This window comes from Physella acuta, unplaced genomic scaffold (genome assembly GCF_028476545.2).
Source record: "Physella acuta isolate Inbredline_101_S28 unplaced genomic scaffold, ASM2847654v3 ptg001810l, whole genome shotgun sequence".
NCBI classification, from domain to species: domain Eukaryota; kingdom Metazoa; phylum Mollusca; class Gastropoda; family Physidae; genus Physella; species Physella acuta.
The window spans coordinates 44,480-260,000 of NW_026733320.1; the positions used below are offsets into that span (position 1 = coordinate 44,480).

General features: G+C 35.8%; 12 protein-coding genes and 6 non-coding genes across 33 annotated transcripts; 10 read left to right on the forward strand and 8 right to left on the reverse strand.

Moving 5' to 3' along the window:
* Positions 1 to 9,019: 9,019 nt before the first annotated feature.
* Positions 9,020 to 15,160, reverse strand: LOC131930623 (serine/threonine-protein kinase A-Raf). 3 transcript variants are annotated; one of them, XM_059287191.1, is made up of 2 exons: positions 15,062 to 15,160; positions 9,020 to 11,701 (listed from the first exon to the last, which is right to left on the reverse strand). In XM_059287191.1, exon 2 carries the CDS (start codon positions 11,606 to 11,608, stop codon positions 9,605 to 9,607), a length of 2,004 nt encoding a protein of 667 aa, XP_059143174.1. In that variant the 5' UTR covers positions 11,609 to 11,701; positions 15,062 to 15,160; the 3' UTR covers positions 9,020 to 9,604. The 3 variants fall into 3 exon arrangements, with proteins under 3 accessions (XP_059143174.1, XP_059143176.1, XP_059143175.1); XM_059287193.1 differs by lacking the exon at positions 15,062 to 15,160 and adding an exon at positions 14,289 to 14,398; XM_059287192.1 differs by lacking the exon at positions 15,062 to 15,160 and adding an exon at positions 14,145 to 14,276.
* A 3,798-nt stretch (positions 15,161 to 18,958) lies between these two features.
* Positions 18,959 to 32,552, reverse strand: LOC131930624 (tolloid-like protein 1). 2 transcript variants are annotated; one of them, XM_059287194.1, is made up of 3 exons: positions 32,350 to 32,552; positions 23,889 to 24,080; positions 18,959 to 22,398 (listed from the first exon to the last, which is right to left on the reverse strand). In XM_059287194.1, the coding sequence occupies exon 3, from the start codon at positions 22,383 to 22,385 to the stop codon at positions 19,197 to 19,199; it is 3,189 nt and encodes a 1,062-aa protein (XP_059143177.1). In that variant the 5' UTR covers positions 22,386 to 22,398; positions 23,889 to 24,080; positions 32,350 to 32,552; the 3' UTR covers positions 18,959 to 19,196. The 2 variants fall into 2 exon arrangements, with proteins under 2 accessions (XP_059143177.1, XP_059143178.1); XM_059287195.1 differs by lacking the exon at positions 32,350 to 32,552 and adding an exon at positions 32,179 to 32,329.
* Positions 32,553 to 39,792: 7,240 nt separating this feature from the next.
* LOC131930612 (zinc finger protein 658B-like) lies at positions 39,793 to 42,673 on the forward strand. Its single transcript, XM_059287180.1, has 6 exons — positions 39,793 to 39,954; positions 40,143 to 40,442; positions 40,771 to 40,958; positions 41,067 to 41,378; positions 41,531 to 41,754; positions 42,015 to 42,673. The coding sequence occupies exons 1-6, from the start codon at positions 39,793 to 39,795 to the stop codon at positions 42,671 to 42,673; spliced, it is 1,845 nt and encodes a 614-aa protein (XP_059143163.1).
* Positions 42,674 to 58,907: 16,234 nt separating this feature from the next.
* LOC131930613 (uncharacterized) lies at positions 58,908 to 68,196 on the reverse strand. Its single transcript, XM_059287181.1, has 8 exons — positions 68,118 to 68,196; positions 67,079 to 67,133; positions 66,705 to 66,826; positions 66,252 to 66,332; positions 65,905 to 66,042; positions 65,302 to 65,410; positions 64,151 to 64,236; positions 58,908 to 60,167 (listed from the first exon to the last, which is right to left on the reverse strand). The coding sequence occupies exons 1-8, from the start codon at positions 68,151 to 68,153 to the stop codon at positions 58,908 to 58,910; spliced, it is 1,887 nt and encodes a 628-aa protein (XP_059143164.1). The 5' UTR covers positions 68,154 to 68,196.
* A 4,007-nt stretch (positions 68,197 to 72,203) lies between these two features.
* On the forward strand, positions 72,204 to 77,386 carry LOC131930625 (glutathione S-transferase 3-like). The gene is made up of 6 exons (XM_059287196.1): positions 72,204 to 72,356; positions 74,463 to 74,605; positions 75,742 to 75,834; positions 76,099 to 76,214; positions 76,444 to 76,548; positions 76,647 to 77,386. The coding sequence occupies exons 2-6, from the start codon at positions 74,464 to 74,466 to the stop codon at positions 76,809 to 76,811; spliced, it is 621 nt and encodes a 206-aa protein (XP_059143179.1). The 5' UTR covers positions 72,204 to 72,356; position 74,463; the 3' UTR covers positions 76,812 to 77,386.
* A 3,356-nt stretch (positions 77,387 to 80,742) lies between these two features.
* LOC131930614 (uncharacterized) lies at positions 80,743 to 93,203 on the forward strand. The gene is made up of 11 exons (XM_059287182.1): positions 80,743 to 80,853; positions 81,532 to 81,673; positions 82,213 to 82,305; positions 82,649 to 82,764; positions 83,188 to 83,292; positions 83,666 to 83,837; positions 90,383 to 90,529; positions 90,663 to 90,755; positions 90,980 to 91,095; positions 92,126 to 92,230; positions 92,911 to 93,203. Exons 2-11 carry the CDS (start codon positions 81,538 to 81,540, stop codon positions 93,073 to 93,075), a joined length of 1,248 nt encoding a protein of 415 aa, XP_059143165.1. The 5' UTR covers positions 80,743 to 80,853; positions 81,532 to 81,537; the 3' UTR covers positions 93,076 to 93,203.
* A 2,337-nt stretch (positions 93,204 to 95,540) lies between these two features.
* On the reverse strand, positions 95,541 to 97,695 carry LOC131930636 (glutathione S-transferase 1-like). Of its 2 annotated transcripts, none has more exons than XM_059287223.1 (6): positions 97,527 to 97,695; positions 97,297 to 97,440; positions 97,035 to 97,127; positions 96,797 to 96,912; positions 96,388 to 96,492; positions 95,541 to 96,100 (listed from the first exon to the last, which is right to left on the reverse strand). In XM_059287223.1, the coding sequence occupies exons 2-6, from the start codon at positions 97,433 to 97,435 to the stop codon at positions 95,936 to 95,938; spliced, it is 618 nt and encodes a 205-aa protein (XP_059143206.1). In that variant the 5' UTR covers positions 97,436 to 97,440; positions 97,527 to 97,695; the 3' UTR covers positions 95,541 to 95,935. The 2 variants fall into 2 exon arrangements, with proteins under 2 accessions (XP_059143206.1, XP_059143205.1); XM_059287222.1 differs by having other exon boundaries at positions 97,531 to 97,691.
* A 5,609-nt stretch (positions 97,696 to 103,304) lies between these two features.
* Positions 103,305 to 106,396, reverse strand: LOC131930634 (glutathione S-transferase 1-like). Of its 2 annotated transcripts, none has more exons than XM_059287220.1 (6): positions 106,295 to 106,396; positions 105,824 to 105,967; positions 104,575 to 104,667; positions 104,325 to 104,440; positions 104,087 to 104,191; positions 103,305 to 103,556 (listed from the first exon to the last, which is right to left on the reverse strand). In XM_059287220.1, exons 2-6 carry the CDS (start codon positions 105,960 to 105,962, stop codon positions 103,392 to 103,394), a joined length of 618 nt encoding a protein of 205 aa, XP_059143203.1. In that variant the 5' UTR covers positions 105,963 to 105,967; positions 106,295 to 106,396; the 3' UTR covers positions 103,305 to 103,391. The 2 variants fall into 2 exon arrangements, with proteins under 2 accessions (XP_059143203.1, XP_059143204.1); XM_059287221.1 differs by having other exon boundaries at positions 106,291 to 106,392.
* Positions 106,397 to 107,657: 1,261 nt separating this feature from the next.
* LOC131930621 (glutathione S-transferase 1) lies at positions 107,658 to 112,901 on the reverse strand. Its single transcript, XM_059287188.1, has 5 exons — positions 112,683 to 112,901; positions 109,749 to 109,841; positions 109,528 to 109,643; positions 108,811 to 108,915; positions 107,658 to 108,307 (listed from the first exon to the last, which is right to left on the reverse strand). Exons 1-5 carry the CDS (start codon positions 112,819 to 112,821, stop codon positions 108,143 to 108,145), a joined length of 618 nt encoding a protein of 205 aa, XP_059143171.1. The 5' UTR covers positions 112,822 to 112,901; the 3' UTR covers positions 107,658 to 108,142.
* Positions 112,902 to 119,699: 6,798 nt separating this feature from the next.
* On the reverse strand, positions 119,700 to 133,317 carry LOC131930615 (GRAM domain-containing protein 4). Its single transcript, XM_059287183.1, has 17 exons — positions 133,183 to 133,317; positions 132,338 to 132,563; positions 131,152 to 131,272; positions 130,481 to 130,584; positions 129,499 to 129,664; positions 129,043 to 129,068; positions 128,585 to 128,676; positions 128,102 to 128,193; positions 127,704 to 127,752; positions 127,283 to 127,398; positions 126,893 to 127,002; positions 126,016 to 126,170; positions 125,318 to 125,444; positions 124,843 to 124,933; positions 124,626 to 124,707; positions 121,728 to 121,796; positions 119,700 to 119,914 (listed from the first exon to the last, which is right to left on the reverse strand). Exons 1-17 carry the CDS (start codon positions 133,297 to 133,299, stop codon positions 119,720 to 119,722), a joined length of 1,938 nt encoding a protein of 645 aa, XP_059143166.1. The 5' UTR covers positions 133,300 to 133,317; the 3' UTR covers positions 119,700 to 119,719.
* A 7,847-nt stretch (positions 133,318 to 141,164) lies between these two features.
* Positions 141,165 to 150,744, reverse strand: LOC131930616 (uncharacterized). The gene is made up of 12 exons (XM_059287184.1): positions 150,615 to 150,744; positions 150,387 to 150,439; positions 149,734 to 149,870; positions 149,421 to 149,555; positions 147,440 to 149,227; positions 146,683 to 146,809; positions 146,422 to 146,507; positions 145,665 to 145,801; positions 144,623 to 144,900; positions 143,951 to 144,076; positions 143,190 to 143,401; positions 141,165 to 142,561 (listed from the first exon to the last, which is right to left on the reverse strand). Exons 1-12 carry the CDS (start codon positions 150,648 to 150,650, stop codon positions 141,165 to 141,167), a joined length of 4,512 nt encoding a protein of 1,503 aa, XP_059143167.1. The 5' UTR covers positions 150,651 to 150,744.
* A 5,861-nt stretch (positions 150,745 to 156,605) lies between these two features.
* On the forward strand, positions 156,606 to 200,311 carry LOC131930632 (E3 ubiquitin-protein ligase HUWE1). 11 transcript variants are annotated; one of them, XM_059287209.1, is made up of 81 exons: positions 156,606 to 156,659; positions 159,777 to 159,841; positions 159,967 to 160,065; positions 160,220 to 160,339; positions 160,512 to 160,672; positions 160,877 to 160,955; positions 161,065 to 161,127; positions 161,352 to 161,441; positions 161,547 to 161,663; positions 161,772 to 161,871; positions 162,651 to 162,751; positions 164,960 to 165,021; positions 165,139 to 165,227; positions 165,375 to 165,455; positions 165,547 to 165,632; positions 165,726 to 165,827; positions 165,914 to 166,178; positions 166,283 to 166,384; positions 166,520 to 166,600; positions 166,948 to 167,054; positions 167,545 to 167,722; positions 170,209 to 170,300; positions 170,662 to 170,906; positions 171,243 to 171,291; positions 171,552 to 171,728; positions 172,157 to 172,402; positions 173,833 to 174,683; positions 174,834 to 174,977; positions 177,414 to 177,487; positions 177,770 to 177,927; positions 178,151 to 178,273; positions 178,359 to 178,538; positions 178,816 to 178,932; positions 179,147 to 179,248; positions 179,644 to 179,755; positions 179,906 to 180,030; positions 180,112 to 180,234; positions 180,546 to 180,700; positions 180,820 to 180,907; positions 181,017 to 181,132; positions 181,256 to 181,307; positions 181,391 to 181,505; positions 181,922 to 182,030; positions 182,204 to 182,444; positions 182,616 to 182,802; positions 182,988 to 183,149; positions 183,253 to 183,404; positions 183,504 to 183,680; positions 183,936 to 184,230; positions 184,838 to 185,113; positions 185,419 to 185,552; positions 185,697 to 185,793; positions 185,985 to 186,131; positions 186,394 to 186,518; positions 186,609 to 186,708; positions 187,191 to 187,286; positions 187,450 to 187,633; positions 187,958 to 188,123; positions 188,236 to 188,359; positions 188,550 to 188,707; positions 188,930 to 188,990; positions 189,108 to 189,783; positions 189,937 to 190,151; positions 190,265 to 190,388; positions 190,510 to 190,685; positions 190,782 to 191,011; positions 191,181 to 191,475; positions 192,556 to 193,503; positions 193,844 to 194,197; positions 194,296 to 194,411; positions 194,497 to 194,657; positions 194,746 to 194,880; positions 195,150 to 195,355; positions 195,502 to 195,771; positions 196,099 to 196,320; positions 196,486 to 196,698; positions 196,824 to 197,099; positions 197,201 to 197,577; positions 197,818 to 198,117; positions 198,217 to 198,407; positions 198,759 to 200,311. In XM_059287209.1, the coding sequence occupies exons 2-81, from the start codon at positions 159,797 to 159,799 to the stop codon at positions 198,859 to 198,861; spliced, it is 14,151 nt and encodes a 4,716-aa protein (XP_059143192.1). In that variant the 5' UTR covers positions 156,606 to 156,659; positions 159,777 to 159,796; the 3' UTR covers positions 198,862 to 200,311. The 11 variants fall into 11 exon arrangements, with proteins under 11 accessions (XP_059143192.1, XP_059143198.1, XP_059143193.1 ...); XM_059287215.1 differs by having other exon boundaries at positions 191,181 to 191,439; XM_059287210.1 differs by having other exon boundaries at positions 186,609 to 186,705.
* Positions 162,077 to 162,310, forward strand: LOC131930643 (small nucleolar RNA SNORA53). Its single transcript, XR_009384146.1, has one exon. It is a non-coding gene; the product is annotated as a small nucleolar RNA SNORA53 (small nucleolar RNA).
* Positions 162,899 to 163,127, forward strand: LOC131930639 (small nucleolar RNA SNORA53). The gene has a single exon (XR_009384143.1). It is a non-coding gene; the product is annotated as a small nucleolar RNA SNORA53 (small nucleolar RNA).
* On the forward strand, positions 163,756 to 163,985 carry LOC131930644 (small nucleolar RNA SNORA53). The gene has a single exon (XR_009384147.1). It is a non-coding gene; the product is annotated as a small nucleolar RNA SNORA53 (small nucleolar RNA).
* LOC131930642 (small nucleolar RNA SNORA53) lies at positions 164,626 to 164,857 on the forward strand. The gene has a single exon (XR_009384145.1). It is a non-coding gene; the product is annotated as a small nucleolar RNA SNORA53 (small nucleolar RNA).
* LOC131930638 (small nucleolar RNA SNORD27) lies at positions 173,249 to 173,322 on the forward strand. The gene has a single exon (XR_009384142.1). It is a non-coding gene; the product is annotated as a small nucleolar RNA SNORD27 (small nucleolar RNA).
* Positions 176,138 to 176,209, forward strand: LOC131930641 (small nucleolar RNA SNORD27). The gene has a single exon (XR_009384144.1). It is a non-coding gene; the product is annotated as a small nucleolar RNA SNORD27 (small nucleolar RNA).
* Positions 200,312 to 215,521: the final 15,210 nt, after the last annotated feature.

The window sequence follows — 215,521 nt, forward strand, 5'->3', positions numbered from 1 at the left end:
ACAAATTACAGTAGAATCCATCATAAAGAGAACTAGACGCTATACCATACTTGATAATCAAAATCTTAAAAAAAAATTAATTAACCCCTCTAATTGTGCCAAATATGATACATTTTTATTTCGATTGTACCCCAATCCCCCAGCTATATGTCGTTCACCGTGTGTGCTGGGTTAAAATTTGATGTCGAAATTTTAATTTGTAGCTACTGTTTGTTGCCCAGTGGTTTAATCCCATACTTGGGCATTAATATCAACAACAATTAATTAAGATGAGGTAAAAGCCTTCGATAGTAGGCAGTGTTTCTTCCAGACAGGTGGGGGGGGGGGGGCACTTGAAATTCTCTGGGGGGGGGGGGTGCGTACACTGGTAAAAGTATATATTTTCTATATATTTTCTTTATGAATTCTATTTCGTTCGGGGAGGGGGTAGACATTCTTCGGGGAGGGGGCGGAGCCGAAGAGATGCCTGAAAGATGCCCTCTTAAGCTTAATCCGCCCCCTGACTTGAAGCAAAAATTTAGAAATAATTTTTAAAATTGTATCAGTTGAACACTTCAGTAAGGGGATATAACTAAGCACCGTTGATTTTATCGAAACTATTGAGTTGTTTCCCTTAAGTTGGAAATAAATTACCAACGAATTAAAATTATAACCTAGCTGAGTAATAAACAACGTAGACACTATTTAATTTAAAAAAAAAAATCCGTACATAGGTATAATATTAGTTTTTTTATACATTTATATAAATATTCTCAAACTTTGTCAAAACTTTTATTTTTACATGGATATTTTTGTTAATTGGGATGTGTATATTTTAGTAAATTGGTATATAGCCTACATGTAGATATTTGAGTAAATGGGAATATAGCCTACATTTGAAATATGAATACATGTGTACATTGGGATATTGACATGGGTGTAAAATGAGATATGGATATTTGTGTAAAATTAGATATGGATATTTGTTATGCTGTCAAAACACGAGAGTAATGTTCAATTCAATGGGGAGGGGTGTGTGGAACCACAATTAGAGATGTTTATAAAATTATATGAGAGTGAAGAAGGCTACACTCTAGATAAGTCAACCGATTGCAGGAAAAAATTTCAGAGGAAAAATAAACACAGGAAAAAAACACAGAAAAAAAGTCACAGTAAAAAAAATCACAGGAAAAAATGTCACAAGTATATATTTGCATGGAATTTGTTAATACTTTTATGAATTATATATTCAGAGAGTGCAAATTAAATTAGGATTAATTAAATTTAATGTGTGTAGTTGTATACGCATGGTAATTATTATAATTCATATAAAAATATTTAGTATGAAGTATGTAGATTGTAATTAAGTTAAACATAATATTAATAGCATTTAATAGAATGTTCCAAAGTCCTCGGTTTTCATCGTGTTTTTTTTTTAATACCAACATTAAATTACAGTGAAATGGTAAGCTCATCTGACTTGCTGCCCTCAACTCATCGCTCGCAACAAGAGTTATGCTTAGTTTAACCACCTTTACTGCCCATATTTATCGCGCTCATTACATAACAAAGCATAGGATCAAAACAGAAAGCCGACAAGGTTCAAAGGCTGTCATAGACACAAAACGTCAACAACACACAATATGTTCGGACTAGGCCAACTGAGGAGAGGCCGACCAGAGAATAGCCTACGGAAAAACATATGCGAAACACAATGATGTGCCTAAATTTCTTTTATAATTAATTTTTCTACCGCGTATTTAACTAAATAGTAACAAAAGTTGAGATTGTTGTGTAAATTATCTTAGAATATTTTTACTTACAATTGTTATAAACCATAATTCTTTTAACGTCTATAAATAATATATGCTATAAAAAAATACAACCCACAACAATAAACATACAAAATTTTATTAATTTCAACAAATAAATCAAAATATTTCTGAAAAGATTTTTGTGACTTTTTTTCTATGACTTTATGTCTGTGACTTTTTTTCGATAAAATTTTTCTATTGTGACTTTTTTTCTGTGACTTTTTTTCCTAGCAAAAACTGTGACTTTTTTTTCTGTGTTTTCTTTTCCTGTGATTTTTTTACGTTCACCAAGTCAACCTACTGGAAATACAGCACTAGGGAAATTACGAATGAAGTCTATTACAAAAGGTGGCTATTAAGGTGAGGTACTTGGTGGAGATGGCTACAAGGGAGGGAAAATTACAATTTAAAGCTGATGACCCAAAATTAGCAGGGATTTGACCAGACCACTGGCGTGTGCTGATGAAAACCTTGGGTCGAAACGTCCACTGAACCTGTCTTAAATGTGTGAGGATACAAAAACTTACTGTTTTATTACTATTTCCATTAACCTCACTGCAGCTATCATTTTTATATAGAGAAAAAAAAATAAGGACATTTTTTTTCTGACCACTCGTTACACCATCTGCGCCTCTAATGAGCTCACATTAGTATTTTTTATAGTTGGACATTGCCTCAGTCCAACGTTGTCTTATTCTACCTCAATTAGTCTAGCTTTGACCTAATCATATACTTCTGGTCGTTGTTCATAACATGTATCCATTTCAAGGGACATAATCCATCTAAGGATGACAAAGGACATAATCCACCCTAAGTCTCGAAGGAACATAATCCATAAATTGTTCTTCTAAAACACACAAGGGACATAATCCATCAAATCATACAAGGAACATCTAAACTCTAAAGCATACCATGGACATAATCCATCTTAACATGTGTCATAATTCAACTAAATCACACAATAAAAAACAACTCATTTGTTAGACTTTAAAAACATGTATACATTTATTATTCTGGCACATTTGTTTTTACAGGTTTATTTAAAAAGTGATTGGAAGCGCTTCAGATTACCAATTCTGGAATATAATTTTGATTGCTATGGTAATTACATCAACACATGGTAATTACACTAAGAGATAAGGTAATCACATCTGGAATAGGCAATTACTTCAAGATAATGTAATCACATTAATTTAAGATAACTACACCAAGATTAGATTATCATTTACATAAGATAACCATATAAAATATGGTAGTAAAATTCCCCTTCCAAACCTGACGGTCTATGGGACAAGTGAAGTAGTTCACCTGTTTCTGTGATCCCGGCATATGAAGAGATGGTGTGGTCAGAACTATGCCCAGCCGCCTTTACTTTCCCTAAAGTGAGTTAGCTACAATCAGAGCTAGGTGAACTCAGGGACGGTCTACTGACTTGAGCCCGGATTCGAACTCTAGAATTACAGGGTTAGCAGTCTAGCTCTCACAAGTTAGCAGTCATACTCTCTACAGCTAGGCCACTCCATCTCTATAAAATATGGTACCTATATCAAATAAAGTCAGGAAACATTTTGCATCTGATGATCTTTAAGGTAGGGGTAGTAGAGTTCATCTGTTTCTCAGAGGGGATAGTGTTGTTAACACATGCCCCAGACACTTTACAAAACTGGGGGGGGGGGGGGGGGTAGAGGGGGGGGTACTAGGGTCCACAACGAAGGGAACAAACTCATGAAATCAATCCTGTGATATCCTACTTAAGAACCCATCAAAATTTAAGTAACCACATCAAATGAAGTAGCCACATGAAATAAGGTAACCATTATGAAATAAGGTAACCATTATGAAATAAGGTAACCATTATGAAATAAGGTAACCATTATGAAATAAGGTAACCATTATGAAATAAGGTAACCATTATGAAATAAGGTAACCATTATGAAATAAGGTAACCATTATGAAATAAGGTAACCATTATGAAATAAGGTAACCATTATGAAATAAGGTAACCATTATGAAATAAGGTAACCATTATGAAATAAGGTAACCATTATGAAATAAAGTAACTATTAAGCTGGCCACCTTACACAAGGTAAGGTAATTAAATTTTTGCTGAGTGTATTAACTGACTTTTATAACATTTAGCTTTATGTACAGCTATCTCGTTACAATGTACAATGGAATGTTTAAAAAAAGAAAATTTTAAGTATAATAATTACAAATTAACAAGGATAACAAAGAGAGACAATTTGAAATAAGGGAGACAATAGTTTTTCTTTTAAATACCGGAATGAAGCAAGAAAACAAGTAAGCATAATACGCTTAAAATATGCTAATTTAATCAGTATATATTATATATAACTGGCCAAACTTTTCTTAAAAATAAATGGCTACATATAACATTATAAAGAGGGCATAAATTAGTCACAATAATAGCTACTGGTTAAGACATCACATACAGGGAGATATAGGCAAGAAATATGTTAAGCTATCTCCTTATTTATTTTTTATTTAGAACGTAAAATAAAATCGTATGTAACTAAAACACAACCTAAAAATATGGATGACTAATGGAATATCTATAGATTTAAGAAAATGATTCTTTTAAAATATAGACAATGCTTGGTGGAATCAAAGATGGTATTTTCTCTATTGGAATGATCCTTTATTTCAATAATAATGAAGGATAAGGAAGTGAAACATGTTGATTTTGTCTTTGGAGAAGTGGTAAAGAAATGTACACTTAAAAAAACAACATTAAAACTAAAGTTTCAAAAAATTTACAAATGTATTTACATTTATTTAAAATGTAGTGAACTTTTGATTTATTTTTTTATTAGAAACAACTTTTAAAAAATACAATTCAAATATTTAATGTTATACACTTATTTTTTATTCTATTTCAAATTTCTTTTTTAAAACAGGAAATTTCAATTTTATCAAAACTGAATTTTTTTTTAAAATCTAAATTTTCAATTTCAAGTCAATTACAACAGTCCAACTAGTTTAGCTTTTTTTTTAAAAAAATATCTTTACTTAATTATTGTTTACATCATATACATTAATAATGTACACTGCAATACTTCAAATTCACTATCAACTTTTTAAAATCTCCAACTTATATTAATGCCATGAATTTTTCAAATTGTATGTGTAACACTAATGATCACTGTGAAGCAGATACCATTAACTTTTTAAATATTATCAGGTTGAAAGAGGAAATTAGGTTTATAAAGGTAAATTTTTATTCATAATCTAACTAAAACCTTAATTTCTTCAGCATTTAACAAATTATAATGCATGTCAAGTATTTAAACTTATGCACATTACATTCTAAAAGTTATGCAATTTTTTTACATTATTTTTTACAAATATTAGATAACAACACAAAAAAACAAAACAATAGTTCCAAAAAGAATTGTATTAAAAATAATCGTGATACCCTGTTTTACTTTTCATATTACTAAATTTAAAGACTTGTATTATCATATTTCTCTGAATCATAAAAGAAAATTAATAATACATGTTTTACTATGAGTTTCTTATTATAATTACAGGCCATCAGGTATTATCATACTTTTATAACAAATGCTTGAAGATCATGCACATATTATATAACACAAAAATGTCATTGTTTATAGGTGTTATTGTTGTCTATTATGTCAAATATAATATTAATCATAAGCTTCACCTGCATTAGTAACAACTGCAGATCCTTATATTATAAAGTTAACCCTTTCCCCGGCAACATATTTGGTACCCTGTCCCCGGCAACTGGGTGGATTACACCCAAAGACTTTCTTATAGTAAATTCTTTTCTTTCTTCATTGTGGGGTGGGTAACAATACTGACACAGTTAAGGTATTCAGGGCATTGTGGCCTTGGGGAACACAAGACGTGTTGTTGTCAATGGGAGAGCTGTAATATGATACTACAGGTTGATGGGATTCTCAAGCAAGAGTTAACCTGTGGGTGGACACATCCAGTGATTTATACTCTTTGCTGGAGCTCTGACTTGCAGTTACAGACAGAACTGTAGTTTAGTGTTACAATAGGTTAATGAAATGCAGGGGTAAGATTGCCTGTGGGAGGACATATATAGTGATTTGTACTCTTTTAGGGAGCTCTGGAATGTAGATAGAGACATTCAAGCCTTTTAGAGTAACTTGCCATTAACCTCATTAGGAGTACAAATGAGGACAAAAAGGCAAAACAACTTTGTAATGCTGCTTGAAAGTTGATACTGGGCAATGAATTGATCAAACTGGGAGTGTGGGGTGTTCTACAGGTTGTGACCCTAAGAGTAAGGTTTATAAATAGTCACAAACGTTATTGAGAGCACAACAGAAACAAGTCTTGAACGCTTTTGTCTAAACTCAAGTGCTAATGATAAAGGAATATATTTGCCAGTTTTAGTATAGCAGGTGAAAATGACCAACAAGTTTTGAGTCTGAACTATTAGTATCAGAGGTAGAAGATGAAGAACGGCAGCCATTAGTATCAGAGTTAGAAGATGAAGAATGGCAGCCATTGATAGATGATGAGGTCTACCCAATATACTGCATTTCAACTATCAATAATGTGTCAACAGTTGGCACTCATAATAAAATGAAAAGGCTGATGCAAAGTGAAAAAAAAGAAATATTTTCAGGAAAGACAAAGTAACAGTACACTAGACCACTGCCTGAAGTGCTAATCCCAGGAAATTTATAAACAGCCTGACCCTAAATATTTCTTCTGTGCATGAATACAAAAAATAATACAACCAATATTTGACTGCATTAGCAGGGATGGAGAGAAAGCAAGAGGAGACACTGGCACTCTGCAGAATAACAATTTGGTTGTATGTCAATTCAGTTCTGCTTATGGAAGTTTTTGAAGGCAGAATTTTCTACGAAGAGATTCAGCAACCTTCTGGGTCATATTCACTTTCACAACAATAACTAACAGTCCCTCAGGCTCATTGTATATTTGCTCCCATTATGGTAGATATTCCATTCAAATTTAGAAAGGTGTTATGTTTCTGGAGAGATCATTACTAATTAGCAAGTGGTTGATTTTAGAGGTGGGAGTAGATTTATCCAATACATACCAAGCAATTCCGATAAGTATGGAATTAAAATATTTTGGACCTGTGACTCATGTAACACCACTAAAAGGGTGCCCATATTTTGTCAAAGAAAACTAAAGTTCCCTGCCAGCAAAAGGAAATGTCCAGTTATTTTAATTTTAACTAACAACTGTGCTCTCTGAGGTGCAAATTATTAAAACATGTTAATGTTCTATTATTTTGTTACTAAAGTTGATTACTTCAATCCGGTTTGATATTTTTGTTACTCAAATACCTTCAGATTGTTAATTTATAGTTAAACTTTGAATATGTAACACAATGACTTAACCCACAATGAGTAAAAACAAATTGTTAGAAGCCAGTTTATAAGTTATAAATATTTTTTCCATTCAAAATTGTGTACGGGTGTGTAGCACCCAGTTGCCAGGGACCGTATAAAAAAATTTCAAACCCTCATAAAAAAATTTTTTAAGCATATTTTTAAAATTTACAACCTCCAATGTGTTCATCCCAACCACCTTATAGATGGGAATGAGGCCCAGAAAAATTTATAAAACGAGACTCGAGATATGAGCAAAAATATAGCGACTTCGGGTCGATTACACCCAGTCGCCGGGGAAAGGGTTAAAAGACTGAATATGTATGCCAGTAGTGTCAACTTATTTAAACATCAGATAATAAAAATTTTAAATTATAACAAAGAAAATATAAGGCAGCACTGCATAACATTGCTCTATAAAGACCACCTACCCCAAATTACATTTATCTCAAATAAACCACCTACTTTTCTTTGTGTTATATCATATGTGCATGACATTTTATAATGAAAAAATGGCTTCTCATATTTTAAACTATAATATTCGACAATAAAATCAATAAGTTATAAAAAAAAATGATACATTTTTAAAATTGAAATATAAGAAGTTTGTCACAGATAACTTGTAAATCAACAAATAACAAATTTGCTATCACAAAGTGAACAACTAATGCACACAACAAGTAGAATATCATATAGGTGGGTTTAACATTTACTTTTTTTGGTATAACACATTTCCCACTGGAAACGTAAGTGAGAAATACAATGATACTGTTGGCTTACCCATACCACACTGCTGTATTGCTTGGAAAATGTATAGAATTGAATATAAGCTCTATATATATAAGTCTATATAAAACACACTGGTATATTGCTTGGGAACTTTAATAGAACAAAAATACTCTCACAGTTATCCAGATACCACACTTCTACATTGCTTGGTAACTTTATTGAAACAAATACTCACCCAGTGTTAACCCATAGGTAAGACAAAAACATCAGTGATGTAACAAATAGAGAAATCAAATGTCAGGTTTAGCAACTATCTTGTTTGTATCATATTGCTTAGTTGTTGTGTTTATTTTAAATAACACCAGCCCACTCATTCCAAGATTAGACAAGGTTTTTAGGGGTTATTGCCATAATGAGCATACAAGAATTTAAGGCACCTCGCTTACAACACATAAAAATGTATTCTAAAATACTAACCAAATATTTAACATCCTATGATAAAGGAAATTGTAAAACTCCAATTTAATCTAAAGAGAGGATCGACTTTTGTGACATTTTCAAATGTCAAAAACATTTCTGAAAATAATAAACAGTTTTCGGAAGCACCAAAGTTGCTACGACCACAGCACAAGGTTGCCACAATGAGAATCACAGCACCAAGTTATCACAAAGATGTGTTCACTTACAGATTACTTTTCTAACATACAGTAAACAGCTGATGTAGTTGTGCTGGCTGGACATTGTGGATATTGTTACAACTTTGGTCTCCGATTTGAAAGACCAATATTTTGTTTTAATTTAATTTTCACCACATTTCATACATTCGTTGCAAGTAACATAGCACCAAATAATCTTTGAAAAGCAAATATGATGTATGCCTTCCAAGTGATGGCATACATTTGCAGTGGGTCAGAAATCAAACACTGATGTGTAAAAACCACTGCAGGAAAAATCATGTTGTTGTTGCTATCTTTATATTTAACCAAATATGTCCAAACAATTACATGTATGAAAAGGATTAAACATTAATCTGATAATATTACTATGTAGACATTCCACTAAAACTACTTCCTCCTTCCCCCAGTGCAAAAAGTACACCAAGTCTTGTTTAAGATGAGATCATATTCTAATTAAAATATTTTGTTGCATAGAATAAATTAAAACTTACATAATGCGAAATTACTTTCTGTAAAAAAATAATTTAAGTACATTTTGAAATATGATCTGCTGTTTCTAATTTAACTTTATATAGTAGTTACTATATAAAAATAAGAAATGATTTCTTTGTTAGTACTTCAATTTCATTTTTTTTTCCTAGACTGCACTTTTTGACTACCTTCATGTTCAACGAGCACATAAACAGAACAATGATAAGAATGGATAGGGTCAGAGAGCTGGAACATTACCTTTCCTTAAAGCTGTTAAATCGGAATGGAAAGCGCCAAAAAAAAAAAGACCAACAGTGTGTTTAGCTAAGCCAACAATATCAAGTAAAATCAAGTATACATTAAAATTATTAAATCAAGACTTCACAGACATTTCATCTGAATACTAACCATTATTTTATCATAACGTCAGTTGTAAAGAATAAAAAATATTAAATTACGTATTCGATTGTAACATGAAAATATTTTTAAAATTTTAATGTAGATTTAGTTAAGAGGAGACTTAGAATTGAAGATTATAGGTGTAAACAAATCAAGTTGCAGTATTGTAAGCTATATCGCACTGGAACTCCGACGACTCTGATGACAGAACGGCTGGCTCCGACATGCTGCGCTTAATTTTTGGGATGCAGGAGTACAAATTCTGTAGAGTAGAGAGGACATTGGGGAACAGGGGCCTCTCGTCACGGTTAAAGCTGGTGCAGCTCAGCATAAGAATTTTCACTTGTTTGGGGGTGTCGTTGCGACAGAGGCTGATGTCCGGCTTTAAATACCCCTTGCCGATCATGAATAAAAGTTGTTCTCTGTTGTTGATCTTCGCATACGGCAATGTTCCGGTGACGAGTTCGAACACCACGATACCAAAGGCAAACACATCGGACTGGAAAGTGTATGGGTTGGGGACATTCATACGGATGATCTCTGGAGCCATCCACAGAATAGTGCCGGTGGGTTGTTGAGACATATCCGTGGTCTCCTGCATGTTATTGACTGTCGCAAGACCGAAATCTCCAATCTTCACTGTCATGTTCTCCTGGAATATTTCTGTTAGAAAAATATTGTTTGATTTCAAGTCCCTGTGAATGATTGATTTAGCATGAAGGTAATCCATGCCCTGAGCTATCTGCTTGCCAATCATAATTAGCTGAAACATTTGAAATTTTGTTTCCTTCACATGTAGATGGGTGTACAAGCTGTCACCATCACACCACTGAGTGACGATGGCTAGGTACGGTGTCGTCATCAAGCCCATGAACAGCAGGATATTGTTATGTCTGGTTTTTCTCAACACACACACTTCATTTTTAAATGCCTGGATTTGGCTGGGCGTGGGATCTGTAAAATTTAATTTCTTCACAGCCACTGGGCCATGCCAGTGCGCTTTGTAGACCGTGCCAAATGATCCGGAACCGATTTTACACTCATACACAATATTCATATTAGGAATCTCCCAATCACCGATGGAATCTCGTTCAACGTATCTCTGCTTGACTGCTAAAGCATTGGAATCGTTAGAGCTCAGTGAATTATTTGAGCGCATTATATCATTTTTGGTAGAAAGTTCTTCATTCTGTATAGTAAGGTTGAAATCAGGCACAGAGGGCGATCTCTTTCGTTGTAAAGAATTAGGCTCTACAAATGAATAAAGGCTTTCTCTGTCCTGTTTCTTTTTTATCGGAGCACTATTGATATCTGGAAACATATGGGGGTTTTTGACCGTGCTGAGATATTTAACAAGGGCGTCCTGACACGTGAAGCCCTCTTCACATTTTGCGTGACGTTTATGCCCACACGCCTGGCACTGGAGGCTCTGGAACATCAGGTTGTGACAAACGTCACAGTAGGTCAAAGTAAAGTGGGTTTTCTTTACGTAGTTGTGGGCAAATATATCCTTGTAAGGAAGACGCACTCGCGAATTGTCGTCCACTTCTTTGATGTCAAGGTACACCTCCTGACCAGCCAACTGACCAAGTTCCGTGCTCCAGCTCAAAAGAATACTCCTTGATTTGTCTCGGAACACCTGGCACCCGTCGGCGTGAAATCCTCGCAATTGCATCGGCTTCATCAGCCCCTCTTTCAAAGTTTTCCCTTGGACTGCCCGTATTGTGGTAGTCATATTTAAAGGGAGATAAACTTTGATCAGAGGGTTGGGAAAAGTTTTGGTGGTCGGGCTGGAGGAACTGACAGAAGACGCAAGAGACATATTGTCTTTCTCTGCATTGTACGACTGCGCACGTTCTGTCAGTACAGGTGAGTCAACTAAATCTTGCCCCATTTGATCCAGGAGTTGCTGCTCTTGTAACTGGTACTTGTGTATCTTATCTGTAAGGCTCTCATATTCTTTGATGTAAATCGACGGAGGGCGCTGGTGGTTACTAAAAGCTTCGTTGATTGATTCTAGAGTTTTACGTGTTGCAGCAATGACCGTTTGGATGTTTGACAACTTCTGCTGCAAGCTCACCTTACTGGGAGTGGAAAATTCTGAATAGTAGCCAACATCATTCATCATTTTCTTTCTAGGGATAGTTGCAGCCATTAAAAGAACTTACTGGTGAAACTTCCTTATAAATGTAGACATCAGGCTACAAGTATAATTTAGCTTTCAGTAAACAGCAGGTCATTCATCAGCCTGTGGGTGAAAATATAAAAGATTTTTTTTAAAACAGCAGCAAGGCTATACATTTTAAAATATATTTAAATATTTTTATGAGTTTAAGGGCACAGTATGGAAACAAGTTTATAAAAAACAGTAACAAACATAAAACATTTCTAAAACTTAATTAGTTAAGTTAATAGTATTTTCTGTATCAATACTGCTTAAATGTAAAATTGGGTGCTTTTGGCAATATTTTAATTTTAAAATTACAGGCCTTTACATAGCCTCTTCATGTAATTACATGAAGCTAAATAAAGAAGTTTCTGTCAGTTCTATGTAAACAATTTATAAATTCATAACAAATCAAACAAGAAGTCATAAATCGTGTACAATGTACATTGTTTAAACATTCACTCGTTCAAAGTCTTCACTTAAAAAACAATCAATTACAATTCACAAGCTAACTTAATAATAATAAAGAGCTGACTAGAAAAAAATAGTAGATTTACCTATAGTAAGTCTAGAGACAGGCTTACTACCAACTTTTCTAGATCTAGATAGGCAGTCAGAGTCTACTCTAAATCTAGATATCTACTCTTGAGATTTGATTATTCTAAATCTTATCTAGAATCTATATCTAGTAGTCGTAAGGTAGAGGTGGGACATTTGTACCAGTATGCTATTTGTACTACCTTCATTTTGCTTTTTAAGTTTACCGATAGAAAATTGTTGAATGAATAATCAAACCATGAAAATTTACAAGAGAATTAAGTGTAAGTCTACAAGCCAATAAAGCAATCAAATAACATACTCAGTTCTAAAGAGAGAAAACAACAAGTTGGTACTGCTTTAAGTGCGATGAGAACTTTAAAAAAGATATGTTTTAATGGTTAATTCGTAGAAAAAATTGCTTTTAAGTTTGATTGCATATCTAGATCTATACGAAGGAAATTCTAAATGCTCTTTGACTTTATTACGGATAGGACTCAACAGTGGTACTAGTTTGGCTGCACGTGAGTGTATTTTTTTGTCTTAATTACTGTGCCTTCACTTTCAATATTTACACATTAAAATAATTTATTTTTTTGGCTTTCAATTATGTTTGAAATAAACTGCCTCCGAGTTGAAATTATTTCTTATTTAATTTCTTTCTCAGGGGTTAGATCTATGAATTACCCACTTTCCCATGGGAATATATAGTAAACTGGGTATTCAGTAATATTATAATAGATTGAAAATCAACCAGCAATCTACACTGTAACGCTACTTTGAACTTTCACTTTGGCTAGCTTTACTAAATTACTTTAATCAATCTTGTTCTATGGACCTACTACTCTAGTGGTCCTATCTAAGACGCTAATAATTTTGATAAATATGTAGTATGCAGTGGCGTTGCTAGGTCAGATGTCCCCCGCTGTAGCATCTCATGGTGTCACCCCCCCCCCCACCCCCCCCGCTTTTTTCCCTCTGTAAATTTTGCAGTTGGTATCTTGGTAACACCCCCCCCCCCACCCCCTTGGTAAATGCTTTAACTTGTTCTTTTTTAATACTAATGATGATTATCTACAGTCTGTGGTAGCATTGTTTTCTCTCTAGAGTTTGCATGTTCACGTCATGGTGTCATCGCCGTCCCCCCCCCCATCACGATTGTGATTATGTACTTAAATATTTTTTAACTATAATAAACCACTCATTGAACTGACAAATATTTGTTCTAGATTTATATATCTTGCACTTTTTTTGTCTTGGTGTCACCCAGTGCAGCCCGCACCCCCCACTTCTGCTTCACAGCACTTCTGGTAGTACTACTAAAGTAGATATATGTACTTAATTAGTATGTAATCCTAGGATCTAGTTTGATCTAGATCTAGAGATTATACTTAGGGGCCTAGATCTAGATCTATTACTATTAGCCTTTATTGTATTATGCCTATATATAGTCCTATAGTTTAGACTAGTATAGAAGATAGATCTTATAATCTTAAAAAATAAAAAGACATCAGACATTCTATGGCAATTATTGTCAATTAGGCCCTACAAATTATAAAATAATGAACAAACAATAACATAACGAATATTGTTTTTACCACAAAGTCTAAATTAAAAATTTAACCTTAGCATGAAATTTAAATATTTAAAATGATCTAAGTCTAGACTCTAGCTAGATCTAATCTAGATCTAGAGTAGAATCTAGCACTCACTAGATCTAGATTCTAGATCTGGCTGATCTAGATTCTAGAACCTAAATTTACTAAATTACAATTTAAAAATTTAAATCTAGAATCTAATCTAGATCTAGATCTAGAATTTAGATTTCTAGATCTAGATCTAGATCTAGAATCTAGGACTATAGAGTCACAAATACCGAAATGACTTGACATGACATAGGCATAGGACATACAAACACTGTCATACACTATAGAATTTAGATTTTAGACTATCAAACACATCTAGTCTAGCTAGTCTAGACGTTTACCTTTTGGCCTAATTTTGAAGTATTTGTATGGTGTGTCGTCTACGACTACACGGGTTTATAAATAACTTCACAAATTATTTAAACGGAGCAAGCAAATTAAAACATAAATAAGGTGTCTTAGTCATTTATTTTTATTTTGCCAACCTTTAACTTCAGTCGTGCTGAGCCAAACGAATAATCCTAAAATAAGTGTGTGATTTCCTAGGTTTCACATAAAGTCCACTGATCGAAAATACACAGTAATCCTAAATGCATCTTACGTAGGTTTTCGATAAGAATTTTTTTAGCTATTCGTTGTTCTGTAGCCTAATTTGTGATATAACACAGTAAGCCAAACTGGCAAGGTCTAGTAAGCTGTAGTGTTTAAAAAGCTAGATCTACATAATAAAACTCAATGACACCAATCTGAAGAAAGAAAAATGTTCAATGCAAATCTAGATCAAGAATTCTTTTACATCTATGTTATTTTTTAAACGAACTGTGGTAGTATCTGAATATGATTAAATAGATCTAGAATCTAGCTGCAATTAAAACATATTTGATTTAAAATCCGAATTTTAAAATGTGAATTAACTAAGAAGGGAGGGAATGTAAATGTAGGTCAGTTACCTCCTATAAAGCGCCTAAAGTCTAAAGCCTACTTAGGGTCAATGTATTTAAACTCTGTGCTCTACTTTGATCGACCTAAAGTTGCGTAAGAGTCACTTCAGGCGGGGAGGGTGGGGTCCATTTGAAATGCACTGCATACGTTTTATTTTAAATTAGACTTAACATTCTGACGGTTAATAATACAGTCTACCGTAAATAATAAATCAAGAAGTGTAACTGTTAGTCATTTCTCAGTTGCTTGTTCAACTGAACATGGACCGATAACTCCCTCTCTTTGTTCATTTAAGATTTTTATTGATAATTATTACCATTAATGCTCACAATCTGGCTCGGCGCCCCTGGTCGACTCCTAACTTGCCAGCCGTTTAGGTTGGTACAGCTTTTACAATCCGATTTGATTTGATACACGGCTGAACACATGACATCGACCTAAACCAGCTGGTACCAGCTCAATACAAAAAAGCTAATAATAGTTTGACCTAGTTTTCAAGATTTGTTTCTGATTATTGTGCTTTTTATTTCGTAATAAATTGTGCTGCTGATATAAGAAATCTTGGCTTTATTTATCAATACTTTTGCATCAGTCTTCGTCTTGAAACCTTTTTTTTTCTTTTTAAAGCTATTTTTAAAAAAAATATAATTGAAAATATAGATATAGCCCCCCCCCCCCTCGTCCCCACTCCTCCAATTTTATGTTAAAGCTTTGATAAACGTCACGTTTTTTGGACAAGTGGTGGGGAGGAAAAAAGTGGTTCAGTAAGCTATTGAACTCGTGGTGATGTTTTGAAACCATGAAAGTAATAAAGTCACAGATTGTGTCAAATTCGTTCCAGCCGTTTCTTTTTACTATGACGTTCATAAAATTAATTAACTTTTTTTTCTTATAAACAGAGTGTGGGGGGTCTATATATCTAATGACGTTAATATATAGCAAGCGATTGTATCTGGGCACATTTCCTGAGTTGAGTGTATGACGTCACCTAGCCTAGAATCGAAAAGTAGTTTGGTGCGACGCTGCTGTTTGAATTTGTAGTAACACAGGGGAGAGCAGCGTGCTCTAAATTAACAATCAATGTGTAGATTCCCAACACAATTTGCAGACAACTGTTTATAGTTTTCAAAACAACTGGAGGAAAAAATTATTAAAATTTAGTTTATTCATACTATGTGGCACTCTCGTGATACATTTTAAAAAATCTAGGCCTGCGCACTATATTTTAGAGTTGAACATCCACACATCTACGTCTAGTCTGGTGAGCAGTTTGCTCTTTTAAAACGTCGATAGTTTATTTATGGTTGCTGGTAGGGTAGAAAATCTGGCACGAATCGTGCACGTATTTTTATAACACGGATTAGGGTGGCGGGTGGTTTTGTTATATTGTGTTCAGGGGAGGGGGATGTTAAGTGGTGTAGAGCAATTTTATATAACACAGCCTTTGGTGTTCTTAATATTTTGTTATCAAACTCTGTTTTTGCTTCTAATTTGTAATCAGTTGGCATTGTTGGAAGATCTTTAGACACATTTGCCTTACTACACGATTGTTGGTCTTTCTTCAACTCAAATAAAAGATATTTCTCTAAAATGACGCAAAACAAGTAATTTATTATTTTTTTTACTTTAAAAATATTTTGAATATATTGTTGCCATTTACATAAATATATAGCCTATGTGTTCTTACATAGGCCTCTACCTATACATATAGGTTATATATATATATAGGTATGCTGTTAAAAGTATATATTTTCTATATAAATTCCATTTCCTTCGAGGAGAAGAAGAGATGCCTGGAAGAAACTCTGAATATGTGCATATTCCATTAACGGCCGTCCCTTTATCTTCTTCGCTCTTTATCGTATTATTCGAAAGGACTTTCTCCATCCATGATGTCCACCCTTAAATGACCAATTTAGGGGGAGACACCAGATCTTTAAATGTTTGACTTTGTGTTATAAATACTTCTATTGTATACATTGGGGGACGGGTTATAAGTGAGGTATTTTTTCTTCTGATAACAGACCAAGACTTTACCCTCATGGTAAATGTAAAAATATTTAATTTAAAACGTAATTTCTTACTTAGTCCATTGAGATTTATATCTTTAGCGTCGTTAATACTCGGGGGTTATCCAAAGATATGGTCACTTTCTGGGGTTGGACTTTTGTGATGGTCAGTGGCGATGGTGGTTGGGGTAAAAGCTGATTTTAAAAAGTGTGGTGTCTTATATTTAGACTGTAAAGATATACTTACTTTTCGAGGTTATACTTTTATTTCACGGGAGGCTACCAGGCTAATAATGTTAAAGATTTTTTTACCACAGTTACCTCCCTTTAAACATTTTTTACCCGTTGGACTGATTTTTTGCACAGATATACGATGTTTTCATATATTTTTTATTTATAATGTTCTATTGATCTAATTCATTTTTTAAATGTAGTGTTTTATTCATTGTATTTTATATAATGACATTTCTTTCATGTTCTCTGTTTTGTTTTAGCATTGTTTCTGACAGAAAATTCAACAGAGAAAATTCAACTTCTATAATATCTAGCATTCACAGGTCGTTTACCTCATTTGTTGCCATAATTATTGCGTGCGCCTCGGTGCTTTTTGATGCAGCGATTATCTCAAATCGACGTAATAAGAGGTCCATAAATAACGTCGACACGTAGGTAAAAACACGTGGGTAACAACCGACTGCAAATCAATGACGTCACGAATGGACGACAGCCCCCCCCCCCCAATTTAGCAAATTTTTAATGTCTTTTTTCTGATGTTCATTTCAATCCGATACATTTTTTTTTTACTGCGAACCCTTGCCTCGGTGTTAGTTAAAAACACGTAGTAGGAGTTGACTGAACTAGTAACATAACCCAGCTTGAAACATAGTCACTTCAGTGTCCCTGGCCAATCAGTTCAATAGTTCATTAGATAAAACTAAAGTAATTTTTTGTAGAGTTCAGCAATGTGTTTATCTGGCCAAGTAATGCGATTAATTACTAAGACTAACGTTATCAATCAACAATTATTGAGATAAAGTCTAGTGCAGTTAATAAAGTGCTGTGTGCAACACTAATGATAGGGGTGGGGGTGGTGTTAAATAAATAATGATGGGGATGGGGGTTAAATAAACTATGATAATAACTGACACTGTAAACTCGTTTATTGTGAGTTTTAAGAATATTGTGTATGCGTGTGTGTGTGCGCGCGCGTGTCATAACCGGATACGCGAGGCAGGATGTAATCACGCCGGATGTTGTATGTTTATGTCAAGATGTCCGGGTTTACGTCAGTCAACAGGTCAAGGCCTGTTATGACCGGATATCCGGGTCCAGTTTGATGTCATCGTGTGCTGTCTTTTTAGAACGAAATAGATATTATTTACAAAATATATATTTCAACCAGCGTCCACCTCCAATCTTCCCTCCCCGAAAATTTAAGTCAGCCGAATGTTTCAAGTGCGCCCCCCCCCCCCCCCCACCCCTCCTTCTCGGAAAAACATTTCTGAAACACTGGTTAACTGAAGAATTGACAACGCCTCTATCCAACAATTTTGCATTTTAGATTTGGTGTCACCCCTCTCCTTTAGTATTTTATTCAATAAAACATTGTCGTCATAATTTCACGATTCAATGTCACCCCCCCCCCCCTAAATGGTATCACCCAGTGCTGACCGCACCCCCAGTTCCCCCACTGTAACGCTCAAGGATCGGATCCTGTCCAGCCGAGCTGTTTAGTCCTAACAAATGTGTATGTGCCTTTGTTTATAATTATATTAGCCAGGACGTGCCAACGTTTATGATGCTGTAAACAAACCCGACACTTTGTTAATTTTCTTCTATCTATCGTCGACTGAGGCTAATTGTGGGCGAGACTTGATAAAAACATTAAATGGGCAAGTTTTAATAAGAAGCGTGTGCCAAAGTTGGTAGCAATGCAGATTTTGTGCGCGTGAATCAGAAACATCGCTAGTCAGTTAGGTCCATCATTTTATTATCCAATCAAATGTAGCTCAACGCTTTATTTATGTAACTGATATTGTAAACTCTGATGGTATTTATAGAAAAGTTTTGGATCAGCTTATTGGTCGGTTTTTTTTTTGTTTGTTATTGTTCTTTGTATGTTGATTTCTTTTTTGTTTTTGGTCCATTAGTTGAAATTTTAAAAATTAACGTCATATTGTTTAATATTACTACCAACACGCATTGGTGCAAATGATATTTAATACCGTAAAATTTAAAAAGAAAACATTTTTAAAATGTTATAATTGTGGATTCAATAATAAACTTTCATTTTTTTATTATAAAATTATTTTTAAAAAAAAGAAACTTTGTACAGATTTTATACAACATTACCAATTAACACAACAGACATACAACATTAACATGCAAATGGTTGGTTTAAAAAAGTTTTTAAAAAATATCACAAGTGTTGGACATGGGGGGCTAGATTTCCTCTATACTAGTCGGCAGGACCGCCTGAAAGGTTAATGCAAATCCTTTTCTGTTGAGAGTATCATCGGAGTGGAAGTGTATAACTAGATAAGACGTCGCGGACACTATCGGATCCGGCAAGTCGTTGCCGCAGAACGGACCGAAGACCGGGCTAGACGTCTGTTTTCCGTTGAAGATTTTCACGTTGTCGTAACGGCACTCGGCCTCGTGCTCAAGCTGGAAGGCGGTGAAGACGATTCTGATTTGAGAACCCTCCGGGGCTTGGAGCTTCCACTCGCAGTCCTCGCGGTGCCGGTAGTTGTGGTCACCGTAGCGGGCGTGGGAGACCAGCGTCTGGGGCGCCGTCGTGGCCCACATGTACGCCCCGCAGAGGGTGTCGTGCTCGGCGTCGAAACCCTGCCGCTGGACGGAAGCGTCGGAGAAGAACATGATGTACATGCTGTTGGTGTTGGTGATGATGGGGTCGGGTACAACGGCCCCGCAGAAGGTTCCCAGACGATCGGCGGTGCTGTCGGAACCGTCGAAGACGACGATGTGGTCGTAGGTGCATTCCTGGTGGGGCTCCAGCTCAAAGACGAGAAATTTCAGGCGTATTCTGTGACCCGGCACCGTGCTGATGTGCCAGACACAGTCGGACTTGCTGGGGTAGTTTTCCGGGAAATTCGGGCTGGAAATTTTTCCTTGGTGGGCGGAAGTCTCCGTCTGGCACCCGCCCTCCTTGCACCCGTGCATGTCCTCGTGTAGGGTGAACCCGCTCTGACATGCGCAGTGATAACTTCCGACAGTGTTTTTACAAACGTGATGACAACCGCCGTTGTTTACTGCGCATTCGTCTTTGTCGGTTCTGAAGAAAGCTGTGAAACCTTTTTTCTGAACGGAACTATCCGATTTGAATTCTATTTTTAGCGTGTTTTTCTCCGAGGTGACTGGCGCGGGAATGGTGTTGCCGCAGAAAACGTCTTGTTTGCCTTCCTCGTTCAAACCACGGTCGATAATCACCGAGTCGTACTCGCATCCTTGGTTTTGGCCTTCGATGTCAAAATACGTGAAGTTGATGTTAATCTTGTGGTCGCTTGGCGCCACGATCTGCCACACGCAATGTTTGTTGGCGGGGTAGAACTCGGGATACGACGGTGACGTGATGGTACCGTTTTCGGCGTGGATGTACCCACCGCAGGCGTTTTCGCAGCGTTTTCCGTCCGAATGCAACTCGTAGCCGATCCTGCACTCGCACCTGTAGCTGCCTAAAGTGTTGACGCAGATGTGGTCACACCCGTGGTCGTTGTTTTTGCACTCGTCCAACTCTTTGACAAACGTCGCCCGGAATCCTTCCTTCTGGATGGAGGCGTCGCTGAAAAACTTGACGAAAAGATGACGTCCGGTTGACTGAATATCATCCGGGATGGTGTAGCCGCAGAATTTTCCGATCAGCGGGGAAAGTTCCGTAGCGCCGTCTCGCACCTCCAAGTAATCGTAGACGCAGTTTTCGTGATTCTCTATCTCAAACGACTGGAACTTGAGCGCCGTGGTGAAGCCTTCCTCCACCGTGATCTTCCAGACGCACAGCTTCTGAGGTCTGTACGGGTCAGGGTAGTTCGGACTTGAAAGCATCCCGTCTTCCTTGCTGATCTCCCCTCCGCAGATCGCTTCGTACTCCGCATCAAAACTCGCCCCGTGTCTCGACCGGAACTCAATCCACATCCGGTGCCCAGTCGAGGTCAGGAGAGGGGGGGTCCGGTCACCGCAGAAGCGGCCGAGCAGGGGGGATTTGACGTAGTGTCCGTCCCTGACTTCTAGGTAGTCCGTCTCGCAGTTTGTGCGCTTGTAGAAGCTGAGTCTGGTGATGTTGAGCACGATGGTCTCCCCGTGGGTGGCGGAGATGCGCCACTGGCACAGGTCAGCGACCCCGGCTGTAGACGAGTGGTTGAACCTGTCGCTAGCCTCCAGCAGCGTTCGCCCGCACTTTGGGCAGTTGTAAAGTTTGTTGGCCTGCTCGATATCCCCCGGGCTCAGCCGGACCCGCTGGCCAATTTCCGGTCTGACCACAATGCCAGGTTTTTTCAAAGGCAGGATCGTGTCGACGTACGTAGTCCTGCCGAAGGTGTTCCTGGCGTAGTGCATGATGCTCCCGTAGTCGTAGGTCTCGTTCAGAGAGTTCACATCCCCGTGTGTCAGCATTTTAAAATTATACTCCTGACCCGGCATGACGTTTTTCAGATTAATCTGCACGTGCGCGTCTCGATCTGGTCGCGTGTGTTCATGCCAGAACCCAACGGCGTGACCCAGTTCGTGGACGACTATCCCGAATTTGTCGCAGTTCTTGCCGATAGAGATCCCTTGAGGACCGTTGCCTCGTTTCCCCACAAACGAACAGCAGCCGCAAGCGCTTTCCGTGAACACAACATAGTTCTGATCATCGTGTTCTCGTTCTTTGAACACAATGCAGGTGTAGTTCTCCCAGTGTTTCATGGCTTGCTGGAACAGAGCCTTGTTCGCGGCAGAAAACTTCGCCTCGATGTGGTACGGGATAATGCCGAACTCCCAAAGTCTTTCTTTCACAGCCGTGGCGGCTCTTCGGCTTCTCGAATGCACCATCTTTTTAAAACTTTTCGACTTCCTGACTTTGCGTTTTCTGTTTTTCGTTTTACGATACGACGGAACAGCCTCGGTGCTTTCTTGTTTTGGGCTGGCGTGGTTCTCTTCCTGGAGTCTGGTCAACTCTCTCCTCGACTGGTTCCACTTCATCCTCGTCACCTTGATCTCGTCTTTCAGCTGTTTCTTCACATTCTTGCACTTGATTTTATTTTTCAGCTTGCACGGTTTCAACAAATCCGCTTTTTGGGCCTCCAGATATGTTTTCAAATCTTCCGTATCCGCTTGAAGCTGGACAATCCTCTCCTCTCGCGACCGGAAGTTGTGTCTCGGCGCGCGGTGGCTGACGGGATCCTCGACCTGCAGCTCGTGCAGCGGATCAGAGTCGTTGTTCTTCCGCATCAAGAACTCGAGCATCAGCCTGCCGGCGTCGCCATTGTAGTCCTCGTAGTCCATGGCCACGTCGTGCATGAAGCCTGCGGCCTTGCAAGGATCGAGGTACGCGTCATATTCCGGTGTGTAGTTTGCCGAGAGCCCCAGTGCGTGTACGCTGATGAACAGACACGCGAAGATAAAAGGTCCAATCATTTTACTCGCTGACCTGTGCAAAAATAAATTATTTTGTTTATGGAATATAATATCGAAAAAAAAACACAGATGTATATTTAAATAAATTGTGACACAGCTTTTTTTGTTGTTTTATTTGATTAATTAATTAATTTTATTTGACTAATTACTAAATAGTCTAGTAACGATGAGCATTTTGGTAAATTCATAAGGCCTAATTAGGCCTTGTACTAAGAACAAGAAGTGAATGCTAGGCCTTACTACAGACCCACATTTCTATAAAAAGTATCAATGTTTCAGTCATAAAATGCCCTTAAGTTTAAAAGACTTGGCTTTTCTTCATTATTCACGTACATATACGTTAATTAAATAAATCAAACTGTAAAATTACTGTGTCGTATATCCACTGTCAAAAAAGGTATTTTTATTTAATTCAACTGGAAATTATAAAGGAACATATTAAAGAGCTTGGAGGGGGGGGGGTCACTTTCTGTAGTTTTAACGAAGGCGTAGGGACCATGATATGTGGTTGTGTGAGCAGCCAGATCTAGTCATGCTGGTATTCGAGTAACAGATATAGCCCGAAAAACTCCAGTTAGGATCGCGAAACCGTAACACGTCCCTGAGTTCACCCAGCTCTGATGGGTTCCCAACTAACGTTAAGGAAAGATACCTGACCACACTATCCACTCTTTAGCCAGAGTTCCCTGAAGTAAGTCAACTCTACTTCACTTGCCCCATGGACTTTACGATTGGGTACTTTACTTTTACTTTATATAGCCGAGCAACTATATGGATAGCAAATCTACCACAGCTTATGTGTACTTGTGTGGGTAGCTTAACTAGCACATAACATGTGTGGGTAGCCAATCTAACAATAGCAGTAGCAGTGCGGATATTATATAATATCTTGCCTAACTTCAGCTTATTTTGAATACCTCACTTTTATTTATCTAAGCACAACAAAAACAAAATAGTGGTTAATTAGGCTGTAAAATTAATTAAGGTAATTACTTTTTATCTCAACTTGTTAATTAGCCTATTTACTGCAATTAGGATCTTCCCCCTCCCCCCCCCCCCCCCATAACTATTGAGACTTGTTTACATGAACCTCCGTAGGCGTTGCCCAATCAGTAAAAGAGATGGGGTGGGGAGCTCTTTTAACTCAGTGATATTTCCAGATAAATACTTCATATATATATATATATATATATATATATATATATATATATATATATATATATATATATATATATATATATATATATATATGATAAAATATTTTTTATTTATACAGGTTTAGAGAGAGAAAAATCAATTCCTGGGGCGTAACGCCCCCCACCACCCCCTCTAGCTACGCCATTGATTTAATTTGTCTCCCTAACTGCTGCGTGCTCTCAACCTCCGGTACGGCAGGCCATTGAAACTTTACGTATTTTGCTCCCGCTGAATTGGGTTAAGTCAATTAAGTGTAAAGCGTATCTAGGTAAAGTACCCACTAATCCAGAAAGTGGGCTAACCTACCTTGAGTGTGCTCCGATTCACCTGTAAGGGGGGCCGTATGCTGTTAGCCAAGGCGCATGGGTTGGTCCAAAGTCCGGCGCCGACGGTAGGTGAACTTGACCTAGATGTGAAAACTGTGTTGAATCAGTGCTGTGGTTCCATTGGGCCTTCAATCAACATTTCCTGAATGGGTCACTCGAGGTGGGCGTGTCCCTAAATGGGGATAAAGGAGTGTGAAAAAATGGGTAATTGGGATGTGTTATCTTAAAGTGATGTAAAAAGTTGATGCGTAATTGATAGTGTCCTGTTGAAAACAACGCAAACAAGCGATAAATTGCAGCTATCTTTAAAGGCTGGTTTTCACATGCATACATGGATACTTTTAGATCAATGTCGAATAACTAAGCAAAATAGCGGAAATTCGGGAGGGGGTGTGGGGTCAGAAATACATTGTTTTATTTATATAGTTTCTATCTGTCCGGTCACTATTTCTATGTCTGGCCACTGTTTATGTCTATGTGGCCACTGTTTATGTCTGTCAGGCCACTGTTTATGTCTGTCTGGCCACTGTTTATGTCTGTCTGGCCACTGTTTATGTCTATGTGGCCACTGTTTCTATGTCTGGCCACTGTTTCTATGTCTGGCCACTGTTTATGTCTGTCTGGCCACTGTTTATGTCTGTCTGGCCACTGTTTATGTCTGTCTGGCCACTGTTTATGTCTATGTGGCCACTGTTTCTATGTCTGGCCACTGTTTCTATGTCTGGCCACTGTTTATGTCTGTCTGGCCACTGTTTATGTCTGGCCACTGTTTATGTCTGTCTGGCCACTGTTTATGTCTGTTTGGCCACTGTTTATGTCTGGCCACTGTTTATGTCTGGCCACTGTTTATGTCTGTCTGGCCACTGTTAATGTCTGTCTGGCCACTGTTTATGTCTGGTCACTGTTTATGTTTGTCTGGCCACTGTTTATGTCTGTCTGGCCACTGTTTATGTCTGTCTGGCCACTGTTTATGTCTGTTTGGCCACTGTTTATGTCTGTCTGGCCACTGTTTATGTCTGTTTGACCACTGTTTATGTCTGTCTGGCCACTGTTTATGTCTGTCTGGCCACTGTTTATGTCTGTCTGTCCACTGTTTCTTTGTCTGGCCACTGTTTATGTTTATCTGGCCACTGTTTATGTCTGTCTGGCCACTGTTTATAGCTGTCTGGCCACTGTTTATGTCAGTCTGTCCACTGTTTCTATCCATCCTTGCCACTTTCCGTCTCTGTGACCACTTTTAATGTTTGTCTAACTTTTTTTGTCTACCATTGTATTTCAGCTACTTTCTGAAACATTTTTTTGTATTCACTTGTTTGGAATGTAGACTTACTGTACGTGTAGTAAAATAGTACCCCGCGTTTTTCGAAACGTTTAACGTAACACGAGACACCACTGTTTGTCTTTGCTTTCAGCGGAGGGGAGCGAAAAACTGGTGCATGTGTCATCTCCCACCCCTCACCTCTTAAATATCGAATCCATAAAACATCAGCAATGTTGTTTTTTTTAATTTGTTACTTTAGTCACTTAAATAATTTATTTTTATTTTATACTACTATCCTATTTACAAAGAGTGTTACTATTTTTATTTTATTTTTTAATATTTTTTTTTGCGTTTACAAACTTTTTGGTGAGATCAGAGATGGAACAATGAGGAGGGGGGGGGGGTCAAGGAAGAGGCTTTATGTAACAAGCTTAGAAAATGTCCCTGTTTTATTGTCTGATTTTGATTCCAGTGGATGCTACTACACAAGTTAAATAAATTTTTTAAATATAAGTTAAAAACAAAGATTTTTTTTACATACCCTAATCTCATATTGCATTGTATTACATCCCTGTAGAAAACCATATCTGATACTATAAAACAGTTTTTAAAAATTCCACTCGACTTTTCCATAAACGACGAAATGAATTTGGTTGTACGAAACTTAATGGATTAAAAAAATAAGTTTAATTTGATCCCTGAGGAAAAATGTCTGTTACATTTTCAATAGAAACAATGCCACTCAATATATTTAAAAGTTTTATGTTTAAAAAAAAATAAAGATGTAAGATTTGAAATAAAGACATACCACTATTGAGTAACTGTTCCATTGATAACGTCTATTAAACATTTTAAGACAAAGCATTTTTATAACGCGTGTTTTAATGACACTTTACCTGCATATTTACACAGATTGTACATTTATTTGTAAAACCTCTCGCGCTTACCCTAGCACTCGTTTGTTTCTTCTCAGGGGGGGGGGTGCACCCCCACCCAGAGCCGGCGTTAGGGGGTGGCAAACGGGGCGGCCGCCCTAGGCCCCGCGGTTGAAGGGGCCCCGCGCTTCAGCACTGTCATTGTTATCTTAATTAGTTTGTAAACTTAAATAAATTGTTGCTGAATTCAGTGGGGAAAAACTAAATGGTCGAATGCCGAAGTTGTTGATTGGCCTTTCCCAGTTCGGGTGGGTGATAACTCACTAACGGTTGGTGTTAGTGAGTTATCACCCACCCGAACTGGGAAAGGCCGTAATTCGATACTGAAATAGTGTCACACACCTCCCCTTTGTGTAGGGTACGGTGGCCTGGCATTTGACCTGAGGTGACTGGAGATTGTTGGAAGCGAATCAGCCCCCGACCTGACATGGGATGTAAATTTGGGGAACAGGTAAAAAGATACTCTATTGTATGCGGACCGATGAAGACGTCCTTTTAGTGAGCAGAGGGATGCCTGTAGTAGACAGTTAGTGACCTGATGAACGCTAGTCCTGACTTTCTTGTTGTAGATGTCGTATATGTAGCCCTACTTGTCTTGGTATAACAAAATTAACATTCAGTTGCGTGCAGAGGGGTGGGAAGAGGGCGATGAGGGGGGGGGGGGGCCTTAGGATCTATATCAAGGGGCATTAGACAGAGTGATTTATTATTATTTTTTTTAAAGAAAGTTAAAAGTGTTGATGTAGCATGTTTTCTCTATCAGTAGCAGGTTTACGTCATGGTGTCACCACCAGCCCCCCCCCCCCCCCCTCCACCCTTGTCGGAATTTATCAAATTTGCTCTTAACAGACTATTTAACACTCTAATTAACCACTTTTTAAAGTGGAACTATCATTTTTTGTATATGTTTTGCTATTTTTTTTTGCCTTGGTCTCACCCCCCCCCCCCCCACTAAATGGTCCGCACCCCCCCCCCCTCGCTACGCCCATGCTTTTTTATTAACAATTAGTCATCAAAAACAATTTAAACAACTTTATTTTCCTAATTATTTGGCACGTGATTGAATTTTCTTAAGTGATTTGGTATGAATTACATATCTGTCAAAAGTTATTAAATATCTTAGCAAGGAAAAAAAAACTAAGAACATTGGGTTAAAACGTGGGAGAGGTAAACATCTGTTATTAAAGTCTTATAGACTCCAAAACATTTATGTGTTATTATGTGTGTATGCATATTATATAGGACTATACACACACACACACACACACACACACATATATATATATATATATATATATATATATATATATATATATATATATATATATATATATATATATATATAATGGAAAAAAGCAGGCCCCGCGCGGATGGTTGGCCCTAGGCCCCGCGTATTCCTAACGCCGGCTCTGCCCCCACCCCCTCAACATGCGCACAACACCCGTTTATAAACCTCCTCTGACCCTTTTAAAGAATAAATTGTACCGCGGCCACTGCTCCCTATATACTGATGTGATCTTATTGCCCTTAACATCACAGGGGGCCTCATAGGGAAAAAATAATAATCATGGGGTCCCACTAAAAGCTTAATCCGACATTGTGAATAACAAAATATTCTCTATTTATAATTACTTCTACAGCCCTCCCCCCCCCTCTCTCTCTCACACACACACATACACACACACAAAATCAAGATAAACGTATTTATTTCATGCAAACGACGATCGCATTTTACCCTACATATTTCGCCGACTTAAAACATCTTCCAAGGACAGAGAGGGCCATTTAAAAATCACAACAAAAAATAAAAGGAAAGAGAGAACAAATAGCTATAGAAAATCCGCCGACCTCAAAGGATACCCGCTTCAGATTTTAAAACATCACAGAGAGTAGCACTTGAATTCTCGGGGACGAAAGAGTTAAGTGATCACTTGACCGAATATCTCAGAAATCGATTAGGCTATTATGTCGTCGTGGTCTTTCCCTTCCCATCCCTTCCCAGATGACTTAAAGCTCAAAACTATCCGCGCAATAAATTTGATCCAAGCAAGGTCATTCTTTAGCTCTTGTATAGCTTTTTGAGAATTTATTTCGTATTTTTAGTGTAGATTTTCATGCAGAAATAAAGTAGATGTTTTAGTTTATGCTTACAGATCTTGCAGATACGGGGCTAAAATGACTTTTCGAACACGGGTTCAGTCATGCATAACCACTGATCTATTATTTGATCTTTTACCTCAGCGCATGAAGGTGTTGAGTGATAAGATAATATTCCAACCGCGGCACGACTTGGATACGTAATAGAGCTGGAGAGTTTCGGGAATAGCAGTCAAAGGCTCTATTACTCGACCATCCTAATGGCTTAACAAATTGCCTCTGGTAACTAGAAAAAGGTCCAATGGTCAGCACATTTTAAAGAACCATTTAAAATTTAAAACTGCCAATAGAAAAAAAAAGTTGTAAACTATTGATTTTTAAGTATCGACACTTTAAATTAAAGAAAAATTACAAGAAAACAAATGTTTTAATTCTTTGTGGAAAGGTTCAAATAACTTTCTTAGTTGTACGAACAGTTGGGAAAGTTTTTTGGTGTGTGTGTGAGAGAGAGAGAGAGAGCAGAGTTTCTTCCAAACATCTCTTCGGGGGGGGGGGGGGGGTGGAGCCCCATCCCCCCGAAGAAAGTCTACTGCCCCCCCCCCCCCCCCGAACGAAATGAAATTTATATAGAAAATATATACTTTTAACAGTGTCCGCCCCCCCCCCCCCCCCGAAGAAAGTCAAGTCCCCCCCCCCCCCCCTCCGGAGAAAAACGTCTGGAAGAAACACTGAGAGAGAGAGAACCAGTCAAATATAACGTATTAAACCATTACAAGAGAATCTGTGAATCTGGGGCGGCAAGCATCGAAAACACTGCACCAGCTTTGCTGTTCATAATTATACTTTGTATACGGATCCCCGACAAAGCACTTTGTCAATGACACCCCGCCCCCTTACATAACCTCCCGGTCACTGCCCTCCCCCCCTCCCCATGTTACGCCAATGTGAGAAACTCTGCAATATATTATATAAGTTGCCTGAAATGTGACGACAGTGCATAAAATATATTGTATTACGTACTTTGCCGACCAGAAGAACCGTGGTGGGGGGGGGGTAATTTATCAGTGTGATAATTGATCTTAAGGTAAAGTCGAGAGGAAAATGACCGGGGGGGTAACGGTGAGGGACAATGTCCCGCTCTGGTCTTATAGATATACACACACATACAGTTTTAGGTGGAGACGCTATGGCGGGGGTACTTCAAGCATCCAAAAGTCCATTCAACAGGGGTCCGACAGATATCCACACAAAACAGATATCCGTACCCGAACAGCCGGCCACACCCGAAATGACCCCGTACCAGAAAGAAATGCCCACCACACCAGAAAGAAATGCCCCTGTACAAGAAAGAAATGCCCACCGCAGCAAAGAGAAATGCCCACCGCACCAAAAAGAAATGCCCGCCGCACCAGAAAGAAATGCCCGCCGTACCAAAAAGAAATGCCCGCCGCACCAGAAATGCCCGCGCCACATGTGCCGGTGCCAAGCTAACGAGCTGTTCCCCGCGTCGACCCGCGCCGCTCTGTAGGAGACTATTTTAATCAGGGATTCCAGCCCTGTCGCCCCCCGTACCCCGGGGGCTAGACGGGAATACCTCGGGGCAGTTTCTGCAAACATCTTAATAAACATGACCTTTAAGGCAACGGGGGGGGGGGATTTTTTTGTAGTTGAAAAGATGGTGGTGACCTAGTTAACATCTACCACGTGACCTGGTAGTACACCTTCCCCCCCCCCCCCTCCCTCCCCCTTGTGAGTAAAAGTGGGGACCCGCTGGAACTAGTCTTGAACGTTAGATCTCGTTCAAAACGGTTTCAATCTGTCTTGATGAGAGAAGCGGATGTTTTGAATAACTCGAAGGAAGTTGGGGTGAGGTGGGTATTTTCGCTCACGTGAAAAGTGGGTTTAGTGAAGCCTGTCTAAACGACCTTGTGTTTAGTCGGCTGGGTTTTTGTTTTGATTTTTCGCTGACTTACACGAAACTATTTTTTTTAAATAAATGGAAGCGAAACTTTTTTTTCGTATTATTATTATTGTTGTTAACAATATGAAGAAGACTGGTAAATTAATAATTCAGCTAAAATTATATATCATAAAATAAAAGTAAAGATTCCTCTTTAGACCTAGCGTTCCATTGAGCAGATGAAGTGGAGTTTATATGTTTCCTTACCTCGGCATATGAACGGAAGGTGTAGTCAGCACTTTGCCCAGCCGCCTTTAATTTCCCTAACATGAAATAGGTACCAATTAGAGTTGGGTTGACTCGGGAACGTTATGCTGATTTAGATCCGGATTCGAACTCGAGACTTTCGGGTAAGCAGCCTAGCAGTCTATGCCACGCCATCCATAATTTATATCATAGAACTATTTAAAAAAAATTAAAACTTATAAGAAAGTACCCAAACAGTTCATGATAGTTTAAAATAGACTAATAGTTCACAAATAGACAAATAGTTCAAAAGGGTAACTGAGTCAAACTATGATGTAGGTCTATGCTACAGTACCCTGGCCCTAACATAAGACACCCCTACTTTTTAACCCCATCGCAGGGGACCTGTAATTTATTTACACAGTGGGGCAACGATTGCAAGGCATATCTAGCAAGTTTTCTTATCTGGGTTTTACTCGCTTCGTTCGAACGTGTTTATATATGATGAACGTTCATTTAGATGTTTTAAGAAAAGTTTATTCTTCTGTATGTTAAGAAGTTAATATTTTTGTTGAAACGTTCAATTATATGTTTGTTGAAAGGTTAATTAGTATGCATGTTAAGAAATTCATTCATATATTTTATGAAAATGTCTTTCGTATGTGTGTTAAGAAATTCATTCATATAAGTTCATTCGTATGTATGTTGAGAAATTCATTCATATAGTTTATAAAAAGTTCATTCACATGAATATGTATGTTAAGAAGATTATACATTCTTCAAACTATGTATGGCTACACAAGCGTGTAAGCCCTAAGCAAACACACACACACACACACACAAACACACGCTATTTTCTCCAAAGAAAATCTACATCTAAAATAAAAAATAAAAAATAACGTTCCTTAGATAGCGTAGTGTTGGGTTTTAGTTTCTTTCTAAACTAACAGTTTAGTAGCTATCAGTTTCAGCCCTAACGAGTTACTAAACGCGACGTTAAGACACAATCGAACCCTAACTGCGACCCCATGTGTAGTTCATGGTCTTTTGTTATGGTCGACTGACCTTCTGACCTTTTGGGTCAGTGTGCTGCGCTAGCCTCTGATAACACAGCGATTCGATCTGTAAACGACACAGTGAACTGACGACAAGATTGGATAAAGACTGCAGGTTTTCGCAGCAAGGCATGAGTGCTACTGTTATCTATTTAAAACAAGACGTTTCTTCGGTCAATTATCCGGTAAAACAGAGGCTAAGATAGCCGTAACAGAAATAAAAACAGTGGCCGTCACCGTTTTACTCAGAGCCGTTGGCCATTTAAATTCATGGCTTAGTTGTTTCAATTAATTAAAGCCATGTAATGACTGGATAACTAGGGTTGCCAGATACCTTTTCCGAAAATACTGGACACCTTTCCATCCTTCCCTTCTCAGGTATGCCGCAAAGCAGAAGAAGGGGTAACAGAGTATTATTCATATACTTGTCCAGTATTTATATTTATTTTATCCTGGACAGTCTGCTCAAATACTGGACTGTCCAGTTCAAAACTGGACACCTGGCAACCCTATGGATAACAAGCCATTCCAATCACATTTCTTACATTAGCTAGTAGATAATTCAAGTGGTTGTTATCGAATTAGCAACTTAATAATCTCTAAGCAAGTACGACTATGGTTTTCCATTTGATTTAGATCTAGTAAGAACGTAGGGCTACTTAGATAAGTAATATTTATTAGCTATCTACATCAATGGTATTTGTTACAAGCAAATAATATATTTGGGCTATCAACGACAAATGGATATGGTAAGAAAATATAGATACATTTCTTACCGGATAACTGAAGATAAAAGAAGTTAATTATCCACTGAGGTTTAAGTATTAATATCCACTGGATAAGATTTTTAAAACTTGGATTCGGCTTACTTCAACACTGGATTAGTAGCTTCTAATACGTTCACTCAATAAAGTATTATTTAAAGAAATCACGGCAATGTTGCTTACCTTTACACCCAATGAACACACACTGAAATAGAAATTGTACCAAGAAGTAGAAAGAAAAAAAAATCCTTTCCACCCCCACGAACTTGAACTCTTCCGGCTCAGCACCATCTAATGCTATGACAGTGAGGCGAGCTGACATATATATTTCCAGGTTCTGTCCATTGTATCAACGTGCCGGGTGAACCCCACCACCACTGCGTGTCAACGCGGAGTTCCCTGCCCCTTCCTTCACTCGTGCCAGGAAGAAAACCCCATAACAATTACCTCCCTTGCTTGAGCCGGGTGACGTGGGGTGTGAGGGGTGGGGAGAGAAAGGGGTGGGGGTGTGAGGACAGACGGTAGGACTTCAAAGAAATAGAACTGCACCCGTGTAAATAAAGAGACGAAGGCTTTGGGGGCCAGGGTAAAATTTAGGCTTACCTTTTTTTTCTGTTCAATAAAGAATATTTGATAACCTTTCGTTTTTAATTAAGTCGGGTAGGTAATGCAAATGACGTTACACACTAAGAGGGCTGGGGTAGGTGACGATGGAGGGTGGGGGGGGGGGGGGGGGAGGGGACAGGTGGGGGTCTGAAATTGAGACCAAGTTTTGTTAAGTTTTATTTTATTTTTTTTAATTTTTTTTTTGACAAATAAAAAAAACAATAATTCTTTTTTAAATTATAGAGAGGGTTTAGAAATCTCCGAGGTGGAGATTTTTTTAATAATGAAGTTTTATATGTTTGTCAATAAGGGATTGTTTGTGAGTGGGGAATCTGTACAACGGGGTGTCGTCTTTTTTTTGGGGGGGGGGGGGGGAATAGTGAGGTACATGGGAGGAAAGGCAGATGCAGTAGAGTTTATGTTAGTCTCTAACCTCCGTACATTGCCCACCCACCGCCTTCCCCCCCCCCCCCCCCCCCCAAACGCCTTGCAAAAAGAATTGAGCTATAATACGCAGGAGCTTTAATTTTAAAGTTACGTTTTCAAATCAACCCTGTGGCCTCTGCCTACATCACAGAAATCTTTTTTTTTTCGCCATAAAGTTTAGACAGGGCAGAGCTTCACAATAAACAAAGTAATTTAACGAGGGGGGGGGGCGGGGCAATTTTTTTATGGCGTCTGGGTGTATTAAGTATTCGCCTTCTAGGCAAACGTCCTGGAAGAAATGTTTCGAAACTTACCCTGAGCACAGCAAACTCCCAAGATCTGGTTTCTGCGATTTTTGATTAATTATTGTGAGGGTGGGGGTGAATAGAAGATCTTCCGCTGGTTGTGAGGGTGGGGGTGTCAACTGCCTGGCCTAACTACTGACCCACGCTTCAGTGGTCAGCTGACCGTCCCACGTGACCGGTCAGCTCCTGTACTTTCATTTGTCTCTCTAACCAACTAGCTATAGCCTGTTTCTTACCATTAACTTCTTCTACTTGACCTATCCGACCTAAACTAGCGTCATCACAATTATATTAATGAAATTATTTTATGGACATCTCAACGTCGTTATAGTCGCACTGGTGTAGGACGGCGTGGTCGGATGGTAGAGCGCATGACGTCTAACCTGAATGTTTCGAGTTCAAATCCCGGGCTCGTGTCCGTATGACGTCCCTGAGTCCAGCTAACTTTAATGGGTATTTGACTCACGTTAGGGAAGGTAAAGACGGCTGGGCATAGAGTTGACTTTCTGGGGCTGAGGCAGAGGCGTAGAGATCTTTCCCAGCGCCCGGTACAAACTTTCAATTTGGCGCCCCCCCCCCCCCCCCCAAATATTTTTTTATATTTATAATGTAAAAATGCAGCTAAAATGATATTCCAATTTTTTTTTTCAACCCATTTTGGCGCCCCCTAGGGTCGGCGCCCGGGGACATATGTACCCCCCCACCCTCGCTACGCCACTGCACTGAGGTCACAGAAACAAGTGAGTTCTACTTCATCTGACCGATGGGTCGCCAAGTTCATTAGGGTAACTTCACATTGGTCAAGGTACAAAAACATGTTGCCCTATGCTGGTGCTCACATTACAGGTTTTACAGCTTTATGTCGCATCGACAGCATCCGTAAAGTGGATGGTTTTTATCAACATAAGAATTTAAATTCGAGCTATTTCGCTTGCTTTAATTTTTATTCCTGTATTATGTAGCGTTTAGAAGAAAAAAAGAGTATGTAAAAAAACAATATTTTTTTCAAAACCTTCATGATAATAAACTTTTAAATGCACTAAAAGTCAGAAAATAAATGATGGTGTTTGTTTAATGTAATGTAAAACTATAATTTTAATGACTGATTAGATTGTAAGTAAGATATTCGTGCGTTGTCATTCGAAACGAATTTATCGGAAAATTTTGAACGACATCGCTGCAGTAGAAGTGGGTCAAACATGAGTTACAAGATTTTACCGTAAACACACCCATAGACAGACATTTATGGCCTATGTAAAAACTTTTTAAAAATATCCAACCTCACATTATTTATGTTTTATGTCTTTAGAAACTTATTATTATATCTATAGGTCGGATTAGGATTCATTTGTCGGCGTCTGGAGTCTTTTGTCGGTAGCAGAATCGTTGGCAATAGGAGTCGTCGACATGGGAAAAAGGTATCAGTCTTCGGAATTAGAAGCATTAGCACTACTTGTTTTTCGTCGGAAATAATATTAACATTTCGAATTTTCGTCGGAAATAGAATAATTTACATTACGAATTTTTGTCGGCAATAAAATCACAGGCAGCGAGAGTTTTCGTCGGCAACAGAATCCGACGGCAATAAAAACCGCTGGCACTAGGAGACCTTTTGTCAGCTTATGGAAAACCTGAAACCTGAGCTTGAGAAAAAAATTTCTGCGAGTCGTCAGATTTTGTAGGGTTGTCTCCCCGTGAATGGGATATTTTTCTACAGATTTTTGTAGGGTTGTCTCCCCGTGAATGGGATATTTTTCTAGCTAATAGTGTCAACACCGTCTGTATCGAGTCTTGTGTTACGGGATAGGATTGCTGGATTAGATAAGTTTTGGTTTAGTAACTTGTCAGTTGGGGGAGGCTTGTTTGTAGCGTTGTCGGTCCGGACAGTTTGTATATGTGTTTTTCAGTCAGTTTGTATCTGTGTCAGTCAGTCAGTTTGTATCTGTGTCAGTCAGTCAGTTTGTATCTGTGTCAGTCAGTCAGTTTGTATCTGTGTCAGTCAGTCGGTTTGTATCTGTGTCAGTCAGTCAGTTTGTATCTGTGTTAGTCAGTCGGTTTGTATCTGTGTCAGTCAGTCGGTTTGTATCTGTGTCAGTCAGTCAGTTTGTATCTGTGTCAGTCAGTCAGTATGTATCTGTGTCAGTCAGTCAGCTTGTATCTGTGTCAGTCAGTCAGTTTGTATCTGTGTCGGTCAGGCAGTTTGTATCTGTGTCAGTCAGTCAGTTTGTATCTGTGTCAGTCAGTCAGTTTGTATCTGTGTCAGTCAGTCAGTTTGTATCTGTGTCAGTCAGTCGGTTTGTATCTGTCAGTCAGTCAGTTTGTATCTGTGTTAGTCAGTCGGTTTGTATCTGTGTCAGTCAGTCGGTTTGTATCTGTGTCAGTCAGTCAGTTTGTATCTGTGTCAGTCAGTCAGTATGTATCTGTGTCAGTCAGTCAGCTTGTATCTGTGTCAGTCAGTCAGTTTGTATCTGTGTCGGTCAGGCAGTTTGTATCTGTGTCAGTCAGTCAGTTTGTATCTGTGTCAGTCAGTCAGTTTGTATCTGTGTCAGTCAGTCAGTTTGTATCTTTGTCAGTCAGTTTGTATCTGTGTCGGTCAGTCAGTTTGTATCTGTGTCAGTCAGTCAGTTTGTATCTGTGTCAGTCAGTCAGTATGTATCTGTGTCAGTCAGTCAGTTTGTATCTGTGTCAGTCAGTCAGTTTGTATCTGTGTCAGTCAGTCGGTTTGTATCTGTGTCGGTCAGGCAGTTTGTATCTGTGTCGGTCAGGCAGTTTGTATCTGTGTCGGTCAGGCCTTCATGACTTCGACACCTTTTTGTTAATTCGTACCGGCTGACCGACCTGTTATTGTGTCTAACCGGAACCCCCCAAGCCCCCCCCCCTCCCCACCCCCGGACACCCCCCCCCCCCCCATCCTAGTTTTGTTTGTGCACCTTCCCTTAATGCTGTGCCACCTCTTCCCTCCCCAGCCCTCATGTAGATTGTTGAAAAAAAAAAAAACGTTAGAGCAATATACAATTTCGTTTAAAAGGTTGTTTTTACACGTTTCTTTTAGTAACGTCAGGCTTCGGGTTAGGGTCAGGTTTTCAGTTTGGGCTAGAATTAGGGCAAGGTAACTTCATGGCGAGCGTAGACCTTGTCACGTCTGGTGTTTTTACCCCACCGCTGCTGTTTTGTTCCCAAACCATCGCTACATTTTCCTCTAGTGAAGTTCTCATACTTCCTATACTTAATCCTCCCTCACACTCCTTACTTATTTTACCCTCACATCCCATACTTACCCCACCCCCACATTCAATACTCCACCCCCACATCCCATACTTAACCCACCCCCACATCCAATACTCCACCCTCACATCCCATACTTACCCCACCCCCACATCCCATACTTACTCCACCACCCCCAAATCCCACACTTACTCCACTATCAAACCTCATACTTGCTCCACCCCAACCCCACATCCCATACTTACCCCACCCCCACCCCCACATCCAATACTCCACCCCCACATCCCATACTTACCCCACCCCCACCCCCACATCCAATACTCCACCCCACATCCCATACTTACCCCACCCCCACATCCAATACTTACTCCACCTCATCCCCACCCCACATCCCATACTTACTCCACCCCCACATCCCATATTACTCCACCCCCACTCCCTGTGTTTCCCCACCACTCCCCCACCCCTGAACATAAAGTGCAGATTTCCCCTTATATCCCCCGCCACAGACCCACCCATTGTTGTCTGCAAGAGAAGGACGGCGATAGCAACCTTAATAAATCCATTGATACAAGGCGATAGCAACCTTAATAAATCCATTGATACAATCAAACAACAGCGTAGACAAGTTGTCTGACTACCATACAACAAAGCCCAATTCTCCTAGATTTCACGACGATACAGGACGAGAATATCTTTTTAAACTCGTTTTTTTTTAAGCATAAAATAGTGTTCATTCCGTTAATATTTTTTTTGTAAGAATTTAAAATATGTTTTTTTTTAAAATGGTAATAAGTACTTTTGACAATCGGGGGAGAGATTTTTAGAAGGAACGTGTTTGCTTGCTAAAACTTTTATAGCGGCCCCAGTCACTCTCACGGAATTTTTTTTTAATTTTTTAAATAGCTATTAGATAACGTTTTGTGATGTCTAACATCCGATAGGGGGGTGGAGGCAGAGGGAGTCCCTCCCCCCTCCCCCTCATTTGTCTTTTCTTTAGATCTAAGTCTTAAGCCAATGCACCGTACAAAATGGAACAAATAGCAAATTTTAATCCAAATAAAAAAGGTATAAGACTATAAACATTAACTATTCTTATAATAAATCCCCCCACCATCCCCGGAAGATCCACAATCCCCCCCCCCCACATCTTCCACACACACACACACATTGAGCTAAAGGTCTGAAAGAAACCCTACACCTGTTTACATGTTTTTTTTCTCTCTCTGGGTAGCCCCAGAAGACGATGTACAACGGATATGTTTAACATCGCGTCAAAGACGTTCAAAGAAACTCAACTTAGCGAGCTGGCTATCTAAAACAAGATCTGGGTGCCAGGATATTTGTTACGACCCCTAATCGCTGGATTATCGCCCCCGTTAATCGCCCCTGGTCTTTTGACGGATTAACTCACCGGCTCAAACGATATCGTCTAGTGCTACATCAGGCATATCCGTTTACTGTGAAATGCCCCGGAGTGTGACCTATATATCACAGTGATCATACGTCATCCTGTTGTTATATAGGTCACACCCGCAGGTGGTCAATATCAGTACAGGATTATTTTTTTTAGATGGGTAAAGTTGGCTGACTAATTAGTTAACCCTAATCAAAGTTCGGAGTTAATTAGCACGCTTTTGTAAGATTTGGGGACTAATTAGCCGACCAATTCCGAAGTGTGTAACAAAATAAAGAATCCACGTCAAAGGTATCTATCTAGAACTGCGGTCTAAGGTTCCGGGACCGAATGCGCATGCGTAAAAAGATATTATCACTAGGCCAATGGGACTGTGTCGATAATGAAATGTGTTTTAGTGTTATATATCAAAACGATGACGAGTTTCTATTAGAATACTTGCTTCGTAACAGAGACGTAGCGACCCTTTCCGGCGCCCAGGGACAAACTTTCGATTTGCACCCCCCCCCTCAAACTTTCAATTTGTTTTTCCAACCCATTTTGGCCTCCCCCCCCCCCCCCCCCTAAGGTCGGCGCCTGGGGACATATGTCTCCCCCACCCCGCCCCCCCCCCCCCCCTCGCTACGTCTCTGCTTCGTAATACTTTTTTTATATTCTAGAACAGGGGTCTCCAAACTTTTCAGTCCGAGGGCCGCATTAACTATCAAATTTCAGTTCGGGGCCAGTTTCTTCCAGGCATGTCTTTGATTTTTTTGGGCAAAGTTCCTCAGCCATCACCAACAAACGATTTTTCCTTGGACAAAAAGATCTCCGCGGGCCGGATGAGAGGACTTCGCGGGCCGCATCCGGCCCGCGGGCCGTAGTTTGGAGACCCCTGTAATCTAGAACAACTAAACTTTCCGTCCCCAAATCAATCCGCCATCTGCCTACTTAAGATTAGCCTTCAGTCACGTTTTACCAATGATACAGATTTATCTATTTACATTCTCCACGTCATTATTAAAATATAATCTTCAGAATTCAAGTTTTTTCCTCATCTTTTAACGATATATATCTATAACCATTTGAAATCTAATTTAAGTATATTTGTATGCTTAATTAATTAAAATTATACGTTGAAATAAGGGGTACCAACGTCGCAGCCCAGTCGCCGCCCATGCAAGTCGTATGAACAGTGGCGTGACAGATGAGCCGGGGACCGGGGAACATTAAATGACTAGGGGACACTTATTTCCAAAACATACGCTGATTTTGCAGCTTTCAAAAGTAGGGGAAACTAGTAACCCTCTTTAATAAAGTTATGAATGATATTTAATAACATTTGTTTTTAATTTTATTAAAGAATATACTTTACATATGCTGTATAACATAAATAGTGTTTGCTATTTATTCTACTATTTTTTATTTCTTATCAAAATAAATATAATGTTTGGGTATATGCTGTAAGCTGAAACCATGATAATTTATTAAAAGCTACATTATTATAAGCGTACACTATGTACCTTGAAGTGTTTATTTTCGACCAGTTTGCCAAATCTCTCCAATACTAAAAATATGTTTTCAAGAGAGTCAATGGTTTCTAGGACTATTCAATTTTACCTAACTCTTGGCACCGCGGGGATGAATGGATACATGGTTGCTACGCCAATGCGTATGAACCAGCCGGAAACAGGACAACATACTTCACCTGAAGCTACACTAGAGGGTACAAAGCTACACCAGAAGGTACACCAGAAGGAACACAGCTACACCAGAAGGTACACAGCTAAACCAGAAGCTACACAGCTACACCAGAAGCTACACCAGAAGGTACACAGCTAAACCAGAAGCTACACCAGAAGGTACACAGCTACACCAGAAGGTACACAGCTACACCAGACGGTGCACAGCTACACCAGAAGGTACACAGCTACACCAGAAGCTACACCATAAGCTACACCAGAAGGTACACAGCTACACCAGAAGGTACACAGCTACACCATAAGCTACACCATAAGCTGCACCAGAAGCTACACCAGAAGCTACACCAGAAGCTACACCAGAAGCTACACCATAAGCTACACCAGAAGGTACACAGCTACACCAGAAGGTACACAGCTACACCAGACGGTGCACAGCTACACCAGAAGGTACACAGCTACACCAGAAGCTACACCATAAGCTACACCAGAAGGTACACAGCTACACCAGAAGGTACACAGCTACACCATAAGCTACACCATAAGCTACACCAGAAGCTACACCAGAAGCTACACCAGAAGCTACACCAGAAGCTACACCATAAGCTACACCAGAAGGTACACAGCTACACCATAAGCTACACCAGAAGGTACACAGCTACACCAGAAGGTACACCAGAAGGTACACCATAAGCTACACCAGAAGGTACACAGCTACACCATAAGCTACACCATAAGCTACACCAGAAGCTACACCAGAAGCTACACCATAAGCTACACCAGAAGGTACACCAGAAGCTACCCCAGAAGCTACACCAGAAGCTACACCATAAGCTACACCAGAAGGCACACAGCTACACCAGAAGCTACACCAGAAGCTACACCATAAGCTACACCAGAAGGTACACAGCTACACCATAAGCTACACTATAAGCTACACCAGAAGGTACACAGCTACACCAGAAGCTACACCAGAAGCTACACCATAAGCTACACCAGAAGGTACACAGCTACACCAGAAGGTACACAGCTACACCAGAAGCTACACCAGAAGCTACACCATAAGCTACACCAGAAGGCACACAGCTACACCAGAAGCTACACCAGAAGCTACACCATAAGCTACACCAGAAGGTACACAGCTACACCATAAGCTACACTATAAGCTACACCAGAAGGTACACAGCTACACCAGAAGGTACACAGCTACACCATAAGCTACACTATAAGCTACACCAGAAGGTACACAGCTACACCAGAAGCTACACCAGAAGCTACACCAGAAGGTACACAGCTACACCAGAAGTTACACAGCTACACCAGAAGCTACACCATAAGCTACACCATAAGCTACACCGGAAGCTACACCAGAAGCTACACCAGAATCTACACCAGAAGCTACACCATAAGCTACACCAGAAGGTACACAGCTACACCAGAAGGTGCACAGCTACACCAGAAGGTACACCAGAAGCTACACCAGAAGCTACACCATAAGCTACACCAGAAGGTACACAGCTACACCAGAAGCTACACCAGAAGGCACACCAGAAGGTACACCATAAGCTACACCAGAAGGTACACAGCTACACCATAAGCTACACCAGAAGGTACACCAGAAGCTACACCAGAAGCTACACCAGAAGCTACATCAGAAGCTACCCCAGAAGCTACATCATAAGCTACACCATAAGCTACACCAGAAGGTACACAGCTACACCAGAAGCTACACCAGAAGCTACACCAGAAGGTACACCAGAAGGTACACAGCTACACCAGAAGGTACACAGCTACACCAGAAGGTACACAGCTACACCAGAAGGTACACAGCTACACCAGAAGGTACACAGCTACACCAGAAGCTACACCAGAAGCTACACCAGAAGCTACACCAGAAGGTACACCAGAAGGTACACAGCTACACCAGAAGGTACACAGCTACACCAGAAGGTACACAGCTACACCAGAAGCTACACCATAAGCTACACCAGAAGGTACACAGCTGCACCAGAAGCTACACCAGAAGCTACACCATAAGCTACACCAGAAGGTACACAGCTACACCAGAAGGTACACAGCTACACCAGAAGGTACACCATAAGCTACACCAGAAGGTACACAGCTACACCAGAAGGTACACCAGAAGGTACACAGCTACACCAGAAGCTACACCATAAGCTACACCAGAAGGTACACAGCTACACCAGAAGGTACACAGCTACACCAGAAGGTACACAGCTACACCAGAAGGTACACAGCTACACCAGAAGCTACACCAGAAGCTACACCAGAAGGTACACAGCTACACCAGAAGGTACACAGCCACACCAGAAGGTACACAGCTACACCAGAAGCTACACCAGAAGGCACACCAGAAGGTACACCATAAGCTACACCAGAAGGTACACAGCTACACCATAAGCTACACCAGAAGGTACACCAGAAGCTACACCAGAAGCTACACCAGAAGCTACACCAGAAGCTACACCAGAAGGTACACCAGAAGGTACACAGCTACACCAGAAGGTACACAGCTACACCAGAAGCTACACCAGAAGCTACACCATAAGCTACACCAGATGGTACACAGCTACACCAGAAGGTACACAGCTACACCAGAAGCTACACCAGAAGGTACACAGCTACACCAGAAGGTACACAGCTACACCAGAAGCTACACCAGAAGCTACACCAGAAGCTACACCAGAAGCTACACCAGAAGCTACATCAGAAGCTACACCATAAGCTACACCAGAAGGTACACAGCTACACCAGAAGGTACACAGCTACACCAGAAGGTACACAGCTACACCAGAAGGTACACAGCTACACCAGAAGCTACACCATAAGCTACACCAGAAGGTACACCAGAAGGTACACAGCTACACCATAAGCTACACCAGAAGCTACACCAGAAGGTACACCAGAAGGTACACAGCTACACCAGAAGGTACACAGCAACACCATAAGCTACACCAGAAGCTACACCAGAAGGTACACAGCAACACCATAAGCTACACCAGAAGGCACACCATAAGCCACACCATAAGCTACAACAGAATCTTCACTGAGAACCAGACGGTCTACACACAAAAGTAAACCTCGAGAAATAAACAATGGGCCACAACTGTATCCCTGACCTTCAGTTTTTTCCCTTTGTATGTTACTCCAGCTCAGAGAAAGGCATAAGCCGGTGTTTGTTTCTTGAAGGGAAAACATGAAGGGTCAAAATGTCAATTACCGTGTATTATTTCTTGATGTATTTATTAAAGAAATCCGTGGTTTTCGTTATTTTCTGAATTTTTGGACCTTGGTACTAGTTTTTTTTTTCTTATGACCTTGTATTTTAGAGAAGTTATAATATTTCTTTTTCTTTATTTATTTAAATAATACTATAAGCTGTATATTAAGTTTAAAAATGTCAAGAAATAACCAACACAGTTTGGCAAAGTTACACCCATTAACTGATTAACAACATCAGATTTTTTCCCCAATTAACCCTAAGCTTTCCCCCCACCCTTCTACTAAGCCTGGTTTGTCTCAAAGTTTACCTTTACATTAAATTCAAAGCATTGAAGAAGGATAGAGAAAAGTGTGTTTCAGACAGTGCTCTCCCTTTTCTAATCCGGGTGCAGAGCGCGATTGAGTCCACTGAGCTATGATGGGTACCTAACTCGCATTAGGGAAAATAAAGGCGACTGGGCATAGTGCTGACCACACAATCCATTCATATGCCGAGTTATCTAAAGCAGATACTCTACTTCATCTGATCAGGTTGAGAGTGCTCTCCCCGCATATTATATATATATATATATATATATATATATATATATATATATATATATATATATATAAATATATATATATATATATATATATATATATATATATATATATATATATATATATATATATATATATATATATATATATATATATATATATATATATATATATATATATATATATATATATATATATATATATATATATAAGAAATACAAACGTATCGAACAAAGCATCGCATAACACCATAAACGAATAAACAGTTATCTAACGCCCTCGGCAATCTATTTAAAGTTTCCAGTTTCTTGAAGTGTGCATGTGAAATGCATCAAAGTGCACATCATGCTGGTGATCTGTGTCCCGACACACGTTGGAGCAGTAAACCAAGACCTTCGTCAGCTCGCTCGAGCAAGTTTAAACATCCTTGTAATGGACTTAAAGTATAACTTAACGCACGATTTATTTTAAGCAAAAGTAACGATCTTTATTTAAAAGGGAAAAAATGTTACCTCCCCTTGGTTAAAATAGACACTCCTTTCCCATCGGATAACATTTCTTTCCCCCCCCCCCCCCCCACCTCCCCTCTATATGTTTTCACACCTAATCCCATTTAAACCGGTTTATCGTATTTACCAACACCACCACCTTCCCACCTCACACGTTTTACTTACAACCCCACTCCTCATTGATTTAAATACCAATTTTCACCCACCCCCACCTCTGCTAGGCATGTGTTCACACCTAATCCGATGCACACCAGTTTATAATATTTACCCCCCCCCCCCACCTCCTTCCCACCTCACACGGTTTACTTACAACCCCCTCTCACACTCCACGTAACACCTCATTGTGTCGGGTTGGACTGTTCTCCTTTAAATAAACAAACTTAAACCACGCATTGTAAAGGATCATTGTATTTCAATAAACTTTGTCGATTGCAGACAGAACATACTTTTGGCGGAATGCATTTAAAATATTCGCATATTTTCACATTTATCACTATCATTATTTCCATTGCTATGTGGTGAATTCTTTTTTTTTTTAATTTAGATCTAGCCCCCCCCCCCCCTCCCCCATTTTCAGACAAAAATTCATAACCCATATAGAGTTCACACAAATGCCATTCCACCCCGCCCCCTTCCCACCCTGAATCGTAATGTTTTTTTTTTTTTTGTTTTTTTTTTAGGTTTAATAACGACAATTTTAAGCAGACCCCATTCAGTCAATTTGTTGTATAAAAATTTTAAAAACCTAAAAAAAACTCGTAAGAACTACCAAAATTTAGTGTTAAAATAATTGTTTTCAAAAATAAAAGAGTGTGACGTTATTCCCTCGAATCCCTCTCCTTAGCACAGAGACAAATTTCCTAACACCCCCCCCCCCCCACACCTTTGGATGAGTGTTGTCCAGTTAAAATTTTAAAATAAAACAACTCTCGTACTGATGTGATATTTTAAATGGTCATCGCCGATTAAGATATCTAACCTAAAACCTAAGCCATCAAGCTAGTTCTAAACCAAGACCTTGTCCTAAGCGTAAAGCATACCCAAATCGTATATCCCTCTCAACTTGAAGAAGACATTGCTTTCATCAAGCTTCCGACAGCGAAGTACGTTATCGTTGGCATCCCTGGAAAAGTTCATGGCACCCCCCCCCCCTATTGTACTTTAACTAGCGCCTGAAACCTTGCCCCCGGAAGTTTCAATGACCCCCCTCCAACCCCCTGGCAGCAAAAAGTCTTTAAAAAAAACATAGGTTGGTTGGATTTAAGCATTCGGCCAGCTTACAGTCAAGATTTGGGTTTAGGCTCAAACTCTTGTTAGGATTAGAGTCAGTTTTGGATTTAGCAATAGTAGAAAAATAATAGACTTTATACCCAAACCCTACATACACTTTGAAAAAGCACCTTATATATATATATATATATATATATATATATATATATATATATATATATATATATATATATATATATAATATTTCCTGTATCTAATCCAGGCCTAGATCTGTTAATATGTTAACATCTACCAAAATAAATCCATTCATTAAAACTGTCGTCAGTTCTGCAACTGTATCCTCGATTACCTCCCTTATCCGTTGCCGTAAATAAACACTCGGCCGTCTACTGTTTTCATCTCCGACACCGGGACTTTGATGTTGCCAGATTATTTTTTCCTTTCGATGATTCGCTGACATTCAGATTATAAAATGGGAGTCTCCGCGCGAGTTCGCGTCGATTCGGTCTTTTGGAAATTGAATCACGCAGACGATCGCAGATCGGAGCAGCAGACGGCGAAACGATTCAGGTCTGCCGGGTTTGAAAGCGCAACGGGAAGTGAAGATTTTGATGTGTGTGGTGTTTGTTGTGGAAGAGTGCCTATGGCTGTTATGCTAGTTGCGGTAGATCTTGTAGTGTGTTCCTTAATCGTCGGTTGAAATGGGTTGATTTTTGTTTTTTTACTTTCGTTATTTTAGTTGTCGATTGTGTTTTGTGTTTTGTTACACTACACAGCCACACACACACACACACACCTTACCACATACGCGCAGAGTTTCTTCCAGGCATCTCTTCGAGGGGGGACACCACCCCCAGAAGAAAATATATACGTTTAACAGTGATCGCCCCCCCCCTCCGGAAAATTTTGTCCGCCCCCCCCCCCCCCCCGGAGAAATAAGTCTGGAAGAAACACGGCATACGCGTACCAAAAACCCTTACCCTTACTCTTCTTACCCATACCGATGCCCAAATCGATAGCGATATCCTTATAGATATCCATATCGATATCCATACCCGTAGCTTTTGCCACAGCCATACCCTTTACCCATAACAATACCCCAGAGGCGTAGCGACCCTTCCCGGCGCCCGGGGACAAATTTTCAATTTGGCGCTCCCCTCGGGAGCAACCTTTCAATTTTCAATTTGCACCCTCCCCCCTTAAACTTTCAATTTGCACCCCCCCCCCCCATATATTTATAATGCAATTATAATGCAAAACTGCAGCTAAAATGAGATTTTAATTTGTTTTTCAACACCTTTTGGCGCCCTCTAAGGTCGGCGCCCGGGGACATATGTACCCCCCCTCGCTACGCCTCTGCCATACCCATACCATACACACGAGTCTTGTTACTGGACCCACTGACCTTTGAACGACATGGGTGGGTCATGAATAAAGGACGCAAAATTCTAACCGATATCTAACCCACTCAAAGAAACCCAAAATGCATGTTACGACATATTTTTATTCCACTCCCTGCCTCCTCAACCTATTTTCTTCAACGCACTACACTGTTACGAAACGCCACCCACCCCCACCCCCCTTTTACGTGACGTCATTCACGGCCAACCGCCTTCATCACAAACACGCAAGCCTGAGATAACCTTCCACCACAAACAATGGCTTATCTGCCGGCAACCGACCATATCGAGGGAACATGCCGACTGCCTTTCCCGCGATCACCCACCAGATAAAACGCGAATAAAATATTATATCCCCGTCTGAGTCATCACTACACTTAAAAAAAATAAAAAATCCATCAATTTTTGGCAAAGTGGTGGGGGTGGGGTCGGGGGGGGGGGGAGGCTTATCAGAAGTGCGAATATTAGAATTTTTTAAGTCATGATTTGCTCGACAAATGTTTGAATAAATCCATTTCTTGATGACGAATTTCTCGTACTCCCCCGGGGGTAGGGGGTAGCCCCCCAGCAGACAATTTTCCTTCCCCAACTGCGCGGGTACAATGTGAGTGAGAAATCGTGAGTGAGTAACCGTGGGTGGGGAGGAGGGCGGGTTGTCCGATTATCCTATATTCTTCACGAAATATGGCCACTACCAGAGAAAAAAAAGTTATTTGCGTCAATTAGTAAATAGGACATGCACTGGGTACTTAAGCACTTAAGCAAGCTATACCATAAAATAATACCTCATAACTGTTTAACATTGGATTCCCTGCTATTTTAAAAAAATTTTAAATTTATTTTTTTTACATTTTGACTAAGTAAAAACAAAGACGAAAAGTGTTTGTTCGTTTATCTGTGAAAACCTCGTGATTTTCATTTCAAAGAAAAAAGCTGATGCATAGTGTCCTCGCCTCTTTTTTAGACATCCCCCACCCCCACCCCCACCCATGGACTCCCCAAAATAAAAGCCTTCTGACATCAATTTATTGGCTCTGCTATTGGTGACAACGCGCTCGTATAACGTCATGGTTTGTCATTTTTAAACAGTAAATATGCCTAAAGGGTCGTCCATAAATGACGTCACACGCGTAGGGGGGAGGGGGTCCGTAATTTTGTGACGGTGTGTGATGAGGGGGGGGGGGGGGGTCCGATGGTGTGACGTCACTTTTTCGCATTATAAAAAAGCAATGTTAGAAAACGAGTTTTAGATGTTATTTCGCGTCTTAGAAAACTGTTTTAATAAATTGTAATAGGAATCGATCAAAATACTCTATGTTGACAGAGTTCTGACAAGGTTTTGGAAAAATTTCGATGTTTTAAGAAAAATTCAACAGCAATTTTGAGGCGGGTTGTAGGCTGAGGTGTGACGTCATTATAGAGGGGGGGGGGGAGTCTGGCTTTTTGTGACGACGTGTGACGGAGGGGAGGGGGGTAGGTAAAAATCGTTAAAAAAGCGTGACGTTATTTATGGATGACCCCTAAGATAAAAACCATATATATATATATATATATATATATATATATATATATATATATATATATATATATATATATATATATATATATATATATATATATATATATATATATATATATATATATATATATATATATATATATATATATATATATATATATATATATATATATATATATATATATATATATATATATCTTTGAGCTCATATCTCAAGCATTAAACAACATTTTAATTTACTTTTTTTTTTAATTCATTCATTTTTCCAGCAGACACGTCTGTCAACGACACTGCGCAAAATGTCGGTGGAACAAAGTCTATAGAGTCCTGGCATAATCGTGGCTGTCTACGAGACGTGCACTTGACTTGACAGATCGTAGACCACGGGATATTCCAACCGTCGAGTCTTTGGGGAAATATCATTGAGTTGCGTCTGGCTGATTAACAACGATTTGCATAAAATGTAACACGACCCTCAGTGCTGCACCCACGGAAGGGTGGGGCTGGGCGCAGGGGCGTTTCCATTTTTTTTACCAGTTATGGGAGCAGTAAGGCGCCTATTTCTCATAAACATCCACATACTGGTTTAATATGTGACATATTAGTTTAATATGCGACGACATACTAGTTTAATAGATGACATATTTGTTTAATATCCGACGACATACTAGTTTAATATGTGGCATACGAGTTTAATAAGCGACATACATGTTCAATATGCGACATACTAGTTTAATGTGTGGAATACTAATTTAATGCTATTTATGTGAAATGCTAGCTTAATATGTGACGTACTGTTTTAATACGTGACATACTACTTTTCTCTGTGACATGCTACTTTAATAATTTGCTCCACAACAGTGCTCTTAAGTTAAATAAAAAAAAGTTGAAGGTGTATGAGGTCGTCCATAAATGACGTCACACTCGTAGGGGGAATGGGAGGTCCCTAATTTTGTGACGGCGTATGAGGAGGGGATGACGTCACACTTTTGCATTATAAAAAAGCAATATTAGAAAACGAATTTTAGCCATTATATCGCGTTTTAGAAAACTTTTTTAATAAATTGTAATAGGAATTGATTAAAATACTTTATGTTGACAGAGTTCAGACAAGATTTTGGAAAAATGTCGTATTTTAAGTCTGGCTTTTTTGTGACGATGTGTGACTGAGGGGAGGGGGGGGGGGGGAGGTAAAAATCGTCCAAAAAAGCGTGACGTCATTTATGGATGAACGCTATGCTAAAACTATTTTCTCAACAATAACAACAACAACAAAAAACGCCGGAAAACGGTTTGTGTTTTCCTAGTTTCCCACAGCTACATAATGTATTTGTAAATATACGTAAGTACGGTATAATACAGTATAATACAAATGTTTATTAAATGTTAATGGCACATAAATATGGATAAGGAAATAAAGAGGATATGTTTTATTTATTAATATTCTACCTTGGAGGAGACAAAGACTATCGATAACTTATGTTGTTAGAGTATGCTGGGAGCAGGAGAGAGGACGGGTGAAGGATATAATCAGCTGATGAGACAAATCTATTTACCAGATTTTTTTACTTTCAAACTTCGCTAGCACAAAATGAAGTTTTAATTTACAATTTTGCTAATGTAATAGGTTTTGACTGTATTACTTTGTTTCACATTGCCTACGTTTTCAAATTGAAACTTCATCACAAGATCGCGTATATTGAACTTAAGCTCATAAGTATTAAAATATTGAGCGACGTTTTATTTTTATAAAACCTCAATGAAACAATTATCATCGGTTATGATATCGAACATAAACCAAAACGATATACAAATTCAAGAGATATTCTCAAACTGTTAAGGGGGTCATCCATAAATAACGTCACGCTTTTTTTTTTGACGATTATTACCACCCCCCCCCCTCCCTCCGTCACACGTCGTCACAAAAAGCCAGACCCTCCCTAAAATGACGTCACACCTCAGCCTACAACAGGGGCGTAGCGTGGGGGGGGGGGGGGGGCGGGGGGTGCGGACCGCACCGGGTGACACCAATTAGGGGGGGTGACACCAAGGCAAAAAATAGCAAAATATAGAGAGAAAAACTTGAGGGGGGGTGCAAATCGAAAGTTTGAGAGGGGGGGGGGGTGCAAATCGAAAACTTGAGGGGGGGTGCAAATCGAAAGTTTGAGGGGGGGTGCAAATCGAAAACTTGAGGGGGGGGGGGGTGCAAAGCGAAAGTTTGAGGGGGGGGGTGCAAATCGAAAATTTGAAAGTTTGTCCCCGGGAAGGGACGCAACGCCTCTGGGGGGAGGGGGGGGGACACCATTAAGTGCCGCACCGGGTGACACCCGACCTCGCTACGCCACTGGCCTACAACCCCCCCCCCCCCTCAAAATTGCAGTTGAATTTTTATTAAATAGCTATATTTTTCCAAAATCTTGTCTGAACTCTGTCAAAATAGAGTATTTTAATCAATTGTTATTACAATTTATTAAAACAGTTTTCTAAAACGCAAAATAACGTCTAAAATTCGTTTTCTAACATTGCTTTTTTATAATTCAAAAGTGTGACGTCGCACCATCTGAACCCCCCCCCTTCCCCTCATCACACACCTTCACAAAAATACGGACCCCCCTCCCCCCTCCGAGTGTGACGTCATTTATGGACGACCCCTAACTAAGAACTTAACCTTGTAACCGAAAGCTTAAACAACATTTTTTTTTAAATTGTATTACTTACAGAAACCTATTTTTTTTTGTTTAAACTACACCAGAATTAATGGAAATAAAATGTTATTGAAAATTAAAACTTAAACCTAAATCAAATCAAATGCCTAAACATCAATTCATATCAAATAACCTAAATCAAATCCACTGCCTAAATATTAATTCATATCAAATAACTTAAATCAAATAAAATGCCTAAACATCAATTCCTATCATGTCATTCAAAAGCCTATACAATCTGCTTAGCTCACAAGATCGCGGTTCTTTAATTAATATAGGAGTGCCCCCTCACATACAAGGTTTCTTTTTAGATACGAGCAATGTTTTGCTTTGAAATGCGTGAAAAATTTGAAATACGAGAACTCGGTCTGTATGTGAAAGTAAGATGAAAAAAGTATACATTTACTTCCATTTAACGTGAGTCAGGTACGCAAATGAGCTGAGTGGACTCTTTAGTCCGGACCGGGATCCGAACTGTACAGTCTCATAAAAGTGGGGAGAGCGCAGCAAAAAATAAATAAATCAAAGACGAGTGAATAGAAATGCGAAAGTGAAATAAAATACCACAGTAGCATAACAGTAGTTATTCTTTTACTTCTTTCTTCATTGTAATCCTGAAGGGGATTTTCTACAACAAAATAGGGCTGGTTAGTAGGTCACCAACCAGTTCTACGGCTCAATAAAACCTGCATGAGCCATAGAACTGGTTGGTGACCTACTTACCAGCCCTATTGTCAACATAATATGCTCCTTAGGGCTGGTTGACTTCGATTTGAGCCTGCTTTTCTTTCTGGATTCGTTTCCAAAACAATCTGCTAAGCAGCAGCTTGTTAGAATTAGTTTTCTCTCCTAGAAGTGTTGCTGTCTACAGCTAACGAACCTCATCTGCCTGTAAGTCTGAACACGGTATTTTATTTTTAATTTATAAAGGGCTACGGTCAGTCAAGATCATTTTTCGCTGACTTAAAAAGCGATTCTCGAGAGGGCTGTAGGTTTGAGAGTACACTGCGTGCTGTGGCATGAATAAATAAATAAATAAAATAAACTTCTAAAACTTACCTGTAAGAACCCGATCTAACTCAGGTGTAATTAACAAACCAACATACGTTCTCAGAGGCGTAGCGACCCTTCCCGGCGCCCGGGGACAAACTTTTCGATTTGCACCCGCCCCCTCGACATTTCTATTTGCACCCCCCCCCCCTTCCCCCTCGAGATTTCGATTTGCACTCCCCCCCCCCCCCTCAAACTTTCGATTTGCACCCCCCTCAACCTTACAATTTATTTTTCCAACCCATTTTGGCGCCCCCTAAGGTCGGCGCCCGGGGACATATGTTCCCCCCCCCCGCCCACCCCCCACCCCCTCGCTACGCTACTGTACGTTCTCCATTTTGCTTTTATATATTAGTAGACTCCTAGGATACTCAAAGCGTGTGACTGTTTAATGGCACCAAAGTTCATAGGTCACCGTATGACGCGTGTGACGTACACAGGCAGGAAATGGCAACCGTCCCAGACAAACCACATTTCATCCATTGAAGTTTAGTTGCCTGCGACGCTGTAATCAGTGTTTCTTCCAGACTTTTTTCTCCGGGAGGGAGGGGGGGGGGCAACTTACTTGATATTTTCGGGAGGGGGGACAACATTTTCCGGAGGGGGGGGGGGGGGTCGGTAAAATTATATGTTTTCTATATATTTTCCATTCCGTTCGGGGAGATGAGATGCCTGGAAGAAACTCTGGCTGTAATGTATACAGTTTCTAATTACTCTTTTAACATGTGTAGTGCACATATGTTAGTTAAAAAAAACTAATCCATACAGAAAATAATAAGGATTTTAATTTTATTTCAAATTTTAAAAAAGTTTGTTTTCTAAATAAATTACTTTCAATAAAATATGTAAAAGCAGTTTGATTAACACCTTTTCGTATATATTTTTTTTCCGTAGAAGATCTGTGCAGCTATCAAATGAAAACTTTTTATTTAAAGAAATGTAATCTAAAGAACTCTGATATTAACGACTAGTAATCTGTAGCTTTAAAAGTTTAAACGCATGTTAAATTATACCACTTGAGCAGTGTTTCTTTCAGGTATCTTTTCGAAGCATGTCTACAACACCCCTTACCCCCTCCCTCCTCGCGGAGAAAAAAAGTTCATAAAAATTATTTAAAATCGTGTATTAAAGCCATACACGGTTCATCTCACATCATATTCATTTAGTTAAATGGGTAAATAATACAAAGTGTAAATAATTAATCCTACAGAAACAAATGTATACTAACTAGTTCAACGCATATTAAGGAATAAGGCTGCATAGTTCCAACTTACAGTCGATGGCGGTACTTGTGAATATTAGGTACAGAGCTGTTGTTTTCGAATCCCTACCCTCACGCAAACAATTTGTTTTACAGTATCACTACCCTTACGCAAGCAATGTGTTTTTACTAGTGTCAACTGACTCATACCCTTATTTTAACGATATAAATATCTATCTGTTTATATGTTTCTCTGTGTCGACCTACCATGCGGGACACCACCACGCACGCACGCCAACTATCTAACCCTCCTCCCGCCCCTCCCCCGCTCACCAGGCATGCGCAACAGACCATATCGCTGTCACCCCCACCAGTCTGGTGAGCTGTGGTTCATGCCTCATGTTTACAACGTAGAGCCGGGTCGAATTAGTGACGGCTATTAGGGGTAGATAATTTAGTTTTTAAATTATTTGAAATTAAGGGGAGGTAAAAAGTTGTGCTTGATCTTTTCATTGTCGTCACGGATGGCTGCTTTCACGGGTGTGGGGTGGTCGGGAAGGTAAGGATTATCGTTCTTCTGAGCTACTGATAGTGTTTTAAAGCAAAATATTTTCAGTCGCAGCATTGGTAGTGACGAATCAACAAATTATGAATTATTAAAAGTAGAAAATAAAACAACTAAATAGCGGCCAGAGGCGTAGCGACCCTTCCCGGCGCCCGGGGACAAACTTTCGATTTGCACCCCCCCCCCATCGAACTTTTCATATGCAACCCCCCCCCCCTCTAACTTTTCATTTGCACCCCCCCCCCCCCCAAACTTTCAATTTGGCGTCCCCCCCTAAGGTCGGCGCCCGGGGACATATGTCCCCCCCTCCCGCCCCCCTCGCTACGCCTCTGATAGCGGCGTATGCTACTCCGCGGGTCGGCTCGTTATAAATAATCGTTTAAAACCTTCTATGATGTAAGAATAGGCATAATGGAAACGTCACTGTAGCAAATCGCGTCTGATGGGTCATAGGTTAAATGTGGTGTAAGAACATGGCGACCCCCCTTCGAAACCCCCACCTACCCACCAAAACCCCCACTGCGTATATTTTTTTCCTCTCTAAACCGTGGCACGGCAGGCATACACACACAAAAAAAAACCTGTTGCAGCCTTCTGGAGAAAAAATAAACGGTGCCGATGTTGAGGTGACCTGGCCTCTGATAGCGGCGTATGCTACTCCGCGGGTCGGCTCGTTATAAATAATCGTTTAAAACCTTCTATGATGTAAGAATAGGCATAATGGAAACGTCACTGTAGCAAATCGCGTCTGATGGGTCATAGGTTAAATGTGGTGTAAGAACATGGCGACCCCCCTTCGAAACCCCCACCTACCCACCAAAACCCCCACTGCGTATATTTTTTTCCTCTCTAAACCGTGGCACGGCAGGCATACACACACAAAAAAAACCTGTTGCAGCCTTCTGGAGAAAAAATAAACGGTGCCGATGTTGAGGTGACCTGGTCGTGTTTTTAAATTAACTCCTGGCACCAGGACAGGATCACCAGGTACAGCCCAGCAGACCCTACACTCCCCGTAAACCCGCGGTTCTAGATCGGCGGTTCTCCTGGTTCTGATAAAGGCGCAGGGGGGGGGGGGGGTACGTGAAAATAATAATCCTATTGACTTCAGCGTGAAAAGTTGGGTCGGTAATTGGATAGTGTGGTCGAGTACACGATTTATTACTAATGAAAAAAAATTCGAGTTCGGTTTTTTTTTGGATCTAGTCCAAATGACGTCCCTGAGCAAACTCACCTATGACGGGTACCCGGGTTGTAATTGGAGAAAATAAAGCGGTTGGGCGTAGGGCTGACCATACTAATATTATAATGCACGCAGACAAGATAAGCTTCATCCTGAGGTGGGGGGCATCAGGTCTAAAAGGTTACTTCACTACTGCTATTTTCACACCAACCTGCTTGTTCTGCCAGTAATCCATGCTCTGATCCTAAACTTATCGGCTTTAGCGGTTTTTAAAAATCAATACGATACTGTAGTGTCTTGTTGGCTATTATAAAAGTACCATAAAAATATTTTTCATAGAGCACCAATGCCAGTAACAAAATTTTTAAAAATTAAATGGCAGGTCACGATAGAGTATGGGAGAGCTGTTGATAGAAAACAATAGAAAGACAAATAATGGAAGAGGAAATAACGATGGGTGGGGTACACGCTTAGGATAGATACAGGCAATAGAACCAGATAGGTCTTGGAATGGAACCCCCAGGGCAAGCGACGCAGGGGTCGACCTAGGAAGACATGGGGGCGTAGCGTGCTGGAAGAAGGTAAGTAAAAGGTTGGGGGTGGACAGAGGCGTTGCGACCCCACCCGGCGCCCTGGAACAAACTTTTAATTGCCCCCCCCCCCATATCCTTTTTATATTTAGAATTCAAAAGTGCAGGTAAAATGAGCTTTCAATTTTTTTTCAACCCATTTTGGCGCCCCTAAGGTCGGCGCCCTGGGACATGTACCAACCAGTCCCGGTCGCTAAGCCTCTGGGGGTGGGTGTGGCAACCGCTGAAAAAAAGTGACAGTAGACCATGGTGAGTAGAAAGCTTTGATAGATGACCAATGCTCCTCAAGGAACGCTGATGATGATAATGAATGCTAGTATCCTAATACTAGACACAATGTAGAGAAAAATCACTCTGAGATATTCTGGGAATCAACAAAGTCAAAACGACACGCCACCAATACCAGTGGAGGGGGGGGGGGGGGGGGTTCAGAAGTTTCAAATGGCCCATTACCGGAGAAAAATGTCAGAAAGAAACCCTGCCCACAAACCATAGCTTGTTTTCTGACCAAAAACCTTAGCTCTAGCTCTAACTCGTTCTTCAGCTCAACTAAACAAAACAAGAGTCGAGCACTGGTTGTTTTGAATGGGTTTATGCTGTAGTTTAGCGTTTAAGTGCAATTCCCCCCCCCCACCAGCCTGGTAGCTCCATCAACAAGAGCGATCTAGTCTAATGAGGACTTCAGGAAAACAACTTCGCAATAACCGAGTAATCAATTTCTGGGCGGATTCTGTTTTATAGTTGTTGCTTTCGCTGGCGTTTCATTAGTGACGTTCACTGGATGGAATTGTTGTTTCATTAATGATGTTGACTGGATTGATTTGTTTTTATTAATGATGTATAATGGACTGACTTGTTCGGCAATCGTTGGAAAGTTCTAGATGTCTTCTACTTAATGGATAAGAAATAAATATATTTTTAATGATATGTGCTGTTATCTTTTATGGAAGAATGTTCAAGCATGAAAATAGAAGTATAAAAGAAGTTAAAGATGTACTCAGAATAGAGGCACAATTAAAATATGAAAGCAAGAGTACAGGTAAAAGAAGCAAGAGTACAGGTAAAAGATGTAAGCACGAGTACAGGTAAAAGATGTAAGCAAGAGTACAGGTAAAAGATGTAAGCACGAGTACAGGTAAAAGATGTAAGCAAGAGTATAGGTAAAAGATGTAAGCACGAGTACAGGTAAAAGATGTAAGCACGAGTACAGGTAAAAGATGTAAGCTAAAGTACAGGTAACAGCTGTAAGCAAGAGTACGTGTAAAAGATGTAAGCCTACTGTCAACATAGTTACGGGTAAAAGAAGTACCGTAGCACATGTACAAAATGTACTGTAGCACAGGTACACGATGTACTGTAACACGGGTACAAGATGTACTGTAACACAGGTACAAGATGTACACAGGTACAAGATGTACTGTAACAGGTACAAGATGTAAGCACGAGTACAGGTAAAAGATGTAAGCACGAGTACAATATGTACTGTAACACAGGTACAATATGTACTGTAACACAGGTACACGATGTACTGTAACACAGGTACAAGATGTACACAGGTACAAGATGTACTGTAACAGGTACAAGATGTAAGCACGAGTACAGGTAAAAGATGTAAGCATGAGTACAATATGTACTGTAACACGGGTACAAGATGTACTGTAACAGGTACAAGTTGTACTGTAACAGGTACAAGATGTAAGCACGAGTACAGGTAAAAGATGTAAGCACGAGTACAATATGTACTGTAACACGGGTACAAGATGTACTGTAACACAGGTACAAGATGTCACAGGTACAAGATGTACTAAGAACAAACACAGGTACAAGATAACTAAGAACGCAGGTACAAGAAGTACTGAGAACATAGATCCTAATCAGATAACAAATGTAATGTTAAAACAAATTTCATGCGTTGAACTAATAGTCCTAACACACTTCGGGTAAATCCGATGTTTTTCAGTGCAGCACTAAGCCAAGGGAAACAACTCATTAATGCCACGGCTGCCGTTGGATTAGATCTGCATTACTACAGGAGTATTAAACTAAATACGTTTTTTTTTAATTTGTTTCAACTGTTTATCAGTTCCACAGTTAAAGCTTTATTTTGCTTCCTGGTGTAATAATATTAAAAATAAAAATGTGAATAGGATTTAGGTTTAACCACCTGGGTATATGATTCACGTTTGTGAAAATAAAGGAAGCTGGGCTTAGACCTGACTATAGTTCTTAAACCAAACTCAACGTCATCTGTCCTATTGGCCGCCACGTCTAATACCGCATTCTGTACCTCCAATATGTTGCCTTATAAGAAAAAAAACTGACCGCAGATTTCCAGCGAGTCAGAATCTAACCTAAATTGATGCAGTATAAAAAAAAAAACAATTTAAAAAAACAAAACAAAAGATATATTTATTTATAAATAATACATGCGTTTAAATGTAAGGGCTGGCTTCTTAAAACTCTTCACTTAATTGGGACAGCAGTAGGTCGTCATTTAAATCTGAAAGGTGACACAAAAATTGTTTTAGTAGTGATGGAAGGCAACAAAAATTGTTTTAGTAGTGATGGAAGGTTAGACAAAAATTGTTTTAGTAGTGATGGAAGGCAACACAAATTGTGTCAGTAGTGATGGAAGGTGACACAAAAATTGTTTTAGTAGTGATGGAAGGTGACACAAAAATTGTTTTAGTAGTGATGGAAGTTAACACAAAAATTGTTTTAGTAGTGATGAAAGTTTAGATAAAAATTGTTTTAGTAGTGATGGAAGGCAACACAAAAATTGTTTTAGTAGTGATGGAAGATTAGACAAAAAATGTTTTAGTAATAATGGAAGGTGACATAAAAATTGTTTAAGTAGTGATAGAAGCAGTGATTGTTTTTAGTAGTGAAAGAACTGAAATAGCTTAGAAGTAAATAAACATAGAAAATCAAATTGTTTAGGGCAATAATGGATTAAAAGGGGAGTGGCTGACCCATCTTTACACAATGTATCAATTGTATCTCTGATTTTATAGCTATAAGTAGTATAAGAGGAAATATAACAAAGGGGGGGGGGGGGGGGCTCATTCAGGCATTATCTACCTGTGGTAGAGGGGGGCAGGGACAAGCCTTACATCTCAAAAAGTTTTATAATAGGTTTTTTGTTGGCACTGTGAAAAACAGTACTGAAAACCAGCAGTAAGCTTTGAAAATGAAAATTATTATTCTTTTACAAAAAATGGTCCAACAGAAAAAAAACACCACAAATAAAGTGCCAAACTTCACTCTTCATCTGAATTCTTTTCACAAATGGCAATGGCAAATCATTTTTGTTTCTTGTGGTTTTTCTTTTGACATTACTTTTTTTATTTACCATATAATAAAATCCTTACCATCCTCCCATTGAGGAAATAAAACTTGTTCAACTCCCTGAGCCACAGGCACCAAACTCCTGGTACCCAGCTGGAAAGAACTTCTGTCAAAACTTTTCTTAGAATCAGCTTCAGCTTGACATCTGTTGTCACTGACTAAACCCTTACCGTGCAGGAGTTCCTCTAATGCGCCTGTCAATCGGTCAGGTTTGTTTGTGTCTGATTCTGTTGGCTTGAGTGTTACACTGAAGTGTTTAGAGGAGGAAAGGTTAGGCTCAAACAATGGCTTTTTGTCTGATTCTGTTGGCTTGAGTGTTACACTGAAGTCTTTAGAGGAAGAAAGGTTAGGCTCAAACAATGTTTTTTTGGCTGGAGAGCCACACGCGGGGTGTGAGTTAGTCCGACTGCGTTTGAACCGAAATATTTTTCCCTCACCGGTTGATAAATTTGAAGTTCCAGAATTGTCAGAACTAGATGGATTGGTTTCTATACAGCCTGTTATTCTAGAGTCTTCAAAATGTCTATTCGCAGTTATATTTTTGGTTCCACTTATTAAATTCTCAGTGTCGCAAGATTGAGAAGTTTCATGGTCATTGACAGCATCACATAACTCAAGCATTTCATTATCATCATCAGGAAAACTATCATCACATAGTTCAACATTGAAAGACGGAAACGTTCTTTTTTCTCTATCTAAACTACGGAGTTCAGGTGTAACAGCAGAGCTTTGTGGCGCTGAAGTCCAACTGTTGTTGTTGGTGCCAGACCTCACAGCTTTAGCCCCACTGATCATGTAGCTGGTGTTAGGTCCTGCAGTGGGTCTCAAGTGTGGGGACTGCTGGGGTACAGATGAGAACAGCTGTCTCTTATCACCAGAGAAATGTCTGGCACCAGGTTGAGCCATATGAAGACTGTGTCTAGAACCTGCAGGATGAGAGCTAAACCTGGGTTTACCAGGAGAGAAACTGGTGAAAGAGTTATCAGACATGGGAGATAACAACGACGGACGTTTTGATAAATTTTGACGGAAATTCTGCAATGACAATGAAAGCTCGAGCTCGGACTCTTCAATAATTTCTTTAAGGGAAGGAATTTCCACGGTGTCCTTGGTGTATAGTTTGGTGTCTGGCGAGGCTGCTAGAGGAGACCAGGGTCTCTTGAAGACACCTCGCCCATCACTGCTTGTGTAGATGAGGACGATGTTGCCAGGTGTCACGTTGAGGTAGTGTGTGCGAGGGGATGGGCTGATCACACTGACCTGAAGGAGAAAATATATCTTGTAATCAATATAGAAACAAAAAGATTTTCATAAAATTTTTACAAATTTTGAACCTGGCCAAGGTCAAGGAGAAAATACATCTTGTAATCAAGAAAGAAACAAAAAGATTATCCTAAAAGTTTAACAAATTTTGAACCTGGCCAAGGTTTTGTATATTTTGTAAATGAAAAGGTGATAATGGTTGATGAGTAGACCAGTATTCTCCACCTTAGCCTTTCTTAAATTCACCCACAACATTCAATATTTAAAAACTGAAAAGTTCACTAAAAACATGAATGTTAGGTTTTTAAAGAGTACACTAGGAAACTATTGAATAAACACAGCAGGCAAACAAAAATTTTCCAAATGATACATAAAAAAATGAAATATATGTACAAAATATTTATAATGATAGGTTATTCTACATTGATTCAAGTATTAACTATTATTTTTTTCTGTGATACTAGTGAAATTATTTCACTTGAAGCAGATAGATTTTGCCAGGCTCAGGCTAACTTCAATCTTATGTCTCACTGATTTGCTATATCCAGCCAGTTCTTTTTTAACAACACATTATTTTATGGTGCTTAATCTACATTCAGTTAAATTTTAATATGGAAAGGGTAACACCAAATCTCTTATACATTTGGTTGCATTTGTTATCAGTTTTCTCACAAAGCTCTGCCATTGCTAATGTGATGGTAAAACTTTTATACACAAACCATTTTGAGTTTCAGCTTTTTTACTTTCATACTTAATAGAATGTTTTCTGATTTTCTTTTGGAATATTTGGTAGATGGAAAAATATCGGTAGACAATTTTTTTTTAATGGAAAATGCTAATTTCTGTAAAAAAAATGAAAAGGTTACATTTCTGATTTATATTTTTAAAACAATAGTGAACAGTATAACTGAGGCTTATTTTAAACAATGAATGCTCTGCATAGCACTAAAGAAACTGATACTGTCACTAAGTTTGTCATATCTTTCAGAGCAAATGGTACAAATACTTAATGTTGGAACAGTATAATTTTAAGTTCATGGCTCAGTATGACAAGTAAATTATATTTCAACTCAATGCCATCATCTGCCATGTTAACCATCAAGCACAATGTGCTGTGTGCATGTCATATCTTTCAGAGCAAATGGTACAAATACTTAATGTTGGAACAGTATAATTTTAAGTTCATGGCTCAGTATGACAAGTAAATTATATTTCAACTCAATGCCATCATCTGCCATGTTAACCATCAAGCACAATGTGCTGTGTGCATGTTCAGAGAGCTGACCACAAAATACACAAAGATACACTCAGATTTTGGTTATCCTGTCCTGGAATCACATACTTGACCAATGTTCCTTACACTGGACAATGACCCAACTGGAGTAGCAACAAAGAGCTACCACACAGTACACTCTGGACATGTCCATGCTCAAATTTCTCCCAATGACAATTGAATTTCCCATCTGTCAGGCATGGAAAAAACTGGTTTGAACTAGATGGAGTTATTTCCCTTTGGCTGTGAGTTTAAAATTTACAATTCAATTTTTTAGTACTAGAATATAGTTGTGAAGGTAATCAATGGTTAACCATAGCCCAATAGTTATTAAACTATAATTAGTATTAACTTTGTTTAGTCATAAAATAGATATAATGGAAGGATAGGAGATGTTGCTAAAGGGCTATCTTTGTCAACATCCTCACCCACAGTCAAGTTTAACTACACTTATCTCTAATCAAGTATTGTCATTAAGTAGATACTTCAGCCATCTTTTTATTGATACTCTAGATTAGGCTATATTAGTTGTATTAAAACAGCTGTTCAAGTTAGAATTAATATTTCTGGTTCCTGCTCTACAAATGACAAAATACCACCTCACACCCTAACTAAGTGACGGGGGACAGAGTCCATTTACAACTAATGTTCTGGCTCTGAACCTACTTCTTAAAATACATTTCCGGCCCTTGCCAGAACCTCTATTGAAAGAAAATAAGGCAGACCATTCAAAATCCAGAGATTTAAAGAGGAGAATGACACAAGAAATAGGGGTCACCACACTTGGAGAAACTAGCTCAGAAATGAGTTGCATGTAAATTAGTAATGCTCTTTTCTGAAGCTTATGTCTTATTGGGAGGACAGGCATACTATTACTACAGCTTGGGGTTGTGGGTTAACAAAACAGAACACTTGATGAAAGTTATGGCAGTAACTATGAAAACAACAAGAGCTACCTGTCTCAACACACAAGAGTTACCTGTCTGAGCACATTAGAGTTACCTGTCTGAGCACACAAGAGTTACCTGTCTGAGCACACAAGAGTTACCTGTCTGAGCACACAAGAGTTACCTGTCTGAGCACACAAGAGTTATCTGTCTGAGCACACAAGAGCTACCTGTCTGAGCACATTAGAGTTACCTGTCTGAGCACACAAGAGTTACCTGTCTGAGCACACAAGAGTTACCTGTCTGAGCACACAAGAGTTATCTGTCTGAGCACACAAGAGACATTAGAGCTACCTGTCTGAGCACACAAGAGCTACCTGTCTGAGCACATTAGAGTTACCTGTCTGGGTACACAAGAGTTACCTGTCTGAGCACACAAGAGTTACCTGTCTGAGCACACAAGAGTTACCTGTCTGAGCACACAAGAGTTACCTGTCTGAGCACACAAGAGCTACCTGTCTGAGCACACAAGAGTTACCTGTCTGAGCACACAAGAGTTATCTGTCTGAGCACACAAGAGCTACCTGTCTCAACACACAAGAGTTACCTGTCTCAACACACAAGAGTTACCTGTCTGAGCACACAAGAGTTACCTGTCTGAGCACACAAGAGTTACCTGTCTCAACACACAAGAGTTACCTGTCTGAGCACACAAGAGTTACCTGTCTGAGCACACAAGAGTTACCTGTCTGAGCACACAAGAGTTACCTGTCTGAGCACACAAGAGTTACCTGTCTCAACACACAAGAGTTACCTGTCTGAGCACACAAGAGTTACCTGTCTGAGCACACAAGAGTTACCTGTCTGGGTACACAAGAGTTACCTGTCTGGGTACACAAGAGTTACCTGTCTGAGCACACAAGAGTTACCTGTCTGAGCACACAAGAGTTACCTGTCTGAGCACACAAGAGTTATCTGTCTGAGCACACAAGAGCTACCTGTCTGAGCACATTAGAGTTACCTGTCTGAGCACACAAGAGTTACCTGTCTGAGCACACAAGAGTTACCTGTCTGAGCACACAAGAGTTACCTGTCTGAGCACACAAGAGTTATCTGTCTGAGCACACAAGAGCTACCTGTCTGAGCACATTAGAGTTACCTGTCTGAGCACATTAGAGTTACCTGTCTGAGCACACAAGAGTTACCTGTCTGAGCACACAAGAGTTATCTGTCTGAGCACACAAGAGCTACCTGTCTGAGCACATTAGAGTTACCTGTCTGAGCACACAAGAGTTACCTGTCTGAGCACACAAGAGTTACCTGTCTGAGCACACAAGAGTTACCTGTCTGAGCACACAAGAGTTATCTGTCTGAGCACACAAGAGCTACCTGTCTGAGCACATTAGAGTTACCTGTCTGAGCACATTAGAGTTACCTGTCTGAGCACACAAGAGTTACCTGTCTGAGCACACAAGAGTTACCTGTCTGAGCACACAAGAGTTACCTGTCTGAGCACACAAGAGTTACCTGTCTGAGCACACAAGAGTTATCTGTCTGAGCACACAAGAGCTACCTGTCTGAGCACATTAGAGTTACCTGTCTGGGTACACAAGAGTTACCTGTCTGAGCACACAAGAGTTACCTGTCTGAGCACACAGAGCTACCTGTCTGAGCACACAAGAGCTACCTGTCTGAGCACACAAGAGCTACCTGTCTGAGCACATTAGAGTTACCTGTCTGGGTACACAAGAGTTACCTGTCTGGGTACACTAGAGTTACTTGTCTCAACACACTAGAATTTCTCAACACACTAGACTTACCTGTCTGAGCACAAGAACAGATCCAGACTGTAGAGCTGTGCCTGGGTCTCTCACCAAGTCTCTGTGTAAGGAGCCGTTCATTTTTCCTAAACAAAACAAAGTACTCAATGTTAACAATACTGGAACAATGATAGAAAAAAAAAAATTTAAAATAAACCACAATATTGATTACATTCTGTTGAATAAATACAAAGATGTTTGAAAAAACATATAAATAATATTGAGTTACTAAAGTATAAAAAAATATATTTAAATAGTATAAAAGTATGCAGTGTAAAATTATCCAAAATTTACAATTATCTATATATATAATTCTCTTCTTGGAGACGCTAGAAAACAAGCTGTAAGCGTGCTTTCTACCACCCCACCCCTACATGGTCTGGTGAGCTTTGGTTCACGCTAAATGTTTACAGTCGTAGAGCCGGGTTTAGTGACGGCTACTAGGGGCAGATAATTTAGTTTGAAACGATTTTAAACTTATGGGAGGTAACTAAGAGGAGGCTGCTTTCACGGGGGGGGGGTGTAGGGTAGGGGTTGGGGAAAGGAGGATGGGGGTAGTATCGTCCTTAACGATCTACTGATAGTGTTTTAAAGCAAATATTTTCAGTGGCAGCATTGGTACTGTCGAATTCACAAATTATGAATTACTGAAAAGTAGAAAATAAAACAACTAAATAGCGGCGTATGATATGCCGCGGGTCGGCTCGTTAACAATATTTAAGTATGAGGAAACATTAAATATTGTTCTAACCCATTGGTTCTTAACCTTTTTGGTGGTTCCAAACCCCAACAGTTTCATATGTGTTTTCACTGAACCCTTCTTAATAGTTCTATTATTCACATGTGAATTATGTGTGTCAGGTGTGTGTCTTGACCTCCGCCGAACCCCTGAGGCTGACTCACAGAACCACTGGGGTTCAATTAAACCCAGGTTAACAACCACTGTTCTAACCAAAGTTTTGTTGATCACGTCAAATGATAAAACCCACAAGAAACAAAATGATTCAGATAACCTGTGGTATCTCTAATGATAAAACCACATAATGGCCGACACAATAACTGTGGTATCTCTAATGATAAAACCACATAATGGCTGACACAATACCTGTGGTATCTCTAATGATAAAACCACATAATGGCCGACACAATACCTGTGGTATCTCTAATGATAAAGCTGGCATCAGATCCCTGCAGTTCCAGGTTCTCAATGATGCCAACAAGTAGAGGAATCTTCCCTCGGTGGAGAACTTTTCTGCTGGCCTGAAGACATTTTATATCACTTTCAGCTGATACAATCTTTATCATATATAAGACAGTGAATAATCAATGGAGAATTAGCTATTCTAAGTGTTATCCTCATATAAGAACAGAACCAAAGTTGTCTCAATATTTTGATTTTATCCAATAAAAGGAGGCAGTTTTATATTAAAAAATTAAAAACTAATCTTCTAATCAGAGATCTAGTCTAATTTATGGTACAGTTTGTATTTGTCTTGTGATATCTTTTGTTTTTCCCTTCTAATTTCTGTAATATCCTATTTGTTTGGTTTAACATATACAATACTATAGTATATTATACCCTTTGTATTCTCTTTATAGATATCACAATGGAACAAGGGCAGCTTCATTTTATAATTGAACTTCATTCAAAATTAATATACAGTGTACTTAACATAAAGTTCTAACTAAATTTAAAAATACATTAATTCCTATTTATTAACTCAAAACCATCAATTTTTTTTATCCTAACTTACTTTTAATAGCATGGACTTGACAGAGAATTTCTCAAGAACCAAAGCAGCATTGGTGCCCAAGTCTGACAGAAGGGTCTTCCATAATTCACCATTGAACACATCATCAGAGGATGATTGCGAAGATGGCAGAGGTGTAACCTTTTAAAACAAGTTATGGTTATTGTAAATCAGCCCTGAACAGAAACAGCACTGTTAACACTTATATTTTCCTAAAACACTATTAATTTTAATGAAATTGTCAATATAAAAATTAACTTTTGAATAATTTAATCATATTATGAGATTTTAGTTTACATAATTTTACTAAAATATCAATCACAAAGCTTTCAAAGACCAGTTTACCAAACCTGTTTAACATTTGCTTCCTGTATATCCTGCAAAGCTTCAATTTCTGGCAAACTTTTCACATTCATCAAACTGGATGGAGTCTAAAAATATAAACAGAGAACAGATTCAATACCCTCAATTATAAATTTTTAATGTGCGCAAAAAAAAAATAAATATAAATCAGAAATAATTTGAAATTGTTGATTGTTAATATAATTCCTTTTAAATAGGAAAAAATTTTAACCAGCTTTCTGAGAGCTAATCTCACACAGCAAATCCATCATTACCAGACAATAACAAAATGTTTACACCCACTCCTAAAATTGTAAAAAAATAGGGTTGAGCATTTGCTTGTATGCCACAGACAATTAAAACATTGACAGACTTCCATCATTTTTATAAACTACAGAGATTCAAATGGGGATTTTATTTATTAACATCATAACAATATTAAAATGGTTGTAAAAACTTACAGTTGGTGGTAAAATTCCTGCAGGTCCTGGAAACTTCCTTTTGCATCTCTGCAGGCTAAAGCTTCTGGCATTGTTGGCTGAATCACTTTGATCTTCACTGCACGTTGGTATCTCTGGTGATACTAGATGTGCCAGATGGTCAAATGTGAATTAATATTTGATATAAAAGCAAAGCAATGCTTAAAACATATTGATGGTGCTAAAATTTAAATAAAATTTTTGTTAAATTATTTTTAAAAAAGTAATTTTTTCTAAATTTTAGGTGTTTTATAATTTAAAAAAAAAAAAAAGCTTAGGGATAAAAAAAGAGTAGTAATTAAGTTAAAAAATGCTCTTCCAAAATTTCAAAAAAAGTGTTATTAAGTACGACAAACCTGTGTTATTAAATACATTCTTAGGTTCATCAGTTAATCCATCAAGTGGAAGATCCTATGAAACAAACATTTGCTAATTACATGAAATTAATAGGTGGCGATTTCTATTATAATTATTATGTGCCTTCTATGTTACGTCCACCTAATACTTGTACTGTCACCATCGTCCGTCATGCTGATATTTAGACTGGGTTCTATCAGAAATACAACTAACAACAGACACTGAAACAGTACTAGCTGAAGTAAGGTCCAATCAAATCATAACATAAGTTAAGTGTAATAAAATATAAACAAAATTAGGCTTTTTAAATCTTTGCAAGCACTTATTTTTTAAATTCTTCTTTAAATAATTTTTTTAAATGTGTGAATTATTCTGAGAAATGAATAAATACTAAGACTGAATTTGAACTTTTAGAAGTTATAAATAGACTGAGCAGTACTGCTTAGAAAGGAAAGTCTTGATGAGGGACGAATATACACAAGGTGAGGAAAATAGAGAAATTAATAACACAATAAAAATCTTCTTGTGCACTGGTCGGTAAAAAAAATGAGTATTAATATGTCTGAAAATAGACTTCTGAAAAAGAAGTGTGTAATCTCAAGCCTAGTGTTAGGGTCAGAAATTAGGGTTAGCAGTTGGGACTATGATGGACTTTATGAACTCTAAATACACTGGCCCTAACTAAGAATCATTAGGTCTGAAAGGAACTTTACTTATATGGTTAGGGTTTGGGATATGGTTAGCATTGACATCATTGAGTCACGTTTGTACTTAGTTAACTACCAGTGTTCTAACACTGCTTTTTAAAGAAAATTCCTTTATTGTGATAGGGGTCATCCATAAATGACGTTACGCTTTTTTGACGATTTAACACGAAATAACACGTCATTTAAGGACGACACCCATACTTTAAGACACATAGGCCTTCCCTTCTTCTTGTTTAACATTTATTTGGACTAGATCTAGATCTAACTATTATAACTAATATTCTAGTAGGCTAATTTTTGTTGATCTAGTAAAAAAAAAGTGATAACTTACATCCCAAAAATTATCATCATCTGGGATTTCAAACATTTGATTTCAGCCAAAAATAATAAGATTCTGTAGGTCTATAACTTAACTCTATAAGTCTATAGTCTAATCTATACCACTAATTGTTCGCTGTTAGGCCTACATGAATTGTAATGTAAGTTTAGTACTTTAGTAGGCCTAAAGTAGTCTGTAGTTTAGTTAGATGAAGAAATCTAAAAAAACAAATAGTAGGCCTAGGCCTCTAGTACTAGATCTAGTAGTAGATCTAGATCTAGTAGAAGTAGACTAGTACTAGATCTAGATTTCTCTAGTACTAGAAAATCTAGTACTGTAACTCTAGAAGGTAGAAGAGTAAGAGTCAAGTGAGCTAAGTCTGGACTCTTAACTCAAGATTCTAGGATGAGGATCTAGATTCTAGAGATTCTTAATCTGCTTAGTGATTCTATTCTTAATTCTATCATTCTTCTAGAGAGACTCGGACTTTAGTTAGACTCAGAGGAATCACTAGACTCTAGATTCTAGATCAAGCGGCCAATCATTGATTCATTAGGCCTAAACTAAACAAAACCGTAAACGTAAACGTTATTTATTTTGTCAATGTAAAATTAACAACAGTAAGCCTAAACAAAATAAATAACTAGAATTTTATCAATTGATTCTGGTTAAAGTAAAGTATGTCTAAATCAAATGCTTAATTTATAATTTGCACTACGGTTTTAGATTTCTTGTTACATGAAGTTTGTGTTGTTTATAAAACCCGCTTTCTATTTCCGTCTAACAACCTGCCAGTTAACTTCTGTGTATAAAAGCCAAGTAAACACATCAGCTGATAAAATAACTGTAAAAATAAAAATTAAATGTCGTATCGTTTTAGTTTGAAATCTAGATTTAGATCTATAGAAATTAGATAATGCATATGGAAAAAAATAGTGTGAGGGCATTTATTTGAAGCTAGATTAACTCAAGTGCTAATAATATTACTTTCAGTATTGATGCCAAAATGACAAATGGTATTCATATTTGGAATGCGTTTTGGTCAATTAGAGTTATGGTCCATCTTGGGAACTTGTCCTAAGTGTGAACTGGTATGAATAATGAACATGGTAGTTTTCGACAAGAAAGTTAATGCATTAACCGCATGCTACGTTTAATTATTGAACAGTCCCTTGAGTGGCAATGCCCCCCCCCCCCCCTTTACACATGACCTATGTAAACTTTGAAAAGGTGTGTGGTATGATTAGAGATGTTATCAAGAAGCTAATGAGCCAGTATGGTATACGCCCAAATGTGTATCCATTATAGAGAAACTATATTAAGACTGTGCCTGTCAAGTAATCCAAAGGGTAAACTAACAGAGCATTTGATCACGGTGAAGACAAGAATAAGGTAGGTGGGATATGTGTATGCCTTCACTAATGAATGGTTATTGATTGGATTATGCAGGAGACCACAAACGACACAGTAGAACTTCACCAAAATACTGGAAGATCTTGATTCTGCAGATCATGTCTGCCTACCATCTCACAAAAAAAAAAAACAGCACGCTGCTGAAAGCAAACTAGCGCTATTGATTCTTTCCACACTGCATCCTTTTTTTTTACAGCTAATTCCTTCGATAAAGATTCCTTATTTTAAACGGTGGAATCGCAACGCGACATTTTCAGTCAGTGTGCATATTGGTTAATTTAGGCTGTGTAGTGGGGGCGGGGGGGGGGGGGCAGGGTGTGCTACAGTATACTGAAACCAGGGGGGGGGGAGAATAAACAGTCATTGAATGTATTGATAATGGGACCCCCATAAAACGTCACCCGATGCTCAGGTAATTGTTATATCAAGACTGTTGGATGCTTTTAGATAGAGATCTGGTAATTCTGACTGACAGTGTCTCCTCCTGATTTGCACTTTCTCTTAAGATTAAAGCAAACTAAACGTGTGAAATTAAGATTAAATCATAAGCACAATGGTTGTCTGTGATGTGATGCTACACCCCGACCACCCCTATTAGATCGTCTGGAGGGTTGTAATAAATAAAACTATTCGGTAAACAGAGTTTCTTCCGGGCATCTCTTCGGGGGGGGGGGGGGGGGGGGGGAGGGGGGCGAAGAAAGTTTACCGCCCCCCCCCCCCGAACGAAATGAAATTTATATAGAAAATATATACTTTTAACAGTGTCCGCCCCCCCCCCCCCCACCCGAAGAAAGTCTATCCCCGAAAATTTCAAGTGCCCCCCCCCCCCCCCCCCGGAGAAAAAAGTCTGGAAGAAACACTGTATGTAAAGACGGCTCCTAGCTCATTAACATACACTTATTAAAGATGTAACAGAAAAGAAATGAGAATCGTCATTCTAACAGGCCAAATAACATAGCGTTTTATTGTGATTTAGGGTACGAACATCTCGTTTAGTACAACTATAAAACCTAGCCGCATTCTCTTTTTTACTGAGGTGGAACGAGAGACCATCAGGGAACCGAACTGTTGGTTTTTCGACAGCCTCTACGCTCTAACGATCGACCACACCCACTTTAAAATATACGTGGCATAGAGTAGGCGTTACGTGTGATGCCGAGGCTACGGTAGACGTGCTGCCAATCAATGGTAGAGTGCTAGATGGTGCAGAGCACACGCCTCGTTCTGGAGTCTACAAAATTTGATTCATTTAAAGCAGAACGAAAAGCAACCGTTAACGATCGTAGCATGACGGTGCAAGAACGCCTGCTAATCATGGTTATATTTTTCCTCTCAGTTCCATGGTCTCCGTGCTATATTTAACGTGGGGTGGGTTTCTGCTCGTACGATGATTACAATTTTGTTTATTTATTAAATACGATTGGCCTGATTATTTCTATAATAAAATTGTATCGTATATGTATGGAATATGAGTCGTATTAATTGAATGATACCAGAGGCGTAGCGATCCTTCCCGGCGCCCGGGGATAAACTTTTCCATTCGCACCCCCCCCCTCAAACTTTCGATTTGCTACCCCCCCCCCCTCAACATTTCGATTTGCACCCCCCCCCCCCTCAAACTTTCAATTTGCACCCCCCTCAACCTTTCAATTTATTTCTCCAACCCATTTTGGCGCCCCCTAAGGTCGGCGCCCGGGTATATATGTTCCCCCCCCCTGCCCGTCCCCCCCCCTCGCTACACTACTGAATGATACTTTAATTTTTAAGTTCAGATGCACATGAATTTTAATTAGATGAAGCTTTGTTTGATGATGTTTCGCCTTTTTGTTATCCCATTATCTCGTGGTGAACAAAAGATTTAATTAATCTACCCAGATAAAAATTGTAAAGTAAAATACGTTTTTTTTAATTTTAAAAAGAAACATTGTTGTGTACGAAAATCTACTTAAGTATTCAATAAAACGTTTTAATATAACTGATATCTGCATTTGTTATATTTTCTTATCGTTGTTTGATATTATGCACTAGAGATAATGCAGATACAGCTATTTTCTCTGATGTATGCAAGAGCTAGCTGGCAAGTTCTATAACTCCAACAGATAGGCCTATCAGGCAAACTAATTTCGGGTGTGTAAAAACAAATGATATCGTGGTTAAGGAACATGCTCAAAAATAATTAGTTAATGTAGAAACACTAAAAAAAAAACCCACCTAATTTTGAAGAAGGATTGTAGGCCTGTCTGATTGGCTGTAAGCTTAGTAGAAACATGTGGTTAAGAGACAAATTAATCAGCGTGTTGGAATTATTCAATAGACACACGTGTGTGTGGGGGGGGGGGGAGGAGTTAGCGCACTACTTTTCATATCGCATCTTTTTGCTTGCAAAATTTAGGCCTAATAATTTCACTAAAACAGTAACCGTGTATGATCCACTCTGCGTATCATACACTCTGCTAGAGCTGACCATGCACGATAAGTATAGAAATATCCATAACACAAGAACCGCCCTAGCGCTTCTTTCATACATTACTATTCACAATATAACTCCAATTAATTTAATGTTTAAATAATATTGGACCAAAGTTTGAGGACCGCTCGCTGCACTACACTCTAGAAAAACCCACCGCAGGAGCAGAAGCGTACATTAAAATAGGTGTTTCCCAAGCCCTCTCTCACCGGTTCCGTGCGTTGTAACCAATGTAGCCGTCAGGTGGTTACTGTAACCAGTCAATCCGTCAGGTGGTTGGGGTAATTGTTATATATATACTTAGGCCTGATTCCTGTAACGTTTAAGTTCTCTTTAGTCTTCTGACCCTGACTTCTCAATACGTTTATTGCGTAAGTTTTCTTTTAATTTCTTTTTGTTAGAAAAGACATAAAGGTTCGAGTATTGATGCTGCAAAGCGAAGGGGTGACTTAGTACAGTTTTATATAACTGTTTTTGATAATCTTTATTATTATTTTTGTGCCGTGGTTTGTGTGTGTGGGGGGGGGGGGGTGTCTTAGAAATATTCTGTAATATTTGAGATGTGGATCTATGGAGATTCTATATGCTTTTGCTCCATAGAAAGTGCATGATTAAAAACAGTTGGATATCTGGTATTAACTACTTATTTTTCAGCATTGTAAAAAAATTAAAATAAAAGGACCTGTGTATTAATTACTATTAAAATTTTTTGGTAATTAATTAATCGCGAAAGATTTTACCTTAATTTTTAGTTAAACGTAGCTTTGATTTTTTTTTAAAATATAACCTTTTAAGGTTTAGGGGAGGGAAGTTTGTGTGTAAGGGGAGTCTGTGGGGGGAGTGTGTGGGAGGGGAGTCTGTGTGTGAAGGGAGTTAGTGTGGGAGGAGAGTTTGTGTGGGAGGGGGAGCCTGTGTGGGAGGGAAGTTTGTGTAGAAGGGAGTCTTTGGGGGGAGTTTGTGTGGGAGAAGAGTTTGTGTGGGAGGGGATCTTGTGGGGGTTGTGTGGGAGGGGAGCCTATGTAACTAAGACTATCTTGACAATGTAGCGTCCATGAAGCCTGAGCCGTAACTTGAATTACGTACAATGTTTTGACAGCCGCTATTGATCAAAATTCAGATATCAAGCCACATGCAGGCGATTGCTATCTACGAGGGCTTAATCTAATATACCAGTCATTCAAAACCTGAAAAAAGGTCTTTTGTTTGACTCATAGCTCCGTCGCCCGCACTGACTAAATCTGATCATGAATCTTGACCTCCCCCGAACCCCTGAGACTTGACTCACCGAACCAATTGGTGTTCGATCGAACCCATGTTAAGAACCACTGATCGGGACCTTGCGTTGGATTCTCTCCCCTTCACAAGCCGTGTATAAGAACCGACAATAAGGAAGTATTAGTCATAGTTTTAATACCCAAAATGAGTTATGGTTTATCCTTGCTATACAACTAAGAACATGAAAAAGTACGACCAACGCTAAATAAGGGGATGGGGGGGGGGGGGAGAGAGAGAACGGGAACAGCAAAGGGAGACACTTTGTCACGTACCACATCACGTTATCTTTCTTATGCTGAATTCTAATTACCTTTTTTTGCTAACAAGAACTTATGTTTGTTTATAATGCATTAGTAAAATAAGGTTTTAGTAAAAGGTGTTTGCAGGTTAAATTTCTATAATTATAGCGATAAAAAATGATGTGTAAAGCATCATTATTGCTGTGCTATTAAAGGTTAAGTAACTCTACCCTATTCATTCTCGGACAATGCGAGCTTTACAATTTCAGACCGGTAAATTTAACCTGAGGCGGAGGTGAGGAAAAAACGCTTTCAAAGCAAGTGACAAGCTGAGAGCTAACTGAAGTTCAACCAAGCATATCGATTCAGTGTTGACGGTTTAAAATAGACTTGTCGCGACTGGCTCCTGTTATTATATTATGTTATAGATCTAGATCAAAAAACGAACGGTAGCGGACGATATTTTTTAACAGAGGAGGTGGGTGAAGGGTGGAGGGAAAGACGGTTGCTACTCTACTTCTGAATTTTATCTGTAAACAAAATCTAATTTTGAATTATCCCCCCCCCCCCCTTTCTTTTTACATACTGGGTTTGGGATTAGGGGGGGGGGGAATTAAAACACTATCAGTGTCTTCAACTGTTATTTTAAAGTTTCGTTTAAGTTAGATGGTAGATAGAAATTAACTCAAATGTATAAATCATGTCGCCAAAGGATTTTTATTAATACTTTTCTCATGAAAATGCGCATTGTTGTATAACACACAACGCGTTTATCGATATTTTTTTATATTTATAATGCAAAAATGCAGCAAAAATGATATTTTAATTTGTTTTTACAATCCATTTTGGCGCCCCCTAAGGTCGGCGCCCGGGGACATATGTACCCCCCCTCGCTACGCCTCTGCCCCCCCCCCACACACACACACACATTCGTTAACCCTTTCTTGTTTCATCTCATTCAAGAATGGCGGAACCCAAGAACATCAAGATCATCTACTTCGACGCCAGAGGACGCGCCGAGCTGTGTCGTCTGATGCTAGAGGCTGCCGGGAGGAAGTACGATGACGTCAGACACACCAGGGAGTCATGGCCGACGGAAAAACCCAGTAAGTTACGCCGCAATGATATGCGGGGGTGGCTTGAGTAAATACTTATTGCAAAAAACCCTTGCGTTGAGGTTGGATGATCAGATGACAGTTTGGCTTTAAAAACAGCAGATCCATGAAATGTGTAGTAACGAATCAATTGTGTACGGCAGAGTTTCTTCCAGGCATCTCTTCGGGGGGGGGGGGGGGGGGGGGGCGAAGCCCCCCCCCCCGAAAATTTTTTACCGCCCCCCCCCAAACAAAATGAAATTTATATAATTTATATAGAAAATATATACTTTTAACAGTGTCCGCCCCCCGAAGAAAGTCTACCGCCCCCCCGAAAATTTCAAGTGCCCCCCCCCCCCCCCCCGGAGAAAAAAGTCTGGAAGAAACACTGGTGTACGGGAGAAGGGTACGCTATGAGGGGGGGGGGTGTCTTAACGTGCTGGAATTTTCAGAGCTTAAATGTATTTTGTTTTAGCTGCAACAAAATATAAATATATTTCTAGACTCAATGGTTTCTGACGTTGGTGTATGAAGAGATCGTGTGGTCAGTACTACGCTCAGTCGCCTCTGTTTTACCACGAAACAAGTCAGCAGTGTTTCTTTTAGACGCTATTTTCCGGGGGGGGGGGGGGGCTTAGAATTTTCTGGAAAGGGGGGGGGGCGGACTAAATATTTTGGAGGGAGGTGGGCGAAATTTTCTTTATAAATTATTTTTCGTTCTGGATGGGGGGTGGATAGACGTTCTTCGCTTCCACCCCCCTCTCTTTTCCCCCGAAGAGAAAGAAACTCTGCAAGTCAGATATTCATCACAGCTCAGTGGGCTTATGAACGTCCTACGCACTAGACACCAAACTCGGGATGTTTTTTTTTATCTCGCTCTTTACACGCTGTGCCACAACAAGATATAAATAGCCCTTTTGTTATAGGAATCATATAGAGATGCGGGTGGGATAGCTTTCGGCTAGGCTTTTCAAGCTGATGTCTACTTCATGACCAAAAAAATGTAAACTACAGCGAAAAAAGAGCCACTGTTTTTTCATGAATGTTGTACCTGTCTATTGTGTTAAACTGGGATAGCATTAGTGTCAGTGACATTAGCCTCAGTGACGCATACCGAGAGTAAAAAAATTATGATTGACCAATTACAGATACGCCTTTCGGCCAAATGCCAGTTTTGGAAGTCGATGGCCAGAGATTTGCACAGAGTGTTGCCATGGCAAACTACATTGCTCGATTGTGTGGTGAGTTGTGAATAATATATATATATATATATATATATATATATATATATATATATATATATATATATATATATATATATATATATATATATATATATATATATATATATATATATATATATATATATATATATATATATATATATATATATATATATATATATATATATATATGCCTAAAACAATTTTGCACGAAAAATATGTTTATCTATATATTAATGTTTATTAACTTTCTATGAAATGTTATTTTTTTTAACTTTTCAGGATTTTACGGTAAGACAAACCTTGATGGTCTGAAGATCGATCAAGTCGTCCAATGTGTCCAGGATTTTCTACAAGCTGGTGTCAAATCTTTCTATGAAAGTGATGAGACTAAAAAAGTAATTAATTTATTCTACACCCAATCGTTCAAACAGAATTAACTTTAAAATCTTTAAATGATGTTGACTCGTTATAGTCTAACACATGGCAACAAGAAGAAAAATCTAACAGAAATTGAACTTTTTAATTTATTTTAATTTATTTTTTGTAAAACACGAAGCTTATTTGAGTATAAACGATTTGTTAAATCTATTTTCAAATAATTTGTTGTTTTTTTTTTTAAATCAGGCTGAAGCTTTAAAAAACTTGCAAGAAGTTGAAGTACCAAAATACCTCAACATTTTTGAAAAGCTGTTGAAAGAAAACGGCACTGGCTACTTTGTTGGAAATTCAGTGAGTATTTTTATCACTGGGATTCGTTTTTCTAGTAGATCTAGCTCGCTTGCTGTTTTTCATCATGATGTCTAAATTAATTGTATGCCTCTCTACAGCTGACTCTTGCAGACTTTAGTGTCTATGATCTGCTCTACTCCTTCACAATCCGAAAAATCCTAACCCTTGAAGCTCATCCATTACTTCAAGCCCTTTACAGCAAAATCGAAGGCCATGAAATGATTAAAGAATATTTGGCCAAGAGGAAACCCACAGAGCATTAAACTGGCCAGATTTTTTTTGTGCCCCAGTTTTATTGTTAGATGCAAACTTGTGCAATTGATGTAGTATTTTATCTTTTTTTTTTTTTTGCTGTTTTTGGTTGAGTATTAGAGGTTATAAAGTATTACAAACAAAGTCTAGAGAAGATTTTACTTTGATTTTTGTTAGGAATGTTAAGTTTTACTGCCATTTAAATCAGTAGTGTGTAGAGCTGTTGGTTCTGTCAGTAATTATTTTTTTTTTACCTGGGCAATTATTTTAGCAACATAAAAAAATAACCCCCGAAAAAAATCTAACAAATTATTAAAATTAAAAATTTCCTAGTCTTTTAAGGCATTACTGGTGCTCATAGATCTATATTTTTAATAAGAAATATGATCTTATATTTTAATAATTTATTCGATTTGAAAATGAAATCGTATGCGGTAGCTGAATGAATTGTATTTCAGTACAAAGTTTCCATGGAGCAACTTTTTTCTGGCTGCATTTTTATGTGGACTTTTTGAATGTATCGTAAACAAAACTTATAAAGTGAGAAAATAAAAATTACAAAAATAACAAGTCTTGTTGTGAGTTTGGTTACAACTTTCTGTTGAGGACGATGTTAGTTATTGTCTTAAGCTCAGTTTAAAAAAAGTGAAGTTTATTGGACGGTAGTTTTTGGTGGCAGAGTTTCTTTTAGACATTTTCTCAGAGGGAGGGGATGGACACACGGCAAACCCAGAAAGAAAATCAGGCTGAAATCGGAGTCAACGGCCCACGTGGTGTATACAATGTTGACACGCAATTCTTAGTTACTTTGGAGAAATCCAATATTACAATTAAGAACGAAGAATAATAAGAAGACGTAGTCCTCAAATTATTAGCCCTGAGATATCCATTTAAACTTGGGTAGTATGGCAGTTAAACACAATGACCTTCTACCTGGAGCTGTCTAAGGCGACTTTAACTTAGCCGACTGATACAGGCATCCACATTACGGAAAACGTCGCAACGGCAAAAAGCGCACAAAAATGTGCGCAAGGGAAGCTCTTTAAATCGTTCATGTATAGACGATAGCAAACCTCGGCATATGAAGGGATAGTGTGGTCAGCACTATGTCCAGATTGGCCTACCGTGGTCTATTGATTTTTTTCTTTGATTTTAAGTGATTACCAACATTAGGGAAAGTAAATGCGGCTGGGCATAGTGCCAGAGGCGTAGCGATGGGGGATAGGGGGTGGGACATACCTTCCCGGTCGCCGACCTTAGGGGGCGCCAAAATGGGTTGTAAAAACAAATTAAAATGTTATTTTTAACTGCATTTTTGCAGTTTGAGGGGAGGGGGGTGCAAATCGAAAAGTTGAGGGGGGGGGGGGTGCAAATCGAAAGGAAAGTTGTAGGGGAGTTGCAAATTGAAAATTTGCTCCCGAGGGGGGCGCCAAATTGAAAGTTTGTCCCCGGGCGCCGGGAAGGGTCGCTACGCCTCTGCATAGTGCTGACCACACTATCTCTTCATATGCCGAGATCACAAAAACAGGTGAATTCTAATTCACTTGTCCCGTGGACCGTCAGGTTTGAAAGAGAACTTACTCCACGAGAGGTCTAAAAATTTACTTTTGTAATTGATAAAATCAATTTGCAGTTATAGTAGGCTATGACTACACTACGTAACACGCAACTCGACAATCGTGTTTGATATCAATCATGTTAAATTTTGCTTACAGAGGTACGGCTAAAAAAAAGTTGCTCTCCTTATACTTACATGCGCATTTTTTTACACTGGCTTTTCAGAATAAATTCAAGTCAGCAGCTTCAGTTTCGGGGCTTTTTTTTCATCCTGCGAGACCGAGAAAAATAATATTGTAATGAGTGAATGAACTTTATCATTGCATGTTGACAGACAATTGTTGTTTTTTTTAAATTATTTTTCTATACTTAGCTCTACAGCTTATTGCACGTTAAATGTAGTGTTAGACATAGTAAATAGTTTTAAATTGTATTTAAACTTTGGCATCTAAGTTTTGAAAAATAATAGGAAGCGTATGGCATTGGGGGAGACACATCAATAACAGAAAGACGCGCCTTTTAAAGATCTTGACCCCCCTCCCCTTTCCGATCGTCACAACAAAGCCTGACCCCTTACTCCTAAAATGGCGTTTCAGCTCATAATCCCTTTCAAAATTGCATGCGTTTTTTTAAAAATGGATTTCTTTCTAATATATATATATATATATATATATATATATATATATATATATATATATATATATATATATATATATATATATATATATATATATATATATATATATATATATATATTCTGTGCTCGGTCACACCTCGTCACAAAATTACGAAAGCCCCCTCCCTCATAGCAGTGTAACGTAACGTTACATTGTATATGGAGGACCTCTTAATTGGCTACACTGGCTATACGCACTGGTGTCGATTAATGAAGCAATCGATCGAGCATGACTTCGCAGGAAATTCATAGTTATATTTTTTGACTTCGCTCATTTCAATATTTTTCTGGCTTGTTGCACGTTTAATAATTTTGGGGTGGGTTTCTTCTCGTGCGAGGCTCCAGAGTATAGCGCATAAGGGTCGTCCATAAACGATGTCAAACTATTCGGTGGGGAGGAAAGGGGGTGTGAGAGGAAAATACTTTTGAGACGATGTGTATGTTGAAGAGGGGGTATTCAGATATTTTGACATGTCACGCTGTTACATGTTTTGTAAATAAACAGATTCTATTAGCAGTATACCTATTGTAGCCCCTGATCATTTTACATTTATGAAACAGCCCGTGGTGAGTATGATGAGGAGTGACGTTGGGGGGGGGGGGGGGAGGGAGAAACTTTTTTTGATGACCTGTAGCGATTGCGTCGGGGTGGGATGGGGGCATTAGTAAAAAAAAATCCTGATCACATTCATGGACTACTGTAATTTTAAACTGGTTGGTGTCTGTGGCCTACATGTAGGCTAATTAGACCTATGTATCTTTTCCTTGTCGAGAGGGTGGTCGACCTAGTGCCCGCTAAATTTGAATGGCATTTGATAAGTAGACCATTTCCACGTACGTCAATGTAGAGAGAGTCTGATAAGGAAAAAAAACACGTACCACTACAAAACAGCCACATCACACATAATCAGAGCTTAGCCTTGGCCTACTACTACGCTACAACGGCACTCTTTGTCATCAGCTCATTGAAATAACACTGCAGACTACGCTGTATTATTTACAATAGATGTACGTATTAGATCTTTAACTTAGATCAGTGTTTTTTTCTGTTAATTTTTGTTTTGTTTTTCAATTGCTAGCATGTCGCACTGTTTTATTTTTGTTTTAGTTTATGATGGCCAGTTTAGTCCGAGTTTAGATAAAGTAGATATCTAGATCTAGTTAAAATTTTCTAGTAGATTCCGGATCTAGATCTAATATACGTTTTACTACTTATATGTTGTAGAGCGTATGGATGTTAATTTAATAAAGAACACAGATCAAATCAGTTCTTTCAGACTTTTATCTAGAGGGGGGGGGGGGGCGGCACTTGATATTTTCGGGGGGGGGGGACTATTTTTCCGGGGGAGGGGGGGGGGGGCGGACACTGTTAAATCTATATATTTTCTATATAAATTTCCATTTCGGAAAGATGCCTGGAAGAAACACTGGATCGAATAATGAGATAAGGATAAAATGAGTAGGCCCTATACTTGATAATTAGATCTATATGGAAAATAAACTTGACTTAATTAACCAGTGTTCGCAGTTTTCCCCCCGGAAATTTTAAGTGCCCCCACACCCCTCGTCGCGGGAAAAATATAATTTTTTCTCGCAAGGTGCATAGTGGTTCTGTCCTAGATCTAACAATCATAACTAATGTAAATAGATAATTCCTACATTTTGGCAAATGTAAACTCCTAAATTTTGCGAATACAAAATAAAGAACCGAATCTTTTCTTATGGAATAGGGCAAAGGCCAACTAGAAAGAAAACAATTCACTCATTTATGCCTTACTTACTAACGTCTAACAGTAACTGATAAATCTACATCGCAACAGGTATCTTTCTAGATCTAATCTACAGTTTACTTAGATCTACAAACTTAAAGGCTAACCTAAACATGCATTCTATTTAGCTTTGGACGTGATTATTATAGAATATTATCTAGATCCCAGCCTAGTAGTTGCAAACGATTCTATCCATCTCTATTACTAGATCTAGTATTACTAAAGTCTTAGATAAGACTTGCCACATTGGCATTTGTGAAAAAAGCGTAACTTAAGTGTGAGTGTAGTCTACTACTTTATTCTGACAATTGTTTATTCGCTTCTATTCCAACATTGTTCAGTATTCATAATCAATAAAAACTAGGCCATACAAATTTAATGATTCATGAAGGACCATCTGCCACCGAATCATATTTATTATTGTCATCTTCATAATAATATAGAAACAAATATGAGTTTTAACATTTATTAAGCTCTTATTGGTAAAAAGCTATGCAAATGCATATTAAGACATAGAATAGATTCTATATAATATATTATATTATAGGTCAGGTTACTGGATGCAAGCAATGCTATGCAGATGCATATTAAAACATATGTTAAAGTTCAAGTTAACGGATTCAAGTCTGCACCATGAATATTATTCAGATGATACTCTTTTCATATGTTTTTAGAAAAATACCAAAAATACCATTCCACACCCTAAACTCCCATTTACTATTCCTTTAGCCCCAAATGGCTCCTAAACTCAAATTGATCTACTTCAATGCCCGTGGCAGAGCTGAAGTCTCAAGATTACTTTTGGCCTTGGGTGGTCAAGAATACGAAGATGTGAGAATTCCAATAGAAAATTGGCCTGAAGAAAAACCCAGTAAGTCTTTTTTGTGCATCATAAAATTCACATGGATATTAAAGTAAAAGTAAAGTTCCCTTTTTAAACCTGACGGTTATAGGGCAAGTGAAGTAGAGTTCAGTGTTTCTGTGACCTCGGCATATGAAGAGATAGTGTGGTCAGCACTATGCCCAGCCGCCTTTACTTTCCCTAACGTGAGTTAGGTACCCATCAGAGTTAGGTGGACTCAGGGACTGTCTACTGACTTGAACCCGGATTCGAACTCGAGAGCAGTCCAGCTCTCTACTGCTAGACCACTCCGTCCCCTAACATTAATATTACACACACAATATTTTTTATATTTTTATTTTGAGACAATATACTTAACATTTTAATCTTTTATTATATTGTAATTTTTTTAGTGTTATCTGTCATGTTTGCTTAGCCGTAAAATTATCTCATTTAAAATTTGGAGGATTGTGAGTTACTGCACATTTTATTTATGCTAAATTTTATTTTTAATTCTTTTAATTAAGTTTCACTTGTTTTATTGATGTAGTTATAATTCTGTTTTTTAGAAACTGTCTTTGGTCAAGTGCCAATGCTGGAAGTTGATGGTGTGCGATATGCTCAGAGTGTAGCTATTGAAGCCTACTTAGCCAGAGAATTAAGTATGTAGATTTTATCAATCAAAAGTGCTAAAACAAGTTAGGATAGCTGTAAATGAATTCTTCAGATATTTAATTTTTTGGTGGCTTTAACTTTTTAAATATAAACTAAAAAATCCCAAATCTATCTTTTTTTAATGTCATATTGAGATTTCTATTAAAAATTTAGACTGAATATGTTTGGATTTGGAGTGATTATAATATCATAGTTTTTTTCGTGGTAAGATTTTAGGAAAAATTGTTAGATGTCCAGACTAGTGAACATTGTCACTATTTATTTTCTATCATTTCTCCCTCCAAATGCTTCATTTCAACATGTTTGTAATTTTTATTTTTTTTAATGAAGATTTATATGGTGAGTCAAATTTAGACCAGCTGAAGATAGATCAAGTTGTTCAACTTAATCAGGACTACAGAGCTAAAGCAGTGACTGGACTTAAAGAGACTGATGAAGCACGAAAGGTAAAAATATGTATTTGAAGTTTATAAATATTATTTTTAGTGAATAAAATTAAGAGTAGGTTTTTGTTTCAAGACAATATGTGTTTTACTAAAAAAGTTTACAATCCAGTTGTTTTGTGGTAAGTTTAGTCGGAGACATGCATTACGTTGGTTTGAAAAGTATTGGCACCGTTATCAGCTTATTGTGCTATGTGCCGTACATAAAGTTACCCTTTCTGAACTGGCAGTCCATGGGTCTTCTGTGATCTTAGTGTATGAAGGGATAGGGTATTCACCAATTTATCCATCCAACTCTATCTATATAGCAGTCAGTCTAAAATTTACTACATTTTCTCAATGTATTATGTCTGTTCCTGAGTTGGGCCAACATCAGTTACATTTACCTGGACTCAAGTTATAAATAGAAATTTATTTTATCTGCAGGCTGAGCTGATAAAGAAAGTGAAAGAGGTGGAGTCGCCCTTGTATCTGGGATTCCTTGAGAAACTCTTGAAAGAGAATGGCACTGGTTATTTTGTTGGATCATCAGTAAGTTGTCTTCTTTCACTGTTCAGCGTATACAATTTAAGATCTTTTCATTTTTTTTAAATTGTTTATTTTTTGTACAGACTATGGCCAGTTGATTAAGATGTTGAATAACTGTTGTTTTAATCTATGATTTACAATAAATACTTTCTAAAACATTAAAATCCAAATACATAGATTTTTTTCTAAGCATAAAGGTACCAATTACATAAGATGATATTTTGGAGTGAACAACTTTGTTTTTAAGTTACTATTTATTATTAATATAAACATTTTTAAAATATTTTTTTATGGTTTATAAATTTAAAAAATTCAAATATTAAACTTTAATTTTCATGTTATTTTACAATGACGTAAAACAAATTTACTTCCACAGCTTTCATATGCAGACATAAGCACATACGACAATATTTACGCTTTCTCCGTCCGAGGTCCATTACTCAGCAGACCTGGGGATGACTACCCTCTTCTGAAAGAACTCTTCAACAATGTTGAAAATAATGAGCGCATCAAAGCCTACCTGGCCAACCGCAAGCAAACAGATATTTAACCAGCTGGTTGCCAGATATTTAGGTTGTTGAAATTGTTTTTTTTTCCAAACATGTTAATTAATTCCTTCATCAATAAAAGAAACTATGCATTTAATGATTCTTTATCTTTTTGCTTATTCTACTGTTAAAGCATGTGTTTCTGTGAGTTATACTTTCAGATACTCTCCTAGTGTTAATTTGGTTGTGTACTTTCTGTTATTAAAAGTTTATGTTGACTTTGAAATTGTATGAAAGCCAAGAATGCTTGTAAAAAATTTGATGCAGAGTTTATTATTACAATCAATTAAAAATACAATGTTTTGTCAAATTTTAACATATTAAAAAAGATTGTATTGTATTGTTTTCTATACCAAAATTCTAAGTCATTAAAATGAAGAAATGTGACATATCTTTTGTTGTTGTTTTTGTGTGACAATACTGTACCACCTTTGTCATAATATAAAAGAAACCTTTTTTATAAAGAGTTTTACTGTTTACCCATTGAATAAAATACTTAAAAAAAACTTTTTAAAAAACCACGTTTTTCTTGTGGACTAAAAAGTAGAAAATAACTATTTACATACATTTGATGACAAAAAACGTGGGTCGGGCAGATGGGTCGGGAAATTTGATGGTGAACGTACCCACGTTTTTTGTCATCAAATGTATGTAAATAGTTATTTTCTACTTTTTAGTCCACAAGAAAAACGTGGTTTTTTAAAAAGTTTTTTTTAAGTATTTTATTTTCTCCTTTTTAGTCCGTTGCTACACATGAAAAACGTGGTTTTTAAAAAGTTTTTTATATAGTTTATTTTCTACTTTATCTAATCACTTGATTAAGTATGACTTGACTAAGTGTTTTTAAATACACGGACTAAAAAAATCTTGAGCGACCGATACGCTTTAAACAGAGAAAGGGTGTAATTTACGTTGCTGGCGTGGAGATCTACTCACGAATCACGTGATCAAATCTCCCATAAACAAACAAATAAACGCGAAGCTGAGTTAAGGAAAACGTGTTTATGTGTATTTTAGCATGCCCAGCGTACCAACCGTGTCACCGTTAACAATGTGTTACCGTGTCCGTTCTCCTTTTTAGTCCGTTGCTACACATAAAAAACGTGTTTTTTTAAAAAGTTTTTTTTAAGTATTTTATTTTCTCCTTTTTAGTCCGTTGATACACATGAAAAACGTGGTTTTTAAAAAAGTGTTTATAAATACACGGACTAAAAATCTTGAGCGACCAGGATTCGAACCTGGGTTGTCGCGGCCACAACGCGAAGTACTAACCACTATACGATCACGGCCAGCGCGCTCACATCGATTGGGGCCGAAGTAACTGTGTCAATAGGCCTCGAGTCTTGTCGGTATCTTTAGAAATCATGTCCTCAATTTTATGGTCCTTGGGGCGTAATTAAATTAAGCTAATTACGGTCACTAATTGCTAGTTTTTATGATTGCATCTGAAATTGTTAGGCGAAAGTAGCATGCATGCCAAATTTCAGGTCTCTAGAGCAATCAGAAGTGGGCTAATTTTCGATGTCAATTTTAACAACAAACAAACAAACGCGAAGCTGAGTTAAGAAAAACGTGTTAATAAAATACTTAAAAAAAACTTTTTAAAAAACCACGTTTTTCTTGTGGACTAAAAAGTAGAAAATAACTATTTACATACATTTGATGACAAAAAACGTGGGTACGTTCACCATCAAATTTCCCGACCCATCTGCCCGACCCACGTTTTTTGTCATCAAATGTATGTAAATAGTTATTTTCTACTTTTTAGTCCACAAGAAAAACGTGGTTTTTTAAAAAGTTTTTTTTAAGTATTTTATTTTCTCCTTTTTAGTCCGTTGCTACACATGAAAAACGTGGTTTTTAAAAAGTTTTTTATATAGTTTATTTTCTACTTTATCTAATCACTTGATTAAGTATGACTTGACTAAGTGTTTTTAAATACACGGACTAAAAAAATCTTGAGCGACCGATACGCTTTAAACAGAGAAAGGGTGTAATTTACGTCGCTGGCGTGGAGATCTACTCACGAATCACGTGATCAAATCTCCCATAAACAAACAAATAAACGCGAAGCTGAGTTAAGGAAAAACGTGTTTATGTGTATTTTAGCATGCCCAGCGTACCAACCGTGTCACCGTTAACAATGTGTTACCGTGTCCGTTCTCCTTTTTAGTCCGTTGCTACACATAAAAAACGTGGTTTTTTTTAAAGTTTTTTTTAAGTATTTTATTTTCTCCTTTTTAGTCCGTTGCTACACATGAAAAACGTGGTTTTTAAAAAAGTGTTTATAAATACACGGACTAAAAATCTTGAGCGACCAGGATTCGAACCTGGGTTGTCGCGGCCACAACGCGAAGTACTAACCACTATACGATCACGGCCAGCGCGCTCACATCGATTGGGGCCGAAGTAACTGTGTCTATAAGCCTCCAGTCTTGTCGGTATCTTTAGAAATCATGTCCTCAATTTTATGGTCCTTGGGGCGTAATTAAATTAAGCTAATTACGGTCACTAATTGCTAGTTTTTATGATTGCATCTGAAATTGTTAGGCGAAAGTAGCATGCATGCCAAATTTCAGGTCTCTAGAGCAATCAGAAGTGGGCTAATTTTCGATGTCAATTTTAACAACAAACAAACAAACGCGAAGCTGAGTTAATAAAAACGTGTTAAAAAAGAACAGACCTGTGTCATATTTTAGAAGATACTTACTGTTTTAGTAGTTAAGATAAATACAGGAGTGGCTATATTATTAACTAATATCTTGGCTGGAACTTAACCATATATAAAATTAAATGTCAAGGTACTACATAGTGACGTAACAACTGATCACAATGCTCAGATTTTTTGCATTCTAAGGTGCCTAAAATTTTTAGATTTAACCATTCCTGTTTGCACATGTACACAGCAAAGAGAATCACTTTAAAAGTGTATGTGGCTCTTTTACTTAATTGACCTGCAATGGTTACATAATTAATAGTCATCAACAAGGTTGGCTCTATAAGAAAAAATTTGATGCATTAAATATTATAGTTAACTAATCCTAACTGTCCACCACTGCATTCTAGTTGTCTCGCCTTGGCGATCATGTATTCTTGTTTCTGTACTATAACTTATTACTAAGTTTGGTCGACATTTCTATTACAGTTTACAAAAATCGGCTTTTTTAGAAACACCAAACAATGGCTAACATTCAGTTTCTAATATAAATTTTTATCATGCAATACTGTGTCGTCGTGCTTCCTGACACCCCCACCCCTTGTCACACATCGTCACAAAAGTCCCAAACTCCCCACGCCCCCAACAGTGTGACGTCCTTTAAGGACGACCCACCAGAACATTCAAGAAGAGTTGATAACTATTCCTATTAAACTTAAGATGGCCACTTTAAACGTGATAGCCAGACAACTGATAAAGCGGTATTGCAGGGTCATCCATACACACAGTTGAACCAGGGTCCAGTTTTCAACCGTCACACTTCATAAAGGGCAAATTGGACCCATGTTTGCCTACGATACCACCAACGGCTCTCTAATCTCATGTTGAAATCTGTAACTAGCCAATGGAGACGTGCAAATAGAAGAATGGGGAAACGTTTTATAAAAATTGATTCGGTGTTGCGAACGTTTACGGTGTAAACAATAATTAGTTCCCCTGATAATTGATCCATACATGATAGAGTAGATCACTGTTTGTAGTTTAGGAGCATATCATCCTCGATTTAATATCTAAATTTTTAAGGGGGTGTGTCCGTGTGGGCTGGTTAATAGGGCTATAGCTGAAACTGGTTAAACCAGTAGGTATGTAGCTGCAACTGGTTAAACCAGTAGGTATGTAGTTGCAACTGGTTAAACCAGTAGATCTATAGCTGCAACTGGTTAAATCACCAGGTCTATAGACCAACCCAAACCCAACTACAACCACACCACCAGACCAACCCAAACCCTACTACAACCACACCACTAGACCAACCCAAACCCAACTACAACCACACCACCAGACCAACCCAAACCCAACTACAACCTTTTCACTAGACCAACCCAAACCCAACTACAACCACACCACCAGACCAACCCAAACCCTACTACAACCACACCACCAGACCAACCCAAACCCTACTACAACCACACCACTAGACCAACCCAGACGCTACTACAACCACACCAACCCAAACCCTACTACAACCACACCACCACACCAACCCAAACCCAACTACAACCATACCACCACACCAACCAAAACCCTACTACAACCACACCACCAGACCAACCCAAACCCAACTACAGCCACACCACCAGACCAACCCAAACCCAACTACAACCACAACACTAGACCAACCCAAACCCTATTACAGCCACACCACCAGACCAACCCAAACCCAACTACAACCACACCACCAGACCAACCCAAACCCAACTACAACCACACCACTAGACCAAGCCAAACCCTATTACAGCCAGACCAACCAAAACCCAAACCCAACTACAACCATACCACCAGACCAACCCAAACCCAACTACAACCACACCACCAGACCAACCCAAACCCTATTACAACCACACCACCAGACCAACCCAAACCCAACTACAACCCCACCACCAGACCAACCCAACCCAAACCCAACTACAACCACACCACCAGACCAACCCAAACCCAACTACAACCACACCACTAGACCGACCCAAACCCAACTACAACCACACCACCAGACCAACCAAAACCCAACTACAACCACACTACCAGACCAACCCAAACCCTACTACAACCACACCACCAGACCTATGAAACTATGAGTCATCACAGAGATATGTGACCCTTCCATTTGACGAACCGTTGACATTTGTAGCATCGTACTCCCAATTCATGAGATACCCGCAGTCAATATGACAAGCCGGTTTACTACAGGGAGACTACTCTACATGACCAGTGTTTCTTCCAGACTTTTTTCTCCGGGGGGGCACTTGAAATTTTCGGGGGGGGGGGGCGGTAAACTTTCTTCGGGGGGGGGGGGCGGACACTGTTAAAAGTATATATTTTCTATATAAATTATATAAATTTCATTTCGTCCGGGGGGGCGGTAAAATTTTTCGGGGGGGCTTCGCCCCCCCCGAAGAGATGCCTGGAAGAAACTCTGTACATGACATGGCATATTCACATTTTTAAAAGCCTTTATCCACTAAAGGGACACAACCCAAAATGGCAGCTACATGTTTTAGTCTTTGTACCTACGCATAAAGGCGCTTGTTTACTAAAGGGACACAATTCTACATGACATTGCACTAATTCATATTTTAGTAGCTATGCACAAAGGCGGTTGTTTACTGAAGGGATACAACCCTATGTGACATAGCACTATTGCATTTGTTGTATTACTAGTGCACAAAAGCACTTGTTAAATAAAGTGATACAACTTAAACAATATAGCATCAGCATACCCTTTTATAGTTGCATAAATTAAAAAGTTTTTTTAAGTGTGTGAAATAGTTCATTGATAATTGTTAGCTTGTGTAGGGTCGGCGTGGTCAGGTAGGTTGAACTCTCGATTTCGAATCCCCGGGCAGGTAAAGGTTCAATAGCTGGGAACAGTAACCCATCTTGTGTAAATAAGTTACCACATAAAACAAGCATAAATCGACATTTCCTAGAAGATTTTAAAATTTTAAAATCGAATACAAATAATACTTTGAAACATCACAGTACCGTGACACAGCCCAGTACCGTGACACAGTACCGTGACACAGTACTTTGACACAATACTTTACATTACATTACCGTGGTACTTGACACATGACACAGTACAGTACCGTGACTAAAAGGTTTTTTTTTTCATAAAGAAGTTATCTGCTTAGATCAGAGGGTCATTTATGCAGATGAAGCAGAGTTAATCTCTTTGATTAGCATATTAAAGGGATAGTGTGGTCAGCATTATGCTCAGTCATCTTTACTTTCTCTAACTTGTCAAACTCCACTCTTTCTAACAATAATTTATTGAGTTTCATATCACTTCAACTGTTCATTGGCCTATGTATCTTAATAAACCCAAAAAAAAAATGATAATGATGATGATGAAACTTACATTAACAAATTCTTGATGTATCATTGTGCCAACCTTTATGTTAATGTGGTAAGAGCAGTGGTGTCGCTAGGTCGTGTGTCACCCCGGTGCGACACCTTATGGTGTGACAACCCCCCCCCCTAAATGGTGTCACCCGGTGCAGTCCGCACTCCCCGCCCCCGCCTCCCTCTGGGTAAGAGGCAGCCAAGACTCTTTAAGAACATTCTGGAAATTCTTGTTTCGCTGGTTATTAGTATAAAGTTAATGCAATAAGTGTTTGAGTTAAATAAATAGAATACATTTAAAGTGCATTTTGTAGCATTGAAGTTGATGTTTTGAAACGCCACAATTGGTCAGCACTAGATAGCAAATCCAGTCCAAGTTTGACAATGAATTCCTTAACTTCGGCAAACTTGTATATATAGGCAAGGTTTTCAGTATAATTTTACAACTACCTCCAACAGTTAATCTACTCCTAAGTACAGACCTGAGACCCACAACAACAAAACACCAACATGAAGCTAATATATTTTGATGCTAGAGGACGTGCTGAGATTTCCCGCCTTCTGTTGGCGGCCGCGGGAAAAGAATACGAAGACGTCAGACTACCCCGTGATCAATGGACGGCAGAAAAGCCAAGTAAGATTTTTTTAAACAATATTATACTGATTTATTTAAAAGGCATGTTCGTTTATATATTTTAAAGTTAATTATAATGTATTAAATTATGTTACCTTAAATTGTGTCTTTTTTTTTTCTCAAACAACAACAGATACCCCTTTTGGCCAACTCCCAGTTCTTGAAGTAAAAGGCAAAAGATTTGGCCAGAGTTTGGCCATTGCGATGTTTCTAGCCCGAAAGCTTGGTACGTTAATCAATGTCATTAATTGCCATATTATATCTAAATTACCAACAGTAACGAAGTCATTTTCTTAAAATTGTATTAATTTATTTTAATGACACTTTTGTGTTCGGGAAATAATGGATGCGTCCAATGACTTGAAATATCAGAACGCGTACCAGGGAATTAGATGAATATTTGTTTTATTCTTGTATTAATGTTATCTTTGTTTAATTTGCCTTTTTCAGGATTCTATGGGAAAGACGAGCTGGATGGGCTAGCCGTTGACCAAGTGGTGCAGTTGTCCATTGATTTCGGCTCAGCTCTGGGAAGGAACCGTCGAGAGAAGGACGAGGCCAAAAAGGTAAGGAAATGAGTACCTGCAAGACGGTGTCAACACTGGTGGTGTCGGTCCATCATTAGGGCTGTTAGTGTTTCTTTTTCGATGGGGGGGGGGGCGGACACTGGTAAAAGTATATATTTTCTATATAAATTTCCATTTCGTTCGGGGGTGCGGTAGATGACGTTTTAGAAAACTATTTTTATATTGTTATGCAGCTAAATTTTTGTGTTTAGGTTCTTAGCTGTCAATATAAAATGGAAAACTATTATCATACAATCTTTTGCGACTATAAACATTAAAGCAACAACTATTAAACGAATGGCCATCACGTATTTTTAAAACAACGCCGTGACTTTATTAATGACCGTGATGGTACAGAGCGATTTCGTGTTGGGGCATTTAGTCGGTGTAATTTAGTCTAGATATGGACAGGCAAAATGTCACTTCTAGAATTAAGGTCACGCATTATGGGGACATGGGGGGGGGTGGAGGTGAGTCAAGAATTTAAATAGTTACCCAAGTTAGTTCAAGTTGGGGGGTTGATTTTGGTCGTCCTTAAATGACATTTTTAAATTACACTGCAAGGGAGAAAAGAAATTGAAATTGGGGTGGATGTATGACGAAGGGGATTGAGTGGTGCGGTAAAACAAATCGTCCAAAAATCGTGACGCCACTTATATACAACACTAAATGAAAACAGCTTATCATGGACGAAGTAATTAGCATATTCTTTTTAATATTGAAGAATACAATGTTAAACTACTACAATACCATAGATTACTCACACGTGGAGAAAAAGGGAGCTTTTGCCTTTCCAATTTAACTAACAACAAGTGTCACCAGTGAGCTGAAACAATAAAATGTGTAGATAGGGGGTGTGGAGACTGGTATCATGTGCAACATTGTAACGTAATCAATGAAACAGTTACTGATTTTATAATAGTGGACATGTTTGTATACGGTTTGTATACCGTGTGTGGAGGGATGTACTTTTAAAATGTAAAATATTTTGTCCCATAATCAAATTTACTCCAGAGATTTTTTTTTACAGGCTGAACTCCTGAAACAAACCAAAGAGGTGGACGTGCCGAAATTCGTCACCTTCTACGAGAAAATTTTGAGAGAGAATGGAACAGGATATTTTGTTGGTGATTCAGTAAGTATTCAACAAGCCAACTAGTTATTTTCTAACTTGGCTTTGTTTCGTTTTAAACAACATCATATTAAAAATACAGATTTTTATGGCTAATATTTTAAACGTGTTAAAGAAACGGATCAATATTTAAAATATTGATAAGTATACAATTGCTGTCTGGGTTTGATAATGAACCAGTGTAGCTCATATTTTTTTTTCTTTATCACTGTTGGATATAACATCGAGCTTTTTTTTTCTGAAAGGCGTCACAGAAAATTATAACGTGACCTTTCAGCTCGCACGTTGACATTTTGGATAGACACAATTAAAACATAATGTCGAGATGGGGAGGGGGTGAAATTGACCTGTTTGTCAATATAAGAAAAAACAATCGCCGAGGGGGAAAAAAGGAAAAAAAATAACATCTATTTAACATTTTATTACTGATCTTGTCAACTGATTCTTCGTACAAGTTACTAACAAGAAATACATTACGTTTTATATATATATATATATATATATATATATATATATATATATATATATATATATATATATATATATATATATATATATATATATATATATAGGCTCTATATTTAGTTCATGTCTTTTTTTTCTACTTCATGACTGCTACCATTATGCAGCATATTTTCTCATCTTGATATGTTTCTCAAACACGAACTGGTGTTCTGTTTCAGCTTACACTTGCCGACATAGTGGTGTTTGACCAAATGGAAGCCCTAGTACAGCGAGGAATGCTAAATATAGAACAGTACCCTCTAGTTCAGACTTGGATCGAAAAAGTAAAAAGTAACGAAAAACTTCGAGCCTATTTGGAAAGCAGAAAACCATCTGAGCATTAGATGTATTTAATATTTGTTTAACGATGTTTGACGGAATGTGAGGCTGCCTTGAAGTACAATATACATTCCATAAAACTGCTTTAACAGTATTTTTTACAAATCGTTGTGAAGGTTACAAATTTGTATTGTCACAAACTTTTAATAATATTAAATAATAGTCAATTATCAAATGTTGTGTTTTTTTTGTTAAGATTGCTAATTAGATGTAAATATATGCTATATCTGTACTATTTTATATACCTATATTTTCTCCCTGCTAACTGGGGGTGGTGTCAGCAAGTTTAAGCCAAACATCCGAACTGTAGCCTAATTTTGGGTACCAAATATTTAAAGATAGATTTGTAGATAGTAGGTCAATGTTCTGCGCCATGACCAACCGGCAGTTTTTTTTTTCTATATTATTTATTTAATTTGATTTGACATTCTGCGTTTGTGTAAAACTGGCCAGGTCTGAATGAGTGGTGGGTTGGGCTGGTTAGTGCCAAGGCCTAGAAAAAAAAGTTGAAATACCAAGTTGTCTCTTGTGAAGACTGGTATGACATTGCTATTTTATTTCGAGTAACATTGAATCCCAGTATTGGCTATACGTGTGTTTGAAGGCATACAAACATCGTTTGTGCGTATTCCGGTAGTAGAAGTTTGAGATTTGACACTACTATTTTTTAAATGACGTTATAGGAAAATATGAAAATATAGGAGAAAGGTGGCCCATATGTCATGCGTAAATATTTGTTCAAATAGCTAAACAAATGACTAGCATTCATTTTCGGAGAAGAAAGAATGTTATGACGATGATAAATTGAGGACGGTCAACTAGGAGCAATAACGTAGACAGAATTTTGTTAAGTGTGTGTATGTGGGGGGGGGGATAAAAATGTCCATATAAATATATTATGTATATATATATATATATATATATATATATATATATATATATATATATATATATATATATATATATATATGTGTGTGTGTGTGTGTGTGTGTGTGTGTGTGTGCATATAAATATATAAAACGACATAGCACAACGATAGTTTTTGGGGGTCCACAATGTTGTTCTTGAAGGCAGTTTACACAATGTAATCTATTTTAAGCATGAGGGAATTTACATTTACAGAACAACAATTATCATAAAAAATTATTTGAGTAATTATAAACTACAGAGCATTCTAAATTTGGTTTATGCACACAAAAAAAAACCCACAATCAATTATTTAATATAATGAGGGGGGAAGGGTCGTCCATTTAAAATGTCACGTTTTCTTCTTTGCCATATTTCTATCTTCATTACAACATATCATTACAAAAGGTCAGACACCCCCACCCCTCACAAATGACGTCACACTGAAGCCCACTCCCCCCCCCCCCCCATATTTAATATTTAATTGAGTTTGTAGCCTTTAAACTGAAAGGCAGACATCCTAATAAACAAAAAAAGCAAATTTTAAAAAAATGTTAGTTAAGGGTAGATACTCTAGATTATAGAGAGGAAAGCTAAAACGGCGTTAATAAATAGAATCAAACAATTAAAACACCAGCAAGCATCACTAAAGGCCTATATCACATGACATAGTAGAGTAAACCTACAACATGTCTTGTGAAGAAGTAGTTGCTCTTTAAAAGGATCATCCATAAACGAAGACACACACCAAAGGGAAAAAAAGGTAACGTGATAGTACTCAGAGGCCTACTGATAATAAATTTCTGTTATCATTGAACATTTTTGCATATTTATATTTCTAAATCGGACTATGTTGTTTGAGCGACTCTCTCTATTTAAGTGCTCCCGTGTAAGCCCTGCAGCTCTCACCTCATCTTCTAGTGTCCTGTTCCTGGATGACCTTGACCTACTTACCACTTACCCTGGGGATTCCAACCAAATATATGTTAGCCTCTCCCCTTCTCAAGGTATGTTCTATCCATCTACATTTGCTGGCTTTATTCAAATGTCCATGTATATTAGCTGTTTGGTGTTTTGCCAAAGGTCTTTATTGGATATTTTGTCTGGCCATCTTATCTTGATGATATGTCGTAAACATCTCTTTGAGAATGACTTCAGCATGTCTTTGTTTTGATAACCCTCTAGGTCTATGAACCATAAAGCAATATTGCCTTAATATTTATTGTCTTAAAGATTCTTATCTTGTTCTCTAGTGATAAGAATCTTCAATTCTTCATTGGGATTAGTGAGTTGAATGCACATCTGGCATTGTTGATATGGCCAATTATGTCAACGTCTGCTTCCCTTCCTAGGTAAGTGATTTTTTTTTTAAACTCAGTTCTGAGAGGTATAACAATTCTGGCCAGTTTGAATGTCCTATTTTTATGGCTATTAAGTTTAGTGTTGCGTATGTCAGTAAAATATATAAACAGGTATGGTTATCTGATCATGGATGTAAAGTATTCATATAAAACAAACATCGCAACAACATAAAATGTAAAAATAAAAACACATATTTGAACAACATATTTATTTACATTTTACATTAATTTAAAGTTACATCAAATATGGATTGCAATTATCACTTATTCATTGAATAAAATAAATAGGCTGCAATATATAATTAATAATTGGAAAGTTTGTCAAATGCATTAGCTTCAAATTTTACAGCTCTGGAGATTTTTATTTTGAATATCATTAGCATTTTTAGATTAGACTATGTTAAATTTAATAAAGTTTTCTATTTTTAAATTGTATTTTTTTATCTTAAAAAAAGATTATTTCTGTCAACTACATGAGATTGTTTTAATAATAATGTAGCAAAATGTGAAGATACAGTCAGTTTTTTTGCGTGTTAAAAAGCCTTAAATCTTATATAATGGACAGGTAATTTTAAAATCTGGAGGTTTCTATTCTGTATTAAAAATCAGTCTTCTTTCTATTTGCCAGGTAAGTTTTCACGTTAGGATTACTTTCAATTTTCTTAACTAACCCATCCACTAATGGATGTTTGGATGTGCTGAGGACTCCTCTGCCTATCATCATGGCGACGAGATCATAGATGCAGAAGTCTGCAAGTGTTAACTGAAAAAAAATATGTTACAAACTGGTAAAATTGCATAAATCACAAACAATTAAACAAACATATTACATATGGCTATTTATTTAAAAGAAAATAATGTTGTAGTAAAAATTTAGTCTTGGTATTTAGTCATGGCCAGGATATATAAAACAAATCTTTTTCATGCTCCTGTTTTACATCCAAAAAGTAAATTTCACTCCTTAATAATACAGTAAAAATAATACAATAAAATAAAAAATACCCAAAAAGTACAGATTTATAGAGCTACAAAATATGACCACTGACTTACCGTTGTACCAACGAAATATCCTGTTCCAGATTCTTTCAAAAGTTTTTCAAATATGTCTAAGTACTTGGGCACCTCTACTTCCTTTAGCTCTTTCTCATATACACTCTGTTATTCATTTAATTATTAAAAAGATATTTTATTAGCTAAGTTGATAAATCTAAAAAGACAATGTGATCAATTAAAATATCTAAAACCAAATAAATATTATAGATTTTATGTTTAATCTAATCACTAATTTTGAAAATAAATAGAATAAAATTAATAGACCTGTATATTCTTTCTTATGTTTAAATGTTTATTAGAAAATAAATAGACCATCAATATAAAAACTATTGGCCTACATATACATCATAAAAACAAAAATTACAAGGGCAAAAATCAATTTTTAAAACTGAAAATGTCATGTTACCTTTTTAGCTTCATCTTTCTCAAAAAAAGCTTTGACTGCTGCTGTTTGAAAGTCAACTCCCAGCTGAACTACTTGATCCACTTTTAACCCATCAAGATTATTTTTAGGATAAAATCCTAAAACAAAACAAGTGTTAATTGTTTTTTTTATTTCTGATATTTTTATTTATTTTTAAAAATTTTTTAAGCGCATTTATTTAAAAGTTGTAAAATAAATTTAAAGAAAGTTATTGGCCTACCAGCTTCCTTGGCAACAAAAGTAGCTATTGCAAGGCTCTGGCCAAACATTTTGCCATCTACACTTATTACTGGTAGTTGCCCAAAAGGCATCTCTGAAGGGAAAAAAGGCAACATTAGTTAACACGTTTAATTAAAGTTTATACTTTTTTAATTACTGTATAATTTAGTCAGTATTCTTTTAAAATAGCAGATAGACTACAAAAATAAGCTAATTAAATCTAATATAACATCGCCAGATAAATTTTCAAATTTCAGTCTTACTTGACTTCTCGGCGGGCCATGTCTGAAAAGTGTATCTGATGTCCTCGTACTTGACGCCTGCTGCTGCCAGTATTATACGGGTCAACTCAGCGCGACCTTGGGCATCGAAGTAGTAAAGCTTGATGTTTTTTAGAGTCATATTAACTGTGGAGAGAGGCATAAACATCGTTTATAGTCAAGAAACATCATAGTTACCTATGTAAAAAAAAATAACATTAATGTTATGCTACCTACAAAGTTGTGTGTAGCGCAATCAGTGCAGAAACTGTTGAACTTAATCTTGGAGCGTGTCGACAGCGTATGCCCGATTGTGACACAGTTTTTGGTTTATATAGACAACTATGACCAGCGAATTCTGGTTCAATAGTACGAGGTTAAAATTAGAATTTTTTAATGTTTACACTGGGTCTTAACTCAGGTGAGCTTCTGCTATTTAGAAGGGTGGAAGATTTTCGTTCTAGTTCAGTTATTATGGGCGTAAAACTAGACTCGACAAAAGGCTAGTGAGGGAGAGAGGGGAGAGATTGAGGCCAAATGCAGGGAGGGTGGTGATGTTCATTGATTTGTGCACGAACTATGACTCGGCAAAATTGAAATCAGGTTGCGAAGCATCTATTCCCAGTTGACTGGGAACAGCCGTATTAGGGCTATTCACAGTTGTGAATTCAATATGAAGCTGTGAGGTCGAGTGGAAATGTGGGTGGCTGATGTGCTGGTAGGTGCGGGTTTCGACACTTAATTTATGCCCCCTATTATCAAATATTTTTATCCCTTTGTTCATGAAACGGTTACGTTTGTTATTTTATTTAATCGTTTGTGACGTGATTAATGTCATATATCTGGGAAAAAAAAAACTTCTCCCTTAGATTTTTGCTAAGAAAAAAAATAACTTGGGAAAATAATGATGGAAACTGTGAATTATAGGACAAAAAAGGACATCCTATTTCACCCTATATTTGTTCTATTCGAATTTTAAATGGTAATTGACTGTAGAATAGCAATGTGAACTACTAAATTGATGCATAATTAATATTATTTATTTAAAAATTACTAGATCTATTAATAGATTAAGTATAGATTTAATTATAGTGCATAATGATAACTGACCAGTTCATCTGCGACCAACGTAGCAGAGAGATGTGAGCCTAAAAGCTAAACTTAAAATAAACCATACCTAATATTTTTTTAATGAAAATGTAACATGTATAAACAAAATAGCACTGCTCTCTTCTGAATATATACCTCATTCCCCAGTAACAATAAATAATTTTATCATCGTAAGATATTATCCCCAATCGTATTTAGCATGAAATAACAGCCGACTGGGAATAGCCGTATTGGGGCTATTCACAGTCGGCTGGGAATAGTCCCATTACGGCTATTCCCAACGGCTTGGCCATCAGGTTGTGCTGAATCATTTAGTTTTTTTCTTATAGGTCAAATTCGTTTATTGATTTTCTCGGCCAATAATCAATAATATGTCTACAGTACTGAAAGGTTTTGCTAAGTTAAGAAAAAAAAAGAGGAGTAAGACTTGTACTTGTGGTCATGTAAGATAAAATGAATAATTACTTGATTCCACAAGGAGAGCCTGGTAATGGTAGCAAAAAGACAGCCTATTCTAGATAAATATCAGTATAACAACTGTTTTGCAGATTTGCTATGCTATTGAACAGAGCCGGCGTTAGGAATAAGCGGGGCCTAGGGCCAACGATCCGCGCGGGGCCTTTCCATTATATATATATGTATGTATATATATATATATATATATATATATATATATATATATATATATATATATATATATATATATATATATATATATATATATGTATGTATGTATGTATAAAGGCCTATATAATGTGATGTACACATAATAACACAAATGTTTTGGAGTTTATAAGCTAATGTCAAACTTTCCACTATAATAACAGATTTTTATCTCTTCCATGTATTAACCCAATGTTCGTAGTTTTTTTTTTTTCCTTTGCTAAGATATTAAATCACTTTTAACAGTTATGTAATTCATACCAAATCACTTAAGAAAATTTAATCACGAGCCAAATAATTAGGAAAATAAAGTTTACAATACAGCGAACTCGGCCTGATGTATCAAAACAGTATAGACTTCAAAATTTGTTTAGAATTTATACAATATTTTAAAACCAAAATCATTATTGTTTTAATTATTGAACGGGTGAATCCTTAAGGTGACACAACATAACAAGTTTTAACTTTCTTCCAAACAATAATAATAAATCACTCTGTTTAATGCCGCCTGATATAGATCCTAAGCCCCCCCCCCCCCCCCCCTCCTCGTCGCCCTCCTCCCACCCCTCTGCACGCAACTGAATGTTAATTTTGTTATACCAAGACACGTAGGCCTACATATAGAGTAGCCCCCCCCCCCCCCGAAAACGAAATGAAATTTATATAATTTATAGAGAAAATATATACTTTTAACAGTGTCCGCACCCCCCCCCCGAAGAAAGTCTACCGCCCCCCCCCCCCTCCCCGAAAATTTCAAGTGCCCCTCCCCCCGGAGAAAAAAGTCTGGAAGAAACACTGTACATATACGACATTATACGACATCTACAACTAGAAAGTCAGGACTAGAGTTCATCAGGTCACTAACTGTCTACTATAGACATCCCGTCTGCTCACTAAAAGGACGTCTTCATCGGTCCGCATACAATAGGGTATCTCTTTACGTCGTGGGCTAATTCTCGACCGCCATCTCCAGTCAGCTCAGGTCAAATGCCAGGCGACCGTACCCTACACAAAGGGTAGGTGTAACACTATTTTTGTATCGAATTACGGCCTGTCCCAGTTCAGGTGGGACTCACCAACATCAACCGTGGCCTCAGGTATAACAATCAACAACGTCGGCATTCCACCATTTAGTTTTTCCCAATTGAATTCAGCAACATTTTTTTTTTAAGTTTACGAACTAATTCAGATAACAATGACATTGCTGAAGCGCGGGGCCCCTTCAAGCGCGGGGCCTATGGCGACCGCCCCGTTCGCCACCCCCTAACGCCGGCTCTGCTATTGAAAATAGTGCCGAAGACCATTAGATCTAGGCCATGATCGATCGCAGTATTTCTTCCAGACTTTTTTCTCAAGGGGGGGGGGGGGGGGGCACTTGATAATTTCGGGGGGGGGTCAACATTTTTCGGGGGGGGGGGTGGCGGACACTAGTAAAAGTGTATGTTTGCTATATAAAATCCATCTCGTTCGGGGGGCGGTAGACTGGAAGACGGAGGCGTAGCGAGGGGGGGGGGCGGGGGTGCGGACCGCAAAATATATAGAGAAAAACTTGAGGGAGTGCAAATCTAAAGTTTGAGCGGGTGCAAATCGGAAGTTTGAGGGGGGGGGGGGGAGGGGTGCAAATCGAAAATTTGAAAGTTTGTCGCTACGCCTCTGGGGGTGACACCATTAAGTGCCGCACCTGGTGACACCGACCTCGCTACGCCACTGCTAGAAGAAACTCTGATCGATCGTGTAATAGTAATCCTACATCGGTAATTTGGATCAAACGTTGAAACGTTGATCGAGTGGGGTTTTTTTTATTATTATTATTTGATTTTTTTTTTTTTGCTGTTCTTGTTTTTTAATATATTAAAAAAACTCTAATTAACCACGTTAAGGGGTCGGCGCGGTCGATTCGGTAAAGCTCATGGTTGCCTCCGGCAGATGAGGCTCGTTAGCTGGGGGACAGCCACTCTTCTAGGAGAGATCAAAATGAAACAACTGCTGCTTTCTAGTTTGTTCTTGATTGGACAAATGTTATGGAGGCAAGTCCAAAAAGAAAAGCAGGCTGAAATCGGAGTCAATGGCCTCAATAGCGCATAACCAGTTGACACGTATCCTTAACTCTTTCTATACCAGAGGCGTTTCCACCCCCTGACCTCAATATTTTCGTGACCTATTTTTTTTTTACACAGAGCCTATTTACGTAAACAATTATAGCTCCAATGTTTTTCTTACCAGATTTATGTATTATACATCAAAATAAACAGAAATGAAATTTCTATAATAGTAAATGAAGATAATTTTAAGTTATGTTAAAGAATGTAGGTTTTTTACACGTTAAATGACTTGTTAAAAAAACCGCTTGCGGTGTCGAGCCGCACCTTGCGGCTCGTGGGCCTACGGTGAAGCTGGCTCAAGCCGCATTTCGCGGCTCATGGGACGGATTGTGATGGAGGCGTGGTCGAGTCGGCAAAAGCTCATGGTTGACAAATTCGAAAAAGTCTCGATAAGATAAGGCTAGATCATTCCCAACACTAAAAATTAAGAACGAAGCAGGAGAAAAAGAACCAAGTTAAAGTTAGAAATTTAAATAAAAGCGCTTGTAGAATGTGCTCGCGTGGTATTGCATCGTAAGCCTCACGATCAGCGAGCGCAACCATGAATCAAATTCAGTCTCGGTCGGCGCAACAGCTAGATTCTAGATCTGTTTGCCGTTGTTGTTGTTTGTAGTTTTTTTTTTTTTTTAATTTTTTTGTTTTAGGAAAAAGCAGAGTTCCGTAAAAAAAGGAAAAGTTACATCTCCGCTCGAGATAATCCTATGAAGAACCACGTTGGTAAAGTTACATATAAGGCGCAGGCAAGTGGCTGTACATAAATGACGTCACTTTATTTCTGTTAATTTTACCCCAACCCATATCGTCATTAGTAGCGATCACAGCCACACAACAAATGTCATCAAAAGCCTACAGCCCCACCCACCTATTTTTTTCAGGACTGCTTGCTACTTCTGACTAACTTTATAAAATTATGAAAAACAGTGGGTATAAGCGAGAGATAAACAGTGTTCACACTTGATCACTCTTTCAATGTATTATAGAATATATATATATATATATATATATATATATATATATATATATATATATATATATATATATATATATATATATATATAATTTTTATATAGATATATACCTGTAGCACATACACACGGCCACAGCACGTCGTAAGTGTACAAGCCGTAGATTGTTACGCATCACTGAATCAGGTAGGCTAGTTACTGAGTGAACGACATCCTTCTGCTGTTACCATCCCCATTTTCTGGCTTTAATGTCCCTTCCTATTAGCTGTTTTACCACAGGTCTTTAATGGATATTTCCTCTGGCCATCTGATCTTGTGGATCTGTCGTAAACATCTCTTTGTGAACGACTTCAGCCAGTCTGTATTTGCTTTGGTGACCCTCCAGGTCTCCGAACCATAAAGCAATACTGCATTAACATTTGAGTAGAAGATTCTGATCTTGCTATGAAGTGACTAAGCTGTGCAATTCCTTATTGGGATTGGTGAGTTATATGGCTTTGTATATACAGATTTTATTCTGCCCAATGTTAATCACTTTCCCAGATATGTGAATGTGTATTTGAAACTAAGTTCTGAAGGGTATGAGACTTCTGGCTAGTTAAATGTCATATTTTTATGGCTATTAAGTTAACTGTTGTGTATGTCAGTAGAAAATATAAATCAGGTTTAGTTATCTGATCATGGATATAAAGTATTCATATAAAACAAACATCGCAACAACTTAAAATGTAAAAGAAAAGACTTATCTCTACATGATATTTATTTACATTTTACATTAATTTAAAGTTACATCAAATATGGATTGCAGTTATTTACACAGACAGCCAATGTCAAGTTTGATTCAATAAACTTTACTTTCATTAACTGAATTTCACAACGATTAACCAATGGAGTGAATGAAATCTAATAATGCCAGATAGCATTTTTAAAATTCACTTATACATTGAAGAAAATATTTAGCTACAATATACAATTGGAAAGTTTGTCAAATGTGATATTTTCAAATTTTACAGCTCTGAAAATTTTAATTTTAAATATTATTAGCATTTTAGGACAGTTAAATTTAATACAGATTTTTAAAATTGTATTTTTTATATCTTAATAAAGGTTACTTATGTCAATTGGCCTACATGAGGTTGTTTTAATAATGTGGCAAAATGTAAAGAAGCCATTAGTTTTTGTTTTTTTTTGTGTTACAAAGCTTTAAATCTTTTTTAATGGACAGGTAATTTTAAAATCTGGAGGTTTCTATTCTGTATTAAAAATCAGTCTTCTTTCTGTTTGCCAGGTAAGTTTTTACATTAGCATTACTTTCAACTTTCTTAACTAACCCATCCACTAATGGATGTTTGGATGTGCTGAGGACTCCTCTGCCTATCAAACCGGAGATGAGATCATAGATGAAGAAGTCTGCAAGTGTTAACTGCAAAAAATGTGTTACAAACTGGTAAAATCTCATAGCTCACAAACAATTAAACATACAAATAAAATGAGATGATTAAATTAGATTATTTATTTAAAAGAAAATAATGTTGTATAAGTAAAAATGAAGTCTAGGTATAGTTAGAGCCAGGATATATATAAAACAAAACTATTTCATGCTCTTGTTTTACGCCCAAAAAAATATTTCTAAAGTAAATTTTACTCATTAATAATACAGTAAAAAAACTACTATAAAAGTAAAAAAATACTAAAAAGGTAATGATAAATAGGGCCAGTGATTCTTCCAGAATTTTTTCTCCATGATGGTTGGGAGAGGGGGAGCCAGACAAAAATTTCCGGGGCGGCCAGAAACTGTTAAAAGTATAGATTTTCTATATAAATTCCGTTTCTTTCATGAAGTGGTAGACTTTCTTTGGGGTGGCCCAGGCCCCCTCTCCCCCCCCCCCCCCCCCCACGAAGCGATGTCTGGAAGAAACACTTAAAAGGGCTACAAAATGTGACTTCACTGACCGTTGTGCCAAAGAAATATCCTGTGCCAGATTCTTTCAAAAGTTTTTCAAACAAGTCTAAGTACTTGGGCACCTGTACTTCCTTGAGATCTTTCTGAAGCTCACTCTATTATTAATTTAATTATAAAAAAATATACTTTATTAGATGAGTTAATAATTTTAAAAAGACAACTCGAGTAAATTAAATATTATATTGCAAATACAAAAATCAATTTTTAAAACTGAAAATGTCATGTTACCTTTTTAGCTTCATCTTTCTCAAAAAAAGCTTTCCCTGCTGCTGTTTGAAAGTCAACTCCCAGCTGAACTACTTGATCCACTTTTAACCCATCAAGATTACTTTTTGGATAAAATCCTAAAAAAAAAAAAAACAATTTTTAATTTTTTTCCTGATATTTATAAAAAAAATTAAATTGTTAACATACATGTATTTATTATAATTATTCTTTAAAAGTTGTAAAATAAATTTAAAGAAAATTATTGGCCTACCAGCTTCCTTGGCAACGAAAGTTGCTATTGCAAGGCTCTGGCCAAACATTTTGCCATCTACACTTATTACTGGTACTTGCCCAAAAGGCATTTCTGAAGAAGAAAAAAAGCAACATTAGTTGACACATATAATTAAAGTTAATAATTTTTTAATTACTATATAATCTAGTCAGTATTCTTTTAAAATAACGGACAGGCTACTAAAAAATAAGCTAATTAAATTAAATTTATGATCGTCTGCTATTTACAAAGCTACAAATGAAAACAGGGGCGGAACTACCATTCGGGAGGGGGGGGGGGGCATTGAGGGGGGGGGGGGAGGCATAGCCCATCATTGTTAAATTAACAGACAATTTATTTTGAGATTTAATTTAGGGGTCATGCATAAAAGACGTCACTCTTTTTTGGACGATTTTTACCACCCCCCCCCCTCCCCTCCGTCACACGTCTTCACAAAAAGCCAGACCAGAGGTGTAGCGAGGGGGGGGGGGGGGCGGTGGGTGCGGACCGCACCGGGTGACACCATTTAGGGGGGGGGGGTGACACCAAGGCAAAAAATAGCAAAATATATAGAGAAAAACTTGAGGGGGGTGCAAATCAAAAGTTTGAGGGGGGGGGGGTGCAGATCGAAAGTTTGAGGGGGGTGCAAATCGAAAGTTTGTCCCCGGGAAGGGTCACTACGCCTCTGGGGGGGTGACACCATTAAGTGCCACACCGGGTGACACCCGACCTCGCTACGCCACTGAGCCAGACCCCTCGTAAAATGACGTCACTCCTCAGCCTACAACCTCTCTCAAAATTGCTGTTGATTTTTTTCTTAAAACATCGATATTTTCCCAAAATCTTGTTTGAACTCCGTCAACATAGAGTATTTTGATCAATTCCTATTACAATTTATTAAAATAGTTTTCTAAAACGCGAAATAACGGCGGAAATACGTTTTCTAACATTGCTTTTTTATAATGCAAAAGTGTGACGTCCCACCATCTGAATCCCTCCCTCCCCCTCATCTCACACCGTCACAAAATTACGGACCCCCCCCCCCCCTCCCACCTACGAGTGTGACGTCATTTATGGATACGTTAAGTGTATTTTTGCCTTGATAGTCTCTAACATTCACTTTATGTTTTCTACAAAATTAAAAATCAGCCAATCCGTAAATCTATCACAGTTAGAAATAAAAGTAAGCTCTTGGTTACAAAAGCCTTTTTTTTTTAAAAATATATAATTCTAAAAATATCAGTCTTACTTGACTTCTCGGCGGGCCATGTCTGTGAAGTGTATCTGATGTCTTCGTACTTGACGCCTGCTGCTGCCAGCATTAACCGTGTCACCTCAGCACGACCTCTGCCATCGAAGTAGTAAAGCTTGACGTTTTTTAGAGCCATTTTAACTGCGGAGAGAGGCATAAATATAGTTTATAGTCAAGAAACTTAATAGTTACAAATAAAAGTATCATTTAAGAACACGAATACCCCCCCCCCCCCCACACACACACATAAGCTTAGAATATAAATATATCTTTATATATATATATATGCCTACATAATATATAGACCCTATATTCATGCATATATTTAGGAATATAGGCATATATATATATATATATATATATATATATATATATATATATATATATATATATATATATATATATATATATATATGCCTATGTATATAATTTATCAAAAAAACATTAATGTAATATAATACTACCTACAAAGTTGTGTGTAGCGCAATCAGTGCAGAAAACTGTTAAGGCTTATTCTTGGAGCGTGTCGACAGCGTATGCCCGATTGTGACACAGTTTTTGGTTTATATAGACAACTATGACCAGCGAATTCTGGTTCAATAGTACGAGGTTAAAATTAGCATTTCTTTTTACTGTCTACACTGGGTCTAAAGTCGGTTCTAATTCAGTGTTTATGGACGTATAACAAGACTCGACAAAAGGCTAGTAGGGAGAGAGGGGCAGAGGTGTAGCGACCCTTCCCGGCGCCCAGAGACAAACTTTCATTTTGGCATTCCCCCCCCCCCTCATTTTTTAATATTTACAATGCAAAACTGCAGCTAAAATGAGCTTTTAATTTTTTCCAACCCATTTTGGCGCCCCATAGGGTCGGACATATGTACCCACCACCCACCCCCACCGTTTGATACGCCTCTGGAGAGGGGGAGATCGAGGCCAAATGCGGGGAGGGTGGGGATGTTTATTGATTTGTGCACGAACTAACATGACTCGGCAAAACTGAAATGAGGTTGTGCTGAATCATTGAAGTTTTTTTTTCTTATTAGGTCAAATTCGGTTATTGATTTTTTTCTCGGCCAATAATCAATAATTATGTATACAGTGCTGAAAGGTGTTGCTAAGTTAAGAAAAGAAAAGAGGCGTAAGATTTGTACTTGTAGTCATGTAAGATAAAATGAATAATTACTTGATTCCACAGATAAAGCCTGGTGATGGTAGCTAAAAGACATGCTGTTCTGGATAAATATCATTATAACAATTGATATGCAGATTTGCTATGCAATTAAAGCTGGTACCAAATATGATAATTTCTTCATGTTCTTTTGTGAAGAACAAACTCCATGTTTGGCCATCTGATCTTGTGGGTCTGTCGTAAACATCTCTTTGAGAACGACTTCAGCATGTCTTTGTTTATGGTAACCCTCCAGGTCTCTGAACAATAAAGCAATACTGCATTACATTAACATTTGTGTAGAAGATTCTGATCTTGCTATGGAGTGACTAGGCTGTGCAATTCCTTATTAAGAGTTATATGGCTTTGTGTATACATCTTTTTGTGTACTCATCTGACACCCCTCCCCCCTCAATCCTTGTTGATCACTTTCCCAAATATGTGAATTTGTTATAAACTAAGTTGTGAAGGGTATGAGACTTCTTGCTAGTTTAAATGTCATATTTTTATGGCTATTAAGTTAACTGTTGAATATGTCAGTAGAAAATATAAATCAGGTATGGTTATCTGATCATGGATGTAAAGTATTCGTATAAAACAAACAGCGCAACAACTTAAAATGTAAAAATAAAGACTTATCTCTAGTCTACATATTTATTTACATTTTACATTAATATAAAGTTACATCAAATATGGATTGCAATTATTTACATAGACAGCCAATGTTAAGTTTGATACAATAAACTTTACTTCCATTAGCTGAATTTCACAACAATAAACCAATGCAATGAATGAAATCTAATGTTGCAAGATAGAATTTTAAAATTCACTTATTCATTGAATAAAATATTTATGCTACAATACACAATTGGAAAGTTTGTCAAATGTGATATTTTCAAATTTTACAGCTCTGGAAATTTTCATTATAAACATTATTAGCATCTTTAGACAGTTAAATTTAATACAGATTTTTAAAATTGGATTTTTTTATATCTTAATTAAAAAAGATTACTTCTGTCAATTACATACAATTGTTTTAATAATGTGGCAAAATGTTAAGATGCCGATATTGTTGTTTTTTGTTTTACAAAGCCGTAATTTTTTATAATGGACAGGTAATTTTAAAATCTGGAGGTTTCTATTCTGTATTAAAAATCAGTCTTCTTTCTGTTTGCCAGGTAAGTTTTTACATTGGGATTACTTTCAACTTTCTTAACTAACCCATCCACTAATGGATGTTTGGATGTGCTGAGGACTCCTCTGTCTATCGTCACAGAGATTATATCATAGATGAAGAAGTCTGCAAGTGTTAACTGCAAAAAATGTGTTACAAACTGGTAAAATTCCATGAGTCAAAAACAATTAAACAATCAAATGAGCTATAAAATGTGAAGATTTATAATGCTATTTATATAAAAGAAAATAATGTTGTACTGTTTAAGTCTTCTTCTTCGTTTTTAATTGTAGTGTTGGAAGGGATTCCCTCCAAAACAATTAAGTATACATGTCAACTAGATTTTGGATTTGCTTCCATAGCCTTTGTCCAGCCAAGAACAAACTACAAGGCAGCAATTGTTTGATTTCGATTTTGGAGTTGTCTCTCCTAGAAGAGTGGCTGTCTCCAGCTGTTGAGCCTAATCTGCTGGAGGGCTCGAACTCGAGAATTTTCTGTTTATCAGCCATGAGCTTTACCGTATAGTTATAGTTAGGATATATAAAACAAACTATCTCATGCTCTTGTTTTACACCCAAAAAAATTTCTTAAGTAAATTTCATGCTTTCATAATACAGTAAAAATATGACTTCACTGTCTTACCGTTGTACCAACAAAATATCCTGTTCCAGATTCTTTCAAAAGTTTTTCAAAAAAGTCTAAGTACTTGGGCACCTCTACTTCCTTGAGCTCTTTCACAAGCTCACTCTGTTATAAATATAATTATAAAAAATATATTTTATTAGCTGAGTTAATAAATTTAAAAAGGCAACTTGAGTAAATTAAATATTTAAAGCCAAATAAATATTATATATTTTTGTTTTAAATCTAATTATGAATGGATTCAATTTTGAAAACAAAATAAAATAAATAGACCTATATAATATATAATGAAATGTTTATTGGAAAATAAAATAGACCACCGATATGAAAACTGTTGGCCTACAGATCTATATATATATAATTCTCTTCATCTGGACCATGCGGAACAAGATGTAGACGCACGCCATTACTCCCCCGCTCTCCAGGTATATCGCTACCACCCCCACCCGTCTGGTGAGCTTTGGTTCACGACGAATGTTTACAATCGTAGAGCAGGGTTGAATTAGTGATGGCTATTAGGGGCAGATTATTTAGTATTTAATTATTTGAAACAAAGGGGAGGTAACAATTTCTGCTTGACCTTTTCATTGTCGTCGGTAAACGGCTGCTTTCACTGGGGAGGGAAACAACAACTAGATACCACCGTTGCGGGTCAGTTTGTTCATCATAAAAAAAATTTACAAGGGCAAAAGTCAATTATAAAAGTGAAAATGCTACCTTTTTAGCTTCATCTTCGTGAAACAAAGCTGTCATTGCTACTGTTTGAAAGTCAACTCCCAGCTGAACTACTTGATCCACTTTTAACCCATCAAGATTACTTTTAGGATAAAATCCTAAAAAAATAAAAATTGTTGTTAAATTGTTTACATACATTTATTTATTTATTATAATTATTAAATTAAGGTGAAAATAAACTTAAAGGAAACTATTTGGCCTACCTGCTTCCTTGGCAATGTAAGCTGCTATTGCAAGGCTCTGGCCAAACATGTTGTCATCTATAATTAGTACTGGTAGTTGCCCAAAAGGCATTTCTGTAAAAAAAAAAAAAAGCAACAGCAACATGTTAAAATTAAGGTAATAATTTTTATTAATACTCTATGTTTAGGACAATATCTGTTTTTAGATAACAGATAGCCCTACTTAAGAAATATTTTAATTAAATCTAATATCTATTCGCCTGCTAGAGACAATGCCATAACATGATTGTAGGAAAAAAATCACAAATATGTACTTGCATAGAATGTATTAATACTTTTATGTATTTAAAAAAAAAGATTCCTCTTTAGACCTAACGATCCATTGGGCAGATGAAGTGGAGTTCATGTTTCTTGACCTTGGCTATTTTAAGGGATAATGTGGTCAGCACTATGCCCTGCCACCTTTACTTTCCCTAAAGTGAGTTCGTTACCCATCAGAGTTGGGTGGACTCAGGGACATTCCACTACCTTGGACCTGGATTTGAACTTGAAAGTATCGGGTTAGCAGCCCCACGCCCTCACATACTTTTATGTATTAAATATTCAGAAAGTGCAAATCAACTTACAATTAATTAAATGTAATATAATGTGCTTAGGTTGTCTACGTAGAATAACACACGTAAAAATATTTAGTATGAAGTATGTAGGTTTGAATTTCCGTAATACATAAAATATTTAATAGAATTTTATGGAATGTTCCAACCTTTTCGATTTCCACTATGTTTTTTAAACTAGCGTGAAATGGCATAAAAACTGTAAAATGGCATAAAAACCATACTTAATATTTCAACTACCTGTACTGCCCACATTTATCATTACATAAAAAAGCATAAGATTAGAACAGAAATCCGACATGGTATGGTAAAAAGCTGTCATTAACGCAAAAAGTCAACAACACACAATATGGACGGACAAGGAAAACTGAGGATAAGCCAACCAAGGAAAGGCCTTTGGCAAAAAAAAACAACATGCGAAACACAATGAAGTGCTTAAAATAGTTAATAATTAACGTAACCATGTATTTAAAGACATAACAAAAGTAGAGGTTGCTGTGTTAATTATCTTACAGTATTTTACTTAGTAATGTTATAAACCATAATGCTTTTAAAGTATATAAATATGCAACCAAAAAACACTGCCCACATCATAAACACAACAAAATTTTTACAATTCTCAACTATTAAATCAGAATATTTCTTAAAAGATTTTTGTGACTTTTTTCCAAAAATCATTTTTGTGACTTTTTTCCTAACAAAAGCTGACTTTATTCTGTTTATTTGTTGTTGTTTTTTTTACATTTTTCCGTTTCACGTGTCAGAACTACCATACAGCCAGATCCCGCACGAGGGAAAGGGAAGCCGTTTACTTGATCTAGTAAAGTTTAGACCTGACCTTTAGTTAGATAGAGGGCCCACAGCCAACCATTCATTTTTAAATTAACAGAAACATATTTAAAATGTAATTTTCTTGCACTTCTGCCTTGATAGTTTCACAAATTTAATTTACGCTTTCAGCCAATCGCTAAGGGGTCATCCATAGATGACATCACGCTTTTTTTTGGACGATTTTTAAATCCCCCCTATTTGAAAACAAATAATTAGGCCTAAATAAGCACACAAAGACCAACGCTCACTACAAATTCCAGGGATTAAAAAAAAAAACAGATCGTTGTGGTTTAAGGGCTTTTAGAGTCCTTGTATAATCCAAAAGCCAGGTGAAATATCCATAATTAGGCTTAATTAGTCTAATTACGCTAGCAAAATAAGCTGAAAAAGGGTGTCAAGTGAAAAGAAAACACAATTACATAGGCAGCGAGAGGATACTACTGTACAGCTTCCGTAACAATAGCGATGACGTCACAGTAAAAAATTACGTGCTTTCAGTGACCTTTTTACGATGCCGATTTCTTAAAATCGGCACATAATAATTATATATTTTTTCATTAAACGATCAATCTAATAATACCCTACCTTACAGTGCCATTTAGACATATTACAGTCCCTTATTTAAAGTTTTTAAACAACTCAAACTATACCCATGTTTACGTTTGACCTACATTGTCGGAAGCAAATTTTAATATTTTTTTTCTGGCAAAAATAACTTTGTCATCATCAGATAGCTTAAAATACGCGAAAAAACCGCCATTTTTCGCGTGATAATTATTTTAAAGTTAATGTTAAGGTGGTCTCTCGAACAAAGTTGAAAAATTGCCCAATCGTAGGCCAAGGTGTGGTAGCCATGTTCTTGTTAGCAACGAAGGACGCTTTCGAGTTATTGAACCTAGCTAATTGATAGTCTCCTGATATTTTTAAAAGTTTCAGTCTTCTTAAAGTTTTAAAGTTAAATCTTACTTGGGTAATCTATCGTTTTAGGTACGTAAAATCGCCCGCGACTAGTAATGTGAAAGGCAGGTGACTCCTTGAATTTTAATAATTATTTCACATAATATGTTTTAAAAAATACAAAAATGATTCCTTGTTTCATTTATGTACCTGTTTTTAAACAACTGAATTGAAACTTTTCAGTAATAAATGAAGACTAGTGATGTTTCCAACAGATGCAACCATGCTCATTTACTATAGCAGCCATCTTGTTTAAGTTCTTTTTTGCAAACTTAAAGCGCCAGATTCAGGGGAAGGCAACTCTATTTTACAAATGGCTGCTGTTTATAGGCCTATAGGAAATCTTGCTCGCAAACACTGAAAGTTAATTTCTGGTCTAGATCTATATTGATATATTTAGCCATTGATTTAGGTTTATTATTCATTTATCTATAATATTTGACACAAATATATCACAATATACTTCTATTAAAGCCTTGATAGTGAGGCAACTTTTTCGTGCATTTCTAGCCGCGGGCGATTTTACGTACCCAAAACGATAGATTACCCTTACTTGACTTCTCGGCGGGCCATCTCTGAAAAATGTATCTGATGTCCTCGTACTTGACGTCTGCTGCTGCCAGCATTAACCGTGTCACCTCAGCACGACCTCTGCCATCGAAGTAGATAAGCTTGATGTTTTCTAGTGTCATTTTGATTTTTATCAACCCTATTCGAGATAGTCAATTTGCTATTAAAAAGACACCAGCCATCTTAAGAAAATATTATTTAGAGTAGCTTCCCTTTCATTTCTATTCATATGGAAATGTATTTATGTTTGCTGTAAAAATACGATTGTCTTGTTTTTAAATGCAAAACATGCGTTTTTTTCTGGAAGATGCAACTCGAAAGTCTCCACTTTGAACAGAGTTTCTTTCAGGCTTCTCTTCAAAGGGGGCTATGCTCCCCCCTCGAATATCTACCCCCCCCCCCCACTAGAACGCAAAATACTAAATACAATTTATATAGAAAATATATACTTTTACCAGTGTAAAATATCTACCCCCCTCAAAAAGTTAGTATCCCCCCCCCCCCCCCTCAGTGACTAGTCACCACAAAACATCATATACACCCATATAAAACATACATACACCATTTTTTTTTCTCAATATTTTTTGCGTTTTTTCTTTTTTTTTTTTAGGGTAATACCCTGAGTTATCACACATAGTAACACTCGCCCTAGTGACACCACTTTTAATGAACAATATCAGGTGTGTAGACTATATTGTAAAATAAAAAAAAACAAAAAAAAAATGTGATATGGTAATAACATTATTTTATTCAAATCAAGAGAAATGACAACAGCTTCAACACAAACATGATGGGTGACAACACTAAACTAGTTGAATAACGAGAAGTGAAAAACACTGACTTTATTGCACCAGACTGAGGCAACACATTTTTTAAAAATAAATAATCATCATTTGAACACCCAAGGAATGACCAGTTTACGATTTCTATATCTTTTAAGAACAGACAGAATTATGTTGAAGTTGAAGCATATTTTTAATATCTTATGTTATCAGATTTGATGTTTTTTTCCAGTAAATGGAAAAATTAATACTTTAATATTTATATGTTGCATTTTTTTAACATTAAATGTTGATATTAGTATAAAATTGAGCTTTTTTGATATAGGGCCAACATCTTTAAGTCTAATTTAATTCTCAATGTTTATATAATAAAATGTTTTAGAATTTAGAAAAAAAGCTACAAAAAGGTTCCACAAATACTACCAATAACTAATATTAAGCTGGAAAAAAAAAACATCACAGCATCAATTTAACTTGGATTTCTAGGACATCACATGGCTTTGAAATAGAAGAACAGTATAAACAGCAATGTCTTGGTTACATCATTTTTAAAATACAGCACAGTTATTTTTTAATTAAAATTCCATTTGTTTAACTCAGGAGTAAAATTTAAAAAAAATAAAAATCATATAAGCTTTGCCATTCACGAATACTATGAATATATAAAACTAATTTATATGTAATAATATAAATATAATGAAATACTTTTAGCTTTGACACAGTAAATACTTGTTTATTAAAATTAACAAAACCATATAAGAGTTTTTGCTGTCGATTTAGCACAGTACACATTCATTAGACAAACTCTTCACTGGTCTTTAACTCATTTAGTCCACCATTTGTATTGTTATTACAGTGGTTACATAGCCAAATGCTATTTATTACAGTGTTCTTTGCATATTTCTGCACTTTTAACATGACAATGAAACCAATCAAAGGATCAGCAGACATTATAGTTTTGTTCTGTTTCCTCAATACATTTTTTAGTTTCTGACATCAATTAACATAATTTTAATAAATGTCCTTAAAGTATTTTGTTACTTGCATTTTAGCGACTATTTTCACAAAAAGTTTTTACAAACACTTTGTTCAAAATAGTTTGTTTCTTGAATATAGTAAGCTATTTGCATAAAACATTTTTACAAACGATAATATAGACAAACATGTTCATGTACATTACAGAATTAATAATGGTATTCAAAAGATGGTTGTTTGTGTATAGAAACAATGCTGTTGTCATATCAACTGTATCTGTCATCTTGACATGTTGGAAAAATATTTAAATTATGTACAGCAAAATAAAAAAAATGAAACTAAGATAAAGAAACATATAAAAACAAGCAAAGAAGAATATTCAAAATGTACTGAACTTTAATGCTATTGTGGATTAAATGTGTTCCTGTGCCTTTAAGAAAATAGCATTGACATGAAAAAGCATTCTAAAATGAATAAAGGACAAAACTGCATCAAGCAAATCAAACTATTCACTCTGCATTCAGCATATAGAACTACTGACTGTGTTGATGATATGCAACATTAGACGATACAAAGTGTTACCATCAACAGTGATGCCTAGAAAAAAAATTCATGAAAGAAAAATACATTGATGCTTTGAACTTGGGTATGCTTATGTTTAGAGTAATCATCAAAAGTAAAATTAGTTAAGTAATACAACACAAATACTGCATTAGTCAAGGTTTTTTTCATTCATCAAATATTTAGACCAGTGTTTCCCAACGTGGGACCTACAGGGGGGGGAAATTCAAGAAGCTCGGAGAAATTATTCTTGTTCATTGTCTTATTCACAGGGAAAGCCTGGTAATGGTAGTTGAAAAGACAGCCTGTTCTTAATAATTTTTAATAAAGAACAATAAAAAACAATTGCTATTATATTAAAGCTAGTGACAAATATGATAGTCTCTTCAAGTTCTTTTGTGAAGAACAAACTCCATGTTATGATATAAGATGACTCTCAAAAGAGAACAGCTTTATAATGGTAATTGAAGTTTAGTTCAACATCATGTTTAAAAAATTCACTTACTGTAATTGCTGAATAATTTCCTTGTGATTTCTCGTTGAAATCTAGGATATCCTATTCTTTAGTAAACATTTATGTTTAAGAATAGTAAAAATGATGTATATGGAGGGGGGGGGGGGGGTTGTGGAGTGTAAGAATTTTCAAAAAGCATAAACAGCTTGGACTGGGAAACACTGATTTTGACTGTCTTTCATCATTGTATGTTCATCATACACATATAACTGCCCTTAAGAGACATTCAAATTATAAGAAAAACATACTAAAGTGCACAGTAAACAAATGCCTTAGTAATATCTAACAAAACTAAATTAAAATAACAGGCACTTTGGGCGTTCAAGAGCTTCAAGCAACTTAAATGTGATGCTGTATTTATTTGAAAATTTAATGGAGCCCATAGTTTTTAACTTCTTTTTGGAAATGAGCATCAAATAATACACAAGTAATTTGTTTTTTTTTTAATTTTAAAGAAGAATATCAGCACTACATTAAAACATCACATTTTAATTGGAGCACATAATTCTAAACTTCTTTGAGCAACTAATAAAACACAAAAAGTTTGTTTTTTTAAGAAGAATATCAACACTATGGTAGAAAATCACATTTTGATTGATCGTGTAAGAACTAAAGATATATATGAAAGACAAAGCAACTAATACAGTTTTCAAGTTACCAGTATCTACCTCCCTTCTCACTGATGATTTTTTACTGCAGAAAAAAAGGTTTTGATGAAGCTCCTTTCTAAGCAATGATTGAATACAAATAGCAATTTATAATATCAAAAGCAAAAGGCAAGAAACACTTGGCAAAAAATAAATAATACAAAGTGGTGAAGTAAAATAAAATGTTCCATAGTAAATTATGTGTTGTTTGTTTCAAATATATAGATTTAATTTATTTTGTATAGTTCAATAGTTTTTGGTCTCGTTCAATTCATAATAATTTATAAAATTAAAAACAGCAGTAAAAAATCTAAAACTGTGTAAAGACCTATTTTCATGTAATACTTATCTAAGCAATGTTTTTTGTATAAGGGGATAACCTAAAGTACAACTCAGACAACTCTTACACTTACATACACAAGTTGAGAGAAAAAGAAATGAAATAACTAGAAGCATACCATTGACATCAACATCAGGCATAATTAAATTGTAAATAGTACAGTGTATTGAAATCCACAACCTATCAGGAAATGTTATGCTCTTTTAAAAGGCAAAGATATACTACATTCACAGAAGTCCATCAACATTTCAACGGAAGATTATATCAACAGCCATTTGTACAACTTTATATTTAACAGTTAACATCAACATTCTTTAAATTAAAATATACAACACCAACAATTTTTAATCATACGGAATACCATTGCAGTGGTTTTTGAATAAATACAAAATATTTTCAAAACAATTCATGTAGGAATCAGGGTGTAAAAAAAAGTTTTTAACATTTGTTTTGTTCCATATAATACATAGACACAATTTACTTTTAAAATTTGTTTTTTGTATTGTTCTCTAACAAGGTACCAGGCAGACATGCCCTTGCATTGAGTTGGTTTCATTGACAGAGACCTACATTCACTATATGAGTTAATGTTTACAAGACTAGCCTTAACTATTACTACTTGCTTATACTTATAGTCAGCTTAGTAATCTACCATTGTAAAATGACAAAAAATATGACTTTTATTTTTATTAAATGTGGGCATTGAATATAACAAGCCTCAAATGCTGAGATCTTAGACGCCAGCCAATGCAACAAATGACCTTACACATTGTTTGGTACCACACATACCTTCAAGGCATCACAAGACAGCTCCAATACAACTCTCAATGGAATGATACATGAGCAGTGATCCACAGAGAATGCCATCAAAACGATGGCATTGGTTTTAACATACTCAGATCTGACAAGGATCAAAGACTGACTGAACAAACTCTTTCACAACTTGACCAATGTAATAGGTAGTTTTTAAATCATGTGAACAAGGTGTAAGTAGGGTAGTGGGTAGCATAAATGAGGACAGAGTAAGTTTAATGAAGAGGATTGCGGACAAAATTAATGAAAAGGATTGCAGAAAACTTTAATATGGAGGATAGCAGATAGTTCTAACAAGGACAATAGCAAGCAATTTTTATTAATTAGGATAACGAATAGCTCATTCAAGGACAATAGCAGGTAATTTTTACTTATGAGGATAGCAGATAACTCTAATAAGGAAGCCATAAGCAAGGCAGAATTTTAAAAAAAAAGGTTTAAAAAATAAGTTGCTCAAGGCACACACATTTTTTTCCTAATGTCTTAAGGTAAATACCTTAAGAGTAAACTGTCTTATACTTAGAGGCTTAGTGTCTCATAGGAACAGGGGAACAAACCCTTGTAGCTTAAGTGAGCAAGGGAACAAACCCACCCATGTAGGTTAGGTGAGCAAGGGAATAAACACATCTTTGGATCAGTGAAATAAAACCCTTAGAGGAACAAATAACTTTCTGGTTTAGTTAAAAACTAGCCCTTGTGGACCAGACAAACAAATGTATAGCAAAGAGACAAAATAAGTTTAAGGGAAGGCAAATCAACACCAATAATATAGGACAGCAAAAAGCCACCACAAGCTCGGAAATGAACAGGTAAACATTTTTTTAAAAATCAATTGCACAAAATGGTTTATAAAAATCTTATAAAATATTTTTGTAATGTAGCGATTGACAGTTCTTTGAACAAACAAAAAGCCATATTTTACCCTTAATTTATTGCACAATTTCCTGATAGGTCTCAAATAAAATACCCAAAGTATTCTATATTTAGAACACTAATGCCAAAAGTATTCAATAATATTTTGAACACGGATACCAAAAGTATTCTATAATGTTTTAGAACACTGATAACACAAGTATTCTATAATGTTTTAGAACACTGATAACATAAGTATTCTATAATGTTTTAGAACACTGAAACCGTAAGTATTCTATAATGTTTTAGAACACATGTACCACAAGTATTCTATAATGTTTTAGAACACAGATACTAAAAGTATTCTTTAGAACACTGTTACTAAAAGAATTCTACAGTATTTTAGAACTCAGGCACCAACAGTAATGAGATAATGCTAGAACACAACTTCAAAAATATGCTGGCTCTGGTCCCATGATGCAACACTTCTCAAAATAAATAAAAAATATACTAAAATATACTAAAATATTTAAATTCCATTTAGGTGACAGCTGGAGTATTGCTCATTCAACACACTGACATTGGGTAGCATAGAAAAGGTTGGGATGTTTTTCTAGACAATTCATAGATTAGACAAATTTTACAATACATACTTAACATTTAAATTCCAGATTATAAGATTAATAGAAACGATGGGTGCTACAGAAGCCTGTAACAAGTTTGAAAAGTTATACATTTTTTTTTACTATACGCAGAGCTATTCAATTTCACACCAATAAAAATATATATTTAAGTATGCAATAATTATTTTATTCCAATGAACATGTTTCCACCATTCTTGTGGATAATATTTTATTTATTTAAGAGACAGATAACTTAAGCTACAACATTTGAGGTTTCAAAACTTAAAATATATTGAATTGAAATAACAATGTTTTTGTTGCTAAACATTCACATTTAAAATAATCTCACATTTCTTCAACATAGAAATACACTCTAAAGTATTTTACAAACGCTTTTAGCAAGTAAGCTGCCGAGGTACACATTGTCAAAATTTTACAAACCGATAAAATCCAGAACCCATGACGACAGCTGATTATAACTCCTGCACAAATTTCATGGCCCACACTGCTTTACAAGTGAAGAGTCATATTACAAAACTTGTTAAGTGATAATGTTATAAAAATCAGTAATCTCCAGTTCCAGAGAAAGCACTTAAAATCTATTTTCTTATTTTAAAATTGGTAAAAAAGATTTTTTTAAATGTGGTAAGTTACATTCACCTAACAAAATTTGGGAAAATGGACATTTGAAATTGTTTTACGAATTAGCTTAAAATAAGCCAGAAAAAGCAAAACAAAAACAACACATAATGGAAGTTATGTAGTTATGTGGAGTTAAAATTTGTCCCTGATCCAAAAACCTAACAAACTTTAAAAACAAAACACAAACTTACTTAACAAGTTTCGGAAATCAACTCAGCTTTATACACATTGTCACAAAAGAGTATAAAAAAAACAGAAACCGACTACCTGGTTAAGCTTCATACGTATGTGCTAATGTAAATGGCTGATAATGTTTCGGCACAACGTGTTTCTTGGTGGGTGTTTTCCTCTGCATCCAGGGCAGGAGCTTGTCATCTGTTTTCACTTCCTTAATCTTCCTGTAGCCTGCTTCACAAATGTGGTCAAACAGCTCATCTCTGTTTAAGAGACCGCCAAAGACAAAAGTCTGGGGGAAAAATACACTTCAGAGTAGGAATAAAATCAATCATCATTAAGCTGAAAAATCTAATGGCAGTTATCATCTACGAGTATATTTTTTTATATTAAGTTAAAGATATACTATAGGCCTACATCTTTAGATATTATAGATTATAGGTAGATATTGTATCTATATATAGATACATATTTAGATTGTAGTTAGAACAAAGAATTTATACTAACAATCATCATTGATGTTGGGTTATTTAAAATATTAAAAAATAAAAGGTCACAGCTCTAATAAAAGTTGTTAAAGTAGTTTATTCAAAAAAAGGATTAGAGCAAAATTTTAAGATGGACCTACTGAGAACAGTAGCAAAGAGTTTTTAAAAAAAACTTGCATCACTATATCATTATCAAACAACTAGCATGCAAGTTAATCATTAGACGAACCACAACAATGAAAATATCAATTTGATAATGAGCAGAACTTGAAAATTCCAGTCAGTACTTAATGACAAAATATTTAAGTTAGGTAAATCCATTGTGATAATACATGCTAAAACCAGCATTTGCTTTTGTCCCTTTGAAAAACACATCAAAGCTCAAAAAACAATGGAAATTCACATTTAAAACTTCAACTTGTTGCGCAAAAACAAACAACTAGGTACAGAAGAAGGATAATATTCAAAATTTAAGCTTAAATTAAAGTAGTGAAACAAAATTTTATCATTGCACATCAAGTATAATTTTCTATTAAAAAAAGAAAATTATAAAAGATTAATCATCAAGTGACCTGTATTTAAAATGCAACGAGTTACAAACATTAAATTTCAATTCAAAACTTCTGAAAAAATGATTTTAAATATTTACTGAAAAAAACAAATTGTCATTTAGCTGGGTGCTTTTCTATCGACAGAACATAAATGAACCAAGCATGCAACAAGCAAACAAATAAAAATATTAGAGACTTTTTTTTATCCAAAACAAAAAAGGAGATGCAGCTATGAAGGGAATGTGCCCATGACATTAAACTCTGAGTTGAAAAAAATACCATAGCATGCTGTCATAAAAATTACTCAGTTGGAGATGGACATCTAGATGCGCTGGACCATGAAAGTCCTGCTTTACGACCTGCTGCCCCTATGGCCTCATAAGCCTCATCTCTATTTAAAATGGCTCCAAAAATATAGGGCTGTTGAATTGAAGGAAGTCGTTACAAATTAATTTAATCAAGGAAATGCGGAGATGTGTGTAAAAATGGTTGAAACACACGACTAGTTTTAAAAAAATATTTTAACCATTGAATGAACAACTCAAAGAGCAATAATTCATGTTGCAGGGGTAAAGAACTACTTCAGCTGTTTATGAAACTCCAGCATACCATAAACTCAAACAAAGTGGATCTGACAATTACCACTGGACAATAACTGATGCACATACATATGGATACAATTGTTTTAGTGCTGTACCACTCCCAAAAATACAAACTTTCCTTCTTAAAGTACAGAGGCTAGAGATACAATATTGCTTAAATATGCAACTTCTTACAAGTGATGCAGTGTGAGCAGACTTTTAAGATAAAAATTAACTATTAATAGCATATTTCTCATGTTTAAATTATTATTAATTATTTTAAGTAAATTAATTTAAGTTCGCTGTAATCAATCTATACACAAACTTAAAACATTAATTATTCAACAGAAATAGCAGAATATATTTTAACCTAGATATTTATTAAAATATAGCAAGCTCATTTCATTAATTTTCTTCACTTCGAAGGTAGAGTAAAAAAAAATTAATATAGGCTCATAGAGAGAAAACATATTTAGAGTACACACCTTGTCGTTCCCAGCTACAGCCACTTCAATTGCCATTCCTCCCCCAGGCATCCAAGCATAAGGTTTAGCCTAGGAAAAAAAAATAGAAAAACGTGATATGACAGGAAATATATTTTAATGCACGGGTTCCCAACCTGGGGGTCGCGACCCCCCTGGGGGTCGCGAAGGTCTTTCTGGGGGGTCGCCAACTGGTATACTAAACCTTAGTAATTTGAAACAAAACATAAATGTTTAGAAGAATTTTTTTAAATTCGGCTTCATTAACATCACTGGAAATGTAATAGAGATGAAACAAAGCGCACTGTACAAAGTTGTTCTCAGTCACGAATCTATGAAATCTTCAAAACTAAAACGCAATTTGAGACGAGTCATCCGGAACACACCAAAAAATATACGGAGTTCTTTTGTCGGTAAGAAGCTAGTTGTAAATGCCAGAGACTTGATCGAACAGGAAGTTTTCACTAGCATTAGTGCAAGCATCAAATGAAGTCGCAATAGAAAATGCCAAGCAAAAAAAAAAAAAAAAAACAATTGGAGAAAATCTCATCAAGCGCTGCATGTACGTAAATGTTAAATAATACTTTTCTATCGAAATTAAGCTTTCACCATTGTTTGCTTTTCAAGTTGATAAATCAACAGACGTGAGTTCGTGTTCGCAGTTGCTTGTCTTTGTCTATATTCATGCTCTTTTGTGAAGATAGCATGGAGAAAATAAATACCTTTTTTTTTTAAATTGGATGATTAAAATGGGTTAGAACGGCTGTGGGTGTTTGTACGGATGGTGTGCCATCTATGTTTAGCTCAAAATCGGGCTTTCAGAAAACAGAAAAGATTTAGCTCCCTAACCACTGCCCTAACCAATCGACATCAAGAGTCCATTGCTAGTATAAGTCGTAAATTATATAAAATCTGGAGCCTTCAAAGAACTGAGCAAAAACATTAATATGGATCACGAGGTTCTGCTCTTCTACACTACAGTACGCTGGCTGTCAAACGAAATGTTGTAAATTGTGTTTTTTAATTGAAATCTGAAATCAAATTGTTCTTGGAAGTGCAAAGGAAACAAGACTTTTTGGTATACTTAAAACGACATAGAGTGGTTGGAGAGAGTATCATACATTAGCAGATGGGTTCGAACATCAAGATAAGCTAAACCTGAAGCTTCAGGGAAAATGAACAAATATTACAACTGTCCATGATAATCTCGGGGCATTTTTATCAAAGCTGCAAAATCGGTAGAGAAAATAAATCTTGGAAATATTGTAAATTTGAGAAACTCTGCGGTGTGGTAGATTAATCTGATTGTGAGATAATTAAAATTTTGAAAGAAGCGATTTCTGGGCATCTTGAATCTCTTGAAAAAGAACTGCATCGCTATTTCTCTGAGCTGAAAAAGAAGAATCTGTATTTACGCATTACCCATTCTCTTCTTCCCTTGATGTTGCCAGCATTCCCGATGAATTACAAGATTCATTCTTTCATTTGCAGAATGATTCCGAGTAAGATGAAAAACTGCAGACACAATTTTGGTGTAGTATTCACCATTCATACCCAAATGTAAAATTGATTGACTTTTCGAGAATATATTTTCAACACTACTCTTTGATTAAAAACAAAATTAAGATAATTATAATGACATAGGTTGGCGTTAACAAAAATTTTTAAAATTAAAAACTTAACTACGAAGGTTTAGTGAATAGTATGCAATTATACTCATGCTATTAAAATAGTTATCAAGAGTAGTTCATATTGAAAGTCTACTAGAAAATCTTATTTTAGTGCTTATTAATTTCCATACTAATTTCGGCTTTTTAATTCTATGGGGGTCGCGGGTCACTTACTTTTTATAAAAGGGGGTCGCCACTCGAAAAAGGTTGGGAACCACTGTTTTAATGGGATGGCATGAAAGAGATCATGAAAGTTAACCCACTCAAGTTACAGGTAAATTCTTTATTATAATTTTACTTTTCTACCCACTTTAAAAAAATTGTATTTCAATTTTATAACAATCCCATGCCAGATGTAAGAAGAATATAGAATGCAAGAGGACCCACAAATAAAATTTGGACTAAAGTTTAGTGGGGTTAAACCTCCCATCGTATTCTTTCTTGTTCCCTAAGAAGCAAGGTGTTGAGATGACACTTCACTAACTAAAACAATTGGTGACTATTTTTTGTACCTCTAGTCATATCAACTCAGCCTGATCAATATCTCTCCAGAAAGTTGGGTAATACACCTAACCAAGGATATCATTTTTAAACAGCAAGAAATTAGTCTTCTTTACGATACATTTACACAGAATTTATATAACCGAGGCTAGGAAGACATGGTGATGTAGCGTGCTAGAGGTCTGAAATTATAGGAAGGAATTAAGAACAGCTGAGTAGGGAGTAGAAAGCTTTGACTGAGGCCCTATGTTTCACATGCAAAGCTTTGACAGAGGCCCTATGTTCTGCATGGAAAGCTTTGACAGAGGCCCTATGTTCTGCATGGAAAGCTTTGACAGAGGCCCTATGTTCTGCATGGAAAGCTTTGACAGAGGCCCTATGTTCTGCATGGAAAGCTTTGACAGAGGCCCTATGTTCTGCATGGAAAGCTTTGACAGAGGCCCTAAGTTTCACATGGAAAGTTTTGACTGAGGCCCTATGTTCTGCATGGAAAGCTTTGACAGAGGCCCTATCTGCATGGAAAGCTTTGACTGAGGCCCTATGTTTCACATGCAAAGCTTTGACAGAGGCCATAAGTTTCACATGGAAAGCTTTCACAGAGACCCTGAACAGCTGAGTGGGGAGTGAAAAGCTTTGACAGAGGCCCTATTTTTCATTAGGAAAGAAAATGAAAAATGATCATGATCATATAACTGAGGCTACTATTTTCTTAAATGTACATGCATCTTACCTTTTCCAGACGTGCAATATCTGCCAGAGGTATAACAATGTTTTTTGGAGAAGGCACTTTTGTTCTTTCAAAGCACAAGAAGCTAGAAAAATGAATCAAAATCCTTGTAGCCTTAAGACAATACTTATTGAACATATCTTAAAATCTGAGGTGAAAGTTGAAAACTTAAAAGTAATTAATGTTCTAATAATTGAAATAAATTTAAAAACCAGCTGACCTGTGGGTTAGATACAGCCTGCCATTTTTAAAAGCTGCAGTAAGTGATTTTTCTTTGTTGATCAGGGTACACCTTCTACCTCCATGCCATCCTATACAAAATATTTAAATAGTGCATGCCAGGCAAGATATAATTATAAATAAGTGTATGTTTACTATGCATCAGTCAAAAAATACTTATAAATATCTGTAATTTTTCTTTTACCATCCCAGACACACAAAAAAATAGGCCTTATTAAAAGTATATTTCCACAAATATTAAGAAATATTAAGAAAATGATATAATTGATATAATTTTTAATATATATTTGCATCCTAGGATAAAAAACACTGAATGCACACTTTTTTCATGCAAGCTTATAAATCAAACATAAATAAATAAACCTCTTTTGTGTCAGCCTTCACCAAAAAATATCATACATAATCATAAACTTTGCACACAAGGCTAAAAATAAAAAAGTTCTGCAAGAAAATACCTGAGAGAGGACATTCTGACTCAGGCAGTGAGAAAAGTTCACAGAAAGATCTGTCGTCCATTGAAACTTGGTCACTTTTGGTTTCTGCTGCAACTTCCCGTTTTTCTTCATCGTATGGGAGAATGTACTGTGAAACAAAGGGCCAAAGGTTACATTTTAATCTTGAAATGATACAGTAAATTTTGAAAATAAGAGAAATATTATGTGTTCATTAACAACGGTTAGCCTTAAAATGGTGCAGTAATTTTTATAAATTACAGAAATGTTTGGGATGTTTTTATAGACAATTCATGAATTAGACAAATTTTACAATACATACTTAACATCTAAATACCAGATCATAAGATTAATGAAAACTATGGCTGCTACAGAAGCCTGTAACAAGTTTGAAAAGTTATAATTTGTTTACTATACGCAGAGCTATTCAATTTCACATCAATAAAAATATATATTTAAGTATGCAATAATTACAGCTTGACTGGGACTGATATATTGCTTTCAAAATGTACTGTTTGACTGTTTCTCTGTGTTGCTATTTTTTTTTAAAAACCAATTTTTTATAAAATGACTACTAAACTATATTATAAGAAAATTTAATTAAAAAAGAAAAACAAAATTATATAAAGACGCACACAAAAAAATAGTTTAAAACTGGTTAAAAAGATGAGCATGCAGCTTCACAATCAAGTTAGTTGTACCTTATCAATTTCGGACTTGACATATTTTTTCTCAAACTGAATATCAGTAGGCAGCTCCTGCCAGAGGCGGTAGGAAGAGTCGTATTTTCTTCTAACTTTGGGGAATCTGTTATAAATGTAGTCTATGATAAACAGCTTGACTCCAGTTGCAAGGCCTGATCAATCAAAAGTAGAAAAAAAAATGTATTGAGATAATGTTACATTAATTCACATATATTACACAGTATGTTTCATTAATCAAAAGTAGAAAAAAAAATTTATTGAGATAATGTTACATTAATTCACATATATTACACAGTATAATGTTTCATCAATCAAAAGTAGAAAAAAAAAATAATGTATAATGTAATGAGATAATGTTACATTAATTCACATATATTACACAGTATAATGTTTCATGTAGGTTGTTCTTTTAAATATTTAGTTATTTAACATAAAGTGTGTACAATTTTGTTATTTTATCATCTAGTGTGAGCATTTCTTTTTTTTTTCCATTTTCTAGTGTGCATATTTTTTTTTTCTAAAAGTCAATTGGGCTTAATTTAAGGCAATGAACTGCAACTAATTGTTCAATTAAAATAAATAAACGCAGGTATTTAAAAAAATTTATTTTAGAGTATTTTTTCAATATAAACTTCACTAATTAAAAAAAAAACATTCAGGGTGGTTTCCTAAACAATCTTTAAGAAGAAATTATTTTATTTTTAAAGTACAGCTAACAGAAAAAAGGTTTGATGACCCATGTTTTAAGGTTGGCTTTAGAATGTTATCACAGAAAAATCAAAAGGAAGTGTAGATAGTGTAGATAGCGCTAGGGCTCTTACAATTCAGCTCATGATTAGTGATTATACAGATTAGACTAAAAAAATATGGTTACCTGCATAGAAAAACAGATAGTTTGTTGGAAGTATGCAGGATGTGATGAATGCAGCAGAAAATGCCAGCAGTAGCTGACGACTTGCTTCAGGGTGTCGCCATGTCAACAAACTGGGGAGGATTGTTGGTGACCAATGAGCAAATGCTTTGAGAATAGTTACATGTCAAGTAGTTAAACACATATTGGACTACAGTTATAAAATCTGTTACATCTAGCTATCATAAAAATTTCTTGATAAGTCAAATTGTAGTTTTATTTCATTAAAACTAAAAAAAAAATATATGTAAACTGTAGGCCAACTATATAATCCATAAAAAGGAAATGAAACATGAATATAGTTTAACTGAGGCTGGAAAACCTAACTTTTTTACTGTACTGCACATCATTTACCTTTTTATTTTCTCTAGACTGTCAGCAACTTGGCCCAGAAAATTTTGGACCTTTCTGGCGACTTGCATTACAAGATTGAACTTATCAGACACTCCAAGGTCTTTTTCTTCAGTGTCCTGTTAAAACATATCAGTTACTCAACCAAGAGGTTTGTATGCCAAGGATACACCACAATAATAAAAAAGAATAACCATTCCTGCTTTGGTATATGATGTTGTTGCAGCATATAATATATTTATTATTTTGAATTTTAGGCAATTTAGGAAGGACACTTTGGGGCGTGGTAAAGAAGAATATTTCAGTCCTAATGGTGATTAATGTCATGAAATAGAACAGAATAATAAACAAAACAACACTCAGGACTAAAAGAAATATTTTTCATAAACATATTTTTCATAAACATAATAAGAAAGAATCTTACTTTGACTTCCTCAATTGTATCAAAAAAGTTGAAGTTCAAGTTCCATCCTCTGAAATATTTAAGTATATTATGAACTTACGACTAAAACGTTAGTGTCGGAGTTAACTTGAATTATCGCTCCTCTGGTTACAGGACTAAGCAGCTATTACAATTGACAAACTGTAGTTAAACACATTAAAAACAATATATCTGTTCATTAGATGATTCCATTAAACTATCACTCACAGTATAAAAGTTAAACATTACAAAATAAGTCAAATGCAAAGCTACTTAAAATGTGTCTGAGAAAGTTAATAAAAAGTTTCAGACTTACCTGCGTCTGAGAAAGGTAATGAAGGGTATCAAACTTACCTGTGTCTGAGGAGTTAATTAAGGGTGTAAGACTTAAGGTGGCTTACCTGTGTCTGAGAAAGTTAATAAAGAGCCTCAAAGTTAAGCAAAACAACAGGACAGGAAAGAACCAGCCTTGCCACACAGAGTACATGTACACCTGTAAAACATGATGTTCTATATTAAATTTTCATAAATCAGGAATATAGACAAAAGAATATTGAATCTCATACACATTGCATTTTTTAAAATGTTAATATTATCATTTCTATAACAAAAAATTCAAACTGCAAGCTAATTTTATTTATTTATTTAATTAATATTCAGTATTTGCTAACTTATCCATTAAAAATAATTTAATTCTTGTTTTGATAAGAAATACTTTCAACTGGTTAGGAAAACATAAGAGCTAGCTCAGTTTAAATATTAAGGTCTGGATCTAAAAACTGCGTCATGGAAATAGTGAGGTCAGAAAGTGGAAAAATATGTGGTCATTGAAAGAATGAAATATGAAACATGAGCCACATATGAATTATTAAAATAAAACTCACCACAAATACAATCAGGGTATAGGGTGGTGACTTCCAGGCCAAGAGATCCCCAATGCCTTGGATTGTGTTGATGTAAGGTTTGGCTTCAGTGCCTGTATTTAATGGACATGTCTCAGTTTAGGTCATCAGAATGTAGTAAACAGATTTCTTCTAAACAGATTTTTATCTGATTATTGTGGCTTAGCCAACTAAATTGTAGATAGCCTACCTATTGAAATGTATATAATTTTGGAACATCAAAAACAAATTGATTGTATTATTAATAAAATTGGTTTAGAAATTCTGCTCAAAATGTTTTGGTTACATTTTTCTAGCTAAGGAAACTATTCTGATAACATTACTGCAATATCTGTTTACTATGAAATGCTAACATTGATTTGCTTATAACCCTAATAAGATGCTTTTAACAGTATATTTTCACTAAAAACTCAGAAAGTACACAAAGCAATTCTTCTTACCAAATCTTTTAATGTTTTCTTTTAATCTGAAAGAAAAAATGCAATAAAGCATTAAATTTAACAAGTAAGTCATTATTTTTAATCAAGAGCTTAAAAAAATTATGTGGATGACATAATCACTAGTCATTATTGATCTTTGCAGAACAAAGTATATGAAAGACATACAATTTTAAAAAACACTAAGCGCAGTCCTATGCATCTTTGCAGAACTAAGTAGGTATATGAAAGACATACATCTAAAAAAAATACTTTGAGCAATCCTATGCATCTTTGCAGAACAAGGTATATGAAAAAAATACATTTAAAAAAATACTTTGAGCAGTCCTAAGGATCTAAATATACACTTGATGTATAATTTAAACTTGCAGCCTACCAGTCAACTGCCCTATCTGATAGACATAGCACTAAATTATGCATCTCACAGGCTTTTTTAACCAATGGTTATAGAGTGCTTACGTTTTTACAGTGAGAGGATCCCCATCAGGGTCAACATCATTGTTATCTGGTGGTTCTTCAGTGAAGTCGTCAAGAAATGAATAGAAAGAACTAATGAAATAATCCCTTGCCCTTTCATGTAATCTCTTCTTTCTTGCAGGCAATTGTATTTCTGTTGATGCCCCATCTAACAACAAAATGAATTATCAATAAAGATGGAAAGCAAGCAAAACTGATATGTATTTGTCATAATTGTAAAATGTTCTTCATTTAAGAAAAAAAATATTTTTGATATTTTATGTAAAATGAAAAGTTTTGTTCAAACAACAGCGTTTCAAAAAATAAAAGATGTAATACAAACCAAGCATTATAAAATTATTGTACTGAATCAAACTAAAGTTCGAGCAAAGTGACTCCACTGAATATAAAAAAATAATTCAACCTAATGTGTCAACATTTCTGTAGGCAACAATCATTCATACATATATCCTTACAAAAAGTACAGTGCTGTTAATAGGAAGTGTAATTGATACTAAGTTTTTCTTAAAAACTGATATTTTAACTAAATTAAATAAATATGAATGCTACACAAATGATTCAATGGGAAACAGAAGGAGAAAAAGATGTTTAGAACTTATAAAAAATGAAATTTAATTAAAAGATATATAAATTGAACAAACAGCTGTTAATATGGCTTCTATAGGTGTTTAAACATATACTTTATGCAAAAAAGAACAGTCCAATACTTAAATAAAATGTGCAAAAATTGCCTTTAAAATAGAAAAGCTGTTGTTTTTTGTAAGAAACACATTAATTTAATTATTCTTAAGTATAACTATGATCATGTTTCACTAATGTTTATAGCTTATTAATGTTCATAGCTTATTTTGTTTCCTTTTTATCATAACTGCATTCTACACATAATCAAGCAACTACTAAAACAAGGCAAACAAAAACTTGGAATAAAAGAACTAGTCATGAGACCAAAAACGTAATCCCTTACCAACGTTATCTTCTGCTACACTGTTATCGGAAATCCCAGCACCAGATAGAGTAATCCTGTTTCTAGGTGGAAGTTCTGATTGGGTTCTGTTCACTTTCTGAGCCCTGGGAAAAAAAATCATTCAGTAAACCTTAGCGCCCTGAGTTCCAACTTTAGAAAGTTTTTATCAGCATTTTTAAGTTTTAGAATGCACATTTAGACATTTGAAAGTTGTAATGGTATTATTTAAGGCAGTAAAAGTTCTGTTACTTAATGTTAACAAAGAGTGGTAAACTGTTTAAAAATATTAACACTCATTCAGGCTGTTATGGCATATGAAGCAGAGGTCCTTATTTCTGTGCCCATGAAAGATTGTAAAATTGTGCAGAATGATTTACTTTAAAAGCGGATGAACTTTTCTTTTACCCTACATAATTTAACCAAACACCAGATTATTACTGGGATTCACACTTAAATCCTTCAGATTTTTTTCTGGTTTCTCCACAGTTGAAGGTCAATTACTTCTCAACCAGTATGACATTATGTTAATAAAGCATACGAACTATTCAGTATGGTTCAATAATCTCTTATTGTCTGCTATAATCCATATTACAATATAACATGAAAGGATGCTTTATGGGTATTTTTAAATAGCTATATTAAAGTTAAAACTGGATATATAATATACTTACTTCTTCTTGCAAAAATTCTCCAGTTTTTTTTCTAATACTTCACATCTTCTCTGCTCGTAAGCCAATTCCGTTTTCACCCTCTCGAGCTCCATCTGATTTTTACTTGAATGGAGCTCACTTTCTGGATTGAGTTAGAGGAAAATAAATGTATATTAGACTTGTATAATTTAAGAGGAGATAAGGATTCAAGAATACACAAGGATAAATCATACACTTAACCCCTTTTTAACTTTAGAGAAGTGACAGTTGATTAAAACATTTTAGGATAGCATCCTCTTATAATGAACAAACAGCAAGAAAATATATATCATTTTAGCAATGAGTCAATTTGTAATTACAAGGGGAAAAAAACGCAGTTCACAAACACATTTTTATGTCTTTACTGGGTAATGTAAAATAGTGTAATATTTAAAAAATTGTTAATACCAAAATAAGTTTCAAAATTAGTATAACAGTTTCAAAAGCCTAAAGAAAGTAACTACGGCAATTCAAAGCTTAAAGAATACAAATGCACAGACTAGTGATTGTTAAAACAGAACTGTAGGCCTCTAGCTAGGCAGAATCTGTGACTAAAGCTCAAATGATTCACCTCGGCCTAACATTAAAATAGAAGTTCTATTATCATAATTCTAATATGAAAACTGTTTTATTGTGAGGCATGGAATATTTTATATAAAGTGGTTTGAAAAAGTATCCAAGACAGCAAAACGGGAAAGAACAAGACAAATCCGAGTGGAATAAGAAATTCATGAAACAAGGTGGAGATGGATAGGCCATACATTTAGGAGACCAGCAAAAAGTTATACAACAAGGATTCTCAATACAGATTTTCAAGAAGAAGAGTGAGACCAACAAACACCAGGCATAGAGAAATTGAAAAAAGACATTAAATAGCTGGAAAGAGTTTGAAAGAAATGGAAAAATAGCAAGGGACAGAAAAGCATGGGAGGACATTGTAAATTGCGTTTGCTCCATTGAGAGTTGTAAAAGGTGAGTACAATGAATTAGGAGATGCAAGATGATCTCTGACCAAGCACACCATTCATTGACCTTCCCCTTTTATGACACAACAACGATTAAATTATTTAAATATTTTAGTACTGTATAAGGATGTAGCAAATAAATCTTAAAGGAGTAGAAGATTCGTCATATAAATGGTTATATTGCTACTTTTAGGTACACTTACTTAATGTTTGATTTTCAATCATGACCATCATTAACTGCTCCTGGATGAGATTTAACTGTTCTTCAAAAATCTTTTTTTCCTCTGGACTGTTCCATGTTATTGATGACATAAGATCTTCACTGGGGAAGGAACCACAACTCTGGGCATCTTCTGAGCTTGCTTTTGATTTTTCTATACTTAAAAACTGTCTTGGATCATCTCCAGTATCTACTAACTCAAAGTTCTCCTTTAATAAAAGAAAGAATACAGTAATTAGGAATTATAATAATTATACTTTTTAGTAAGCCATACTGTCAATTGTGCTTAAAACTTTTTTTAAAATTGGAATGAAAGCATTTTTTAAATTGTAATAATTTGCACGAGTGTTTTAAGTTTTTAAAAATTTTCTAATCCAATATAAAACAGTGTCATAAGTGATAAAACATATTAAGGTCCCTGGATATAAACCACCTCAATTGGGTAAAGAACTTAACTGTCCCCACAAATGATTCGTGTAGACAGACCATAGAAGCACTGTACTTGTTTGTTCTTTTATATTGATATGGTCTAATAGGTCTCAAAAATCAAAAAGTGATTGTTTTTAAGTCTCTTGTACAAATTACTATAATATTAAAGTGAAAAGAGTAAAAAAAAATTTTTAAAAGATAAAAAGAAAATTAAAATCTAAACTTTTTTTAATCTATGTTTTCTAAAAGTAAAAAGAACATATTATTTTATTTCCTCTACCTGTTTCAGATTTTTTACAGTTGTTATGTTACAAGTAGAAAAACACAATCATTAAATTTAAAACTCATAAATATGTGTTTATAATAATATTAAAATATGGAATGTAACACATCACTTACTTCCTCTGCTGCTGCATTGAGTGATTGTCCACCTTTAGGTGAATCTTTCCCATCTTTTCTACTGTCGTCACGATCTTTGTTGAATCTTTGTCTTAATGTTTTCAAAGATGTGGTCATTTTGTTTCAATACAACTAGTATGCTTACAGTGCTTGTTTTAAACTGGAAGCTAATACCTGATAAAAATATAATCATTATTTTTTACAATGTTATTTGGTTTTTCTTTTAATGTTATTGCTATTTTTATAAAGATAAGTGTAAGAAAATCATATCTAAATAAGATTGGATTAAGTATATTCATAATTGAACTCTAAATTTTTACCAATGTTTTGGTAATATAACCACAACATAATTTGTAATTGTTTTGGAATTATCAGAATAGTTAATACATATAAAGACCAGTTTATAATTTCAAGGATGTATTGTAAATTTGAGCAATTAAGGTGTGGCACACACTGCGACAGATAACTGGCAATAACCATTACTGGTTACTCTTATACTTAATTACTAGTGTAGTGTGGTCAGAAGCTGGTATAAAACATACACCAGTGTAGTTAATAAAATAAGCCTAGGTTTAGATCTAGATCTATATTTTAAATCAATATTATAGTAGTATGATCACTATCAGTTAGATACCCATCAATCAGAGTTGGGCGCACTCAGGGCATTCTACTTAATCTACTATCTTGAACCCGTATTCAGCCTCAAGACTTTCAGAGTCTAGCAATTTACTAAACCTTATCGGGCGATTTTGTATACTAGTATCAGATAATAGGTTACTTAAATACACACATGGCTTGCTAAAGTTAATGCTAACCTTATCCCTAACCCCATCCCTTGTCCTACTATACACCTAACACAAAATTTAACCATAAAACTAGGCGAGATTACAATACCACTAACAACCTAACACACCTATTTTTGGAAGTCTATTATCAGACATCGGTATCTTCAATCGTCCTATATGATATACAACTTAAGTCAACACCAACCCTATCTTTAACCCAAATCCTAACCCTTTCCTAAATTCTGAACACAACACATAACTTTAGACAACAATATCATAATAACGTAACACACTTATTTTGGAAGAGTCTATTTTCAGAGGTCGGTACGGTAATAGTATTACTAATAGTACTAATACTATTACTAAGGATCCTGTTTTCAGAAGAGTCTAGATACCATATTAAATATTAATATTATCCATATATATTTGGACATAAGTAACAATAATTCTTTCCCAAGACCCTGAAGTCCTACCATTGTCAAAACCCTAATATTTAATATCTGACCAAAAAATTAAATCTGTGAATACAATTCTTTTAATAATATGATAACGGATGATTTTAGATACCTATGTCTGATAATAGACTCTTTTTATAAAATAAGTGTGTTGGTTTGTTAATAGTATTAGTAGTATTGTAATCTCGACTAATTTTATGGTTAGAAATGGACACCAGTGAGAAAAGTCTCAAAGGTATTTGAGAGGTCCATAAATTAAATTAAAAATCTTGCACAGCGTAGTTACAATTAATATGGTTATAAAATCCGGTCTGTCTGGTTTTTTTTTGGACTTTACTAAAGATTGGATGTATTTGATGTTTTTAATATTTTCGGTAACTAAATGAAAATTAAAAAAAAAGCAAAAACAATTTGGTTTTCACTTGTAATGGCGACATAAACAATGGCATCCTGCTATTCGATAGGCGGCCATAAATTTTATTGTACACATTGTAAGCTAAAAATAGAAAAACTAGGTCATGGTGTTTAAATTTGCATTGTTATTTAAAAACTTGATCTGCAAAGTTTTGTAAACAAAATAACTATAAAGTGGGGCTGTCAGAAATCTATCACGGAGTTCCTTTACAGCCAATCAATATTTGTCTTGCGAAAGTGAAACATCGGGTTATAACTTAGGCTTGATGAAAATAAATAGAAATGTAGCCTTAAACTCAACAAATTATTTTCAAGTTCTCTGGATCTGCAACTTGTATAGCATTGATTCTAAAAATATTAAATTTCTGAATTACTTTTAGGCTTAAGTTTTTAATAAAATTTTGGCCAATGCTAGCCGGAATAAGATATGCATGCGATACGCATGCGCAATGTAGAGAAACTACGACTTGCCTTTGCTGCGATGTTTTCGATGGTACTGCGCATGCGTGTGTTTACAACCGCAGAACCCTAACACCGACCCTAATCCTATCCCTAACCCTATCCCTAATCCTATCCCTAACCCTAGCCCTAATCCTATCCCTAACCCTATCCCTAACCCTAATCCTACCCCTTACCCTCAATCTAGCCCTAACCCTAGCCATAGGTCACTGCGCATGCGCAGAGCTATCTTTTGCCGACTAAGTGGAGACGTTGGGGAGAAAAATCTTCTTCCGAGTAGTCACTTCGTAAAATTTTATCTTTTATTTTTTTTATGGTCCTAAATCTAAAAAAGCACATTTTTATTCCATGTCAACAACATTACAGAAGGATTTTCGTCAACTCACTGGTGTCCATTATTAAAAGTAAAGGTCAGTCTTACTTAGTTTAGTCTCTTAGTCTAGCTACTAGCTAGACTAGTACTAGCTACTTACTTAGATCTAGATAGATCTAGATTCTAGAATAGTAATACTAGATCTAATACTAAAACTTTATTAATACTAACTAATAGATATAGATCTAGATCTACTACTCTGAGACTACTCTCCATTTTCAAGAATTTTTCATTTAATTTTTATTTTATCGCATCCAGTCAGTCAGCAAACAAGAGTCAGATTAGTCAAGAAGTAAGAAGTATCCAGTAGGCTAATGTTTTAAATTCAAATTGAGGAGGAGGCTGCGAAATTGAAAGCTATACATTACGTTAAATCTAGATCTAAACAAGACCAGAGGTATAAAATTAAAATTAAAAAATAAATAAAAAAATAGGCTAACCAAAGCAGCAGACATGTTTACAAACATCAGGAACATTCAATTTTGTATTTTTCAAATAAAAGAGTTAGACGACTAATGAATGCTATTTAATACTAATGATCTACTCATTAAATTATTACAGCGAAATTAAACGTAGGCTTATTTGTTTTAAAATTAGATCTATGGATTTAAGAAAAAATTATTTTTTTTCTCCTAACAAGCAAGTACACTGGCGGCATTACAACCACCTTGTAGGTTGTTTTCCAGTGGCGTCAAACGGTCGGGTGTCACCCGGTGCAGCACTTCATGGAGTCACCCCCCCCCCCCCCCCACTATTTTATGCTCTGTTAAGTTTGCAGTTTGTGTGACCCTTCTCCCCCTCCATAAAAGCTCTAAAGTGTTCACATTTAATACTAATGCTCTATAGTCGGTTGTTTATACAGCTGGACGTGTAACATTGTTTTCACTATAGTTTGCATTTTTACGTCATGGTGCTACCCCCCCCCCCCCTTTTCCTTGTCGGGATCGTCATTGTGTACTTAAAATGCCCTTTTAGCTCTAATGAACCATGCAATTGACTGGCAATTTTTTTTCTTGGTGTCACCCCCCCCCCCCCCTGAATGAAGTCACCCAGTGCAGTCCGCACCTCTCGCCCCCGCCTCGCGACGCTTCTGTGTCTTTCAGTAGTAGTAGACAGGGGCGGATTAAGCTTGGGCGGGGCCCCGGGCTGAAACATTTTGGGGACCCCTGATATATATATATATATATATATATATATATATATATATATATATATATATATATATATATATATATATATATATATATATATATATATATATACACTATTCAAGATATTAATGGATTATTTATAACTTATAGTTATAGGAACATTCGACACCGATATTTACAAAACTGCTAATTTAAAAAGCTGTCAATTGTGTTCTATGAGCGGTAAATAGGATACAAACATCTTGCCTTCTTCTTCTCTTCTTCTTCGTTCTTAATTTTAGTGTTGGAAGGGATCCCCTCCAATACAATTAAGTAATTGTGTCAACTGGTTAGGCGCTAAGACAATTGACTCCGATTTCAACCTGCTTTTCTTTTTTTAATTTGTTTCCATAGCCTGTGTCCAACCAAGAACAAACTACAGCAGATGTTTGATATGGAGTTGTCTCTCCTAAAAGAGTGGCTATCCCCAGCTAACGAGCCTCACCTGACCGAGGATTTGAACTCGAGACATTTCGGTTAAGCATCCACGAGCTTTACTGACTTGATCACGCCGATCCCCTAACATCTAACCAATATGTACTCATTTTTAGCATGATTATATGTTGTCCCCATCCACTACCACGACTCACGCACTAACAAAACACAGGCGAGATCCATGCGCTACGTCAGCAGTACTAAATATACGACTGTTTACTTTAGGCCTGTAGATGTTTTAGACCTCTGATCATCAACTAGCCAGGCACCAGACGGTAGGACGATGTCCCACGTCTGGTGGTGGGGGAAGTAAAGCCTGGATAGAGCCTACGGATGAATAAGCGACCATCATGTAGTGATCAAACCAACATCTCAGTGAGCCTGATTCAGTCCACTATTTGCCATTTAGTTGGAGTTCACTACGTCGAGACCTCCCTGGCTAATGGGAGTCAAACTCCTGAGCCTGTATATCCGTGACACGATAGTTATTGAACTGTAATTCAAGTATTTATATTGGGCGTGAGAAAGCTGGAAATGCAGACTAACATTGAATAATGTAAATTTCCATGAGAATATTATAATGTCGTTACAGAGCAGACGATAAAAACTGGTGGCACTTGATTCATTATAGACGCAAAAAGAAAAAAAAAAGAATATCAAACCACATAATATAGGAAATTATCAATAACATGCAGAGGTTAAACTAGGCCCAACTAAAATAAGTAAGCACGGTATAAGCGTAAAAAAACCACACCTCCATCCTCTTAGGTGTCATCCATTTATGAGGCCTACAAAAAAAATGGATTTCCACAAGCGTCCATTTAAAGAACGTCATCCCTGGCCTGTAAACCCGATATTAACGTTCACTAAAAGTAAAGGCCTATAAGGGTTTTTTAAGAAGTTTAAATCATAGTGTTCACACCAGATTCATGTCATTTATGTGTCAGAATTCGACCGCTGTTTTTGTTTTTAACTCTAAAATCAACCCAATTTATTGTGATAAGCAAACGCTGTCCGGGCTGGTATTTATACTAAAGTGTGTGCCCGAGTTTGATATTTTGATCAAAAATTGAAATAAACTTGTCATTCAAATATTAAAACATTGGCTTTTATAGTAAAAAAAAAAACAAAAAACCCAAAGATTTTACTTTAAAGGGAAATTTACTATGATTGAAAAAGGAAATTTGGGGGCCCCTAAAAATCGGGGGCCCCTGGCTGCAGCCCCCTCAGCACCCCCCTTAATCCGCCACTGGTAGTAGATCTAGAAGTAGGCTACTATTAAACGATGAAAAATCGACTTCTGTGGACGCGTGCAGAGTTTCTTTCAGGCATCTCTTCGTTCGCCCCCCCCCCCCCCCGAAAAAATTTTACCGCCCCCCCCGAACGAAATGAAATTTATATAATTTATATAGAAAATATATACTTTTAACAGTGTCCGCCCCCCCCCGAAGAAAGTTTACCGCCCCCCCCCCCCCGAAGATTTCAAGTGCCCCCCCGGAGAAAAAAGTCTGGAAGAAACACTGGACGCGTGCGTGGGGGGATGGGGGGTGTCCGGGTCATTCTGGACGTCCACGTGTGTTGAATTTATTAACAACAAAATACTTATATTTTAAAAAAAAACTGCTCATGAAATGTAGGTTATATAATCTACATTAAATCGACAGTTCTTGTGTTGAATATTTGCAGCGCAACGTGTGAAAGGTAACTGTATACCGCCCGCCTAAGAACAAAAGCTGGATTTTTTAATTTATTTTTTTGCAGTTGGGAGGGGAGGGGGCAGTGACCGCGGCAATTATCTAAAATATTTCGCGCTATTTTAAACATTTCAACAATTAAAGCATAACTTTAAAAACAATTAGAATCTAGTTCCAGACTCCGATCTCGTAACTAAATCATTGTCTAAATAATAAATTTGTGTCAAACCCTAAGATGACGCAGATCTAGATATATTTTTTTCAAGTAAAAAAAAAAACCGTCAAAATAACTCCGTTACTGTTAGATATTTAAATAACAGCGTGTGTAATGTGCTCGCTTGTTCAGGTGTGTCGTAGGGCTCACGGTCAGCGCGATTTCGACCCAAAAAAAGGGGGGGGGGAGGGAAGGTGCTTTGTTATGGAAACACGTGTTGCGTAAAGTTGAGTGAGGTGTTCGGTCCACAGCATCTTCAATTTTAAAAAAAATTGTGTTAATAATATAAGGCAGAAAAATACTATTAATTAAATACAAAATCAAACGTTTAATATTTGTGCAGTTTTTGTTTGGTATTGACAGAAACATTTAAATAAAGCAAGCGATTATCACTAAATCGTTTGAAATATGCTTAATTTTTTTCAACACTTTCTAGGCTCAACTTTTAATATTATTATTTAGACCTAGATCTAGTAATAGATGTTACCGAAAATATCAAATCCTATATTACATTAGTAAGTAATAATGTAGCAAGGTACACATTACATGGTAATTTTGTAGCATGTTTTGAGAGGGCTACTAAATTTTTGTGGAGGTCCACATTGGGGGGGGGGGGGGGAGGTTAGTCAAAATTGGAGGCGTGTGGACGGGGGGGGGGGGGAGGAGGTGAGGAGATTTCACAAATCTCAGGACGTTTTACACCTCTCTGAGTCGGAAAAAAACTTAATTTTGCAATTTTGTCTGTCTGTCTATGAACCAGTGGCGTAGATATCGTAAAGTTAGCGTAAGCAAGGCACAGAGGCCCATATTATTATAGGGGCATTTTCCATTTTTAAAAATTAAAACTATTACATTGGAATTTTACGTTTTACATAAAACATTTTAAAAAGAAAATTTCGTTTGTACTGCAGAAATAATTAAAAGTTACAAAACGGCCACCAATCCTTTCTTACTGTACAGGTAGTGGCATTCAGTGTGTGTTGGGGGGGGGGGGGTGTCGATCATTTAAGTAACCAAACACAAGAGCGTCACAAGGCGGGACAGAGGTGACACAATTAGGCGTGACACCATTACGAAAATTGTAAAAATGTACTGTCACAACTGTTTTATCCTGTTAAAATAATAAAATATTAGGGAGAGGGGGTGACACACACCGGAAATGCAAACTTTTGCAGGGGGTGTGGGTGACACTCAGTTTGCAAAATAATTATGTTCCTTGAGGTCCATTTTAGCTGCTTCTGTATGTTCGATACCTAGGATGGCCATGTTTACTGACTCAAAGAGCATATCTAAAATTTGTTTCATAACATAATCACAATGGAGAGACTCAAGGCGCCCAACCGTATGCTACTGCTGAGGAGCTGGAGGACATCCCTTATTTTATTTAGTCAATAAATATAATAGCCCTCCGTATGTCTAAGGCATGGCGCTCATTAAAACAAGTATATGCTGGCGCGCCTGTGCAGTTTGACAATTGAATCGAGTAGTAACCCTGCCCCGTTGTGCAGGGAGCCCAATCAACAGGCCCTAGGTGTAAAAATAGCAGCTGGGAAACTGAATGGTAAATCACACCACCTTTCTAGTAACTACCGGTGCGCTGCCCTCCAAAATAAAAATTGAATGGCAGAAACCTTCCCAAAAATCATTTTCTTTCAGGCACCTATTCAGAAAAAAGTCTTGACGATTGGATAAATTAATACAAAACCAAAAACTTAGTGTTAGTAGCGCCATATAAAATAAAATTTATATATTTTAAATATGATTCTTTAAATATAAACGTAGCCAACTATACAATGAACAATGTGTGGTTAAAAATATACATTTATTCTTTAAATGCTGAAAACAGCTAATAATATCAAGTTTAACATAAATATTTAAAAGCATTCAATAATAAACTTTCACATTTCAACAATTAAAAACTAGCCTTAACTGAATAATTAAATTGTTTTAACACTGTAAATTGTTAAGAAAAAATAGCCTTTGTCCTGTCTATTTTCTTCTGCAAGCTTGCAATTTTTTCATCCAGAGATGCTATTCCTGTTGTGAATGGATCGTCCTCCATAGATGTGAAATGATTATTAATATTATTACAGGAAGCATGTGCCATATCATTATCAGAAATTGAACTTAAGGAATTGGAGAATTCTGTCCCTTGAAAGAAATCTTTTTGTGTGGTGTTTACATTATCACTTCCTTTTGTAGCTCTTCTAGATAGTGAGGTGTCTGATGTACGAATAGGAGAGCTCTGGGAAGGCCCATTTATAAAATAAGAATTTCTGGAGAACTCTTTAGATGTATCAGGGCAATAAACTTCAGCAACTTCTGGATATGACTGTGATGCTCTATCGCTCATTTTTCTTTGAGATTTATTAGCCTCAACTCTATAAAACTCAAGCCTAGACAGATCAGAATCATGCAATGTATGATGCTGATTGGTTTCACGCTGTGGATGATAATACTCTTCTTCCTCATACCAATCTTCTGTTGCGACTGAGGAAGTGTGTGGGATGTTTTCGTCAAATCTTGGGTTGGATCGCCTGCTTTCTTCATGAGAAACATGAGGTCTGTAAGGTATATGCTCCACATGATAGTTCAAAGATCTCTCAGAGTGGTGTTTGTGCTGTGGAGGTTCTTTCCTTGAGCATTTAGATGAGGAACCATTATGCGTTTTCTGAGTAGAGTGTTGGGTTGATGAAGGACCAGGCTCGTGATCAGTTCTAGAAACATGCCTAGGAGCTTCACGTGAATGTTGGTGAGGGATGTTTGCCTCTTCACTCCCATATGAATGCTGCAAGCTTTCCGACCTCAAAGTAGAGTATGGTGTTGTGTCGAGATGCTGGCGCTCATTACAAAGAGACTTGGGTATTGTCTCTGATCTCAGTGTTGAGTACTCCGTTTCTATACTCTCATTGTCTGCGTCTAATTCGTGTTCTCTGTTAAGAGCCCTTGTAGGGAAATCACTAAACTGCTGCACACTGGTTGATGGATTGTAATAATTGTCATCGGCTTCTTTGGATAAAGAAACAGCATTTTTATCCTTGCCATGACTGCGTGTACTCATAAGAATTGTACCTTTATCATTTTCACTTTTTCTCCGTTGTCTGCTCTCTCTCCAATCATTTCTTTGAGTTCCCGTCCATGTTTTTGGTTCCTCGCTACTTTTTTTATCGGTGTGTTTTTTAGACAGCCTTCGCTGATAGTCACGCTGAACTTCAATTTCAGAATCAGAATAGTAAGGTTCCGGATCAACGGGGGGTGATAGCTCTAGTGCCTCATCTAAACTCCTCCACATTCTGTGGTCTACTGGTGACATGTGTCGATTGTGTTCTTCCAAGGCTTGAGGAGTTAGCCTGCTTACGCCTGTTACAGAAATATAAATACAGTTTTATTCTGTGTGCTTAGTTATAAAAACTTGTATTTTCAGTATCAGTTCCTTCAACAAAAATTAAACCTTATTTTATATAGTAAAACCTGGTACCTTTATTACAAGCATGTTTGTACTTTTAAAGACAATTTAAATTAAGTTAAGATTCTTTTTTTACATGCACCATAAATTTTGGCATATATGAACAACTAATTTCCCAAAATTAATATCTTAGACCTCCTCATATTTTTGGCTCTAGCTCAAGTTGCAAAGTAAATCACTTTGTTGTGGGTGTCACATATTTACACTTAAGTTACTCCAATCTAAAATACATTATAACTTTGTCCAAGATTTCAGTTTCGATTAGTAATTAGGACAAAACAAGATACATTTTTGGAGAAACCCATTGAATACATTTGACAAAAACAAATATCAATATTCATAAAACAAAGTTCCTTTAAAGACAGGAAATAAAAGGAAAAGATCTGTTAGCCATGTGAACTACAACTATGTGGGCATGAACATCTTAAATTATAAATGTAAGATAAAAAGGAAAACATTTAGAAAATATTGAAAAAAAAATTATTTCTAGAATGTAGGGTATATATGAATATAGATCCAGACCTTTTTGTTTGGTTTGGCTGTCTCTCAAGATCTGAACTCTGTTAGGATGTGGTTCCAAATTTCCACGCTGAACTTTAGGCACAGGTGCTGGTCCCTTCCCATTTCTTTTAGGTGCTGAGAATTTCTGGGGCCTCACTGGCTGTCTGGTTTCTCTAGTGGGCACGGTTCTTCGCAATCCCTTTGTAGCATGATCGTCAGCTTCCAAATGTTCACTGGTGGTTGAAGAAAAATTTGACATATACAGCTGAAAGCTATGCTAAATTTTATTTTATTAGGCTATCCTATGAACATAAGTAAATCTAGTGTAAAGTTATTGTTTGAACTTGATAAGACATTAAAGTAAATGCTTGCTTGTTTCTCTTCTAAAAACTCTAGACAAACCTGCAGAACAAATATCTATTTGACTACTGCAAATATCCTATGCAAAAAAGTCACCCTTCCACTACTTCCAGACATGGAAGTCCATATGATAGATGAAGTAGAGTTCATCTGTTTCTTGACAATGGTTTTTGAAGGAATAGTATGTTCATCACTATGCCCAGCCGCTTTTACTTTCCTTAATGTGAGTCAGGTACCCACCAGAGCTGGGTGAACTCAGGACTGTCCTACAAAATCAAGTCCGAAATACGAACTTGAGACTTTTTAGTTAGGAGTCAAGTGGTCCCTTAGTGCTCTACCACCCAGCCTTGCTGTTCAGTTATCCCTTGTGCTTCATGCAAAAATAAAAAGTACTGGAAGAGATGATTTAGTTTACAACAGACCTGTACCGCTCTGGATGTGCTATCACTGTAAGCCTCTCTATGCCTCGTCTCTGTGCTGATGTTGCATCCTGTGATGAGCTGGCTTCATAAGCTTGAAGGACATTGTCCACACCCACTTTTAAGGTGCTGTGTGGGAATTCAACATTTTAAAAATACATTGGCATGAGACATACAAAAACACATGCCTATGGGAGATCTTTAGACAAGATGGAATTTTAAATGATAGAAAGGATGTGCAGGAAGAATAGGACTACAGTAAGAAAACTACATAACAACATTGCTCAGTAAGTAAATGAGTTGGTATCCACAAAGGAAGAGTAAAAAGTAGAAGAGCAATATACAAATGGAAAGACCAGGCCTAATGAGGGTAACAGTAAGATAAGAAGTGTGGCAGTTCTTGACTTCTTGGGGAGAAAAAAAGAAACAGAAGAAGAATGGTTTTTATCACCCGAATGAAAGAACCTGGTGTTTTTAAGATTTACTTTAAATAGACAAAACTATTTAATGCTGACCATATCACTTACTCTACAAGAACCTGGTGTATTTAAGATTTACTTTATATATACAAAAACTACTTAATGCTGACAATATCACTTACTCTACAAGATTTTGGTGTATTTAAGATTTACTTTATATAGACAATATCCACTTAATGCTGACCCTATCACTTACTCTACAAGATCTTGCATCCGCATCATCTCTTCATCTTTTTTCAGAGCTCGGCTTTCACACAAAAGAAGTTTTTCATTAGCTTCTTTCAGTTTTTCCTTCAAGTCATCAATCTCCAGGTCTTTACACTTGAGCCTCTGCTCAAGGTTGCTGACCTGCCTATCTGCCACTGATAGTTTATAGTGAACACCCTGAGAGTTTTGGGTGGCTTGTTCTAGTGACTTGTGAAGGGCTTTCTTTTCCTCTAGATATCTCTCATCCAATTTAAGCAGTTCATGATCCTGTGGAGCCAACTATCATTTTAGTCTGAACTCAAACAAAACTGGTTTGGTATTACATTAATTTAGAGAAATATTTTTTAACCTAGAAAAAAAAATTATTTGTTTTACGTAACAATATGAAGACTATTCTAAGGGTCTGCAATAATTTAAGCTGAAAAAAATAAATTTAATAATGTTGCTGTTAAAATCCTAAGTTCAGCTCAGGGTACAAGGCCTATGGTCATTCTCCAAATAAATAGCATCAGTGGGGAGGGAAGAACCTGGTGGGAACTAACAGGTCATAGAGGCTGGCAACAGGGTTGTGAGAAGCTTTTGTTTCTACATCCTGTTGTGGCATACCTGGCTAAGATAATTGCTTAAGCCAGTTGTTCCTGTCTAAAAGTGACAGAAATAGAGAGCTGTTGCCATGAGCATCAACCATCCTAAGACACAGCTTTTGCCGATAGGCACCAGCAACCTGTGGGAAAGAGTGGTCTAGTGGTAGACAGCTGGACTGCTAACCCATAACTCTCGAGTTCAAATCCAGGTTCAAGTCAGTAGACCGTCCCTGAGTCCACCCAACTCTGATGGGTACCTAACTCACGTTAGGGAAAGTAAAGGTGGCTGAGCATAGTGCTGACCACACTATCTCTTCATATGCCAAGGTCACAGAAACAAGCGAACTCTACTTCACCTGCCCTATAGACTGTCAGGTTTGAAAAGGAAACTTTACTTAACTTTACCAGCAACCCGTACTTACGTTTTAACTGGTATACTACGCCTACCTTAATGCTGATGGTTTTCACAAGGTCTTGTTGCGTGGTCAGCCATCTTGCTTTCTCTTCCAACAGGTTTGTTACCTGCTTGTCTAGTTTTTCCTTTTCTTGTTTTAAGAACAGAATCTTCCTTTCCAGATGCAACACTGCAAGTTTGAACCAAACAAGTTATGTAAATGTTTTGCTTTAAATTAAGGACAAATTAAACAGCTGTTGGGGTTAGAGGAGCACTAATGATACATATAATAAATGTAATTATATAACACTGCTGGATGGTGTAATCAAGTGGTAGGGCATTTGACTACAAACAGTTGAGTAACTAGGTTAAGCCCTTATGGTATCTTCAAATCCACCCTGGTCAGATCAGATGGGTACCTGAATTTAGTTCAAGAAAGTAAAGGTAGTTGGGTATAGTGCTGACCAAACTAATCCTTCACTTGCCGAGATCAGAGAAACAACAGATGCCATCTACTCTATCTATCTTCTGGTCAGAAAGGGAACATTTTAAATAGAACACTTAAGCTATTTTTTCAAAACAGGTTTTACAAACATCATCATTTAATGAGGCTTTAGAAGTGACCAAGCATAATAGTTAATCAGTTTATGTAGGTGTAACTGAATATTTACAACAACCTTTGCTGATAATGGAGAAAATGACTTTGTAGTTGAGACAGTTTCTTATAACACTAATAACAGATGTATTTGCTTTTAATAGGGTAAGTTACTTATAAACCCAGACCACTACTAGGGGATATGTAATACTGACCATCCTCTCTTGTAATACCATTACTGGCATTTATTCTCTCTTGTCTTTCCTTGAAATCCAGCTGTTGGTTCAACATTTGAAGTCTCCTGAAATTTTATACTCAAAAAATTAGATATGAACCTCCTAATAGCAAATTTAATACTAAATATACTTTTTAAAATGTTTGTATATTATCTTTCTTATTATTTAAATGCCATCTAAGATTGCATAAAATCATCTGCTAAGTGTATGAAAGGAAAAAGCTGTATTAAAAAGACATACTTTTTCAATTTGCTATTTTCTTTAGCTAAGTCCATTTGAGCTGAATGACATCGCACAACCTCTCTACCTAGAGCTGCATCAGTGTAGTATAACATATCATCAATTAGATCTCGCAGCTCCACATCACCTGGTAAATAATGTGAAGTTGTCAAATATACTTTTCCTAAGCTTAACAAAAGAGCATATTTTCCTTAAAAAAAGTTATTCTGTACTTGAAAACTTTTGCAATCATCAGATTTTTCAAGCAAAGTTTTTGTAGAAAATAAAATGGTAGCAATTACAAACGGGGGATGGGTGGGTGTTTGAGCCAATTTGTAACTCAAAAGAAAAGTTAAATTCAATTCCTGAGCTTCAGTCTGTGAGATATCCTTGAGCCAACTCAACACCTATTTCAACTCCAGGAAAGTAAAGTCAGATGGACATAGTGCTGACCATGTTATCCCTTTACATGCTGATATCATGCTCAATAATGTAGATGACCAGGTCTAAATGTGGACTTCAGTTTTGACGATTCAGCTTTTACAAATTCTCTGCGGAGGAATACTAACCATTGCTGCACCAGCAGTGCTACACAAAGGGCTGTTCAACCATTCAAAATTTTGAATTTAACTCTAACAACCCCCCCCCCCCCCCCACACCGAATAACCAAATCCTCCATACATCACTGGCCACCATAGTATTAGCATAATTTCACTCTACCCAAGATATAATAAATGTATATCATCAACCCAGCTATATTATAATACACTGTACTTACGTAATGCTGTAGCCTTAAATGTAAGTCGGCAAGCAATGTCTCGAAGTGTGGGGTCAGCCATTTTTTCTAAGTACTCCAAATTTCTTCTAGGTCGGGGATGATCTTGCTCATTATCACTGTTATAGTTCTGGTTAACATTCCCACCTTCATCCTTATTATCAATTAATTTATCCTCATCCTCACTGTTTGTTCTTGATACAGAACCTTGTTGAGTGTTCTCCTCATTGATTGGATTGGTTTCCCTTTGCTCTCGAAAGGGGAGATAACAGTTCATGATATCCTGTAAATTCTGATCTTCTAGAGATACATTTTTATCAGTGGCTTCATATTTTTTAGAAACATCTATTGGAACTTCAGGAGAGTTGTTTAGATCTCTAATGGAATTTTTTGAGACATCAATGGTAACCTCTTCCAATTCAGGTTCAATACCTTGTTCTTCACTGCTAGAGTTATTAACATTTTGTTTCTCAGTGCTCAAGTTAAAAGCACCTTGTTTCTCATTGCTCAAGTTAAAAGGACCTTGTTTCTCATTGCTCAAGTTAAAAGGACCTTGTTTCTCATTGCTCAAGTTAAAAGGACCTTGTTTCTCATTGCTCAAGTTAAAAGCATCTTGTTTCTCCCTGTTTGAGTTAAAAGCACCTTGTTTCTCGTTGCTCAAGTTAAAAGCACCCTGTTTCTCACTGCTGGAGTTAAAAGCACCCTGTTGCTCACTGCCCAAGCTTACAGCGCTCTGTTTCTCACTGCTCAAATTAAATGCACCTGTTTTTAAAAACTCAATCACTTGGCTTAAGTTTGACGAATCACTTGAAGGTGATCTGTTTTCAACATTTGTGATGCCTGTTTTTACCCCCACTTCATCACTATTTGAACAATTCATTATTCGACTAACTTCCAAGGATCCTGTGTCTTCATCTGGTTGAGTTGGTATAAGCACTATATTTCTTATTTCTACAGTTGGGGGAGAATACTTTACTGGTCCTTCTCTTTCCTTCTCTGCTCTTCTTTCCACAGATTCAACTTTTGAGTTGTTTTGGAGCATGCTGATTGGCTTGGTCTTTTCAACACTCATTTTTAATTGGTCAGCTTTTATAGACCTGGAATTTCTTTGGACTGTGCTAGTTACAGATTTCCCCGGCTTAGAAAAAGCACTAGATTTACTGTCATGATTTAATTCATTGTTGTGATGGACACTGGACTGTGCTTCTATGGGATGAAACGATTTTTGTCGAGGTTTTCTATCTGATGAATTTATATGCGATACAGAAGGAAATTTTCCAGAGCTTAAAGTAATTTTATTCCCTTCTTTCTTAGGGTCTTTAGGTGGTAATATTTTGCGGTGGGCGACATCCTCCATTTCTTCCAGCCATTCTGCTTTATAAATTGGATGTTGAGAAACAAATTTATTATAAGAATAACCACCTTCGTTTTCTATCTGAGACAGTTGTCGGAGTTCATAACCAGGCAATGCGTGATGGAACAACTGTTCAGGTGGTTGAAGGGCAGGTTTCTCCTGGGATGCTTGTCTTTGCTGCTTAACCCCAGTGGACATGGGAGGTGGCGGCCAGGCTAGGTCCCGCTCAGGGACTGTCTGAGGAGAGACACTGCGGGGTGGTTGTGAGAGAATGCTGGCTAGGAGAGATGTGGGACCAGATGTGTACGCTTGTTGCTGCTGCATGTCTGCTTCTAGCAGACGCTCAGGGTCAGGGGTGGATGAAACAAGCCTTTTGTTAAACGGTGTCACTACTTCAGGAATGTTTATATTTTCTAAAGGTGTGACGTCGTTTAAACCTAGAATGTGAGGAAAACAATACTAAATGTTTCGTTATATTTTTCAAATAAAAATCAAAGAGATTTGTAGTATAAGTCTATACTTAATAAAAGCTCAATAGTAATACTTTTTTTGTAGTATAAGTCTATACTTAATAAAAGCTCAATAGTAATACTTTTTTTGTTTGAAGTTGTTATTGCATTCTTAACCTACCATTCATGAATTTTGATGTTGACTGTTCAGATTTGGCTTGTACCTGCATTTGTGTGACTACTTCATTTTCGCTCTTCTCCACTAGATCACTGTTGTGTAGGGCTTTTTGTAAGCTATTTATGTTTGGTCCACTTTCTGAAGAGAAATATAAAAATCCTTACTGGAGCAAGTAAATTATTTTTACAGGAAGTAAAAAAAAAAAACTAACCTGAATCACAGTATTAATTTTGAGTTTTGAATAAAGTGTAACCATTTAATTTTTATGAATGTTTATATAATAAAATAATAAATATTCAGTACATTTTAAACTTACTGATTTGTTTATTTTTCTGTTGTGTACTACAATCTTCATGTTCAGAATCTGAGTAGAGAGAGAAACCTGGGGCAGATTTGAAAGGTAAACGTACTTTGGCTGCTGGGTGAACAGTGGAAGTGTGTTTACCATTTTCTCTGTCGATTAAAATAAGTTATACATGTTCTCTCATATGAGTGATGTAAACATTTTAATACATAGAAATTCTAAACAGAATCTATATTTAGCATTATTAAAATTATCATGTAAGGAAAAGTTGAAGGTCATAATCCTTTGGCTGCAATTAAACACTTGAAAATTGAAGGTAAAATTAATAGAAATGCTCCACCACTAATTCACTGATGGAAGGGATCAATAGTGAATTTAAAAAGAATTAAACATTAAATGGTTAATTATAGTCTACGTTAACCAAGCCCTTTTCAGTGTATAACAGGTATATATATGAAATAGATTCTAAAGGATTTAAAAAAAATTTGTAATCATTACTCAGTACTATTTAAAGATTATTTAAGGCTGGATTATTACCTTGATCTAGCTTAAATGTTTGGGCTTTTAAGTTTTTGTGTTCTACTATCACATAATATTTCTATAAATAGGGTATTTTGTAAGTGATGCATTTAGATTTTAAAATTTTTCATTGAAAGCTTAAAAACCTTTTTACAGCACAAACTTTATCCAAAGGTTTCTTGGTTTTTGGTTTAGTGCCCTGTAAAATAAAAACATTATATTTAGCTATAGGAAAGTGTGAAAGGTTAAATAAAATATGCCCATGTAAACAGTGTATATATCTATACTTAATGTTTTATACATCATATGAGGTTATCAGACCCTGTTTTGAGACTATTTACTGTAGTGACATTGTGAAAAAATTCAAATAGTACCTGCACAGCCACTGTTTGAATCTGTTTTTTCCTCATTGATTTTCAGATGTTTATTTCTATCTGATGTGCATAGTCAAAGTATGTAATGAATACCCACACAATATCAACAAGAGGTCAACACAAGAAATTAGCAGTCATACATTAAAATTTTAAAGCTCATTAAAAACATTTTCATACAGGTGGTAATGAAGACAATTTACTTAACTAGCATAACTAAACTATTACTTAAAAATAGTTTAGTAAAATTAGTTATAGACTCTAGTTACTAGTAGACCTAGTACTTAGTTAGTAGTCAGTACTAGTAAGTAGTAGATCTAGTAAGTGTAGGTCTTAAACTCTAACTATTAACTAAATAACTAAGACTAGTAGAATAAGTAAGTTAAAGTAAGACTAGTAAGTACTAAAAGTAGAATAGATGCCTGAGGTCCCAGGTGTTGGTACTCTTGGCTTGGTCTTGACTTGTGACTTAGCCTAGGGCCTATGTCTAGTTTAGCTCAATATTACTTGATCATTTTAACTAGGCCTAGATCTAAATTATTCTAAATTTCACCTGTCAGGCTGACATTAACTAATAACTTAGAATAAAGCAGAAATATGGCTTAAGTCGGCCTTTTATAACATTGAAGTTTTGAGTCAGTTTTCTAAGGCCCGCAGAATATTTGTTAGTTACTTATCGATATCATGTACTGGTAACAACGGATATGACCTCTTGGGCTTACTCTGTGCCGTTTTTTTTTTTTAAAGCCAAACAAGAAATAAAACAATAAAACAAATATTAAAACCTTTATAATAGCAGGTTTTTGAATGCACAGAAAATAAGAAAATTAAACAAACTTGCTTCACTTACTACAAACTTTAGTCGCTCGTGATATCTCTTACATATTTTTATTTTTTAGAGACCAAAGCCTTTATAAATTTATATTATAAATGTAAGTACGTTTGTTTTATTTTCTAATTTTCAGTGCATTTAAAAGCTTGTTATTATAACGTTTTTTACACTTTTTGTTTTTATTTCCCGCTTTTTAGTAATTCGTTCCTTATGAAGCTGACATTAGATCAAATATACAGACTCTAGGCTACGACTAAAAATATTTTCTTGACTAGTAGATTGCGATCTATAAAAAGAGTTATCTGCCCCTTCTTCGTGGTTGACGCTCAACGAGACAGCAGTTCCTCCTTGATGGCGATTTGATCGTGCGATCGCTAGTATTTAAAACTGTTATCTCCCCTATTATTATTGGACGTAGTAATTTTTTAGTTACATTTTTATTAATTAACAAGTTAATTAAAAAAGTCTAGTGACATTTGTGCGCAATTTCCTTATGTTATCTAAAAATGGCTCTGACGTATAATGTTGGGGTGCGTTCAAGCTAGAAGAACAATCGGTTTGTAGGTGTTTATGTAATTTTAAAATTTGTGACCGAACGAGAGAATATTTTTGAAAACTTTCTTCGGCAATATTGTTGTAAATTATGACAGGAATCGATTGGTACATGTTTCAAGTCGCTAAGTGGTCTGGTTGCCGAGATATGGGCCAAAAACTGAATTTTTTCGAGGTTTTTTGGCTTTTCCGGGAAATACATGAAAGAAACCCGGAATTTTTATGGCCTATGCTCATTCTCGTAACTTGCTTAACATAATTGCTTTTGGAACTATTCATCGATATTGCTTCGTTGAGGAGGAGATACGACTTAAAGCCCGGACACACATTCATCCATCCATCCATCCATTCCCAGAAATGACGAGTTAATAAACGCAATTCTCCAGAATGGAAATTGCGCTAAAAAGTATGTTTAATTAGATTTAAAAAATTTCTTTCATTGTCAGCGAAGAAGAACGTGTCAGGAAGTTTGAATGAAATCGATGGTTATAGTAGAAGTGGGTAAAAAATGAGTTACAAACCCACAATCAAACGGACTAAGTAAAAGCTTGTTAAAAAAAAACTTTATAAAACCCGGTAACATAATACGTTTTTTTAACTGCACTAAATATTTATTTTAAAAAATCATCCCTAAAACTTTCAACTAATATAGATCTAGATCTAGGTTTTTAAAATTTGTTTTATTTTCTTTGTAGAAATTCCTACTTAATGAAGTCGACATCACATTAGTCTACAACTAAAAATCATTGCTATAAACAGTGGCGGAACTAGAAAAAATGGGCCACCCCGCAAAAAATTTTTTTGGGCCCCCCATATATGTATATATATATATATATATATATATATATATATATATATATATATATATATATATATATATATATATATATATATATATATATATATATATATATATATAAACACACAATACGAACATAGGATACTCATTTCTGGCCTGATCGGGTTTTGAAAAAAAATATTCAATTAAATCTAATCACAACAACATGTCATGTGTATCAGTGGCGGAACTAGAAAAAAGCCCCCCCCCCCCCCGAAGAATTTTTTTGGGCCCCTATATATATATATATATATATATATATATATATATATATATATATATATATATATATATATATATATATAACAAGATTTTCTCTCAATTTAAAAAAAATTCCATCTGGTACACGAATAAATCAGAGGTTTTCCAACACACGAGCTGGCCCCTTTCTAAATCTAGTCCAACACACCAAACTGAGGTTTTCATCAAAACGTTACTAACCGTGTGCCCTGTTTTCCAGAAGTTGAATTAAATGTTAACAATGTCGGCAGTTCATTTCTTGGATCTTAAGGCGCGGGTTTGTCCACACTACCAACTAGACACGCCAAGGCATGCTGTAAATCCCTCGGCGACGGCCCAGGTGTCAGGGGAGTCACGGGGCTCTTGGAGCTACCGGTTACATTACTGCACGGGTGATGGGTGTGACACATTGTTTCTTCCGGCAGAGCTCCCCCCCTCCCCTCCCCCGAAAACAGTCTACCCTGGAAGAAACATTGGTGCGACACCTAATTAGATTTATTCATCGAGTGTAGTAGCGAGACTTATTCCTAGTGTTGTGGGAACTTTTAAACGACTGTCTGTGGGGGCCAACTTGCTCATATGTGATGTATTCAAGTAGTAACCTCATCCGCTTATGCAGGATCACGGGGCGCTAAATCACATATTTCCGTTAGGAGTCCCCACTCAAATATATACAAATGTTAGGCCTATGACAGAAACCTTAGCAGGGCTGTACTCAACAGCTTCCCAAGTTTTCATGGCGATTGGGTGAATGATGCAGTAATGCATAATAATAATAGAGAGAAAAATGTTTTTCACATGTACAACTGTATGTGGCCAGGTCACGCGTTGGATAACCTTCTGATTTAGGGAAGGGGGGGATTAACAAAAAGCCAGACCCTCACACACCACCACCTCAATGACTATTAATAATTTTCAATTAATTCTAAACGTTCTAATTAATTTCTAAATAATTATATAAAAAATAATCTTACCTGCCCTGTTTTGTGAATTAGATGTGACTACTACTATGAAAGTAAATTAATATGTGTTGACTAGATCTAGTGCTGTCTAGTGTCTGACAAAATGTGCTGAAGTGGTGAATCGTACGGTTAGGAAGTAGTTCATAAACGATACATTTATCTCCTCGATACTTGTGAGGTTGAAAAAGAGGGATGGGATAGGGGTCGGCTCGGGAAAAAACTTGAAAGGGACAACAAAACGCCTTGATCTATGTACGTCAGCATCGCCCATTGTAAAACTTACTCAGGGGAGATAATTTGAAGTATAGGCCTTAAAAGTTAACTATATTTCTTGTAAAATCAAAAACAAGTAAACGTATATAAAACTGAAGTTTCTAGTATCAGTGGCGTAGGCAGGGGGGGGGGGGGTAGGGGGGGTCATAACCCCCCCCCCATAGACCCCTCGGTATATAGAAAAAGTATGAGGGGGGTGCAAATCGAAAGTTTGAGGGGGGGGTGCAAATCGAAAGTTTGAGGGGGGGGTGCAAATGGAAAGTTTGAGGGGGGGGGGGTGTGCAAATCGAAAGTTTGAGGGGGGGGGGGGGTGCAAATCGAAAGTTTGAGGGGGGGTGCAAATCGAAAGTTTGTCCCCGGGTAAAAATTGGAACCCCCCCCCCTTGAGACGATCCTGGCTACGCCACTGTCTAGTATTATATTATTTTTTTTAAATTATTTGTACGATACAAGATAGTACAGGATACAAATTCAACCACTATCACAAACACATATTAACACTGAAAAATGTACAATGGATTTCGGGTCCCCTACCAATGCCGCAAATAAGAATCGCGCATCATGAAAGTATTGAAAGCCCACTTCATATGTAGCGGCTTTTCGTGCTATGGATTTTGTTGTTTTTTAAAAAGAATTTTGCCGGCGACAGCGTGTGTTTGATTGTAGGGAAATAGAACTCGGCCTTGACGATGGTTAAAAAATACAACTATAAATAACTGTTTTAAATATGTAAAGAATTTGTCGACAATTTTTTAATCCCCTTTTTGGTCCCCATCCCCTGCCCCATCTGCCACAGTATACTTTGGAGGATCGGTCAAACAGTTACGTGTCCTCTATTTAGCTATCAAAGGGAGGGGGGGGGGGGAGGCAATGAGTCAAAGAAGTCATTCAAAATTTGAAGTTGCCTATATTTTACACTGTAGTTTGTGTAATGGATTTTATCTTTTGCGGAAGAGCGTGGTATAGTGACTGTAAAATAAAGATAATCGTACCGCAGCTACAGTGTTTTTCTTTTACAAACCAAATATTAAGGCAAAAATTAAATTCAAAATTTAAAAAAAAAAAAAATTTTGGTCAGCCGTGGGCCCCTAAACGGCCTCCCCCCCCCCCCCCCCCGCGCATTGCGGGGTCTGGCGGGACTGTAGTTCCGCCCCTGTTCATCAGGTAAATGAACAACTACTGACTAGTGTCTTTAACAAAATGGGCAGAAGTGGTCAGCTTACAGTTCATAGACGGTTCGTTAATCTATGCATTACATCTTATTGTAAGAGTAAGGGTGTGGTGAGGGGTGGAAGTGAGGGGTAGGGGGGAGGGGGGGGGGGGGAGAGAGTTGGGAAGGGAAGGGGACAAGAAAGCGCCGATAAACATCTACATCAATAGTGCCGACTTTTTCCGATCGTTTAGAAGACCAGGATAGTCGCCTCGCCGCAACATTTCCCCAGCCCGATTTCAAAGCGTACCGACACAGTCAAATTTCAGATGCTTCGTCTTTGAAGTTGTCTATATGTCTGGCGGTCTCTCGAGTTATAGTCAGTGCATTTTTCTCAAAGACGTTTGCCGACTATCGTGTTTGTTTGTAACTGTAGAGGAAAGATAACTCGACCTCCACCTAATTTTTTTATTTTTTTTTATTTTTTTAAAATAATTTAGCCAGGATTTTTGGGCCCCCAATTGGTCTGCCCCCCCCCCCCCCCGCATTGCGGGGTCGGGCGGCACTGTAGTTCCGCCCCTGGCTATAAACCCGATCAGTACCTGTCCCTTCTTAGACCGTAGTGACGAATCTCAGGCAAGAAACCAACCATCTGTGACCAACATTTCACCGTCGACGGCTAGCTTTTTTCTAGTACTAAATCTTATCTCCCCTTTGTGCCCCCTTTTCTTTATCCCCCCCCCCCCCCTCATAAAACAAAGTTTAAAAACTTATTCTAGATGAGAAATTAATTGATTAGGCCCTACGGGTTGTTTCATTTTTCTTGTGTCCGAGCGGTGGCACCACTTGCATCTTCTCCATTTAGCCTATTTTCAATGTTTTGCAAATTGTCAAAATTGTTAGAAATTCAAATACAGATATTAAAACGGTTGAGAAAATAATTAGCAGCATTATAAATAAAACACATGAATTTTTAACGTTTAAAATTAAAAGTAAGAGAAAAATTTTCAGGACAAATTCGGTGTCGGTAAAACAGTATTAGACTAGATCTAGGCCTAACGGTAAAAAACACGTTTTACGGTAAAACGAAGCCTCTAGCCTAGCGTTATCACACACCATGCCGCTATTTATTTTGAGAGTTCTCTCCCTTTTCCTTACAATCCGGGCATTTCCACTGGAAAAAAATGGCGGCCGTGTTCAGGTAAAAGTAAAAAGAATTGCAGCATAGAATTTTCATGATTTGTTTGATAAACTGGTTCTAGAAAACTTGCAATACTGTGTTTATTAACAATTTAATCAGCAATCGATGCGTATATTATTTTCGACAGTAATGAATGGTCGTTGAAAAGAACTAAAATGCTGACTCATTTTGAAACAAAATTTCGTGATCACACTTTTCACATTTATTGTGCTGCATTATTTCGTAGAGAAGACAGCTCCTAGGAAAATACAAATGGAGGGAGCACGCATATTTCAACCTCAATATACTCAATATACATTGTTGACTAGTATGGCATAGGTCTTGGTCTTGATAGGCCTATAGATTCTATATATTATCTAGATCTAATTACTTTTGAATCATTTAGGCCCAGGGTCTAATCTAGATTTTAGAAAGTTAGATTTGTTATTTTAAATCTAAAAGTTAGGCCCACACATTTCATGTGTAGGGCCTAAATCTATAATCTAGAAATGAAGTCTAGAATAGTCTAGTTGAAAATATGCCCTGGCATAGAATCTATTTTCTAAATCTAGATCTAGACTACCAGAAAGGAGTCTGTTGAATAAAAAATGAAATTCATTGTTGAGTTGATCAACAAACTTTTTTTTTTCAAGTCTTCCATGGCTTGTCCTAAACACTGCATTTCTAATACTAGCCTAGAAAGTAGAAAGGCCATAGCCATAAGCATGCATATGAGTTTTTGGATGCAGTTTCACTGTTAGCCAGTGTAATAACTACTTGTACTTGGCAGCTAGTATTTTTCAAATGAAATATGAATATTTTATTAATTCTGTAAAAAAAAAATCGAAGCGACTACGCGTCTCGCTAAGCGTGGCCCCTAAAGAATATACTACGCGTCTCGCAGGTTTGATTTGCCATCTTGCAATTGAAAATGCTTATTTTTGGCTTCTCTATCACATCTGCTGTGGTTGAGTCAACAGTGTGCCAGCTGTAGTCTGAAGTTCATAGACCCGGAGTTCAGAGTTCGAACCCGGGGTTAACTCTTTTTTTTTTACATTTTTTTTTTCATATTTAAAATATGACGTAGACTATGATTCTTTTTTTTTTTTAATAAAATTTCCAAACATCGTCACTGTCGCGATTGCTTGCTTGCCTTACGTTTACTATCCAGTGAGTGGAAAATCCCACCACGGCCCACGGTCGGCGAGGTCACTGAGTTCAGCAGACCTAAAGCAATCTTCATAGACGTTCACTCGAGATCGTCTGTCTTCACTTCTCTCTTCCTCCCACCCCCCTCCCCCCTCAAGCAAATTGAATTTTTTTTTAAAGGATAAATAATATAGACTTAGATCTACTACTATCACGCTTGCTAGTTAGCTAGGCCTAAAGGTTAAAGGACAGTTTGATTTAGCTAGGTTGCTGCTAGATCTAGGACTATCATCTGACCTCACAAACTTTCCTTGACACTACACTGTACTGTTTTTTTACAAGTACTAGACTCTTAGGTGTTGAAATAATATAGAGATCTAAATACACTTAAACTCGATCTAGATCTATGTCAACATTAAATTGTTACCACGAAAAAAAAATCGGGCAGTCCTGATGTTTTTTTTTTAGATCGCGTGCCACCTAGGGTAAAGATTAAGCGTAATGCGGAGCAAACTGCGCAAAGGCGGCCTTACGTGTAATGCGGGGCGAACCGCGCAAACGCGGCCAAAAAAAATAGGTCAGATGATAAATATAATGTGATCAAACTGTTCTTTTGTAAAGTAGTTTAAAGTAGCCTAAGTGTTTTTATAGCTATCTCAACTATCTGGCATGCGTGGTACTAGATCTAAGTCTAGATGTAGACATATTTGTACTTACAAAATTAACCAGTTGAAGTAAGTCCCTGTTATTCAATTGGCTTGGATGGGGGTGGTGGGAGGTGACATCACAGATGATCTTATGTTCATTCTAAAACGTATGTGACCCTGCCAACCAAACAAGCAATGTTTGGAAATTGTGAAATAATATTTTTAAATAGATAAAAAAAAAAAGATTCTAAAATTGCAACCTTTGCAATTTTAAAAAATAAAATATCAAAAGACTGATTGCCACTCTCAATGTGTTAGCTAACAAAATTTTAGGCATTTTCAATCAGTAGACGGCTAAACCCAAAGGAAATAAACACTGCTTTATTTTTTTACAACAGGACAAAATATATCATAATTCCAAACATAATATAGCCTATTAATGAAAAAGTTTTAGATTATCTATTAATAGACCTATAGGCCTATTAGAGTTTATTAGTTATGTATTTATGGAGTATTAAATAGTTTTCCTGATACTTATTTTTAGAACGCGTTCTAGGGAATTTTGATAATATTTGAGCATTCCGCGTAGTCACTTTAAAAAAAAAAGATATGTAAAATTTACCTCCTCTATTGATTTTTAACTCATTAAGCCCTTAATTATTTTCACGTCTTACCAGAATTTTTTTCAGTACCACTGCAGCAAAACTGCTCATATCTTTTACAACCCTTTACAACCCACACATTACTGAGATAAATTAATTTAAATTTTATGTAAGCCTAATCATTTTATTGAAGAAAGATAATTAGTTTTAAAGAAGAAAATAGGCCTAAAGAGTTGATTTTTTAAGGCAAAAAATATGCTTCTGTTGGGAAAATTAATGATAAGAAATAATTACTTTTCTTCAGTTTGTATTCATTAGAAACCATAGTACATCCATTTTTCTACAAAAATCATGGATCGGATTAGTATTTAATTAGCATAAATACTTTAATTATTGTTAATTTTATAATGGGTGCTGGAGGCCGGCCTCTTGACTGCTGAGTGCATTGTTAGGTCTTCAAGAGTTAAAATCATAAACAATGAAAATGATAGACTACAAAATGTAGGCAAGCTTACAGAAAAATTTAGGCTACTTATTTTCTTTTCTTAAAAAAAATGAAGCGTACTGTTAGCTATTAAATTTTAACTTTTTATGAAATGCTGCAATGATAAAGGTTCACCACTTCACTGCAATGAAAGTTTGGAGAAAAGTTGGAACATAATGTACTGTGTACTATTCAGTCTTTAAAATTTTTATGCTTGATTACCTTTCACCATACATTAAAAAAAAATTCCGTTCAGGTCACACACATGATACCAATATGAAAGTTGACAGATCCAAACTAAAGAAATCCTCATCTGAGGTGGTGAGTACTTCTATGTCTTTGGAGGTTTACACTTTTAGTTGGTAAACTTGTATTCTAATTAAATAATAAGTAATTTTTCAATACCATGTATAGATTTTTATATTGCTGTGCAATTCATTTTATAGCCTGCAGATTGCAAGGTTCTGATTGACAAACTGAAAGGTTTATCTCCTGATGACCTCTATAAAGAACTTAAAGATATTAAGTCATGGACTTATGGGAAGGTAAAGTTTTAAAATATATAAAAATAGAGACAACAGTTGAACAGTACCACAAAAATGTGTTTTAAATTAAGCTTAAAGTTTTTTTGACTACATAGTTATTTGTTGTGTTAAATTGGCATTAGATGATTCTTTACTCCAATTTATTTCTCTGCAGTGCGAGCTCTATCATTGGGCTGATATTCTAGATATATTTGATGCATTTTTGGAAAAATCTTGCAACAAAGAAAATGAAAAGAAGTGGACACTACACTGTGACCTGGGGGGAAGTGAGCAGGTAATAATGTTTCAAATTTATTTTATTTCACCATCAAAAATTTATAACAATACATCTTATTTACAATAAAATCAATATAGTCTTTACTGATATTTTAAGGCTACCAGTTAAAGTTACTTCTAAGAATTTAGTTAATAGCACAGAAATTAAATATTTTTTTGTGTGTTCGCAGCTTAAAAAGCTACTCCTTGAAATTCTACGATTTACGGCTCTCTTGATTGAGCACAGCTTCTCTAGACATCTCTACAACTCGATGGATCACTTAACAACTTTGCTTACCTCATGTGACATGAGTACTGTGCTTTATGTGCTAAACTTGCTCTATGTTTTCAGGTAAAACTAGAATTCACATTTGAAAAATCAAATATTTTTTAATTTACATAAGTTTATTGTACAGTACTACCTTGTAAATTAGTCAAAACTTTTTATGTAGAGATTAATTTACACATTATAACCTTTTTTTTTTTCATTTTTTTTACAATTCCTTGAATTGATGCTTTATGTAGCCAGCTTTTATTAAACTTTTTCAAAATACAGTAAGCGGTCCAACTTTATTTCTCGGATGAATCCTGAAAAAAGACAAGGTCTCATTCAGAGGTTAATTCATCTTGCAGAGGTAAATATTTATTTAAAGAAATGACATTCACTTTTAACTGTAAATTGTAAATGTATCAAAACTAATTGCTTTATTTTAATTTATAACATTTTGATGTTTATGTATCTAGAGTTGGGGAGGAAAAGAAAATGGATTTGGTCTTGCAGAATGTTGTCAAGATCTTCCTTCTGGGGTAAGTAGTTATAATGCATTGAAAAATTTAAGATATATTCAACATACAGTAAATATTCTCTTTCATGTTTTTGTATCATTATATTTAAGTACACATTCTCCAAAAACTTGATGTTTTCAGGTATGTTAGCAGCAATAATATGTTGTCCAAACCTGTTGCGTGTATTTTGTCAAAAACTACTCTTTTGTATTAACGTAGGATTAAATTTTAACTTTTTATTGTAGAGCTTTCCACTAAGTGCAACAACATTGCACTTTGAATTTTACACAGAGAGTAAAGAGGATAAAGATAAACACTTTAAAAAATTTCCATCTGTGAGTATATATCATACTATATTATTTACAAATACATTGCACTTTTTTGTTTCTGTTTATAAACTTTGTCATTGTATATGTCACTTACAAAATTGTTTTAAACAGGGTACAGCAACCATAATTCAGAGCATACATATGGAAAATGTAGACAAGACTGGAAGAATGCCATCCCAGATTATGGAAGATATATTAGATTTGTATGATGTTCCATTAGAAAAACAGGTTTGTAACTTTAATTTACTTATCTATTTTTAGCCTACTAATGTATCATTAGGTAAACATGTTTTCCATGTAACGCTCTAGCACATTATAAAATTTATTTCTGTTTAGGTTTTGCTGTTTACTCACATACGATTGGCATGTCTGTTCTCAAATTATGAAGCTCGTGTACACTGTGTCCAGGCAAGACTTCAGGCTATTTCAATCTTGGGTATGTATGTTTATTTAAATTTTTTTAATATTAAATTGCTGTATGTTAAAGATTTGTCTTTTTTCTGTGGATATATGTTTTCAATGTTTTATTAGAATAAGCATTATATACCAGAAATGGAAATGGTTTTTAATGTTGATTTATAAATTTTATACAATTTTGAAAATGATTTTTACCATTAGTTTTTTTATTCAAGCATTATAACCGCACATTCCCTTAGATCCACACTTCTGGGTATATAAGTGGTGATGTTAGTTTGTTGAATTAAGCTAACAACATCCATTGCCCAAACAACCTTATTGGCTGTTCATAGAGTGTGCTTGAGTCATAAGTGTGCTAAAGTATTCTACCTCTGTATTGTAGGTGCTAGTTGTGTAGTGCATAGAAAGTTTGCTTGCGGCTTTCTCTTGTACTCATGTAACCTGCATATAGGGACACGTTTTATTTCTATATTTTTAGTATCAAAATTAAAACACTTATCATTTTTATAAATTTTTATCACATTTATTTACCAAGTAATAAGCCAAGTGATTATAATTATAAATATTTATTAGTTTCCTACTTCAGAAATAAAAAAGGTTTTTAGTAATCATGAAATACTTAAGCCTGTTTGCTGCTCACTTAAGGTTAACAAAGAGAAAAAAAATTGATTTTTTAGTTATGTCTGTATGAAAACTTTTTTGTTTGGTCTTTAAGCATAGCAATTCAAATTTTTTAAACAGTTGATTATTAAAAAGTTATCACTGCTTTGATAAAGTGGTTTTTCTTTTTCATTCCAGTTTACTCAAGTGCAATACAGGATAATATGAATGTCATATTATATCCAGGATTAATTGAGGAGTTAGTGGACATTGTTGAAATAAAAGATTCTGCTTTAGTTGTAAGTATTTTAATTTTACATGAATTGTTCAACAAAACAAAATTTATCATGAGTGTTTCGTTTCTTGAACTGAGTAATCATGAGATTATTATAGCAAGAAAAACTAAGTCTTTGCTTGAATATATGGTTTCATTTATGTTACTTTACTGCACATTGCCTTAGATCCACACTTCTGGGCACATAAGTGGTGGTTATGTGAGCTCAACAAGCTAACATCATCCATTGCCCAAACAACCTTATTGGCTGTTCATAGAGTGTGCTTGAGTCATAAGTGTGCTAAAGTATTCTACCTCTGTATTGTAGGTGTTTGTTGTGTAGTGCATAGAAAGCTTGCTTGTAGCTTATATACTACATACGACCTGCATATTGGGACATAACTAATTAGATGTTTTATTAAACATATACCTTAGAGAGGCTGTGCTTATGACTTAAATATGTTTTTCTTTATTAGTAGCCAAAAACAAAGATTGGTTTGTTTAAAAAGAAACCTTCAGGCATTAAAATTGAAAGCTTCAGACTATTTCTAGAACCTATCCAGTTAGTACATAAAGTTTGCAAATAAACTAAATTTGAAAAAAAAATTATGTGTATCAACATTACAATAGTTCTTCTGCTCTCTTGTAAACCTGACTAAATAAACTTATTATTTATGTTTGTATGATAGCTATGAGAGTTAATTTAGTAATACATTTACTTAACTATTTTTGTTTGTCCTTAAGCTGTTTTCTTGTAATATGTTTTTGAAATTTTGTCTCACCAGTACAATAAGAATTTTTTTTAAGCAAAATGTAACCTCTTTTTATAATGTTCCATGTATGAATGTTTGTCAGGTAGCTCATCCATTGTTTATACCTGTAGTTGAATGAAAGCTTTGTCAATGCTTGCCAGTTAAAACAAAGATAATGATTTACTTTCAACTAACTGTATCCCTTATTATTGTATTATGAACATTTTAACACTACCATTTCACTTTAAAGTCGATTGTTAACTTTGACCACTATAACAGCACATTGCCTTAGATCCACACTTCTGGGTATATAAGTGGTTATGTGAGCTATACAAGCTAACAATATCCATTGCCCAAACAACCTTATTGGCTGTTCATAGAGTGTGCTTGAGTCATAAGTGTGCTAAAGTATTCTACCTCTGTACTGGAGGTGCTAGTTGTGTAGTGCAGAGGAAGTTTGCTTGTGGCTTTCTTTTTTACTACATGCTACCTGCTTATAGGGACATCTCATTCAATGTACTGTATGAAAAGAGGCTTTGATTTTCATTATACTTGATTTCATGTTTTTTTTGTTACTATGCATCCCATATTTTCAGTAAAGTAACATGATACTCATCTAGACACTAAATATTTAAATGGGTGTTCTATAAATAAGTTTTGTAGAATAGTGTTTTTTTTTTTTAAAAAAAATGCAATGAATGCATACGTTAACACATACAATTAATTTTTTTTTAATATTCACCATCATGCTCCCAGACACCTGGCTGCTTAAATTTTGAAAACATATCATTTGTGCTCGTCTACTATAAGAAAAGTTTTCAAAATAAAACCACACAAATGCAGCATATGTAAAATCTTTAAGATTTTATGTAGAAATGGTTAAACAATAAAACGTATTTTAATGTTACTGTAAACCTTTAAATAAGTAATTGAGATTGGAATAGATTCTTTAAAAATAAGTTGATCTCTAAATAGGCTCCTAAACCCCTCCTCCCTGTTAATGCAAATGATTCTGTTTTGCTTTCACCTTTTGGGCAAAAAAATTGCTGTATTTGTTTATATAAAAGTTTATATTAAGATTTCAAACCATCGCCTTTCAACTTGTATCCTGGAAATTATATAAACATGCTACATAGTAACATGTAAAAGCACATTCCCTTAGATCCACACTTCTGGGTAAATAAGTGGTGTTAGTTTGTTGAATTAAGCTAACAACATCCATTGCCCAAACAACCTTATTGGCTGTTCATAGAGTGTGCTTGAGTCATAAGTGTGCTAAAGTATTCTACCTCTGTACTGTAGGTGCTAGTTGTGTAGTGCATAGAAAGTTTGCTTGTGGCTTTCTTTTGTACTACATGCAACCTACGTATTGGGACACATCATTTACTGATTGTACTTGAACAATTTGTCTAGATAACATATGTTTTACAATTTGTCAAGATAACATGTTATATGTGTCATTTTTTCCCCCATTGTTTAAGGACATCAAATCAGCAGCCCTAAGAACATTAACATCTGTGATACACATAGAAAGAAACCCCAGGTAATAAAAATATTAAGCAGATTTCTTAGCATTTTCTTAATATGAAAGTATTTTCCAAACATTACAAAATTTAGTTGACTATGTCCCTAGAATTAATGTATTTAGAAATACTTTCAGACTAAACAGTATTATTGATGCTACTGGAGCTTCTTCATACCATGGCTTTTTACCAGTTTTGGTTAGGACATGCATTCAGCATATGATAGGTATGTGAAATTTATTTAAACTCAAACTTCAAGTAACTTATTCTTAAAATGGTTAGGCTAATGTTGTATTGTGTATCAAATATCCAAAAAATAATAATTTAGTTGCAACTATATTAATCTCACGTAATGAAAATACTCTTATTGCAGATCCAGAACTAAAGCCATTTACACAGACATATGCAACATCACTTTTCTCATTTCTATACCACCTTGCAAGCTATGATAATGGTAAGCATTATGTTACAAGCTTAATTTGCTCAATTATGTATTTTTATATTTATTTCATTTATTTAAAATATGAAACATTTATTTATGTCAGGTGTTGAAGCCCTTGTTTCATGTGGCATGATGGAGTCATTGCTTAAGGTTATCAATTGGTATGGAGATGGTCAAGAACACATCACAGTAAGAGCTAAAGAGCTTTTAAAACTTGTATTTCCTTCAATTTTTAAAAAACAAAATGCCATCATTTAACTAATCTAATTTTACTTAAAACAGTTTGTGACACGGGCAGTACGTGTGATTGATTTAATTACCAATATGGACATGGCTGCCTTTCAAGCTCATGGAGGTTTACAAGCGTTCATCAATAGACTAGAGGTTGGTGTACAAAAAAAATACTTAAAATTTTTTTTTTATAACAAGTCAGAAAAAAGGTTCTATTTTGAATTCATTTTTATTTCTAGCATGAAGTGAACATTTGCAGAATAGAGCAGCCATTTGTAATAAAACACAGGAGAAGGGAAACTAGCATGGATGCCATGGCTGATTCACCCTCGTCTGTGCCAATGGATACTTCATTAACTGAAGATGGAGAGTCAATTGTACAGAATTCAGAAACACCCATAGCAAACACTTCTTCATCAGTAGGTGTAGATTCCACTTTGCAGCAATCAGCCACTGTTAGCATTAATAAAAGTGTCGAAGAAGGAAGTACAAATTGTCCTAAAGGTAATTTTTCTATACTGCGTTTACATGTATGGTAAAGATGCAATGTAAAGAAATTTGGTTTAGTTGTAATTTTAATATTTTTATATACTTACTTAAATTCACAGGAAGACATTGCTTTGCCCAAAGAGCTGCACTCCTTAAGTCAATGCTCAATTTTATGAAAAAAGCTATACCAGACTTATCCTTTGCAGAAAGCATACGGCATTGTAAGTTTAAAATGTTTTGTATTCACTTAAATCACAGTAGTTTGCACACAAAAAAATCCCACTTGTCTTGGAAATATCAACTTTAAAGCATTCAAATTATGTTTAATATGTACATTATTTTTCTTAAATTTTCAGTAATGGATGGTTCACTTCCAAAATCTCTCAAACACATTATCAGTAATGCAGAGTATTATGGACCTTCCTTGTTTTTACTTGGTAAGAGATTTAGTTTTATTTTGGGAAGTTTTTTTTAAGTAATAGTTTTCTTTTAATTTTATTGACTAATTCTTGGTATCTTATATTTTTATGTGAAATTAATTACTGCTTCTGATTGGCTTTTCACACACTTAGTCTGTTAAATACTTAATTATATTAGCTACGCTGTTGCCTTAATGCTGTACCTAAAATTTATATCTCTCTTAATAATTTTCCCTCTTATAATACATCTAAATAATGTCCTTACAATGTAAACAGTATTACTAAAAACAGATATTAATGATTGTTTTTCTCTAGTAATTTGTTTCTCATCAAACTAGTGAATAGTATAATTTCTTACCTTTTAGCTACTGATGTGGTCACAGTTTATGTCTTTCAAGAACCATCTCTTTTGTCTTCACTGCAAGACAAAGGCCTTACTGATGTAGTTTTACATGCCTTACTAATTAAAGATGTAAGTTAAACTGCCAAATCATTTTTCTTAGTAATTGACTAACTTGGCTCTAGTCATTTTTCTCAATGATGCTTACAAGCACGTGTCTTAGATATTATTTGCTGACATACTTAATCTGAGAGAAAAATGGGTAAAGGCAACTATGTTAACTCTTAAGTGGCCAAGACTAGTGGTCACTTCCTTTAACACAAGCCTCCTATGTAGGACCATATAATTCTTTAAAATCTCAGTTTATAGTCTGAAGCTTAAGTTTAGTCCAAGTGGAAAGTAAAGCACATAACAAAACCAAGTCTTTTACTTGCATTTGTTGAAAATAATTTCTAACAAAAATGCCCATTTGAAAATTATGGCACAATAGTTTTGAATGGCATTAACATGCATTCACTGCATCTGCTTATTTGTGTATGCTGTTAATTGACATAACTATCACTAATGTATAGTCTATTCACCAATAGGTAAAGTGTAATATCTGTCATCTTTATTCTTTTAGGTGCCAGCAACTAGAGAGGTCCTAGCTGCTTTACCTAATGTATTCAGTGCACTGTGTCTTAATGCAAGAGGCTTAGAAGCGTTTGTGGCTTGCAAACCATTTGATCGTCTTTTTAAAGTACTCCTGTCACCAGACTATTTACCTGCTATGAGGAGGAGGAGAAGTTCAGACACATTTGGTAACTTCATTGGTTGTTTTTAATAAACTCATTGACATTGCTTATCCTATTGCCAACTAATTCAGCAAACACTCTTTATGATAACATAATTTTTAAGCACTGGTGAGGATATTCCCAAATAGAACATGACTTTAGCAATATAATATATACAAACTCTGTTAAAAGCTCTTTAAAATATCTCGGAAAGAATATAGAATACACACAATCTTAAATTCTTAGGCTAGTTTAATAGGTTTTTCTCATTGATGTTTCCAAGCACGTGTCTTAAAATTTATTTGATGACATAATAATCTGAGGGAAAAACCTTTGCCAAAACAACTCTTAACTAGTTATTAAATTCTATTAATTCACAAAATAGTACCAACCTGTTCAGCTGACTTCCTCTCCCAACGCCCAATAAAAGGAATACAAGTATAAATCACAATTGTTTTAAAATGTATTTTTAAAATAAATACTGGTGAGGACATTCAAAATATTTGAGCCCACTTTGTAAGTAAACTGAAGACTTCTGCCTAAGAAGGATCAGCAGACTTCTTAGAATTCATATTTTTATCCCTATTAGCTATTTAGAGTCCATGGAGAGTGCTTAAAATCCTGTGATATAACTTTTTCCCCCTGAAACATTTCCAAAACAAGTTATAAACAAGTATATCCTGTGCTAACTTATCTCAGTAAATATTTTCTCAATGATGCTTACAAGCACGTGTCTTACACATTTTGTTTGATGACATAATTAATCTGAGAGAAAAATAAATATTAAATAGTCAAGATTCAAGTATGGATTTATGAATGATTATTTCATTTTTATTTCTACATGACTCCATATTCACTATTTCCTCCTCAAACCTATATTGCCAAATATAAATGATAAAATAACTGATCCTTTCATTAATGCTGGGGAAAATATTTCTATTAAAGCGAAAAATTATGGCCCTTTTTTTTAAAAAAACTTCCTTTTTACTTTCTCGTATATACGAAGTATAGAGAAAGTATTGTAATCGTGCACAAAAATCAATTGAAATTTTAACAATTTTTACCGTATTACACCTCAGTCCTTCATCACATCCGAAGTATAGAGGACTTATTTTAATCGGGCAAAAATTATCAATCCAGATTTATCAAAATTAAGAGGTTTTATGCGTAATCCAGTTTGAAAAACTGGGCGTTGCAATTCTGTCCGTATGTCTGTGTGTGTGTGTGTCTGTCTGTCTGTCCGTGTGTAAACACGATAACTTGAGTACCGTTACAGCTAGGTTGATGAAATTTCATATATAAGTATTTCATCAAAATCGTAGATCCGTATCAACTTTTGAGCGATTTCCGATAACCGGAAGTGGTACTTTTCCTACTTTGAATTTTTTAAAAGCCTATAACTTGAGTACTATTTCAGATAGATAAATGAAATTTCACATGTAAGTAAAAGATCTAATTCTCTACCTTCTGTTAAATTTTGAGTAATTTCCGTTGACTGGAAGTAGTAATTTACGCCACTTCCGATTTCTCAAAAAACTAATGTAAATTTTAAAAGTACTAATAATATTGCGCACTATTATGCGCTTTTTTATTTCGCGTTCACTTGGTGTGCAATTAATTTGTCTACGAGATTTTATTCTATTTTTAAAACTTTAAGTATTTAAAATGGATTAAAAATCATGTCTATAGCCCGAGTTCCCATCCCCTGTTATTTTATATAAAAATATTCGAGAAAGTTTAGGGGAGATCACTCCCGGTTTATTTATGTAGTTTTTTTACTTTCTCGTATATACGAAGTATAGAGAAAGTCTTGTAATCGTGCAAAAAAAAAAAATCGAGATTTTTGCAAATCTCGACGTTTTACATCTCACTGATACGGAAAAACATAATTTTGCAATCTTGTCCGTATGTCTGTGTGTCCGTGTGTGTGTGTCTGTGTGTGTGTGTGTCCGTGTGTAAACACGATAACTTGAGTACCGTTACAGCTAGGTTGATGAAATTTCATATACAAGTATTATATCAAAATCGTAGATCCGTATCAACTTTTGAGCGATTTCGGATAACCGGAAGTGGTACTTTTTCTACTTTGAATTTTTCAAAAGCCTATAACTTGAGTACTATTTCAGATAGATAAATGAAATTTCACATGTAAGTAAAAGATCTAATTCTCTACCTTCTGTTAAATTTTGAGTAATTTCCGTTGACCGGAAGTAGTACTTTACGCTACTTCCGATTTCTCAAAAAACTAATGTAAATTTATAAAGTACTAATACTATTGCGCACTATTATACACACCTTTATTAGGCGTTCGCTTGGTGCGCAATTGTTTTTTACTGAGATTCTATTCTATTTTTAAAAGTTTCAGTATTTAAAATGGATTAAAGATCATAACTATATCCCCAGTTACCATCCCCTGTTGTTTTATATAAGAATATTCGAGAAAGTTTAGGGGAGATCACTACCGGTTTATTTGTTGTTGTGGTGATACTCATTAATTTCTTTCAATTTTTTAGGTGATACAGCCAGCAATCTGGGTAATGCTATGGATGAATTAATGAGACATCAACCCTCACTTAGAACTGATGCTACAAAAGCAATAATCAAGGTACCTCTTTGGAAATTGCTTTGTCAAAATATATATTTTTAAAATGTTATGTAAACATTTCATTACTTATCGAAAGACTACACTCAAAGCTAGTTTTTGATAATTAGACTTTAGAGCTTTCCTCATTGATGTTTACAAGCACGTGTCTTAATTTTATTTGTTGACATAATAATCTGAGAGGAAAACCTTTGGCATAACTAACTCTAAATTAGTTAATTGACGGATTTATTGAATTTTGTTACTCTGCTTAGTATTTATGGGCATTATTGTAATAAAAACACAAATTGCATGTATTGTATTCAATTTGCTTTTTGATATAGTTTTTTTTAATGATGCTCAGTGTTTCCGTTTGTTTTTTAAGCTCTTGGAAGAGATTTGTTCCATGGGCCAAGACCCTCACTTCATTTGTCAGAAGCAGCAACCAAAGTCAGATCAAACTGCAGCTCAGTCAAGTGTAAGGTCACCCCAGTCTAACGAGGCTTCCTCCTCAGATGAAGAAGAGGATGAAGAAGTAGAAATGTCCTCTACTGTCCCACCAACTTCTCATGTTATTAGTACACAAGAAAAACAAACAGTTCCTTCTACATCTCAGCAAGATCCTATGCAGTTAGTAATTGTTATACATCTTTTCCTTTTAGAACTGATTGTTCTCTAGTTTAGTAGATTCTGGCTGTTTACATACTGGAGTTTGTAGAGTAAGATTAATTTTATTTGGATCCCCTGAACCGTTTTTGTCAGTCGTGCTTTTGTTCCAAGTTAGTCTTTGTATTAAATTTTTTAAGCAAGGGCAAGAATTGACTTTGAGTTATTAGAGTAAATATTTATAACAGGCACAAATGATTGTATATGAGATAGGTTGGATGAACTTTTGATAATTAAACACCTCATCTTAATTATTAGAACTGTTAACAATATATTTATAAAGTGCCTTTTTTTTCTTAGATCACAAGAAAGACAAGCTATTCCTCTGATGGATTATGTTTTAAATGTTGTAAGTACCAAAATAATGGTTATAACACATTTTGTGTGTGCTAGTCGCATTGTTTTGAACCTTGTGATTGCCTAATGGTATCATAAGATAAATCAGTGCAAGAATAATTATGGCTTTGTAACTTTTAAACAGATATCAAAATTGATATCTCTAATATGTATATAGCCTACAATGCAATATACAACTACAATAGGATTATTTAAATATTTGGATTATTATGTGTTTTTGTAAAAAAAAAAATGTGTTCAAATTATTTTCAGATGAAGTTTGTAGAAGCAATACTTAGTAACAACTCTACAGATGATCATTGCAAGGAATTTGTTGCACAAAATGGGTTAAAGCCACTGATGAGTATTTTGGGATTGCCAAACTTGCCCATTGATTTCCCATCTTCTCCAGCATGTCAGGCTGTTTCTAGTGCTTGTAAATCTGTTCTTGTGAGTATCTATTATTAGTTTATCACACTCCTAGGGGGCAGATTAGGAATTGGACCATGAAGTGGAAGGGGGTTCAGAAAATGTGATGACATGCTTTTGCATTAAAAAGAAGTTAAAATTTTATTTCTAGCCATTATTTTGTATTTTTAAAAGACTTTGTCAAACTTGTATACTCAATGTAGACAGCTCAGTAAATATTTCAAAATAGATTCATTTTTAACAAACAAAAACTGTTTTGATGGGGTTAAAGGCTGAGGTAATATCATTAGGGAATGGGGTGTGGAGAAGAGGGTCTGGTTTTTTGTTGTTGCTTGGAGGGGCAAAGTAAAAATGTGGCACTGATTATGGATTACTCTTTTTTTAAAATTATTTTTAAACAAAACTATTAATTCTGCATAGAGTTTTCACTATCATTTTTTTCATATCAGACATTGTCCAGAGAGTCAAAAGTGATCAAACAAGGTCTACTTCAAATGCATGAGGTGCTTCAGAGGCTTGAGCCCTTGCATAATCCTCTGGAGCCACCTGGGGGATCTGTTTTGCTACATGAATTGGCCAACTGTGCTCATATTCCAGATGCCACTCTCTCACCAACTGCCACTCCTTTGCTTCATGCCCTGGCTGCTGCCCATGCATATATAATGATGTTTGTGCATGTCTGCAGAATGGGACAGGTAATGTATATTTTTCTTTCCATAGCAAAAACTTTTTGCTGATAAATTTAATACCTGTTAAAACCTTCAATTCCTTTTTAATGGAGACTCTTCTTCCCATTCATATTTGTCTTGAGGGAATCTAACCTAACTATTTGAGGGTCTATATATAAATTTCAGAAATACTGTAGCATTACATTAACAAAGCTACCCACATCTATTATGTCCTATAATTTTATGATTTTGACACCCATGCTTCAACTTAACAGTTGTTTTACCTTGCTGTAAAATTGCTATCAATTTGAAGTTTTTATTGGTACATTTCATTTCCTGTTCCAAAATTTTACTTTTAACTTGCTAAAATTTAAGCACTATTACCTGGTACTTTTTGTTGATTTGATTTTCAAGTAACAAACACCGCTCCATCCCCCCAATGTCATGTCAGGCATGGGTTGTTGGGTCTGTGTTGTGAACTGAATATGTCTCCATAAAAGTGTTGTGGCTTTTAAAGAATACCAGATTTTAAGTCTATCTATACTATTTTCTGCTAGACCCTAACACATTGGAATTTGTTGAAAATGAAATGAAAGCACCTGATTATCTCCCCCCCCCCCCCCCCCCCCCCATGTATTTAGTTGCATCTATGGGGAACAGGTTATAATGAATTTTTAATTTTAAAGCTACCATTTGATAGGGCAGCTTAGTTTTATGTTTGTATACTTTTAATTCACATATTGATTAATTACTTAAAATTAACTCATTTTAAAAAAGCAACAGTATCTCAGTATTTTTAAAGCTATATATTCTTTGCAATCTACAAATATTTCAGTGAGAATATTAATTTTTTAAGCTCTGTATTGACATAGTTCTTAATGATGAACAAATAACAGACAAGCATATGTCTGATTTCTTATGATGTTTACTCTCTCTGAGCTGAAAGAGAATGTGGCTTTACAAAATAGAATTTTGAATGTTAATTATCATTAAAATTAAATAAATTCAATGACGAGTTATTTTGAATAAAATGAATAAATTAGGTAAGAAAAGTATTACTTTGTCAGTTTATTTCCAGGTAGTAAGATAAAAGTTGTTTTGAATAAGCATGATGATAATTAGGTTGATGGTTTTTTTCTCACTTTTTTTACTACTTTACTGAAGTGTGTTTCATTTCAATTTTTGCTAAGCTAGTAAATGTAAACATATCTAAGGCAGAAAACCATGTAGTGAATGCCACATGCTGCTACATTAATAACTTCACTCTTTAAAAAATGACACATTAAAATTCTGAATATTGAAAGTAAAAAAAGCTTTTTATTAACTGACTCTACTATTTGTGTACCAAATGTACACATATTTGTATACATCTGAGTTAGATGCTTGTGCAAACCCCACATGGTTTTCTTAAAACAATAAAAAAAATGAGCATTGATTCTACTTTAAATTAAAAGTAGATTCGTCTTAACTTGCAGACAGACATTCGCACCATTTCAGTGGACAACTGGGGCTCCGATCTTGGACTGGAAGTATTAAAAGGTTTAAGCTCTTTATATAACTCACTGGTGTGGGAAAGCACAGTTCTGCTTGCCCTTTGCAATGAGGATTACTTGCCTGCTGATTGTTCCTTTGGGAGAGCTGATTTGGAAAAACTTTTGAGCAAAGATACTCATGGTGAAACTGTTGAAGCAGAATCTGGAAAGGAAGGGAAAAGTTCTGAAAGTAAAACAGATAAAAAAGAACAGTCAGGACTATCTCGGGGTGTAGGAGACATGGGAAGCAATGGAGTGAGTGTTGCTATGGAAACTTTAACTACTGGGGAAGAAAGAATGGACACATCAGAACTAAGTCCTTTGGCTCAGAATCAAAGCGATCGTTTACCAGAAGCCGCTCAAGCAGTAACAGTTGAAGCTCCCCCAAATCTGAACCCACTTGCAACTGTAGTGACATCAACTTCTTCAACTTCAATTGAATCAGATATATTGCCTGGGCCCATTGGGTTGGGAACTGGATCTGATGACAAAGATGCCAAGAAAAAACTGTCTCCTGCCATGCAGGCACAGCTAAGGCAGCTGAAGCCACTACTGACCCTTTCATCTCGATTAGGCAGAGCGCTCTCAGAACTGTTTGTGCTTTTGGTTAAACTATGTGTTGGATCACCTGTGAGACAACGTAGATCCCAGCAGCCGCCACCTACTCCCCCTATTCCATCCCCAGCAGCTAGGGCAGTGGCATTAGCACTGACTAAATTACTTGCTGGAGGCTTGTCATTCCAACCACCTCCATGTGCACCACAGCCTAAATTAAGGTCAGTTTTATTCATAATTTCTATACATAAATTTACATATTGAGCATGTCAGAATTATTAATTCTTTAATTAATAATCTGACAAATTGAATAATAAGCCTCTTTATGAGGCTAGAACATAAAAGCTTTAAAGATTTTAATAAAAATCCAGATTAATTCATCCCTCCCCCAGAATGACATTTCTTGTTTGTTCTGCTGGATTCACTGCTCCCATGCTATTTGATGAGAAAAAACAGCCCTACCATTTGATGCTACAAAAGTTTGTCGCGTGTGGAGGTCAGGCTGCGCTTTTTCAGTAAGTGTCTTAAAAATCATTTTGTATGTTAAAAACTTTTACACATTATAAAGAGCTATACATATTTGTTAAATGAAAATGTTTTTTATTTATTTCATTTAGCTTTATCTTATTATGAATAACTGCAGTAAAATACACAACTTTTACGTTGATTAGATAATAGCTAGATCTCTATTTCCACATTTAAAAAATAATTTTATACCTTGTAAGTCATTAGTGAATTATGCCTTCATTATTATCTAGTCACAATTTTCTCTGTATGATGAACTAACATAGACAAGCATATGTCTGAATATTTAGTGTTGACTTGTACAAATAAAACTGAAAGAGAAAGTGACATTTGAAAAACTTTAAAAAAGAAAAGTTGTATTCTATTACATGTCATTTTAATATTAATTTTATTATTTGATTTTAACAACAAAGTGGAAATACTTTTATACTTGAGGCATATTTCATTTACCTGTACCTGTACATTTAATTCAGTAGTTGTAAACACATCTTTTTAGAAGTATTTACATACATTAGAAATAGATGAAATATCTGTTACAAATACACCATTTATAGGCAGGTTCAAGTATATTGATTTTTTATTGGTCATCGGTACATAAAATATTGGTTAAAAGAATAATACAGAAATATGTACTTGTAAGTTAGATACAATTAACAGGATTCTATTATTAAGTACTCATTCTTTAAGAGCCATTTTCTCTAAATGATGAATCAACTTGACAAGCATATGTCCGATATTTTGTGATGTTGACTTAAAAGCTGAAAGAGAATTTGGAAATTATCATTTAGTCAAATTTTTGTAATCAAGCTAACTAAACGTCTGGATCTAATAAACAGTTGATTCTAGTCGTGGTATCTAGATTAGATGTGAATTTTACATTTTAAATAGGTTTCTAATATATTATAAGGCAGCTTGTTTTAATCTTTAGGGATAACGTTAAAATGATATAGCACAATATGTATAAACAAAAATTTTGATTATTGATCATTGTAATTAGAAACATGTGAGTATACGCACATTCCACTTGGTATTTACTCTTTTTAAAAAAGCAACAGCATCTCAGTATTTTTAAAGCTGTATATTCATTTCAATCTACTAATCATTAATTTTATTGAGATAATTAATTTTTTAAGCTATGTATGGCCATAGTTCTTAATGATGAACAAATAACAGACAAGCATATGTCTGATATCTTATGATGTTTACTCTCTGAACTGAAAGAGAATGTGGCTTTACAAAGTAGAATTTTGAAATATTTATAATAGTTATACAATAGACATCATTCATAACAAACATTCATAACAAATGCTTGGATTGTAATAACTCATTACAAAATACATAATGGATACACATGGATTTAGATACCTATTTGTTGCTCAAGTTGTGAATGCAAAATGTTTGAACACAATGCTTTTCTGAACTTTAAAAGTTTCCACATTTCTCTAAATGATGAACAAATAACAGACAAGCATATGTCTGATATAAGTGATGTTTTACCAAGATAACTGAAAGAGAAAAGTGGCATTCAAACAGTCTATTAAAAAATCTGTAATCTTAGTTATAGTTTGACAGTATGACAGTCTAATTTCTAATCTCCTTGTTTTTCTGACCCTTAGTCTAGATGGATTATTTGGGTGCCACTAGTGTCCTTTTGATCAACTTCCTCAATTCCAATATGTCCAGCATCTTCAGTACTTCTTCCTGTATTTAACTAGTCCACTATCTGATAACATCGAATTTTTTCTTTAGGCTACCTCATTTACCTGGCATTGTTCCTTGTAGGAGTGTTTGCTAGAATTTTCCTCTCCTAGTTGGGTTTCTGTCTCCAGCTAACGAGCCCCATGCGCCCGATGGTCCAAACTCAGGATTAATAGAGTTAGCAGCCATGCCTGACAATGCCGTCCCCTAATAGGATACAATGACACATTGCTTAAGAAAATCTACACATCATTAGAATATTACTAAAAAAATGGCCATGTTTCTCTATATGATGAACAAATAACAGACAAGCATATGTCTGATAATTTGTGATGTTTTCTACCAAAAAGCTGAAGAGAAAAGTGGCACTAAAACATTGTATTTAAAAATCTGTTATCATCGTTTTAGTTAGACAAGTCTCAATTCTATTAAGTATTAAATATAACTTCACATGACCAAAATTCTTTGATACTTTTGTTTTTAGATATAATTTATATTAAAAAAAGGCAGCCATGTTTCTCTAAATGATGAAGAAATGACAAGCATATGTCTGATGTTTTGTGATGCTTATTTAAAAAAACTGATGGAGAAAGTAGCATTAAATTTTAAATTTAATTAAAATATCAGTAAACATCGCTGTTATCCATGATGCTAAAATTAGTTTTGACTTCAAAATGTTTGTCAAGTTTTTGTTTCTTAAAATTTTTTTTTTTCCAATCATATTTCAGATCTTTCTCATGGGCCTTATCTATTGATGGTAAGGTGCCCTTGTCTGAGGGACTTGAACATGCAGATCTTCCTGGTAAACACTCTTTATAACTACCATTTACATGACATTTTTTATTCCACATGATGATTGTTTAAAGACAAGCATATGTCTGATTTTCTTATGTTGACCTTAGACAGATACTGATGGAATTTTTTTTTAAGCTTAAAATTTGATTTTAGTGTTGAGAAAACTGTCAAGACAGTACTTGAAAGTACTTAAGTTACTAGTTTTATTAACACAAATACCTTTTTACTAAATCAGGTATAAATAATTAGACAGTAGTGAATGTTAAAGAGTAACAATGTATTTTTACAGAAGGAACTGGTGAATTTTTGGATTCCTGGTTGACGCTTGTAGAGAAAATGATCAACCCCAAAGCTGTGTTAGACTCACCTCATACACTACCTTCAAAGGATAAAGCACCTGGCCTTACACCTTTCAACCCAGTACAATACTTGATAAGCACTCAGAAAGTAAGCATTTTCCATCGTAAACCACTTAAAAAAACCCACAGAAATTACATTATTATTTAAGTATAATTAAACTAGTCATTTGGCTCTCTACAAAATAAATTGTACATGTGAAAATGCTAAGTTATAGAAGTATTTCAGTTACTGGCAAAATTACTTTTCAGTTATGAGAAAATGCATAGTTTGTATTGAAATAACTTATATTCCCACTCATTTATTTTCAAAGGCTGCTTTTAATTCTGTGATGAATTTGTGGAACAAGAAACCTCTGTTGATTCATGGCAGTCGCATGTCTGAATCCATATTAACTATTCTGTGTCATATCATTGATGGTGAAGCTAAAATAAAGGTAAGATTTCTTTCTCACTTGAGAAATATATTATTGTTTAATAGCAGCAGCAAGAAGAAATATAATTTTTTTGTCCTAATTATAGAAGTTTCTTGAGAAAGAAAAGCTAACCCCATCAGGATCAGGTGGTGATTCAGCTGTTGACCTAAGTGGAGCTGGAACATCTGGTGTCAGCAATGGTGCAGCAGCTGCAGCTGCAACTTTGGCTTCCACAACTGCCAGAAGACCCTTGGAAACAATGATAAATCAAGCCCATCTTCAACAAGTAAGAGTCAGTTTATTATTATATCTACTGTTTGGGAGATACATTTATTACTATTAGTTTTTGTTTTATTATTACTATTCTTTCATAATTTTCATTTTAAAAAGAAATCTGTTTATATTTCTTGCTGAAATATATTTTTATATAGTTTGCATAGCAAAAACAAAAACTAGTTACACAATTTTAATGTTTCTAGTTTTTCAGGAGTTATAAAAAAACTAATTAGCTACGTGCTAAGTTTAATTTTTTTCCCATTACATTTGATTTCTTTATTCGATAGCTAATGGATATGGGATTTACTCGTGAGCAAGCAACAGTTGCTCTTAATAACACCACTAGTTTAGAACAGGCAACCGACTACATTCTAACCAACACTATTCCTGCCACTTCACAAAATGTAAGTTCTGAATTTTTAGCATTATCTGTGTCTTAGTAGTTAATTGGACATAACTGCTAGGTTTGCACTTACTACTCCTTGGGATTTACATAGCTAGAATTGGTGACACAGTTTTAACTTATGAAGTGCTGAACAGCATGGTTATATCATTGAAAAAATAGGGTAGAAAAATCACTGACAGTTGTTCTTAAAGATCTTTTTCTGTACTCTGCAGCCATTAGCTGGTGCAATGGATCTAGAACTGAATGATGAAGTTCAGATGATGAGAGCCATAGCAATGTCTTTAGGAGAAAATGCAGTTATGTCCACAGACCAGGTATATATAAATATTTAATTTATCCATAGGTCTATTAGGATTTTCTAAATATTAAGTTTTGATGGTCACTGAATATGATTGGAATAGACCTGTTGCATTTTTAATTTATCTGAATTTATTTTAAGCCATAAGCAGTGCTGGATGTTATTTTAGTGGTCTAGTTAAATTAGCTGAAGATTCTGCTATCCACAATAAAGCGTATAAATGAACTAAAAAATGCAATATTTATTAGTATTAAATACTTTGTTAGAAATTTTCCTGCTTTTAAAGATAGCATAGATTACAGTTGTTGGTTAGACTATACCAGTAAATATTTCTTAGTTCTTTTACAAGTCAAAGTGTATAGATTAGGTACAAGTGACATTCATAGACTTAATCCATGCAATGATTTTCAGACTAAACCTGAAAATAAAGAAGACAAGTCAGAAGAAGCTGCAGAGAAACAAGAAGCTGAAGAGCCATTAGATACTACAGTTTTGGATGAATTCACTTTTAATATTTTCCCAGGTACTAGATTTGCTAGTCACATTAATACTTGAATAACTACCATCATAAATGACTTAACTTGTCTTGTTTACTAAAACGTAGGTTGGAAGTTGTATTTAGTGTCAATAGTTTTAATTATTCTGTCAATCGTATGCATTTTTTAATTTGCAGGTTGTCTCAACTTGTTGGATACTCTACCTGAAACTGTTTATAGAGTCTGTGATCTTCTAATCGTGGTTATGATTCGCAATGGGGCTGATTGGAAAAGACAGACCCTTGGTACACTCTGCAAAGATGTAAGTGTCTGATCTAATAATCGCTTCCTCATCAGTACTTTTTTGATAATTCTAAAACACTTATGTATTTTGTTTTCTCAGCTATGTGAGCTTTGTGAAGAAATGACATCTTATGCTAAAGATCTGAACTTTAAAGCAATGCAGGGATCAAGCAGCGCCCAAAAGTTTGCCACCAGACTTCATCTTTTAAGTTTGCTTGCAGAGGTAAATAGATCCAAAGTGTATTTTAAACACAACTTTACAATACATAAATTCCAATGGTAAATTGGCATCACTGCAACATTTAAAATAACCTTTTATTGCTAGATCTTAATTTTATTACAACAAAAGATTATGCTTTGCATGTGTCATAGATGATTGCTTTTTAATGCTGTTTCATTATACTGATTAAAGTCTGTTTAAGTTGATCTTAAAAAAAATATTTTAACTTTCCTGTTTTACTGATTCATCTAATGACACATGCAAAAACAATCACACTACTGAACAAGGCGAATTCTACTTTCTGCTAAATAAAGTATTCTATCAATGAATCCAAACAGGAAATGAATCTAGCGTGTGCTCTGGCAATGCAAAGAGTAAATCTTCCAAATCAAATTGTTCATCTACTCCAAATAAGCAGGGATGCAATGCTTTGTCCTGGACAAGTAGCAGATGCTAAGCAAACACCCAAGTAAATTTTTTTTAAAATACTGTCTTTGAAAGTGTTAACTAAATGATCTACTCATTTAAGCCATTGTTTTATTAAAGATACATTTTAAGTTAACTGGTAATTATTTTCATCATAAACAGATGGCTTGCACCAATGTTACTTCTTCTTGACCTCTGGGAAAAAATTTCTGTGGCACTAAAAAGAAAAATGCAAGCCAGGATTGCAGTGGTAATGTGATTTTAAAATATTTTTGGTATACTGTCTATTGTAATTAGCAATTGTCTTTTTAAAAATTGCACATTTGCATTAATACTTACTTCAAAACAAATTCTTTTAGGGTGGGAACAGAATTTGGAAATGGTTTGATGATAGTAGTGGTAGATGGTGTAAATACAGCTCCAACAACAATGCAACAATTGATGAGGCATACAAGAAAGGAGACAGCTTTGTCAGGTAAAAATTAATTATATTGTTGGAAAGGAAAAAGAGTAGTTTATACATATTAAAGATGCTTACATTACAGAAAATATGTTATTTCAATGAGTAACTTGTTAGATATTGTATCTCGTTGAACAGATTTCAAGCAGGCAGGAGAAAGTATACTGTTCAGTTTGGAACAATGATCCAGGTAAGAAACATTTCTGGACCTGTATTTGTGGTAATTTTGAAAAACTTTTTCAGTGCAATAATTATATCTTTTTACTTTGGCAGCTAAATGAAGAAACAGGAAACAGACGCCCTGTCATGCTGTCAATTCCTACAGCAGAGGAAAAGCCACCTGGAAAGAAGGAGATCAAAGACAACCCTTCAGAAGAAGATGTAGTTGGTAAGCCATGTTTGTAATCAGTTATATTTTAAAAATAGTTAAATAAAATGCTACCTAAAACTATTGGCTCAAATTAAGAATATTTGCAGGTCTATAAATTGGCCAAAACCTGAATTCTTATTCCTCATTTTTAAATGATAGCCTCTTTTTTATCTTGGTTTAAAATACAATTTGTGATTCAAATCAAGAGGATTCCTTTAACTACATGTAGTACTAAATTTCTAGTTTCATTTTAATTTTTAAAAATTTATTTGATATTAGTTAATGAATTTTAATCCCATAGTTTAATTGCTTATAAACTGGACAGTTTATTTTTTAAAATTTGTCCTGAAAACGTCATTTTTACCAAACACTTTATAATTTTTTAAATTCACAACAAACACATACATTTTCAAGATTTAATGAAGCTTTTAAAGCTTTAAAATGTTTGTTTTCAGAGGATATTAAGAAAGAATTTGAAGTTCCATCAGATATTGATGATTACTTACCAGGATTAACACCAGACAGTATTGAAACTGTCATTAGGTAAGGCTCACACATTATTTTATAGTTGGTAAAATTATCAGGTGCAATCCTAAAACAAAGAAAAAGATAATGTGACATACTAAAAAAAAAATATTTATTTCATTGTGAAATATGAATATGTCGACTTTTGTCAAGATTTTGAAATAATGTTTATTGAAATCTTTTTTTTTTAGTTGCCTTAGTGCTTACCTCAGTATACCCCTCAACTCTGATACGCTACATGCTGCAATGAGGCTTATTCTTCGTATGACTCGACAACACCACAATGCTGTTAAGTTTGTGGCTGAAGGTGGTGCTAAAAGGCTTCTGACACTTACTCTAGACTCAAATTTCCAAGGTTTTCTGAATTTAGCAACTTTAATATTTAGACACATTTTGGAGGAGCCAGTCTCTTTAAGATACTGCATGGAAAAGGTAAATTTAAGAAACTGATAATTGATTAAATGCTTAAATACATAAAACTTCTTATACCATTAAAGATAACATACTTTAATATATAATGGCAAATACTTATTTGTACTGACAATATAATTCTAATAAAGAATGAATACAAAGTAATATCTGACATAATCACTTTTTTTTCAGGTTATGCGTAATGTGTGTGCAGGTATTGGCTCATGTCAGTCAGGTGTCAGTCAAGGTGGTGTTGGAGCTAAAGAAATGCATTATGTTCTGAGAGTATTAGGTCCAGCAGCATGTCGAGACCATGAAATGTTTTCTCAAGTTGCAAGAGATACTTTACAGATAGCTCTACCACCACCATCGTTAAGAGGTACATTAAAATATTTATGATAAATATCTCAAAGATATGAATAACTATGATGATTAAAACAGACAAGCATATATCTGATTCTTTTTGATTTTCTGTTTAATCTGAGTAAATTCTGTAATTATTGGGTTTTATTTGAACCAATTTAAATTATTTTATTCATATATGTACTGTATAAATTGTTCTAGATGAAGATGAAACAAGGTACTGGGGTCCTAATGCTCCACAAATACTGAAATGTACTCCAACTAAACAACTGGAATCATTAGTGAACACATCTATCAAGACTTTTATTTGGGACTTGCTCAATGCTCTGATAGCTGAACAACCTAACAAAAATGCCAAAGATAGTAAGTACTTGTTCTTGTTTTTTAACCATAGTCTTGATCTGAAAGTAAACATCTCTGTGTTTGTGCATTGCGTGGAATAAGAACTGGTTTGTTACCTTTTCAGACACAGCTTCACAAACAAAAGGACCACAGACTTTAGCTGAGGTTTTACAAGAAGCATCTGAAGGCCAGTCTGGTGGCAGTGCACATTTCCCTTGGGTAATTCACTGTGGAACAGGAAGTAATGTGCAGCAAATGGGAGAGAATGAAACTGGGGTTAGCAGATGTTTATTTATTTTAGATTTGAAATTCAGTTTTATGCTCAAATATTTGTGTAAATAGTAATAAAAATTAATTTCTAAATGTTTGATTTAGGAAAAAGACTCATCACCAAGTGGTGCAGATGAGAGTAGTACACCCTCTTTTAGACCATTGATTCCAAAGTCAGCTATTCTCAGACTGCTGTCTGAGATCATTAGATCCTATGGAAACTGTGTACAGTTAATAACTCAGTACAATTACCAACCTGGACAGACTGAACTTGTTTCTGAAGTAAGCATTATTTTTAGGGGTAACCTTGAAAAACAATATCAATGATGATTAAAACAGACAAGCATATATCTGATTCTATTTGATTATCTGTTTAATCTGAGTGAAAAATCTTGATTTCCACATTTTGAAAAACATTAAACCCTATTTTATAGATTCGAAAACCCAATTTAAAGGTCCTGTTTCTTTAAACCTAAATAAAATCTGGAAATTTCAAGCCATGTAAAGAGAGTCATTAGATTTTGTTTTAAATTGCAGGGCTGCTCTGTCTTGGCCTTTGTGCTTGATAGTCTTCTTCCGTGTTCCCAAGAGGTTGGTGATAAGGATTGTCCAGCTTTATCTAGGGTATTCATTGCCAGCATTGCATCCTGTAGTCACAGCCCTGATGCCCAAATGGCACTGGTTGCTGAAGTTAAGGGAGCTCTTCAACGTGCTTTAGTTCTGCCTGAGAGTTCTTCTAAGCATCAGAGAATTCAGGCTCTTGCTAGCATCATAAACACAATGATTGAATCATGTCCAACTCCAGGCCAAGTTCCAAACCAAGTGTTTAAAGGTAAGATTTTAAAATTTGCTTAACATTTTGTTGCAGTTTGTGTTTATGATGGCGATGGTAAAATGAACCCATTAATAGCTAAAAAAACATTGTAATACTGTGTCCTGACTATACTTTTCCTTCATGCGCTGAAGAATTTAATTCTTCATCTGTGCTAACAACCATCTGGTTTGAAATTGCACCTACTGATGAATCTGATAGTCTTTATCGTGAATTTCCTACCATTATTCCTCTTCTGTAGCTCTTTCTTAGTTCATTTTCAGTACTGCATCAATATACAGCTTTGACTTGTAATAAGGTTCTGTTAATTGTACTTGCTGATGAATTAAGATCTGATCCCAGTTGTTGTGTTACTGTTGTAATTTGAATCATTTTTACAGCTGTATTTTTTACATTTCACTGTATGTTAGTGTGTCAGTGTCTTTCAAATAAATCCAAACTACATGCAAGTTTCTCTGTGATGATTTAACAAAGACAAGCATATATCTGATAATTCTACTGATTTGTTGTTATATCTGAGAGAAATGTATATTTAATGTTAAAACTTGTTCCTGGAGTAATGTGTTGATACCATTGTAACAAAATACTTTTTTTTATTATTATGAAGGTCAGCAAGTAATGAACAACAACATGATGAAAATCCTGGTTAAAAAGGGAGTGCTAGTTGATCTTGCACGCATTCCTCATAGCTTGGATCTCTCATCACCTTTCTTGGCACCTACCATCAATGCTGTGTTGAAGCCTTTGGAAACACTCTCACGATCTGTGAATTCTCCAGACAAATTTGTTTCCATGAAGAAAAGCAGTGCAGATCACAATACTACAGCACCTGATCAAGGGGGCACAACTACCCAGGTTGTCACAGAGCCTGCTCTCTCTAATGGTAGGATTGAATTTTTATCTCAACCATTACAAATAATAAGCAGTTTTTTGTTAAATACTATTTATGCAAAAGCAGTCTGAGAACAACATATGCTGTTATTAGTAAATGTCAAGTCAAAGACTGCTATATTATTTATTAAGATCTTATTCATTTTGGTGAGGTTTTCCAAACCATCTAAAATATCTTAAAACATTTTGTATATTGTGATACTTGTTTGTCTTTTTTACATGTGGATTTTAGAACTATACATTTTTTATTGGCTTCTGTACCTACTTGCTATAAAAGTGAAACTAATGACTTTTTAGTTGAAATGCCTGCTGCCCCTTCGACAAATGAGATGAACATTACCATTGAAGATGTAACCAATAACCCTGATGCCCAAATAGATTTAGAGACATCTAGTGATCACCAGATAGCAGAACCACAAGTTGTTGGCCAGGTGAGATATGCTGCTGTTGGACTTGTTTTATTTGTCTAGTTATAATACTCATATATTTAGAATATTTAGTTTATCAATACATGATGTTCAGTGTAATCAGTGTTGTGAGTGATGAGACATTGTTTTTGTGAAACTACCTTTCAGGAAGAAGAGTTAGACACAGTCTTGCAGCAAATATTCCAAAGCGAACCAGGTGGTGATCCCGAAGACCAGGTCATATCAGAGATGACTATATCGAATGGTAACTTAATTATGTTATTAACGCTTTTTTGATTTTCTTGATGATGAATTAAAAAGACAAGCATATAGCTGAGTATTTATATATATATGATTATCTTTATATTCTGAAAGACACCATAATTACATTGTTTAGCTCTTTTATTAAAAGTAAATTCCACTTAAAAAAAAATAATGTATTTTATGCATCGTCAGATCCTGCTGGAGGAGAGGAGGACAATGAAATTCTTATTGATGTTGAAGTTGAAGGGGATGAAGATGATTATGAAGGTCATGATTCTCAAATGGTCAGTCAAGTTCTCTCAGATGAGGATGATGAGGGGGATGTTAGAGACCATAGAGGTAAGATATTTGTATCTGTCAAAGTAAAAGTTGAGTAGTATTCTGTATCATTTTTAATTGATCCAACTGATATTTCAACCAACACAACATTAATAAGAATTCTTGAACTAATCACAATTTGATACAAAATTGAGGAAATTATTACCTAATAAGCTGTATTGCTATTGCATCATTTATTATATTTTGCCAGCATAGTTTTGATTGGTGAATTAAAAATGGAAACATGTTTTTAAAGTTCATTGAATACATTTATTGTATGCAGATCGTGATGATAATCAAGATGATGTGTCTGGAGATGAAGAAGACTATGATGAAGCAGATCAAGAAGAAATAGGAGAAGAAGATGACGAAGATGATGAAGAGGACGATGAAGAAGATGATGATGATGTAATTATAACTTTTCATAAATAAAATTTATCGACTATGCATGTTGGTTCTTTAAGAAATTGTTTTATACTATTTAAATGAATATTTTAGGCTTCTGACATTGATGGTGAAGGTGATGATTACCAAGAAATGCGAAATCCCTTTGATACAGATGACTTGGTCTTTCATATGGAAGGCTTTCCATCAGGTGGTAAGTGGTTTTATTATGCGAGCCATATAAATCTATATAGTAATCTTAAATGTAATGCAGTCTGAGAACAACAAATACTAAAATTAGTAAATGTCAAGTCAAAGACTGCTATATTAAATTTAAGAAATAAATTCATTTTGCTGAAGTATCTCTTCAAACAAATTGAAATTTCTTAAAACATTCTTAGTGTATTAAGATATTAAATCTTGTTATACATAAGTAAGGATTAATTTTATGGTATTCTCTCTATGTCAACTTTTCATTAATTTATAGTAACTTGTCTCTCTTCTTCAATTCACAAAACTTAAATTTGAAACAAAAATTTCTACCACTTTTTTACTATAACAGATGCATGACAAACTTTGCTTGACAATATTTAACAGATACAATACTCATAATACCTACTATCTTTGATCACTGTTTTTTCACAACTAAACCCTTTTTTTCTATGAAATAATCTTGACATACAACTGACATTTCAGGAGGTGGCCAACACATTATCTTTAATGATGCTAGCCAAATACAGACCTATCAACTTCCTGTTCATCTACATGATAATGATAATGGAACTGATACATGTAATAATTTTTTGTTGGAGATAAAAATTATTATCATGATAAAATATACTGAAAATTTGCTGTTTATTATTGTTAATTTTGATAATTATGTTCTCTTCAATCTAATTTCTAGTCATTTTAATGTATATGTCGTTAGAGAGTTTATGTAAAGCTTTGTTTCCAGTGCCAAGTATGCCACCTGCACCCAGTAATATAACAAGTACTCATCCATTATTAATGAGACAAGGAGACCCTCACTCTATTCGTGGCCATCGTGGCAGTAGACAGAGGCTGAGAGCTCTTCCAACAGTGCATGTCAATCTGAACTCAACTACCAGGCAGCCCAACACACCAGTTATATTGCAAAGGTAGTCTTACTTTATTTTTTATATTGCAAAATTAAACTGATTAGTTAACTGCCTGTTTCGAATACTTCATTAAATATGTAATGAATAGTTCTTCAGAATTAAGTGATTTGTTAAATTCAGAATTTTATATTTTTCAGTTTGGCTTCTTATTAGCTCCATAAAATGTTATAAATAATGTTGATTAAATTTATTCAACCAAGATTTCATTTTCAGTCTTAAAACTAACTCTTAAGTTAATTGTAAATTGAAACATAAATTGCCTTTTTTTTTTTTTTTTGAAGGTTATAGTCAGTTATATGCATCCATTCCATTTCCATTCTTTAGATTACTTGGCCCTGCTTCTGCAGCAGAAATTCTACAGCTGACTAGTACTCTGAGTAATGCTCAAAGTGCTGGAGGATCAGGACCCACCAGGGTAGTGCTAGCTGGAGATAATTTCCCTGTCATACAAAGAGGTCCAGATGATGATTTGTTTGAGGAATTGTTTCAGGTGCTTTTTCAAAGATTATTTTTATTTAGAAAGTTTAAGCTTCTTTGTGTAAGGTTAATTTTATTTCTCTTGTCATATAGAATATAAAGAATAGCATTGTTTTATTCCACAGGACCCATACTCTGATGGTGGTTCATCAGGTACTGGGGCTTTATCATGTATTCCCTCAACATTAACTAGGTGGACAGAAGAAACAAAAGTCCTAGATGGTGATGGGGTCCATGATCTTGTCATGAGTAAGTACTTGTCATGTATTGGTCTGAAATATTTATCAATAAAAAATCAATACATGTTGGTAATTTTATCTGAGGGTTTTAAGCAACATAAAAATTGTTCAATTTTTATCAAATAGGTTCTGACATTCCTGAAAAGTTTTGTATTAAAATGTTTTGCTAACTTTGTTTTAAAAAATTGTTTTTTTTTTAGTTTTGAAGCCACCTCTTATTGAAGAGTTAGTTAAAAGAAGAGATGAGGAATTAGCAGAAAGAAAAGAGAAGAGGAAAAAAACTGCTGAGGCTTCAGGATTAACAGATGATAAAAAGAAAGATGAACTGAAGAATTTGGCTAGCAGCAGTTCTGCCGGGGTACATTTCAAGTTCTTACTTACGTTTTATTTAGATAATAAGCATTCAAGCATCCATGTATAATATTAGGCGTTGTAATTTAGACATTTTAAAAGAATGTTAACATATTTATAGTGACTTCGTGTAGAAAACTTGCACATATTTAACATCTATTTAAAAAGTTAAAAGACATTTTTTTGTAATTCTTCAGTCAGTGTGTTATTAAAAAATATTTCTTTACAGTCGATTAATGCAATCCCATGCAATGGATCTGTTTCAAATACAGAAAACAGTGCAAGTCAAGGTAAGACATAAAGATGTTAATTTTCAACACAAGCTTTTTTAAATGAAACAGTTTTGCTGTTTTGTGTTCTCGCTCTCCGTTATTCATCCTTCTAACACATTTTATTTTTTAAACCAGCCGCAGAAATGCTAGCCTCAGCCATGGTAGAACAAGTATTTTCTCCAATGGTGACAAGCTCAATGTCAGGTCTGTCACAGCCAGCTGCCACAGCTGCTACAACAGCTGCTGGCTCAGCCAATGCCATGTTTACAAGCATAGATTTACCTTCTCTGTCGCCCAGCGCAGAGCACAGGCAAACCACGGAGTCATCATCTGTTCAGCCTAGCCCCAGACAATTCCAGCCTGAAATACCAAATCCTGGAGGTCTGACATCTTTCTCCTCTCAGTCCCAGCTCATTCCCAGTGTGATATCAACACAAGCAAGCAGTGTATCTACAGCACTTCCACAGTTTGCTGATATGTCAGCTAGCATTGGGACCAGCTCATTTAGCTCAGTTATGCCTGGCTTATTTCATCCTCTGCCTTCATTAGTGGCAAGTGCTGGGAATCCACAGCTGATTGACACTCCCTCACTTGAAGGATGGGCTGTGGGTATCGCACCCCCAAGAGATGAAACAAGACCCACAGCTAATCCAATCCAAGGTTCAATGATCAGCCAGCTTTTGGACAGTATTATGGCTGACCAACCTTATACTTCAAGCAACAGTAGCACAACAACAACACCTTCCTTTTCATCATCTTTGGCTCAAGGACTACCTTTCCACACAAGTCCTCGCCCTCCCATGCATGTCAGGTTTGTCAAATGTTCTTCACATTTTATTTTCATTATTTTTAGTATGTTACATTCAAACAAACTGAATATCAGTTTAGACATAAATAGTTCTGCACCCATTTTTTTATGTATAGAAAAATCAAAATATTTAATGCATTATTTGTTTCCTTTCAGACATATTCCATGGCCTCCTGATGGTCATTTCACTGTGCCACCTCCTCATTTCTTTTTAAGCTCAGCTCATGACCCAACTATACAAGCAACAACTACTGCAGCTTCAACCAATCCACAGCAAAGATTTACATCTGGGTTATCAACATCTCCCATGTCTTTTTCTCAATCTGTTGCTTCAAACTCAAATAGACAAAGTCCAGCACTTAATGAAGCTTGTAAGTTAAAAATGGAAGTTTAACAGTAGTAGCTTAATAAATGTACACATAACAAGACCTGAACTATGTAAAAACACTCTAAAAATTAAACTTACGTTATTTTTTTTTTATAGCTCTAATGGGGGAGAACAGAGCTTTACCATCCACAAATCCTGCTTCATCATTATGTGGTAGCCTTGACCTAACTCAGGACCTGTCTAGTATTCTCTCACCTCAAAGCACTCAGCCTGGTTACAGGTTAGTCTTATGCTAAAATATACTCATGTACTAATGTGAGTTAATAGTTAATGCTACAATTGTTCAAAATAAATTAACTAAATCCATTTCATTGTTGTTTTTTTCCTTGCATCTGAAACAGTAGTGGAGTCACAGGAGCTACACCCCCACTCAGCAACCTGACTTTTGTGACAACTACTGCACCATTCATTGTCTCAACCACAGCACCAACTGTTTCAGGAGGAATTGGTGAAGTGTCTTTGGTCAGCAGTGGAGCCAACTCAACTTCTACAGCACAACAAGGAGGATCCAGCACTGGTAATACGATTTACTGAATGGAAGAGGGAAAACTCATGTGTACTTCATGCTTCTAAGTGTTCTTGTAACTAACTTAATATTTAAATTTATTTTTAGACCCTGAACTACCAGAAGGTGTGGATCCTTCGTTTTTAGCAGCATTACCTGAACATATCAGGCAAGAGGTGATCTCTGAGCAGTTACGACTTCAGAGAATCAGACGGCGAGCTCAAGAACAAGCTCAACAAAGTGTCTCTGCTAATGAATCTGGAGGAAATGAAAGTAGCACTGCTATGGAAGTCAACCCTGAGTTCTTAGCTGCTCTTCCACCAGCTATCCAAGAAGAGGTAAGTGTTTTGGGTTGAGTCACTATTATTCTACATTATATTTATTAAAAAGGATTTTTTGTCAGGTAAATTGTTTTACTTTTCACTATATTATATATATATATATATATATATATAATGCTATAATGTATAACTAATGCTTAAGAGGAAATGATTGGAATCCCTTCAGGTTTTAGCACAACAAAGAGCAGAACAAGCAAGAATGGCTGCCCTGCAGCAAAATGCGGCTAACCCAGATTTACCTGTTGATCCGGCCACTTTCTTCTCAACGCTGTCCACTTCCCTTAGACAGCAGGTACTTTCTGACATGGATGATAGCATGCTGGCTGTACTACCTCCTGAACTTGCAGCTGAGGCACAGGAGCTACGCAGGGACATGGAGGAAAGACACCGGCGTTTACTCCAGGAACGTCTTTTTGCTCAGGCTGGTGCGGCTTCAATCTCAGCTATTCTCAGGCACTCCGGTTAGGCCTTTGTAGTTCTCCCTCCCCCAAATTAAGCTGCTTGAAATTCTACTTTATAACAAACACCCTACTCATAGTTTACTAGTAATATGCTAACAGCTTGTTTTTTTTTTAAGTTGCATTCACTTTTAGCTACTAATTCTTTCAAAAAAGGAATTCACTTAATCTTGTTTTCTAAAGTAACATTTTAAATTGATTGTTCCAAGTGTATGTGATTTATTCTAGGGAATCTTTTAAAATTTCAATAATTTATAAAGTCGTTGTGTTTATGGACAAAATTTGAACAGAAATTTATACTTGTCACAAATATTTTAAAAATCTCTAAATAAAAGGAAAATTGCAAATAATTTCGACATCTCTTGAAAATCTTAGAAAAGCTCTTTAAACCATATGTTATCAACTGAATTATATTAAAAATTCCACTATAGATTCAGTTGCTAAATATGTGATGTACTGATTAGCTGCACATTTAATAAACACACATATTGCTTTTTTTTTACCCCAATATTTGCTTTTATCACAATTTAGTCTTAAACTTAGAGCTGATTTTTTAAATCACTTGTTTAAAAACTTCTATATATTCTTCGTTCGAGTCCAATTGGAGATTATGATGCTCTCTTCTGGTCAGTCCTAAAAATACCCAAGAGAGCAGTATTTTACAATCAAGCATGTTTCTAAAATCCATTAGCTGAAAAACATTTCTTGTATTTTTGAGCTTTAAATTTTGCAGTTCTTATTGCATTTCTAAAATCTACTAAAAAACTATGCTTGAAGCATTAAAAAATATCTTTTTAACTGAAGTAACTCTTGTTTTAAACTTTACTATAAAAACTTCTATCATGATTTGCCTACATCTAGCCTTGAAAAAAAAAATTAGCACGCTGACAAAGTTAAAATGCAATCACTTGTGCTTGCTATTATTTAGTTTAGACAAGTTTATTTAATAATATAATTGCTTGTTTTTTATTCGCTAATTTTAAATGGAATTTTAAGACTAAAAGTTAAAAGCTCCACATTGAATTAGTCTAATTGAATATGATTAAAGATTAATTTGTAAAAATAAAATTTATTTTGTTTCAGGTCTAGCTGGTCGACTTGGTACAAGGTATGCCATTCGTGCAGCACCTAGACACAATCAGTGGTCGTTTGGTGGTAGTCGTCTTAATCCAGCTCCAACAGGGACCTCTAACCCCACAAAAGTTAAGGGTAGATTTATGTTGGATGCAGAAGCTTTAACATGCCTTTTAGTTTTATTATTTATTGATGAGCCTAAATTAAACACAACGCGTTTACATAGGGTTCTGAGAAATCTGTGTTACCATGGACCCACTAGGGCTTGGCTTATTCGGGCCCTTTTGTCAATAGTACAGAAGGCAGGTGATAGCAATACTCATTTGACTAGCAACTTGTGTGTGGAAGGGAACACTAAGGACAAAGGAAAAGGGAAGAAATCTGCATTATCTTCTCTAACAAGCTCTCCAGCAATGTCACTGTCATCATTTGACACTCAAGTTTCTATGCAATCAGAAAGTGCAAGTGCACCAAACCTATCCCACCCATTAGGCATTGGTGCTACCACCCCTGTTGGTTCAGGTGCTGGGGGCTACTGGTTGTCGATAAGTCTTGAAGCAGCACTTGGTTGTAGAGCCAATGTCTTTCAAATACACAGGACCTCGGGTAAAAAATTGAGCAGCTCAGCCCCTGCTCATGTCAGTATTCACCCGCAGGCTGCTCCTGTGGTCTGCAGGCATGCTTTAGATACACTAATATCTCTGGCCAAAGTTTTCCCAACTTATTTCCTACCTGCTGGAAAAGTGAAGGAAGTCAATAAGTGTGAGGCAGGGGAGGAGTCTGAGCTTGGCAGCTGCAAGAAATCCACGTCTGTAGGCCAACCTGCTGCATCACAATCTAGTCCAAAGTCAGCTAAGCCGGCTGAAACACCGTCACGCCATGAAATTAAACAAGACAATGACTTCTGGAGCATTCTTGTGAGGTTGGATAGCACTTCAGGAAAGAGCAAGGGTAAAGGTAAGGATTATTAGAATTTTGTTTCAGTGCAAGAAAAAATATAAATCTGTATGTCACAATCTTAAACTTTAGTTTTACTAGAATGGACTTAATGGATTATGCTTTTGTATTTAAAAAACATTCAATTTTAGTCAACTGAATGCACTCGTTACATGATTAACCCACACTCTTAATTAATAAAAAAAATATTGTTACTTATTCTAACCATACGTTTTAAATTATCTGGATTTAAATTAAATTTCTTACTGTTTATTAAAAGTATAGGTTGTTCCTTTCTAGCAATAATATTTTACAAATGTTGAGTTTTATCACTGATGTCCATTTTATTTTCTTGATAAAGGTGTACAGCGAAGTCACAGTGGTGTGACATCAGAATCGGAAATGTTAGTGACCGATTACGCTGCCAGTGCACTTGGACAACTCATGTCTATGCTAAACCACCCAGTTGTAAGGAGGAGCCAGCTGTTGACTGATCGTCTTCTCAGGCTGTTGGGTCTCATTTCTGTTAGTTTACCAGACAGCAGTCGCCAATCCACCACAGCAACTACTACAACTACAACATCTGTGGCCAGGGCATCAACAGCTGTGACGGTTACATCAGCTACTACAGCACCTACATTAACAACTGCCCCTGTCACATCAGCAGGACCCACACCAGTCACCACACAAGAACCAGTGCCAGCAGCAAGTCCAGGTAAGCTATTTTACCTTTATATGCCATCTGGACCAAACCAGTATCATGCGCATTTTGCTTATGTCAAATTATAAAAAAAAAACATCTAAATTAAACAGGGCTTTCAACAAGTGGTCAGGAGAGTAAGAAGAAAGATGAACTCCTTACCATTGAAACTGAATTAGAGGAGGATGAAGCTCCAATATTATATAATCAACTCAAGTTGGCTGTTGAGGTAAACACATTTTTTTTTTTAAATTATTTTTGTACAAAACTGATCATGATTTTAAAAATTCTTAATTCACACTCAAAAAATCTAGGTACTTACTTCTAAGTCCTGCTCAGAAGAAGGTCTTGAAGATGCTACTAATCTTCTCTTACAATTGTCTTGGGCCAACACAGCCACACGTGCAGCTGTCCTGGAGTTACTTTTGTCTGGTGCTAGACAGCTTGGCATGACTGTGTGTAGTCATATTAACAGGTTGGTAGACCACAATTTTTTTCTTGACTTGTTGCTATTCAACATCTGGTTAAGGGCTAAAGCATTATACTTTTTCTTTGAACATCAGTTTGTTGGAACAGCTGAGAGATTTAAATCTGAAGTTGGGGATTGATCTGATGGATGATGAAAACAGTAGTGATACAACAGCAGGGTCTGGGTCTTCTGGGGCCTCACAGCCTGGTAAAGGAATTCTACAAGATAGGTAAAGCTAATTCTTTTAAAAACCCCATTACTAGTGTGTTTACTAGAGTATCCTAAGTTAAATACTCAACATTTATCAATGCATGTTTTGTGTTCATTCATAGTTGTTGAGGAGGTGGCAGTTTTCTAATAAGTGTAACAATGTTTATGTAGCAGTTGTTGGTTGCACTACCCCATCTATTCTGGATCAGAACTTGGCATATTTTATGTTTTGGAAATTGGAATTGTCTGGCATTGTATAATGTTAACAATCTAAAAATATCTTGCCAGGTTTTCAAGTGGTGCTAGCATTGTTGTCTCTGCACCTGCAAGGCTCAAAACTGGCCGTGAACTGCAGCTTCCATCCATGTCACAGCTGACCAGCAAGACATCTGGGCAGCAGTTTTTCCTCAGGATCCTCAAAGTTATCATTCAGCTCCGTGATGCTGCAAGGACTGCAGGCAACAAGCATAAAAAGCCTGTTGGTCGAGGCAGAGGTGAACGCTGCAGAAATTTACATCTCACTTTCATATATTATCTGGTCATTTTGTTGATATCCTACATTCTTTTAATCGCTGACTAAATATTGTGAAGTTGATATTTTATCTTAATCACCTGCTGACCCAACGTTACTTTTCCTCAGGTCGCTCAGGCTTTGAACAGATTCATGCTATTTTAAATTCTGTGGTTAATGACGATGATTTTCTCAACCTGTTTGGTGATAACCAAATGTTGCCAGAGCCTCCTAATGTTGTGGCTCAACTTGCTGGACGAACAGCTTCTACCACAACCAATAGATCCTCTATTCCAGACGGACCAACAGTTAGCCAGTCTCAGGCCAGCCAAGGACAGGAAGAGATATCTAGGGCAGCTGAAGTACCCATGGAAGTTGATTCTTTGGCTACTGCTACAGGTAAATGCCATATTTAAAAAAAAATTGTGACTGTTTTTAAACTTATACCCAGAAAAGTGCCACAAATTTTGCTGAAAAAGTTCTTGCCATTGAGTTTTAGTATAATACAGAACCATTTTAGTATTTTGCTATAAATTTTATTAAAACTTAAGCTTTTAGTCATTTTTTTCTTTATACTAAAAAGAAATAGACATAAAAGTTTATAACATAACCTGAAAAGAAAAATAAATGAAACATAAATGTACTTTTGGTATGAGACTAGTAAGATATGTTTGAGCTGTAACAATATGAAAATCTAAACATGGGATCCAATGTTGTTAACACTAGGAGGTGCTGCTACTGACAGTGATGGTAAAGTGTCAGAAACTGTGTCCTCTATGACCCAAGTGAGTGGCTCCACAACCTTACCTCGTCTCAGTGAACAGCTGGGCCTGGAAGAACTGTGGAACACTCTAGGTTACTGTCTGGCAGAACTGGCTCGCACACCAGATCACCATGCTGTCCTTATATTGCAACCAGCAGTTGAAGCTTTTTTCATCGTTCATGCTGGTGAGTACTTAACTATTGTTATTAGAAATCATAAATTATTTCGGGAGGGTTGGGGGATGTTTTGTTTTTCATCAAACAATTTAATTTTTTATTTAATTTATTTATATTTATAGATACGTGGTTTCCACATTGAATATTTAAGAAAAGTGTTTGGTCATATTTTAGGTGAGAAGAGCAGCAAGCCGAGTGAACAGCCTCTAGCTAGACGAGAAGATCAGCTGGCCCATCTAAACATGGAGATGGCACCACCCAGTCCCTCCCCTGGTCCTTCATCTGCTGAAGGACCTTTATCTCTCCTAGCAAGGGATAACTCAGGAATAGCTATGGCTTCAATTACACACCTTCCACCTGATACTCAAAAGTTCCTCAAGTTTGCAGGTTTGTTTTCCATGCAGTTTGTGAAAACATTCTTTCTGATGTATTTTGGTGAAGTTTTTAAAAAGATATGGAAAAATCCATTTAAAAATATGACTACCGTTAAAAAATGAAATTAAATATTTCAGAGACACATCGAACAGTTTTAAACCAAATTTTGAGGCAGTCAACTCTTCCTCTTGCTGAAGGACCCTTCTCTGTTTTAGTGGATTATACTAGAATATTAGACTTTGATGTCAAGAGAAGATACTTTAGGCAGGAACTTGAGCGCATGAATGAAGGCGCACGGAGAGAGGATTTACCTGTGCATGTTCGCAGATCTAATGTTTTTGAAGATTCTTTTAGGGAATTGTTCAGGCGGACACCAGAGGAATGGAAGCAAAGATTTTACATTGTTTTTGAAGGTACTTGCAATGGAAACAGAATTTTATACATTAGTATTAGTTTTTAGCTTGTTTTTATATTTTCCCCTAGTTTTTACTGACTGTGTTTTCTCTTTGATTAGGTGAAGAAGGTCAAGATGCTGGAGGGCTTCTTAGAGAGTGGTACATAATCATCTCTCACGAGATCTTCAACCAAAACTATGCACTCTTCCTGACATCCCCTGGTGACCGGGTCACCTACAGCATCAACCCATCCTCCCATTGCAACAGCAACCACCTCAGCTACTTCAAGTTTGTTGGCCGGATCATTGCTAAAGCAGTATATGACAACAAGCTGCTGGACTGCTACTTCACCCGGTCCTTTTACAAGCACATGCTAGGGCTGGCTGTCAAGTACACTGACATGGAGAGCGAGGATTACTCATTCTATCAAGGCCTTGTATTCCTGCTGGAGAACAATGTCACTGATTTGGGTTATGATATCTTCTTTAGTACAGAGGTAATGATTCCTAATTTCTAAAATCTTCTTTACAGCTGTTATTTGTTCTAATATCTTTCTCAGCTTATTTTTGTTTGAACTATATTATAGAAATTTCTCCATTTAAAAATATTTTTTTATTGTCAGTTTTTTTTTAGATTTGATTACAATAGAATATCTGATATATTTTTGAAAAATTCAAAAATTACATATATCAGGTTTAGAAGATGCTTATAAAAAATGTGTGAACCTGTTTCACAGATTCAAGAGTTTGGTGTGACAGAAACTCGAGAACTTATCCCCAATGGATCAAATGTCCTTGTTACTGATGAAAATAAACGGGAGTATGTTAAGCTTGTATGCCAGATGAAGATGACTGGTGCCATTAGACAGCAGCTCAATGCATTTTTGGAAGGCTTCTATGATATTATCCCTAAGAAGCTGGTCTCAATATTTACTGAACAAGAACTTGAACTGTTGATATCTGGATTGCCCACTATAGATATTGATGATTTGAAGGCTAACACTGAGTACCATAAGTATCAGGCAACAAGCTTGCAGGTATGGTTTCGATTTGTTGGTTTTTAGCACTTTTTAATGTAAGCAATTTATAGTTTACATTAACTGATTTTGATAAATGATGTCTTAATTGTCCTGCAGATCCAGTGGTTCTGGAGAGCTTTACGTTCCTTTGATCAGGCAGAGAGAGCCAACTTCTTGCAGTTTGTCACTGGTACTTCCAAAGTGCCATTGGGTGGCTTTGGTAACTTGGAAGGAATGAATGGCACCCAAAAGTTCCAGATCCACAGAGATGATAGATCTACAGATCGCCTACCATCAGCCCACACTTGGTAAGTACTAGAGTAATGTAATAGGTCATGTATCTCTTAAGACTTGACAATCTGGATGTTAGCTGAAGTACAGTTCATTTTTCTTTGTAAAAAAGATCTGGTCATTACTAAATGGCCAGCTACATTTTGTTTCCCCTGTCTTTAAAAGTACCTTCCATCAGTGTTATGGACTAAGGATGTCCTACAGATAAGTCCTCAAGAAATGTAATAAAACACTGTAATGAGACAATAATGTTAGCAGTTAGGTGCTCTACCAGTAGCACATTGTTAAACTATTCTTAAGTTAGATTAGTATACTGAACATGCTAAAAGTGTTGAGTAAAGCTGTAATGAACTGTTTGTTTTCCTCAGCTTTAACCAATTGGATCTCCCAGCCTATGAAACCTACGACAAGTTAAGGAAGATGTTGCTGTTGGCTATAAGTGAATGTTCTGAAGGTTTTGGTTTAGCTTAAAATGGTGTAGTTTGTTGTTAGCGTTAGTGCTAGAGCTGGCTGGACTACAGAGAGAAATCACTTTGTGTCTCCCTGGTGTACATGTTGAAAAAGAAAATACATTTCATGACCTGTCAGTTGTAAGGATGGATGTTCACTGTGGGTGTTGTGTGATCATCATCATTGTTCTTATTCTAAGGAATTTTTTGCTGATACTTATCAACAGGTTAGAAATTAATTTCCAAATTATTTTTAAACTATAAAATTTATTACTGGCATTCACAAGTCGTTACTGAGAAGACTCAGAACTATACATAAACTGTTGACAAGCATAGCTTAATATTGTTGTTTGTATATAGTAGAGGTTTTTTTTTTTAATTAATCACGTTGACTCACTAATGCTTTTTTTCTTTACATAATAATACAAGTTAAATTCTGCTTCTTCTGTAATGTTATACATAAAATAAGAATTACAGTTGTTTGCTTTTTGTTTTCAGGTTTTGAACATAGTTTGAAAGTTAATCATTGTTAAACAAGTTAGAATTATGTATTGTTTATCATTGGGGCATTGTATAGCCTGATTCAATTTTCACTCCCATGGTGATCAGTCACAACCAATTCATGTCAAGCCTTTCGTATTGTAGGTTGTGTATTGTCATATCATCTCATTCATGTTTTTGATTTGAACCAGGCCTCTGGAGCAGGAAGTAATATTGACCCCTTTTATTTATTTTCTCATTTGTCCACATTTAAGTTTGATATAAATAATGTCCACCTTACATTTTCAACTGATTGATGCATTTTTAAAGCCAGACTGGGAAATATAGTTGTTTATTAGCTTGGTAAAAACTTGCCCCCATATTAACTGCTCCCTGCTTTGATGCAGTTGAGTCAATAAGGACAGTGCTTGTTTAAAATTTATCACTGTTGGACCTGGGGAGCAGAGCTGGTCCTAGACCTAGTGGTCAGTTTATTTGTGGGCATCTCAAATCTGGTCTGGGGTCATGTGCTCATTTAGAATGTGTCTGGTCAACAGTGTGTTTTTATCATCCATTGCGCTAAGTGTGTGTCCTGTTTGCAGGTATTGTTTCTCGCTGTGGTGTTGTGCATTCCATTTTATTTTCATCGCCTCGTTTATTGCCATTTGATAGTTCATTTTTGTTTTGACTTTTGAACAATATTGAGAAACATGTTGAAATTTGTATAATGTACAGTTTTTCTCTCTAGTATTGTTTCTGTATGGAATATGAAGTGTTTTCTCCCCCTAAATGAACCTGAGTTGAAAAAAGTAAAGTGGTTTTATTTTGATTTAAAAAAATGATTTAATATACATGTGTAGGAATGATCTATCTAAGCTGTTTAGACCAGAATTTTGTGGTTGGGTGTATGAGGTTTGATCCATACCCTTCAATGTTAGGGCTCTATGATGGTGATTTTTTTTTTCAAACTTAAATAAAGACAATTTTATCCACATGTTTGTTTTGTCTTCCTGAGTTTGGAAAATATGTGCTCCTCCCAAGATTTTCTGCATGCTCGTTTGTTTGGGGTAAAATGGAGTGAGGAAAGTACTTGATTACATCGTTTTCATCGGTATTGATATATATTTAAATTAAAATAATTGTTTTATAATCTTTATGCCTTTGTGAAAATAGAAAGCTAAAGTTTAAATTGTTACACCAACAAGATTGACTGGATTAAAATATAGAACACAGTACTATTCAAGTGAATGCCAATAGGTTTACATGTGCTTGTAATTCCACCTTTAACTTCATCACGTTTTGTTCTGTTTCACTGCTGTAGTTGAGTCCTGGAACATCATGGTCCAATAAAAATGATCATTTCTTTAACCTAGTTTTGTTTATTTAAACCGTTGTAAAGTACAAGTAAAGAGCAAAACGTGATACCCGTCTGAGGTATTAAGAAAAACCAACCTATAGTAGGCCTACTGATGCTGGTCAACCTCTACTCCTCCCTGTTATTTCCTGCTCGTTTCAGGATGACCTTAGTACCTGTCTCCTCTTCTCCATGTTGGTACCCCTCCCACCTGGCAGATGAAGTAGAGTTCACCTGTTTGTGACCTCAATTGAAAGGGTAGCATAGTCAGGACTAGACGCCTTAATACTACCCTTCTCGTCAGTCAGATACCCATCAGAGCTGGGTGCACTCAGGGACTCTACTACCCACGAACCGAACATAGGGGTTATGTCATTGACTCCACCGTTGTACCACGCCGTTCTTTTTGCTTTTGTAATATCAATCCCTAGAGCGGATAACTTGAAGCAAAAAAAACCTTAGTGGAGAGAAATTAGTTATCAATATATTAGAAACCATTTTTTTTTCACAAGGTGAATTAAAACAATATTTCTCAAATCGACGGACAGCTTAAGGACACATTTAAAAATAACTGACCGGTAGGAACAAAAAAGTGATTGCACTCTGCGACCCCAACACGTTGAAAAATTTAGGAAGAATAACTTGGTGTAGCCTGTTGTAGAATATTCAAGCAACTTGTGTCATGTGTGTGCAACTCATTTTTCCCCTCAATCATAACGCATGCAGGGGAGATTAGATCAGCAGAGTTATGCCCCGTCGCCATTGTTCTAGATGCAATTTTAATGTCGTAAATGCTGGGATTTAAGGTTCGTCCAAAATGACGTCACGCCTTTTCTTAAACGCCCCCCCCCCCCCTCCCTCCTTAAACAAATAGACATATTTTACTTAACTAGTATAACAGTTCCCCAAATGAAATTTAAAGGAGTGATTTCTTTCTAAAATAGTAGTCAACAATTGATTTACTGGTAATTTTTTTTAAATTATAATTTTTAAGAAGTTATTAAAAAAAAAGAAATGACCTCATAAATTCAGTCAGAAAAGTTATCTTTTAAAATGGGTAGAATATTCTACGTTTCTGACGACCCCCCCCCCCCCCCTCCATCTCCCACGACTCTAGAAGGAGTACGTTTTTAGAAAATGGCCTACTAAAGAATACGTTAAAAACAAAAGAATGTGTCACACTTCCCCACTATTTAAAACCGCTTTTAAACTCTTCAATAAAATGCTTGAATTGCGATAAAAAAACCAGTTCGTCTGCAAATCTTCGATCTAGAACGGAACCCACGCCCCAGGCTCGGCAGTTAAAAATTGGGAACTAATTCCCAACACCACACCCAAACAACAGCAGGCCACTACAATAGCGTAATTGATGACTACGCTCCACTACTGGTAAACGAAGCTCCGTTCATCCGCGGGAAAACATGACTGGCGATCGATAGTTTCACTTCTGCTCCAAAAGCCAATCAGTCAGAATTTAATTATATACCAAGTCAGTGTTGGGAGCGAGTTGATTGGTGAACACAGTATCGATTAGGTGACTACTGCAGTGTCACCATTCAGACTGGTGACTACAGACTACTGCAGCTCGCCAAAAACATGCCGTGGTGGATAAAAAACTAAATATATAAATTAGTCATGTGTTTAAAATAATTAGTCATCTGTTTTTTTATGTCCTTATAGCGTCATTTGATCTTTAGGACATATCATTCAGATATGATTGAACACTAGATTTAAATACTTAAAACTGTATTATTGTATTGGGTATCTAGTTCGGTTGTCTTTAAATTTTAAATGAAGGGTGTGTTAAGAACCAAGTAATTAAATTAAGCTAGCGATTAGATAAACTATAATACAACGAATGGATATATGGATAAAATATATATGAAATGATTGGACCTGGGGATGCAATAGGTATGGATTGACTTTTAGGTAAAGTAGCTATGAGATGAATAACCTTTAGGTAAACTAGCTATGAGATGATTAACCTTTAGGTAAAGTAGCTATGAGATGAGTAACCTTTAAGTACACTAGCTATGAGATGATTAACCTTTAGGTAAAGTAACTATGAGTTGCATTGATCTTAAGATGAAGTTTACATTAAATAAATGGACCTTTAGATGATCCAGCTATGAGATAGATCAATAGACCTTTAGCTACGAGATGAACTGTGCTTTGGGTGAACTAGGTATGAAATGAGTGGGTCTTTAGATGAACTGGCTATGAGATGGATGGACCTTTACACATGAGCTACACATAAAATGAATGAAACACTACATGAAATAACAACGAGATGAACCGTGTTTTTGATGAGTTAGGTATGAAATGAAAAGGGAGACAAACACGTCTCACTTACTATAGCTACCTTACCATGTTTCCTGTACTAAATCATTACTAAATAATTATCATTAAAAAAGTTTTAAAAAACCCACGGTACCGAACCTTGTTTTCATCAAATTACAATGACTGGGTTGTCCCCTTTTCCCACGTTTTTGGTACAATTATATAGTGGTCTAAAATTATCAATAAAATGTTTACATGGATCAATTTAGTAATAATAACAATTGAATATTCTATTGTCATCGGAAACAAAGCTTCCCTGTAAAAATTTCAGCGCGCTAGCTAACTGGGAAGTGCCCGAAATTTCGATCGCAAGATTTGATTGGAGAACCAAACAAACAAACAGACGCGAAAGCAAGTTAAAGTAAACGTGGGAAAAAATGTCCTATCAGTCTTTAATCCGAAACTCATGTGTTAATCTCATTTTTTTTCTGTAGCAAATATTACTTAAAACACTTTCAGTAGAGCTTAGGCCTTGTAACAAATACAACTCCTTGCAACGTAGGCCTTAACACATGTCCCTTTTGGGCGTAGTCTTTAACAAATACATGCCCTCTTGGTTGAACGTAAGCCTTAAATACACTTTATTCCAGTGGAGAGTATACCTTAACCACAACACATCTTTTAATTGAGCGTAGCTGTTATTGTTAACAAATACGTGTCTTATTTGTTTAGAGTAGGACATAAATACGTAAGCGCCTCGTGGAAATATGCTTAATTATACATTGAGTGTAACCGTACGTAAACAAATACATGCCCTTATATAGTCCATAACAGACACTCTCCGTGCTACTTGATAGAAAAATTAGTTTTGAATAACAAAAATTGAATAACAAAATAGTTTTTTCAGTTAATGCGAGAGGTTTTTTTCACATCTGATGTCAATCCACGATAAATTAAAAAAAAAAACCCACACCAAAACCCAGTGACATGGTTTGCAGACATCCACATCAAATATTTATTTATTAAACACGATGTTGTGTTGACAGCAAGGGAGTGATCAAAATCAATTTTTTAAGCTTATTTTCATACAGCAGGCATTAATATTTAATTCCTGGCCACAGCAGTCTCATAATTGATGCTATCTGTAATTGAGATCTGAGTCGGTTGCACTGACGGCATGAGCACATATTTCATGTTGGAGATAACATAATCTACACATGGACAGATGCAGACCATCAAGAACATAAGCAACACATACACACACAAACATATTCGTCATTAAAAAAAAGTAATTCATCGTCAGATACATTTATACACTTTTCTACACGGTCGTTTATGATGTTAATTATTATATCACACTTATTTTTAAATTCAGTATGTACATTATTACTTACTATTTACCATTTAGTAAGTGTTTAAAATCATCGTACACCTAGCAGAAAAAACCTTTCGTCAGCTACTGCTTGACTAGAGATAGTGGAATAGAATATTTTTAATTGGGTGCATTTTGTCCGAGTCTAAAGAGCAAGACTTTTGTTTCATTAGGTATTTTTAAAACGAAGAGCCTAAGAAGAGACTATAACACTAATAAATAACAGTTACCTCCCATATTATTGCAAGTAATTGAAGAAACGACGGTTGCCTCCCTGTCAACACATTCATCTTGCCAGATTTTAGAGCATTTATAGAGACATTTTCTTTTACAATAGGGGCAGCTACAACAATTCCTACGCTGCTGACAAATTAATGTCTATTTCCCACCCTATCGTAAGGTAAATTACCTTTTACTTCCTTTATCTCTTTGGGCCTGTATATCACCTGCATCTTTTGAACGAATCCTGTCTGTACAAGTGGATTTCTGATGTCATTGAGCTGTGACTAGTGCGTTAGCCCAGGGTGTCATCCCCCTCCGCCGATTATAAATTACATGTACACACACACACACACACACACACACACACACACACACACATATATATATATATATATATATTTATTTATATATATATATATATATATATATATATATATATATATGTATATATATATATGTATGTATGTATGTATATATATATATATATATATATATATATATATATATATATATATATGTATGTATATATATATATATATATATATATATATATATATATATATATATATATATATATATATATATATATATATATATATATATATAATACATTAAACTTAAGGAATTCGGTGTCAACCTCTCCTTCTATCGTGCCATACGAGTGTAATGACGCATATAACCTTAATAAGTTATTAAATTAACAGGGAGAAGCTGACTTTCTCAATAAAATTAGCTATTTTCGTGTGGTGACACCCTGGAATGGTGTCACCCATGGGGGTCCGCACACCATGTGACTATGTGTCTAGTTGTGCCTGTCATTTAGTGGCAATGTAGCTCCTTACTCTGTTCATTCAACACACCCCACTTTAAAAACTAAAATAAGGTAAAAGCAAAAATAAAAACAACCATCAACATGTTCTTGATTGTCTTAATTTTGGAGATAAAGGGATAACTGTCTGATTTCCTGTTGTCACACTTAGCTGTTAATCAGCTACACACTGTGTAACACAGCCTGTGTGTTGTTTGATAAGTGACGCCCTCAACAGTTAACAGAGCATCTAGGACTGGCAGTGTTATGGTAAATCTGGAGTCGTGTGTATCTGTTCCAAAAGGCATATTCAGCAACATCACCCTAGTGGGACTAATTGGTTTAGCTGTACCCGCTATAAATATAGGCTATCGTTAGTAACACGTAAGAGGTAACCCCTGTGTTTAGAGCTGGCACGTTTTTATATTATAGGCTAAGCTAATTGTGATACTATCGATTTGATAATACGCGTATTGCTTGTTAAAAAGTATAAATAATTAAGTCGAATACGTTCGCTTTTACTTTTGCGACATGTCTAGAAAAAAAAACACCTCGCAAATGGTTAATGTTATATGAAAACATTTTTCCCACGGAGCTTGCATATGTATAGGTTTTTCTTTTCTCTAGACACGTATAGTATACATGTCGGAGGTGTAAACTCAGTGTTTGGCTGTACCACTGGATAAACGTTTTGTTTCGTTGAGGCGTAGTGTCACACAAAAAGAAATAAGACACCTCGAGATTTTGAGTACAAAAACAATGACATCACACGAATTAAAAAAGACGACTCGAGATTTTGAGTAAAAGAAAATTTATCACAGAAAAAAATTGCATGCATCGAAATTGGAATTATTTGTATTTGAAGAAAAACGTACACATTTTTTTTTTATTTGGTGTTCTTAGAAAAGTTAATATAAAATAAAACAAATAGGTGTCCTGCTTGGCGATCTAACGCCATCTGAAAAAAAGATTTCCAATACTTTGTACTGCAGGAATACAAATCCAAAAGTGAAAATGGATGTAAGAGTAAGAGTATTATATTGGGTTAATCAAAAAATCAACATGGAGTTTGTTTTCGTTCGATAACGAATCAAATTCCAAATAAATAATGTATATGAGTATGTACATCAATGTGTTAAAAATAATGTACATTTGCATGGTGTAATTAAATCAAGTTAATTACATTAAAAAGTTTAGGAATAAAGTGAACTAGCAACCATGAAAGTTAATTAAAAAAACGTAATTAGTCACTATTTTACTCATTAAAACAACCAGAGAAAAGATGTAATTTATGTAATAGTATGTCAATATATTAATAAGGGTGTATCAATTAGAAAAGGTTGTAACAGTGCGCGCAATTAATTAATGTTGATAAAAATATCTAGGCTAATTAAGGACACAGTAGTGTAGAAAAGCATTTAAAATTTTTACAACTGTACAATGCATTGACCAACAACAACAGGGTGGATGAGAAAATATCACCAGTTATCGAAGTGATCTTTTCACGGGATCAGGGGGTTCACACTAATGGGACTTTTTTAAACAGGGGGGGGGGGGAGTAGAGGGGATTTTAAATATGGTAGAGTACCAACCGGGAACATTTTCTCAAGCTAGTATTGAAATACCTGTATCAAAAATTAACTCGAGGTCGATTAATTTTTTCAAGCCATTTTAAGCAATTTTTAAACCGACTCTAAGACAACATACCTGTTCGTTCTAAAATCACTCAGTATAATCACTTGTATAAAGGAAAAGCGTCTTAAAAAAAATCAGCAGTTGTTCCTTCCGCTTTTTTTTTTTAAAAACCAGGAACCGAAGAAACATTACTGTCACCAGGAACGATTAACTGACATTTATCTCCCATTATCAACAAGAGCGAATCAATTAAAGTTGTCTCTCATATTATCACCATTAATCTAAAAAAAGACAATTATCTCCCATGTTATAACAAAGAACTAAAAACTCGACAGTTGTCTCCCTGTCTTCTGTCATTTTTTTTTAATAACGTTGTTCGTACTTTAAATACTCTATGCTCTATACTTAACATACATGCACTACAGAGAGAAAGGGGTGTGAAGTAACAATCATATCACTAATTAATTACATCTAAATGTATATGCTAAATAACATAAAACTAAAGAGTAATACCTAATGCATGAAAAAAAACCATCAACAGTTGCCTATTTTCTCAGTTAAAACTACTTAAAACATCTATACATTGCATTCTATGTTCGTTGTTAGTTGCAACTTTTGTTGTAGTACTACTACACATCTTTAAATTACTAGACTACAGCGTGTATTTACAACTTTGTCATTAATAATGTAGGCGTAAAAACAGTAACAAACGTAATTTACCCTTTTTTTACCTTTTCGTGCGCAGACCTGATGCGCTATAGAACATATTAACATTTATCACTGTGCAGTCTATTTAAAAGCTAGGCTATTAAGTTAACATATTAAAAAAAAGTATTTTCTCCAATCCATGATATACCTACAAAATAACCATTAAATTTAAAATGTACCCAACCATCTACTTTTGTTATGTAATTGAAATTTCTTTAAATTCAAATATATTAATCTTTGATCACATAATCTACCACACACATATATATATATATATATATATATATATATATATATATATATATATATATATATATATATATATATATATATATAATGCTATGAGAAATACGATCGGAAATTGTAAATCTCTGCTTATTCAGAATACGTCGAGTTATTGATATGGGTTGATGCGCTAATTGGGTCACGTACCGTAATTTAGAGACCTGTCTCAAAACTTTTCATTTCCGACATAAACAAGTCAAAGTTAAACGTCTTTTAAAACCACCAGTATTTACAAATCAACATTAAAAAAAAACCCAATGACACATAATCTAAAAGAAATAAACCCATTGGCTTGATACTGTTAAGGGAAAAAATGAATCACAGAAAAAGTTTTGCATGCACCGAAATTCAAGTGATTTGTATTTGAAAAGAACGTATATTTTTTTGGGGTGTACTTTGAAAAGTTAATATAAATAAAGTAAAAAAGACTTAAAAGGTGCCTTGTTTTTTGGCGATCTAACGCCGCTGAAAAAGAGAATTTATTTTATATTTGCGTTGCTTGATACAAATCTAAAAGTGAAAATAGAAGTAAGAGTATTATTGTGTTAATTAAAAAGCCAACATGGAACTCGATCATGAATCAAAATAATGTTAATCTTCAACAATGTGTTTAAAATAATGTACATTTGCATGGTGTGATGAATTTAATCAAGTTAATGACATGAGGAAGTTAATTATTAATTAGGTCAACTAAACTAGCAACAAATTCAACATATATTAAAAATTATAATAATAATAACAATAATAAAGACAGTTAATAATGACAGTTTAATAAAAAATGTAAGAATGAGATGGAGCCACCTCAAAATTCACTTTCAAGGAATAACGTTCGATTAAAGTTGGTGATATTAAACAGTGCAAGTAGTTAGGTCTAGACTAGTTAAGGACACGTTAGTGAAGAAATGAAGTCGACAAAATTTACAACACTTCAACCATAAGAAACAGTTTAAAAAAAAAGGCTAAAAATTTTTTTTACCGATCAAACAGTGAGGGATGGGGGCGCATTGCAGGGGGGATGTATCACGTATGGGGAGGGTGGGGGGAAAATGTTGATGGTGCTACACGACGTATTTGATGGAGTTGGGATGTCAGTGGTTATGGCACTACACGTATCGACCGCTACTGGTGTGGATTGATCACCGTGAGGGAGATTGACTTGCGCAACACTGTTGGCTTAACCGTCACATATTTTACCGTAACGACTGTTGTCTGTTTGGAAACTAACCGTACGGATCTACCAAACCCATTCCTGAAATATATATATATATATATATATATATATATATATATATATATATATATATATATATATATAATATATATGTATATATATGTATATATGTATATATATATGTATATGTATATATATATGTATATGTATATATATATGTATATATATATATATATATATATATATATATATATATATATATATATATATATATATATGTATATATATATATATATATGTATATATATATATATATATATATATGTATATATATATATATATATATATGTATATATATATATATATATATATATATATATATATATATATATATATATATATATATATATATATATATATATATATATATATATATATGTATGTATATATATATATATAAATTCTCTGATGTATAAAACAAACACTCATTATCTCCCTTATTAAATAATCGGGCAGAAGACACATTTGCTTCCCTTTTCTTGTTGTAGGAACAAAAGGCCGGCAGTTATATCCCCTTTCTGAACAACAGGAAATAAACGCCGGCAGTTGTCTGATAAAAAATTAAGCGCGTGCAATGAGAGCATCCTTTGGGGGGAAAAGGAGGGGGAGATGGAGGGTGTTGGAGGTAATATAAATCAACGTTTTAAGTAAATTTGTTTCGCGCTAGAAAAAAAAATTCTGTTAGCCTTCTTTATTCTTCCTTGAAACTGTATTTATTGGTCTATACGCGTTCGTTGTGGGATAAAAAATCATTAACTTCCCACTCAATATCGCACGCAGTTACCCGATGAATGGGTTACCCTATGCGACACAACATACCTACTTTGCCGTGTGATTTTTTATCTTGCTGAATTTTTCCAACTTGGGGAAACATCTGGTGGATGTATGTGACCAACTAGCGAAAAGTTGAAGAAAAAAAATGTAAATGAAAATAAGACTTTTTTTTAAGCTTTGCCGGACACATTTTTGTTGCATCTAAGTGGGTTTGCGGGCGAGTTAATTGAGATGTAAATCATGAGAATTGATGGGGTATTGTGTGATCAATCATGCAGTAGGCTGTTATGTGATCGATTTAACCAATTAAATATATGTTATGCCCCTCCCCCTCACCAACCCAGCTCCTTACTTATTCTGTTGTATCCAATTTAGAAACGTAGCTAATAGGTTGTAGAGCACTTCTATTAGAATTAAGATAAACACACAATGCTAAATACACAACGCTACCAACGGAACAGAAAAATATGTGCTAAACACATTCACACTCGTTTAACAAATTCACACAAGCTAAACGCATCCCACATTCACACAAGCTAAACACATCCACACAAGTTAACATATTCATACAAGTTAACATATTCATACAAGTTAACAAATTCACACCAGTTAAACACATTCACACACGCTAAACACATTCCCACAAGTTAAACACATTCCCACAAGTTAAACAAATTCACCCAAGTAAAACACATTTACACAAGTTATACACATTCATACAAGTTAACAAATTCACGCCAGTTAAACACATTCACACAAGTTAACATATTCAAACAAGTTAACAAATTCACACAAGTTAAACACATTCACACAAGTTAACCACATTCACACAAGTTAAACACTACCACACAGCCACTTTCCTTACAACACCAACCACACTAACTAAATATCCACACGTGGAACACAACCCACAGCTGCTGTGTTATACACCACTGCATATGCTAAACACATATGTTAATTAAAAGTCCTACGTCTGCTATTCTAATACCAAGCTGCTAAAATAATTGATCTATAATGACATATTTAACTTATGCTGTGAACTAGATTCAGTTAGTTACACTATATATATATATATATATATATATATATATATATATATATATATATATATATATATATATATATATATATATATATATATATATATACATATATATATATATATATACATTTATATATATATATATATATATATATATATATATATATATATATATATATATATATATATATATATATATATATAGGTCATTTTTATGTATGCAATATATATATATATATATATATATATATATATATATATATATATATATATATATATATATATATATCTTAGTATCTATATATACACCCATATTTTGCTCATGCTCCCCAATGTGTGTATTGCTGTCTAAAGTCAATACTAGAACACAAGCCAATTGCGTTAAAATATTTGCTGCCGCGGCTAAACGCGCTCCCGGTCGCCGCCTCTATAGCCATGGCGATGTGCAAGAATGAAATTAGAGACACGGAAACAACCGCCCTTTCTCTCCATTATACAAAGATAATCGCTAATAGATGCGCTCGCGATGCAAAACTATCGGGAAGCCAAGGGAGGGAATTGAGTTTGGATTACCCAGCGTTGTGTTTGGGGTGATGCGAGTTGTCTTGGTGTAAAAGTATAGAGGTTTTTTTTTTTGGTCTTTATAATGGGACGTGTCGGGTTTTTTTTGTGTATGTTCGTTAGAAGTCAGTTTTACCCGGTGAAGGCTAATTCCCTGTGTTGGTCCCACGGTGAAGTCATTTGGTACGAATGGTGCGGTCAAATTTGTTCTGTTAGTTCATCAGTAGAGTAGCATTTTTCCTACTGGTATATAAGCGAAGTCACATTTCTCCTACTGATCCATTTCTGAAGTCACATTTGTCCTACTGGTTCCTAATTGAAGTCACATTTGACTTACTGGTCTATAAGTGAAGTCACATTTGACTTACTGGTCTATAAGTGAAGTCACATTTGACTTACTGGTCTATAAGTGAAGTCACATTTGACTTACTGGTCTATAAGTGAAGTCACATTTGTCCTACTGGTCCCTTACTGAAGTCACATTGTCCTGTTAATTTTCTGTTAGTCCTTCTTTCACCCAGCGAAGTCACATTTTTGTCCTACAGACACTTAAGTCAAAAGTCATACTTGATTTATTTCCCCTTTGGACTCTACAGAAAAGCGTTCTTTAGTGATTCTTACAATGACCCATCGGCCAGTCAGGTAAAACGCCAAGGGCCTTTAGAGCAGAAAATATAACAGCTTAAGGGCAATAAAGATAATGAGTTAATTTTCTTGTTCCAGTTTTAGCTCTAAGACTTGTAAAACGTGACCACGAAGCCTAATTAAGTCGCCCTGGGTGAGCTGAACACATTTTCACCAAAGACATAACATTTTTGGAATGTTTAAAAAAAGGTCAATCGTATTAGTCAAGTATCTTATTGACCATAGGCTACGTATAATGGTCAATAGGGCTGGTAAGTAGGTCACCAACCAGTTCTATAGCTCATGTAGGTTTTATTGAGCAGTAGAACTGGTTGGTGACCTACTTACCAGCCCTATTGCCAGGCCGTAACTTATGCTGAGGCAGACGTTTTATAATGCCAAACACTTTTCAGTTTCTAGGGTTAGTTTCGTAAAAAAAAAGTGAAGGGTAATTTTACTAAATCATCAAAACAAGCCCACCGATTCAGTAATAAAATAAAAAGTGGTACTAAGCAAAGTTTTGCCCTTTCTAGACTGCTAACTGCACTTCAACCTCGTAGGCCTCTGTTTATAGCAAAAATAAAAATAAAATAAAATCGATAGTAATTGCTATATTCCAGTGATCTAGACACGAGTGGGCAAACATTTCCTTAGGAATTTGATCCTCGCCTAGGAATTGATTCAACAAGGAGATCACGAAGTTTTTTTTCCTCTCTGTGTCCTTAAAGATTTCTTCATCGCTGGATCGTTTGGCCCCTTCAAGTGGGTGTCTTTATCTACAGTTTTTATAACGCCCCCACCCCCTTTGAAGGAAAAAAAAATCCGCTTTAAACTTGCTAGAGGAGTTATATTATTTTAAGTGCTTGATTCGGAATAAGGTTTTAAGTAGGTTTGCAATCGTTCTTAAATGTTCTTAAATTAATTAGCTATATTAATATTGAAATAGTAGTAATTATAATAGATACATTCAGGCAGGGCTCAGGAGCAGCTATATTTCCTATAATTCACAACAAATGGGACCAATCTAGATATGCTGTAGCTATATATATATATATATATATATATATATATATATATATATATATATATATATATATATATATATATATATATATATATATATATATATATATATATATGTGTGTGTATCGGTAGTTTTGCGATTTAGAGAATTGTAGGAAATCGTACATTTATAATTTTATACATAACTGTCTTAGCATGCACTATTACATCAGTCATATTGATAAAAAGTAACAATTCCCATAATTCCAAATCAATATATTTCCAGTATAATACTAACATCTCGGTCTAGTGAAAGCTCCCTCCACCGCCATAGCGTGCCTGTAGCCAGCTCGCTATACAAACGCTGTCATCACCTTAGCGGAACAATAGCCTTTGTTTCTTCCGGTCGCAAGGAGAAGAAATATTTTACACCACGAAAGTCTGCTCCGCGACACTCAATACTTCCTTAATCAATCAGATCGATTTGAAACTAAATCGATTAAAAACTTCGTCGTTTAGACAATAGAGAGGAGAGGGGGGTAAAAACAATGCTCTGGAACTTTCTGGAGTTTTTCTTTTTGAAAAAAAAAATCTTTATTTAAACAGCTTTATTGATCGTCTTGTTTCAGCGTTTTAGGTGGGGGGTGGGGACGGATTGGATGGAAGGGGTGGGGGAGTGAGGGAGTATTTTGAGAGGTTAAACTAGACGTTCAGAGGAACGTTTGAAATTGGGGTGTGTGTTGGCTGTGTGTGTATGAGAGGGAAGGAGGGAGGAGGGTAGTGGGCCTCAAGAATTTGAAACAAATAGTAAAGTAAAAAAACAACAGGTTTTGTGAAGATGACACAACTTATCCCACCATCAGTCACACACACACATACTGCTGGACATTTCCATATTGTTCTGTTGTATCTAATATTTTGTATTAATATAAATAATTGATTTTTTAATATCTTTAACCAATCTTTTTCATTAATATTTTATTCGAAATTTTAATAAAACTGCATATACATATATCTATCAAGCGGATGTATAAAAGCCCTATAATAAATTTGGTTTAATGTTTATATATTGGTTTATATATATATATATAAATAAATATATATATATATATATATATATATATATATATATATATATATATATATATATATATATATATATATATATATATATATATATATATATATATATATATATATATCGTTCCATAATAATTAAACACGTTTGTGTGAGATCTGCAGTGAATGGAATGTGACGTGGTGTAACCCCTGTATAGCACTGGATGACAAAGAGCGGATTAGAACACAATGGAAGAAGGGCTTGAGAGGATCGTGAATCTGGCAAGACATGAAGGATTGGAGGAAGTACAGCTCAGAAGGAAGGGATATTAGGATAGCAGGGGGTGTAGAGTTTAACTGACGGCTGTGCTGGGTGGATCTAGTCTTGGCGCTCGGCTAATAAAATAAGTTGAACATATTTTAAAGGAATAGAGAAATCAGGATTATGTACCCGTAAATTTTTTTGTTACTGTATTATATCAATCCGTTTGGCAGTCATGTTTTTTTTTTTTGACTTATAACAGCCCGTTTAAATTCACGTTGTTTATTGTTGGTCGAAAAATGCCAGAATTCTCTTAAAATTTACCTCGTCAAAAAACAACAACGCATTTCTAGAATACAACCCATTTAGTCATCCTCAAAATTTCCTTTTAAAAAAGACAACCCATTTTGCCATCCTTAGATTTTCCTCTGAAAAAGACAACCCATTTTACTATCCCCTTAGACAAAGACAACACGCTTCGCAGTCAAACCCTTAATTTTTCATTGAACAAAGACAACCCATTTTACTATCCCCTTAGACAAAGACAACACGCTTCGCAGTCAAACCCTTAATTTTTCATTGAACAAAGACAACCCATTTCGCCATTCCTAACTTTTCCTTGGAGTAAAGCAATGCAATTCGCCATCCCCTACGTATTCATTGCACAAAGACAACCCGTTTTGCATCCAACCCTTAATTTTTCATTGGTCAAAGACAACCCATTTTGCCATCATTAGATTTCCTCTTACAAAGACAACCCATTTTGCCATCATTAGATTTCCTCTTACAAAGACAACCCATTTCATCATCCCCTTAGACAAAGACAACACATTTCGCCATCCCCTACTTTTTCCTTAGAAAAAGACAACCAGCTTCATCGCCAACCCCTTAATTTTTTTCTTGTACAAAGACAACCCATTTCTCCAGCCATTTAAAACTGTCCGTGGTCCACTCATCTCATAACCAGGCGTTTCCTTGTCGAA

Coding starts and splice junctions, on each gene's coding strand:
- LOC131930623 (XM_059287191.1), bottom strand. CDS start 11,608: ATGGCTGCAACTATCCCTAGAAAGAAAATGATGAATGATGTTGGCTAC.
- LOC131930624 (XM_059287194.1), bottom strand. CDS start 22,385: ATGATTGGACCTTTTATCTTCGCGTGTCTGTTCATCAGCGTACACGCA.
- LOC131930612 (XM_059287180.1), top strand. CDS start 39,793: ATGCGTATGAACCAGCCGGAAACAGGACAACATACTTCACCTGAAGCT. Junction 41,379..41,530: donor ACCAGAAGGCACACCAGAAG/GTACACCATAAG, acceptor CTACACCAGAAG/GTACACAGCTACACCAGAAG. Junction 41,755..42,014: donor GTACACAGCTACACCAGAAG/GTACACAGCTAC, acceptor CTACACCAGAAG/GTACACAGCTACACCAGAAG.
- LOC131930613 (XM_059287181.1), bottom strand. CDS start 68,153: ATGTTTGAAATCCCAGATGATGATAATTTTTGGGAT. Junction 66,333..66,704: donor CAGGAATTTTACCACCAACT/GTAAGTTTTTAC, acceptor TTATATTTTTAG/ACTCCATCCAGTTTGATGAA. Junction 60,168..64,150: donor CTGTTCTTGTGCTCAGACAG/GTAAGTCTAGTG, acceptor TTTCTCCTTCAG/GTCAGTGTGATCAGCCCATC.
- LOC131930625 (XM_059287196.1), top strand. CDS start 74,464: ATGGCGGAACCCAAGAACATCAAGATCATCTACTTCGACGCCAGAGGA. Junction 75,835..76,098: donor CTACATTGCTCGATTGTGTG/GTGAGTTGTGAA, acceptor TTAACTTTTCAG/GATTTTACGGTAAGACAAAC. Junction 76,215..76,443: donor AAAGTGATGAGACTAAAAAA/GTAATTAATTTA, acceptor TTTTTAAATCAG/GCTGAAGCTTTAAAAAACTT.
- LOC131930614 (XM_059287182.1), top strand. CDS start 81,538: ATGGCTCCTAAACTCAAATTGATCTACTTCAATGCCCGTGGCAGAGCT. Junction 81,674..82,212: donor TTGGCCTGAAGAAAAACCCA/GTAAGTCTTTTT, acceptor TCTGTTTTTTAG/AAACTGTCTTTGGTCAAGTG. Junction 82,765..83,187: donor AGACTGATGAAGCACGAAAG/GTAAAAATATGT, acceptor TTTTATCTGCAG/GCTGAGCTGATAAAGAAAGT.
- LOC131930636 (XM_059287223.1), bottom strand. CDS start 97,435: ATGACTCTAAAAAACATCAAGCTTTACTACTTCGATGCCCAAGGTCGC. Junction 96,913..97,034: donor TTTTGTTGCCAAGGAAGCTG/GTAGGCCAATAA, acceptor GTTTTGTTTTAG/GATTTTATCCTAAAAATAAT. Junction 96,101..96,387: donor GATATTTCGTTGGTACAACG/GTAAGTCAGTGG, acceptor ATTTTTTTTCAG/TTAACACTTGCAGACTTCTG.
- LOC131930634 (XM_059287220.1), bottom strand. CDS start 105,962: ATGGCTCTAAAAAACGTCAAGCTTTACTACTTCGATGGCAGAGGTCGT. Junction 104,192..104,324: donor AGAAAGATGAAGCTAAAAAG/GTAACATGACAT, acceptor AATTAATAATAG/AGTGAGCTTCAGAAAGATCT. Junction 103,557..104,086: donor GATATTTCTTTGGCACAACG/GTCAGTGAAGTC, acceptor CATTTTTTGCAG/TTAACACTTGCAGACTTCTT.
- LOC131930621 (XM_059287188.1), bottom strand. CDS start 112,821: ATGACACTAGAAAACATCAAGCTTATCTACTTCGATGGCAGAGGTCGT. Junction 109,842..112,682: donor ATGGCCCGCCGAGAAGTCAA/GTAAGGGTAATC, acceptor TTTTTTTTACAG/AAATGCCTTTTGGGCAACTA. Junction 108,308..108,810: donor GATATTTTGTTGGTACAACG/GTAAGACAGTGA, acceptor CATTTTTTGCAG/TTAACACTTGCAGACTTCTT.
- LOC131930615 (XM_059287183.1), bottom strand. CDS start 133,299: ATGACCACATCTTTGAAAACATTAAGACAAAGATTCAACAAAGATCGT. Junction 132,564..133,182: donor TCAATGCAGCAGCAGAGGAA/GTAAGTGATGTG, acceptor CTTTTATTAAAG/GAGAACTTTGAGTTAGTAGA. Junction 121,797..124,625: donor ATATTGCACGTCTGGAAAAG/GTAAGATGCATG, acceptor TTTTTTTCCTAG/GCTAAACCTTATGCTTGGAT.
- LOC131930616 (XM_059287184.1), bottom strand. CDS start 150,650: ATGAGGAAAAAACAGATTCAAACAGTGGCTGTGCAG. Junction 149,228..149,420: donor AACATCAAAATTCATGAATG/GTAGGTTAAGAA, acceptor CTCACATTCTAG/GTTTAAACGACGTCACACCT. Junction 144,077..144,622: donor CGGATGCAAGATCTTGTAGA/GTAAGTGATAGG, acceptor ATTCCCACACAG/CACCTTAAAAGTGGGTGTGG.
- LOC131930632 (XM_059287209.1), top strand. CDS start 159,797: ATGAAAGTTGACAGATCCAAACTAAAGAAATCCTCATCTGAGGTG. Junction 180,701..180,819: donor GATGCTAAGCAAACACCCAA/GTAAATTTTTTT, acceptor CATCATAAACAG/ATGGCTTGCACCAATGTTAC. Junction 190,686..190,781: donor ACAAGGAGGATCCAGCACTG/GTAATACGATTT, acceptor ATTTATTTTTAG/ACCCTGAACTACCAGAAGGT.